At 43.0% G+C, this 243793-nt stretch overlaps 1 protein-coding gene and 3 long non-coding RNA genes across 7 annotated transcripts; 1 reads left to right on the top strand and 3 right to left on the bottom strand.

Moving 5' to 3' along the window:
- Window positions 1-11681: 11681 nt before the first annotated feature.
- Window positions 11682-160418, bottom strand: LOC139081631 (uncharacterized). The gene is made up of 8 exons (XR_011536785.1): window positions 159966-160418; window positions 125463-125569; window positions 115425-115481; window positions 69310-69544; window positions 63497-63572; window positions 62574-62819; window positions 62194-62285; window positions 11682-16901 (listed from the first exon to the last, which is right to left on the bottom strand). It is a non-coding gene; the product is annotated as an uncharacterized lncRNA (long non-coding RNA).
- Window positions 83861-88968, bottom strand: LOC139081577 (uncharacterized). The gene is made up of 2 exons (XR_011536696.1): window positions 88773-88968; window positions 83861-87333 (listed from the first exon to the last, which is right to left on the bottom strand). It is a non-coding gene; the product is annotated as an uncharacterized lncRNA (long non-coding RNA).
- On the top strand, window positions 160403-209870 carry CTTNBP2NL (CTTNBP2 N-terminal like). 4 transcript variants are annotated; one of them, XM_070607975.1, is made up of 7 exons: window positions 160539-160675; window positions 172522-172646; window positions 175558-175665; window positions 200012-200197; window positions 200863-201093; window positions 204502-204609; window positions 205708-209870. In XM_070607975.1, the coding sequence occupies exons 5-7, from the start codon at window positions 200926-200928 to the stop codon at window positions 207187-207189; spliced, it is 1758 nt and encodes a 585-aa protein (XP_070464076.1). In that variant the 5' UTR covers window positions 160539-160675; window positions 172522-172646; window positions 175558-175665; window positions 200012-200197; window positions 200863-200925; the 3' UTR covers window positions 207190-209870. The 4 variants fall into 4 exon arrangements, with proteins under 4 accessions (XP_008513460.1, XP_070464076.1, XP_008513461.1 ...); XM_008515238.2 differs by lacking the exon at window positions 200012-200197 and having other exon boundaries at window positions 160403-160675; XM_008515239.2 differs by lacking the exons at window positions 160539-160675; window positions 200012-200197 and adding an exon at window positions 163435-163622.
- LOC139081632 (uncharacterized) lies at window positions 198544-214949 on the bottom strand. The gene is made up of 4 exons (XR_011536786.1): window positions 214826-214949; window positions 212239-212461; window positions 204898-205033; window positions 198544-198668 (listed from the first exon to the last, which is right to left on the bottom strand). It is a non-coding gene; the product is annotated as an uncharacterized lncRNA (long non-coding RNA).
- Window positions 214950-243793: the final 28844 nt, after the last annotated feature.

The raw sequence follows: 243793 nt of genomic DNA, 5'->3' as shown, positions 1-243793 counted from the left end.
AAAGCAAACCCAAAGTGAGCAAAAGGAAGAATATAATAAAGATAAGAACAGAAATCAACGAAACAGAAAAATAATGGAGAAAACCAATAAAACCAAATGTTTCTTCTAAAATATCAATAAAAGTGATAACTTCTAGATTGACTGATGGGGGGCAGCTGAGAGGGAGAACAAATTCCTAGTATCAGGAATGAGAAAAGGGGCATAACTATAGACCTTACAGACATTAAAAGCAGAATAAGCAAATATTATGAAAACTTTATGTCAATAAATACAACTTAGATAAAATGGACAAATTCCTCTAAAGACACAAACTATCAAATCTCACTCAAGAAGAAATAGCTTCAATAGCCCTGTAACTATGAAACAGCCTTCCCAGAAAGAAAATTCTAGGTTTAAACAGCTTTCCTGGTGAATTCTACCCAAAATTTGAGAACGATATGATGCCTGTTTCACATAAACTATTCCTTAAAATAAAGGGTGAGGGGGCACTTGCAACTCATTCTGACTCCAGCATCACCCTGATCCCAAAACCAAACAGTTATTTTAAGAAAACTAAACTACAAACTAATTTGCAATATGAACATAGGCACAAAAATTCTTAACAAAATGTGAACAAATTGAATCCAGCAATACATAAAAGGCTAATATATCATGAGCAAGCGGAGTTTATCCCTGGAATGCAAGATCAGTTTAACATTCAGAAATCAATCAGTATAATCACATTGACAGCCTAAGAAAGAAAAAGCATATACTTATCCCAATAGTTATAGAAAAATCATTTGCCAAAATTCAAAATACTCATTCGTGATAAAAACTCTCAGCAAACTTAGAAGGGAACATTCTCAACTAGATAAACGACATCTATGGGAAACCTACAGCTAACATAATACTAAATGGTGAAAAACTGAATGTTTTCTTCTTAAGGTCAGGAACAAGGCAAGGATTTGTGCTCTCCTCACTCCGGTTCAACATTGTACTGGAGGTATTAGCCAGGTGCAATTGAGAAAAAGAAGAAAAGAAAGATAAGGTAGCTAGACTAGAAAGAACAAATAAATAAAACTCTTTATCCTAAAATTTATTCTCTAATTTCATAAGCTCATCATCCTGGGATGGTGGAATTTGGGGAAGTCCCGCTTACCTGCTGGGTACTGGGTAATGTTGCCTGCCCCTTTGTCCACCTTCCCTCTTCTTAACACCAAAAGGAGGACTGCTTAGGATTGGACAGTCAGGGACTTCCATTCTGATGCCACAGTGCTAGAGTTCTGGTCAATCTTCTCTCTTCTCTGCTTTTCTTTTTTCTCTCCTCCTCCTCTTTTCTTCTCCTCCTCCTCCTCCTCCTTCTTCTTCCTCCTCTTCTTTTCCCTCTCTCTCGCTCTGTCTTGCCCTTTCACTCTCTCTCTCTCTCTTTCCCAGGAGACTAGACAATTAAGGAAGTCAGTGCTGAGCTCCTGCTCAAGGATACTCATCCATTTCTCTCCCTTTTGACAACCTCTCTCACTGCCAAGATTCCAGATAGGTAAAACAGTCTCCGAATATGCTTGTTCCTGAGAGCTTCCTCATCCCGAAAAGGCAGGGAAGAGAAAAGTTCTAGGCGTTAGGTAAATATATCAAGTTACTCCTTACTGGCTAACATGCTCTCAATGGCTTGGGGATAGGTGATATTTGAGTATGAACTTAGGGAGCAAGAGGCTCAGCAGTTCAACCTGTCTTGATTCTTGGTACTAAGTTGCCTCCGACCCAGGCAAAAGGAGTTATCAATGTTGGCATAGACACCTGACCAGAGGAATACATAGAGGTTTGGTGTCAAATCCTCGTAGTAATAAAACAGTCATTTCCCTCACCTTGTCTTCTGCATACCCTGCTTTCAGGAACACTGCAGAGTTGTCACTGGCTGACATAGAGAGCCAAGGACTCAGAAACCTAAGTCCCTATCATCTCTTGCTCAGTCTTCCCTTTACTAACTGTTGTGATCAGCCACAGAGGTAGAATGGACCACCTCCACCCCAAATTTGACTCTGAATGTCAAGATTGATGATGCCATACACACACATGTCAAAAGGTCATGAGAATGTTTTTTGCTCACATAATGAGACTCTCTGGAAAAGGACGTAAGGAAAATTCGTACACATACACGCACATGTACACGTACACGTAACAAGATAGGCTCCCAAGGGGCCAAAAATGGCTTGAAAGAGAACAGTGAAGGACAATTGGGTTGGAGTTTTATGGTGATTATGGAATGAGGCTGGGTTGAGGGCCAGGCTTGAGGGGTTTGAACTTCCACTGATGCCAAAGCAGGAAGCACCCTGGCTTGCTTATAAGCTTGTCCAAATGTGGGCAGAAGGGGAAAGAGAAGTGGGCTTGAAAATGCTTTCAGCAGTCAAGCACCAAAAATGGAGTCAGACTCTTTACAACAGCAACTGTATCTGTAAACCCTTCAAAGAGCTGCCTCCCCAACTCTCTGCCCTCAGTGTGAGGAGTATCCACCAGCATTGCCCCCCACCCCAGTAACATCTGTCTCTGAAAAGCACAGGTTGTTGGAGTGTGAGTATCACTTCCACGCAAGGAGCAGCTGTACGTGTGGAGGTGACAGGATCTAATGAGCTTGCAAAAGCATATTTAAATTGCTAAACAGGATAGCACATTTACTACTGTGTTTATTCCTAAGCATTTGCAATAAAAATCAAAGTGATGCCATTATGTGATCCCCCAGTGGCATGTACTTGGAAGCTCTCTTTTTTTAGCCAAAATTGATTTGGGGTTGTGTATAATTCTCCCTTTCAAACAGCAATTGAAAGTCTGAATGGTGAGGAATTAAGCAGAGGAATATGGAGGAGCTTAAAGCAAGAGCAGGAAAGAATCTGCTTAACTACCCCCGGGAGATGGCTATGACAGCCTCGTCCCTCTCTACCATCCTATTGCAGGGACCATCCACAGCATCGTGTAGAGGAAAGCACCTTGGCTCTGAAGCCAATGACTCGAATTTTAACTCTGGTTCAGTCACTTAACGTGTGACCTTAGGAAACTTATTTTCTTATAACCCCACTTATCCCATCTGTACATTAGGGATAACAATACTTACCACAGTAAGATTATTATAAAGAATAAATAAGAAAATTCATGTGAGTTTCCAGTGTAATGTATGCCACATATACAACAGGAACTCAGCAGATGTTAGTACATTTCTACCACTATATTCACCATTAGGACAACCACCAATACCAAATAATTGGGATTTTTAACAAATGTCCATGTTTCTTATCTCTCCACTCTTCTGTCCATGGTGCATACATCGCTCTCCAAAATTATCAATAAAATGGTTATCATGTCTGCACTTTAAAACCTCCAGAGAACTCATGACCCCCTAGTACATTCCATCTTCTGGACACTCTCTAACAAAAAGTTCTTCCTTAAACTGAGCTAAAATCTCAGCTTGGCATGGCACAGCCTCTTCCAAACAGCTGTTAATAGAAAAGTATCCTGGAGGATGTTGGCAGTTAAGTAGAAAATAAAGTGAAGATTCTGATTTCCACTTATGACAATATTTCAGACCATGTATCTTGACAAACCATCCAGGTACAAAGAAACAAAAGGCTGCATGAAATATTTTTAAATATCTTTTTAAATGCATAGTACATAGCAGAGGTGGCATGACAGCAAAAAACAAAAAATGAAAAAAATAAAACCTCTTAAGCCAAAAAGGAGACAAAAGCACCAATCCAGAGAGGTGAGTGCTGAGCAGCCAGCTGACCTGGGACAACTGTTCATTACTGGCAACCTGGAGTTTCCTTTTTTTTTTTTTTTTTTTTCGCTGAGGAGGATTTACCCTTGAGCAGACGTCTGTCGCCAATCTTCCTCTATTTTTGCTTAAGGAAGATGAGCCCTGAGCTAGCATCTGTGCCAATCTTCCTCTATTTTGTATGTGGGTTGCTGCCACAACATGACTGATGAGTGGTGTAGGTCCACGCCCAGGATCCAAACCCATGAACCTGAATTGCCAGAGTGTGCTGAACTTAACCACTATGCCACGAGGTCAGCCCCGAAGCTTCCTTTTTAATGGAACTTATCCTGGGCAAAAAGAGAAAAGGCCTGGGTCCACAAAGGGTAGGAAGGTGAATCTGAGACCCTTGCATGAATCTGAGACCCTTAAAAGCAGATCCCTTCAATGAAAGAGTGAACTAGGAAAAATAACCTCATGAAGAGAGACAAAAGGAAATTTTCCTGTCTGAGTCTTGATACTGAAGAAAGGAAGAAATATAAAGGTCTCCATTGAGACACCAACTCAGGAAGAATATATATGTAATTCAACTATCTGACAAGTTTTAAAAAATGTAATAATAAGTTAAAAAGGTCTCAAGTTGATCATAATCCTAGACTGAGTATAGCAAATGCAAATTCTCTCTAGAGTATTATACCTTAAATCTAGGCTCAGAGAATTCTCACAATTAAGCTCCAGTGAGCATGATCTCACAAGCTAAATTCATAAATTAGACCAACAAAGACTTCAGATATTGGGCAGAATATAAAATAAGTATGTTTATCAAAAATGAAAAATAAAAATAAGAAAGAATAAAGTTACTTATTAACATTATATTTTGAAAATAAGTATACATGTTATAATTTCAGCAGTAATCAAACAATAAAGCTAGAAATATAGAAATATATAGAAATGATACAATATAAATAATGGAAATAGAATGTATAACATTCAAATAGTGGAGGGCGAAAATGCAAAGATTTTAAAAACCCAATACAAAAGAAAGTTAAAAAGGAGAGAAAAAGGAAAAGAAAAACAATGTTGGGGGAAAATAGGAAGTACAAAAAAAGTGGTAAGTTTGAACTAAGACATATCAGTAATAACATTAAGCATAAATAAACTATATTGTCCAGTTAAAAGAAAAATATAGACTATTGGACTAGATGAAGAAATAAAATCTAACTAATATAAGAATACAGAAAGATTGAAAGTAGTGAAAACAACAACCAAAATAAAACTGGTAGATTTCTGCTCCCAACCAAGTTGGATTAAGAGAGACTAGATTTACCCTCCTACCTAGAACAAGTAAAAACTAACAAACTATATGGAAAAAAGTTGCCAAGATGCTGCACATATCATGTAACAAAAGACAATGATCCCTGAGAGACAGAAAATAAAGGAGATACAACTGCCCAAGCTTACCGACTTAAGAGAGTTTCCAGGCCACAGCACAAGGCTAGGGCACCTGGGCAGACCCAAAGGACTCCCTGAGGTGGAGGGATAAAGCTGGGAGTTCAGGAAGGTCAATGCAGATAGAGTGAGCAGGACAGACTACCAGAAAAGAGAGAGATATGCAGAGAGAGAACTCCAGAGGTCTACAGGTCACCCTCCAGCATTCAGAAGGGTACTGATCAGTGGACAGCAGTGAGGAAACTACCCAAAGCTGGAGAAAGACCCACCTGAAGGGATCAGAGGTAATGCCAGCAACTGCATACAGCTGAGAATAGTGCCTGTTTTCACCAGCCAGACTGGAAAACCTCAAGGTTCATGGGGTACTGGTACAGTACACAGAAGGGTCTTTTCTCAATAGTGGGGAATAATTAGCCCTAGAGTGAGCACCACTCTGTTCTCACCTAACGAATCATGAAAGCAAGTCTTGAAAGGATCAGTTTACAAGTAATCTAAATGCATCCTAGATCAAGCTCAAGAATATTTATAGGAATACTAAAATAACCAGTCCCAAACAAGATAAAATACACAATGTATGGTATCTAATAAAAAATTACCAGGCATACAAAGAAGCAGGAAAATATGATCCAAAGTGAGGGGAAAAAGTCAAACAGAATTGATCCAAATTGACACAGTTGTTAGAATTAGCAGATAAGGACATTAAAATACTTATTATAATTGTATTTTGTATGTTCAAAAAGTTAAGTAGGCACATGGAAGCTATAAAAATAGATCCCAATTGAACTTCTAGAAATGAAAACTGAAACATGTGAGATGAAAATACACTGGTTAGGATTAACAATAGATCAGACATTGAAGAAGAAAAGATTAGTGAACTTGAAGACATAGCAATAGAAATTACTCAAAAAGAAAAGCAGAGAGTTAAAAAAGAATCAAAGAGAATTTAAAAATCAATTATCTTAACAGTGGTGATGATTTCATGGGTATATATATAATATCGTAACATCAAATTATACATTTTAGATATGGGTAGTTTACTATAAATTGTACTTCCAGAAAAGTCTTTTAAAAAAATTGGTGCATCTAATATTCAGTAAGGTGGCTATAGTTATCAATATTGTATTATATACTTGAAAGTTGCTAAGAAAGGAAATCTTAAATGTTCTCACCACAAAAAAAAATTGCTGTCTGAGGTGGTGGATGTGTTAATTAACATTATTGTGAGAATCATTTCACAATACATACATGTATCAAATCATCACATTATACACCTTAAACTTCACAATGTTATATGTCAATAATATCTGAAAGAAGCTGAAAAAAACACACAAAAATATTGGCGTAGCTATATTAGTATCAATCAATAAACTTCAAGATATAAAGCAATACAAAAAATAAAGAAGCACACATAATAATGATAAGTTCAATGAACTGAAAATATATAATGTTATATTTGTGTGTACCTAATGACGGTCTCAAAATACAGACAGCAAATATTGACAAGACTACAGGAGAAGAAGACAAAGCATATGGGATATTTTAGTGTTCTTCTCTCTATAATTGATAGAACAAATAAATTCAGTAAAGCTATAAAAGTATTTTAATAATATGATTAACAAACTGTACTACTGACATCTATAGAACACTATAGAATCTGTATTCAACAAGTGCATAATACAGATTCTTTTCAAGCACACATGGAAAAGTTACAAAATACAAGAATATATACTTGGCTGTTAAGTTTCAAAAATTTCAAAGGATTAAAATCATATAGAGTGTGTTTTCTGAGCATAGTATAGTTAAGCCAGGTATCAGTAACAAATATGCTAAATCACTATGTTTAGAAATTAAGCAATACCCTTCTAAATAGTCTGTAGGTCAAATAAAAAAGTTATAATGGAAATTTAGAAAATATTCTAATCTTCATGACAGTGAAAATACCATTTGTTGAAATTGATTGATGCAGCTAAAGCGATACCTACCAAGAAGTTTAGAAAATGATAAAAGCTGAAAATTAATCAAGTAAATATCCATCACAAGTTTTTTTAAAAAGCCTTTTTTTAAAAAAACATTAACTCAAAGTATGGAAAAGAAAAGAAATAATCAAGGTATGAGCAGAAATTAATAAAATAGAATACAAGCATAAAATGGAATAAACAAAGTTGCTTTTTTGAAAAAAAAAAAAGAGTTTAAAAACCCCTGAACAAGAAAAGAGAGAGGAAAAGAAGGCACAAATAAATGCTAAAAGTGAAAAGCCATGACCAAGTTGGTGTGTTTCAGGTATGCAAGAATGACTTAACATTGGAAAATCAATCCATCAATTCACCACATTAACAGACTAATGAAGAAAATGATAGGATCATTTCAGTAGATTCAATAAAAGTCTTTGAAAAGAACACAACTCCAATTCAAGATAAAAACTCATAGCAAACTAAGCATAGAAAGGATTAAGAATTAAAAAGCTAAACAAACAGGAAGCACAAAATGGGTGGTAGAAATAATCCCAAAAATCATTCATCACACCAAATGTAAATGGAATAAACAAAAACTATCATACCCAATTTTTTAAGAATCCAGGTAGATTGTTTTTAATGGAGACATAACTGGAACATAAGGACATTGAAGGATGAGGTAAAGAGAGTTATTATATAATAATAAAAGGCCCTATTCACCAGAAGGGCATAACAAATCTAATATCATATGCATTGAAACCAAAGCTTAAAATATATAAAGCAAATATCATAAAAACTCTAAGGAGTAATTTACTAATTTGCTATCATAACTGGAGATTTTAACATCCTTTTCTCAATAATTGATAGAACAACCAAAAAAGCAGCAAGCAACATAATTTACAAGCTGCATCTAATAAATAGCTATAGAATATTGCACTCAATATTCGCATAGCATGCATTCTTTTAAGATATTCATGAAACACTATTGGAAATTAACAATGTACATGACCATAAAGCAAGCCTCAAAGGGTTCGGAGAATTGATACAGACAGATAGTGTTCTCTGGGCACAACACAATTCAGTGATAAATCAAAGCAAAAAAATAAAATTAAAAATCTCCAAATAAATTTTCAAATTCACAGTCATCTTGCCAAAAATATCAAATCTAAATCTGATCAAATCTTTATATCCATCTACCAATTTCCTGGAAATACTAGGATAGACGAATATGTTAAATTACACTATGAGGATGCAATCATCAAAAGTCAGACTGTGATAAACTCTATAAGACAAACAATCCACCTTCTTAAACATGTAAATTTCTGAGGTTGGCAGGGGGTACAGAATGGAGGAGAAAATAGAAATGAAAAAGAAACTTAAAGGCATTTCAATTAACAGCAATGTATGGATTTCATTTGGATTCTGATCCATATAAACTGCTGTGGGGGAAGGGCATTAAGAGAAAGTTAGACATCGAAATACTTAGCGGATATTGATGATACTAAAGTATTATTAAATGATATGATATATGGGATCTGCTTCAAAATAAAGGGTGTTAGTGGGGGTATATAAGTGAAATAAGGTTGTCTGTGAGTTGATCATTGCTGACGAGCTGATAGATGCATTGGAGCCCATTAAATTATTCTATTTTTGTACATGTTTGAAATTCTCAGTAATAAAAGTTTTAAAAGAAACAGCAAATTCAGCATGACAATGAAAATTACAGGCCAGTCTCCTTCATGACCAAATGTACCATTTATTTATCCTCATCTTTCTCAATTCCACACCAGCCCTTTTATACTGTGTTCCATGTAGCTGGGGCTTGAAGACTGCAGACCACACTGCCCAGCTTTCATCGCCAGTTGCCTTTCTTTTAGATTCTGTTAATGGGAATGTAAATTACTGCAGGATCTCACTCACATATGGAGTATAAGAAAAAAACAAAAAACAAACAAAACAAACACAAACACATAGATACAGAGAACAGATTGGTGGTTACCAGAGAGGAAGGGGGGTGGGGGGAGGGCAAAATGGGTAAAGGGGGCCAGTTGTTTGGTGATGGATAGAAACTAGACTTTTGACAGCAGACTTTCGGTAGAAGTCGAATTATACGGTTTTACACCTAAAACTTATATAATGTTATAAACTGATTTTACCTCAACAAAAATAAAGTCACCATTGGAAGATCAGAAAGGACAAAGAGAGAAGTTTCCCGCTTTGGGCTCTAACAGTGTGGCAGTTGCTATTTGTTGTAGGGACAGCAAAGGTAGCGAGATTCTGAACTCCTGAAACCTGGGCCAAGCCACCATCTTTTCTGTGGTTCCAACCCTAGTCAAGACAGGACCTTTTGATGGATTCAGAGCCGGTGGACATAGCCTCTCTAAAAGCACTGCAGCAGGTGTGCACTGGGCTCCCATCCAGGGACATGAACAGCTTCTGATCATGAGGCAACACCCCTTCCTCCTCTTGACTTCTCCAGCACCTCTCCTTCTCCTTTCGTTCCTTTGGCAAATGTATAGTCAATTCTCTATATTTAATTTCTTTTATTCAAAATACCTAGAGTGGTTTCTGTATTTCTGACCAGACCCCGACTGACACAGTATAGTATCAAGTGCTCCTAGAAAGAGAATCTCAAAAGTGAGGATCTACAATTGGGTTGTGAGGATAACTGAAGTAATCATCTCTTACAAGTGGAAAATGGGATACGGGACATCCAGTGCCATTACAGTTTCTCAGATCATCACTTGTGGTTGTTTGGAATGTGGTGCCTATTAAAGGCCAGGCTTTGGAAGGCCAAGTGGCTGCTGCACTTGACCATTATGACAGCGAGGATGACTTACAGAGACTGAGGTAGGCTAGCTATTTCTGACCACAGTGGAGAGCGTACACAAAGAAAATGGTAAATTTAAAGATTTAAATTTTCAGCATAAGGCAAGGTCAGAGAACTAGAGAGTGTCTAAGGCAGCACTAAAATTATCTCTTAATTCTTGTAGCAACAGAGCAGATATGGCTGAAAATAAGATTCCAAATGTCATTGTGCATGTTGCAGAATTACAAGTTTAATTCATAGGGTCACCAATTCTCCTCTGTGAAAATTAGGACTTGACCATGAAGGAGTGGGACCTGAGGCTTTGAAAGGAGACATTTTGGTGGACTTAGAAGAATCTAGGAAACTAAACCACTGGCGTCCCCTGAGCCTCCCTTGCTAACAGAAATGGTTATTTCTCCCCTGCCCAGGGGCACTAGCCAACCTTGTCAAGACCTCAGCCAAGGCAGTTGCCTTTCAAGGAATTCTAACACTCCTCAAAACTCACCCCATACATACCTATTGTTTCCAGATTCGTAACTATAATCAGATCTCAGTAAAAGTCTATGCAACAGGCTGTAGCTTATACACACCAAAAGACTTGCATGTTTCTGCTCATTTATGTTATTAGAAACCCAGGAAAAATGTATCAGAGTGCATTTCAAGGAAGACAGTATATAGCCTTGAATAAGGTAGAATTTATCTATACAGGTACACTTATCTGAGATTCTGTATTTAACGCCTTAGCTTTAGTTGTTAGGAATGCCTTTAACAATGTGCTTGGTAGGGGGCTGGCCCCGTGGCCTAGTGGTTAAGTTCGTGAGCTCTGATTCTGTGGCCCAGGTTTTGCCGGTTAGGATCCTGGGCGCGGACATGGCACCGCTCATCAAGCCACGCTGAGGCGGCATCCCACATAGGACAACCAGAAGGGCCTACAACCAGAATGTACAGCTATGTACTGGGGGGCTTCGGGGAGAAACAAAAGGGAAAAAAAACCCCAATACGCTTGTTTAACTGGAATCTGGACTCAACAATGGTTTATAATAAATGAAATTGATATGCTGAAATTCCCTGGCATGAAATAGAGAAGAAACTGAGTTGCTGGAACTCCAGGGACAGAAGCATTCAATGGTATTATCTGTGCATGTTCCCTGGCAGCAGTGGCCTATGTAAACAGTGGTGATTCATAATCTGACAGATCCTGTGAGGATGCATCCTTCTGTGCTTCCTGCTCGTCTTCCTGGCTTCTGGCCCTTTCCCTGAGCCTGGTCCTCCAGCCTTCCTGTAAGTACTGTGTTTACTTTGATATTTCACCCCGAAATTCCTTTTCCATTGAAGTTAGAAAGAGTTGACTATAACAAGAACCATGAATTAGGCAATTTGTATTTTTATCTTTCAGTTACAAAGGCTATTTAGTAACCCACATCATATGAACTTTAATTTCACTGGTAACCTCTGTTTCCCAGGCCATGCATGTGGATAAGACTGGAAGAATACGGGTGAGGGTGGCAAATCCAGGAAACGCAAATAAAAACCATACTGAGATATTTCACACCCGCCAGGTTGTAAAAAAATTAAAATTCTAGAAACATGTGTTGCTTATAGTATGTGAATAGCACTGGGAGTGTAAATGGTGCAACCACTCTGAAAAATAGTTTCTAGTAAAGTCAATGATATGTGTGCCTCCTATGACCACACTGGGGGAGATATCAAAGAGAAACTCTCACCCATACACACAGAAGACAGTACACGAATGTTCACAACAGCATGGTTTGTAATAACAAAAAAAAAAAAGGAAATATCCCCAAATGTTCAACAGGAAAATGCATAAATAGCTTATGATATAGTCATACAATGGAATATTAAATATTAAAATGAATTAATTATAGAATGCATCAACATAGGTGAATCTCACCAATATAACGCTTCATGGAAAAAAAAAAATTCCAAGATTACAGAGAGAATGATTCAAAATTGCTACAGTGTTAAAACAGGTGAAACTAAACAATATATTATTTAGGAATACATACAAAAAAGATAAAATTCAAGTTGGAGTTACATCCGGAGTAAAGGAAGGAATGTGAACCAGGAGGGGCCCACAAGCAGACTTCAAAAGGATTGGCAATACTCCATTTCATAATGGATTTTACTCCTATTTTAAAGTCCCTTGTATGTATTATATATACTGTTTTAGAATTACAAGATAATCATATTTTTTAAAAAACAATTTTATGACTTAGCTGGCTGCCACTTCAAATGCTTATGAAGTTGAAAAAAGTAACTTAAAAAAAGAAAATGTCTTCTGCCTAAATAATGTCGTTTATTCGCCTGCTAAACAGATTTTGTTTTGTTTCTAATTATAGGACCCAAACTTTAAAATAGTAATGTGAATCATAAATCTCCAAAAGAGGGATTTAGAATTCCATAATTCCCAAACTTTCCTAGCCATGGGCTATTTTGGCTTGGACTATCTAGAATACAGAGATGGTTTGAGAAAAATTCTGTTCGTCATAGTTCCTTGCCACGCCTCCCACTCCCAATCTGAAGTCATTCATTTCTACACTCTTGGCCGCAAACTTTTGCTGAGTGTCTAAACACTAATTGTCTGTCTGTCCACCTGGACTCCTGTTCTTTGCTGGCTTCTGGGTTCCTAGAGATCTTGTAAGACCTACGAGCTTGGAAAAAACCACATTCTTGCCTCCCACTCTGGCCTGAGACAGGACCTTTCTGGGCCCATTTTCCACAACACCTCCTCTTAGTGTTGTGTTCTATCTGCTGGACTGGCTTTCCTCCCAATGCTTGCGTGGGTCTGTCCACTCAGCTTTTGCTCCAGCACAGTAGACAGACGTAGTTCCAGATCACCTCCACTCTCAGTCTTCTCTCTCTCCTGCACTTTGCCAGATCATATTGGATGTGACTTGAGATAAGATCATGACACTTGAAAATCATTCTCCCTGAAGATAGACAGAACTGGAGTGACAGAGAAGCAAAGACATAGGCAGACAGGCTTCAGAAAAGGATTGTGACATTTGCCCATGTGGTCACCACTGAGTGCTTGGCCGTTTCTGAGGTCCAGATTATGGCCCAGAACAATAGCTGAAATAGCCAGGTCTCTTGAAAGAGAAGAACCAGCCCGAATAGTGGATTAGTGAATATGATTGGAGCAAATCAGGCAGCTCACAGACAGATGGGGATAGAAGAAGAAAGACTTACAAGAGCCCCCAGAAACCTCTAGGTTGGGCAAAGGAGGAGATGCAGGGCTAAGTGCCAGGCAGCTAGAAGCCCAGAAATGTTGTGGAGGTTCTTGGAAGGAGGGACTGGAGTTCCCTACTATTGCAGCTAAGGGTGCAGCTAGGGAAGACTGCTGCGATTCTATTCTTGTCTCCTCCGTTCCTCTCCCTTTCTTCTCCACTTATGTGGCCTGGGGAAGCAGAGGTCACAAATTACCATGGAAATTCAAATTAGTATGCTGTGAGTTACTAAGTAGCATTTGAATCTTTAAGACAAAAATCAAATGGTATAAAAAATGGTTCTTTACTATGAGCAGTCTGGCTAATGCTAAGAGAAAAATGAATATTTTTGAAGAATATCATATAGCTCACAGAATCAACAGGAGGCTGGAGAACCAGGCTCCAAGACATGTCCAGAACCCAGGATGGCCGGCAGGAATGATCCAGGTTACTGCTCATACCTATCCTGGCAGGCCAGAGTCTCTGCTGCCACAGGCCACTGCAACCAGGCGATATTCAAAACCAACACGGTGAAGTGCCAGATCTCAAAGTCTCTGCTTCCACCATAAATACTGCGCAAACTGCTCCTGACACCCAGTAAGGCCCCTTCGAGGTTCACCCTGTGAGATGATAATGTCTGATTGGCTGAACCAAGATCGCAGGCCAGCTCCCTAATGGCCTTTGGGCTGGGAGAAAGAGACATGTCCCCCTTCGATTTCCACTGTGAGAAATGAGTGGTCTGCACACAAGGAGGGACTTCCCAAAAGTAGGATGGGGGTGTTGCTTGCTGAGCAGCCAAAGAAATGACAAATGTCCATATTTTGTGGTGTTACCGATATCTGTGAATAAAACAAGTTTGAAATGAATTCATGTTAATAAATGAAGAAATTTTGTATGTGTGTGAGTGTTGTGAATGTGAAGGTTGCCAGCTGTAAGCAAGAAGAAGGTTTTCAACAGAAAACCAACAGACACAGCTCGAGAGACTGCAGCACGGAGGCCAGAGAACGGGAACAAGTACAATTTCCCAGAACCTTCAGGGAACCAACTAAGGAAGAGCCAGGATCTTCCGTCAGGCTGGTGGGACCGGGCCTCAGCAAGAACGGAAAACCTCCCTTCCACCAGGTCCAGAGAACGCTGGTGCCAGGGGCCTCCAGGAAAAGCCTGCACTCAATAGAGCCAGCCCTTGCAAACAGAACTTCTCCAGTGACACCACTGTCACTACAGCTGCAGGTTGACAGTGGTCATCTCTGGTGATGTGATTTGCAGGAAGTAATTCTTTCTATCTGGAATATTCATTTCCTAAACTTTCTACAATAAGCACGCGTGGCTTTTATAATCAGAAAAGAAAGGGTTAAAGAAATAAACTCCACTGGAGCTATCTCTTCCTTTTATCTTCCTGCCAGAACAAATAAATCATCTTAGGATAACAATTAGGAACTAAATGTGCAAGAGGGAATATGTGTCTGGTGGGTGTTTAAAAGACAAAATTTAGCAAATTATAAATCTGTAAGAAACTAGAACTCGGTCCTCATGGTTTGGGTTGGGTTGAGTTGATTGTCAATTTAATTGCTTCTAACTGGGCTCTCGCTTGGAAAAACAAAAACCCTTTTTATTTAATTTGGCAAGGATCTCCATCTTTAGATTCTGCATTCCTTCCCCAGCCTCCTCCCCAGACCACACTCATGTTTTTCCAACAGACCCCATGGTCCTCTCCAGAGCAGCCCACTCAGCCCCTGTAGAACGCGCACAGGTTATTTTTACTGCTTTCGGGAATGGCTCCTTGGAGAATGTGAACACACCCCGAAGCAACACCATCAAGCAGAAGGTTGGGCACCAAGGGGACCAAGCCTACAGAAGAGAGGCATCAATGCAGGATATGCAAGTCCCCTGAGGGGTGGCAAAGTCCCTTCATATTCTAGACACTGGGACACAGTGAGAAGGAAATCCAACCCAAAGGAGGATGGTGGGTGGTGTGACATGAGGAGTGCAGAGCAGATCACTTCTAAGAAATGCATCTACAGTGCCGCAAAGGAAAGCTCCAGAGTGCCAGGGATCTGAGAAAGCAGAAGGGAGATGCAGCTGCAGTCTGTTCTTAGGCACCACATGTCCAGCCTGACCTGAGCCTTCGGGGAGCTGTCCCCATCCTGGCCATAGACCATGTGTTCAGGGCTTCACTTTCTAAGCCACTACTCAACACATTCCACACCTCACTCCATGTTCTTTTCTCTCCATTTTTATTGTTCCTGCTTCCTTGGTTGCACTCCGGTCCACTGCTGTGTCTCAAAGTAACTCATCACTCTTCTTTACTGGAGACAAATCAACACTAAGGGGTGGTAATGAAAGAGTTAACACCATAGCGAATTTCTCTCCCTTTGTAGTCAGAGGAATTGAAAGAGCACTGAATAAAAAGAGAATTGTTCAGGTAAACAGTGGCAAACCAAGGAGGGGGATGGTGGGAGTGGTCCACCCAGGTGAGGAGGAGTATTTTATTCCTGACATTGCTTAGAATTGTCCACGCGTGGTGATCCTAAAAAGCAGACTGACTTTTCCTTGGTTTCATTATTGTTTTAAAATTCTCCATCAACAATGCTCTTCCTTATTCCTAGCGCCCAGGGCAGACCACTCCATCCTTCCCTGACAGGGACCAGCTCTCTGAGAGTTTCCATGTTATGAGCAAATCTGCACTTTTGCAGTCTTTATCAATAGTCTCCGATTTCTCTATCCCTGAAATGGCATCCACAAATGGGAGACAACTGAGACTAGGAGAGGCTGACATACCATTTAGCCCAAGCCTCTCACCGACAGGTGCAGACAGGTGGTGTGACTTGCCCAAGTTAGCAGCAGAAGTGGTTTGACCTCACCTGCGCCTCTGCCTCCAGGACTGCATCTAGCACAAAAGGAGGCACGGCTAGTTCAGGATTTTACAGCTATTTACAGGTCCCTTTCCCAATTCAACCAAGAACTTTCTCTTAACTACTCAAGGCTCTAACACAGTAATGTGCTCTCTGCCTGGGCCCCAAGACAGCTTTCTCAGAACAGGATCAAAACCCCTTCCCGCACAGCTACCTGAACGCAGGCTTGATGGCCCCCTGGATTCTACTCACAGAATGTCCCTGCATTACTGCCATAAAAAGTGCAAAAAAAGAGAAAAAAATCCTCTCTCCAGGCATGCATCTTCAGGGTCAACGCTTCCAGTGCTGTTCTGACTTTGATAGCTTTTTCAATTGGCCGCTCCATGCAGCTTGCAGCATTCGTCACTCTGCTCCCTTCATTCTGAAGCCAGAGCATGCTAAAACCTCCCAGTTTCTCTCTGTTCCAGCATTCCAGCAACCTCAGCCCATGGGGGGACAGTGAACTCACTCTCATCTTTCCAGGTCCTGTTGATATCTTAGAGATGCAATGGTGGAAAACACTAGCATATCTGGGACTCAGTTACGTTTTTATTCTGTTGCCCTTGGCCAGAGGGACTTTCTTTCACTAGGCCCTGTGATACTGAGCCTGTCATGATGGCCGCAGGTGCTCTCAGGAACAAGTAGATTTAGTATCAGCCAGAGACGAGACTATAATGAATGAATCAAACCAGCGGCTCCCCCAGTGCAGCAAATCATGATCCATGCACTCCATGAGAGCGCTGGAGTTCTTTCCCACTGTCCATTCTTTCTAGATTATCCATGCCATTCTTCTCCTCGAGTCATTGAGAGTTCATGGTGGGTGTGGCTGAATCATTGCCCAAGTGACTCAGCCTCCTGATTAAAAAGAGAACAAAAAATCTTGTTAGTTCACCATTGCTTACAGAATAAAGCCTCAACTCCCTAGCAGGACGTTCAAGGGCTTTTCATAAACTGGCCCCAACCAGCCCCACCAGCTCTACCATTCATCACCACCGTAAAGGCCCTCTTGCTCTTCCCCACACCTCCACTTTCCATATCTAACGCCTGCTCATCCTGGGCTCAGCTGAAATCACCTTCTCCAAAAAGTCTACCTCGACTATATCTAGGTCCCTCCTCTGAGCTCCCTTACTTCCATCTTAGACTTATCACCCTGATTTGTAATCATCTGTCTCTTGTTTGTTCCCTCCACTAGACTCTAAGCTCCGGGAGCTCCACTGAATGATAAATGTGAGGCTGTGGACAAGTCCTTGAACCTCTCTAAGTTTTAATGTCATCATTTGTAAGTGGAAATAAGAGCGGTACCTTCTCACATGACTGTTAGGAGGAACACACGAGCTAATGCATATTAAGCACTCAATAAATCTGCTATTATTATGATCAGTATTCAAGGCATAGACAAGGCTGATAATTCTTGTTGCCCCCAGTATCTAGTCCAATGTCTGAGACACAACAAATACTCAATAATCACTTGTAGAGTAAATTAATAAATGGATATATTCCATCCAAACCTAATGATTTGCCATTTCCTAAACACTCCACGCCTTTAATACCTCTTAGCCCTTACACACTCTGTTTGGAATGCCTGATCCTCCCCACCCCACCCTACTTCCATCCCTTTTCTACCTGGTGAGTTCCCACTTATCCTTCAAGACCAAGATCAAATACCACCTCCTCTTTTCTACCTTCCCAGATTCCCTTAGAGAAAATTTATCTGAGATTACACAGAACTTTGCTCATACTCCTATTATCACACTCATGACCTTGTCTTACAATTATTGTAATGTTTGCTCATGTGTCAATCTTGCCCTCTACAGTGAGCTCCTGTAGAGCAATGACAGATTTCTATGCCCCCTACTCCAGTGGTTAGCATTGTGCTGGCATACGTTAGGCACTTAATAGGCAAACAAGAGATTCCCCAGTAAGTCCAGAGGTTGATCCCAGCGTCACAGAGATGATAAGAGAAAGAAGCCTGAAGACCTCTCCCAGGGAGGCGGGGAGTCTGGCTGTGTGCTTGGAGCAACACTGCCATTTCTTTATTTCCGTTACTTACTGCAACAATAAAGAAATAATTCAAGAGAAAGAAGCATCGTCTACTATCCTATTAAACTAACACATCAGCTGCTTTCATTTTTCTTTGTTCCCCTACAGTGCTTTATTTCTATGCATGCATAATTTTATATAGTTGCACTCATTATGTAGACACGATTTGGCATTCTGCTTTTTTTTACTTAACCAACTCTCATAAGCATTTTTCCAAGTTACTGTACTGTCTACAAAATCATCTATTCTAGCTGCATAATATTCCATTGGTTGCTTCTAAATTACAACTATTAAACATAATACTGTGTCAAATGTCTTTTTGCATAAAGCTTTCCATCTAATTGGTGGTATTTTTAAAACATTTCTGCCTAAGACTTCAGAATTTTCCTGGGGGCTTGACAAAAGAGCTGCTCAAAGTGGGCTCTCTAGACCACAGAAATTAGTGATATACAGAAGGCTGTTGCAGTCTCATGGGAGAAATCTGACCAGTCGTAGAAGTATTTATTGAGCACCAAGCGGAACAAAACTGCGCTCCTAAATTCCAGTGGAATATATCCAATGGTCTGCTCCATAGTTCTGCTTAGAAGTAAATAGACATCTTGAACTTGACATGTCCAAAACCTAACACCTAATTTATACTGATCAAACCAGCTGTTCCAGCAGTCTTCCTCATCTCAATTAATGAAAACTCTATCTTCCAACAGCTCATGCCCAAAACCAAGGGATCATCCTTGATGCCTATGGTCACATCCCGCATTCCAACCTATCAATGAGTCCTGTGGGCATTCCCTTCAAAATATACCAAGAATCCAGCCATTTCTCACCACCTCCACCCATTATCACCACGGTCCAAGCTACCACCATCTCTTGCTTAGATTATTGCAATAGCCTCTTAAATTTTCTCCCTGACTCACCCTTGCCCCTTGCAGACTTCTCTCCACACAGCAGCTAGAGTGATCTTTTGAAAACATGTCAGATCATATCCCTCTAAAACTTCAATATCTCCCCATCAGTCAACTTGACTAGGCCAGGAAAGCCCAGATGTTTGGTAAACATTATCTTGGGTGTGTCTGTGAGGGTGTTTCTGGATGAGATTAACATTTGAATCAGTAGACATCAAAGCAGGCTGCCCTCCCTAATGTCAGTGGGCCTCATCCAATTTGTTGAAGGCCTGAATAGAACAAAAACATTGACCCTCACTCAAACAAGGGAGTACTCTTCCTGCTTAACTGGTGGAACTGGGACATCAGTCTTTTCCTACCTTTGGATTCAAACTGAAACATTGGCTCTTCCTGGATCTCAAGCTTGTTGCTAGCAGACCAGAACTTACACCTGGGTCTCCAGGTTTGCTAATGGCAGATCTTGAGACTTCTCAGCCTGCATAATTATATGAGCTAATTCCTTATAATATATATGTATTAACATCCTGTTGGCTCTATTTCTCTGGAGAGCACTGATTAATACACAGAGTAAACTCCTAAGTCCTTACCAAGATTTCAGGGTCTTACATGTCAGACCTCCCGACTCCCTCTCTGACCTATTCTCCTTCAAGCACTGAGCTCCCACAATGTTGGCCTTGAATAAGCCAAAAATGCTTCTGCCTCAGGATCTTCGTACCTGCTGTTCCATCTGCCTGGAAAGCTCTCCCTCGTGGCTCACTCCTTCACCTCTCTCAGCTCAATGACATCTTATCAGAGAGGACCACTGTGACAAACACCACCCCACATGAAATGGAAACCCAACCCCATATGACATTCCTAAGTTTTCTTCCTCTGCTTTAATTTTCTCTGTCATACTGATGACTGCCTGATACATTAAATATTTGTTTGTTTACTGTCTTTTCCCACACTGAAATGATTCAGACAAGAGAAAACCCAGATACATAATATATTAGGTAGTGATAAGTGCTATAAAGGAAAATAACTAGGGGAGGGAGCTAGAGAATGGGAGGCTGTCGTTTCAAATAGGGTGGTTAGGAAGGACCGCCCTGAGGGATGAAATGGAGGTGAGACCTAGGTGAAGCGACGGAGAACCAGGACTGAAAACAGAAGAGAGGCTTTGAGCACAGTGCCCCGCCCACATCAGCCAACCAGCAGGGAGTTAGGGAATCGGTACCCCCCTTGGTCCCCCTTCAGTGGGTAAGTTTGAGCCACATTCAAAGCCATCTCTGAGGCCCCGGTGGACTGGGCCCGCTTGCCCGCCGTGGTGACCTGCTCAGTAACACCTTGCATCAGCTTCCTCCCCTGTACCCGCTGGTGCTTCCCGGGTCCACTGCTCCCTGGACTCACCGGCCCTGAAAGCCTTATCTCAGGATGCAGCCTCAGACAGAAAAGAGCTCACCTGGTTCCCAGTGGCTTCTCAACCAGCAGATGGAGGGTCTGTGGGAGTGACACCTGGGGGCCAAGGCCTCTGCCGGGGGACACTGTGCGCTGCACAGGCTGCAGGCACAAGTGGTGAGGTGCTCAGCTGTCTGGGGGTGGCTTGTGACCCAAGCATCTGGCACTGCCCCACGCACAATAGAGCATGATATTGGAATCAGGTTGAGGTCCTGGAGGGACAGGGCAGCTGCACAGGCCTGGTGGAGAATTTACAGAAGCAGATTAACCCAATCTGCATACTAAAGAGCACATAAATTACTTTATTTCAACCCATAAGTTTAGACATGTCCATAGGAATAAAAATTTATGACAGTGATAAGATGTATGGTTGGCGTAAATAAGCTAGCCCAAGCAAAATATGCTGAAAGTGCGATGGAAATTCTTCAAATAAAGTGAGTGGTGTCAGCCCCAGCCTCCAGCAAGGAGAAGGGGATGCTGACTCCAGCCCTTGGGGCCTCCAGTCACTGCAGGGAGGGGCAGAGAATGGTCCCTGCTCATGTACAGATTGGGTAGCTGCAAACCTGGGGAGCATCCTGCCCTAAGGAGCTCACCCTTAGAGATGGGAGCAGAAGTCACTCCAGGATCCAGGAAAAATCCTTTCAATGATAGTAATAATGGTAAATAAAAGTAACGTAATAGCTAATATTTTTGAGGACTTAATATGTGCCTAGCACGCTTCTGAGCCCTCTGTGTGTTCTACTCCTGATTCTCACAACCACCCATGAAGCGGGTATTGCTGTGGGGAAACTGAGGCTCCGAGACTGAGCACCTGGGAAGAGGCAGAACTGGCCTCGGGCAGCCCGAGCCCGGAGCCTGCAGACTTCACCATGATGCCCACCACCTCCATTGAACATCATGCGGACAGGAACTTTGGGAGTAACTGACTTCAACCTTCTCACTTCACAGATGAGGAAATGGAGGCCGATGGGGGTGTGGTGACTTGCCCATGGTCATGCAGCTGGTAAATGACAGAGCCATGATCTGGTCTAGGATTTCAGACACCACGGTCAAAGCCCCTTCAAGTGCCCAGGGCATCCCTTCTTGTTGCCACTCGCAGGGATCTGAGAAGACTCAAGGGGCCAGATCACATGGGGACAATCAGTCTTCCTTGTCTCTCCCATGTGGCCCTCAGTCGCAGGTGGAGAAGGTCTGCCCTCAGTAGATGTGCAAAGGGCAGAGCAGGGCAAATCCAGCTCCTGCTCTGAGAAGGTGTCTCTCACAGTCAGAGGTCTCTGCCCTGCCTTCTGGGGTGAGAGAACTCAGCAGAACCCGTATCAGCCCAGTTTCCCCTTCCGAGTGGCTCAACTCTGTCAACTGGGTGAATCATCACAGTCCCTGACAGTGGACTTTCCTGTCCAGGGCTCATTCTCTTGCAAGTGATCAACCCTATCTCAAGCCAGATAAGCCAAAGAGGAGGTTCTGGGGGTACTGAAAGGCCTGGGGAGGAGTGGCTGGGCCCATTGGAGACGTAGCTGCCTCCAAGGACTCAAACAATGCCTCCAGGACTCAGTGCCTCCATCTCTGTCCTTCTGTCTGGGGGCTACACTTTCAGGGAGGTTCTCCCCACCTGGTGGGAGAGAGAACAGCCCCATGAGCCCCCAGCCTGCACTCTGAGGGCCAATCGTGCAGAAGGGGGAGAGACCCCCTCTCGCAGGGCCAATAGTCAAGTCCCTTTGCTCATTCAACAAGGATTTAGGGAGCACCTATTTATGGTCAGGCCCAGGGATACAGCCATAAACAAAACAAATGTAAATCTCATACCTTATGGAATAGACACTCTATTGGAGGCAGCGTGGGGAAGACAAAAAAAAACAAGATAAGTAGGTAAAGTACACAGTAGGTTGTATGGTGAAAATTACAGAGAAAATAAAACAGAGAATAGGAGAGGAGCGCCAGGTGGTATGTCACTAGATTGGAGGAAGAGGGCAGAGAAGGCCTCACTGAGAAAGCGGCATTTGAGCAGAGATCTGAAGAAGGCAAGAGAGGGAGCAAAGCAGGTAACCGAAGGAAGAGCATTTTAGGCAAAGGGAACAGCCTGTGCAAAGACCATGAGGTGGGAGTATGCCTGGCATGATGGATGATCAGAGAAGGAACGAGCGTGACTAGGGCAGAGTCGGAAAGGGAGACGTAGAGATAATAGGGTCAGGGAAAGAACGGGCGAAGGGACATTTTTAGTGCATGGCCTTGTAGAAACAGAGGAATGGGTTGTCACTGCAGGGTTTGGGGCAAAAAAATGACATGATCTGACTTACATTTTAAAGGGCTCACTCTGGCCGCTGTGTTGAGAACTGACTGCAGGGGGCATGAATTGAAACGAGGAGACCAATCAGGAGACTACTGCAATCACATGGGGAGAGACGATGGGGCTTCAGCTAGAATGGAAGCAGTGACACGATTTGGGCTCTATTTTGAAAGGAAGCCAACATGACTTCCTGATGGATCCTATGTGAGCTGACAGAAAAGTGTCAAGAATGACTCCAAGATTTCCTGCCTGACAACAGGAATGATGGAATCGTCATCATCTGAGATGGAGAAGGCTAAAAAGGGAAGATTTGGGGGGAAGGGGAACAATCAGGGAAAAGCCACTGATACTTGTTGGGTTCCGGGCCCAAAGCTAGAGAAATCACCGCACAGGACGGATGGGGACTCTGATTGGCCAGCTGTGTCATGTGCCAATGGTAGGAGGCAGGGTAGCATGAAGGACAGCCCTGTGGGGACCCCGTGGGCTGGGAAAGCTATAATTCCTCAAGGGGAGGGTTGCTGGGTATATCTTCCACACAGGTAGAGAAGCTAGAGAGAGGAGCTAGGTGGCCTGTCCAAAGTCACAGAATTTCCAGGACACAGCCCCCTTCCCTGTTTGCTCACAGGCACAAAATCTAGCTGACTGCAAACCGAGTCCCATCACCTGATGTCAGAAAAGCCAGCATGGGACACATTGGAATGAGGTCAGGTTGGCAAAATGTACCCACAGGCACTAGAAGGGGGCATTGCCAGGCATGAGCAACAGCCATCTCTGAATTCTCAGGGCCGGGCACAGTGCCAGGCACATAGTAGGTGCCCCAAAACCTTTACTGAATGAATGAATAAAGCAATTGAAAGCCTGCTGAGCTGGTCCCTGGAAAACAGGGGTCCTTCACTCCACTTGTCGGGCTACAGAGATATATAGGCCTTGGTTCCACTCTCACCCCTCCTCGACCCTCAACAAAGTCTCTTTGAGCAAACTCCGTAGACATATAGGACCGCCTGTGTTCCTGCTCCTACAGGGGAGGGGCCGGGAGCGGCGGTGCTGAGCAGCACTGGGGCTCCTTGCTTCCCATGGAAGCTCTGTGGCCTTGCTTTGGAAGAGTGGGAAACCGAGCCACAGAGCCTGGCCGCCCAGGCCACACACTCATCCCCCAAAGACACACACCCTGGCTTGAGCAGCTTCCCACCTGGGCTCAGGAGAAGCCACTGGCTCTGGGCTCAACCAGGGCTAAGCTAATCTGTGGCTCTGGGCTGGCCCAGCTGGCTCAGCTGATACGGTGTTTCTGGTAGGTTGGAAGGGAGGAGGGGAAGGCTGGGAAGGAGAAGAGAGATGCAGTGCCAGATGCCTAGAATCAGGCAGGACAACCGGGGCCTCTAAAATTTGGAGTCTAAATGGAGAAAGAGAGAAATGATGAGGGAGGAGTGAGGAGGAGGGAAAGACAGATAGAGACAGAGAGAGAGAGAGTCCCCACATCGGAGCGAGCCCCAGGCTCTGGCTACGCCTAGAATCACGCTCCTTCAAGGAGAAGCTGAAGGCCCCTTGGCAGTGGGGTTGGGCAGGAGGGACAGGAAGGCCATACCCTGCTTATGTTACATCCGTGTCAGTATCCCATCTGTTCTCCGCCCCTCTGTTCCCGAGAAGGTTGGCTCCAGGAGACGCTGTCACCCAGGCTTTCTTGCTGCTTCCGGTAGGGTGTGCCAATGGGAGGCACTTGCAGATCTCAAGGCTGGGAGGAAAGTTCAGGGCATTTCTCCCCTGCACCCTGCCTGCTTCAAGGCCACGTCTGGCTCTAACCCTCCATGACTGGAGCTCCTGCAGGGTGGCCCCTTTATACAGTTCCTCTGGGGGCATCGTTCCCTTCTCCTTGTCTCTCCAACCTCAGAGCTGGTGTGGCCAGTTCCTAGATGCCTCACCATTCCATGTTTCTTCCTTTAACCCTGTCCACGCCTCTGCAAATCATCCCTTCGTTCAGGTCTCTTCACTGGAACCACCTGGGATGAGTTCATTTCTGTAGGGGACCCTGGCTGATACAGGCCCCAAGGCCCGCTGGGAAATCATCCTTGTCACCAACACGAAACAATGAAAGGGGCAGCTTCGCGGCTCATCCTAAACCCAGTTACTAAAGGTCTACTCTGTGCCAGGCACAGTGGGGCCCCCAGAGAAGGTTCAGACTTGGAGCCCACTCTCCAGGAACATCCACTCTAGTCAGAACTGAGGTTGCAGGGACCTGAGGATCATTACCTGGGGCCATGCTGCCTGGGCATCCTTAGCACTCGGCCCTCTCTGCAGCCAAAGGCCAGGGCTGCTCTCCCCTCCCCAAACCCCTCCCAGTGTGCCCTGGGGTGACGTCTTTCCTTTCAAGGCTGCCCTGGGTCTTCCATTGTCCTTGCCCTCTGGGTCAGGATGGAGTGGGGCGGAGGGCGGAGCAGAGAGAGCTCCCCAATGGGCTTTGTGTTGCTTCCACGCTTCTCAGCATCTAGGCCAGTGCCAGCACAGGGTGTACTGCCAATGGGCATTTATCAAGCAAGCAAATGCTCCTCCTGAGTGCGGGAGCAAACGTGCAAGGTTCTTGGAAACACGCAGACGTGCAGCGCTGGGCTGCGTGCAGGGAGAAGGTAAAGCAAGGCCCCTGGTGCCACACAGCTCCAGTACCATAAGAGCTGCCCCCAGACAGAAAGGCTAAGCGCGGACGAGCCATGATTCCCAGAGGCCCAGAGAGCCAAGCAAGAGACCACAGCTGAAGGGTCACACCCAATAGGGTACACCACTGAAGGAGAGCAAGAAATTTCTACACCCAGAGATACAAAGCTGCACACGAATCTATGTGGCTGTTGTTAAGGGCACAGGCTCTGGAACCAGACTGCTCAAGTTCAAATCCCACTTCTGCCACTTTCTTGCTGTGTGACCTGGAATAAGTTACTTAACTACTCTGTGCTTCACGCTCTTTATCTGTAAATTGGGGATGATAATAGTACCCACCTCATAGATTTATTATACAGACTAAATAAGTTGTGAAGCAAGTAAGTTATGAAGCAAAAGCCCTTAGACCAGTTCCTGGCACTTGGAAGTGCTATGCACGTCTGCTATTGCTATGATTTCCTATTATGAAAGAACAAATTCACGTGGGCAGAAGGGCAGACTGCCAACAGAGTAGATATGCTGGTACTGAAAGGTATCAGCCAAGTGACACCAAAGCACTCTTTCTTCTTTGTATTTTCTAACTTGACAAAAATTGCGTGACTCTTTTGTACTATTGCAAAACAGACAGAACCACAACTTCATGCTTCAAAGTTACACAGCCCGTTTCATCTTCTTTTGAAGATGGTTCTACAGCATTTCTGATATGATTTTCTTCCCTTCTAGGGAGCTGAGAGGCACCTGCCACTCAAGATGTAGAAGTGCTTATGGGAGCCCAATTCAGAAAAGGAGGAATTGCAATTTTGCCCGGAGCTAGATTTGAAGGGAGTCCTCCCAAATGGAGACCAAATGGCAGGCGCAGACACATGGGAGCCCACGACACCTGGAAGAACAACAATTCTGGCATAGGGTCAGAGTTCAAATCCCGAGAAGACCACTTGTGAGCTGTGCAACCTCCCCAAGCCTCAGTTTCCTCATCTGTAACACAGAAGGCATTGTACCCACTTCCAGGAGTTGTCACAGAGATTAATTAAATCAGACGAGGTCTACCGGGCACTACCACCTAGCCTGCTTTGTCGTGGCTGCCATTGCACCTTCCACTTTCTTCTTCCCTGGAGAAAGGTCCTGATTTCCCACTGGCTGCCCGAGCACAGGGACGGCTGCAGTAGCCGTGCCCACCTGGTGTGGCCTCATGCCAGGAGCTCTGCCTGGAGAAGCTGGTTCAATCCCAACTGCTCGGAGGACCCTTTGAGCTGGCCCTATTTCCAGAATTGCCTGAGGACTCCTCAAAGGAGCAAAGGCCTCCGGGAGGATGAAAGGAGAGCTCACGCAAAGCTTTGAAGCCCGCCATGAAGCTGGACCAGCTCCTCCTCCCAGCTCAGGACGTCCCCTGAAGGGGAAGATACAAACAGAATCCGTGATGAGCCAATGAGGGACAGCCGAGAGCCAAGATTTGCATCAACAGCTTAACTCTCTGCTTTCTTGTCAGCCCTGATGGCTGGCAGCGAGGATAATTTAAAATGAAAAATGTTTTTCAAGGAGGAGCAAGAGTCCCTCATCTGAAACTAATTTGTTGTCCAAAATTGTACCGCAGAAGTTGTTCAGAAGCTGCAGATTAAGTTGTGCATAAAATATGGCCAACTCTTGATTATCCACACTTACAGATAATCCGAAAACAACAGATACCACAGATGATTCCTATTTGGTTACGTAATGCAGATTATTTTCCCTCAACCTTTTTAGAGTTCTGCATTTAATTGTCTTCAGGGCATAGCCGGAGAGCTAGGGCATCTATAACCTTCTGTGAATTGCCAAACAACTGAGGTTTCAGCACCATGCCCTGCAATGGGGAGCTGCCCGGATGGTATTTATAAACAAAAAGACAATGTGGGAGGATGAAGAAGGAAGAGAGCGAGAAGGAAGACTGTGGGATTTTTGTGCTTTCTGCACACAGACCGGGGAGAGGTGAGGAAGCCCATAGGCTCTCAGGTCAGACTCCCCAAGTTCAAATTCTGGCTGGGGCTCCTACTACATGTCACCTTGAGCACCTTATTTGACCTCTCCCAGCCTCAGTTTCTTCTTCTGTAAATTGGGGTTAATAACAGTAAGCTGGCGCTCAATAGCATCTTGTGAAATTCCCTGAAGGACCTCAGGGGCGGTGGACAGTCCCTGGAGTGGGGACGAGCCAGGCTTCAGGGCAGCAGGCAGCTGAAGCTGTGGCAGGCCCTGGGGGAGAGCCCAGGACAGCCGTCAGCTCCTCTGTGAGCAAACAGGCCCACCGTCCAATCTTAGCTCTCCTGCCCAATGGGGTAGAGTGATTACGATTCAAGGAAAGTTGGCCATGGGTAGCTGAGCTTGGGAAAGCAAACAGCCCTCAGTGGTTCAGCACCAACACCAGGTCAGGAGAGAAGCCCAGGGGTGCCAGGAGGGAAGAGTGGGGCCAGGGGCTCCTCTTCTCAAGCTGCCGCCGTTTGGGAAAGGGGACGTCAGAGGACCTTCAGCCATTTTGGATATGAGTCTGAGAAGAGCGGCATGGATCCAGCCAGTACAGAACCACCAAGGTAGACACGGAGAGTGCACACGCCAGGAGAACTATTACGGAGCCCAAAGTTCCAGAGTTCACCTCAGCCATCCCCCCGCCTCTGAGGAGCCTGAAACATGTCAAGGAACCCAAAATAACTCAGTCAGGTCAAGCTGAAGTTTCAAGATAATACTTACCCTAGAGTAAGAGGGTCTGGATTCTAGGTCTGGTTCTGCCAGGAACTAATAATGATAATAGTAATATTGATAGTAGTAACAACTCCTTATGAATCAGGTTCCATGCTAAGCTCTTCACACGGGTGATCTCATTTAATCCTCACAAGCTTTAGGAGGAAGGTAGTATTGTGGTCTCCATTTTACAGATGAGGGAATGAGTCTCCAACTGTAAAGACACTGTCTCAAACCCCTCAGCTAAAAACTGGGTGATCTGGGATTCAAACCGAAGTCCTATGATTCCAAAGCCCCAGCTTCAGTAGGACGAGCTCCGTTGCTTGATCCATGAAGGGAGGAATTTCTGGCCCAAAGTTTTGTAATAAACCCCAGAAAGCAAACTGCCAGACGTGGGGGCTGCCGCCTTCTGCGTCTTGCCTGGTGGGGCGGGGCCAACCAGCTCGACAGAGAGACAGGGCTCAGGAGGCCAAGATCGGTAATGACAGCCACGAAGGTGACAGTAATCATTTTCTTCTTACGTTTGTACAGCAAGGGCTTTGAAGTGTCTCCAGGTGCTTTCACACACACCCTGCCATTCCCTCCCACTTCCCAGGCCCCCCAGCACAGAAGGCCTTGGCCCACGATGCCTTGGGTCAGATGCTCCACTGACACTGGGTGCTCAGCCATATCCTTGAGCCTCTGCCTAGCTCCACCTCCAACCCTCAGTCCCTCAGCCCCTCTTTGCCTCGGGCTGTCTTGCCGCTGGCCACTCACCAGCACGCAGGGGGCTTCAGGTGTGGTGCCCCCTTGGAGCAGCCCTGACCTCAACGGAATAACGACACTGAGGCAACTGCTTCTAAAAGAGTTCTGACTGCTCTCATCTCCTTTTCTCCATCCTCACTTCCCTCAGCACACCCATATCCTGTGGGGATCCCTGGAGACCAGGCAGAGAGAGCTCGGGCTGGTTCTGAAACAAGTCGCGCCTGGTTGTCTAGTTTGAGAGAAATCTATGCTGGGCTGAATCAAGTCCCTTCCCCACGCTGTGCCCTCGGCCCTCCAAGATCCTCCGCTGCAGAGCCAGCATCGCTTTGTCAGCAGACTATTTTCTGAGTCTGCACACCCTCGACCCTCCAGCCACCATCCCTACCGCGTCTAACCCGTCTCATTGTGCTCTGTCTCCTCCACGTCTCTCTGCGTTCACCCTGACTCTCCACCATCAGGCTGCCCTCCATTCCCTCCTATGCAGCAAAGAATGGGAGAGAGGGGTGTCTGAGTTGGAGAGACCTTACCGATTGCACTGTCCAACTCTTTCATTCTACAACTAAAGCCAGAGGGCCAGCCATTCCAGTCACGTGGCTGGTTAGAGGCAGAGCTCTGGCTGGACCCCAGGGCTTTTGACTTCCCGTTCAGAGTTACCTCCTTCTGGAGGGAAGTCCATTAAGATCTGGGGGCAGGTAACATGCCCAGTACCCAGGGCTGGGCTGGGCACCTACGGCCCTCTCTGTATGGCTGGCTAACTGGCAGGCTGTCCTTTCTCCCCACTGACTCTCACTCTGGCTGGCAGTAGGGAAAGGGACTAAACAATGACCGATGGCCTCATTGAGTCCTGGGATCCAGGAATTGTTTCTACACAGTTTCCTCCAATGCAAAGAGAAGCCCCTAAGACTCAAGTATAGATCAGGAAGTGGACTTTGCAGCCAACGGAGAATTTCAGCCCAAAGAAACAGGTCATGTGTAATTAGCTGCAGCTCCCAGCGGCTGCTTCACCACTCATACCCCCTCCCCAGCCCCCAGCTCCCTGGCCTTGGCTCTCTGAGCACTTGGATCTCTGAGCAAAGACTTCCCTTCACGAGAGAGTAATTGCCCCTGGCTCCCCTCACTTCTAATCAACAAGCCAAGGTATTAGTTCCTGGGAGCATGATTGATTTCCAGGGACTTGGAACTTAATTACATTTTTGCAAAGTCTGTCTGGAATCCTCAGAGAAGCGAGACACTTTCTGTTCTTTGAACTTACCATGTAGGAGGGCTTCCAGCATCTCAAATATTCCATTCATCCTTCCTCAGGCCAAGGGAGGGGCATTCTATAGCTGTCAGTTTCAATCTTCCCTTACCCAAGATCCCCAAGCCCTGGAGTTTGGCCAGAGGAACTTGGTTTCTCATGCAGAGAAATTCCTCACATGGTCCTCCCCACACCAGCAGTCACCCCAGGATGCCCAGGGAAGCATGAGTCCTGCCCGGAATGCAGAGCTGTGTGCTCCCTCCCAACTACTGCAGCCCCACCAGCTGGCCTCAACTGCCACGTCAAGTTGGGCCAGGCCTCTGGCTCCCATCTCAACCTCAGGAGGTGTTCTTTTTATTATTTGAATCATCATCATCATCATTATTAATGTTTACCGTTTATTGAGCACTAACTATGCACCAGGTTCTGTAAGATACTTCACACACATCAGTTCATTGCATTCTCACAAGAAACCTGCTGAAGTAGACATTAATCTCCCCATTTACTAAAGAAGAAACAGTGGCTCTGAGAGATTCAGCAGTTCACCCATTACGCAAGTTGGCAGAACTAGAAGTGGCCCAACTGGGCTTAAGTAGTCCCATCCCTCTGGAAAATTGTCCCTCGTGGACAGTTCAGCACATTCTCTGCTGCTTTGTGACCAGCTCTGTCCGCCGTCTCTCCAGGACCACTTTGCCCGTGGTTGCGTGTCCCCTTAGGGCCGGCAACCCTTCCCCAAGCCTGATGGCTACAGGCTGGTCCCTGCTTCAGAAGCACCTGAAGCATAAGCAAGCAAATGGGGCAAAATGATAACCACTTTTCTCTAAGTGTGAATTATATATAAGAATTAAAAGCTTGCAAGAGTAGATAGAGTTCTGGCTCAATATATCTATAGTGGTTTTGTAGTCCTAGTCTATATTGTTCATCTTGCACATTTTACATTAATGATCGAAAGCTCCAGACTGATTTTAGTAACATCTAAATAAGGCTACATGAGATTGCTTCTGAGATCACAGAGTGTTATAAATAAATAAATGCCGTAAGAAACAATGTGGCACAATGTACTTGACGACAGCCACATGCTTGTCTGGCCTCCAAGAATCACAGGAGCCAGGTTCCTTGTCTGTCTGCTGAGACCCACCTGTCAGGATGCCTGTCATCAGACCTGCCTCCTCCCTTGCCCATGCTGACTGCTCACCTGGGCTATTGCTCCCAACCATTCAGGTGCTTACTCACAGCTGTTTCCTCCAGACTTGCCCCATCCCCTGGACAGTTCTAGTCAAGAGTCTGCCCAAGCCTTCAGGGTCACACCATGTCCCAAGATGTGGCTGAAGCTCCGGACTCTTGAGAGTATCCCAGACCAAAGAGAGTCTGAGCCCAAGAGTATCCACTCTCTTGCCCCATTGCAATCTGCCTTCCTTCATGGGCCCAGGGCTTTGAGATTATCAGACACGATGCAAGTTCATTGGAGGGTCTTACTCCCACACTCAGAGTTTTAATCCCAGATGTATTTTCATGGCTTTTCAAATCTGGAAACTTCCTATGGGCTGTGGGTCTGGTTAGAGCAGAAATTTTGAGGGCATGATGGGGGAGAGATCCAATATTTATGGAAACAGATTTACAAACTTGGATCTTTCTAGTGTGGTGTAGATCAATAAGTGAGTTCTAATCCACTTGCTGAAAATCCACATCAGTGAAATATGCTGCGTCATAAAGAGAGAGAGGATGTTAGCATATCTGAGCAGCACAATGTGGGGTGAGCTGTGGACACCACCATGTAAATGGGTAGGCCTGTGACTACCCCACCCATTTCCGTTGCCAATGTGGATGCAGCCCCAAACCTGAAACCTGTCTTCAGACATTCCCAGAGGAGCAGTGAGTCAGCTCCCTGGAGCATGATCCCTCAGCTTGCAAACATGTGGCTCCACCCCAGCCCTTCCTGGGGCAACCCTGCCATTTCCCCTGACCCTGGCTGGCACCCAGGTCAAAGTACCAAGTCAGGGGTATCCCGGCTCACCAACATCTGGGGTCACCCGCAGGGGGGCACATTCTAGAGCTCATGAGAAGCAGATCTCCTCTAGCTGCAGGCCTCCCTGAAGATACTTGTTATTTTGAGAGCCATCAAGTCATTGCTGGAAGTGGAGGAGAAAAGAAGTGACAATGAGGAAGGGAGGCTGAGGACTGAGGTAGAAAAAGGAGGAGAATCCACATTTGCAGAAATGTTCAAACCTTTCAGTGAGAGCAAGGAAAGCAGCCCTCTGTCTCCCCTCCACCCTCCCCACCAGCCACTTGCCACCCCATTTCCATGGACCCATTCATCAAATGGCCTGGAAATGTCTACAAGCAGCCAGATCCAATCTTTCCAGACAGCAGTGAAGGCCAGCCCTGCCCGGCAGCAAAGCTGAGCTCCAACCACCCCAGGAATAAGAGCAGAGAGGGGAAATGGCACACAGCACAAAGGGCGTGACAGAGATGCGAGCCTCCCAGCTGGGTCCTGGAGGCCTACCCAGGAAACTGCATGAGGGAGAACAACCGGCTACCTTGAAGCCCCCAACATGAGATAGCGACCAACAGCCGGTGCGTAGGATTCTACCATGAGTCAGACACTCCACAGGGTGAGGACCCTTAGAAAATATGAGTGTGAGTTTAATTCCCACCAAGATAAAAATGAGGGGAATTCATGGTATTAGAAGCAGAATTGACTGGAAGGTGACAGGGGCTGGGGTGACATGCACAAAAAAACCCCGGAGTCAGCCCAGCCCTTTGTGCTGTGCAGGAAGGTTGGATCCGGCCGTTCTCCCTTCACTCAGTCTTCTATGAGCCTTCTCTCACTTAGCTCTCAGCTGTGGCTTCTTGTTGCCCTTTCTTATTTCCAGGTTAACTGAGCAATAGTGTGGACCATCTTCACGGCTCCTCCTCACTGCCTACTCCACACACACGTTCATTTCCAAAGTGATCCTGGGCCTCCCTTCCTCTTGATTAGACCAGCTCTTTTGCCTCACTTGCCATTGTTCACAGACCCCGTCTGTCCCCCCCATCTCCCCTGAGACCTCCTCCTCCTAACCTGTTTTCCAGGGGCTCTCCCTGCACAGGGGAACTGGGAACTAGCGGGAGAGGAGCTGGGAAAGGAAAGTGTGGAGGAAAGCTGTGGGTTTGGGCTCAGGGGCTGCAGGCTTCCAATGGCTGGAGCCTGTCCATCCTCCCAGAGGCCTGGGATGACCAAGAGGACAGCCCAGCTGCAGAGCTGAGAGCAGGGCCAGGGACAAATAAGAGGGAGTGAACCAGAGAATAAAAATCATTACAGTCAAAAATACGCTCAATTGGGTGTCTACTATACGCCAGGCACTTGGCTAAACTCCCTATCTCAGTTAATCCTCAAAATGGCCTCTAGGCAGGAATTTTCTCCATTTACAGGTGAGAAATCCAACTTTCAGAGAGATAAGTAATTTGCCCAAGGCCACAAAAACAAATGAGAGCAGGATTCAGAGAAATTCTGGCTGTGGGTCCCAGTGAAAATCTTAGCTTCACTGCTCATCTCTTGTCTCCCACCAGCAGGCAGAGAAAGCAAGTGCGAGAAGAGGGGCTGGGCAGAAACCCCAGACTGCCCCCAGCCCCAACTCTGTCACCAGCTGAGATAAGGGGTCCTCATCAGTCATGTGTCTGGGCCAAATCTCCTCACTTCACGGCACCTGAGGGCTCCCCAGCTCCATTTTTACCTCCACAGACTCAAGTGGCATCCAGGGCTGGGACTCAGGACGCCCACTTCGACTTCCAGTTTTGCTCACTGCCTCTTACTGTGACTTTTGTATATTCTGGCCTCAGTTTACCCACCATAAAGGGGCTGATGGTTACCAGCATCTCCTTCCAGACTACAGAACTGTCTGTGGAAGCATTAAAGATGAAAAAGAACATAAAAAGATTGGCATTCTTAAGAGGAAGGAAGTTAGTTGTTGTTGATGTTAACATTTTACCTGAACTACAGGAGGTTCCTCTCCAGACCCACTCCCCCCATGGTCATGGGAACCGTGGAGCAGCCTGAGAGTCAGGTAATATGCTCAGAAGTCGAGGACCCAGAAAGAGGATTCAGTGTCCTGAAAGAGACAACCTGATAGTGCTCATTCCCGAGACCAGACCAGGACCCCAAAGGTCTGGGCATAGTCAGGTGCAGGGCGCAGGGGGTCTTTCACTTGGCAGAAGAAAAGAAAGAAGGATAAAACATGGAGGAGAAAAGGGAGAAAAGATCCTGTTTTCTACATCTGGAAATTCACTGAAATGATCAAGCTGTAAAAGCTGTCTGAGTTATTCAAAACAGACGCTCTGCCTAGTCGTGTTGGGCTGGGCTGGGCTGGGCTGGGAAAACACATTTATAAAACATCAAAAGGGAAGTTCCAGTAGCTGTTCACAGCCCTCAGACCCAACTCCTCTAGGAATTTCTTTCCAAAGGCATAATTCTAGAGTCTCATGCATGGAATATCCAGGGTTGGAAATTCACTTGATCAATCACCCGGGCCACCTGAATAACTGATAGTTATCACCCCTGGGGGAGGTGGGGAAGGTGGAGGCCCTCAGAGAACAGATGTTTTATTTATCTATCTGTATGTTTTGGGGCATATACAATGATAACACATTCAATCCCTCAGCTAATATTTGTTGATTACTTTGTGCCAGACGTATGCTTGTGTGTGGATGTGCAGTGATGAAGGTGTGGCCCCTGTGCCCTAGGAATCCCTGACTAACGGAAGAGACAGACACATAGACAACTAACACATGATGCTGGTGCAATAATGGAGATATGAAGAAAGTGCTAGGGGGCATGGGGGCAGGATAGAGGGAATCTTCACAGAAGAGGGGACATTTGAGCTGGTTATCAAAAGAGGGGTGGGAGTTCTTCAAGTAGAAAAGAGGGATGAAGACTCCAGGCACAGGGGACAGCTCCAGCCAAGGCAAAATGATGTGAAAGAGCATGACTCATTTGGTTTGATTGGCATGCATGGGCCCTGGAGTGGTAATTGATGATCAAGCATAATAAACTACCATTTACTGGGCACAGAGGCACTGTGATGACGTCTTTACACCCAAACCAAACGTCTGTAATCACAGTTAGCCCTTCCACTGGGCAGTCATGTTGGAAAGAGCACCTGGTTTTTTCCTGGATTCCCGAAAGGATCATTAGGATATTTTACCAAAGTTTCAATTTCCCTCCTCAAGCCATTCTAAAAATCAGAGATTTTACTAGGGTCTGAGTGACTAGATCCTGGACCCTCCTTCCCCTCCCTGGAACCGGGGCTGTGTGTGGTACTCGACTTGTTTACCCTCAGATCCCTTCCTCACCCCTCCTTTGTTCTATTCTGTATAGTGGTGAAGACAGGGAAATGGGCCCCTGGAGGTTGCGTCTCCCAGGCTTCTGACTGGATTCAGCCAATGGGAGGTAGTGTCAGGAAAGTAGAGGACAGCAGGAAGGGAGAAGTCAGGGAATTTCTCCCTCTCCCTCTTTGCCTCAGGTAGTGCCTCTGCAATAGCTGTGACTCCTCCACAGCCCCAGCTCCCATGAGACAAATCCGTTCTGGTTCAAGTTCCCACTGAACTCACCTACCAGGGTTCTAGCTTCCACCTGGTGACACCAACCCCTGGACTCTGATAACATCTCACCCTCCTTTGTCTCCCCAGGTGAGGGGGAGTAGTGTTATCCAGGTACTGCTAATTTCTGTGTTGCCACACCATCTCCTGTTTGGTTTCCCAGTTCTTCTATCATCAGTTTTTTACACTAAATCTCCTCTACTGTAAATACTTACAGTGGCCTCTCCATTTTTCAGCTTGGATCCCTACTAATACAGAGACAGTATATTATTCATCTTTGAGCTCCCACAGCACCTGATACAGTGGTTTTCTGAGTGAGTGCTGAGTATTTGTTGGATGGACAGGTCATACATAGTTGATCAGAGAGATGAATGGTTGTGCGATTAGGTAGATAAAAGGATTGATGACTCTTTGTGATTTCATCAGGATGTGTTAATTTTGTGAAAATAAAGGAATAAATTCTGAGAGAAGGAATTCCAAGAAAGGAATCTAAATACTAACAAGGTGATTCTAAGAGCTCATAAGAATGGCCAGGGGGCCAGCCTTGTGGTGTGCGGTTAAGTTCGCACGTTTCACTTCTCAGCGGCCTGAGGTTCACTGGTTCGGATCCCGGGTGCGGACATGGCACCGGTTGACAAGCCATGCTGTGGTAGGTGTCCCACATATAAAGTAGAGGAAGATGGGCACGGATGTTAGCTCAGGGCCAGGCTTCCTCAGCAAAAAGAGGAGTATGGGCAGTAGTTAGCTCAGGGCTCATCTTCCTCAAAAAAAAAAAAAAAGAAGAAGAAGAATGGCCAAGGGTTTAGAACAGCAGTACTGCAGCAAGTCAGACAAAAAGAGAATCCAGCAGCTGGAAAAGCACAAAAACAGGGAGAATTTGTCAAGTTTATTCCGTGTTGTATCTGAATTGAGCCACTCATTCCTTCACTGTCTGGATTTCTTCCTATATTGACAGAGGCCAACAGAGAAGGTGTATTAGTGACAAATAGTCCTAATTCTCAACTGGCAGGCATTTCCATCACATTTATTATGCCTGAGTCTCTGCAAAGTGAAAGAGATATAATGGAAGGAACCTCATCACCATTGATTCTCAGTCACATACATTTGAGGAAGTTGCCAAATGGCTACAGTTCTGGGCTAGAAAGAACCTGATTGGCCAGACAACTGTAGTCTGTAGGGTTCTTGGGGATTTTCAACGCTTACATTCTCAGAATCCTGCATCCTTCTTCTGAGTATTGCCTTGAATAATTAACAATTCAGAGACCAAGCCTCTCTAAGCCACTTTGTTCGTCCCCTTAGTAAGCAGGGTTATACTGAAAGATCCTCAATAAAAGAGAGATTTCCATCTCAGCTATTGACACTGTGGTGTAGGAGAGCGCTGAGCAGCCGAGTTCCTGGCTCTGCCACTTAGCTGCTGAGTGTTTGCAGGAAAGTCAGCACCCTTCCATGAGTCTAAGGCTCCTGGTCCTCTCCTGTCTTCCTCACAGATTTTTGTGAGTACCAGAGGAGATGATTGTGAAATAAATAGAAAACCATAAAGTTCAACATCACAATGTCATTTGTTTTTTAGTCAATCCCTTGTCCACATAGACTTAACCTGAAACCCTCTAGCTGCGTTGTGATCCCAGGTCATTCTGCCCACATCATAGAGGATTGATCTGCCTACTGAAAAATCAGAATGCAACAGATCATATGAAGAATAAAAGAGTGACCAGAATTCACCAAGGGGAAAGAGTTGCCACTGATCAGATCTGGATTGATGAAAATTACCAAAGTACATGAAGCATCTCTTTGGTGCCCTCACCCCCTGGCACCCTTCTCCTCCTCGAGAAAAACATTCCTCATCTAAGGTTTCCTCCAAAGACCCATCCTCCCAGGGTACCAAGTCTTGTTCATCCTTCTCATTTCCCTACATCAGCTTCCTCCTCTTCCAATGCTGCTGAACTCACCTCATTGTCAGAATGCGAAGATGCTGATATGGCCAATTCACACTTAGGTATAGGATAGCCTGGGAGTCCCCTTAACTCTGGAGTGCTAACTTTCTAAAGGCTGCACATTGGCCCTAATGTCTTCAGGTGATATTTCAGGCAGAGTAACAGAGAAGATACTTGGAGAGTGGAAAGTGGAAGAGAAGGTCTTTCTAAGGGCCGTCAAGTTACATTCCTAGAAACAAATTATTTACTCTCAAAGTAAGGCCAAATGGTCATGCTGAGAATCTTTCCTCATTCTAAGAACTCTTCTTCCTCCCAGCCCAATTCAGAGTTGGAGGCCAGAGAAAAATGCACCAGAAGACTTTTAGCCCCTCATATCTCTGGGGGGGATATAGAAGTAGATTTTTTGTGCTGATAGCTCTTGGAATGGAAGAGATTCCCTCTCTATCCAAGACCAGTTTGCAGCCAATTCCAAGGCACTCTCATAGCAACTAATCATTTCATAAAGCTCGTCTGAAAAACGTTTTGTGCCAGCCTGGCCTCCCCTGCCACACTGACTGTTCCCCTGATTTCTCTCTGCACATGGGTTGGTGAATGTTCAGAGTATAAAATCTGCTTTTCAGATTAGCCTCACCAAGGCATAAGGAAATGAGGTAGTCTGCTGGCACTGACTCACTGCAAAACCACTTTAAATGATCAAGTTGGTCAATACATGTTTATTGAACATCAACTAGCTCTGGTTATGCTCTGTTCTGAAAACTCACTCATCCCTCATTTCCTCTTCACAGCCTCTTTTGTGACCCCCCTCCCCACCCTTTACTGATCCCACTGCCACCACTACCATCACTATCACCAGTTATCAGGTTGACAGCCCCGCCCCCCCAGCAGGAGCTGTCCAAAATTTCAACACTGCACATCAAACCAGGGAGTTGGTTAACTGGCTTCCTTTTCCTCTCTTCGCCAGAAGCAGATGGAAAAGGTGGGAGGAAGGGGATTATTTATTTTCTAGTCTTGCCCAAAGCAATCTCTATTTTGAGGGTCAGTTCCCTCCACCTCCATCCCAAGCCCAACATTAGCTTGACTGAGAGTGGCCCCCACCTCAGCCCAGCTCCAAAAAGCCCCAACCAACCCTGTTTACAGTGCATGGGAGTGTCTCTGCACTGCAGAACTTTCAGTTTCAGGATTTTGCAAATTTTATGAGAATTTTCAGTCAAGCTGGTTTTTAGCTCTCCCTTTCCCCTCCAGCTAAAATCAAGATCTTTCATCCAGCTCTGATCGCAGAGGGACTTTTTTCTCAGCACTTGGGAGACGATTAAATAACAGGCACATGTGCATACACTGACCCAAACCCTTTTATTTCCCAGATTTTTCTTCAGTAATGAAGCCTGAAATGGAAAATTACTGTGCAGAGAAACTGTAGCAGCCAGAGGAAGAAGAATAGACAGTGTGCCAGCCCGGCTCCTTCAGGAAAGAGAGGTGAGGAAGTTTGCTCATGAAACAAGGACAAATTAACTGTATGTATCAAATGGAAGCCTTCCCAAGGAGAACTTTGAGAGGTTCAGTGATTACCAGTTGGGGTCCATTAGCTGTGGATAAAGGGGAATCAGAAAACATCTATCTTTCCCTACTCTCTAGAGAGGCTGAGAGGATGAGAAGGGGATTGGCTGCAAGGAGAATTCTTTTCATCGTCCAGTTGATGTGATCATTAACTCTACCAATTATGGCAATGTAAAGAAATCATTAAAATGCAATTATTACAGCTGTATAAGTTTACAGCTGCATAACTACATCAAAAGGCTGTCTTTGCATGTTTTTATGTGCTCCATAAACCTGAATAAATTGCAGCAAAGAAAAAAAATCACTTCAATATGAATCAAGAACAAATTTGAGATTTCTGTCCTACTCTGTAGAGATAGCAACAGTGAAAGGCCTGAGTCCTTCTGTGACCCCTGGCCCACTGGGTGTGCCTGCTAGAGTCTTCTCTTTGCTCCAGGCCTGCATCTCCATGACCAGTCTTTGATCAAATTGATCCAAATAAATGAAATAAAATCCAGCTAAGCAAGTACAAAAATCATACATTTATATAATGCTTTATAGTTCTCACATTCAGCATTCCTACAGCTAAGATAATTATCCTCATTTTGCAAATTAAAAATTGAGAATCAAAGAATTTTTAAGGAACTTGTCCAAGGTTGCATGGTGGGATGGATAGTGGCTGTTTGATCCCCCCACCCACCCCCACATCCACTCTCTACCCTTCACCGTGCTCTGTGTCCCAGGAGGCTGGCTTCTGTGGACTGCATCAATAGGCTCCCTGACCCTCTGGCTTTCTATTAGGTTGGGCCAATGGGAGGTAATGGCAAGAAAACAGTGGGTGGGAGAAGAGAGAAATTGGGATTTTTGTCTTCCTGGCTCCCTCCCTGTCCAGTTGGGGCTTGGCAGTGGCTCTGCTACTCCATCTACAGCCACAGGTCCTGCCAGGTGGCTTTCTCCTTAGTGACAGCTACAAGCCTCTCCAGGTTCTGATAATCAGTCCCTCCCTTTGCCCCTGCAGGTCTGGGGTGGTAGCAGTTTCCCAGTTTTTGCTAGCCTCAGGGTGCTCATCATTCCTGGTTGGCTTCCCTTGAACCCACACATACGCCTTCTTTAAACCCTCTTCATTGACTCTAGAATGTGCCCACTGTTTCTTGCCAGGACCCTGATTGAGACACACAACTAATAAGTGCTGGAATCTTAACTAGAACCCAGATCATCAAAACCCTAGGAGTCCAGGCCTGAATAATTTAGAAAATTTAATTTGCTCCAGACACAGACATGCTAATTATCATTACCATCAAAGCTTTAAGTCCCATACTTCACTTCGCACTGTGCAGGGCCGCTTACAGAAAAAATTACAAGAATACAAGCTCTGCCTTCCAGGAACTTTCATGCTATGTCAGGCATACTGACAGAGGCCATTCTATAGAGTAGATATGCCAGGCAGAGACATCCCAAACCAACACCTGGATGCACAAAGCTGGGGGCAGGGGTATCCTATGGGGTGAAAGTAAATCCATTTGGGAGTTGAGAGTTGAACATCTAGAAAATCACATGTTGTGTTTCCAAACTAAGTGGAGGAGAGCAGTGAGTTAGATCATCCAAAATTGCAAATGATCCCAAAACATTTCTATTTGGCTTTGACATGCATGATCAGACAATACATCATCGTTTTGTTTGGGGATTTCTGCAATAGATATGCCTTTCTAATTAATTTTCACTAGACTGGTAGAGAAGGGAGTTAGTATTCCTGGAGATCACACACACCTTTACCACCTGGGAGGTAGAAACAGAGAAATCTTGCCTCCATTGTTCTGGAAGTGGGCTAAGGAGCAGATTGCCCACTTGTAGCCCACCATAGTTCACCACGCACTTTTGCCTGAGTCTGAAATTTTCACTCTGTAATATCCGAGATCACGGGTCTGTGCTTACGGAATGTGGTTCACGTTCTCAGGACACAGCAAGCCCTTGCTGATGCACAGTGGCTCTCTAATCCTTCCCTGAGGATTCAAATGCCTTAGAATAGCATCCTGAATTACAATGTCTTCTTAATGCATCATAGACAGAGGCCAGCAGTAAAGACTAGATGTGATTGAGTCAGAAGCCTCTGGTTCCAGTCCATCCAAGCTAAGCTGCCCTGGGGAAGTCCCTGCATCTTGCTCAATTTCAGTGTTTTATGCTTGAAGATGGAGAAAATAATACTCATGTCAATAGTTAAAGTGAGACACTCTGCCTGGCGCATAGGGCATTCTCAATGAATATTGCTGGAATTGAATCATGGATGAGGAAATGATGTGTAAATGTTAAATTCTACATGCCTACATTATTAGTATAGATATAGACTTTTAGAGTTAGAACCAGTCTTGCCTAGTTTGTAGATAAATTTTACTGACTTCCAAGCCATGGCAAAATAATACTATTTTTTAAAAATAATGATGGCTAATGTATCTATGATGCTTATTGTCTACCAGACCATACTCTAAGCACTTTACCTAGGTTAAACAATTTAATGCTTACAATTAGTCCCCAAAATAAGTACTATAAGTCGCCTCATTCTAGACATGAAGAAACTGAGATAGAGAAATCACATAAGTAGTAAGGAGCAGAGTTGGGACTCAAATTGTGGGTGGTCTGGTTCCAGAATCTATGCTCCTCACCACCCTACCCTCCTGTCCCACATATTTCTGGGTGACAAGGTAATAACTGATGTGCAGAAAAGAAGTACAAATGAAGTGCTATCAGGGCGTGGAGGTGGAGGAGATTCCTTCTGCTAGGGTAACCTGTGAGCTGGACCTAGAAGGGGGAGAAGAATTGGGCACACAGAGATGAAATGGAAAAGAGATGGCACAGAGATGGGAATAGCATGTAGTTCCATTTGGGGTCATGAAGAGGTTTACAGGAGACAAGACTTAAAGTTTTGAAGGTGGGTTAAAGTGAGGGTAACCCAGAAAGGTAGGTAAGCTACATAGATTTTTTTTTTCTGGAGGAAATGGGGAGCCACTGAATGTTTGAGCAAGAGTGCAACAGGATCAGAATTGTGTCTGAGAAAGGGTTAATGCGACAGTTGTGTGTAGGATGGTGTGAGGGGGAGAAACTGCAGGCAGAGAGACCACGTGTCCCAACCATCTCATAGGCAGCTCCGCACCCACTGAGATAAATAAAGACTTGTTGACTGACTGACAGACTGACTGATTGACACACTGCCTCCAAACCACAAACTGTATCCATCAGAAGTCCCCCTCTTCAGAAATAACCACAATGGCAACGCTGCCTCAAAGTGGGGACAGAGCTCTGAAGCTCAAACGATTGGGAAAAGCTACAATCCTGAACTGGTAAATGGAGAAAGGCTGAAAACTAGACATCTTCCCACCCCCACAGCCCCCAAAAAATGAACCTTCAAGGAGGGACGCCAGCGGAGAGAGAAACACCCCCAGTGAACTGAATATAACCCCAATTCTTTTTCCTTTTTTCTCATATTCCTCGATCATGAAGGGAAAATGCATGGCAGCTGCATAAAAATGATGGTTTTATTTCCACATGTGAGGTTGTCAGGGAATTTGGCTATAACCTTTTATTAGACGTTAATAATTTAGAAAAGGGAGAAGCATTCCCCAGTCAAATCTAATCTCATACAAATAAATACTTTGCAGGGGAACGAGAGCATCACATTCATCCTGGGATGAACAGACAATTATCAAGCCTTCACACGCTGCTGGCATCCGTCAGCCGGGCCGTTCTCTCTGGTTAATGGCAATTACATTACCTTCCTTGGGTCTGTTTCCAGCAGTTAGACTGGTAGCTCTGGGCGTCTCTCTCCTATTCTGACTCTCCGAGGCTCCCCTCAATGCATCTGTGAGGACCTATGTTCTCTCTGTGTGCTTGAGCGTGCCCTGTAATCCCCATACCTTGGACAGAGTCTGGAGTGCCTGACCAATAGGCTAATGCCCAGTGTAAACCCAAGAAGCCCCCGATCGCCTTGTTCAATTAAAGCCAGAACACTCACGTGATGACGCAGAAGCAACTTTTACTTCACGCCCACAAGTCAGGGCCTCAGCTTGCAAAAGGCTCTGGTTGACCAGAAGCTTTTGCATATTTGCTTCACAAGTGAGATATTTTCTTGATCCACGGTTCACATTGATAACTGGACATGAGTCAGCCCTTTGCAGCGCTGCACACACTGCAGTAGCTATCTGGCTGTCAGTCTGACGTTAAATGTTAGTCAAAACACGTTTGGACACCTATATATTGGGGTTTGTGACTTCAAAGCTACCTTTTCCCTTTGCAAAGGAAAATGAGTATTAAGGAAGCAAGGATGTAGTAGATAAGATAACCAAGAGAGGAATATGTTGGCTGAAAGTATATCCGAGTTAATGTTTTCATTGTAAAGAACCAGTCATTGTGATGCATTTGCCTGCTGTCCTGGGTCCTGGACCAGATAAACTCAGCCGCAGCTCTGCCTCACTTGGCAGAAGGAAGTTTATTTTCATCTACTTTTCTGCCCCTCTCCTAATATCAGCCTCCCACCGCAGGTGAAGCAATCCTCCCCAACGAGGCCAGGAATTCCTCCAATCTGGCCAGATGCCTGGACAAAGCCTTGAGGGTCTCAGACAATTCCAACTCTCCCCACAAAGTGCCCAAAATGGGGATGGCCCAGTCCTGATAAACCAGTTCTCAGGGTGGGGGCAGGGGGACGACCCTGATTTGTAGTGTTTGCTCTTTTCCAGGGTGTAAGTATTCCCACCATGGCCCATTTGATGCTACCAACAATTTAATGACCAACTTGTAATGTTCCTGAACATTTGACAATCTGCCAGTGTGGGTTACCTTCAGCCCAGCACTGTCAGGTCCCCTTGCCACCAACTCCCCGTGAGGGCCTCCAGGCTTAGGCAGGTGGTGGGTGCCCTCACTCACTGCGCAGCCTCTGGAGCTTGCAGAACAGTAAGAACTCAACATGCTCCTTAATCAACATCTTGTTCAGAAAGTGTCACTTGCCATAAATATAGGCTTTTAACCTGTCTCCTTGGCAGCTACCTCTGGGAGTAGGGACAGGGAATTCATCATAAATTTCAGAGCTGGTAGATTTCAAGGAAGCAGGAGAGGCTCTTAGTCCACAGGAAGTGTGGAGTGAGCATGTCTCCCAAACCCCATCATGGAGGAGGGGGGCAACTCTCCAGCGTTTTTAGTGTCTGCTGCTGTCTTGGGTGCTCAGGCCAGGGAAAACCCAGCCTGAACTCTGTTTTCATAAAGTATGAGAGGGAGGCTAAGGGAGTACTGACCTCAGAGGTGCGCAGATGGGAGATCTGAATGGGTTCAGGCTTAGAAACCCATCAACAGTTATTAAGGGGATTACAGGAAACATTTTCTAAGCATAAAAGCTGCTGCCAAAGGCTAGAAAGAGGAAACAAACAAGACACAGGAACAGGGAGGTGGAAATTGAGACAGGGTCAGAGACAAAAATGAAGGGGAGAGACAGATAGGGAGGGATGGTACTGGACCAGATTCTGTTAAACCTAAAAAAAACCAAAATGGCCATATTTCTTTATTGACTCCAAGCTCTTGGGTACAGTTCAAAGCCCATTCAATGAATGCTCCCCTATCCCTTACCTCAACACACCATTTAATTTCTCACCATAGCTGACAACATACCCTTCATTTTGTTCAAACTCATAGGCCCTAACAAAATGTTCTAACTTGACCTGTGGCTTTATCTTGGTCATTTCCCCTCTGTAAACATTCTCTTCCCTTCTGAATGACTTTCTCCTTCCCCAAACTCATTCACCTCATCCAGAAGACATCCCTGGGTAACCGACCTGGCTTGAGCACTTCCTTTCTCTCTTGCTCCCTCAGCACTTGGGTGTTCAATTTGGATGATTCTTATCCTGGAGATCTAATAATGATTCTGCCACTATTCAGCAGTGAGACTGACCGTAGACAAGTTATGCCCCTTCCTGCACCTTCGTTTCTTCAACCGTTCAAGGATAAGACTAGAATGATTTCGTTTCCTTGCAGCTCTGACATTCATCAACTTTAAGTGATGATGGCCGCACAGAAAAAGATGAACAGATGGAAGAATGCACCAATGAGAGAAGGACCGATAGATGGGGGCGGGGGATAAATGTGGACTGAGAGTGATTGATGGTGACAGTGCAGCCATGATCTCTAGCTATCCCAGAATCCCTTCTTCCATAGTAATAACTGGCCACCCAGAATAACGGCTATCGATCCCCACATACTTTGTGCGTGACTAAGTTCTGGTCTATCAGACAGAAACAAAAGTGAAGTGTGGCACCTTCTGGGAAACTTCCTTACAAGACAGCTGGTGATTATCTTTTGCTCCCTTTCTTCTTTAGTCTTTCCTCCATACTGCTGCCAGGAATGTGGGTGTGATGGCTGGAGCACTAACCTCCATCTTGGTCCATTAGAATGAGAACCACAGTGAGCTGGAAAGAACCTGCAATCCTGAGGACTTCATAGAACAGAACCTCCCCACTAGTCCCAAACTACATCCTCTGGACTTTTGCTGAGAGAGAAATAACTTCCATGTTTAAGCCACAGTTATTTTGAGTCTCTGTTACTTATAACTCACCCTAATGCTAAATGATACAAACAAAATTTTAAGATTGAGAAGGAATTACCATGAGGCCCATACCGTCAGATGGTAGAAGGTGACCGGTGGAGGTAGGGTAATAGATGGCAGGAAAGATCAAAGAGGAAGAGCTGACAACGAGAGCAGTGCTCGTCTCACGCCATCTCCCAAATTCTTCACCACAGAACCAGCCCCAGACATCAATGGGCAGTTTTGGAAGCCCATCCTTAAAGCCTGTCTCCAGGAAGCCTTCTCTTTTTTGACCAGCCCAGCACCTCCAGGATCTCCTCTCCTCAAAGTTCCTAGGGCTCTTCCTCTTACTTATTTGGCACTGGCCAAAATGCCTGGCGTTGTCCTTGAGAAGGTTTCCATTTTCCCAGCCCATCTGGACCATACGCTCCTGGAGAAAAAAGGTTTTTCTAGGGTTGTGAGAAGTGACTTTTCAACTTCTGGAATCAAACGGATTTCCTGGTTATCTCTAGCTATCCCCAGGAAATGTATTAACTAGGTACTAATAGTTTTCTATTGTGCTAACTCATTATTGCAACAAGAAATAAGATTTAGTGTTGAGAAGAATGGTTTTCCAGCTTGATGCTTAAAATTATTGTTCTAGATTTATCTAGGAATCTATAATTAAATAAATAAGTACCACTATTTATTGATTACACTAACTTATTATGAAAAACAAAAGTTATATTTGAGGGGGGAAAAGGGGGTTTTCTCATTTTCCCCCCAGAAACAATGACAACATCACAGATGTTCTGGGGCAGATCAGATTTCAAGTATTCCAAACTTGGTGCTCCCTGAATTTTAAAAATTTTCATGTTTAACCTACATTAGCCAAACAATCTTTTTAATACAGGACCATAGCAAACATTCCAGTTTGGGATTCAGAAAATCCGATTGCCATACCCTTACAGCCTACCTTGGTGCTCAGTTAAAAAAAAAAAAATTCCATTGATTTTTTTTTTTTTTCTTGATGGATTGAAAGTATCTTGACAAGGGCCCAAGGGCATCTAAGTGGAAAGAGTGATGTACAGGAATAGGGAAGATGATGAAGTACGACAGGTGGAAGCAGTATGATTGACAGGGGTAGCATGAGGACAGGGAGAAGATGCTGGGCCTAGAGCAGTGACCAATGGGCCATCAAGACAGGAACAAGAGCAGCTTTTTCTGCTGACGCACCTAGCCTGTGCCAGGTATCCGGGGCCTTGCCACAGTGGGAAACTGGAAAGGTCTTTCTTTAAATGATAAAAGTAAATGGCCAGATTTTCTGGTCAAGGTAGTGAACCGAGCACACACACCTAATTTCTCTCCCTCCTTAAACCTCACTGGATTGTTTACCAAGGCAGAAACCCACAAGGACAGAGCAAAATGGGAAAGGAGAAAATGGCAATAAAATTTTGGAAGCTGCAAAGTGGATGGGCAAAGGATAATGAACTTGACAGACTCGAGAAATCTAAGTCACTGCTGGTAGTGAGGAGAGCTGAAAGTCAAGCTGATTGATATCACAGAATCCTCAAAATGCCCTGGGATTGGCAGCCCCAGGGGTTTCGGGCAGTGGAGGTGGAGACGGGTGGCTCAGATAAGGAGAAGAGGGAGAAAGCTGTGTAAGAAGCAGCAGCATCTGGATCGCCTCCCCCATCTCAGCCCTGGGCAGCAACCACCCCCACGCTGGCAGAAGGCAAGAGGCGCACTGTCCACAGAGCTCGAGACAGGGGCCTTCCAGTCACCAGCAAGGGCAGCTTACCTAAGCAGAACAGCAAGGACCATGCGGGGCATCGTGAGTGCTTCCCCAACATTAGCAGCCATCTAACAAGAGCTTCTAATGAGAAAAACAGAGACCAACAGAAACGGAAGGAATCAACTGAAAAGACCTTTAAACTATGAAGAGAGAGGAACACTTCATGAGGAGACCCCACTGGAAGCTGCCAGAAACACATATCTTCAGCTCTATTGGCCCTTTGCCTCCCGGTCTCTGGGAAGACCATCCGCACAGCCACGAACGTCACAGCCGAGAGGGGCCTTACAGAACATGTGTCCAGTGGTTCTCAAACGCTGCACCAAGGAACCCAGGCTTCCAAGAGTCCCTCAGGGGCCGTGCGTGGGGGAGGAGCTAGGCTGAGCAGGCGGGCCTCCAGCCCCAAGCTGCTTCAACCAAAACAGCTCTGTGTTTGCTGTTTTTTTGATGAGGAAGATTAGCCCTGAGCTAACTGCTGCCAATCCTCCTCCTTTTGCTGAGGAAGACTGGCCCTGAGCTAACATCTGCGCCCATCTTCCTCTACTTTATATACAGGATGCCCGCCACAACATGGCTTGATGAGTCGTGTGTAGGTCCGAGGCCAGGATCCGAACCAGCAAGCCCTGGGCCGCTGAGGCAGAGTGTGGGAACTCAACCAGTAAGTGCCACCAGGCTGGCGCCAAAACAGCTCTGCTTTTTAAAACTGTTTTTAAAACTGAGGTTCCTTATAAAATGTTGTTTAAAAGTTGTTCTCCTATTTAAAAAAAGAAAAGACTACACATCACAGATCACATCCAGGCCCTATTTTTGGAGATGAGGAGACCTAGGAGCTTGTGAGGAGTCAGGCTCCTGCCCGGAGCTAACGATGGCTGTGCAGCTGTTCCAGCAGATGTCGCCGCTGCCAGACTGCCAAGCAGAGGTCCCTGGGGCCAAGGCCATGAGCGCTCCCTCCCTGGAGACCAGTGACCCTCCGGCCCGGTGCCTGACGTCCCACCGCCTTCTCCCTCTCGCTGTCACTCTAGGGCAGTCCCTGCAGCCCCGGGCCTGACAGTCCTGCTGCTTTGCCCACATTCTCTGAGAGTCCACCACACCCCTGGTGAGACCTCTGCCTGGCTGGTGCTTGAATGTAAGACACTGAACATATTGGCTTTCTTGAAAAGGTAGGTGAGGGAGAGCCAGGCTCTATAAGCCACCCAGAAATGTCTCCTTTCTGATTAATTCTGAGTCCCTGACTCCCCGTCTGTGGTTCCACTGGACTCCTCGCGCCCCAGGATGTGTGGACTCCCCCCACCCCAGCTCCACCCTCTTGATCTCCTTTCCTCTCCCCCTTTTCCTGGCGGCTCTCTTAACCCCTAGAGGTTGGGCTGATACTGGTCCTTGGCTCTCTCTGAGGGGTTAACCAAACACCATCTCCCTTCTCTAGACAACTCAGTCTCAGAACTCACTCAGCAGAGGACGCCGCCTCTAGTCCAACCAGAATCTTCCACATCTAGCGGGAGGCTCAGATGACAGAAAATAAGTGCTAAAATTAAAGGTTTCACATTGCTCAGAACCGTCTGTTCCTGTTACACAGATATCACACACACACAGGCATGCACACTTCCCGCCCGCCCTGCGTCCCCGCTCAGGGAGACCCGTGGCTTCCCCTGTGATCTGCTGAGGCTGGCATGATTGGCCACACTGCCTTCCAGCCTGGTTCTCACCCAGCCATCCCGGCAGAAAAAGCAACTTCCTGTAAAGTGATGGATGCTCAGCAACATCCCCAAGCCCTAGGCAACCCTTCTGAGAAGCAGGGGTGTCTGAGAATAAGGGCTCCTGCAAGTAAACTCCTGGCTTGGGTCCCTCTGACTCACTTTCTGCCTCAGTTTACCAGTAAAATCTTTCTATCCTCTGCCTTATTTCTACCTTAGGGGGGAAAAAAATACAGCACAGCCATTGTTTAAGTCTACATAGAACTAGACTGTGAGCTTCTTGAGGGCAGATTTTTGTGTGTTTTGTCCGTAGCTATATCCCCAGTGCCTAACAGAGCCCAGCACAAAGTAGGGACTCATACATAGCGAATGAGTGAATGCACAAATGAACAAATGCATGAGGGAGTGATGGAGCCAGTCTTCCTCTCATTCTCGCTCTCACCCTGAAAGCCTTCCCCGCACAAGTCCTGGCCCACTGTCAGACTGGAATCCAGTCGTGGGAAGAGGACACTGAAAGGACGGAGAGCTGCCGTGGAAGTGGGTTAGGGACTGTGAGAAGAGAGCTCCCCCAAGACCTGCCAGGCCTCTGTGATTAATGGCTCCACCAGAGCGGCTCCCTTTAAGTTCCGGGATCATTTGCTCAGGGTGAAGGATAAGCTGGAGATTTGGAAATGAAATAAAATGACCAGAACCTTCCAGAGTCCAGAGGGAGCTGAAATAAGAGAATCTGAGCCTTCCTCATAAATCATCCTCAGCCTCAGAGTGCGTGACCTCCGAATTGGAATCCGCCAAGGTCCCCGCAGATCACCGCCACACTCGGCCACTTCCCCAAGCAGCTGAGCATGGCCAGGACACACTGTGGCTTGTTGGGGGAGGGCACCCCACGGCCTGCTCTGTGGGAGACTGTGCGAGGACACAGAGGCAGAGGTCTCCATCACCAGGGAGGCGCACTGGCTCTCCATGGCTGCCGTCTCCCAGGCCCATTGTGTGCCAGCCGCACCAGCAGAGCTCCACGTGGGCCCCGCCCAGGTCCTTGGGTCCACACTGTAGGGAAGGCACACAAGATCCCTGGGGCACCGGAGGTCTGTGCTGGCCATGGAGGGCCCTGCCACGATCACCACCTCACTTTGCTGTGTGCCCAGGACGTTGTCTGGACACAACCTCTCCTTTCCTTTATTTTGTTTAAAATTTTAAAGAAGATAAAATCATTTAATTCTGTCAAATTCCCAGTGTTTTTTCTTGCAGTGACAACAACAACAAAATAAAAGCTGGGCCAATGAAGACAAAGAGTTTTCCTTTGTCCCAAATGATCCAGATTATTTGGTGGTTGGCAGGGAATCAGGATGAGGGGTAGGGGGTAGGAGGGAGTGGGGAGGCAGTGGGGGAGCAGCAGTGGGCACAGTGCAGAGGAAGAGAGGGCCCCCGTGGACTGTCTCTCCCGGGAGAGTACAGTGTTTTAGAAGTGGCACGACAAGCTTGTGCTCCTTCCTGTCTTCCATCTCTCTGTCCTTGGCCAAGCCAGTAGGCCACCCTCCCACTCTCCTCCTACCACCACCTGATGTCCCTAAGTGTGAGGCTTTTCTATCTTGTGAGTACGGATGATCCTAGAAAGAGCTTCACCTTAAACTGGGACCAGCTGACAGCAAGATTATCCAAATGCAGAAGCAGAGATGTGTTAACAGTAGGCAGCTAAGCATGGAGGACAGGGACGACAGCAGAAAGGAAGAAAAAGCACGCAGGAGGGGGCTGTGAAAGACCACAGGGCAAGGGGCCCCTCTCCAGAAGTCCACAGCGCCTGGACGTCGCCTTCGGAGGCAGCCGTGTGTCCATTGCATCCTTTCTGTGCATGCATTTACTAGCGTCTGCAGTGCACCAGGCTAGGTGCTAGAAAGACAGAGCTGTGGAGACCTGCTCTTGCCCTCAGGACGCCCACAGTCAAGGAGGGAGGGACACACCTGTACAACTCTGTCGATACGAGAGGAAACAAAGTGAGTGCCGAAGGCTGTGGCAGCACAGAAGAAATGATTAATTTCTCATGAAGATTCAGGGAACCTTACTGAGGAGGTGATATTGGAGCTGAAACTTGAGGGAGGAGGACACGATAGGCTGAAGGCAAGATGGCAAAGGGATGGTCAATAGGGATGTATTAGTTCCCTAGGGCTGCTGTAACACATTCCCTCCAACTTGGTGGCTTCAAACAACAGAAATTTGGGGCCGGCCCAGTGGCACAGTGGTTAAGTTAGCATGCTCTGCTTTGGCGGCCTGGGGTTCGCAGGTTTGGATCCTGGGTGTGGACATGGCACTGCTCATCGGGCCATGCTGTGGTGGCATCCCACATAAAATAGAGGAAGATCTTCCTCAAGCTAGCTCAGGGCCGATCTTCCTCACAAAAAAAAGAAAAAAAAAACCCAGAAATTTATTTGCTCACAGTTCAGGGGGCCTGAAGTCCTAACTCTAGGTCCCAGCTGGGTGGTTCCTTCCAGAAGCCCTGAGGCAGTGCTGTCCCGTGCCTCCTCCCAGCTTCTGGTGTTTGCGGGCAGTCTTTGATGTCCCCTGGCTTCTAGACTCGTCGCTCCAATCTCTGCCTCTAACTTCACACCACCTTTTCTCTGTATGTCTCTCTGTGTCCTCTCCTCTTAGAAGGAAGCCTCTCACTAGATTTAGAGCCTACCCTAACTCCAGGATGATTTCACCTGAAATGGTGGTTAGACCCTTAACTAATGACATCTGCAAAGATCCTATTCCCAAATAAGGTCACATTCAGAGGTTCCAGGTGGATATGAATTTTGGGGAGACACAATTTAACCTACTGCAGGTGGCAAATAGATGCAAGAGAAAATGGTTTGGTTTCTGATACAGCATTTCATATTCAATTATGCAAACCTTTGCTCCACCCATTTAGGCAGCATGGATGTGCTTCTGGATCCCAGCTGGACATGTGCCCGAAGGTAGTGGTGATTCAGACCTTGCATCCCAATGCCCACCTTTTGAGAGGTGACTCGTGAATGCCACCATCAGATGAAGGAAAGGCCAGGGTCAAAGCTCCAAGCTAGCCAGAGAATTCACATTCCACCCAAAGTCCTCAGGTTTCTGTCCATTCAAAGCTCAAACTTCCATTTCAACATTTCTCAGAGTTTGCTGAGAAAACAAGTGGTGCTGTGGCAAGTTCCTCCCCTCCCCTCCTCTCTCCTCACAACTGGGTACAGCATGTTCCAAGCAGAGACGGGGCTTCAGTGAGGTATGAAATGAAACAAATCCGCAGGCAAACAGCAAAGAAAGCTGGTGTATTTTTAATATGCAGGCACCATTTAGGGGATTGTGGAGAAAGTTTTGCCTCTTCATATTGAAAAACCAGCACGCTGGAAAGGGAGCCAGAGGGAGGGGGAAGAAGTCTACAGCTCTCTCTTCAGCCTAGCCACTTCTTAAAGAAGCAATTGATTAAAGAGAAAATGCGGGGAACCAACTGTTCACACTTGACAAATATTTCTAAAGGCTTCAAAATCACTCAAAGTAGTGGATTTTTTCCCATAACATGTCTACAAAATCTGTCACCTCGACACCCAGTGTTCAAACAGGGCAGTGTCTTGAAAAATGACTTTGTTCTCTGGATCGCTCTGACGCCGGCCTGACACTGCTTCTATTTTCTGCATCAGTGTGAAGCCTGCTGCAAAAACAGCTGCCACAAGGGCTCAGCATGACAGCTGCCAGGAGCCAGGAGAGTGGCCTTCACCCCCTCAGGCTGCCAGTCTCAGGCCATCTCTCCTCTGTCCCCCGCCCCCTGCCACCTGTGATAGGAGCAGTACAAGGGCCCGTTGCCTTTAGTCAGAACAACGTGAGCTGGAATTGCCCACTCCACTGAGGCCAAAGGGGAGAGGCAGAGCCTCAGAATGACAGATCTGGAAGCACTCTTAGTGACTGTCTAGTCCAAACCCTTCTTTCTACAGATGAGGAAACCGAGAAACAGAGAAAGGAGTGACTCATCCAGGGCTAGTGGACATCTACCATTCGCTTTGGCTGTTCAGCAATTCAACTCCTTCCTTTGTTCAGGAAATTCCAGCCTTAGGAGTCTTGGTAGGGATCAGAGCCCATCTCCCACTATAGAAGCTGAAAATACCAGGTAAGTACTTCCCAAGCGTCTTTTATAGCCAGAGCACGGGCCCTTGACCTAATGTCTTGCCAACCAGACACTCCTGCCCTATATCATGATATCATGATTGGCAGATAGTGACTCAATGGGAAGGCGACAGAGGAAGGTGTTACCGCCAAGGTCATGGTTTTGAATCTTGTTCCTGGCTGTGAAACTCCTCATTCAATAAACTATCTAATATTCTTTTTCCGTCTTTCTTTTTTTTTGGTGAGGAATATTGGCCCTGAGTTAACATCTATTGCCAATCCTCCTCTTTTTACTTGAGGAAGATTGTCGCTGAGCTAACATCTGTGCCAATCTTCCTCAATTTTGGATGTGGGACATGGCCACAGCATGGCTTGATAAGTGGTGCATAGGTCCACACCGGGATCTGAATCTGCAAACCCCAGGCTACTGAAGTGGAGCACGCAAACTTAACCACTACACCACTGGGCTGGACCCTACCTAATATTCTTTAATCAACTCTTTTTTTTTTTCTGCCTAATGTAGCCAGTCTCTTTCTGTTGCTTGCAAGTAAAAACCTTGACTGATGCCAAAAATGGTACCAAGTGTTCGGCAGAAACTGGAATCTGGGATGGTTTATTTGGCATAGTCAGGCCTGAAAGCAGTAAAATTCAGCTAGGATTAAGAGATGAGACCCTGCCAAAACATGGTAAACAGTAACAAAACCCTTAAGTTTTTACGCGTAGTCACCTAAACCTATTGAAGCCAAGGTTTAGGGTATAAAACGTTGCCACCATATAACAATATAGAGGACATGAGCAAGTCAAGGTCTATAGCATAAAATCCTTGCTTCTAATAGTGCTAGATGGATTTTTTAAAAGAATAAAAAACACAGATTCTTAAGTTCTCGACTCAAGGCACAAAAATGAAAACCAAGGATTTTCTATGATTGAACTAAAAGAATCTCTTTTGTTTTATAGCCACAATGCTGAAATAGACAAAAATCAAACACCAAGTTTGATCCTGCAGGTTGCTGAATTGCAAGATGAGTTGAATTTGCAGGCTTATACTATTGCTTAGGTGAAAATTAGAGCATTGATCAGGAAAGAGGGAGACCTGGGAATTGGAGCAGAGATTTATGGGAGGATTCACATAACTCAGAAAGCATTGAATTTCTAAAGTTCATTGATTCCTATTTCTCTTGTCAGCCAAATCAGCCCCTCCTTTCCTTCTCATGGGTCCATTCCCACCTTCTTAAAAATCTCAGTGATTTAACCTGAGGATGTCACAGTTGCAAGGGGAAACCAATTCTCTTCATGCTTAAACCCTCTACCCCTGATTGTCCCCACACCCACAACTAGAGCATGTCCCTGGGATGGAGTGGTTCGGGAGGGGACAAATTCCATATCTGAAACCTGTATGCAATGTCAGAAGGGAAAACCTTATAGACAAAAGTGCATGACTTTGATGACTGATATTAGCAGAGACCTTGAGGGAACATATGAGGGAGTAGATTCTGAAGGTGCTAGGCCAACAAGGGAAAAACATAATTTTCGATGAAGCTGAGTTTATTGGTATAGTGGCTTCTGCCAGTGATTCCACATTTGATGTACTAGCTTGAGCTTCTACGAGTCACTTTAATTGTTTGCTGAGTGGGTTGACAGAAACCTGGACTCATTAGTGCTCCATACTAAATGTAGTTGAGATGCCAGAAATTACAAGGTATAATTTAGAGGAGGTAAATTCAAAGACCAAGGGAGATACGAATGTTGGAGTGGATTTATCATGACTGCTTACCCATCTCCTAACTCTATCTCCCAATAGAACCTAAAACACACTTTCTTTGTCAAGGCGATGGTGAATAAATTAGTGAGGGAGTGCCAACATCTTTATAAAAAGTTATATAGTGGCTGTTATCTGTCAGCCAAGGATACTGTTGGAGAAAAGTTATAGTTGGAAATGAGAGGCACGATTTCAATTGGATTGGGAATGTCACAAGGAAACACAGGCCTGGGAATAGCACTAATTGTCAGAAGCAAAGTGATTTTGGCTATCACAACAAGCAGCTGGCATGCCTAATAATCAGAATGGTCTGACCCATACGGATCTTTGGTATGGCAGCTCGTGGTGTCCCAAAAGAAAAAAGAGATGGACACATCAATAAGGCCCTTATTTTGATTTGACAGACCTAACGAATAGAGGCCTGACTTACACCGTCATGACAGAGAGTTGCAATCTATAGCAGACCTTGTTCATTTCCCACCCAACAGCCATTCACAAACCTCCACGTCCTCCTTTCTAACGGAAGTTCAATAAGATTTCTGGGAAAAGATTCCTTACTCCAAAAAACAAACTCTAAAGAAGGAAGAGTCCCTCTTCTGTTAGACATTATCTGACTGCATGTGGTTTTGGCAGCCACAGTGGCAGCCAATTTGCAGCCACAGAGGGAAGTAAACCAACACACTGAGAAGGGCAGAGCAAAGAAATATAAGGAGCTCAGGCCTTTAACGATACTTTTGAGCTGATGAATTAACCCACTTTAGTACTTCTCTGCCTCCATACTTTTCATTAAATGAGATACATTTTCTTACTGTTTAAGCCAATTAAGATTTTCTGTTCTTGAAGCCTAAAATATCCTAATGATACATAGCCTCTTACTCAATCTTCATCCTGAGTCAATTCATAGGCTCGGTTCTCCACGTATGAAGGGGAAGTTCAATGCCTTTCTGTAAGAAACCTACAATTAGATGGCAACTATACGCTGAATCCCCAGAAGTCCCCAAATTGCCCTGCAACTATTTACCAGAGTATCTTTGTACTAGGGAAAAGGAAATGCCCAGAGTCCTTTTCAAGATTACTAGCTTGGCTCTAAGATAATACAAAATCTGAAGATCCAGAACACTATCATGATGTCAGAGTAGGTACTAATGGGAGACAGGCAATAAATGGAGTTTTACCCAAGTCCACCTCATGGTAGGCCCGGTGGGACCTCAAGCCCAGTCTTCCAGTCCCTGGGCACATGCCTGGAATAGACCTATTCAGTTATTGGCAGCATCCTTCCATGGGGTCTCTGACTAGAGAGCAAGGGAATAAAGTCTGCCAGTTAAGGAGAATCAAGTAGAAACACCTGGAGTTCCCTCTCATTACCAAAATGGTAAATAAAATGCAAGGCTGCCTGTAGGAAAGAATCACAGAGATTCAGTAGCACTCTCAAATACCTGAAAGATGCAGAAGGATTGGTTTATCTTGCATTCCAATTTAACTGGCCAATTTGGGCAATTTGGAAGACAGTTGGGCCTTCACAAATGGCAATGGATAATTATAAACATAATCAAGTGGTAATTCGAGTTATAACCATAGCTTCGGCTGTGGTCTTTTTACTGGAGCAAATCAACATACTTCCTGGCACCTGGAATGCTGCTAGCCAGCAAATACTTTTTCTCTGTCTCTAAGCAGAGAACATCTGAAGCTTTCACCTGGTAGGGGCAAGAGTACCCTAACACTATCCAGCTGTAGGGGTGTGTCCACCCTCAGATATGTGCCACAAAGTAGTTTTCTGAGACCTTGAACTTCTCACACACCCACCAAGAATAGGCTGGTTTATGAAGATGCTGACACGATAGGATGTGAAGAGCAAGATGTAGTAGTTCACTAGGAGACTTAGTAAGATACACATATGCCAGAAATATGAGAAAAATACCATGAAAGCATAGGGGTCTTCTACTAGAGTGGGAGGAAGCCAATGGTTCAGAATGTCTGATCATTCCCTCCAAAACGAAAGGCAATTTTCTATACCTTGTACCTCTTACAATGAAGAAAAATGGCATAACATTTTGAGGGTTTCCTTGGATTTTAGAAGCAACATGTACCGCATTTTGGTTACTGCTTCAGTCCACTTTCCAGGAGATCAAGAAGGTTGTCAACTTCTAGTGGAGTTCAGAGGAAGAGACGTGTCTCTAACCAGTTCAGGCTGCAGCATCTCTTCACTTGGCCTTGTCATCCATAAGATCCAGCGCTATTTGAGGTGTCTTTGGCAAATCAGGATGCTGTATGGAGTTTGAAGCAGGGTTGGATGGAATCATAGAATAGGTCCCTGGGGTTTTGAGAAAGCCAGGTCCTCTTCAGCAAGTTACTATTATCTTTATTTGGGGGTCGGAGGGAGGATTGGCCCTGAGCCAACATCTGTTGCCAATCTTCCTCTATTTTATGTAAGATGCTGCCACAGCATGGCTTGACCAGCAGTGGTAGGTCTATGCCTGGGATCTGAACCTGTGAACCCCAGGCTGCCGAAGTGGAGTGTGCAGACTTAACCACTACATTACTGGGCTAGCCCCATTATCATCTTTTTAAGAACAGCTCTAAGCTTGCTACCAGGCCCTGGTTGAATGTATGACCACTAGACACCAGATAATCAGGCAACCTGAGTACCTATCGTGAACTGAGTTTATCTGGTCCACCTAACTATAAACCAGGCAGGCCCAGCAACACACCATTATCTGTGGAAATGATATAAGCAGGACCAGGCTCAAGAAAGTCCTAATGGTACAAGTGAGTTTCATAAGGTTATATTCCTAGTACGTCTACTCCTAAGGTGTTGCTACTCTTCACTCAACTAACTTCCATGGCTGAGGTGCCATGAAGTATGCAGAATGAAGCATATTCTTTGAAGCATATCGAATACTCTTTCTTGCATACCTAGAAATCATGAGTCTAGAAACCCAGGAGTAGAAGTGGGGATGGCACTTCTCACTATTACACATTGTTACATGTTATCAAAGTTTGTGCTTCTAATCTTTATGACTCTGAGCATTACAGACTTATAAATTTTAGCATCCAAGGAAGAATGTGTCTACCAGGAAACACAAAAATTAGCTCACTGAATTGAAAGTTGAAGTTCTAACATAGCTGTTTGTGCTCCCATTCCCTCTGAATGAATAGGCAAGAAAAATGGGCTTACTATATTGTTTAGAGTACTTGCTCTAGATCATTAAGGGGAAATAACACTGCTGCAACACATTGAGTCCAGCAGGAGTATGAATTGAGCACAAGGGATACCATAAGGTGACTTATGGTTCTTCTATTTCCGGTGGTAATAGATTGATGGAAAACCAGTGCAACCCTATGCAGATAAAACTACAAAAGGGAAAAAATCCCTCAAAAGTAAGCGTTTGCATCACCCACAAATTTAAAAAACCGGAATGCCTGAGTACTGAATGAAAACAAAAGAAATATGGGCAAGTTAATGAAGGAGGAAAATTTAAATACTAACCATAAAGAAACAATCTTTCAACTACAGTGAAAACAAGATAGAAGTACCTATGTGAACTACCCTTCATATTGCATTATACATATAATTATATATTTTAATAAATGTTAGTCTCAGTTCTTCTCACTTTCCCTCACTTTTTCATGTAGAATATGTTTGTTGTGATCAGCTTCACAATTTATTCTGTAAATTACATGATATTAATGCAAATTCATGCCAGAGCTAGTATCAACCACAGATCCTTAACTTGAAGCTTGATGCAATATCTGATGAGAATCTGGAGAGAAGATAAGTTGTTTTGGGTTGAATAAGAGATAGCTGAATTATATTAGACAGAGTTTTTTTTCTTTTAGAAGTACAAATATTGAAAGAAGAGTGTACATTGATGTTAATCTAGAAAAGGGGTGGACTGTAAAGACATTGGTCCTTCTTTTTAAACTACTTCTACATTTGTAAAAGTTCACCATCTTATGAGTCTCCCTCCCATCGTAACAGCTTGAAATGACAGATACTTAGTTTCCCAGACTCCCCGTAGCTAGGATGCAGACACACAACTTAGAGATGATCAGTCAGAAGCCCCCACCTTGGACTTTGAATTGGGAGCTAGTGGCACAAAGAAACCCGGGGTAGTAAGGGGTTTTTCTCTCTGGCATCATTGACAATTCTAGCATAACTGAGTTTCTGGCACAGCCATTGGAGGGGTCCTGGTGGTGGCAAATTTAGGAGCACATTTCTGGCTGAGTAGCTTTGATCATAGTATTTCAGCCCTCCTGATGGTCCAATATCTTTTAGGAAAATTACTATACAGATCAAATTAGCAAAATCTGATTTTGTTTTGCTTGAAATCAAGAACTATAAATTGATACACAAGGTCACAGAGTGAGTTGGTGACCATATTTTCATGAATCAGGTATCTACTTCTGCATAACAAACTACCTCCACACTAGTGACTTAAAACAATAACAACTTATTATTCTCATAATTTTGTGGATTAGTTGGTGGTTCCTCTGCCGCTCACTCCAGTTTCATTCAGCTGGCAGGCTGTCTGCTGACACAGCTGTGTTGGTTGGGCCTCTCTCTGCAAGTGTTCTCCCATCCTCAAGGGGACTAGACCAGGCTACTTCACAGTATGGTGGTCTCAGGTTCTAAGAGGATGAGAGTTGAAGCTGCAGGGCCTCTTGAGACCAAAGCTTAGAAGTCACATGTGTTAGTTCTGCCACATTCTATTGGCCCAATCAAGTCACAAGCCCAGCCCAGATTCAAGGGGAGGGGAAATAGACTCTATCTGTCTAAAGGGGAGACAAAGTCGCATTGCAAACGAGTATGCATGCACAGATGGGGGAAGTCACTGGCACCATCTTTGTAAGCTATCTGATTGTTGGATTACACGAAATGTGCAGAATCCAGCACAGTGGGATCCAGGTGTTCAAACCTTGTCAGAATTCTGTCTCTCTCTTCTTCTCTACACTTTACTGGAAAGACAATAATCAGCAGCTCTGGGTTACAAAACCCTTACAAAAGATGACCTTGGGACAGCTCCATCAAAACCACCCTGAATGAGTTCCCCACAGAAAAGAGGGACTCTGTTAAACAAAAGATAGAAAAATAGGGTGTAGGAGAGACAGTGGCAGAGAGACAAGCCTCAAATTCAGATATCCTGTTTCCTGGACCCGGGCTCTTTCCACTCCAGAAGTTGCCTGCAATTGCTTCATATTCCAGATGAAAACAAAGGAAGGGGAGTAGAATCCTAACCCCATGGAAACCCTGCCCCTAGCCGTTGGCATTGGGAGGATTTACCCCACCTATTTAGGGGAATGTCCCGTCTTAAGGAAACCTGGAAGGCAGGACCTTGGAAGATTGAGATGGAACAGTGATGTGCTTCCCCCTGCAAGTAATTCATAGCCTCCCGACAGTCTGATTTTTTTCTACATACACTGGGCACTTTGAAGGAAGACACTATCACCTGCATTATTTGTATCAATATAGACTTAGCTTCTTTAAACACTGAGGTTTGAATTTTGCACCTTCCCCATCCATCTACGCTTTTCCTCTCTGTACTCATGCTTCTAAGAGAGGCAAATTATGTGTAATCCAACACTCCACTTTCTCGTTTTGGTGACTTTAGGCAAGTGACTCAATCACTGTGAGCCTCAGCACACTCACCTATAAAGTAGGGTTGACACTCTCTACCTTATAGGGGAGTTGTGAGAATTAAACGAGAGAATGTATACATCATCAGGTCCCCCTCCCTGTTACCAAGGGAAAGCCTCTGAACTTCAGCAACCTCAGCATACGATGTTTTTCCTTTCCTTATTAAGTCAAGAACTTTCACCATTTCACTTAAAGGAAGAACTTTACAGCTTCTCTTTGGCATATCCGAATTGCCAGCATCATGACTCTTGTACTTTGGGGCCATTACTAAGTAAGCCATTATTAAGTAAAATAAGGGTTACTTGACTACAAGCACTGTGATACCACGACAGTCAATCTGATAACCAAGGTAGCTACTAAGTGACTAATGGGTGGGTAGCGTATAGAGTGTGGATGTGCTGGACAAAGGGATGGTTCACATCCCGGGCAGGTCAGAGTAGGATAGTGCGAGATTTCATCAGGCTACTCAGAACGGCACACAATTTGAAACCTATTTCAAAACTGCGGATAAAAAGGGACTACTGTACATAGGTTCTGTGTTGTTTCTTCTTGCCTTGGAACCCACTATATGGCTCCCCACATAACAGAGAGTGGAAAGTGAAGGGGAGAGAGAGGATGAGCTCCTTAGGTCTCCACGGCATCCTGGACGCAGGGAGAGCACCCAGGCTCCCAGGCACAGCCGCCGCCCCTACAGCAGGCCCTCCTGGTGCCTCTCAGGATTCAGTTGTCTCAAATGCCTCACAAAAACTCCAACCAGTGAAAGGAGATCTTCTGCCTGCTTCTTCTCAATGTAGCCTTATTCCACGCCTGCAGATGCTTCCTTTGGTCTGAGCTGACCCTTTCCCCAGTCTGCGGGCACTCTTAGCCTCCATTAAATTCTGCTCCTGATCCCTCTGGAGCCATGTCCGTTAAATACAAAGTTGTTACCATGTTCTCAACTCAGCCTCCTTCACTGGCCCTGTGACCCAAGAGCCCTTCCCACATGCCAACAAGCTTTGTTTTGTCCTACTTGGATAATTTTAGCTGCGCATTGGCCAGGACCCAGACACAACCAGCTCCATCGCTCCCTGTCCAAGGCAGAGATGGTCTCTCAGTGCCCTTCAACTATGAGTTCATCAGGGAGGGTTGATGAAATGATGGGTACACACCCAGCTACGTGCACAGGATTCATTCATTCATCAACAATGCTTTTTGAGCAAGATCTCCTGTGCCAGGCACCTTTGTTGCTGCTGGGGATACAGCAGTGAGCCAAAGAGACCAAGTCCCTTCCCTCACACAAATTACATTCTAGCACGGTCTTAGTAAGAACAGTGGTTTTCAACCTTGGCCTTACATTAGAAATACCTGGAGAATTTTAAAAATCCTAATACGCAAGCAGCATACCAGACCAATTAAACAAGAATTTCTAGAATTTTTTAAAGATCTCCAAATGATTTCTATGTAAAGCTGCAAATGTTTCCTCTGATGCCTCAGATGATCCATCATAAGCCCGTGAAGGAGTCTAGAGTGACTTTCATCTTACTTCATTAATAGAATCTCTGTAAGGAGGAAGGGAACTGCCCCGCTATGCTTTGTTCTTACCAACCCATACCTCAGCAATGCCTGAACAGGAACGTGGACAAGCCATTGAGAGGCTCGGTTGGTCCTGAAACTCTGCCATAGGAGGAGCTGAGATGGTGTCACCTGGGAAAGAGAAGATTCTGAGTATAGATGAAGGCTTTTACAAATATTGGAAAGGTTGTCCTGTGGTTGAAGGCCCAGATCTGTTCCACCACTGGGCAGGAGTCTACAGAAAGGCAGATTTCAGTTCAGTGCCAGCCATAACTCTCAACAATCACAATCATCCAGAGATGCAAGGAGCTGCTCTATGGCACAGCAAGGTCTCCATCCCCGGAGGCTGTTCAGCATTGCTGGGACAACTGTGCAGTGGGGGTGGCATGGAGGGAAAACAGCACTGAACTAGAGACTGACCTCTCTGCCAGTGAGGATGATCTGTACTTTGTGGACTTTGGCGAGGCAAGTGGGTGACCAGCAACAGTGATTAAATCTCCTAGAAACATAGCTGGGGATAGTTTGAGGATGTATCTAGGGCTGTCTTCTCTCTGACACATCTTCCCCCAGTGGATATCAGGTTAGACGTTCTTCAGGTTCCCTTCTAATCCTGCAACTTTCAGATTCTACAGCAGTAGGTTTCTGAGCAGTCATTCAGGCATGGGCCTGAAGAAGTAGTACCAAAAAAAAAAAAAAGAAGAAAACGTATCATAAGGCATCTAAGAGGAAGGCCCTGGAGCCAGACTGCCAGAGCTTAATTCCTGGCTCCAACTCTTACCATCAGTGTGACTTGAACAAGTTACTTAACCTCTCTGTGCCTTAGTTTCTTCATCTGTATGATAAGGAAAACAAAATTACCTCCATAGAGTCGTTATGAGGATTAAATTAGTAATCTTCAATGTACAGGGAGCTTAGGAAAGTGCCCAGCATAGAGCACTTGCCCTATAAGTATGAGCTATATCATTTTCAGGAAAGAAAATTATTTTGTCATTTTTTCCTACAGTTAATCATTATCATTTGTCCCTACAGTGAAAAGACACCTAATTTGGGCCTCAAGTGGGGCTTAAGACCATACCTGATAGGTACTCTATTTACCAAGTACCCGGAATCTACCAGAGAAGATGAAACAAGGCACGTCTCTGGATATTGAAGGCTGCTGTTCATCATGAGCTGGCCTGGAACAAGCAAACATGTGCATACACACAGGCACAAGCACACACATGTACACACAAACACGCATGCACACAAAATCTACCACCTAGAAAAGTCTCAAAACTCTGTGCTCTCTCCTTTTGATCACTCTCCCTTATCCCCCACCAAGAAAAAAAAGAAAAATATCATACCACTCCCTAAAGAAGAGATAAAATCACTGTCCCTGGAGTTGTGAGGCTGGCATTTCAAGTTCTGAAGAAGCTCTTTCTGGAAGGAAAGGGAAAAATTGATAGGCTCATATCCTTTCTCATTGGAAGGGCCTGCTGGCTCTGAGAGGCAGGCAAAGCAGCTGGCCTTAAGCAGGTGACACCATCCCTGGATGACTGGGAGATCTCCAGGAGCTGGGGTCACCGTTGTTACAACCCCATCCACACAAAATTGCCCAAAGTACAAGTCCCCAAGCTGACAAATGGTCTAAGCCCTCCAGTGCGGCTCGTCTTGCTCTCTTCTGTAGTTCAGACTGATGCGGGGCCTCCTGCTAAGAGGACACTTGTCCTCAGGGCCAGCTGGGGACTGGGACTAGGAGCTCCTTAAATTGGTGATAAAGCTCTAAGGAGCATGTTCTTAGAATCAGGTGGCTCCTTCTCCTCAGCAAAGCCTGGGTCTGATATTGGAGCCAGGAGTTCATTATCCAAGGAAAAATGCTTCATGGAAGGGAGGGGGGTTCCAGAGTCATTCCTTACCCCTGGAGCTGGCTTGAAAACAACTCTGACCCTTGGGAAGGTGATAGCAAGAGGGAAAGGCTGGCTCTGGGGTCCCAGCACATTCAGTCCTCCCACGGGAAGTAGAGGTGTGAGAAGCGATGGCTCAGTTGGGCTTTGAGAGGTCTTGGTTCTATTGGCAGCGCTGTCACAAATTAGCTGATTGACTTTGGGCAAGTCTCATCTCCTCTCTGGGCACAACTTCCTTTTCTATAAAATTAAAGGATGTACTAAAACATATCTGAGGAGCCTTCTCAATTTGGTTGTCTAGGATTCTAGTAGGCTAAGAGCAATTGCCCACCCAACTGGCCCAGAGCACCCAGGGGCATGAGGAAGGGGTCGGAGGGTGTCCTGTCCAGTGAGAAATGATTATCCGGAGCCAGACTCTTTCTTATTCTCCAGGCCAGGGGGCATCAGTCATTTGCTTGATAAGCAAGTGAAGAGACGATGGCTAAAGACTCATCTGTCTCTTTCATGTATCTGCAAAGACATAGCAGAGCAATGTTCTCAGCCTCTGGGAATTCTGCCCTGGGCCTGGAGGGTAGAGTGAAGCCGTGAAGGACCCCACAGGCCCCAAGGCTGAGCTTGATTCCAATTTGAAGCTGTCAGAGCTACAGCTTGAATTCTGAGCAGCCCTGGTCTCGCGGGGCTTATGGCTCCTCCTGGCTGCCTGAGAAATTATTCACTTGGATAAACCCAAATTAGACTTAGGAAAGTAGCACATTTCTCTTTACCCTCTAGATGTCTAGAGAGTTTCTCCAATGCCCTACACTTTAATACACACCTTCCTCTCTCCCCTAAACCCCCTCAAGTCATAGCTCTGGAAAATTCTCAGGACTCAGTCATTTCCAGAGTTGGTCAGAGACATTGGTCTGAAGCCTAGCAGTGCTAGAGCTGGTTGTGCAAGATCCATCACAAGGAGGGGTGGCTGGCATGAAAAAAAGGAACCCATGGGCCTTGCAAATAAATGCCAGACTGTACTCAGCCCTATAAAGACTCAGTGGAGACATTAGGAAACCTTCCCTAGCTTCCTACCTCCTTGCTGCCCCTGTTCTTAGTGAAGTGCCTTCCCTTCCTATTTGCACACTAAAAACAAAAAACATGGAGCTGATTGTAAGATTCACAAAGATTCCCCATTGGCCATGTCTACCCATACTCCTACTCTCTGTCCAAGCCTGATTGGTCCAAGGGTAGAGACACCTGACCCAATCTGGGCCAATTGGATTCTCCCTCCCAGGAAGTTGAAGACTTGAGCACACAGAGACCAGACTCATGGCATTCATTTCCTGGATTTGGAGCTCATGGCATTTGTTTCCTGGAAACAAGATCAATGAAGATCTACCAGTGAGGACCCTGGAACTGCCTGGGTCATTCAGATTTCCCTTTAATTCTGTGAACAACCATACTGGCCTTCCTCTTGAGCTGCCTGGAATTAATTTAGTCATTTCCCTCTGAAGACACTTAATTGGTAAAAGCTCCCTTAAGTACCATCCTTCTCCTCATCCCAGTACTTGCACACTATTGCAATCACCTTTTTCTTTTTGCCCAACTCTTTGCCTAGACCAGAAGCTCCATGGTATCCTGGACCATAGATTGGTCTCACTTCACCTCTCCATCCTCTCTTCACCTGGCTAACTCCCACCCTTCCCTCAGGCCCTAGGTGAGAGATCAGTACCTCTGATAAGCCTTCCCTGACCCCTACCCCCTGCACCCCTTGCGTGGGTTAAGTGCCTCCTGGAATTTGTTCCCACAGCAGTACTTCCTCTGAGGTAAGTACTTATCTATCTCCCATGAGACTGTAGTTCATAGAGGAAGGAGCTGTAGCCCGTTTGCCGTGGCCCGTCTCCAGCACACAGTACAGTGCCTAGGACACAGTCTGCACTCAGTAAATATCTGTGGGATGAATAAGTGAATGAATGAAGACGCACACTAGTCGTCTTTCCTCCTTCTCACGGTAAAATAATAGAAATTAATTACCTGGTCATGATTATTATTCATCTCAGAATGCAATCAGTAGTCAACAAATTAGTACTAATTGATGTGCCAAAAACTGTATTAGGCACTATGCAAGCGGGAAATGTACAAATATAGGCAAATGAGAGGGAGTGGGGTTTCTTATGAGAAATATAATCTCTACTAGGGCTTTGTGAATTCCATTTTGCCTGGTTTGAAGCACTCTATCCTTCCATTTTCTGTATCTTGAAAATGGACGCATAAGAATTACCATTAATGATTTATTGGTTCGCAGCAAGCTCCTGAATCAATGGGCAGAAGTTTCCAGAATAGTGCTAGATCCAAAGTAGAAGCCTTTGGGCAAATTGCCACATTCAGGCTGGCTAATGCTTTGGGCCCCTAAGCACTTCATCTCTGGCTCTTTCTTGGCTCCAAAGATTGTGGGCCACGGCTCCAGGCAGGTGGATAGGAAAGGGGGCTCTGAGTCTTTTTTTTCCAAAGGGGCTGATTGCTGCCATCCCTGCTACTCTGGCAGGTTTTGAGAAAGAGAGAGGGGACCTCTCCCCCTGCCCTCAGGCTAGCAATTAGAGAACCCAAATTGTCTCCTGCAAGAGGCACTGTTGTTCCAATGTCATTTCAGCATAAAATAAATTGCACGGCCCATCAGCCTGCTGGAGGCCAGCACTTACTGGCAGCTCCCACCAGCTCTGAAGAGGCTACTCAGATATGAAGACAAGTCAACCAGCTGCAGCCAGTGCTGGAAGTGACCCTTCAGGCCCCGGGAGCACAATTCTGTCACACAAGAACCCAGTGCATGCCCAAAAGGGCACAGCTTCAGCCAGGCGCTGGCAACAGCTCTGCCAGGCTGGTCTCCTATTTGTCAAGTCCCAGCAAAGAGCAAGATAAACAATTCAGAGATAAAGGGTAACCATGCCATCAATATGGAGTCTGTTATTCTAGATGTGTGTTCACGTGTGTGTGTCTGTCTGTGTCTGTGTCTGTGTCTGTGTGTGATCCTCTGATGCTGTCTAGTTCTGTGCTCATCACCTCCTGCCTGGGCTGCTTTGACAACCTCTAACAGGTCTCTGCCTCCACACACTCTCTCTCCTCAGCTGTCCTCACCTATGCCACGAGATTTGTGTTTCAAAATCATAGATCTGATTGTGTCAAATCATGGGAAATAAAATCTAGGGTTCCTGGCCCCCCTCGGCCCCAAACTACCTTCTTAAACTCACATCAAACGTTCCTTCTGGCCCCTGTACTCCAGCCAAACTGGACACATCTCCCCTGTAATGTGCGTCCTGCTTTCAAATGTTTAACCCTAGAACTTTGAGGCCTGATCAAATGTCCCCTCCTTCATGACACTCTCCCCTCCACCCTCACTCTGCCACCGCAGCAGCTGGAAGATATCTCTCCTCCCTCTGAAAAATAAAAAACAGCCAGCATTTATTGATTGCTTGTCACATTTAAATGCGTTGTCACATTGATCCATCATACCAATTCTATTACTATCCCCATTTTACAGATGAGAAAGCTAGGATTTAGGTGGCTTGCTGAAGGTTACAGAATTCCGAAACTGCAAAGCCAAACTTGAACCCAGAACTACTGACTCCAAAATTCATGCTCTTAATTACGTGCCACACTCTCTCTTGAGCTGCAAGGGGTGAGCAGGGAAGGACTCAGCTCTCCTGCAATTCCCATGACCATCTCAAACAAATTTATAATCTAGGTCGTGATAGATTTATTCTGATGCCCATGAAACCTTGTCAAGGGCTTCAAGGCCACTCACTTCTCTGACCCCTTGGAGGCTCTGGGAAAGGCCCTGGCAATGTGTCCACATGACCTGATGTTTTTATAAAACTCTCTAAAGTAATATATTTTAACCAAAATTGGTTAAAGCAGCTGTCTCTTTCCATCCCAGCCTCCCTCCATCACGCTTCCCCTCACGTCAGTGGTGCCAAAGCGGCCATGGGGTGGGCTTTTAGGGATCCCACTCAGGGGAAGTTGAATTGGGAAAGCTTTTAGTTGGGTTAGTTATAGTTGACTAGTTTATAGTTTTACACATAGTTAAGATATTGCTTAGATATGTCTCAGGAAGTAACCTTTCCACCCACTATGCCAAATCAGCCAGCACTATGACCCAAGGGCGCAGGGCCAGAGGTCATATTGCATGGTGAAGATGCCCATGGCTCCTCATGCAGAGTTGTTCACAATTCCAAAGTCGCAGGGCATCAGCCTGTAGCATTATCACAAAAACAAGTACGTCTGTGTGTGGAGTTGCATATTTCATGAATCCCGACTACCGTATCAATAATAAAAAAGAAATTTTGATGAACTGCACAGGAAGAAAGAATTATCTTTCTGTTCCCTCTTTAGAAAATGACATCCCAAAACTATTGTCATGTGAAGAAGCATCAAATAATGTGTAGCCAAAAAAGGTAGGGAGAAAGTGCTATAGAGGCGTGCCAGTCAGCTGATTCATTTCTTAAATCTATTGTTTCTCTGGATTTTGTGGTGTTGTGATACTGTCAGCTTTTAAAATATATAATTTATTGTGATCTATTTTCCTTTTGAAATATGCATTCAGTTTTATATCTAATTCTGTATTCATGATTTTGTTTTCTTTTTATTAAATAACCTCCCTTGCAATCAATAAGCTTCAGACCCCCCAGAACCTGGATCTGCCCCCTGAATCTCAGTAAAACAGCACTCTTGGCATGCAGACACCACTTCAAGTGCCCCAGCCCCTCCTTCCATCCAGCTACAGTGCCCCAAGGCTGTTCCATGTGGGCATTCTGGGCCACAGCTACAGTTTTGCACACTTCTCCCATGGCACCCATCACTGTTTACTTATATTATACTCATTTATATTCCTGCTTTACTTCTTTCCAGTGACCACCTCAGAGCCTTACGTGGAGTAGACACTCAATAAATGTTTCAAGATGAGAGCCCTCCTGGGCTCAGGCGGCAAAGAGTAGACCAGGTCGAGGGGCATGGGGTGCCCTTGGATCCCGGGTCTGCACGCTGGGAACAGCAGACTATGTCTCTGATGTTTATCTTTTGTACACTCAGATTGGAGGGCAAAGATTTCCTTCTCTATTTCCCTGTGTCTCGATCCCTGACTCTCTTTTTAAATCTTTGATTCTCTATTTCTCTATCTTTCTCTGTCTTCAGCCCTGGTGGAAAAAGGGCTAATACAGCTGTCTTTGGAAGGAGCAGGAATGAAAACACAGAAGTCAATCACAGCCCCAAATCTTCCCATCCCAGGCAGAGAATTCGGGGAGAGGCACCTGCAGATAGGCAGCATTCCAGGGAGGGGATAAATCAAGCCCAGGCTGTCTGTTCTCCATCAGCGTGGCTCAAACCAGAAGAAATCCAATAGGCTGATGTTTCCCGAAAGCGGGGGCCAGTCTCATCAGTGCCGGGTGAGCTGGGAGGTCTTCTGTGGAGGGAAGCTGAGCTACGAAATCCACTTCAAAGATCACAAGGTTTGGACCCCGCCCAGAAAAGGAGTCTTCCAGCCAACTAGATGGGAACGAAAAGGAAGAGTATTCAAATCACACAATTACTGTCTGGCTAAATTAATTGTGGCCTTCATTTAAATGGATTTGACATTTTAATTAGCAGGGTCTGGTTGTTTGCCGAAATTGAATTTTTGGCATGTGGGTGTTATGTGCACATGTGTGTTTGTTCTAACGGAGCCCAGGCTGGAGCAAATCTACAATGATCGCTTGCTCTGGAGATGAAAGGGTCTGGCGGCCTGGAAGGAACCAGCCTTCTCTCCAGTTCCCATCCTCAACCTGAAAAGTCCATGGCATTCTCACCTGGCCTCTGCAGGGGGCTTGTGCAGCTGGAGAAAACATCTGTGGGCTTAGAAGCAGCTATGGAAGGGGGAGGGGGATGTGGAGGGAAGAAAGGGAACTGTATGATGGAAGAATGCTCACTTCAAAGCTTTTCTGTGGTTTATTCTAGATGTGGAAACTACAGGTCTCCCGAATTGGCCTGTAGAATGTGCACCCCCAGGGGGCAGCAGAGCACCAGCCCTTGGGAGGCCAGCTGCCCAGTTACTCCATTAGGGCCAGAGATGTGCTCTGTATAAACAGGAGACTTAGCAGCAGGAGGAAGAGCAATCTGAATAGGAGAACAAAGACATGAACCTCCCCGGAGCCTTGGGAGGCCAGCGCCAAACAGGTGGGAAGAAGAGCCAAATGAGTATAGGGAGAGGAGGGCTGGAACAAACCAGAGCTAGAAACAAGTTGGAATCAGTCTCAGGAGAAAAAAATGGGCGTCAGGGCCCACCAAGCATGGATTAGAATTCCCAAGCAGATCCAGCAAGGTGCTGGGCCTGTAGTCTGAACAGAACCAAGGGCAGACCAGCCAGGCAGGCCACTACCCCTAATGCCATCTATGAAGAGAATTAAAATATCCTGGAGATATAAGAAGCTAAGAGAATGCATTTTCCAGAACCCCCCACCCCACCCCAGGGGGAGGACTGCAGGGGTTGGTAGAGTACTTTGCTGAGCCTCACTGGGAGGCGGGGATGGAGGGGTGTTTGGGGGATAAGAAGAGAACTCAGAGATAAAGGAGGCCAAGGTAGGGCTTGTCCCGGTTATAGATACTTGCTAGACCAGCCTCCTTAACTGCAGGGCTTTTCTTTCACTGGGTGAGCTGGGCAAGTTTGGAGCCAACCTTGAACTGCTGGGGACAACAGGGGCAAGGCAAGACCAGTCAACAGCAGCCCCTGCTCCGCCCTTCCCCACCAAACTCTCAGCCTTACCTATACATAACTGAGCCAACTGGAAGGGAGTCAGATGAGGACTCTGCCAGGGTGTCCCGCCATCGGGGTCTGACCCTGCTTATAGCAGGCTGTGTCTGTACACAGCCCCAGTGCCGGGGAGTCCCTCCTTCCGTGCCTGCCCCATTGGCCTATGCACAGCCTGGAGTAGCAGAGGCCGTAGCAGGACCCAAGCCTCTTTTTGAAAAGCCGAAGCAAACTTTTTCTCTGCATTCCCCCCACCAGCCTGGAGGCAGAGAGAAAGAAGGCTTTGATTCTGTGATTCATTCCATTGTCGAGTCTGCAATTGAGTTTGAACAGCAACTCTTCACTCCTCTCCTAAGGTTTGTTTCACATCTGTTATAAAGAGCCAGCAATAACGCCTTTCGTGGTTATGTGGTCGATGGAGCAGAGGCAATGAGATTGTCTCTGGGCCGGGAGGAGATAATCTCATTTACTTTGTCTTTTTGATCATGGGAGCAGGTAGGAAAATGGAATTTCATGCAGCTTACTCTTTTATGCTGCAACTGATGATAATGGTTATTTAACATTTCCTGAGTGCCAAAAAGCTACTGGGCACCTAGGACCCTCTCCCCAGCTTAGAAACTGGATTCAGCAGGCAGCAACAAAACAGTTTCAGGGAAAGGCAAACTCCGAGATCATTTTGTCCAGGCCTCATGCCTCTGGATAGGAATGCACATAGAATATTCCAGAAAGGGAAGAGTATGGCCAAGTCTTACATTTCTTCCATTGGTCACTTTGGAACATGGCTTCTACTCAGCAACTTCTCTCTTTGGCGTGAGCCCCCACTCCCTACGTCCTCTCCTCCCCATCCCCGCCACACACACACACACACACACACACACACACACAGAGGCACGCGCGCGCGCGCGCGCACACACACACACACCTCTGCTCACTTTCAGGCCATTTCTTCTTGATATCTGGAGGGGATGAGGAGTGGTACTAGGTAGCTAAGGCTGTCAGATCTGGCCTCGTCAGTAAGAAGAATCTCAAGCCCTTCTGCCACCCCCACCTCTCTACCCCTTCCCACCAAGATCCTCCCATAAGGAAAAAGGAGCTAACAAACTGAGTGCTCTTGAAAAGATGCTCTCTTCCCTGGTCTCAGTTTCCTCGTCTGTAAAGTGACAGGGTTGGATGAGGTAATGATTACGATCTGTTACAGCTCTGATGCCGGGGGGAACTCTCGAAGGGAGACAGTCCAACTAGAAGGCTTAGGTCAGCTCCCGACGACTGGATGTGGCCATGCTGAGGGGGGAGGCCAGTGCAGCTGTGCCCCCGGTTAAGGAGGGCAAGGAAGAAGAGAAGAAACAGAGAGAAGGGTACAGGAAACTGTTTTAAAAGGAGTCTTTAAAGTGGTGAGGTTATTTCTTCTGAGCCCTAAACTGAAAGCAACTTCAGATGGAAAGTCTGAGTGCTTCAGATGGGGCAAGTTGCATGACGGGAGCTGCCCAGCTGGGGACTGCGGTCTTTTGGGAGCACAGTGGCCATCCATGAGGTCCAGCAGAGCCCTGCCCTGGGAAGGTGTTTGCAGGCCTTAGAGGGGGCACAGGTCCCCCTGAGACAGCCACAGTCAGCTCTGGACTTGGGCTCCTTCCATCAAGCCCTGGGCCCAGTTCAAACCACCATAATCCATCCCACTCTGAGAGTCTGTAGTGAGGCACATGGTTGGTGGAGGCAGGAAGACCTTCTTGTTGGTGCCAGGAGAGAGGAAGATGATCTGGCAGACTCTAAAAGCCCTAAAGCTGGGCGACAGCATCAGGAGGGAGATGGAAGACGTGGTGCGTGTGGAAGGTTTTATGGAGTGATGGTAATAACTCCTCCATCTCTACAGAGCTTTCCAGTTATAAAGCCCTCTCACATCCATTACCTCATCTGAGTCTCTTTGCAGCTCTAAGAGGCAGGCAGGGTGCCTGTTATCTTTCTCTGTTCTATAGGTAAAGAAGCCGCAGTGAAAATGAGTTCAGTGACCCGCTCAAGGTCGCACAGGCAGCTCACAACAGAGCAGGGCAATTCCAATGGGACTAGTATATAATTAGCCCCATCTTGGTGGCGGGAGCACCAGCCTGGCAGGCAGGCACAGCCAAGCCCCAGCCCTGCTCTGCCCTAGGCCGGGCCATTTGCCTCCTCTGAGCTTTACTGTTTTTATCCGCAAAATTGAGTAATAGCAATTTGGGCAGTTAAGGCAGATGATATGTGTATAGGGCCCAGGCCTGAGTAGACATATCAACATATCTACTCTTGTCTTCTGCTAGCCTTTGAGAATCTCCCTTCCTTGGAGTAGACGGGGAATGAGGTGGGGTCAGACAGACATGGTTCCAAACCCTGCTCACCACCTGGCCATGTGATCCTGGTACAAGTTACTAGAGTCTCTGGCAGTTGCCTTCTCTGGAAAGTGGGGCCCACAATACCCACCTCATGGAGGTGTTTGAAAGTTAAGTGAGAAAGCATATAACGCATCCAGCATCCTGTCTGTCTTAATAAATGCAGTTTCTCCTTCTTTCCTTCTCTTCACTGCAGCACGAAGTAGCCATCTTCACCAAGCCTGCCAACAAATCTCAGAGCGCCAGGTCGTTTCCAGGCCCCTGCTGCCTCCTCCACCTTGAAAACAATAATGATTGTTGTTTTCATTTACCAAGTACTTACTCTGGCTCAAACACTGTTTTCAGTGTTTTACCTGCATTATCTCATTTAATTCTTACAATAGTTCGGAACTATCAGCCCCACTGTGTGGATGAGATAATGAGACACAAAGAGCTCAGGAACTTGCCCGAGGCTTGACAGGTGACGATGACGGGCAGAGACTGGGCTCTAAAGCCAGAGCTTTCCACCTGACTGACCTCTAACGCCACTGTGCCTGCTGCCCACAGGCTTGGGGACAAAGGCCCTGCCCACGCCACAGCGCCATGCCCCATGAGGAGGGGACACTGAGCAAGCCGGGAAGCACCCTGGCCCAATTTTAAAGGCCAGATTTAATCATTTATGCAAATGCCAGGAATCTATTTGCCAAAGAGAGTCCAGGTTGAGTTTCATTTGAGAAGCCGGAGAATGTGGATGATCCCAGAAAGCCGATTAGCACACAAAGGGATATTATCCTCTGCCAGAAAAGCCAGGCAGGCACTGAAGATATTAACAAAATTGACTCTGCGTGCAAACTATTCAATTAGAGAGCCAGTGGGTTTAGGAGCAAGAGTGAACGTGAGGTGTGGGAACCCCTCCCTTACCACCCAGAGAGGAAAGATTTCAGGGTTAGACCTCCTTCCCTGGTGACTCGATGGGGCAGGGCAGATTAAGGGTTTCACCAAGGCCTGGACACCCACTGCCCAGCACAGAGCCTGGTCTTTGGTCAATGTTCAAGGGTAGGTGAATGAATGAATGAATGAATGGATAGATGAATGAATGAAACAACCAAACAGTTCTCTTACCAAGAGGTAGCAAAGAATTTGGAAAGTTTCCCAACACCCTATCATCTTAGGAGACTCAAAAAGAACCCTAGTCCTTAGGAGAGTCTTGAAAAAGAACTTCCTGACATTGTGATATAAGAAACAGATGAAGAATGAGGGAGGACATGCTAACCCCAAGAAAGAGATTCCTAAATATCTGGCCAGGGCCAGAGGACCACAGGGGAACGGGTAGAAGGGCATCCACCATCTGACTCCTAAAATGATGAGAGAAATTGAACAAGGGTCAAGCCAAGTGAAACAGAAGATGTTAGCAGTTGATTTTTAGTATATTTTTCTAGATGTTGAAGTGTTGGGAAAATCAGCATGGCCCACCCTCCTTCTGCTTCTGTTCCCCAACCCTGATCCCACCCCAAATCTCAGGTACTTCCCACCAAGTAACAGTTTTATAGGACCCAGCCTCGGGCACAGTCCACACTGGTCACACCCATAGAACAGTTCTCACCAGGATGCACTATTTGCCAGCTCCAGGCCTGTATTTTTAAAAGCTCTTCTCTTCTCAGAGCTGATAGTCACTTTATGAAACAGTAATAACCACTACAATTTAGAAGGTGTTTACTATGTGCCAGGAGCTGGACTAGAGGCTCACATGGATCATCCCATTTTATTCTCAGAATAACCCAGTGGGATTGATATATAATTAGCCCCATCTTATTTATTTGACCCAGGTCACGTATCTAATAAATAAAGGATCCAGAATTTCAAGGCCCAAGACACTGAAAAGATTATGACATTCCCTTGAAATAAAATGCAAAAGAAAAGCAAAACTGGATCATAAAAGAAATGTAAAGAAATACACAAAGTTCTTAGCTTTCCCATGATTTTTCAAATATAAATTTTGAAAATAATAATAAAAGTACTTCCTTAACTATTGAGTAACCTATCAGGATGAACCCCGTTCTGTCTACCCCATGCCTGAGGTCTTAACCACAGTACTCCTTCACTAGAGGGACTTTGCTTTTTCCCAGCTTCCAGAACCCCCAGACCTTCCAAGAGGCCCCAACGTTTGTTTCTTCTCAGAGATCACAAACTAGATATTGCAAGGGGTGGGGGGTGATGGGGAAGGGAATTGAGGTTGATTGAGCTCAAATCTTAGGAAAGAGATTATAGGAAATCTGCTGGTTCACCAGCCACTTGGACTCCTTATCTGAGCCAAAGTAATCACTTGCAGAAGGGCAAACCCGTCCATTGCTACAGCCAGTGTGGGGAGATGCTTCTCTTTATCTTCTCCAGGAGCTGAAGAGCTTCTGCCCTGGTAATCAGCTTCTGTGAAGGAGCTGCCACTCAGGCTTGGCCAGGGTTTGTGAATCTCCCTTCCTTGGGGTAGACAGGAAGTGAGTTAGCCTCAGACAGAGAAGGCCTGGACCTAAAAGATCCCGCCAGGGTGAGGAAACTAAGCGTGTTCTAGCGCTGCCTTCCTCACGTTGGATGAGCTGAGTTCAGCACAAACTTGGAGGCCAGATTTCATGGAGTGATCCCCAACTGGGATGCACAAGTCTAAGGTAATTGGATGAGAGAGCTCAGGTTGACAGACACGGGTACGTCAAACCTGACAGACTTCATTCTTTCTACCGTATTTCGTGCAAGAGGCACTTTCTGTTGTGTCTGCCCTGTCATGCCCTCCCCCAACCACCACTGCCACCACACACCACCCTTTGAAGATGGCTCCTGTCACTCTGGAGGGGAGCATTTTTGTACCTGTGTTTGTGGAATGTGATCCTGAGGGGCCAGAGGGGCGCTTCACCTAAGCTGGGCCGATGGACTTGGAGAACTGCGACTTGAAGGACTTGAAGAACAAACACGGACTTGAAGAACTGGAACATGGGTTTGTGGCACGGGAGCTTAGAGAGACGACTGAGGCCGGGCTAGGGGTGGCCATATTCTGCCACGTACACAGAAGAGCAGAGGAAACTTTTCTGCCAAGAAAGAAGCAGTTGCACGTGGAAAGAGACGAGACCACACAGCTGGACAGTAGCTGTCTCAGGCCCTGAGAACTTTCTAGTTCCTGGTTCTTGACTCTAGTGAAGCCCAAATTTATGTCCTGCCCTTGGTCTAGGCTCATCTACACCCCACAGAGTCTCCCTGTTCCTGAAGCGCCGCTGAGTCAGTTTCCATTATTTGCAATCAAAAACAGAGTCTTGAAAAGCAATTAACATTATCATTCAGATTAAGAGTCTACTAATGGTTATTGAATACCTATTATGTGCCAGGCACAGTTCCAGAAACATTGCCGTGATTCATCTCACTTACTATCATCTTCATCAGCAACATCATGAACATTAGTATCAGAAGGTATTTATGAAGAGCCTACTTTTGTGTAACATTCGGCTAGACTGAAAGATAGTGACACCAGCCAGGCCCATGTCCCCTGACAGTTTTCTAGACAGGCATTCTGATGTGAAGATGAATGCACAGGGCATTGAGTTAAGACACAAAGAGACAGTGAGATACTTGCCTCATGATCGCGTTAGGAGGAAGGAAGGAGGCAAGACCTAGGCAGGGCTTTTAAAGGGGCAGCTGAGGGCATTCTAGGTCGGGGTGAGGTGCTGAACCCCAGAGGAGGGAAAGCTTCAGGCCTGATCAATATGAACGAGAAGTACATAGAAAGGGCTGTAAAAGAGGCTGGAATATTGTCAGTCCCAGGGCCAGCTTCCCTAATCAGTAGGTATCTGTTTGGTCTCTGACTTCAGGGAGGAAGGAGAACTGAGGGAGACTGAGGCACGTGGTGGGGTGGAAGGGGTGGGAGAAGAAGAACCAAAAGAAACCTTCAGTGTTGATATTGATCCACCTGGCAGATGTCAGTAAGCATCCAGGATGCCACAAACAGCAGACAGCTGGCAGGAAAGAGAGGCTGGAAGAGATAAACATTCAAAGGGGGAAAGCACTAAGTAGAGAGGGGAACTGAAGACAGAGGGAGGGCCAGAAGGATCCAAAGGGAAAGGAAAGAGGCAGCAGGAGAAAAGTTAGACAAGAGTAGAAGGTGCAGGGCGGGGTCAGAGGCAGGCAGGGCCAAAGACTAAAAAATGTAAAGGGGGACAAAGAAACACCAAAACAGAATTACAGCAAGTCAAGGATAGATAAGACAGAGTACAGAAAGGGAAACCAAAGAGGAGCAGACAGTCAAAGCTTCGGAGACGAAGAGTGGGAGGCCAACAGAACCCTTGAGGAAGGGGTCTCTCCTGGCCACCTCACCACTGCCCTGAGGACATTTCCATTTCCTTCATCTTTCTGCCTGGAAATCTTGAGTTCTTTCTCTCCTTCGTTCTGTGTATCGATAGCCGAGCACTGTGCTCTGTCGTTTTTTTCTTCCAAATATCTGTGACGTTCTCAGTCCCTCTCCACCCGGACATCACCGTGGATGACTGATCCTGGAGGTTGTCCCTGCCTCCAGACTCTTGACGTGGTCTCTATCCAGGTCCCAATAACAGTACTCTCTCTCATTCATCTACTGCTTTACAAAGAACTTACGAGATGACCTCTGATACTCCCATTTGTGCCGTGAGTTAACATTATTATACCGTTTGACAAATCCATTCATTCATCAAACCAACACTTCTTGAGAACCATCCCCAGTTCCATGCTCAGTGCCAGAGATTCAACACTGAGCATGACAGTTACAGCCCCTGCCCTCCTGGACCCACCATGTTAGACCACTGTTTACAACTGTGATAAGTGCCACACGGGAGAAGTGGAGGGTGCCACAAAGATGTATGACACAGGGCCTGACTTAATCAGAGTAGCAGGGAAGTTACATTTCAACTGAGCTCTGAAGAAGTGGGGAAACTGACGTTTGCAGAGGTTATTAGACTTGCCCAAGGACTAGAAGCTACGGATCTGGGCTCAGAACTGTCATCTTCTGACTCGGTGCAGTGCTCTGCTCTCCATGCCACTGTGCCGTTAGGGAGGCCATGTTCCCAGGCATGGAATATACAGAGGTAGGAACAACTTTCCTGCCTTTGGGAGAGATGGTTCTTTTCCAGAGCCTCAGTGGCTTTCCCTGGGCCTCTCATTTCAACCCACACTCCTCTGCCTGGATCCCTAGGCCTCTATATAATCTAGCCACACCAACTGGTTCACCCTTCTCCCTCACTATTCTGCAGTAACGGCCCTGGACGCTAGTGAAGCCTTTTTCTAGCCCTGGGATGGTAGCAATATAAATTTCCATTTAGCCATGACAAATGACTCTGCTGCTCCCCTCTCCATCTCCTGACTATCCCATGCCATAGGGCATTCTTGAATTCATTTGTAGATTTATTCATTCATCCAACACTGTTCATGCTATTTCTCCTACTTGAATTTTAATTTCCTTTACTTTTCACTATCTAGGTCCCACTTACCCTGAGTCTTGTCTTCCTTTCTTTAAATCCTTGACACATTATAATGAAAGGAGTAGAGAACCAAAAGTCAGAACACTAGTGTTCAGGTCAACTTATAGCTTAAATTTTCTCCACCTCAGTTGCCCTATCTTTAAAATGGTAAAATAGTGATCGCTCACCACAGAAATATTGGCATAAGAATCGAAAAAGAAAATAAATTTCTGTATGAAAGCACTTTGCAAATTGCTGTACAAATTTAGGGAATATGAGTTGATTAATGGACTCCTAGCTCACCTGGAACTCTCTCTTGTGCACACTCCTATTTGTGCATATTCAACATTAACCCTGTTTTGTCAATTTCAATCCATGCATTAGTCTTCTCTCCTCAACTGGATTACAAGTAGTTTGAGGAGTGGGGACACATCAAACCCTTTTACATCCCACCTGGTGCCTAGGGAAGTGCAAGGCCCTTAATAAACGTTATCCAGGCTTGCTGATTGAGGACTCCTGAAGTGTAAGCACAGTGTCCAGGGAGCTCGCCCCAGCATCACAGAAAGGGGAGGAGGCAGGCAGAAGAACTCACACTTTGACCCCTGGCCAGCTACTGCCCACAGTTGCAGGGCTGTCAAAGAGATGAGCAGCCCAGTTCTTCATACCATCCAACCTCAGGCTACCCATGCCCCAGAGCTGCCTGGGGGCCCAGTGCCACCACACCTTGGAAATAAGAATCAGCAGCCCTTACACTGATTTGGGGATGAGGCTTCTTTTTCTGGCAATTGTTGAATTTCCTATTCCCTTTGTGAGCTTAGCTGAAGCTTTTCTATAGCCCTGGGGGTATGGCAATAAATTTCCACTTAGCCATGACAAATGACTCTGCTGCTCCCCTCTCCCTCTGCCCAGACCCACCTCCGTGTTCTGAAGTCTCCCTCTCAGAGGTAGCCCAGGGTCTTTCTTTTATGTGACACTGGCAGGTACTGGCATTTCCTGTTCCCCGAAGCTGGTATCATTCCAGAACAGACTGATTGTGACCCGAAGGGGAAGTGAGGGTTGGGTGGGAGAAAGATGAGAAGAGGTAGAGAACAGCTGGGTTGCAATGTGGGCCAGCCTTCCCTAGGTAGTCACTGATGACACCAGAAGAAGCAAGAAGAGGAAGCTGGAATAATAAGAGGCTGATGGGCGAAGGGGGAGGGCAGAGGGGAAAGGAGGAAGAGGCAAAAGATGTTCATTAGTGGCATTGATTCAAGGGGAAAGACAAGTGATTAAATAATTCGCCCCCAAGGAAGAGGCTCTTGCTCCTGACTTCCTCCTTGGCAGGAAGCAGAAATAATTTCTTAACCGAGTGGCTCTGTCTTGCTCCATCTGAAATGGGGTTCATTAGGGGAGGGGTGCTGAGGAGCGGGGATCCACAGCCAGCTCTCAGCAATGCATACTAATGGAGACAGATGAGGCATGGGCAATGTCCCACAGTAGATGACCCCCTAATTGTCTCTCTCGGCTTTGGAATTTATACAGGGAGTGTAGGTATGCTCAGCTAGTTAGGCCTAACAGCAAAATGTGGCCTAAGATCAAAGCCTCTGTGTCCTGTGCACAGGCCATGAGACAGGGGGCTGGGAGGGCAGGAAAGTGGGAGCAGGCAGGTAGAAGCTGACATTGGCTGGAAAGCTGTACGTCTTCAAAGTGAAGATCTTCATCCTCAGGGTCAGGTCATTGTGACAATATTTAGAAGGGAAGGAAGCTAACACTTGAGTGCCATGTGCGGTGCTTTCAGTTTGCCCAACTGACCCACACTTCCTGCACCCTGAGCCCGGCTGAGCACAGAAGTGCAGGGTAAGGGGGACACAGTCCCTCAAGGACATCTCCTATATGGGGAGACCGAGTGCCATCAAGTCATTTCCATATGTTACAGTAAGAGCTAAGATTGGGGGGTATACAGGGGGTGAGGGGGAGCAAAGGTGGAGGATTTCTGGAAGGTTTCCCAGAAAGGGTGGGTGCTGGAGGCGTGTCTTGGAGCTGACTCTGCTCGTCTGCTGGTTTAGAAGGTGCCCTGGGTGTGCTACCCCACAGGCTCATGCTCCCTTTGCCAGGTCACAAATTTCCCCGATTTGCTGTCCTCTCTCCTGACTCCTTTTGTAGTCCCATGATCCCTACAGAGGGCAAGGAAGGCTCACACCCCAGGCCCTACCTGCTGGGACAAGGTGTACTCAAGGCACTTGATAAGAGAACATGAGGAGCCTAATAAGAGCCTCCCTCACACAGATGTCCACAAGGAGACTTTGCCCTGCCAACTCATGACCGTGGTTTTGGCAGGTACAAGGCAACTCTTAAAAACATTCTCTTTCAACACACCCTTTAGGATATGTAGTCTTAGAATAAAGGACAAAGCCAGGCTGGGGAGACAAGCGGGGCCAGCTGCCTCTGCTGCTCCTGCCCTCAGAGAGGAGGAAGAGAGCTCCTCCCTACCCTTTCTCCTCCACATCCTTCTCTCCTTCTTGCCAGGTCCATCCACTTCCTTTTCAACCAAGGATTTAGTTGCTGCTAATTCAAAGAGTAAGAGCAAGTCTTTCCTCTGTAAGAAGTATCCCAAAGAGAACTCCTAATGGTGCTGAAGAAGTTAGGCAGTCTCATAATTTATCCCAAATTTCCAAGAAAGACGGCATGCCTTCCCTTTTCCTGTCACGTGATTCCAACTCCTGCCTCCCAGGTAAGCATTGCACCTGTAGGGTCTCACAACAATTCCTGGAGGGTTTGCCTTAGCTCTGCTTCCTCTCCCCATGGCAACATCCCTGAAGGGAAAGCCTCAATCGTCTAGGATGGAGAGACCTCCTTCTTCGCTCTCACCTCAGCAATGTCAAATTTCTGCCCTGATTTTTCCACCCAACTTTCCTGGGTGAACCAGGCCACATTTCTCCACTTGCTCAGATGAAGCATATGGTTTGACCACTCCCTCCACCACATCCCCTACATACATGTTCTAGGGGCCCTGGAAGGCAACCCAACAAGTTGACCAAAGTTAGCCTACTTCAGTGAAGTTCAAACACTTATTGTCTCTTTCCTCCCAAAAGTTGCAGCCAAAGGTGCCAATGGGTAGCTCAGAATCAGGATTTTCCCCAAAGTAGCTACTTCACACATGTGCACACATACATATTCACAGAATCCTTCCCTGACTTGAGCTGGGGTTACGAAAGGAAAGGAGGCATGCTGAGCGTGGCCAGTGTGGGCACAGCCATAGTTAGGAGTAGAGAGATGAGCGGACCCAAACACGGGTGGTGGGGGTGGGGGGGTGGTCTTACAGTTATTTATCCTCCTCCTTGGCTGAAAACAATTTAAAAATCACAGCCAAGTTCTAAAGTTGAGATCAAAGCGCTAGGAGTTGGGGGGCGTTGAAAGGTGTCCCTGCCCTTAATACTCACTTTCCCTAAGAACTGAAGCATGCAAGGGATCTGAGATATCATCTAAGCCAAACCCTTACAGAGGCCAAAAGCTGGAACTAACTTAACCAGGTCAAAGTCAGTATAGAACCTAAAGCAGACCCCCAGGTCACCTGGCTCCCAGAACCAGTTTTTTTTTTACCATCACACAGCCATTGGTTCTTTCAAAATCGGGTGTAGCAGAGAGGAAAAGAAAGACAAAGACTGACAGATGATGATATGCACAATGATAGGCAGAAGAGCTCTTTTGGGACCCATCTGCAAGCTTTATTGCAGAAATCAATCAGAAGGCATTCATTGATCAGCTACTAGGTGCTTAACGCTTTTCAAGGCACCATGGAAAGTAGAGAAGAGGAATAAACCAGAGAAGCACCGACTATAGCGTCTGGTCCAGAGTCACATCATCGGTGCTCATGTACCCTTTGTTGCATTGCGTTGCATTGAGCCATGATAATAATAACCAACATTTATTGAGTGCTTACTGTGTGCCAGGGACCCTCTTCTGAGCTCCTTACATGCATTTATCTCATTCATTCCTCATCACAGCTTTAGAATTAGGTACTTCTACCTACCAGGTTTCAGACAATGAAACTGAAGTGCAGAGAGGTTAAGCCCAATGTCACAGAACTGGTAAGTGGTGGTGGGCTTGTGCATTCAACCACCAGACAATAGAAGACACAGAGGTCATATTCCATGTCCAACTGAGGCACTTATAAGCTGTGTGACTTGAGATCAGTCAGAGGGTTACTTAACGTCTCTGAACCTCATTTGAAAAATGGGCAGAATATTGACTACCTCACGTTGCTGCTATAAGAACTGATCAGATCCTGCCCAGCAGAGTCCCAAACACTCACAATCCTCACCGTGTAACACACCGCCTCCCCTCGGAGAGCTCAGCGCAGGCAAAAGACTAACGCACATATGCGCATGCGCACATAAAATCCAAACTGACCAGTGCCTCCACTTCCTCAATGTTATGACCTGTTTCATACGCCTGTGTGAGAGGAGACTGATTTCATACAAAAGAGCACTTACAGGAGAACTTAGCACAAAAGATGTGCTTAGTAAATGTTAGCTATTATCATGATTGTTGTCACTATATCAGCACCACTGTTATTACAGGTTAGAGAAATTTACTTCCACTTGACTTTACAAAACTGGGCAGGACTGTTGAAGAAAGCTCTCTGAAGGAGTCCAGGTGGGCCCGGAAGCAAGGCTAAGATTGTTAGGGGCACTGAGAAAGTTGGCACTTCAGACTCACAGGGGCCAAAGCAACAGGATTCCAGCGTCCTGGCAGGCAGCGGGAACGTACGTCCAGGCTTTGAACTCGCACTGCATCCCCCTCAAACTGTGGGCAGTGGAATAGTAACGAAAACCCTACTCGGTGGCCTGGCCTTGGGACCACCAGCCCTGGGGAGGTGTCTGCCTTCCTGAGACATGATCAAACCAGCTGGTCCTAGGCTCACAGAGAACTAAGAATGCTGCTTCCCAGGAGCCTAGCAGTGCCACCCTCTGCTGCACCCCTGAAAAGAGCATGATCTCTTTCCCAGGGGAGCCCCCACATAGGTCCACAGCAGCACTTTCTCTCCCTCTCCCCCTGAGCCCCCGCCAAGCTAGCAACTATTGCTGGCTGGATGTGGGATTTGTATGCTGTTTACAGCACTGCCTTATTATTCCTGAACCTGAAAGCTTTACCAGGTATTAAATTCCAGCACCGGGCTGCTGTTTGTGCTCCCAAGTGAAGGAAGGAGAGAGAGCTTTAATGCTCTGCAAAAAGCAGGGCCTGAATCATTTATGAATGGGCATCACAGGAAGCCCAGAGCCAGTGTTAGGACAAGGGCTGCTTCTAGAAGGAAAATGTTTATTGTGGAAGGTCCAGCTCAGTCCTCACCCCAGCGATCCATGGCCCTTGTTCGTGGCATCAAGTGAACCCTTCCCCTCATCATTAAAGGACATCCTGGAGGTGAGGGAGTGTTGAGCGAGGCTGCTGGCCGCATTAGGACAAAGCCAGAGCAGGCAATTATCTTTCTGTGATAAGAGAGAAGCTCTGTCCTGGCTGCTAGGGCTTATTTAGCTTTAGCTTTGTTCTTGTCAGAGTTTTTTTAACTCCGTGTGACTCTCCAGGGGCTGGCTGACCAGGCTTTGCAGGAGCTGCTGGCAGGTGGGCCGCTTCAGCTGAACAAGGCCAAGTGGATTGCGGATTCCAGCCACTTTTTTCCAGTCTCAACTTCACTCGGGGAATGTGCAGATGCAGAGTCAAATAGCTCCTGTGATTTAATTTTTTCTTGGAGTCACTAGCTCAACTCCTTCATTAGAAAGGTTATATTGGAAAACAGAATGTTTCATTTTAGAATCATGGAGCAATGCTGAAAGGAACAGGAGAAAAACAGAACCAGACTGAGTATCATGAGCGTCGAGGGGTAGGTCGGCGTCCCTGTTCAACCCACCCCCTTCTCTTCTACATCCCCAAGCGACTTGATGCGTGTGCAAAACAAAATGTGATGCCCGCTCCTTTTCATAACTAAAAGGACTTTGTAATTTCCAGCCACCATGGACTAGCTGCCCACTTCTTATGCATGCCCTTGAGGTAGCCGAGACCTTGGATTAGAGATAGTGACAGAACTACCCCTAGGGAGGTCTTGGCAGCGCTGGTATGGAACCAGGGCCAATGTCTGCCAAGACCCTCAGCACCTCTCCAAGTGATACTGCACCCCAAGTGGGACCAAGAAGTCTGGTCTCAGAGAACTGGGGAGGACTCTTTCCACATCTGGGAAAATGGGATGACCTCCCTGTTCTGCTGACCTCACAGAGCTGTGGGATGCTCACGGAGGTAGTGTTGGTGATGGCCGCTTACATCCTGGAAAGCAAGGGCGATCACTCATGCTCTGGCTATGTCACCAACAAACTGGGGGACTTGGGATAACGTCATCTTCCTGCCCTTCATTTTCCCCCTCCTAGACACGAAGAAGTTGATGACTCCTAGGATCTTCCCAACTCTTTGATCCTGGGCTGGCCCAAACCCCAGGTGCTAAGACTCCTGGGCCTGGTGGCCTTTGGAGAGACCTGAAGGGGTGGAGAGATGGGGAGTGTCAGGGGTATCTGTCCAGCCTTCCCTGAGGTCGCCGTCCCCACCCTTAGTAGGAGCCTGGGGCCAGGAGTTGGGCATTAAGGACAGTTACCCACAGTCTCCTCCCAATCCAGGCCAGGCAGTCTCTCCAGGAGCAAATGGAACATTCCAACAGCAAGAACTTACATGGCTTTCCTCGGGCTTGGGGGTCAGGCTCAGAGGACAGTCACATGGACCAAACGCCATCCACACCCAGTAGCTAGTTTCCCCAGAGAAGAAAAATACCCACCCCTCCTCCCTACATTTTTAGGCTCAAAACTCCCTCCTAAAAAGTGCTGAGGAACTTTCACCAAATGCCAACTCCACGTCAGTCTGGAGCTCTGGCGAAGATTGAGTGGTGTCTCAGGGAGGCAAGGTGAGTGAGGAGAAAAGGGTGAGCATCCAGGGGTTGGGAGGAGCAAGAGCACAGAGCCCCCAGGGCAGGGAAGAGAGGAGAGATCCTTTCTATGATTCTCCAGGTAAGTCCTAGAGGATGCATCCTAGGATGGTGCAAACCATGAGAGCAAGAGGGCTCAGGAAGCACAAGAAGCTGATACACAGAGAGAGAGTCTGGGCAGGAAAAATAAGGCTTTGACAGGAAGATTATTTTAGCAGAAAGCAGAATGATACACGGAAAACTCAGTCCCTGGAGCCAGAAATAAAAGGCCATCAGCCAGCTTGTGCCACCTTGGTGCCTCATTTGGTCACCTGAGAGTGCAGCAGGTCCAGAGGATGCTCAGGATGCCTGGCCACAGGCAGCACGGCTGGGAGTACTTCCTCAGTCAAGGAGCCTAGGTTCCTGGCAACTGGATGGTTCCTTGTGGGGGGGGGGGGGGTTGCGGTGAAGAACAGAGGGGGAAATGCTTGCTTTGAAGCTTTGGGGAAAACATCGACTGCCTTACCCTCTCTGGGCCTGAGTTTCTTCCCCTGTCAAATGAAGAGGTTGGACCTGGTGGCTCCTGAAGCCCCTTCCAGCTCTGACATTTTGAGATTCTGTTTTCAAAAAATAAATAAATATTGAAACAATAAGAAAAAATCTGAGAGGAGAAGAGGAAGGTGAGAGAGAAAAACTTGAGGAAAAAAGAACAACAGGCCAGCACAGGATGGGGAGGGCTACCCACGTCTTACGGCAGGCAGTTGAGCTTTGGCAAGTGGGATGGAACCTCCAGAGCTGGTACCACTGTTGCGTTAAGAGGAGTGAACGTTGTCAAGGCCTAGAACTTCTCTGTAAATCCTCGGCCCAGTCACAGGAAGCCCCAGGTCAATTGGGGCTCTTTAGCTTTAAGCCTAGAGACTGCTCTGGAGGTCCCGGCAGACCCAGACCCTTGCCCTGGAGAGTGCAACGCTGAGAACAGAGGACCCTGTCGCCTCTAATTATATTGTCCACAAGGAGAAGCTGGAGAGGTTCCTGGGCCTGCGGCCACAGCCTAAGTCTGCAGCTCATGCCTGAGTGGGGTAGGGCCAGCCCAGCGGGAGGATTAATGACAGTGATTGAATATTTTATAAGTGGAATATTGTGTGTTTTCCAAAACCAAATGGAATGTCATTTTTTTGTTCCAAGAGAGATGGGGGACGTCACTGTCCTCGTTTCCCATTCAGACCACATACTCCATGGCAAGAAGATGAATGGGACTCGGAGTTTCCCTGAGAGACGGGGAGAGATGGAAGGGGAGAGAGAAGAGCCTTCATCACTTTGTCCTCTCCCTGCCAGCCTGGCCCCACCTTGCTGCCTCCCTGGTCACCCAGAACTTGAACCCACTGACCCCTGGACCACTCCCACAGCCAAGTCCTTTTCCTGACCCCTGTGTGGTCTCTGGACTCGAGACCTAATGCCGGCTTTGCTCTACTCCACACTACAAAGAACACAGAGACGAAATCACAAGGTCAACAAATCCATCCCTCTGTTCCCAAGAAACACAGAGTATCAGATGTGGAAAATTTCCTCCCAGATCTTCCTTCACATTCTTAGTCCAAGGTCTTATTTTCTTTAGGAATGCCTTCCTTTGGTCTAAGTGATGTCCATCTTGTTACAGATGAAGGTGATGTCTTCTAAATGTTGACTTTTGCAGAGAATGAATGATGACTGGCCTCCTTCCGTGGGGTGGAAGCTTGCCTGTTCTCCATATGAAAGTCTCCGGGATTGAAGTGCTTCGGAAAGCCGGGCTCCGGCTTTGCCTCCTAACTCGTCCTCCTTAATGCGGTGTTGGCCTGTGCAAATGGAACTATTTGATTAGCGCAGGAAGGGTGAGAGGCCCTTCCTTTCTCAATACGCTATTACATGCTCCAAGGCCACCCACATGCTCCGCTACTTTGCATTTGCCCTGCAATCTTTCATGCCAGTTGACTTTTCATCTCCAAATCCCTTTTCACATTAAACACAAACCCACACACTCTGTCCCATTTTCCTTTGAAATAAATCATAAGCCCATGCCAGAAACAACTCAGGGTGTTCTCTGGAATTTGTAAACAGCATTAAAGTCTTGTGGGAAATGTCACAGAGTGTTGGTCTGAATTTATTAAGTAATTTCTCAGCTTAAAATATATCTTTCCAGCCTGCTGTCTGACAACATTTACCTCTAATGGAATTTTATCCACTCTTGATCACTAAGCACGCTCCCATCCCAGAGAGCAGAGTCCCAAGCTCCTCCTCTTCTGTTCCACAGCCCGGCAGATTTCAGACCCGCTAGCCGTGTTCCCACTGCTCAGAAGAGAAGCTCCAGGACTCTGGGTCTCTAGGACGCCTGACTGTTCTGTGTTTCTGAGGGCACAAGCACACCATCACACCACACACATGGAGAGGTAGCTGAACTTAGCCACTTACTAACAACGCTGCATCCAGCTCACGCCAGTGGCAGACCAGGGAACGGCTTGAGGAGGGAACTTTAGTCCCCCTCAATCTCCATCACCCCCAAGCTACCCTAAGCAAATATACCGTTCACAGTGAAATTCCCCCAGCCTGCCTCCTCCTCTTCCACCAATTGTCATCCTGGAGCCCCTCCTTTACAGAAGTTTTGTCACTGTCCTCTGGAATTTGAACTCTGGTTTCCATCAGCCAACCAAATTACACATCTATAAAGAGCAGCTGTTTTGGACAAAGTTAAAGTAAAGTGAGGAAATGAAGAGACTGTCAGCTTGTGTCCTTCCTAGATGTGTCCCAGGCACTGTTGTCCTCTACCGGCGGCCTCAGGCCTACTTTGTTCCAGGGCCCATCCTGATCAAGGCAGCATCAGCCCAGCATCTGTTGGGGCCTGGGTTGGTCACGGTATTCTAAGCCCGGCGTCCAGGGTGGTTAATCTCTCGGTCTGTCACAACTCCTAATGTCAGCTTTGCTCTACTCCACACTACAGAGATGTTAGTATAACATACTAGTCAAAAGCCTGGACCCTGGAATCAGACAAAATTGGAATTCTAGTTCTGGTACTTACTAGCTGTGTGATCTTAGACAGGTTGCTTAACAACTCTGTGCTTCAGTTTCCTTATCTGTATAATGGTGATAATATTAGTGACTGTCTCGTAAGATTGTCTTGAGAATTAAAGTAATAGATGTAAAATGCATAGAACAAAGCATGGTTATTGTTTTTAAATAATAAATTGTGATAATTAATAATTCTTTATTTTATTATTTTTTAAATACTTGCTCTCAGTACCTGCCTGGCAGTGTCTCCTTTGCGTCTCTTCTAATTAGATGTACAAGTTCTCAGTCTCCGTAAGTAAGCTGTTTACTGTCTGGCGAGTGGGGAGAGGACCAGGCGATGGCTGTCCATGCTGAGGGGTGGCCAACACCGCTTCCGCATGAGGCTCTTCTCCTGGCGCACCCTGCTCCGAGGATGCGAGGACAAATGCAGCTCTCAGGTTTGCATTTCTGGCACTGACGGGAGGAGCCACCCACGCTGCCTTCTTCTCAAGAGACTCCGAGCAGATCGTCTTCAGGCGGGCTCGGCCAACAGCTGCCGGCGGGAGAGGAGCCAGGACAAAGGGAGCTGAAGGTCTTAGGAGATATCGAAACTATATTTAGGGGACATAAGCTTTATTGAGATATAACTAACAAATAAAGTTCTAATAATTTAAAGGGTACATGATGATTTGATATACATGTACACTGTGAAGTGACTCCCACACTTAAGTTAATTGACATGTCCATCACCTCACAGAGTTACCAATTTTGTTTTCCTTTTTGGTGAGAATGTTTAAGACCTACTTTCAAAAATTTCAAGTATACAATACAGTATTATATTTTTCTAATTTACCTTATTCTTTATTTTAGGGGGGAGATTGGCCCTGAGCTAACATCTGTTGCCAATCTTCCTCTTTTTTTCTTCTTCCCCAAAGTCCCGGTGCATGGTTGTATATCTTAGTTGTAGATTCTTCCGGTTCTTCTGTGTGGGATGCTGCCTCAGTGTGGCTTGATAAGTAGCTCTAGGTCCAGGCCCAGGATCCGAACCAGTGAACCCCAGGCCCCCCAAGTGGATTGTGCAAAAGGCCCCATACGATACAGTATTGTTAACTGCAATCACTATGCTGTACATTAGATCCTTGGAACTTATTCATCTTATAATTGGAAGTTTACCCTTTTTTTTGGAGGAAAATTAGCCCTGACTTAACATCCCCTGCCAATCCTCCTCTTTTTGCTGAGGAAGACCGGCCCTGAACTAACATCCGTGCCCATCTTCCTCTACTTTATATGTGGGACGCCTGCCACAGCATAGCTTGATAAGTGGTGCATAGGTCTGCACCCGGGCTACAAACCAGCAAACCCTGGGTCACCAAAGCAGAGTGCTCAAACTTAACCACTACGCCACCAGGCCAGCCCTTCAAGTTTACCTTTTGATCAACCTCTCCCTGTTTCCCCCACCCCCAGCCCCTGTCAACGACCAGTCTACTCTCTGTTTCCATGAGTCCAACTTTTTAAGTTGAAACTAGTTTCAAGGGCCAATCTCAGAACAAAAGTTAAAGCAATGGTTAATCAGAATAATTACAAACGTGTGGAAAAACTAGTAAGGAACAAAAAAATCTGAGACAAAATATAAATGAATTAAAACACACTGGGCCAGGTTAAGAAGTCAAGCATAAAATTAGAAATTTGAAATTTTCTATTAGAAATTTTGTCCTGTTCTGGAACATATGTTCTATTTGAGTATATCCCTTCTCTACTCTAAGAATATACCTACAAAGGCAATGGAATAGCAGGTGCATGTGCTGAAAAATGTTTCATTTGGGGTTCCTTTTTATCTGGAGTCAAGACAGTACCCAACCTTCTGTTTGACAACATTGCCTTAAACATATTGCAGTTAATTATACCACTTCGCATCACATTTTAATTTGTGAAGATATAGGAGACATCTTTGTTTCTTGAGGAGATTTTCAAATTGGTCTACACTCACTGGAGATACATTCACACATTCATAGAGGGATAGTTATGTGTATTCTAAACTCATCCTCTTTTTTCAGCTTCAGAGGATGGCTTTCTAATCGTCTCTCCAAAGTCTAAAGGATACTTTGACTCGGTTGGAACACAGAATAAGCCAAACATTTATTTGTTTATACTTTGGACTTTTAAATACGTGTGAGGAATTATGAGACTATTTAAAGTATTTAATTCTGCCTCTTAAACCTTGAGTAAAGCAGCAGAGTGAGGGGACAGTCCTATGTGCCAGACAAGCACTCAGGCAGTAGGTGGAATGAAGGGTGGGTTCTGAAGAGCCAGCGTTAGGAAGCCCAACCCAGGGAGTCAATGTCTTCCTCAGGGCAGTAAAATCCAACAGTTAATGAGCAAAACTACAGAAATGACAGAGAACTGGAAGACAGCTAGGAAGGTCAAATGCAAACAGACCAGGGCTGAAAATAAACCTAGGATTCATCATAAATGAATTAAACCTACCAGGCAATTTTGCATTTGATGTTTATGGTGTTTTTGTTAGTTAGAATTTATATTTGTGTGTATGTGTCTGTGTCTATGTTCTCAGAACATACTCCATTGGTATTTTCTCAGCATTCATTAAGAAACTTCTTTTTCTTAAAAAAAAATTTTGGTTTTTAAAAACTCATATGATATTTCCTGTCTGTAGATTTGGTTTTGCAAGTCATGCCCTGGAAAGTTGTTCTCAAATCTTGGTCTGCCTCAGAATCCCTGGGAGACTCTGAGTCAATAAGGCTGGGCATCTGCACTTTTTACAAGCTGCTCGAACACGAAAGCTTGAGAACCGTCGCCCCAGAGAACAGCTCCCTCCACACCATGTAAGCGAAGTGAGCAACTGCTACCTGGTGCTGTAACTCTCTCACTTCTCTCCTTTGTTCATACTTGGGAACTCGTTAAAATATAAAGAAAGTCACATGACTAATAAGAACCGCTTGAGATGTGTTTCCTACCATCACGTTACTTATCTGGAGAAACTAACAGGAAGACCCAGCATGGACATGGGGAGTTCACCACTAACACAAGGCAACCTGGGCTAGGGGTGAAGGTGGGAGAGGTGTTGTATTTGGGCACATAACTGGGAGATCAGACAAGTGAGAGTTAGGGCTGCAATGACCGGGGCAGTATTTATAGTTAAAATGAGTCTGGAAGGGCTCCCCAAAAGCTGGATAGACTATGTTCAGACATGTACTTGGAGGCGCATTGCAAGTGAGAGAAGGCTGCAATTTAAGGTTGCTGGGCAATTATCAGAGTTCCTCTCTTTGCAGTAGTTAGGTGCTAATTAAAAGTTGCCTTTGGCTCCCGGAGGCACTAGATAGTTAAAGCTTAAAGAGGAGGAATTTTTTTTTTTAAGGAGTCCATAAAATTTAGTACTTAATTTTTATTCATTGTGAATCAATGCAGAAACCAGAATAGACCTAACACAGTGCTGCTGAGCGTGTTTTGGAATCACGACACATTCTTGGCTGGAATCAGAAAGGTGATAAAAGTAAAGAAGAGGTCTCAGGTCTGCAGTTCCACTTGCGGTTACAGCTCTGCCCTTGCCGTCTACTGACAGGAACGTCTCCAGGAATAGGAAGGCAGCAAAGCCTAGAGGGATGGGTGGAGGGAAAATCAAATGTATGGGATCCATGGGGGCAGCCAGGGCCTCTGGTCTTGGCTCCACAGTTTAGGGACCCCTGACGTCCACTCCTCTTCCTGGTTATGCCCGTCCCCACAGGGTGAGGAGTCCACAGGGCTAAGAGACATGCCCAGCAGGAGTCTATGACCTCCCTTTCAGGCAATACTCTGAGTATCTAGGACAAGGGAATTCACAGGCCTCCTTCCCAAGTCCATATTCCCAAGTATGTGCAGTACCACAGGTGTGGACATACCAAGGCCCAACGGGTAGCCAAAGAGATAGTGTTGGGAGAGGGTGTAGACAGACTTGGACAAGTGGGTAATACACATGAGGCCCCCATACTGAGGGATGGAGGGAAAGAGAAAGGAGATGGGTTAGAAGGGCCTCAATTTCTACTCTTGCCTGAACTGTGAAAACATTAGGGGAAGACACCAATGACTCCCAACGTCTTGGGAATTGTGACATGCCGTCACAATTGCCCTCTGCACAGCCCCTTTCTATTTCTTGTGTAACAACCAGATGTTAAATAGCTATTTATTGTCACACATTTCCATGGAGAGAGAGGCATTCCACTCTATCTCCTGGGAGGGAACAGCAAAACTCCTGCCATCCTCTCTCTACTTCCTTCTGGTTCTTCCAAAGGAGGAGGAGAGACTTGTCTGTTTGGTAAAGTTAGAGAAACGTCTGTAAGTGCATAGCTCAGCCCATCCTGGGCTCTTTTAGAGACTCCGCCTTCCTGCAGCCATCACTTGTCTCCTCCGGGCATGTATCAGCAGCAGGGATCCACAGCTTCTCCATCCTGGGAGTGTGTTTATAGATTCAATTCGGGAGGAAGGAGTAGACAGTCTGCCTTTGGCCATAGATCTGACTGCCTTCTCCATTCCAGCTGCAATCACGGACCTCTCCAGCTGCATCTTATGCACATGGTGATGCATATACAACTTGAGCAAGGCCAGTTCTGAGATGAACCATGGGGGGCTTCATAGACAACAGACAGCAGGAAGTAAAAAAAGAGAAGGACAAAGGAAACTTCTTCTCGGTTTAGGAGAGAAGAAAACTAGAACAAGAGATGAGGAGTCATAGAAAACTAATTGCGGTGAGCAACCAGGAAATTAGCAGTTGAAGGAAACAGCCTTGTCTGGAGAGAATACAGGAAAAAAGGGATGGGAAAGGGAGCTGGAGGTTAGAGGACACAGCACTAGTGGAATTTAATGTAGGCCACAGACACAGGGAGAAAATCTTCAAGGGAACCTGAAAGGACTCCAGGGCACAGATACCCTGCTTAGGAGTCAGGCCCTAGAATCCAGAAGAAGGGCGCAGTGGTTCCAAGGACCAAGGTGGTCACAGGCTATAAAAGTCTATCTTTTGTGTTAAGCTTGGTCAAGCTGCATTTAATGACTCAGCTGAGGGCCTGTAATTGACCTATTCCTCTCTGTGAATACCTTGGAACCTGGAGCTCCTCTCTCTATAAGGAGAGAGAGTTTGTGTGAGGAACAACTGGTCGGACCGCCAGTTACTGCCAGACACCCTGTGCTTTTACACACACTTTTGTTTATCTAAGTTAAATGATGGTTTGAGGGGAGGGGCTGGTCCATTTGGTTTTAGAATTCCCTGTCCCCACCTTGGCTTAACTAAAGACACCTTGCATATCATAAAACAAACACTGAAATTCATAAAACTACACATTTGAGATGGTATGTACCCAAAGCTAGAGAGATGAATCAATATACAAAAGCATGGAAGATGCGAAGAATGAGAAACAAAGAGAAATAGTTAAAGAATATCCTTGGAGAGAAAACTTTGCTGGGAAAAAAGACACAGAAACAGTATCAGGAAGATTTTTTTTAATGAAATGAAGGAAGGAAGGAAAGAAGAGGTAGAGGGAAAGAGGCGAAGAGAACAAGAAAGGATTGCGTAGGTAAATAGAGACAAGAGCAAGGAAAAGGGAAAATAAATGTTCTCTAAAAATATCCTTATCCACATGAAAACAAGGGTCTTTTCTCATTTCATTCAACCTCTTTGTTGCTTGTTTTGTTTTAAAAAGCACCAAGGAATATCAAACAGCTGTTTTCACAGCTTCTGTCACTTTGTCAGAGCCGGTCTGTGCAGTCTGACTGGCCGGCACACCCAGACAGCAGCGCGGGTGGCGAGGCCCTCTGGGAGCAGCTGGGCTGGGGCTGCAGGCAGCTCAACCAGAGACGGTGCCTGGTGCCCATCGTGCTCCTCAGAGCCGGGATCACTGGGCCGGGGAACGTGGCTGGAGAGAGAGAGAGGCAAACCCTGCAGGCAGCATTTCTCTTTCCTGATTAAAAAAAAAAAACCAAGTTCCTGAGTTTTTTTTGTTTTGTTTTTTTAAAAAAGCACCTAGGGATAATCTTCCCTCAGTGGAAGCTGCACAAAAACACAAAACTCCAAGTCAGATGTCATGGACCGAGGCCCCAACTCTACCGACCCTAGGCCAGTTGTTTCACCTCTAAAAGTCTATTTACCCATTTATAAAATGGGGATAATACTTCATAGGAGTCTCATGAGGAGTAAACAAGGTATTAACGTGGCTTAGAACATAGTAGGTGCTTGAGAAATATGTTAAAATCCCATGTTTGATTTAAAAAAAGAGAGTGAGAGATGATAGACACAGAGATAGATTGACAGATAGGTAGGTGCATGGATGGATGGATATGTAGGTAAGTAGGTAGGTAGATAGATAGATAGATATAAAATTATAGAGAGAGACAGAGAGATGGAGATAGGGATCCAGATCCAGGAGAGTCCTTCAAATGATAGGTTCTGATAAAGGAAGGGACTTCTCCTCCGCCCCCCACCCCGCTCCCTGCCAAGAGCGAGGCCATTTGAGAGTCGCAGAGGTGGACCCTCCTTCCTGCCTCCTCTCCCAAATGAATGCTCCGCAGCAGCCCTCTTAACCCTGCTAAGTCCAACAGAGGTCTCCATCATGGTAGGGGACCCCCAGGGAGGGGCTTCCTTCCCCAATGGCCTGTTCCCTCCTGCGAGTTACCGTACAACTTCACGGTGTGTCTGTGGTGGGGTGGGAGTGAGGGGCACATAGGCGAGACCAACTAAGAAGGGGAAGAGACAAAAGCCCCAGATGATAAGGGGAGAGAACAGCAGGTCAAAGGTGTGGTCAAGGTCTTTGTCAAAGGTCAGGGAGCATGTATCTGGATTAGGGCCCTCTCCTCACAAGACCACGGGTCATCCAAGTGGCCCTTCATAGGGCTCCTGCCAGCTCATCAGCACTTTGACACATGAGTGTTCTCCCTGGGGCTTGGAGCATTACCCAGCTTTGTCCTTTGCACTGACGCTGTGCTGGGTAGTCTGAGCACACTGCCCTCAGCCTCGCCTACATCAGGGAGGCCTTCAGAGCCTGCTTTCACCTTCACCCGGGCCCACCCCAAACACTCACAGGGCCAGGAGCAAGATACTGTACTTAAAAGCTATAAATCAAGCTAACAAACTGTGAGATGAAATAGACTCTATCCTTGACAAATATATCTTCATATGCCTGGAAAGTTTAAATTTAGAATTCTCGGGCTCCTTGGAGCTCTGCTCTGGCACAAGGAGCAATGGGGATCTAGCCCCCAGCCTGCCCCCCACCTCTTCCTACACTGGCTTCTGTCTCACCCTCAAGGGACCTCACACAAAAACACACACACACACACACGGACATCCAGCCCGCATGTCCAAGCTCGGTCCACACCCCACAATGACATGGTCCACTCTTTAAAGGACATGCTGGCGTAGAAGCTTACACAGACACTAGAAGCCAGCTTGGGGTCATTTGAGCAGCGAACTGCAGGTTCTCGGGTATCTGAACTGTGGTATAGAAAGGGGGTCATGGACCTCGGATGGGCACATCCTCTTGGCCCCAAGGATTCCTTGCCCTTTGGGGAGGGTTATGGCTAGAAAAGGGCCAGAATGGGACTCTTCTAAAGTGCAAGGTCCAGAGGGGCCCCTCTTGCCCAGAGCATCCTGCATCCTCATTAGCATCATGACCTGCACCGAATAGCATGCACGTTCCAGCCCTGGGCAGCGTAGAGAACATCTCCCTTGGATTTTCTCCCTCCTGGGCTCTCATCACACCCTTTCAGCCACACTCTTACCAGCTCTAGCCAGAAACTCAGAGTCACTCAGGCCCAAAGCTCCTTTGGGAAGGGCCTGCAGGGGCAGAGAGAGGGAGAGCCAGGCTGGAGACTGAGGCAGGGTTGAGCCGAGCTCAGACTCCTGGGGCAGGTGCCATTGTTAAGCAGGCCCCCCACCAGATTTAATGGAGCATTTCTACTGTGCTTTTCACAGTGTTATGGCTCTTAATAGGCTCCCCCAGCGGGCCGCTCAGGGCCCACGCTGCCTCTGAGCAGCTGCTGTGCTGAGCAAGGGAGCTGAGAGAGGCTCGTTTTCAGACCACGTGCCTGTCGCCTTCTCAAGAAGCCATCGCAGCACATCCTGGAACAGGTTCCCAAGGAGGCATCACAGTTTAGTGTAATTCGTCAACTTCACAGCTGCTACTTGGGAGGGAGGGGGCCTGAGGAAGCAAGCGCCAAGTGGCTCAGGCGTCAGGAGCATTCCTCAGGCCAGCTGAGAGACAGTGAGCCCCAACATGAGTGGGCAGGGCTCCAGCATGCCTCTATCCCCCGGAAGCCTGTCAAAGCCCTGGGGGCTCCCCAGAGGTGGTCAGCCATTTGCCGGGACCTCTGCTGGCCCTGAGGGCGCTGGGAGGCTGGAAACTCAGCACAGAGACAGATCTTTGGAGTCAGGCAGCCTGGATTCAGGGCCCCAGGCATCGTCCAATGGGTGTAGGATCTACACCAAGTTTCTTCACTTCTCTAAGCCTCTATTTGCCTATCACTGAAATGGAGGTAAAGGTACTTCTTACCCCCAGGCCTGATATTCAACCAGGGCTGTGCTAGTTTTTCAAACATCGAAATATTTGGTAAAGAGCAGTGGTGCTCAAAGTGTGGTTTCTAGAGCAGCAGCATGGGCATCACCTGGAAACTTGTTAGAAGTGCACGTTCTTGGACTCCAGCCCAAGAGTCGGGGTCTCCTAATCTAGGTTTTAACAAGCCTTCCAGATGATTGCAAAGCAGGCTAAAGTTTGAGAACCCCTGGTCAGCCCCCTCCACCCCCCCGCATTGTGCTCCCTGACCACTGCCTTGGCCCCTGCCCAGGACTGCCCAGACACCCCCTAACCCAGCAACTAAACGGACGGCAGCGCCTAGCACAGAGGGGCCTCCGGGTCCCTCCAGCTGCTTCCATTGCACTGGGGCAGAGCCCACGTCACACCAGTTTCTTAATATTTTTGTTGTCGGCCCTGCCCGCCTCATAGGGTTGCTGTAAGGATTAGATAAGTGATGCCCTTAAGGTGCTCAGCAGAGCACCTGGCGTTAAGAAAGCACTACACTGGTGGAAGATATTTTGATGTTGTTTTAGGGGCCCCTTGCTAGTCTCTGCAACCTCTGGGTGCACAGCTCTGTCCTCGGCCAATTCCCCTTTGTTGTCTTTCTTCTCTCTGTCTGCTGTGAAGAACCAGCCCCTTGATGGCTTCCAGTGGTCCCAGAGCTCCCCTCGGCTCCACCCACCTGGGAACAGCCCAGCACTTCTCTTCCCCACCTCACTCACCCCATTCCTAAGGAAAACGTGCAGCCTGGAAAAGATGGATTTCTTTTTTAACAGAATTTAATTGTTAGAGCAGTTTTAAGTTCACTATAAAATCAAGCGGAAAGAACAGAGAGTTCCCACATACCCCCTGACTGCCCACACGGCCTCTCCCACTATCCACATCCCACACCAGAGGGGTACATATGAAGTCACAATTATGACCCAAACATTATCACCCAAAGTCCATTGTTTACATTAGGCTTCACTGTTGGTGTTGTACACACTATGGATTTTGACAAACGTATAATACACGTATCCACCATTATTGTATCATACAGAATAGTTTCACTGCCTTAAAAATCCTCTGTGCTCTGTTCATCCCTCCCTCCCCTCACCCCTGGCAACCATTAATCTCGTTACTGTCTCTAGAGTTTTGCCTTTACTAGAACATCATATATTTAGAATCATACTTTATGTAACCTTTTCAGATTGGCTTCTTTTACTTAATAATATGCATTGCATTTAGGTTTCCTCTGTGTCTTTTCATGACTCGATAGCTCATTTCTTTTTAGCGCTGAATAATATTCCATTGTCTGGATATACCACAGTTTATTTATCCATCACCTACTGAAGGACATCTTGGTTCATTCCACGTTTCGGCAATTATGAATACAGCTGCTCTGAACATGTGTGTGCAGGTTTTTGTGTGGACCTAAATTTTCAATGATTTGCATAAATACCAAGGAGTGCAATTGCCGGATCTTATGATAAGAGTATATTTAGTTTTGTAAGAAACTGCCAAACTATCTTCCAAAGTGGCTGCAGCATTTTGCATTCCCACCAGCAATGAACGAGAGCTCCTGTTGCCCCACATCCTCACCAGCATTTTGTGTTGCTAGTGTTTTGGATTTTGGCCATTCTAATAGGTGTGGGGTGGTATCTTACTGTTGTTTTAATTTGCATTTCCCTGATGAAATATGATGTGGAGCATCTTTTTGTACGCTTATTTGCCTTCTGTATCTTCTGAATACTTCTGTTCAAGTATTTTACCCATTTTTTGATCAAGTTGTTCATTTTCCAGTTATTGAGCTTTAAGAGTTCTTTGTATATTTTGAATAACAGTCCATTATTAGATGTGTCTTTTGCAAATATTTTTCTCCCTGTCTGTGGCTTGTCTTCTCATTCTCTTGAGGCTGGTTGATCTTTTTATTTTGTTATCTTTTAGTGACAAACAGACAAAGGGTAAAAATAATAAACATATAGGGAAAGCAGAGTGTTATAAGAGCTCTCAAACGCCCCACTGTGAAAATTCTCCTGAGGCTCAGAGACGAGGTCCAGATGGCTCTAACAAGTCCCCTGGCTCCTGTCCCCTATTCCCACTCATCTCCAAAGACAAAGCTCTGTCCTTAGATAAGGAACTCCCCAGACCAACTTCCCCAGAACAATTTTCTACTTCAGTAGGCAAATAATCAGTGTTTCTTAACCCTTTGGGGACCACTGACCTCTTTGAGAATCTGATCAAAGCTACAGGCCTCTTCCCAGGAAAATGCACATACACAGATAAGCACATACCTTACATGCCCACGCAGGTGTTCACAGGCTGCCCAAAGCCCATACAACATCCAGTGGCCCATGTTAGGAGCCCCTGCTGGAGAGGGAGAAAGAGAGACCTGGGCTGCTTATAGTCAACCCATCAGAGCACCAAGGAGCAAAGGATAAGTGAAACCCAAACTCACAGTCCCTCTCTTCAAAGTCCCCTTGGCTCCTCCCTTGCCAGTGTTTTGCTCTTCTGAGACTTCGGGAGGAAATGAAGAAGAACAAGGGGCCAGAGCTTGGAGAGGTCATCCAGCCCTGGTCACAGTGACTTCATGCAACCCCAAACCAAGGTGAATGAGCTGTCCTCCTCACCACCACCCCTGGGGGCAGTCGTCCTCTAGCTGCAGCAGCACGGCCCGTGGTGTTGCCTCCCCTCCACCCCACAAGACCTTCCAGCTGCCCAGCTGGTGATCTTGTTGCCTGGGGCCTTTGGGCTTCACAGAGGAGGAGGGCTGGGACTAGGGTGAGGCAAGTGAGGCTCTGAGGGTGCGAAACGTAAGGGGACACTCACTCTCGGGGCCCTGCAAAGAAGCCCACCAGGAGGCATTTGGCCAGGAGCCTTCCCTGTATATAGAAACAGTTGGGTTCTAGGAGTGTACAAAAATTTTGGCCCAATTACAATGAGTTGGGTTGTAGCAACCACAGCCACTCAGAGCAAAGCTCCCTGGCATTTCACAGCTCTAAGCCCACATTTGGTGACATTTGAGAGTGAGGGAGGGTCGGTTTCCACATGGAAAAGAGAGCAGGGACCTTTTTAAATACCTTACACAAAGCACTGGAGGAGCATGGAACTGCAAGGAAAGGGTCCTTCTCTGCGCCTCCACCTGGGGTGAGTGTGCAGTCACATCTGCTGTGGAGAGAGGGAACATGCCCTCGTGAGAGCTGAGGGTGGGTGTTTGGACCTGCTCTTCGCACCAGGGAGCCCTCTCTAGGAGAGCTTCTCCAGTGCCATTCACATGCAGCCTCTGTGAGCTCAGCCAAGTCCTTCTGCCCTGTAAACCCCAGTTCTTGGCATCCTCCCTTCCCTTACCCTCTCCCAATCTGTCAGCCGCCTAAGGCTTCCCCCATGTGCCCAGCCTGGGAAATGCCAGCACACTAGAGGAGGGGCAGGGCCCACCCACCTCACCTTCTGCCCCCACCCTCTGGCTGTGGTAGCTGCGGAGAGGGGGAGGGAATTTGAACAGACAGTAACTGAGAATAGCAGGGAGAAGGGATTGTCAACAGTACTCAGGTGTGAAGATGACAAACTTCTGAAAGCTAAATAGGGCGTGAACTTCATCCTTCCTCTCTTTTCAGAAATGGAAGTCCTCACCTGCTGGATCCCCTAGTCCGGGCAATCCAGGAGACAGGTCAGGTGAGGCAGCAAGCCTCGACTTAGGGTGAGGCTCCCCCTTCCTGGACGATGCACCTCTTTGTTCTCATGGTTGCCCCATTACTCAGACCTCATCCCACTCCCCTGTCCCTGCTACTGAGTCAGACCCTGGGAAAGGTGGCGTGAAGCCCACTGAGGGAGGCAGAGAAAACACACACACACAGGGCAACCTAGAAGTTGAAGGTTTTTTCCCTGACCCTCATCCCTCAGGGAAGATGGTTTCCAGGGTTGAGAGAGTGAAGCCAATGAACCTATAAAAAAGTTGCCCTATGGAGAGTGCCGAGACTATAAATAATTTGATGCCTGCATAACAAGAACTTGTCATGCCACTAAAGGCTCCTGAAAGATAGGACAGAAGTCTGGAAGTCAGCCATGTGGCCTCACGATGCGGTGCCACTCCCACTTCATGCTGAGACATCACACAAGATGTTTTGCCCTCCTGGGCCTCAGGTTCATGACAAAAATATTTATTGAGCATCTTCATTGTGCCACGCGCTGTGCTAAGTGTCAGAGATCGAACTAGTAATAGCTAACATTCACTACGTGCTTTTTATGTATGGACACTGTTCTAAGTACTTTGCTTGTCTTATCTCATTTAATTCCCACAATAACTCTATGAGGTAGACACTACTATTATCCTCACTTGACAGATGAGGAAACTGAGCACAGAGAGATTAAATAACATGCTCACAACCACTCAGCTAAGAAGTGGTGGAACAGGATTTGAACCCAGACTGTCTGATCCCACACCATGCTCTGAACCACTGCCGTATACTTCCCGTCAAGACCAAAACAGATGCACTCTCAGCTTCACAGAACTCACAGTCTAATGCAAAGTATGGCCCATGGGCCCAGTCTGGCCACCACCTGTTTTTATAAATAAAGTTTTCTTGGAACACAGCCATGCTCATTTGTTTATCAATTGTTTATGTCCACTTTCACACTATAATGGCAGAATAGAGTGGTCATGACAGAAACTGTGTGGCCCACAAATCATAAACTATTTGCTACATGACTCTTTACAGGAAAAGTTTGCCAACTTCTGGTCTAGTGAAATAAAACCATGTTGCCCTCCCCTGGGACACCAGGAGGACACATGAGGTGATCATAGGGACAATTCTTTGAGCTCTTCGGTCTAAGAAGTGACTAATACACCACAGCCAGAGTATATCCAGCCTATCATCCAACTACTATATTCCATCTCCAGGATGATTTGGGAGCACCCTGCTCCTAATTATCCCACCGTCACTCAGTGTCCTGGGCCCAGAGAAGAGAGTTGAGAGTCACACCCAGTTCCAGGGATTAGATCCATTCCCTGGGGCCCAGACAGTGCAGGCAGCTTGGGAGGTGGTGAGCTCTCCCCCCCCACCTGGAGAACGTGCTCATTGATCCATTGAATAACTCAATATTTATTAAGCCCCCACTGTGTGCAGGCCCCAGGGTGGGTTCTAGGCTCATAGAGAGCCCCACTATGTACACAGTTCAGACAAAGTGACACACTGGATTAAGGTCACACAGCAAACACCACACCGCCCCTCCGAATTCTAGTATGCTCCACTTCCGTGTTCCCCAGGGTTTGCTCCCTGGCAGCGCAGGCCTCCATAGCCAGGGCTCAGGTGACACACAAGAGAGGATCAAATCTGAAAAAAGCTGCCCCTCTACTTTTCTTCCTTCCGAAGCAAGCTTCCAGCTCTTTCTAATCCTACCCCATTGTATTGCAGAGTAGGCTGTTCAGCAAATAGCACAACTAGATATGGAAATATATATATGTGTATATACAAATACAATAAGCCCCAAATTATTTTATTCAGACTTGATTAAATGGCATCTAATGAAAAAAACATTAAGAAAAAACATGAAGTGAAGAAGCTATTGACATAAGTGCTTGGGGGGCACAAAACCTGGGGTTAGCACAGGCTTTTGCTTAGAAAGATGAAAAAGGTTAGAAAATATTTACATATCCACTACGAAATTTAGGTTAAATCCATATTCTTTCTGTATCTTGTCATCATAAAGTTGAGTTTCCATCTACGTCTGTTCATGAAGAAAGGTGAAGAACTTTCCTATAATATTGAATGGTTTAAGCGTTCTAAGGACTGTTGACTTGCAATTATGAGCCCATAAAAGTGTGTTGGAGACAACGTGTGTTGGAATGTTTGCTGTAGAAAATTGTTCACTTAAAGTGGCTAAGCTGTGTTTGTCAAAGGAGGTTGAATTTTCTCACCAGCCCTGCTATAATTAATCCATTGACAATGACCTCACTGGTCTTGTTATAATTCAGCCAGTGAGGAAGGCTCGGCAGAGCCTCTGAAAATTAGGAACTTGACTAAAGGCATTCCTTCCCTCAAAAAAAAGAAGTTACTTTGAAAGTAAAATAAACCGGTGGTTCTAACAGATTAACTTCAAAACACCATGCAGAATCTCGATTTTCCACAACAGGGGAATTCTCATGTAAGGAGGCTTAATGAGACCCCGCTTGAACATTTTTTCCCCTCTAATGCCGACATGTGGGTACACATTCAGGTCACCAGGGTATATTTCTAGAGGCTCAGCCACTGCTCGTTCCTCCAACTTCACTCCAAGTCAGAGAAAAAGACAGAAAGTGCATCCTCTGCGAGCCAGAATCCTCATTACCTTCCCTGGAGCTCAGCCCCACAGAAGGACTCTGGAAAGCTGGCAGGGACTCTGCAGTGCAGGGCAGCTCTGGGGAGGACCCAGCCCAGAGCCTCTCTGAGCCATAGGCCTGCGACCGGAGAAGCAACTTGCTTTTTAATGCATTTCCTCCTCCCAATCAGGATCAGAGAAGTGGTGCTGGCTGTTGTTGAAAGCTTTTTGGGCCAGATACAAACATTAATGGAATGACAGTTGGAAAGAGACAAATATAGCATTATTATGCCAGGCGTCTCTCAGGGGAGCTGGCTAGATGGCCCCAGGGGAGCTGGCTTAGATGGCCCCAGCAGAGCTGCCAGAAAACCATGTGGTAGTATCCATCCCAGCCAGGCCAGGCACATGCAGACTGGAAGGGATGACTTCTCCCAGACACATCCTGCACACATCCAAGAAGCAGGATCGTGCTTGTGCGAACTCCAGGAGGACTGTCAGAGTGGCACTAGATTTTGAACCATCAACTGCTGAATTGAAAGTAATTGGAACTGTTCTCAATTTCTGGGCTAGGCTTAAACTGAGGACTAGCTAGGTACCAGAGAGGCATCAAATCCCCATAGACTCTCAGGCGCTGGAAGACACCCAGACACCCTAAGGGCAGTCCAGCAACCTCCCTCCCCACAGTGAGGGCGCCCAGCTCAAGATGGAAACCTCCAGGGAGGCAACTTCCTCCTCCTTCCTCTTGCTTTTCCCTTCCTTTTCACGCTTGACTTGCTCAGCTCCTTCTTCCCCGTCCTTTTCTTCCTCTCCCCTCACCCCTTCCCCTTCCTTCTCCCCAACACACCCACCTCCCTATTTCTTATTCCTGGTGGCCTCCACCTCTCAACCTGAGGCTTCACATGCTCACAGAAGGGAGTTTCTTCCAAACTCAGGAGACAGACATGCTGGTGAGAGGAGCCAACACCATGAGGAATCCCAGGATGGAGCCAGGGGGTCACTTTTCTCAGTCCTGACCTGGGCGGAGGGACCGTACCTCTCCCCTGTTGGGAAGGCTGCAAGGTACAGTATCCAGGACACAGGCTTTAAGTCAAAGATACTTGGGTTTGAATCCTGGCTCTAGTAGTTATTAGCTGTATGATCCTGGGCAAGTTACTCTACCTCTCTGAGCCTCAGTTTCTTCATCTGTAAGAGTGGGAGTAATAATACCTATCCCAGGGGCCAGCCTGGTGGTGCAGTGGTTAAGTGCACGCTTTCCACTTCAGCGGCCCAGGGTTCCCCGGTTCAGATCCCAGGTGCAGACATGGCACCGCTTGGCAAGCCATGCTGTGGTAGGCGTCCCACACATAAAGTTCAGGAAGATGGGCACAGATTTTACCTCAAGGCCAGTCTTCCTCAGCAAAAAGAGGAGGATTGGGAGCAGTTAGCTCAGGGCTAATCTTCCTCAAAAAAAAAAAAACCTATCCCAGAGTTGTAAACATTCAGAGTTACTATAGATACAGCATCTGGCTCCTGATTGGGAGCAGCCACATGTGAAGGGTACAGAGTTCTGAGTGGCTCAAGTGGTCAACAAGATCTCCCAGAGCTTGTTGACAATTGGTCCAATTTCACCTCCCTTTTTCAGACCTGGAGCACTCAGCCTTCAAGGAGCTGACGCTCAGACAGCTGTCCCCAGGCCCACATGACAGCCCCCCGTGCTAGGTACTGCTGCCCAGAGTCTATTCTGAGACAGGCCCACACCTCCAAGCATGAGAGTTAATCCTCTCCTCTTTCTGGAAGGAGTCTTACCCCCGGCATCCAGGCATGCACACCTGCATGCAGTCAGACCATTGGATATTTTCCAAGGGGCTCCCCTAGTCCCCTCTCCATCCTTGAGAAGATGCAAAGACTATATAGAACACGGAAAAAAATCAGCAGCTGTGCACTCAAAAGGTTTTCTAGAATAAAAGCCATGATAATAACCAGTAACACTAGTATAGCACTTTGAAGTTTCTGAAGAACTTTTGTCCATTTAAACCCTGTCAAAGAAGGCTAACTGTTATAACGAATGACCGCAAAACTTCAGTGGCTGAACGTAATGAAAGAATTTCTTGTTCTCATCACAGTTCAATGCAGATGGGCATAAAGAGGGAAAACTCTATCCTGCATAGACATTGGGGCCTCAGGCTCCTTTCATCTTGTGGCATTGCCATCCCCTAGAACCTCTGATTCCTTCACTTTCAATGCACAGACAGGGAAAGATGGATTATGGAGGATGCTACAGGAGGTTTCTATGGGCCAGGCCTGCAAGTGGGGAGCATCAATTCCACCCACACTCATTGGCCAGAACTCAGTCACCCAATCCACCTAATTCCAAGCAAGCCTGTGTGCTCAGGAGGAAAGAAGACAGGATTTGCTGAACAGCACCGCTCTGTCCTTTTATTTTTACCCCAGAGCAGGAAATTAAAGCTCATAATGTTGACATGCCCAAGATACCACTGTCAGTAAATGGACAGAAGCAAGACTTGACCCCATCTCTTTTAGTTCCAGTCCATTCTTTATCTCATGGAGAATTTCTCCCTCCTATGGATATAGGTTACTGAGCAAGTTACTGAGCCTTAAGAATGACCCCGGTCCTGCCCATGCCACCTCCTTTTCACCTTACCTCCAGGTATTTGAAAAGCTGGAGAGAAAGGTTAATACACACCTCCTTCCCACTCCCTCCCCATCAACCTTTCCTCCTTCTGCACCACAGGAGGAGAATCAAGCCTCCTCTAGTGGTTCAGCCATGAAAATAGACACTTATGCACACCTACATCTTTGGCCCTGAATGAAAAAACAAGGTCCTTGACTTGGACGAGTTCACAGTCTAATGAGAAAGGCAAATGTCAGAAACAGCTGTAACTAGACTCGATTAGACAGCAACAGAGCTTCCACAAAGTGCTACCGGAATATGGATGAGGAAGAAATGGATTTTCTCAGAGAGTCAGAGAAAGTCACAGAGAGCAGGTAATGTTTGTTCTGGGCTGTGATGCTGGAATATCCCAGCAGACAAGGCGGGCGAGGCCAAGGAGGAGGAAGAGCACAGACAGGAACAGGGGAAAGATGTTCGGGCAAGTCTTCCCTAGGAGACAGGGAGAATCCCATCAGGCTGCAGAAGGCTCCGCTCACCTCCTGCTTCTTCTGGGGCCCTGGGAAGATGGGAGACTCTGAAGAATGTCCAAGGTTTTTATGCTGTAGGACCAAAGGTCTGTGTTCCCATGTGGGGCCCGAGACTGCTGCTTTCGTACGGTAGCATTAGCTGTCGCTTGTATAACACTTTGCTATTTAGAGGCACTTTTTACACATTATCTCATTTCACATCTCACTCTGCAGATAAGAAAAGCAAATCTCAGAGAAGGTAAGCCCCTCAGCTGGTAGGCAGCAGGGCTGGCACTCAAGCCAGATCCTGTCCTCTAAAACCCAGGTATTTTCCACTAAGGCTTCTGTCAGTAGAGGGGGGAAGGGGTTCTGTGGGGAGGGGTGCTGCAGGGGCCTTTTCAGTGTCCCCAATAGGGTCCTTTCTAAAACAGATAGAAGTGGATAACTTATTGCCAATTTCTTTTCCTCACCCTCCTCACATATGGAGTTGAGAACTAATTCTGAGTGTCTGCTCCTAGGGCACACTGGGTTAGCATCCCAACCTAAGGAATAAAGGTATCTCCCCCAATTCTGGAGAGCCCTTGCCTTCCCCACCCCTGGGGTCATCTATAGTTCCCTCTAGGAAGCCACCAGAATGCAGAAGAAATAGCAGAAGTAGCAGAGACAGATAAGGACAGAAGCCAACACGGAAGAGAACATCGTCTCCCCGTGCTCCATGACCTGGGCCTTGCAGGGGAAAGCGCCTGGGCAGCAGCCACCTTCTCTGCCTCATCCCACCTTCACCCACCCCAGTGCCCAGGGCCCTTCACTTCTCTTTTTCCCTGTTCTTTCTTTCACCCCGGAAATGGATCAAGAGAGCAAAGACTGATGATATTGTTTTCAATGAGGTCCTCTGACCAATCTAGAAGGTGACCTGAAGGGAGGTGTCCCTTCTGGAGTTGACCAGGGCTCCTTCCTTCTCCTGTCAGAGAACAACTGGTAAGAGGGAACACTGGTGACTGAGAGAACCTGGTACTCCTCCCAGGGGACCTGAAGGCTGGGCACCTCAGGGACTGCTAGTTACAGCTTGGGGCACAGACTCTTCCAGAAGTAACAGATACCCCAGGGTAGGTACTTCTTACCTGTTGTTCACTTAAAGAAGCAGCCATATTTTCCAAATCAAAAAGGGGGCTCTAGTCTACTCAAGGGGCTTTTTTCTGATTTATTATATTTGTTTATATGCAAAGCCCTATAAAGGTATGCAAATGAAATCACATGAAGTTTTGCATTTATTGAATCTTATTTATTTAAAAAGATAATACATAAATGTAGACTGCCCCTAAAATCCAGTGTGTGAGGCTGCCATCGGTACAGGAGAACATAATTCCTTCTGCAATCTTTCCTCCCCTGCAGTGGGTGGCAAACTAGGAAACAAGAGAAATGTGGTGCCCAAAACTGAAAGGGGAGACTCTGGGACACAGCTCTTCAGACAGCACCTAGTAGAGGAAGGAATTTGGGACCTTCTTAAATGTGTTGAAAAATCCCACCTGCTACGTGCCTCCATTATCGCATTTATCACATTATATTGTAAAACATTTTCCCACTTGTTTCTTCGGTTCTTTGTATACACTGGGAGTTCTTTGAGGTCAAAGCCTGCCCACTATTCATCTTTGAATACCCTGTGCCCAGTGGAGCCCAATAAACATTTGTCAAGCGATTTTCCTACGAACTAGGAGACTGTAAGTTATGCCCACCAAGAAACCAATGCTCTCTAAATTTGTTAAGGTCTGTGTTCTTAAATTTTTCTTGTTTCCTTAGTTTCAGCGTAAAATTTCTTTTAAAAACATCCAATCTTTGGGGCTGACCCCGTGGCCAAGTGGTTACGTTCGCGCGCTCCGCTGCAGGCGGCCCAGTGTTTCGTCGGTTCGAATCCTGGGCGCGGACATGGCACTGCTCGTCAGACCACGCTGAGGCAGCGTCCCACATGCCACAACTAGAGGAACCCACAACGAAGAATACACAACTATGTGCCGGGGGGCTTTGGGGAGAAAAAGGAAAAAATAAAAAAAATCTTAAAAAAAAAAAAAAAAAAAAAAACATCCAATCTTTCTTGATTGAACCACAGAGAGATTTGTCAGTGCCCAAGTGTAGTGGCAGCTGTGAAAGCAAGATCAAGGTCCACTGTAAGGGCAGATGAAGACTCTGCATGAAGAAAATTGTCAAGCTTCATGCAAAAACTCTTAAAAGGAACTGAATTAAGAGTGTGCTACTAAGCCTCAGGCTATAGAAATTCCAAGGGTCATTGAACAAAGGAGCCGGGGAACCAGACTGAGAGTGGAGGTATGTCAAAAAAAGCAGTTGATCCAGGAAGATCTAGCACCAACCTGCTAAGATGAATTTCCATCAAAAGAATCCCTGGAAATTCGTCACAGGAATCTTTTATAGGTGCAGCCAATCATACTGTGGCATCTACCCCCAGGGTGTCTTATTGGTGACATAGATAGAGCGGGAGACCATTATAGCTGCCTCTCTCTGACTGTAGGGGTCCCTCATCAACTCCTCTTTGCTTGTACCTCAAAGGACACCGCTTTATATGTTTGTTCCTTGCTAAACCCAGAGAGAGGGACCCATGCACAGTGAGTTTGATGACCTTAGGGAGTTAAGAAGGACATGAGCACTATCTGGGCAAATAAGAAAACACAGCTAGTCCCCTTTAGTTAATACAATTCTGTTTCATTTGCAGGAATAAACAGATCTTCCTCCCCAGGGAGCTCAACAACACATTTATTGAGCACTTTCTATATAGTAGACACAGTGGATACAGCCATATATTAATTAGCTAGGTTCCACTTTAGTAACAAACCACCAAAGTTCAGTGATTGAAAACACAAGAAGCTGGCTTCTTTCTCATGTGACACCCCAAGGAGGATGTTCACGTCCCCCATCATCGTTTGGGGAGCCAGGCTGCCAGCTTACATGGCAGCCTCCAAGGTCACTGGGGTGTCATCATCCCTTTGGGTCTTATCATCTGCAGCAAGTGACAAATGGGGACACAAAACATGGAGGAGGCACTCTCACTCTCTGGGCCTGAAGGGACATTTTCCAGTGGGAAGGAGATGGCCTCTCCTAGCTGCCAAGGAGGCCGAGAGAAGCAGAGAGCTAGGAATTCCTTTCCAGACTCCCTCATCCGTAATCAGCTCTGCTAATTAAGTACACTTGGTCACTGTGGGGCGAGGAGCAAGCCAGCTTCCTGGTGGAACCCACTCCAGGCTGGTTCCTGGGCTCAATCCTCTCCCTCACTGCAGTTCTCAATGCTCCTGCAAAGCTGGGTCTCAGTGCCCACCCCAAAATCACTGCCTCACTCATTCAGTCAACATATATTTTTTGGTTTCATATTCTATGCCAGTCATGGGGCTAGGTGCTGGGGACACAGTGATGTATAAGTCACACATGGTTGATGTCTCCAGAACTTACATTCTTGTCTGTAGGAGACAAACAAGAAAAAGCCAACCAGTCATTAAATATGTGATTTCCTAGAGCGATATGAGTATTAAAGGAAATAAAATAGTCTTGTGAATGAAAGGTCTAGGGTCAGAGGGTTAGAAAGGATAGATAGATAGAGAGGTCAGGGAAGCCTTCTCTGAGATGTAAGAGGAGAGGAGAAGAAGCCATATGCCAGGCAGCAAGTCCCAAGGCCATGGGGCAGGAATGGGATTAGCATGTTGGAGGACCGACCATGAGGTCAGCCTGGCTAGTGCCCCGTGGAAAGGGGAGTGGCCTAAGATGAGATCCATATCGCAAAGGGTGAGCCATGGTAAAATGTCATTTGATCACTCAGCAAATGTTTACGAGCACCCACAATGACACCAGAGACAGAAGATACCACAGTGAAGACTTAAATCCCACCCTTATGGAGTTCACATGTGCCAGGGAAGACACAGAGTCAACAAATGAATGAATAAACAAACAATAGCACATCAGATAGTGATAAGAGCTCTGAAGGAGACGAGGCAGCCTGCGAGAGTAGATTCATGGGGCTGTGATTGTAGATGCAACAGCAAGACAAGGTGAGGAGAGCAGAGACTTGGAGAAGTGAGGGGATGAGCCATGTGAGAATCGGAGGGAACATTGTCCAGAGAGCTCTTAGGGTTGCCAGGCAATGTACAGGATGCCCAGTTAGATCTGACATTCAGATAAACAAATATTGCACTGGCCATACTTACGCTAAAAATGAATCATTGTTTATCTGAACTTCAGTGTTAACTGGACATCCTGTGTGTTTATTGACTAAATCTAGCAACTGTAAAGAGAGGAAACAGGAAGCATGAAGCCCCTGAAGCAGGAGCATGCTTGGCATGTTCAAAGCACAGCATGGAGGCTACTGTAGGGCATGTGGTAGGAGGTGAGGCTGGAGAGGGAGGCAAAGGCCAGAGCATGCAGGGCCGCAGGGGCCACAGGAAGCACTTTGGATTTTATTCTAAGTGGAATGGAGGACCTGGGAGGATTTTGAGCAGTTATGTGAAGGACATATCAGAAGACACAGGATTACTATCCTAATCATCCCACCTCCAGAAGGGTCAAACAGAGGAGTCGTAGATCAAGCTTATTCCAGGTCCAAGCATCCTGCTGTATACACCTGCCCCCGTGTAGCCACAGGGATGGGAACTGGGGTGTTTGGGGACCACAAGCTCAGATGGAACCATCATTCCGTGGACAGAGATGAAACACACCCTCTCCCGACTCCCCTTTCTCTCATTCTTCTCAAGCTCTCTCTAATCAGTGGAGATCCAAGAGTCAATCGGAGTGTTCAGGGTTTAGGCCACCACTATTTCCTTCTCCCCTAGAGAAAAGTGCAATTAATGCTGCAGCCCACAGGCCCCTGGGCACAGTCCCAGAGCCCACTGGCACAGCCTCCACACCACCACCTACCCCACTGCTTCTTTCCATCCAAAATGGGGCAGAGACCATCCTGGAAGAAATTTACAGTAGACAAATCCCCCTCCTCTTCTCCCGACCTGACTGCTCTTAGGTCAAGCCTAGGGTCGTGACTGTGGGAAAGAAGGGGCTGGGTTTCTTTTGGTCCAGCAACCGCTGTTGATTCCTTCTCCTCTTATCAGCAGTCCTGTGCCTACAGTCTGGACTCCTGGTGCTCCAGTTCTCAGTTTTAATCAACAGCAAGAGTAAATATAGGCAGATGCTGACAGTTCCCAGGATGCTGTGTAAAGCTTCTCACACTCAGCTTGAAAAGGAACATTTTCTGGGATTGATTCGGGACATGTGACTCTATAAGCATCCAGACTTCAGCTGAGAGGGAATAAGCAAAGAACTGGGACGAGGGGTCCTTCCCTTAAAGATGTGATGGAAGGGGGTTTCTTTATGATCTCTTACAAAGCTCCAGACCTTAGTTTCCAATAGCAGCATCTGATTCCATTTTCAGTGCCTGAATGATCCTGTACAAAAAGTATTGATTCAGGAATTGATGTGACAGTCATAGACCTACCTAGAAGGGGTTCTCCAGTGATTTGTCTCTGTCTTTGGCTTTGTCATGTAAAACAACAACTTGAATAGAAGCATGCCATTTTAGTTTACAGATGACCTAAAACTAGGAGGTAGTATGATGCAAGAGAAAAATGCTGAGCTAGCTGGGCAACCTTGGGCAATTTGCTCAAGTACTCTGAGCTGCAGCTTCCACATCTATAAAATGACATAATAAATCCTGCATCTCTAAGTTGTTCTGAGGGTTAACTGAGATGCCTTATACGAAGCACCTATCCCAATGTCTGGCACAAAGGACACACTCAGAAGGCAGTAGTTCCCTTCCCTCAGTTTTTCCTTCTGTAAAATAGGGACATAAAATTGTAAATGCCATTAGAACATGAAACCTGAGTGACTCTGGAAAGGAAGACTTAGTTGTTAGATAACTAACACAGGCTAGAATAATAGGCCACAATTAAGAAAATGAGCATTAATAAGCCACACAATTAAAAACTAATAACAGCATGGAGAATATAAGCTTGATAACAATTCCAATGAAAAAGATCTAAGAGTTTCAATTAGCCATAAGCTCTGTTTGAAACAAGAGTGGGACACATTTACCATGAGCAGCTTATGCAATCATAGATTACATAATAATAATAATTAACATATAGTAAATGCTTACTATGTCCCAAGTGACACTCTAAGAATTGTACTTTACTCTTTTAATGCCCCAATGAACCTATGAGCTGCTACTTTTATCACTAGTTTATTGATGACAAAACTGAAACAAAGAGAAGGTAAGTAAGTGGCCTGTGGTCACAGAGCTTCTTAATAGCAGAGCTGGGACAGAAATAGCAAAGCTATGCACGATTCAGTCCACCTCTGGAGTTACTGGGTTAGCTCCGAGTGCCATGTCTGGTACAGCCACATTGTCCTAACCTAATGCCACCCCAGCCTACAACTGCTCTTTGCCAACAGGTCGGAGGGGGAGGGTAGGGGAAGTATGACTTAGAATTAAGCCACTCACTCAGGCCTGGGCCCTAAAGGCCAAGCATGACATCAAGACATCCACGTTGCTCTCCAGATCCTCGGGTGAGGGACTCTGTGCCTCGTGAAATGGCCCTTGGCACCTATTGCCCCTTAATTGTCACATCTCTCCCCCCTCCTCCTCTCACTCAGCCTGTTCCACTGATCCCTGTGAGCTAACGCTACCTGCTGTTTAAAATGATGGTACAAAAGAATAAGGCAAGCCAGACATTTCTTTAAAGTCTCATATCTTCTCCTAAAAATTCATGCAAATTTTGTACCCTCCACCATACTATGTCTGGGTTTGTTTTAATATAAAAATGATATTTTAAGTGACTTACCACTGAGTAAAGTTGATGCTCTGGAGTGATGAACCATGGTTCTCCTGCAGCTTCATAGAAGCCCTGGAACATGGCTACATGTCCCCAATTTGAAAAGCTCAGAACTGCAGATGCATATTTCATATCATAGAAAGATGTCCAGGGCATATCATTAGGCGATAAGAGCAGTTTACCAAACAGTATGCACAGTATGGCTCTATTTTCGTATACCATCTGGAAAGCTCCACGTACACAAAAATGTTAACAGAGATTATCTCTGGGTTGTAGGAACGTGGGCAATTTTTATTTTGCTCTTTTTGTTTCTTATATCGTATAATTTTTCTACAGTGAGCATACATATTACGTGAGGGTGGAGTACGGGGTTTTGTTGTGGTAGGTTTTTTTGGGAGGGGGGAGTGAGTTTTACTTTTTAAGACTTGAGTTCACGGTTGCCTGCACTTTTCAAACACTTGCTTCATCAGGCTGTACCTTTCAGACCCTGAGCTCTTTGCCTTCTGAGGCGGGGGGCCAAGGACAAGAAAACACCACACACATGAATTTAACCACACATCCTCCCTGGCGCCCCAGCTTGTTGCTTTATTAACTCTGCCAGCTGTGACCTCGAATATCTGGGATGCTCGCACAAACCCCTCTCACGTCTGAGGTTTGCTGTGGGGCAGCCCAGTGGCCAATCCCCAGCTCTGCTTGATTTTACAGCAAAAGGTTTCTGTGTCCTGGCCACACCCTCCCAACAACCAGCAGCGAGTGTGACCAAGGTCTTGCCTTCTCACCTCCAGTCTCAGTGTTGCTGTCTCACACTTAGCAAGCAGCAAAGGCCTCCCCACACTGCACCGTCTTCCTCGTGCTGGATGCTGCCTGAATCTTGTCACAACCCCTGCGCATCTGGAACCTGTGGCCCAGCTCTCAGCTTCGTCCCCGGAGGTTGCCCCACAGCAAGTTCGGTTTCCCAATCTTCCTTCTGAAGTCTCAACCGAGGTCCCCTTCTTATTTTATTCATGATGTCATTAATTATAATTAATTATTTGTTGTACAATCATTATGTGGCAAACACATGTTGAGTAGTTTATATCCATTGTCTTCTAATTCTCATAATAATCCTCTAAGGTAGATTCCACAGTCTTCATTCCATAGACAAAGAAACTGAGGCTCAGTGAGCTTGAGAAAAGCTTAAGATCACCATTCTGATTATTGCTGCATAATAAGTAACCCCTAAACTTAGTGTCTTAAAACAACAATTTTATTCTGGGGATTGACTTGGCTCAGCTGGGTGATTCTTACTTGAGGTCACTCATGAGGTTACAGTCAGACGGTGGCTCAAAGTCTCAAAGACTTCCTCGCTACAAGTACATATCCAGTGGTTGACAGTGGCTATAGGCTAGGACTTCAACACATACACGTAGCCTCTCGATATGGGCTTTCCACTTGGGTCAATTTGGTCTTCTTCACAAAATATGACTGAATTCCAAAGAGAATAAGGTGGAAGTGCATGGCATTTTTATGATCTAGCCTTGGAAGTCACAGAGCATCACTTCTGCCACCTTTCATTGGTCATGGCAGTCACAAAGGCCTGCCCAGGATCAACAGGAAGGAACACAGACCCCAGCACTTCATACAAAGAACGTTGTCACATTGCAAGGAGAACAAATGGGATGAGGTATATTGTGGCACCCATCTTTGGAAATTGCAATCTGCTGCAATCACACAGCTAGCAAATTGGGTATAGCCAGTATTTGAACCCAGATCAGTCTAACTGCAAAGCCTGTGCTCTTAAACCATGACAGTACACTGCCAAGAGAGGTTCTTAATGCCTCAAGTTCTGAATCTAGGGTACAGAATACAATACATCATGAAGACATTAACCAACAAGCATGTCCAGAAGAGGGAGGCCAAGATGTTGAGATGCCCGGAAACAATGTCATATGATTTAACAAATAGTTGAGGATACTTAGCCTGAAGAAGACAAAACTTAAAAGTGACATGACAGCTTTCTCAAATTTACTTAAGGCAAACATGTAGAAAAGGGAAGACAGATTGTGTATTGCCTCCTCCAGTGATGGAGGGGACAGGGAGGCAGACTCGGGCCATTATGGCACTTCAATGCAGATGGCAGAACGCTGACTTTGGATGTAAGCAAACAGAGCTTACCTCTGGCTGTACCTCTTAGGCAAATCACTTATCCTCTCCAGGCCTCATTTTCCACATCTGTAAAATGGAGATAATAAAACCTATTTTAGAGGGTTGCTGTAAAAATCAGAGACGATATGTGTATGGTAACCCGACATACAGTAAGCACTCAATAAATGATAGCTGATACTATTATTGTTGTTGTTGCTGCTGTTATTCATTAGAGCTATTCAACAATGAGATGGGCTGCCTTACAAAAACATGAGGTCCCCAGAAAGGATTCTCATACTTGGCAATGAGAAGTATCTGGATGGAATGTTGGACTAAAAGCCAGGAAGCTCTGGGCCTTTGCCTACATAAGGCCCACCAGAGATGAAGGCCAACCCAGGGAGACACTATTGTCCCTCAGATGGACTTAGCCTTGGGGCCTACTGGGACCCTGACAGCACCAGCTAAAAAAGAACAAGAGGAAACCAGGAAGGCATGGGACTGAGAGGGCAGCACTGGAGCCCTGAGGGAGGCATGGTAGGCAGCAGAGGTCTTTGGGAAAACGCAGTGATTAGAATCATAAAGATGTCAGTGGTGTTCTAGAAGCATCCACCTAGACCAGATCCATCTAGGCAGGGCTTCTGGAGGCAGTCTCCAATCCCAAGGGGAAGGACACAGTGAAACTGAGTTAAGAGCTGGGGCCGCAGACAACAAGAGTAACCCCAAGAAGCACTGATTACAAATCAGGAAACCAAGAGCCAAATCAGATCTTATAGCCCAGCAAACAGATAGGGACAAGAGGGAAGGAAGGGAGGGAAAAAGAGGGTAGGTAAGAAGATGATCAAAATAAACAATTCGTATAGCACTCACTATGTATCAGGCATGGTTTTAAATATTTTATAAATGTTAGCTCATTTAATCATCACTTCAATCTTCTAAGGTATGTATGTATTATTATGCCCATCTTACAGGTGAGCAACCAATATACGGAGAGGCTAAATTACCTGCCCAGGTTCCCACAGCCAGAGTGGTCAGAGTCAGAACCCAGGAAATCTGGTTCCAGAGGTGTGGTCTTTACCACCTCACTCCTCTGCCTCTCTAGGTGGCAGAAAGGGTGCTAGACAGGTATATACACCTTTAATTTAATTTTAAAGGTAGTTACTATTGCCCCTATTTTTAGAGGAAGAAAATAGGCTCAAAAGAATAGAGTAGCTTCTCCAGTATCAAACAGCTAGTAGGAGACACTAACACAGGTCTGTCAGCTCTTCCAGTTACCCCAAGTCCTCTGTTTTTGACAGGCACAAGGACTTGGAACCCACCAGATGATGTTGGGTACCAGCTTAGAGCAGCAGGACCAATTGATTCCATTTGCAATGGCCAGAGGCTGTGAGCAAAACGTATCCTGGCCTGCACTGGGCTGAGTGGGCCCAAGGGATGGATAGTTAGTCATATCTTAGGGTCGTGGCAGGGTCTCAGTGCCCTGATAGGGATAATGTCCCCGGGGAAGGGTAGCAGTTCCCTCCCCCCAACCTGCCCCTTCTCCCTGACAAATGCAGCCATGCCTGGGCTTGGTGTCACAGTGATAAATTCTAGTCTCTGATGGCAAAACTCCTGGGCCCCATCCCTGTCTGCCTGTTAAGTTGCAAGACCTTTCCTTGGCTCACCAGGGAAAACTTCGCAGAAAGAGGAAAAAGACGGGGTTTCCAGAACATTAAACTTCCATTGCCGCTACTGCCGCCAATCTCCCCGCTAATCACTTGGAGAAGAGAAAGCCAACGCACCTCAGAGGGAGCCTGCGGTGGGGCTGCTCATTGCAGCTCTGCCTGCTGACAATCCTTGTCTTTCAGCAGGAAGGGACCTTGGAAGGTCAATTCGTCCCTTCACTCGCCCTGGCCCAGACTCACTTCATGCAGAGAAAGAAATCTGGCCCAGCCAAGGGGACGGCTCTCTCTCCATATTTGGTGACAAAAATATCAACCAGAGTTTATTTAAGAGGAAGCAAATATTTAGTGAGCACTTTCCTTGTGTCAGGACTGGGCTGATTAAATAGGGCTCCAACCCTCCGTCTCCAAAGTTTATAATCAGGGGCTTAAGCAACAAGGACCAAGGAAGGGAGTGGTCCTCAGATTTGAGGATATAAATGCTGAAAACCTTTCTCCCCCACTCCTACTCCACCACCTCCACCAGCACCCTACAAAGCACGCCTTCTTTCTGTCTTCTTTTCTGGCTTGACTGGACTAGGAAAGATTTTTATGTGCAGCAAGAGACTGCTCCAACACAAAGTTTCAATGGAGTTTGGCCAGCAGTGGGACATAGCAAAAAGATCGCTGAACTGAAGACGCAGTTAGGAGACTGGGTCATGATGTGACCCTGAACAAGTCACTCAGCCTCAGGGATTCTCAGTTGTGTTATCTGTAAAATGAGATTAATTATATCACCTACTTCATGAATTGTTCATCCCGTTCCAATCTCTTTGAATGAGCCAAGCTCACCACGCTGACGTACATAATGAGTACATTTTAGAAAAAGTGCACAGAAAGGAGTGACCCTAGGGTGTGGGGAAATGGGCTTTGTATGCACTTCTGGTAGAAGTAGACGTTGGTGCACCCTTTGGGGGAGGGGATGGGCAATAAGTTTCAAAGAAAACTTATTGTATTCACCCTTTTCCTCAAAATCTTCTTTCTAGGAATTTACCTTAAGGCGTGTGAAAAGCTACAGGTTATAATAATGATCATCACAATGTCACTTTATAATTATTCCATTTTTATTATACCATATATACAAAAAGTATGTTTAATAAATATTTACATACTAAAGAATTGTCACAATGAGGAATACACAGACAAATATCCAACACCTATATTAAGAAGTAGTATATTCATACCTTCAAAGCCTCCACATACACTATTCCATCCCATCCACCTCCCTCCTCCCCACTCCAGTAACCCACGACCCTAAGTGTTGTGCTAATTATTCCCTTCCTTTCCTTTATTGTTTTATCACACATCTATGTGTCTCTCAAAAAAAGAAAAGTTTCATTTTTCCTATTCTTGATCTATATTGAAATATGATCAATTTGTATACTTTTGTCCATGATTTTAGTTGTAACTTGATTTATAACCCCACAAGTTAGTTTATTATTATTATTTTATACAATCAATATTTATTTATACATTTGCCATTTTCTTCCTTCATCTCTCATTCTTATACTTCATATCTCCTTCTGGGATCATTTTTCTTCTTCCTGGTTTATACTGTATAAGTCCTTTAGTAAGTGTCTCTTGGTAGTCACTTGTATCAATTTTGTTTTTAAAATATTTTAAAATTGTCTTTATTTTGCCCTCATGTTTAAGAGATAATTTTAGTGGGGGTAGAAGTCCAGCATAATATTTCCACTTAGCGCTTCAAAGCTGTCATTCTATAGTCTTCTGGCTTCTGCTATTGTTATTGAGAAATAAGCTGTGGGTGGAATTCTCATTGCTTTGTAGGTGATCTATCTTTTCTCTCTGACTACTTTTAGAATCCTCTGTTTGTCTTTAATGTTCTCCTGTTTTTCTAAAAAACGTGGGTTTCTTTTAATTTATCTTATTTTGGATTCATTGGACTTGTTAAAGCTGAGGACTGGTGTCTTTCATCAGGACTGGAAATTTTTCAATCATTATTTTTTTAACACTTCTCTCTCATTCTCTCTGTTATCCTTTGACGTTCCAATTATATTGTATCTCCTCATTCTGTTCTTTATATCTCCTCTTTCATCTTTTGTCTTTCTATTGTATTCTAGGTCATTCACAGAGAAACTTCCCAATCGCTAATTCTCTCTTCAGCTGCATCTAATTTATCATATCCATTGAGTTGTTCATTTCAATGATTATATTTTTTTATTTTCTAAAAGTTGCATTTGTTTCTCTCTTACATCTGACTTGGTTATTCTGATAGTCTTTTGTTCCCTCATTATGCTTCCACTACTCTCTTTTATTTCATAAACAAATTAAATATATTTATTTTATATTCCATATTGTATAAGTACAGGTCATTATAGCTTGTGAGGAATTTGTTGTTTATACTGAGTCTTATTCAGGGTAATTTATTTCCTCATATGTTTTTTGGATTTTGATTGTGAAGTCCACATCCCGTGGAATTTTATCTGTGGAAATTCTCAGAGGCCAAGGTTTAAAGTATGCTTTTTCTGAGAGGATTTGTTTCATTTTGTTTTTCAAGCCTAGAGTATCTTACCAATCCAGGACACTTCAAATTTTTAGAACGGGATTTGTGGTAAATTCATGTTTAAGATTAGGAATTCTCCAAGAAAACATTTTTCTTTTTTTCCTATTCTATCAGAAGTCAAGGATGACAAGCAAGTATCTTCACCAACTTTCCCCTCTGTGGAGTGTGTTTTTTCTAGTTCACCTACTGAGAGTTTCACCCTTCAGGGTTCCCAGCTTTGTGTGAGAATCCAATCTGCTTGGGCCCTGGGCTGTATCTCCCACCTGTCATGTTATGGCTCATATCACCTATTAAACTCCAAACAGGCTCCAAGACAAAGACAAGCTCCACAGCTCGCTCATTCTTTTAGATTAATGTTTTCTTGTTGTTTTTTGTCTTTAAGAAATTCCCTTTATTTTGTGCCAATTCAGCTATGCAGTCATGCATTTTTTAAAGGAGGAGGGAGTATATTTAAATATTCCATCATTTGGAGGCATACTGTCCCTGGAGAAGTTTTATGGAGAGTCTAGTCCACTATATTTGATGAAAAGTGTAATTATATTTATTGGCAAGGGAAAATGTCAACATAAGGGTTGAGTGTAAAATCTTATGTTATATAACAGTGTTCTCTCTGGATCATGGATTATTGGGTGATGTTTGCTTTGTTTTTTGTGCTTTTCTACATTGCTTTGATTTTTTTTGCAATGGGAATTTATTATTTTAACAAAAACAGTTGTCTCGATTCTAATCACACTATTATGAAGATGTGCAAAACGTCTGTGGCTTCTTTATTTCTCTGTAACGTGTTTAATTGTGCTTATGGAGACTCTGTCGTAGTGGGAATTATAGGACTAGAGAATAGGAGTCTAATGGACCAGACCCAGGATATGGGTCTCCCCAGATTTGCTTGGCCCTGCTTGCCTTTCGCCTTCACCACAAGCTCAATGGGCAGTCCCAGCCACTGCCATCATTGCCTCATCTCCTAACACTGCTAGCTATCTCAGCCTTCTCTAAAGTGAGGGCTTCAGCATATATTCCATTGTACCTGCCATGGCAGGAGCCACAGCAGCTCTGGTGCCCAGGTCTGACTCACTAGGACCCATCAAGTTTCTGGTTTCTCTCATTTCCAGACTCAGATAAAGGGTATATTTTTACTTACTGCTTTGTTACAAATTACTCCAAAACTTAGGGCTTAAAGCAACAAACATTTATTATCGCACAGTTTCTGTGGGTCAAGAATCTGGGAGTGGCTTAGTTGGGTGCTTCTAGCCAAGGGTCTCTCATGAGATGGCAGTTAAGATGTTGAAAGGAATTGCAGTCACTGCAGGCTTGACTGCACTTCAGTCAAGTTGAAAATTAGAGATCTACTTTGGACGGCTCACTTTCATGGCTGTTGGTGGGAGGCTTTAGATCCTCACCATGTAGGCCTCTTCATGGGCTACTTGAGTACCCTCACAACATGGAAGCTGGCTTCTCCCAGAGCAAGCAATTTAAGAGCAAGGAGGAAGACATAATGCCTCTTATGACCTAATCTCTGAAATCACACACTGTCATTTTCACTTTATTTGTTGGAAGCAAGTTGCTAAGTCCAGCCCATGCTCAAATGGAGGGGAATTAGGCTCTACCTCTTGAAGAGAGTAAGAAAGCATTTTTGGACATATTTTCAAACTACTACGAAGGGCCACAGCAAAGACATGGGATCTCCTACTTCCTCAGAATCTTCCCAGAAGAATCAGGTGACACAACGTCATAGCACAGTAGAAGCAAATATTGACCATTGAAAGACAGGAAAGAGTTAAAAACAGTAAATCAATTCAAACTATCCACAGACTAGTCTGAAGTGTGATGGTTTCTCCTGGCCCATCTGGAAGAAGTCCCACGTGTCTAAACAACCAAATGGGTTTTCTTGTCAAGCTGTGGCTAGCTCAGTAAAGCCTTCTCTCTCTCTTTGCCTCACTTTCCCTTTTTCACTTATTCTTGCTACCCTGGCACTGCACTATTCAGTGAAGCTTTAGCATATAAGCTTTGTCTCAAGTTGTGTGTTCTAGAAACTTGGGTTAAGACAAGGAATTAATCCCAGAAATTACCGGTATTGAGAGAAACATCTCTTTGGGTGGCTCAGTCTCTTCAGAGTAAGTGTTAAGTCTTCCAGATTTCCTCCTCCAACACTCCACCACCACCCTGACTCTTCCTTCATGGTAGCTAGGTAGATGGTGGACTTCACTTGAACTTGCAGTAATTAAAGAGAAGAACTAATCTCTGGTTAAAACTGACCTCTGCCACTGGGTTACTCATCTAGTCTGGTTCCTACACTTGTCCACAACTGATCCTGGCTGACTTGTCAGGATGACACACTAACACCCACAACTGAAGACCACAATTCTGGTCCTTTTTCTCCAGTTGCAAAATCCCCTGCTGTATGAACTTTTTGTTTGAACCCCAGTCCTCTGTTCAGCTTTCTTAGCATCTCAATCACAACAAATAAGAACTTCTAAGTTCTACTGCACAATGCACCCAGGCCATGGAAAACAGAAGAACTGCTTCAGTCTCATCTAATACCCACCTCCCTTCACTTTAACTCCTGTGCCACGTTGAGGGGAATATAAGGCTGGAGATATTAAATCTCATGTTCTCGAGTTCCTTCATACCATCAAACGCTGCTACAGTGACCAGTGTTTTGGTCCAAGGGAGTGGAAAATGAGGACACTGGATTCTGACTCTATTGTCCTTCCTCCATCTTCCCCTTCTTCCTCTGTGACAAGGGGTGAGCTTCCCAAGTGAGTTCCGTCACACCTCAGGCTGAATTATCTCTACTCTGTTATTTATGAGGAAATTCTATGATCAACTATTGGGAGGGTAGCAAATTTAGAAATTTCTTTTCTTTCTATATAAAGTCTTACTCTCAAGACTGTTTTATCCCGATGAACTCAAAAACAGGAAGTCGCCCTTGAGATTTAAAGTTAAACAATGACTTTTCTGTTCTAGATGGTTCCTGCCCTTCCTGAAGCACTAAAACTCATTGTTTTCATGGGTGGAGAGCTCCAGGAAAACAAAATATAAGGATATGGATATACATTCAAACTACATTTTAAACATGTTATCTATCCCCTTCGCAATTAAAATATTTTCTAAAAAAGTGCCATCACTGTCATTATTGGGCCCAATTCCAGCTTACCTATTAAGGATACTCCTCTTTCTTCCTCCAGGTCCCAGTCCCACTCAATCTTCCCTCTTTATAGGTGGCTCTGTTTGGACCCATTTCCATGTATTTGAGCTTGGCAGTCCTTCCAGGGTGGAAATTCCTATACTTACCCTCTTGACCCAGAGTAAGAAAGAGCTCTCTCCAGCGCCATTCCCTCACATCAGAGTCAGGAAAGAGAGATCAAACAAAGGGATGTTTTAAGACATGAAAATAAACGAGGTATGTGAAACCACTTTGCAAACTGTACAACACTGTCTAAGTATCAAATATTATCTCCTCAAAAAAATCCTTCTCCAACAGTTGAAAATGGTACTTCTCCCAATGTTGCCTATTAGATACTTGTCTTCTAAATAATAACATCTGTCCTCAGGGGCCAGGAAAGATAGTATCAGGAGGGAGACATCTTTAAGTGATTGAAGAAAAAGGATGGAGCAAGAGGGAGGACCTACAGAAAGTCATTTTCAGATGCATCTCACCCACCTGGGCAGCCATTGGCTTCAGGCACCTGCTGGTGGGGCAGTATGAGAGAACGCAGCTTAGAGAAGGTGTCCAGGGAGGTGTGAGTAATGATATTAAGAGAGTGGCAAACCAGAACCCAAAAACCTTCAGGCAGGCCACTTCTGTGGCCATAGGCACAGATCCACGAAAGCCGCTGTCCAAACTCACTCTGCTGGGTAGAAGAGGAGCTAATTTATGTCTCTAGCAGGTATGCCAGAGAAAATTCAAATTGATCAAAAATTAAATATTCATAGGACATTATTCACTAAGATTCATCTCACCGAGTAGATGAAATGAGGCAAGGGAAGAAATTAGCTTGCTTGAGAGTGTCAAAGTGATTATGTGATTAAATTGCAATTTATAATTTCTCTTTCAAAAAAAGCAGTACTTCTTGATTTGTGTTTTCTCCTCCTTACCGCGCCCCTTGTTGTCTAGGCCTGAGCCAAGGGCACTCAGGGTTAATCGGAGACGGGAAGGCTCCAAACACAGTGCCTGGTATCGCTCTCTCCACCCTTCTCCTGTACTCACCACTGCTTTCCAGAGAGGTCTTTCCACCCAAACTCGGGACTCTGCTAAGAACAGGGCCTCCAGAAGCAAGTGACAACCTCCCCAGAGAAGACCAGACAAATCCCCATGGTGCCACTGGACTGGATGGTTTCCAGCCTCAGGCACTGCCTCTCCTTCCTCTACAAGAAGAAAGAAATATACAGAGCATGATTTCCCTGTAGATCACCAGTCATCCCAACAGGGCATACTGGGATGGCCTATAGGGAAGTCCCCTTCCAGCAACCGTCCATATTCTTCCACAGAAGGGAGGTATCCTCCTCGTGCTCTGGGTGCCCCCTCCTGAACTTGACATGAAGCTATACAAAGCCTCCTTGAGGCAAAGCTGGAATGAAGTGATGACTCATAAAGCTCATCCACTGAGACTCCATCATTGAAGGTCAACAAGCCTGTTTCCCAACTCCTGCCAACAAAGGTCACCAGGGAAAGTAAACATCGGAGTTCAAGAACCCAATAGGTTCAGGGGCAAGAGAGCAGGTGTTCCCCCAGGTAGCCCACCTCCTTCACCAGCTGGTGGGTCCTCTCTACCACGCTCCCCCTCCTGGTGACTCCAAATTAGGCTCAGCCTGAATCCACTGAAAAACAAGGGACACTCCCAAAGCCCTGCCACACAGAGGCCAGGCAGCTGTAGTTTTCCAACTGTGCCGTCCCCAGCCCTGAGCATCTTGAGGACACCCCCTGCCCATTGAAGGGAAGCAGGGAGGGGCTGCGAGGAGGAACAAGCTCCAACGGGAGCGCTGCACTTTTATCTGCTTTACGCATTACACTGCTGTGTGTGATTTCACTTCAAGAAGGGGATTTGCTGCTAAAAATAACTTTAAAACCGCTGAATTTGATGACCTCTCATAAACCCCTTCCAGTCCAGAAGCCCGTGATTCTCTGACTTTAGTGGTGTTAGACAGAAGATGTCCTCTGAGCTAAACAAAGACTCAATTTCCTCCTCTTACCTCTCACTCTGTCTGTCTGTCTTTCTAGAATCTAGAGTCCAGTGAAGATGATATATCTGGGTATGGAGGCAGATGGATAACTGTATTTATATTGCTCTGCCTTTCTGTCTTCTTCCATCTTGGTGGCTCACTGTGTCTATAACTCTTTGTGTCTCTCTCTTGCTGCTGCCCAATCAAGATTTAGAGGCTGGCTCCAGCTGCTGAGAAGGGCGGTATTAATTCCAAGCTTGTTTCCAAACACCACGGAGGCCTGCCCGGGTTAATTAGTTGCGCATGCTTTTCTTCAAGTGAGCGAGATGGCAGGGTTTTTTACAGCTCTGTCACCACAGTTATTTGCTTGTTTTCTGTTTTATTTGGAAATACGTTTATTTGACAATAAATAACATCCGCGTTGACTAGCACCAATAAAGGCAGTGAGCAGCCCCTCCAGAGCCTTGGGTCACAGTTGGAAGTCTTCAAGACCCAGGCCGCCTACCCTGAGAGGCCCATCCAGGCCCTGGGAGAGGCAGGGAGGATGTGGGTGAGGCCAGAGACAGGAGGCTAGAAGAAGAGACAGGAGAAGGGGCACAGACATGGCCAAAAGTGAAGAAGAGCAGCCCACAGTGAGGGAGCAGGAGCCCGGTGGTTTCAAGTATAGGGCGTTGAGGGTGAACCTACCACATGAGAGAGCAGAGGTCAAAGATTGCTTCCAGGTCCCAGTTCCAGCACACCTAACCTGTGCAACCTCAGGCAAGTCTCCAATCTCCATGCCTCAGTTTCTTCCCCTATAAAATGAGAATGATAATAACACTCTTCTACTCAGAGTGGTTACAAATATCTAGGAGACCATGAAAGTAAATGTACTATATAAAAACTAGAGATTCTCATTTTTCAGATGAAAAGAATTGCTCGGGTGGACTCTTGGAGATTGTAGTGAGGACTCTAGGCCTCCCTGGGAAAAAATTAACCTAAAAACGTTAGAGAAGAAATTGGGTGAGGGATCATCACGAGCCTTCTGTCCAAGGGTCTGTGCTGATGACTTCAACATAGTTTGGCCCATTTACAAGTTGACCACAGTCCCACCATGGCTACTTCAGTTCTTGGACAAGACCCAGCTTGGCAGATTCTGTTAATCCAAATAAAAATTATCACGGGGAGTACTTCACACTGATCTACAGGTTCTTAATTAGAGCTTCAGAGGTGAGGGAGGGGTGGGAGGAGGGCATCACAGTATAAAACCAAGTAGGCTGGACAGAATATTCGTAGAGGGTCTGAGCTCGGGATTTAGATTGCCTGTTTATATCACTTTCGGGCTATAAACCCTGGAGAAGCTATTTGAGGTTTTTATCTCTGTTTAGTTTTCTCATCTGTAAAATGGGCAACATAATAGCACCGAGCTCCTTGGATTGTGGTGTGAGGAATGAATGAGATGAAGGACGTGACCATGCTTAGGACAATAGATGGCATGTGGCAAGAGTTTCATAAAAACTAGCTATCTTTATAACACGTAAAAACTAGTCAAGACACAGATAACAACCCATTCACTCACATGCATATGAACTCACTACCACCTGAGAGCCTGAGGGCTGAGGGAGTGCAGGGGACAGGAGAATGTCCGTCTGACGGCATTTAACCGAGGAATCCTTCCAGGAGGAAGAGCAACTTCAACACAGTTTAAAGGAGAAGAGACAGGAGACAGGATATTCCCATATACTGCTGGGCAAATCCTCATGCATTTTCCCATTATGCTAGAATTGCAGCCAAGGCCTAAAGATGAGGACAAGCGGAGCCAAGTAACCCCCCACCCGCCGAGAGCTACTAGCGAGCTGCCAGCAGATGGAGCCAGCCACCTCCACACAGGGCTGACGGAGCCACCAGAACCCCTCAAGTCAACCAGAGCCCAGCCCTCCTCCAGTCAGGATAGCAAAAGGACTGAGAGGCACCAAAAGAGTCGGGAGGCCTGTGGGGAGAAGCTAGGCCTTCCTCTCCCCCGTCACGAAGAGATGGGGATGCTTTCCTGTCCCCAGGCGAAGGGAAAGAGGATGCACGGGCGGCCCCACAATGCCTCATAGGCACAGGTCAGAGTCCTTCGACCCCAGGAGCCTGGGACTGCAGCCCAGTGCCCTTTTGTCCCACTCCCCCACTATGGGCAAGAAAAGCAGAGTGCTTGACGTTCGTACCCTGAGGTCTAGGATTATACTGAAATGTAAAGACTGGTTCTCACTTCAGGCCTGGAGCTTCTGAAAGCAGGAGGCCCACGGCAGCAGCCTACCCAGCAGGGCTTGAAGTAACTTGGTGCAGCGTGACTGGGATGAACTCTCCCATCCCAGGTCTGTGTGGCCCTTGAAGGCCGCAATCATCCCAGCAGGACCTGTGGCTCCACCTGAAGATGTACAGAAGTTAGCTCAAGCTCAGGAGCCAAAGATTTGCCCAGGTTGCTGCTTAATTAAGAGCTGGATACCCAAGCCAGAGAATGGGGTGGTTGGGAGCCTGTACCACTGGTGAGGCCAAGGGGAGGTGCAGCTGGGGCGTGGAGGGAGGAGGAAAGGGCGGTCCTCAGTGATGGAGAAGGGCTGGGTGAAATCTCCAGCATCTAACAGAACCTGAAAGAACCTGGAAGGGGCAAAGGACAGGAGATACGTCCCCTGTCCTAAAAAGTCGTATAAAGAGGCCCTTACTCCCCATCCCTCCTCCCAGCCTCAAACAGGGATGCCAAGCCCTCAAAGAGGAGCGAGATGAGGTGTCTTCAAGCCAGTTCCAACTTCCCTCCCACTGCCCCCCAACTGCCAGGGCCAGCTCTAGCTTATGCTGGAGGGGAGGGAGGGGAAGAGTTTTTAATCAAGTTTGCAACGAAAGTTTTAAAAATGTAAAAGATTGGGTCTTAATTACCGGAACGAGACTGTTATAGTAACCGAAAGAGACTGGAAAGTTATGGAACCAGACCAAGAGGTCGTTAAGGGAGCTGCTCCCCAGCAGGAAAGGGAAATCTGGCATGGTATAGCCGGGGGCAGTTACTGGAAGAAATAAAACTGTTTTGTGTTTATACTTCCAACAAGTTGAAACTCTCCAGTAAATCGGGCTCAACTACATGCACACAGGAAGTAACTGGACCTTGGAGACCTGTGTCCCTATGGTCAGAGAACCCTGACGAAGGACAAGAACTCACACAGAACACGTCCTGCTCTTTCCCATTCAGGCGCTGTCTCCCCTCCCAGGGTAGAGATCATAAGTGAAGGAGGGGAATCTGTCCTCAGGCTTTTAATGAGGCACTTAGAAAGAGGAACACGACGGTTTCTTCTTACAGGAATCCTCAATGGAATGCACTCACAGGCAGCTGAAAGAGATGGTGCAATTTGCTTACTTCTGGTATATTCCAGGAAGCATTACCCCCACCTCATACTAACGTCATCCAGTGGTCTGGGCCTAGAAGGGCCAAGAACCTCAGACATCTTTGATTTTCCAGGCTGAGAAAGGCAGGAGAGGAACAAGTCAGGGGACACCACAAGCCCTGGGGCACAGAGGCAGTTGATCCAGAGGGTCAGGAAGCTGCCACAGGGGCTTGTCCTCTAGTGGAAAGTGAGAAGAAATAAAGTTTATAAAAGGCAGGGTGGGAACTGGTTCATGGCACAGGATGTTACCTCAGCTAATTTCCATCCGGGTGAAAGGGAGGAACACTATTGAATGCCTATATGATATCAGGCACTATCGACTGTATCAGGCACTATGTTCATCCTCATCTTATTTAATCCTCCCACAACCCTGTAAGGAAGGCATTCTCTCCATTTTACAGATGAGGAAACTGAGTCAGAGTGGTTGCATAAGGTCACATGTTGCTGGGATTTGAATCTCAGTATGTCTGTATGGGATACATGGAGATTTACTGCTTGCATTGCCCCTTCAATAAAGGACTTGCTGCCCTGCTGCCAAGAGTGTCGGTTCTAGTTGCCCCCAGCAATCAGTTCCAGGGACCTGTCTGCTTTTGAACCACAGTCATGCTGTTCTCAGGGGTGATCCCCAGCCAGTGGTTGAGCAAGACGGTGGTCCTTGGGCCTAGCCCTTTTCCACCAACATGGAATACCTCTAACAAGCAATTTTGCCCCAGAGCACCCCATCGGACTGGCAGAGGCTTTGTCAGGTCTGTGTCATGAGCCGAGACCTCCTCCTGGCCAATCCTGCTTCCTGCCTTTTCCTTTCACAGGTGTTACTCCCCTTTTCACACCTAACTCTGTTTCAGCATCTGGTTCCCAGAGAACCCAGCTAGGACTCCCAATAGTCTGATTCCAATGCTCCTGCTCATTCTGACGCTTCATCCTCACTTTCACTCACCCCTAAGGTAAGATGGCTACAGCCCAGAGAGTAGCTTCTTATTGGTAGCTGTGGCTTCGTCCCTTTCAGAGGAGAGCTACTAAGGGTTTAAGAATTAGAGGAGTTCCCAAACAGTTAGTTATCTTTGTCTATTAGGTGCTCAATCCTCGAGAGTCAGTGGCTAACATTCAATTATACTTTGAAGTCTAAAGTCCAAGTAAAAAGTGGCCCTCACTTTCTCCCTTTCCCCCATGGCAATTCCACCCTTTAAAGTGCCATAACAAGGAATTGAGATATAAAGTTTTATTACAGGTTGTGCTTAATGGGAATGCTTTATGAGTCCTGTGTTCCATTTGAAAAGCAAATGAGCACAAGCAAAAAAGGAAAAAATATATAAATTTTATTTCATCATACTTAAAAACTTAAAAGCAGAGATAGTATTTCTTAATTCATTCTATGAAGTCACTGTTACCTTAAAACCAAAACCAGACAACTACATTACAAAAAAATACAGGCCAATATCTCTCATGAACACAGATGCAAAAATCTTCAATAAAATATTAGCAAATCAAATCCAACAATGTACAAAAAGAATTACATACCACAACCAAGCGGGATTTATCCCAAGTATGCAAGGTTGGTTCAACATTCAAAAATCAATTAATGTAATCCATCACATCAAAAGGCTAAAAAAGAAAAATCATATGATCATATCAATAGATGCAGAAAAAGCATTTGAAAAAATCCAACACCAATTCATGATGAGAACTCTTAGCAAGCTAGGAATAGGAATAGAGGGGAACTTCCTCAACTTGAAAAGGAATATCCACAAAAAACTACAGATGACATCACACTTAATGGTGAGAAACTTTAACTTTCCCCATTAAGATCAGAAACAAAGTAAGGATGTACCCTCTCACCACTGCTTCTCAACATTGTACTAGAAATACTAGTTAATGCAATAAGACAAATAAAGAAAATAAAAGAGGTATACAGATTGGGAAGGAAGAAATAAAACTGTCTTTGTTCACAGATGGCATGATTTTCCATGTAGAAAATCTGAAAGAATTGACGAAATAACTCCTAGAACTAAGTGATTATAGCAAGGTTGCAGGATACAAGGTTAATGTACAAAAGTCATTCACTTTCCTATATACTAGCAATGAATAATTGGAATTTGAAATTAAAAACACAACATCATTTACATTAGCACTTCCCAAAAATAAAATACTTAGGTATAAATCTAACAAAATATATATAAGATCTATATGAAAGAAACTACAAAACTCTGATGAAAGAAATCAGAGAAGAACTAAAAATAAATGGAGAGCTATTCCATGTTCATGGGTAGAAAGACTCAATATTGTCAAGATGTAAGTTCTTGCAAACTTGATCTATAGATTCAATGCAATCCCAATCAAAGTCCTAGCAAATTCTTCTGTGGGTATTGACAAACTGATCACAAGGTTACATGGAGAGGCACAAGACTCAGAATAGCCAACACAATATTGAAGAGAAGAACAAAGTCAGAGGTCTGACATTTCCTGACTTCAGGACTTCTAAAGTCCTGACTGATAAAGTTATATCAATCAAGACAGTGTCGGGGCTGGCCGCGTGGTACAGCGGTTAAGTTTGCACGTTCCGCTTTTGAGGCCTCGGGTTCACTGGTTTGGATCCCGGGTGCAGACATGGCACCGCCTGGCAAGCCACGCTGTGGCAGGCGTCCCACATACAAAGTAGAGGAAGATGGGCACGCATGTTAGTTCAGGGCCAGTCTTCCTCAGCAAAAATAGGAGGATTGGCGGCAGATGTTAGCTCAGGGCTAATCTTCCTCAAAAAAAGAAAAAAAACGACAGTGTGGTATTGGGGAAAAAAAATAGACAAACAGATCAATGGAACACAATGGAGAGCTCAGAAATGGACCCACATAAATATAGTCAACTGAGCTTTCATAAAGAAGGAATGGCAATGCAATGGAGCAAATATAGTCTTCTCAACAAATGATTGAAACAATTGGATATCCTCATGCAAAAAAGAGAATCTAGACACAGACCTTACATCCTTCACAAAAATTAACTCAAAATGGATCATAGATCTAAATGTAAAGCAGAAAACTATAAAACTCCTAGAAGATAACATAAGAGAAAATCCGGATAACCTTGGGTAAGGTAATGACTTTTTAGATGCAGTATGAAAAGCATGATCCATGAAAGAAATAATTTATAAGCTGGACTTCATTCAAATTAAAAATGTCTGCTCTATGAAAGATAATGTCAAGAGAACGAGAAGACAAGTCACAGACTGGGAGAAAATATTTGCAAAAAGCATATCTTATAAATGACTGTTATCCAAAAGTAAAAAGAACTCAAAACTCAACAATATGAAAACAAACAACTCAATTACAAAATCGGCCAAAGACCTGAACAGACACCCCAAAAAGCAGATATATGGATGGCAAATAAGCATGTGGAAAGCTGCTCCACGTCATAGGTCATCAAGGAAATGCAAATTATAACAATAAGATACCACTACACACCTAAGAATGGCCAAAATCCAGTACTTTAACAACACCAAATGCTGGCGAGGACGTGGGACAACAGGAACCATCACTCATTGCTGGTGGGAATACAAAATGGTACTGTAACTTTGGAAGTCAGTTTGGCAGTTTCTTGCAAAACTAAACCTACTCTTATCATATATTCCAGCACTGGTGCTCCCTAGTATTTACTCAAAGGAGCTGAAAATTTATGTCCACACAAAAATCTGCACAAGGATGTTTATAGCAGCTTTATTCATAATTGCCAAAACTCAGAAACAGCCAAGATGTCCTTCAGTAGGTGAATGGATAAACAAACTTTGGTACATCCCGACAATGAATTATTATTTAGCACTACAAAGAAATGAGCTATCAAGTCATGAAAAGACATGGAGAAAGCTTTAATGCATATTACTAAGTGAAAGAAGCCAAAGTGAAAAGGCTACATACTATAAGATTCCAAATATATGACATCATAAAAAAGGCAAAACTGTGCAGACAGTGAAAAGATCAATGGTTGCCAGGGGCTTGGGGTGGGGAGGGACGAATAGACAGAGCAAAGAGGATTTTTAGGGCAGTGAAAATACTCTGTATGATACTGTTATGACGGATACAGAGCATTATACATTTGTCCAAATCCATAGAATGTACAACGTTAACAGTGAACCCTTGTAAAATATGGACTTTGGGTGATTATGAAGTGTCAGCATAGGTTCCTCCGTTGTAACAAATGTACCAGTCTGGTAGGGGATGTTGATATAGGGGCATGGGTGCATGATAATGGGGGCATAATGCATGTGTGGGGGCAGGGAATATATGAGAGCTCTCTGTACTTCCTTTCAATTTTGCTGTGAACCTAAAACTGCTCTAAAAAAATAGTGTTTTAAAAATATTAAGAACTTCTGTACATCAAAGGACACTATCAAGAAAGTGAAAAGACAGCCCACAAAATTGAAGAGATATTTGCAAATCATATATCTGATAAGAAACTACTAACCAGAATATATAGAGAACTCTTATAATTCAACAATAAAAAGACAAATAATCCAATTAAAAATGGGTAAAGAATTTGTATAGACATTTCTCCAAAGAAAACATACAAATAGCCAATATGTACATGAAAAGATGTTCAACATCATTAGTCATTAATAAAATGCAAATCAAAACCACAATGACATACTGCTTCACACCCGCTAAAATGACAATAATTTTTTTTAAAAAAAGAATAATAACAAATTTTGGAGAGGATTTGGAGAAACTGGAGCTCTCACGCATTGCTGGTAAGAGTGTAAAATGGTGCAGCCACTTTGGAAAACCATTTGGCAGCTCCTCAGAAAGTTAAACATAGAGTCACCATATGACCCAGAAATTCCACTCCTAGGCACGTATCCAAGAGAACTGAAGACATATGTCCATATAAAAACTCATACACAAATGTTCATAGCAGCATTATTCATAATAACCAAAAAGTAGAAAGAACCCAAACGTTCACCAGTTGATGAATGGATAAACTAAATGTAGTATATCCATACAACAAAATACTATTCAGCCATAAATAGGATTGAAGTACTGATATATGCTACAACATGGATGAACCTTGAAAATATTATGCTAAGAAGTCATACACAGGAGGCCACATAATGTATGATTCAATCTATATTAAATGTTCAGAATAGGCAAATCCATAGAGACGGAAAATAGATTAGCTGCCAAGGGCTGGAAGGAGGGAGAAATGGGCAGTGATGCTTGATGGGTACAGGATTTCTTTTTGGGGTGGCAAAAATGTTCTGGAATTAGATAGAGGTGATGGTTGCATAATTTTGTGAATATACTAAAAGACCACTGAAATGTGAGCTTTTAAAGAGTAAGTTTTATGGTTTGTGAATTATATCTCAATACAATAACTAAAACTATAAAACTTCTAGGAGAAAACTTTTGTGAACTTGGCTTAGGCAAAGATTTCTTAGATATGGCACTAAAAACACAATCCATAAAAGAAAAAATGACAAATTGGGCTTCATCAAAATTAAAATTTTTACTCTATGGAAGACACTGCTAAGAGAATGAAATAACAAGCCATGTACTTAAAGAAACTCTTTGTAGAATATGTATCTGATAAAGGATTTGTGTCCAGAATATATAACAAACTCTAAAAACTCAACAATAAGAAAGGAACAACCAATTTTTAAAATGAGCTAAAGAGGGGCCAGCCTGGTGGCGCAGTGGTTAAGTGCGCACATTCCACTTCCACGGCCCTGGGTTCCCAGATTCAGATCCCGGATGCGGACATGGCACTGTTTGGCAAGCCGTGCTGTGGCAGATGTCCCACATATAAAGTAGAGGAAGATGGGTGCAGATGTTAGCTCAGGGCCAGTCTTCCTCCAAAAAAAAAGAGGGCTAAAGATTTGAACAGACACTTCAGCAAAGAAAATAGACAAAAGGAAAATAAGTCCATGAAAAGATGCTCAACATAATTAGTCATTAGGGAAATGTAATTTTAAAACCGTAATGAAGTACCACTGTTTATCTATTGGAATGTCTAAAATTTAAAAAATGGCCATGCAAGTGTTGACAAGGATGTGAAACAACTGGAACCTTCATAGTTCAACCAATTTGGAAAACTGATTGGAAATTTTTTTTAATTAAACATATTCCTACTATATTCCAAGATACTTACCCAAAAGGAAAGACAGAACAAGTTCATAAAATACTTGCATCAGAATATTTACAGCAACTTTATTTGTAATAGCCAAAAACTGGAAACAACCCACATGCCCATTATCAACAGAATGGAGAAACAAATGGTGGTATTTATATCCATACAATCAAGTATTATTCAGCAATGAAAAGGAATGAACTAGGGGCCATCCCGGTGGCGTAGTGGTTCAGTTCGAGTGTTCTGCTTTGATGGCCTGGGGTTTGCAGGTTCGGATCCAGGTGCAGACCTACACATCATTCATCAAGCCATTCTGCGGCAGCGTCCCACATACCAAATAGAGGAAGACTGGCACAGACGTTAGCTCAGGGTCAATCTTCCTCACCCCGAGAAAAGGAATGAACTATTGATACACACACAATGATATGGATGAATCTCAAAATAATTATGCTACGTGAAAGAAGCCAGACAAAAAAGAATGCATATTGTATGATTCCATTTATATAAAATTTTAGAAAATGCAAACTAATCTATAGTGACAGCAGATCAGTGGTTGCCAGAGGCAAGGAGGGGAGGAAGCAAGAGAGGGCAGGAAAGAGGGAGTAGAAAGGGGCACAAAGATATTTCTGGGGGTGATGGATATGTTCCCTATTTTATTGTGGTGATGGTCTCATAGGAATGTTTAAAACATAAAATTGTAAACTTTAAATATGTGCAATTTATTGTATGTCAATTATACTTCAGTCTAAAGCTGGAGAGAGAGAAAACACTCACGAGTGAAGATATCACTTATTATTACAATATCCAACAAAGTGGAAAAAGTCCCACTTAGATTCTACCCCCAAGACTTTCAGTGTTTTAGGATGGAATGATCCCACAAGACCCAGAAGGCTGACCCTTCCCTACGTCCTTTACACAAACTTTTCCTTTACTAGAACGCCCTTCCCTCGCCTTACTGCCTCGTGAAGGTCAACGCATCTTTCAAGCCCAGCTCACATCTAATCTACTCCTTTCTACTCTACAAGCTTTCCTTGTCTTCTCCAGGCAGAGTTCATTTGTGGCTCGTTCTGTGCTCTCCTAGCACCTGGGAATCCAGTAATATATCCCCTTGGCATTCTAGGATGTAAGATTTGTGGTTTCAACTGTGCCCAAAAGATCCTAAATTTCCATAATTTGCACTGACTTGTCATTTTACCAAGGCATAAATTTGATTCCAGCCAGCTGTGAGGTCCCTAGAGAGGAGGAGAAGCTGAGATAATGAGTGAGCCAAGCCCCCACCCACCCCCAGGCCTTCATAGCCCAACCCAGCTTGGTTGGCCTCTACTTGTTATAAAAACTTATTTTTTCCTTTATGAAGAATAGACTGCCCCAAAAAAAGTTATCAGCTTGTGATGGAAATGATGAGTGAGTGAAGCAGTCCAAGAAAGGGATGGTTCTTGGCTAGAAAATAGCTTTATAAATTACTTTAATCTTTTATTAAGAATCTGGAAGCATCACTTAAAAATCTTAGCTGTACTTTGCAGCATTTTATGGGGAGAAGTTATACACTACAATGGCATTAACAGGGTTGGAAATCTGAAAAGGCTTTGGGCCTCGCCCCTCCATAATGTCAATGCTCCTGCAGCTCTAGTGTGTACTCATCACCCTGCATTATAATGACGTGGTTAGCCCTCTCCCCTCGAGTCTGCGTACAGGAGTCTAGACTCTGGAGCTAGATAGTCTGGGCTCAAATCTCAGTTCACTTCACAGCTGGGTGGCCTTGAACAGGTTACTTAACCTCTGTGTGCCTCGATTTCCTCACTGATAAAATGGCAACTAAAATAGTACATGCCTAACAGAGTTAATTTAAATGATTAAATATGGCAGTACAAAAAAAGGCACTTAAATCAGTATCTGACTCATCAAAAGTGCTTGATAAATGCTGGTAATTAGTTTGAGAGTTTCCTCTGGGACAGAGTTTATGTATTAGGGGCCTTTTCAAAAATTTCTAATTCTCTGGTGGTTCTTGCAGTGCTTGGCACATGGTATGCACTCAACAAAAGTTAAAAGAATGAGGGAATAAGTAAGTGAGTAAATGAGTTATGGCTCTGCCACTTTGTTCCTATAGTCAAAATTGTTTTATTTCTGGTATAATGGGGGTATTTGGGCTTGGCTTTTCTGGTATCCAGACACTACTAATGTGGCCAACATCCCCACCACTATCAAGTCTACCACCACCATCAATTTGCAACTATTGAGAATCATGGTGCTATGACTAGGAGTGGGCAGGAGGAGCAGAGAGAATGGTAGAGGGGCATAGCTGGCCTGTGTTCCCCATCTGGCCATGATGGTAGAGAGATGAAGGCTAGAATCAGACAAAATGTTCAAGAGAGATGCAGAGCTGCCTGGGGATTCAGCTAGCACCGCGCCCTCTAGAGTTTATTCCCAATCCAGCACCCAGAGCCATCCTGTTAAAAGCTAAATTGAATCATGTCACTCCCCTGCACAAAACCCGCCAAGCCCTTCTCATCTTGGAACAAAACCCAAAATTCTCACAATGGCCTACAAGGCCCTACATGCTCCAACCTATGCTACCCTCCCATCTCATTTCCTACCTCATTCCTCTCTGCCCACTCCACTCCAGCCTCCTTGCTGGATACTGGCCTTCCCGCATTTCCTCAAACACACCCAAGTGATCCCCGTTTGAAGACTTTTCACTCACCGTTCCATCTGCCTGGTATGCTTTTCCCTAGCAATTCATGGTTCACTCTATCACTTCACTTAGATCTCAGCTCAAATGCCACATAATCAGAGAGGTCTTCTCTGTGCACCATCTAAAACTCCATGAGAGCAGAGACTTCATCTGTTTCATACATTGCTCCATCCCATACATTTCATACAACACTTCACCCAGTGCCTGACACATAGTACTCAGTAATTACGTATTGACTGATGAGGTGAATAAACCCCAGGAATCCACGTGCTTCCTGTTTCTATTTCCCTCCTTGGGCCAAGTCCTCCCCAAGTGGAGGCCTCTCTCCAGTAGTGAACTGTCTGTGTCCAAAGATGGTTCCTGCATCCCCAGCAGAATAAGGTGGATAAAAGTGTATTATTGGAACAAGAGGGAGATGCTGGTTGCATAATACTCTGTTGGGGAAACTCAGGGGTCCCTAGCTTGACAAAATGAATTTGCATTTGCCAGTATTTTCAAGAAACGTTATAAGGTATAAGATGGTCAAGAGACACAAGTATTGATCACTATCACCTCTTAAACAACTAAAGCAATGAGAGGGACGTGGAAAGAAAAGAGAGAAAGAGAAGGAAAAAACCTACAGCATAGATGACATTCTGCCTGGTGGAGGACTCAAGAAGATGCATTTTAACAAGTCCCTGAGTGATTCTTAAGTAACCAGCTTAAGACAGGCCCTTAGAAAGTCTTGAAGATTTAGTGAAGTATGAAGCCACACACCGCAGTGGGAAAGGCCCGGGCTATCAAACTCAAACAAGCCTGGGTTCCAATCCTGCCATCACTGCCTGCTATCTGTGCAACCCTCTGCTGTTACCTAACCTCTCAGATTCTAAGATTCCATTTCTAGCTGGAGGAGATAATTACATCTACCCTATTGGGCTGTTGAGATGACTAAATTAAATAACACGTGCAATGTACCTAGAACACAGTAGACACTTAATACATGGTATTTTATTGCTATTATTGAATGGCCTCCATTTTCTGAGTGTTTCCAACCTCCCTACAATGTTCTATGGTATATTGATATTCCTGCCCCTCCGCTCTATGACTTCACAGAAGTGAAAACATATAGTCAGAAGAGTCGGTTCTGCACATAGGGAAATCTTCAGCTCATACCTTCCTTAGAGTTCCTCTTCCCTCCTCTAGAAAAGATTGAGGAACCTATTTTTGCTCTTAACTACCTTTAATCATTAACAACACGTAAATCCTTATATTTTTAGAGTCTTCACTCTACCAAGGCTTTCACACATATTTCAGGACAAAAGCTTGAGGAGGAGGGAAGCAGGCACCATCATCACTCACTCACAGAGGTCCGGGAAGCAGCCTGTTGTGCATGGCTGGAATGTGGGTGAGCCGGGACTCAGAACCCACAAACCCTGTGCTTACATTCCTTAGGCTACATTCACCATTGTCAAGACCTCAGGACTCAGAGCTTGAGGGCAAAGAGGAAAAAGATGCAGGGAGTATCCATCCCCTGTTGCTTCCTGCTCTTCCCACGAGGCAATAGGACCCTAGAGTGATGGCTGGAGAATGATAGGGTAGCAGAAGGCCATCTCCCTAGCTCGATTGTGTACCTGGCAAGGACAATCTCATCTCTCCGAAGAGCATCTCCCATCCAGACCAGAGGGTGGCAGCAGCACAGCATCTTGGCCTTCCTGTTCTTTGCAAGGCTGCCAACCTTCTGCAACTCCACACCCCCACCTGCTGGAGGCTGCCTTGCGCAGAGTCTGACCATCCACAGCCGGCCTTGGACTACTGCTCTCCCGTGAGGCACAGAACTGGCTGGAAAGCGGGGAGACACCCCTATCTCTTTCTCAGTCTTCCTATAAATCTTAATCTCTGATAGTTAGTGAACTCTTTACTCTCTCTGAACTTCAAGTTTCTCCCAAGTTGTAATCAGAAGATTCAGCCATGATTTTCCCTGCCTTCCTGGGAGAAATGGGGTAGAACAGTAAGACACCCACTCTGCCAAATGGAAAGAATTGGGGCTTGGGACAGGAAACTGCTGTAAATTTCAGAATGCAACAGCATTCCCAGTAAACAAATGGAGAAACTAAGTCCCCGAGAATCAAAGTAGGCAGCCACAGGGAACAAACTTTATTCATTCATTTATTCAGTTACTCATATATTAACTGAGTGCCTACTATGTGCCTAGTACCATGATACACGAATGAAAACTCAGTCGCTATATTTTAAGTCCCTTTGTGGGGCCACTCACCACCTTTCTCCTCTCCACCTTCCTGTTTTCCTTCTGCATATTTTCCCCTGTGCTCTTGGTAACCCTCATTCCACTAAAAACAACCTCTACACCCACAATGCCCTCCAAGGACTTTCACTATATCCTCCCCCTCACCATAACTGAAACCTGGCCTTACCCCAAGGACGCTGGGACCCTTGTGGCCCTCTTGTGTGGAGGCAGCTCTCCCTCCCACGTGAGTTCCATTTTCCAGCCAAGGAGGGTGCATGTGGGGTCAGCAGTCTCCCAGCGTCCCCGCCAGTTCACACTATTACTTTTTTACCCTTGTTTCAAGCCCTCCTCAAACTGAATGGCTCATTGTCCTCTACCTCACGTGGCTGTCACTGACCTTGGCCACACCAGCTGATGACTCTCCCCACTTATGACTACATAGTGACTCCCGCCATCGTCCTGAGACAAATTGCTGAGGCCAACCCATGCGACACCGTAACCTCCCCCTAACTTTGTCGTGATCACTTCAAATAACCTTCTGCTCTACTCTCAGCTACCCTTTTCAAGGCCACAACTGGACCATTACTAGCACAGCTCCATCTTTCAAAAATTAAACTTCAATATCCCACTTGGACGACAATCCTTCCAATTCTATTCTCTCCCTCCCACTTCCCACTCCTTGATGTCATCTCACTGAGTTCCAGCACTTTAACTCGTTTATTGCTTCATGGCATATACTCCCTCCCCGCTCAACCCCAGGGCCCAGTCCTTCAAAATCCAAGCTAGACTTCTGGCCAATAACTTGAATGATTTCTCATCAGCCTCCTCAGTCCCCTCTCTCCCTTTTTCTCCCACTCATGAGTCCCGGAAAACCCTGACCCTGCATCAGTTCTACAACTGCCAGCTCTGCTCTTAAGCCTGGACTTCTGAGTCCTAGTAGAGAAAACTGTATACTCTGGTACAAAGTGGTCATTCACAAGGTCCATCAAGGGCTGTTACAAATCTGCTTCACTCTCCCCAAGCCCTCAGCAGATAGCCTGTCCTCCTACTTCACTGAGAAAATCAAAGCCAAGAACTCCCTCCATTTCTCATCCCCCTTCTCTCATAAATATATTTGGATTACCCACCACATATCCTTCCTTATGGTCTCCTGGCTCAAAGGATTTTCCTCTCCCTGTTCAGAGTCAGCCATTCCATCTGGGCCTAAATTCTTGTCTTCTGTATCCTCCACATCTCTGAAATTTCTATGCCCCTCTTTTATTGGTGTGGCAAACACATTGATAGCTAACATGATTCGTATCTTTCCCTTCTCTTTCTTTACCAACTTCTTCCACTCAGCCAAGGAACATGTACAAATGTTATCAATTAAACACATACACATACACACACCCATCTCCAGGCTCCATGCTCCCCACTAGGTATGACAATATCTTTCTTATTTCTTTTTAAGGAAGCTTCTGGAAAATGTAGTCCTCACTCATTGTTTTCTTTTTTCTATTTTCCTGTCACTCCTGTTTCTACTTTAACCTGGTTCCAGCTACCACTATCAATGGAAAGTTCTCTACTCAAACCCATCAATGTAATTCAAAAGATAATTTTTATTCTTATCTTTTTTACCTGACATCTAAGCACTTTATGCTGATAACAACTACTCTCTTTCCTTGGATTCTGTGACATTTCTTGTAGCAGATTGTATTATTTGCTCAAAATTTTTTCTCTTCCAGCCTTGCCATGGTTCACTGTGGGCAGAGTATACTTTCCTGCCCCTATTTACTTTGGGCTTGGCTATGGGACTTGCACTGGCCAATGACATGTGAACTGAACTGATAATGTGGTCAGTTCCAAAAGAAGACTTTCTACTTGCCCTCTTGCTCTCGGCCCTCAGCCATGTGAAGCAAGTGCCCAGGGTAGCTACTTCTCCATCAGCCTGAGTCCCAGAATGAGAAACACACAGAGCAGACCGGAACACCATCCACAGCCTAGATCTGAGCTGCCAGAGCCAACTCACAAAGCCGTAATCATGAATAAATATTTGTTGTTGTAAGTCATTGCGATCGTAGGATTTGGCAATGCAGCAAAAGCTAACTAACCTCAACATAGACAAATCAAGAGAAAAGAAAGAAACACAAATTGCCAATATCAAGAATAATACACGGAATCACTGGAAATTCTGTAAATATTAAAAGGATGTGATTGAAATATCTAATAATCTTATTTGTGAACTACATCTCAATAAAACTGGGGAAAAAGGACATGAAGTGTACAAAATCTTTGAAAGACAAATTACCCAAGCTGACACAAGAGAAATATAAAATCTGAATAGTCCTTTATCTATTAAACAAATAGAAATTTTAATTTAAAAACTTTCCACAAGAAAAACTCCAGGCCAAACAGCTTCACTGATGAATTCTACTTATCACCGAGTGAAGAAATGTTACCAATTGTACTCAAATTCTTTCAGGAAGTAAAATAGAAAGGAATTCAAACCGACTTATTTTATGAAGCCAGTATTACCCTGACATCAAAACCCGACAAACGCATTACAAGAAAATAAAACTGGGCCAAAGCCTCTCACGAACGTTATGCAAAATCCTTAATAAAATATTAGTAAATAGAATACATCAAAATATATAAAGGACTTCTTAAAGGATAATACATCATGATCAAGTGGAGTTTATCTCAGGACTGCAAGATTGATTTAGTGACTTTTGATCACTGTAATTTACCAATTAAGAGAATAAAAGAGCAAAATTATATTATCATCTCAATAGATGCAGAAAAAGCATATGATAAAATTCAACATCCATTCATGGTGAGGCTCTCGGCAAACTAGGAATAGAAAGGAACTTCTTTAGCCCAACAAAGACATCTACAAATGCCTAGAACTAACACATCCTCAGTGATGAAAGATTGAAAGCTTTCCTCCCCTAAAATCAAGAACACAGCAAGAAGGTCTGCTCTTTCCACTTCTATTCAACACAGTAATAGAGTTCCCAGGACAACAACAAGGCAGGAGAGGGGGAGTAAGACAGAGAAAGAAAGAAAAAGAGAGAGAGAACACATGCAATTTGCAAAGGAAGAAGTAAAACTTTCTGTATTCACAGATGACGTGATTGTGTACCTAGAAATTCCTAAGGAATCTACCTCCAAAAATGCAAAAACTAGTAAGGAATTGAGCAAGTTTGCAGGCTACAAAGTCAAATACCAAAAACCAATTGTTTTTCCATAGACTATGAATAAATAATTGAAAAAAAATTTAAACTTTAATATCATTTAAAATAGCATCAGGACTGCTAATTCTGATCAAGATGGAGTAACAGGGACAAAATTTACTCTCCCACCTAAAACAACTAGAACACCAGATGAAATATATGAAACAACAGTTTCCAGGCATTATACATCAGGCAGCACAGGCAGTGATCCCCAGGAGAGAGGGAACAAACAAGATGAGTTCTATGATTGCCTCGGTCTGTGACAGAAAAGGGTTCCAGGCGTCAGCACTGGAAGGGGGAAGCCAGGCAGAGCCCGAAAGTCTCCTTTGGTTTAGGAGATCAGGCTGGGAATTCAAGGAGGCCATGGCAGCTAGAGTTCACGTGAAAAGCATCAGAGGTGAGAGAGCTGCACAGACAGAGAGCTCCAGAGATCTGCAGAGGGTCCTCCTCAAGGCTTTGGCTGAGTACATTCGTGTGAGGAAACTACCCAAAGCTGAAGGAAAAAAACACTTGAAAGGAGTAGAGGGGGAAATCCTCAGGGTTAATCTATTAGCCAGAGTGTAAAACCTTATAATTTACAGGTTCATCAAGTAGAGTCTTCAGAAGGGTATTGCTGCAGTAGTGGGCAAAATTAACCATAGACTAAAAACAGTTCTGGTCATGCCTAACCAAGCAGGACCAGTTTACAAGTAACTTAACTACAGCACAGAACAAAGCCCAAGTATACTGATAGGAATACAAAAATATCCAGCACACGAAAAGGTAAAATATGCAGTGTCTGGAATCCAACCAAAAATTACAAGACCTGCAAATAAGCAGAAAAATACAATCCATAATGAAGAGAAAAATAATCAACAAAAAGTGACCTAGAAATGACATAGATGATAGAGCTAGTAGACAAACACATCATAACAGTTATTAAAACTGCATTCCACTGGGGCCGGTCCAGCAGCATAGTGGTTAAGTTTCTGTGCTCTGCTTCAGCACCCCAGGGTTTGCTGGTTCAGATCCCAGGTGCAGACCTGCACACCACTCATCAAGCCATGCTGCGGTGGCATCCCACGTACAAAGTAAAGGAAGATTGGCACAGATGTTAGCTCAACAACAATCTTCCTCAAGCAAAAAGAGGAAGATTGGCAATAGATGTTAGCTCAGGGTTAATCTTCCTCACCAAAAAAAAAACCCCCTATATTCCATATGTTTAAGAAGGTACAGGAAAGATTGAGCATATTAAGTGAAAACATGGAAAATACAAAAAGACAAATTGAACTTCTAAAGATAAAAGTGAAAATGTTTGAGATGAATAACAGCATATTAGACATTGAAAAAAAAAGATTAGTGAACTTCAAGACATAGAAATAGGAACTATACAAAAATTAAACACAAAAAGAAAACAGACTGAAAACAAAAATGACCAGAGCATTAGTGAGCTGTGAAACAACTTCAAGTGACCTATTATATATGCAACTGGACCCTAAAGGAAAAAGGAGAGAAGGGAAGTCAGAAAAAATATTTGAAGAAATGGTGGTCAAAATTTTTCCAAATTTTAGGAAAATTATAAGTCCACAGAATGAACCCCAGGCACAAGAAACATGAGAAATCAAGGCACATCATAAAATTTCATCAAAACACAAAGTGCTTAGGAAGAAATTTAATGAAATATGTGCAAAACTCATAAGTGGAAAACTAGAAAACATTGCTGAGAGAAAGTAAAGAATACCTAAATAAATATATGGGAAGCCACAATAATGTTCAGCTGTCAACTCTTCACAAAATGATTGATAGATTCAACAGAATTTCAGTAAAAATTCTGGCAGCCTTTATTTTGTTGAAATTGACAAGCTGATTTTAAAATTCATGTGGAAGTTCAAAAGACCTAGAATAAGCAAAACAGTTTAGAGAAAAGAAAAACAAAATCTGGAGGAGTTATATAACTAGACTTGGAGACTTATTATAAGCGCAATAATCAATACAATGTTGTATTGCAGTAAGGATAAAATATATACAAATGGAGCTAAGTAGACCAGAAATAAACCCAAAGAATGGCCAATAAGCACATGACAAGATACTCAATCATTAGCCATCAAATTAGTGCAAATTAAAACCACAACTGGGTACTACTACACACCTACCTGACTAGCTGAAAATTAAAAATACCAACAATACCAAAGTACAGTGAGAACATAGCACATCCCGAAATCTCATATATTACTGATGAGAGCATAAAATGGCATAACCACTTTAGAAAGAAGTTAGGCAATTTCTCTTAAACATGCATGTAACATTTGAGGAAGCAGTTCCACTCCTAGGTATTTACCAAGAAAAATGAAAAAATATATACACAAAAAGACATACACAATTGTTCATAGCAGCTTCATTCATAATAGTCCCAAACTAGAAATAACCCAAGTGTCCATCAACAGGTGAGTGGATAAGCAACTTGTGGTATATTCATACAGTGAAATTTTACCCAGAAATATAAAGGTACAAGTTACTGACCCATGCAATGACATTGATGAAGCAAGATTCCAAAGAGTATATACTGTCTGATTCCATTGATATGAAATTGTAGAATAAGCAAAACTAATCTATGGTGATAGAAATCAGATCAGTGGTTGCCTGGAACAGACAGTGCAGGGGAATAACCAGGGAGGGGCCTGAGGGAATTTTCAATATGATGGAAGGGCTCTATATCTTGACTAGAGTGGAGCTTATGCGGGTATACATTTGTCAGAACTGCCTGCTGGCTGCTGAGGTGGTAGCATCTGATGGTCGCATCTGTCTGGGAACTTTACACTCAGAATGGGTGCATTGGTTCAAAGTAAATTACACCTCAATACACTGATTTTTAAAAAGAAAATAGAAAAACAATCTAACTAAATTCATCCCTCTCTCCTGACTCTCCACCTGCATCTCTAGACAGTTCTTCTTCATCTTCTTTATGAACTCTTCACTTTGTTTGCCCTTTGAAACGTGAGGATTACCTGATGTTCCATCCTCAATGCTCGTCTCCCTCACATGACCCTAATTATTTCACTCATTGCTAATGGAATAACTACCACCTATTTTAGGGTGGTTCTCAAATCTGTGTTTCTTGTACAGACTTTTCCCCAGAGCTCCAGACAGTAATATCCAAATGTCTGATGAAAAACCTATAGCTTAATCTCAACATGGCCAAAACTGAGATCAATTACCACACATACCCTCAAGTCTGCCTTTTCGACTTTATTCTTCATAAATGTTGATACACTGTGCCTGACACATACTAAGCATTATATATATCTATGTTGAATGAATGAAAGACGGAATGACTAACAGCCAAAAGCTTCTTCAATTCTCCCTCCCCTTCTATATTAATTAAGCACATGACTGGCATGTTTTGTGGAAATCATCTAGTGCTGCCTCTCTCTTTTGGGAAGTTAGAAAGATATAATCTCCTTCTAGGCTGGCTGTGTGACTTGAGCAAATTCTCACCCCTCTCAGGGCCTCAGAGACATAAAAGTCCTCGGGTTTGGATCAGACAGAAGCACATTCAAATTCCCGCCTACTATTGATATATCTTTAGCATGTTATTATTGTTCTTTGAACTCCACTTTCCTTATCTATGTAGTAGAAAGACTAAAATATATATTCTAAGGTTGTTCTGAGTATTAAATGAAATGGAAGGGCTGGCCTGGTTTCACGCTTGTTAAGTTGACCCGCTCCGCTTCGGTGGCCTGGGGTTCACCAGTTCGGATCCCAGGCACGGACCTACCCACCACTTATCAAGCCATGCTGTGGCAGGCATCCCACATATAAAATAGAGGAAGATGGGCACGGATGTTAGCTCAGGGCCAGTCTTCCTCAGCAATTAGACTTGGATTGGAGGCGGATGTAATCTCAGGTCTAAATCTTCCTTAAAAAAAAAGCAGGGGGCTGGCCCCGTGGCCGAGTGGTTAAGTTCGCGCGCTCCGCTGCAGGCGGCCCAGTGTTTCGTTAGTTCGAATCCTGGGCGCGGACATGGCACTGCTCATCAGACCACGCTGAGGCAGCGTCCCACATGCCACAACTAGAAGAACCCACAACGAAGAATACACAACTATGTATCGGGGGGCTTTGGGGAGAAAAAGGAAAAAATAAAATCTTTTAAAAAAAAAAAAAAAAGCAATGAAATGGAAAGTTACCACTGCCTGGCACATAGGAAGTGTCACTAAATGTTCATTCATTCTCTTATCCCTTCCCCTCCCCACTACCACCACTACTCCCACCCTAGAAGGAGAGGGTGTGAGGCTGGAGTTGGGACACATCTCTGAATGGCACCTTCTCAGGCTTCCGAATTTCAAGATGAGGAAAGATTCTCTTCCCCACCCCTCCCCTCACGCACCACTGTCACCCCCAGAATTGCCTGCAATTGCTATTCCGGGCAGATGCAGCCAGCTGCAGAGGTGCTTTTATCTGATGATGTGTCTGCTGGGAAACCAGAAAAAGGAAAACTGTGTTTCGAAAGTATATTTTTCCCCACCCCAGGTAAGCAGAAGAAATAATGAAATTCAAATTGGAATGACCATGAGATAAAACTCCTGCCCACCAGGTGTTTATCCCAGTTTATAAAAACAACTATTTTAAGGTAATGAAAAGACACTCCCTGTTGGGGAAGCAAATGGAACTGCATGTTTCTGAAACAGTTTGAGAGAAAGCAGCAAACTCATGGAGGAGACAGCAAATGCATGTCAAGCAGGATCTGCAGGAGCGAGGCTGCCTCATTCACAGATCCTCCCCACAGATAACGCTCCAGGAAAGACTAGACTCCTCGAAATCATGGCACCCATCGGGAAAGCGCATGGGCCTTATGACTGTCAAGCCCTCAGGTTTCAGCAGGATGGGAGATGGCTCCCTTTTCTCCTGTACCCACAGCCCACGAGTTCAACTCATTTCTGTTTCCTTGATGGTGTCCTACCAATTCCATCCCACAGACACTGTCTCCCTAGTTCTTCCTTCTGCCGTTGCCCATAAAGACAAGCATATGGCCATTTGTGATTGGAAGAGCTTACTATTAGTCACTAGAGGAAAATGGACAAGAAGTAACAAAACCAATAAAAATAAGGACATTATTTACTTACCTAATGAGCCCTTACATGTAGAGTGACCAAATGTCCCTGTTTGCCCAGGACAGTCCTGGTTTATATCAGTTGTCCTGATGTATGTAATAGTATCCCTTTCACTCCCAAAATTATTCATGTTTCATCATAAAGTAGGGTAGATTACTCTCTTAATATGGCTCTTACTTCACGCCAGGCATTAAACATTAACTTATTTAATCCTCAAAGTGTTCCTATGAGGTGAGAAACATTTTAAAATAGTGAAACCAAGGTAGAGAGAGGTTAAGCGGCTGCCCAAGGTTACCTGGATTGCCAGGGTCTGAGCCAGGATTCGAACTGAGGCAGTCTGGCTTCAGTGTCCTTGTTCTGAATCACTGTGGTAGGCTAGCGGTGACAAAGTTTTAGGAAATCACTTGTTCTTTCGTTCAATAAATATTATGCATGCCTACTATGTGCCGGGCACTATGCTACAAACTCCGAAGACAACCATGAACCAGGCAGAGTCCCCGCTCTCGAGGAGCTCTCAGTCTGAGGGAGACACAGATACAAGTAAAAGGACAGGGAATATGGGGTGCATTGAGAACAAATAGGATGGGGGAAGGGTCATCTAATCTGACCTTACGAGGTCACAGAAAGCTTTCTGGAGGAAGGGGCATCTGAGGAGGGTCCTAAAGGAGTAGTTAGCTGGACTGGAAGAAACAAGAAATGGCAGTTCAGGCAGAACAGCACATCCAAAGGCTCTGAGGCCAAAGACATCATAGTGGAGTAAGGGACTCAAGAGTTCAGTAGAGCTCTAGTGCTGCCTGGGGCCAGGGACATGGAAAAGTTGGAGCTGGAAATTAAGCAGTGGCCAGACAAGAAGGGCTGTGGCTGACATGTTCACGTTTGTGCTTTATCCTGAAGGAACGGGAAGCCCATGGCATTCTAGGCACTCAAGCAGAGAAGTGACCTGATCAAATTTTCACTTTAGAAAAATCACTCTGGTTGCCATGCAGAAATGGATTGAAGAGGGAAGAGCGGAAGCAGACACAGGAAACCCAGATGGAAGGCTGTTGACAGAATGTATGGGCAGGGAGAAAGGTGGCTTGAACTAAGGTAGTGAAAGGAAATGTGGAGAGACTAGGCAGACTGAGGAGTAGGACTGGCAGGATTTGGTGATTGGCAGGATGTGGTGGGTGGGGGGAAAGGAGGGTCACAGATGCCATGGAAATGTCCTATCAGAGTCTGGAGCTCAGGAGAGAAGCCTGGGCAAGAGACATGGATCTATTTGGAAGTCATTCAAGTAGAAGAGGTAACTGAGCCATCAGATTAGGTGGCTCACCCAGGGGAGTGTGTAGAGTGGGAAGAGAAAGAAAGGGCCACAAAGAAGAATGAGAAGGAGAGGCAAGAAATCAACCAAGAGAGGATGGTGTCATCATAGCCACCAAGAGAAGAAGGAGAACAGTGTCTAAGGCTACAGGGAGCACAAGTTAGGGCCCAGATATACCCACATGGTTTATCAACAAGACGGTCAATGGAAATCTTAGGGGAGCAGTACAGGTGGAGTGAGACTACAAAGAGATGAGGAGAGGATGGAAGGTGAGGATGGGGAAGAGGGAGTGGTCTCAGAAAGCTTGGCACTAAGGGAAGGGAGAGAGTTAGGGGAGATGGAAGTGGAGTCAGGTCCTGGAACAGACACCCAGTTCCCTACTTTCTTGCTGTGTGCTCTCCCTCCATCTTCCCCCCACCACAACCGCTAGTTCTACTGGTATATGCTATAAGAGATCAGGTGGCAGTAGTAGAAATAGTGAAGAAATCTTGCTAAGTTTATATTGCCATTTCCCTGTTGCACAGTACTAGGCACCAAGAAAAGACTCTCATGGACTTTACTCCCAACAAGCATCTTTTGCTACGCTGGCAGCCATCAGGACAGAGCTAGCATCCATCTCCATTAGCATCCATCCAGGAGACCCTCTCAAGGGGATTATCTGTATTCCTGGGAAACACTCAAATGGGTCATTTCCTCAATTCCAGGATCATCTATTTGAGTAACCACCAGGTCTGAGGCACTGTTCTAGGCATTCAGGATTAAAAAGTGAGTAAATCATGGTCCTGGGAGATCATTAGAAGGGGATTTTTCAGGAAGGCACCTAAACTCTCTGGGCTTCCCAGGCACCTCCAAGGGTACAAGCCTAGGTTTCTTCCAGGAGGGTCTGCAGTAGGTTGAAACAGGCCACAGAAGGTTGTGTCTCCCACAACAGTGCCCAGAATTATTACCACAGCTGGAGACTGGAAGGAATGATTTATAGAGCACCTTTTACATATAGTGCATACATACATACAGTTCATTCATTCACTCATTTGTTCAATCAATCAACAAACATTTATAGAACACCAACTATTTGCCAGGTACTATGTTAAGGTACTGGAGATAATAGTCATGAACAAAATGGCATGGTCTCCTTGCCCTCGTGGATCATACAAAGGAGTTATGAAAAGCCATACTAATCAAAATAATTGCACAGACATACAGTTACAAACCATGACATATGCTGTAAAGGCAATACACTGGAACCCACTCACTCTATGGGGCTAAGGAAACTTTCCTGAGAAAGTGACATTGAGACGAGATCTGAAGGATGTGTAGGCTTTAGGTATAGGGGAGGAAGAGCAGCCCAAGAAAATGGAATAACCTTAGCAAAGACTCAGAGGAACAGAAAAGTAGCCAGTGTTTATTATTATTCCAACACTTGTTAAAACAGTAAGGAGGGGCCGGCCTAGTGGCGCAGCAGTTAAGTTCGCACGTTCCACTTCGGCAGCCCAGGGTTCACCGGTTCAGATTCCGGATGCAGACATGGCACCACTTGGCAAGCCATGCTGTGGTAGGCGTCACACATATAAAGTAGAGGAAGATGGGCATGGATGTTAGCTCAGGGCCAGCCTTCCTTAGCAAAAAGAGGAGGATTGGCAGCAGATGTTAGCTCAGGGCTAATCTTCCTCAAAAAAAAAAAAAAAATGGTAAGGAAGATTTTATTCAGGACTATTGCAATAGGTGTCAAGACTCTGGCAATAGGCGAGAGAGATCAGTTTCAACTCCAAGTCCAAATGGACAAATGGGGATTTATAGCCAACAAGCAGAGTGAGGGAGATCAGCGGATGGACCATTACTAAGAGGAGACATCAAGGGTAGGGGGATTCTTGCTAAACAGACAGGATTCTTGCTGAAGACAGGCCAAGGACTTAGATGTCAAAGGTGGGGGATGAAGAACTTGATTAGATATCCAGGGTGATCAGATATCAAGGGCAGGGAAATTCTCTAAACCGACTTAGCAGGATTCTTGCTAAAGTTCGGTTGCTAGGGGGTGGGGGGCAGGGGAAGGTGGAAGTTGGCATTGCCAAGGTCAAGACTCAGTTGAGAAGAGGGCTCAGAGGAGGCTGACTAAAGTTTGGCCAAGGAGAGAATCTGTCACCAGTTGTCTGGAGCAGAGAGAGCAAGGGGCAGAGTGGCACTAGAGGATCCTGGAGAGATAAGCAGAAGCCGGATAAGGAAGGCTTTGTGAATCTGGTTATCCTAAGAACACGGAAAGTTTTAATTGGGAGAAAGGGGTATGAAAGGATCAGATCGTGTTTTCTTAAAATCTACTCAGATTGCTGTGTGGAGAATGGACTGCAGGGGGCTAGAATGAATGCTAGAAAGACACTTAGAAGGCTGTTGCAGTTGTCCTGGAGAGAGACAAGATAATGGACACGCCATGGTAGTGATGGTGGTAGAAATAGAAGTAAAGGGATTTGAGATATTCAGGAAGTAAAACTGGCAGGACTCAGTGATTGATGATAAGGAGAAAAAGGTGTAAGTCTCCAGGTATCTCATTTCATCTTTACACCCTCGTAGTAAACGGTATTTTCTCAATTTTGTGGATAAAGGATTGGAAACCCAACATAGTTAGGTAATGTGCCCAGGTCACACAGCTAGTAGGTAGGGCTCTAAAGTTACTCCCTCTACAATGCTACAGGAGTCAAGCAGCTCCTCCTTAAAGAAGATTCCACTCCCTCTTTTGTGCCTCTGAAAGCCATGCCTAGTCAATACCTCTAGCATTGTGCTTCGCCCACAACATTCCCTGTTTACCTATGCAACAGGAAAATAAAAATGTTATCACAGAAGCTGGCTGCAGTTTGTGTCAATTGACCTCCACAGATAGTACAAATAGATTTTTTTACTGAAGGAAGTGACTTCACAGGCTTATCCGGCTATGAAAAGCGAGAGTTCCCTGGGTAGAACTGAGATGAGAAAGGTTTGGGCAATAAGGAATTAAATCGCTATGCATGAAAAAGCTAGAGGAATTTTGGAGCGAAGACCTGGGCCACTGCTGTAACCTTAGTGCCTAGCACACGGGACTCAATATATTTTGGTTGAAGTTGTGAAGGTGGGGCCCAGCAGTCTGTGATGTAACAAGACCTTCAGGTGATTGTGATACACCCTCAAATCTGAGAACCTCTAATCTTTAAAAGCCTTTTTAACGCTGCTCATACCATCTCCAGTCCCCCAAATCCTCAGTGAAAAGCTGCTACACTTTTGTTAGTAGTGCTTTGGGCAACACAAGACAAAGATTAGCCATCCTAGAGTTTCTGACAATGACCAGCAGCAAGGAAAGTCCAGGCTAAGGAAGGGTTGAGACAGTCTGCTTAAGGTCAAGCTGACCCGAGAGAAAAGTGGAGACAGACTCTCAAATATGTAATAAATACTCATTATTTGCTTCCCAAACATCCATCCCCATTTTTTCTGGAAATGAATGAATGAATACATTTTCATTTGAGGTTATAGCTTTTCCTCACGCTTAATCCATAGCTCTAGGTAGAGCACACGACCCAGCTCTAGCCAATCAAAGCAATACACGCCCCTGGGCGCAATGATGAGTTCAGGGATGAAGACATGGTCCAAGCAGAGCCAAGAAGACAGAGCAAGATTTTTTGCAGACTTCTGGAAAGAGGGAGATGCTCTTTTCTATTGCATATGACTGGGCATAGTGGGGGACTGGAATTGGCCACCCCAAGATATATCTCTCTGGCATGAGGATTATTTTGGGCTGGTTACTTTTAAAAACTGCAGACAGGAAAGAAACTCTGAAAAGTAGAATTTACTTACCCTTTGCTAAGAGAAATTTACATTTGTAAAGGAAATCTCCATCTGTGAAGATGTCTCCCTCTCTGTACCAGGAAGAAGGGAGAATGACCTTATCTCTAGAAACTCTCATCACTGTGGAAAGCAAGGACTTAAATCTGCATAATAACCTTACCCTTGTTTACTGTGCTTTTCTGGTAATCTCCCGTAACTCTCTCCCTCTACTAGCAACATCCTCCTTTGTCTTTAGCTGAGGGTGGTATGTAACGGGAGAGCTTCCACCATTTTGGCAAGTTGCTCAGCTTGCCTGAGCCTCTCCCATGTATACATGTTATAAAGCTTTGTTTAATTTTCTCCTGTTATTCTGTCTCATGTGAATTTAATTCAACGTCCAGCCAGAAGGACCCAGAGTGGGTAGAGGAAATGTCTTCCTCCCCTACAATATGAAGCTGAAGCTACTATGCTTATTGCCAATTGTGAAAGAAAGCATGTCTGAAAACAGAACCAACACAGAAGTAGAGTTGAGAGATCCAGAAAGAGAAACCTGGTCCTGATAACATCTTTTGAGAAGCCAGATCAAGCCTCATCTGAAGTCAGCCTACTCTTGGGCTTTTTCATTGCATGAGCCAATAAAAACCCTTTTCGCTTGGGCCAGATTGGATGGAATTTTCTGTCATTTACATCTGGAGGAGTCTCGATTATGATGTAAGACAGTGGAGTCCCGATTATGATGTAAGACAGTGGGTTGAGTTATTTTATTTGAAAGTGTGGGTACAGAAAGCAAGAGAGGGGCCAGCCCGGTGGCACAGCGGTTAAGTTTACACATTTCACTTTGGCAGCTCAGGGTTGCTGCTTTGGATCTCGAGTGTGGACCTATGCACCACTTGTCAACCCATGCTGTGGTAGGTGTCCCACATACAAAATAGAGGAAGATGGGCATGGATGTTAGCTCAGGGCTAGTCTTCCTCAGCAAAAAAAAAAAAAAAAAAAACCAAGGAGGATTGGCAGCAGATGTTAGCTCAGGGCTAATCTTCCTCAAAAAAAAAAAAAAAAAAAAAGAAAGCTAGTCAAATCTACCTCCCCTCAGGACTGTGAGTGCCCTGAGGTCCAGAGCTGTGCTTTATTTCTCGTGGCAATGACAATAGGCACTCAATGATTATTTTAGGAATAAAAGGAAGGCAAGTGAAAGGTAAGGTGGCAGAAAGAAAAGGCGATGAGAAATGTACAGACTCTTCCCAAGGAAACAGGAAGCCTGGGTCACCTAGCCACTTTGTTCAGGACAGAGCCTCCTGCAGGGGCTCAGCGGGAAATGAGGGCATAGAAGCTTCTAGCACTAGCCTACTCCAAAAGACCACCTACTAGGAAATTGCCTAGAAGTAACAGTGCAGCTGTAACTGGGTCATTACTTCCCCTGCAATATTTCTCCCTTTTGTGCGCCACAAGGACGCATTCGGCCAACTGTGTGGTGCATCAGTTGGAAACAACAGATCAGGAGAAATGTGTAACTGGCTTTCTTAGGATCTAAACCATAGGGCAGTCCGGCCGAGCTGAAGCTGCATCTCTTGACCATAGCACAGAAATTATTTTCTGCTTAATGTCAGGCCATGTGTGAGGAAGAAGCAGGAACAGAGGGGAAAGAGAAAGAGGACTAGCCTTCAGGTCAGCTTCAGCCTTTGTGGCCCAGAGCTTCATCTGAATAACCAGCAGGGACAGAAAGGTGGCCTGGCTTCAGACTTTTAGGGACAGAGGAGGAACAGGAAGAGAGATGGAAAGGGGAGGGGTTGGAAGAGAGGGAAAAGGTTAATCTTTAATGAAATAAGTCAATTTACCAAAAAAAAAAAAGTAGCCAATTGATATCTTTTTCCCACCTGTCGCCTCTATGAAATTTATACCTGGAAATAACAAACATAACGTCAACCAGTTATCAACTCATCCTCTGGTATATGTCTTTCAATAATAATTTAATAATTTCAAAGATTAGAATGAAAAGGAAAATTTGAGACTCATTCAAAGGGTCATAGAGCATTCTTCCAGGGACCTATGACTAATCTGTATTTTGGGGTGAGGGGAGGAGTTAAAAATGACTCAAATCCTTAGGAAGTTTCTGGGTGATTTGGGAACTCCATGGTTTATCTCATTCTATTTCCAGGAATTTTCCGTCTGGGCTAGACTGCACCCCATCTACCTTTCCTTTTAGCCCCTCTGTGAGCTTTGCATTCCCCATCTTGGCCCACCAACTTCACAGAAGCATGTGAGCTGCACATAGGATGAAGGAGACAGGACTAAGGGTCCTCTGGATGCTCTCCCCAAGGCCCCTAACAGCAATACTGTTGTGCAAGTCCCAGGGTGCTGCCCCAGGTATGCATTACCCCAAGCAAATTGTCTCCAGGATCCCACAGACTTCAGCCTTGGCTCTTTCATTGCCATCCTATCTCAAGTCTGGAAATCCATAACATCACATGGCCCTAGTTTCCTGGTTGTCGGGAAGGGCTGCCAGGCAGTCCCAGTAATGGAAAGAACAGTGAGTCACACAGGCCTGGGCTCAGTTCCACCTCTACCACCCACCAGCTCCATGAAGCAAGGGTGGTAAGGAAACAGTGTGGGGCTGGAGTCAGGAGGACCTAGCTCTTTGATCTCAGTCAAGCTTCTCAGTTATGTCTTTCTTAAACTACCCAAATTTCAGTGACCTCATCAGTAAGATGGAGATTATAGTAACTATGTTAAAGGTTTGCTGCGAGGATTAAAAAAATAATGTGCCCTGTGTGAAGTAGGCACTAAATAATTGGTTGATGTTGTCATTGTTATTGTTATTCTACGACCTTTGGCAAGACACTTACCATCTCTGAACTTGCTTTCTTATTCGAAAAACTAGAAGTAATAGCAATTACCTCTTAGGATGGTCACGAGGATTATATATGTAAAGGATTATATACGTAAAGATTACAAGGATTATACATGTAATTTACGTAAAGCACCTGGCCTGATAGATAGTAGGCATTTGATGTTAGATTTCTTTTCCTTTCCTTTCCAACCTCCCCCTACGCAATCCAGGATAAGAGTTTCCTGGCTCCCTCATGGCCAAGCTGGCCCCAACATTTAACTAAAAACCAGAAGAATCTGTCCCTGAACGTGGTTTTTCCGAACTACTGGTGCCTGGAACCCCACACCTGCTGTGATCTCAGGCCACGCCCATTAAAGGAAAAACTGTCAGGTGAGAGGCCTCCCTCGAGCGCCCTGGGTCGTCCAAGAGGGAAGCTGACAGCTGCAGGACTCACCGCTCAGCACTAGGGGGAGCAGTACGCTTGGGAACACAGTGAGGGCCACGCCCAGAAATCGCTCCACTACCCCTGTGCCGTGTCGCCCGGATTGGGCCGATCCAAGCAGGAAGAGAACGCTTAAGGACAACTCCGAAAGCCCTTTGTGCGAACAAATGATGGGAGAAAATGCAGGGAGCCGTGGAAAGCACACCTTCCTTCGCGCTTCAGCCTGGTCCCGGCCAAGAGAGCCCTCTCTGGCTCCAGACTGCGACTTTCAGATCCCCTGGGGGAGGAGGCGGGTGGAGGCTTGAGGAACAGGAGGTAGGCAAGACAGGCCAGGTCACTTTTCCCAGTCACTCCAGCTTCTCCATCTAGCTCATCCAGCATCTTAACAAGTCCCAGTGGGTCACAGCTAGAAGGAGTCTTAGCCCCAGATGTTCAAACCCCGGATATTTAGCTGGAGGGCTGAGACGGGGAGAAGGAGAAACAGCTAGAGCAAGATCTCCCAGGTCGTTTACAATAATCCCTCATAGACTTTACTAGGTACTTTCATGTCCCCCATCTCACTTGGATGTTCACAACCACCTGGTGTTGTAGGCAGGAACTACTGTTCCATTTTACAAATGAGGAGACTGAGGTTCAGTAAGTACCCTCTTCCCTACCAAGCTTTCATTGCCACCCACTGTTCCCTCCTCTCTTGCTGTCCCTTGTTTTAAAAGCGGTCCAAACTGCACACATAACCCCAGGGAGATTGCTACTCAACTCTGAGTATTCCATAAATCAAACTTTAAAATATTTCTTGCATTCCCCATCTTCCTAACCCATTTAGCGTAAAGAAAAGATGATGCAGCATAGTAATTATGAGGGTGCACCTTGGAGTCAGATCTGAGTAAATACTCTATGTTCATCGCTTAGGAATTCCACGACCATGGGCCTCTCTATGCCTCAATTTCTTCATCTTGTAAAATGGAAATATTCACATCTATCTCCTGGGATTCTTTTAAGGATTAAGTGAGATGTACTGTAAAGCAGTTTTATAGTGCCTGGCATAAAGGCTCAAGAAATGCTTCTAGCGTATATAATTTTCATGTAATCATAGAACCGAAATGATCTTTAGGAATTCGTTTGTTACTCTCATGCCATTTACTAATGCAGTTAGATGACGTTAAGCGGGGATGTTACTTTGCAAAGGTTTGAGCACTGGTTTCAATGGTTTCCCCTCCCAAAATTCATGTCCAACTGGAACCTCAGAATGTGAACTTGTTTGCCAATAGGGTCTTTGCAGATGTCATGAGTTAAGACGAGGTTGTGCTAGATTAGGGTGAGCTCTAAATCCAATAAGAGGAGAGGACATATAGAGACATCAAGACACAGAGGGAGGAAGCCCACCCAGACAGAGGCAGAGACTGGGGTGATGTCGCTACAAGCCAAGGATTGCCAAGGATTGCCGGGAACCCCCAGAAGCTGGGAGAGAAGCGTGGAATGGATCCTCCATCAGACTGCCCCCTCTCCCCGAAAGGAACCAACCTTGTCAACACCTTGATTTAGACGTGTAGCCTCCAGGCTGAGAGAGAGTACACTTCTGTTGTGTTAAGCCACCCAGTTGGTGGTAATTTGTTACAGCAGCCCTAGGAAACTGAGTTTGTGACAGAGGGAGAACTCCGACAGAACCCCAGGTTTTTTCCCTTCCAACCTAGCCTTCTTTTACTCCATCAGCGCCAGCAAAAAACACTTACGGATCACCTACCTGGGAAGTTTACCTACTTGGAGAAAAATTGACATGGTCTATAATCTTCACCTCTTCTTACTAAGTTGTTGCCTGACACACAGAAGGCATTTAATATTTACTAGCAAGTTGATAAAATAACAGATATAGGGGCCAGCCCGGTGGCGCAGCGGTTAAGTGCCACGTTCTGCTTTTGAGGCCCTGGGTTCGCCGGCCTGGATCCCGGATACGGACATGGCACCACCTGGCAAGCCATGCTGTGGTAGGCGTCCCACATATAAAGTAGAGGAAGATGGGCACGGATGTTAGCCCAGGGCCAGTTTTCCTCAGCAAAAAGAGGAGGATTAGCAGCAGATGTTAGCTCAGGGCTAATGTTCCTCAAAAAAAAAAAAGATATAAAAATGGTACAGTGTGTTATACCAATTCAAGATATTATTATGAACTCACTTTCTGCCTCCTTTTATACCTTTGTACCAGGCTCTAAATTTATTTGCACGTTCTTTAAAAATGTTTTAAATTTTTTTATTCTTCTTCTCCCCAAAGCCCCCCAGTACCTAGTTGTATATTTTAGTTGTGGGTCCTTCTAGTTGTGGCATGTGGGATGCTGCCTCAGCATGGCCTAATGAGCGCTGCCATGTCTGCACCCAGGATCTGAACCGGTGAAACCTGGGCCACCGAAGCAGAGCGAGTGTTCTTAACCACTCGGCCAAGGGCCAGCCCCTATTTACAAGTTTTGTATATTGAAGAATCACAAACTCCAGAACTCTCTCTCAAGGCTGCTACCTCCAGGGGTGCTGAGTTAAAAGGAAAGCCATCTGAATGCCCTCAGGACTCTGACTCCTACAAGGCAGGGATGATCTCATTCTTGCCGGGTCCTCCCACAGTCACTGAGGAATGGGCAGGAGGGAGCCCAGAGAGTCAGGGGGCTGCCAGGGGCTGGAGAGGAAGTAAGCAACAGAGCACAGCGCCTGCGGGGCAGCCTGGGGTAGAATGGGAGATGGCGGGTTAACAACTACAAAGGGAGGGAGGGGGAGGGGGGGGAGCTGATTCACTGGGACAATTCTCAGAGTGACTCAGAAGCCAGCAGAAAATAGCCTGTTCTCCCACATCTGTCTCATTGTCAGGCAATGAGGCACTTCCTCATTGCACACCCATAGGCAGGGCAAAGGGAGGAGGAGGAAATGGGATTTTTCAAATTCATGGGCCTATTCCAGCGCCTAACACTCTGTGTTTTTAACCATTTCAGACATTTTGTTTCAAGTTGTCAGGACTTATTAACCAGCTACTATGTGCCTGGCCCTGCATCCTTCTCTTCCAGATAGTCGGTCTCCTGAACCCAGGGAATGATGTCTTTCTGACATTCTGAATTTCTTACTTCATTACTTCCATAGTACTTGGGCTGCTGTTGAGGACCTCAGTAAACCTTGCTGTCCTTCATATACAGAGATGCCCCTTTCAGGGCCACAATCAGTACGGGCAGGCACAGAGATTTCTCTGGCTCTAAAGCTGGTTTTATAGTCATCCCAGCCCAGGCTCTAGACCAGCGCTCCTTGTGAGAGCCAGGGTGTGGTGAGCACAATACGGCACAGGTTGGGAGTCACACATCCTTGTTGGAAGTTCTTGTTTTTACCATTTACTAGTTCTATGACTTTACTTGATTTCTCTGAATCTCTATCTTCTCATCTTTAAAATGGGCATAGTGATGTCTATCTTAGGTTAGGCAAGATTTTTTTTATATAGTAGTGAAGATTAAATAAGATATCATTGTATGAAAGTATCTGGCACAGTAATGACACAAATACTGGTTTACTTTCTTCAAACTTCCCTGTGATTGCACAGACTGACCACATCCCCCTACCAGACCGTAAACTGCATGAGGGCAGGGCTGCACCGGCAGGGTCTCCGGAGGTGCTAGGCCCCTAATACTGCCTTGCTTAGTAAAAATTGTTAAGATTAGGAATAATGTATTAAAATTAATACAGTATTTATGCATTATATTTAATTGTATTAAATATTATATTTAGTTGTATTAGATATTAAAATTAAAAGGCATTTATTATATTATATTTAAAATAATGTGGTTATTCTTCTTTCAACCAGCTGAATCAATCTGTGAACAGGGAAAAGAATGCAGAAACCTTGATCTCAGATAGGGATGCACCCTCTCCCCTCCGGGATATTTGGTCGTGGTAGGGCTTGCTGCCACCAGCATTCCTGTCTTCACAAGAAGGGACAGATAACTCCTTACATCCTCTACACTCTCCTTTGTTTCAGCCTCACCGCAAACCATTGTCCACATTACCACGGGGACAAGAACACAAAAATGACCCCTCATCTGGCAAGCATAGCACGGTAAACCTTGACACACACATTTGCAAGTATTCATTTGACTTCTACCTGGAAGGCAGGTTGGGCTGGGTCGGTCTCCCCGCCCAGGGGCTCCAGAGGTAGTGTTCTCTTCCAAACGTAGTGTGAAAAGAGAAAAGGGTCTTCGGGCTTTTCATCTTTGCGCCCTTGCTTCTAGCACCACACCCACTAGTTCGTCCAAGAAAAAAAGAGAGCAGGGAAGCCACTTTACCAGGTTTTCAACACCAATTCTACAGCAGACACCAATGCGCGCTTCATTTATTAACATTTTGGAGGGACTGAAACGTTACTGTGCCCAATCAGTCAGGGAACCCGAAGCCCGCCAGTCCTAAGCTTCCCGGACCACGAGGGTAAAGCACCGAGCACTCTCTACGGTCCTCCCCAGAAACTGCAGAGAAGGTACAAAGTTGCAGAAGCCGGGCCGGGAGGGGCGCGAGCCCACCCCCAAACCCGGGCCAGAGGAGGACGCTTCCTCCCGGAAGTGACGCGAACTCAATCCCTGCTTGGCTCTCCCCAAACAAAAGGGATCCTGGGGCCCCGGGAGGAGCCTAAATGACACTGGAGAAGCCCCTCCTCCAGCCGGCGCGGATTGGTGCTGGGGCTGGAGAGGCGAGGCGGCGATTGGCCCTGGTGAACGCCAGCGCCCCCGCTTGGCGGCTGCGGGGCGGGGCCTCAGGGGGCTGTGGATGGGAGCGGGTGGCGGAGGCGGCGGGGAGCAGAGCCCGGAGCGCCGGGAAAAGGTAGGAGCCGGTGGAGCTGGGGTTTGGCGGTGGCTGGGTGGCCGGGTCCTCAAGAGAAAAACAAAGATGGGATCACCGGTGTCCTCCCACCACCATCCCAGCTGCCGCTCGCGCCCAACCCCTGAGGGGGCGGGGCCGTCTCCTCCACCTCCCGGTATTCCCTGAGGAGGCGGCTCCTCATCCTCCGAGGGTCCTCGCGGCTACTTATTGTCTCCCGGTAACCCCAGCTCCGCAGAATGGGCTTCCCTCCTGACACCCCTCATCTAAAGGACCCCTCGCCCAGCGCCTCAACCTTGGGGGAGGGCGCACAGGTTCCCATTCTCTAGGCTGCCGCTCCCAACCCCATTTTGTACCCCCAGGAAGCCAGACATCCCTCCCTACACCTGTCCCCGCTCGCTAAGGTGACACCAGAGCTGGTTTCAGCCATAAGATGTCAGTGTTTTCCAAAAAAGAGAGATGGGGCGAAGCAAAAATCGGAGACCCGATGTAGACTGCCAGCTCCACAGACGAAGCGGCCTTCCCCCGCTTCGCTCTTCCCATCCCCCATTCTCTGACCCTCAGCTTTCCTCCTGAAGCCCCTCGGATCCTCTGTTCTCCACTGAGTCGAGAGCTCATCTGCTTCGGGACTTTTTTAGACTAGAAGAAGGAGAAATAGTAACTCCCCAGCCCCCCCGCCCCTTGTACCTTCCCTCTACTCTCTATTCCTTGACGGAGAACCCAGCTTCTAAGGGTTTTTTAGGTTTGAGTTGCATTTCATTTTTGCTTTCCATCCTATTTCTTCCCCGAGAACTTGATGAAAAACCATCCTTTTATATTTCACAGTGAAGTGGGTGTGTTGGGTATCTGTGGAGTTGGCCTTGTGTGGGTAGGAATGCAGTATATATTGTTTGACTGTCAGTGAGTAACAGCGGGCTTTCAAAGGAAACAGTATAGATAATCAAATAAAGAGCGGTAGATTAGGAGTGAGTATCTCCCGGTCTAGGGTGGGCTGTGCTGTTGCTCGGGGAGACTGCAGTTAACCTTGAAGGTATAGTTCTGTTGAAACAAAAGGCAGGAAGTGTTTGAAGACAATTCAGGTTCAGTCGTCTAGGTTTATGATTAATCTGGTCCTGTGGCCTTTGGTTACTCTGTAGACCCTCTTTTATGGTGGGTTTTTCCCTCTAGGTGAAACTGATACATTTATGATGTTGTTGATTGATTTTACAAGACCAATATCATCGACCAAAATTCAGGGGATGAAAAGTAATAGCAAGTTTTAAATCTCAGAGATAAGGATAAATAAAAGCAAGGTTAACTCCAGCTATTCACGCACGTGTGACTACCGGAAAGTGTCTCTGTAGTGTGCTCATAAAGGCTTTGTCAAGTTGGCCTTCAATTCAGCAGCTGCAAAAATATTGATGATTTGGGCCTAATGTTAATGCCATTGAATCCTCGGTAATCTCTATTCCTAGCACTTTCATACATTCAAATTTGCCATATTTTTTAGCATTGTTTCTTTTGCTTTCAATCTGAAGTCCATCGTACTACTGTTATCTGTAGCCAAAGTTGATAGCAATGAGATGCAGGGAGGTGGAATCGCAGAGTCTGTTATGATGGCTGTCTTTTACCTTCCTGGTGAGACTATCTGAAGGTAGGCCTACTGAAGGTAATTACCTTTGAATAGTTAGGTTCGAAGTTTTCAGAGCCACTCTCAGAGCTCACAGATCTGTTTAGTGATTGTTTCCAGATTCCAACGAAAAAGCATAGAGAAGAAACTATGTGGAGGGTCTTCAGCAAACACAAAGTGTCCTGCAATAGGAGGGTAAGACATGGGCCACCAGCAATGGCAGCAGAGAAAAACTAAAAGCAGAACAGGAAATCCCAAAAAAGATACATCTTATTATCTGAGTGAGAACAGAAAGTAAACTAAGGTAAGAGTCTGAGGAAATCAAAGGAGTGATTTCCAGGGCCTTCAAGAGCAGAGAGGAAAAAGCAAATGATGCTCTGTGATTATTTGGCACAATAAGCAAGTTGGTACACATTTGGGTCTTAGAAATCTTTCCTCTAGCTTTTTTCAACACCTGTTTGGTCATGTTAGATAAAGAAAAGCACTGTATGCGGAGAATTTTTATGTATATGTTTACTCTATTTCATTAAATTAAAAATTCTTTGTGAGCAGGTAGTATGGGTTTTTTTCATCTTTGTGTCTTTCACATGCCTAGTATATAGTTTGACTTAATGAGTGTGTGTTGCACTTCGTTTGAATCTGTCCCCTTAGAGTAGACTGGACACATGCTCCACTGATAAGGCACATCTTGTTATTATAAACAGTCCACTTTTTGTCTTAATTTAACTTTATTTTCCCTATCTTCTATCTTCTGAAACTCCAATATCTTAATAGACTCTAAAATATTGAATTTCCTATAAGAAAATAGCTGCTGGTTAGGTTTATAATTTTGCCACGATGAAATCTGAACCAGACGTATTAATGTAATCAGTGCTCGTCATTTTAGGATTTTACTTTTCTAAGACTCTGACCCGAGACGAGTGAAGTGAATTTAGGGGAGCACGCCAGGAACTGAGTGCTGATTTTTGTTTAAGAACACTTTCTCCGTGTTTGGTTTTGACAAGTTACTGATCTACTTTGGGACTTTTTATTTTAATGGATTTTTAGTTGATTTGGTGCTTCTGAACTAGCGCTAAATACGTGACCGGGGCATCAGCAGCATCGGGTCTCTGAACGGACTCATGCTGATTACGGTAGGCATGGTGCACAGCCCACAACGGGTTTATGTCTTGGCAGAATCTGGTTTGCAGTGCCACCGGTTAATCTGCAGAACAAGATTGGAATTCTTGGCTTTTCTGAGTGGAGCAGAGTGGTGTTTCTGGGGTTACCATTGAAATGGTGTCTGGTGGCATGAGACAAGAAGCAGAGATTTATTTCTAGAGGAAATTTGTCCAGTCTGTGGTGAGTGATCCCAGGAATGGCTTGTCAGCTTGTTTCTAACGGCTGTTTTTTCTTATTTCCTGAATGTTTGCTGCTAATAACTAAAAATCAAGTCTTCCCAGTTTCAGTTCTAAGCATTTCAGTGAGAAAATGACTTCTTAGCGTGAGGCTGTAGAGTGTGGTCATTTACAGCCCAGACTGTAAGGCAAACCTGGGTTCAAATCCCAACTCTGCAGCTTTCACGGTGTGACCCAGGGCCAGAGCAGAGTTTTCTGTCTTCACCACCTCCCAGTTTCCTCAGCTGTGACATGGAAATAACTTTGAGGGTTTTTTTAAGGATTGCATGAACTAATACGTATATAAATCACAAAGCAAGGTACCTAGCATGTAGGAAGCACTCAGTAATCGGTAGGTATTATTGTCATTATTATTAGCACTTTGCATGTGAGTTAAAGAATTTAATATTAAATATTCTTTTCCTCCTTTAGCATTTTAGCAAGGGTGAAGAATTAGTGTCTGATTTTTAGTTGTTGGTTGGTTTTGTTTTAAATTTTTCAATACATAGCTAAGATTCCTAAGTGGAGGGAAACAAAGCTTATATATGCTAATCTCAGACATCTGGTGTAACGATTTTTAGAAGAGTGTGTCTGCCTTCATAGTGTGCGTGTTTCATAATTTTGTCATTCAAATTATCTGCCTTGAAATTTTTGGCCCAGGAAAAAGAAAGGCAGGGGATTCAGCCATTTGAAATCTTCTCTCCAAATTGTCCATTGTTCCACTCCCAGCTCTCCTGTCTTAAGTACCTCCTCCTGAGCGTAATATAAATGGTTTTGTGGACATGTCATTACAGTGCAGGGTTGTACCTTCTGTGAGATTTAAGGGATTTTCAATGGTAATTTTGATGAAAGTGATTTTTGCCTTTTGAAGACAATTCCCCTGCTGCCCCAAACGTAAGGAGCAGTCATAGGAACAACCAAAATGGGTAAGAAGGAGCCGGGGCTAGGGGAGTTAAGAGTGGAGGGCGGGGGTCGGGGACAAGGGTTTGTGGATTGAGGAAAACAGGGCTACAAGCAGGCATTGCAGGAAAGAATGCAGTAATGTGGTTCCTCTCTGCCAAGTATTTCCAAACTGTATTTCAGGTACAAAGCCAAAGCTTCCAGTCTAAATGTGTTCTTTGCTGCTAAATGAATCCTTTCTGACTTCTGGAGCCACAGAGAATGTAATCCTTAATTGTTACTGAGTTTAGAGAATATAATCCTTAATTGTTACTGAGTTCAATGGAAACTAGGAAAATAGGAGCACACAGGATGATGGGGTTTGCAGAGAAGAAAGACTCCTGACCCTGATCTTTGGGAGCATCTGCATAGATTGCTTGTGCAAAGCTGCTGGGGAAGGCCAGGCAGAAGTGTGCTCTGGGTCTGCTCTCCAGAAAGATGAGACCCGGGGCGGGAGGAGTCCAGAAGGGAGAAGCGAGCGGGGTGAATAGTTTTAACAAGAGATGGGAACTCTCGGTTATAAAGGAGAGAAGAATTAAGGATAACTGACAGGTGAGTTGTAGGAAAAAGAGAGAAGCACTAACTTTGTTTTCTGATCAGGGCGGGTGCCCCATTTCTTGGTTTCTGCTAAGTGGTCCTTTCTGTGGCAGTAGGTCGTACAGGAGTGAGAACAGAACCAATTTGATTCTTAACTGGTTTAATATTTGAGGGTACAAAAATGATCTGGTCTAGTTCTATGAGTCGGCTTCTTCCTATTGCCTTTTGTTCTTAAATTGAAGTCACAGAAGTTTTCTGAAAAGGCTCCATCCCCAGAGACTTACCCACTTCTAAACCTATAGCATTTACCCCACTGACAGACTTAACATGTTCCTCATGGCAGTCTAATTACTTCTCATTCAGCATGTCTCACATCACAGTCATCATTTTCCCCTTAAAACCAGTTCCTTTTCTAACATCCCTGTTTCTGTTAATTGCATCATCTTTCTAGTCACCCAGTCTTAAAACCTCAGCTGATCTGGGATTATTTCCCCTCTTCTCTCCTTAAAGAGAACCAATAGCACATACTGTAAATTCTTTATGAAGCCCCTAGCATCAGTCATTTCTTGTCCATTCTTCCTGCCACCATCCTAGTTCACACATTTTTGCCTCATACCTATACTGTTAAAGTTTTCTCTCAGATGCTCTTTCTTCTTCCAGTTTCTCTTCAGTCAAATCAGCTCTGGACCTCAAGCCTTAACCTTCCTAAAACTATGCTTTCTTTATGATATTCACCTGCTTAACAATGTTTAGTAGCGTCTCGTCTCCTAAAAGGTAAAGTCCAGTTTTGTTGGCTGTAACTCACGGTACTGTACTGGACATTTCTTTCCAACGAGCATTTTTTGAGTACCCTTTTGAACCACAGACTGCTAGGTGCTAAGTTTAATCAAGTTGAATAAGGCAGAGTATTTGTCCAGAAGAGAGGAGTCTTCTGAGACAGAAGACAGATATGTAAACAGGTGAAGTGATGCTAGAGCATGTGATGACTGCTTCTGGGTTATGAATGTAGATACATACCCATTATGTATTTAACATAATGTAAAAAATAGCTGTGATATTTTTAGAAAATCCATTTTTCAGTCTTACAGGGTAAAATTGTGACTTGCTTAAAAGCTGTAAAAATTCAGTGGAAACAAAAGCATGCTTTTCACCTAAAGTCACAAAAGCTAGTCTAGGCAGAAGACTGTCCTTTTCTTTTGCCAAGTAGTGTGCAGAAACTGTTGGCCTGAACAAGTGTTGTGTATGTTCCTAAGCCGACTTTCCCAGGAACTGGACAGGCCATCTCCTTCTTGGAGCAGATCAACCTGTCAAGTCAGAAGGAGTAAACTTGTTTTGATTTCTAAATTAGAAACAGGAATGATAGAAAATGACAACTCATTGGAAAAAGGAAAACTGCATTATCCTTGCAGATGAGACCAAATATATGCTCTCCAGGGATGAGAAATGAGAGAACTGAGCAGTCGCTAACTCATTTAAATCATTCAGCATCCTCTTAGAGTAGGTGCTCTTATCCCCATTTTATAGATGAAGAACTTAAAGCTGAAAGGTTAAGTGAGTCAAGGAACTATGAAGTGGCAGTCAGGATGCAAACCAGGGCTGTGGGCCTCTAAAGTCCCTGCATTTTCCACTGCAACACACTGCCTCCCAGAATTATTTTCCTAGAAGAACCTTGGAGCAAAAACAATTGCTAGGTCTGTTGGTAATTTTCAACTGAAACCAAATTATTAAACTTTTTTTAAAATCAGTGATCTGATTTAGAAGGCAAAATTTAAAAGGCAAAACAACATCATCAATTACAATATTTCTGTTAGAGGCTTTTGTGAAATGTTTCCAGTTCAGGGAGAGTCAAGTTATGGGCATAACTAAAACACAGATGCCTTGACTGTTTTATGGTTCATCCTCCATACCATACGCTCTGTTTCTTCTCAGTTTGCAATCCGGATGGAGTCAATGACTTCATCCTACATTAACATTTAAAGGGTTTTTGTATTCCGGGGCTGCCTCTAGAATTGTGGCCCAGGAATCCTTTTACTGGAAATAAAATCAATCTACATGTTATTGTTCCCTCACAGTGATATTTTACAAGTCATCGTGGCATTATTTTAGAAAACAAAAATTTAGGGGAATGATGGACAGGTAGATGATACAGACATATACATATTTCAATGAAACCGTGTTATAATTCATTTAAACTAAATAAAGCAACTGACAAATATACTTGAAATGGTTCATACTTCTGGTAGTTTTCTGATGTTAAAAGACTTTTTCATTTTAATGAAAACATTATTAATGTAAAAACTGTTAATCATTTTCATTAACATACATTCCAGTAGCTTAACTAATGTAGTTCTTCTGGTTTGGTCTTGTCTCAGATGAGAATACCTGAAAGAGTGTAAGCAGATATCCAGGTAGACAGACCTGTTTTTAATAATGTTGTGCTAAATGTCCTCATTTTGGGGGAGAGATGTTTGAATGTTTATGGGCATGAGGCCACTTCCTCCTTTTCTTCAATATACGTATAAATCTTCTTGCCAACATATAGGAGAGACAATGAGAGAAACAGACGTACACACAGAGAGAGAAAGAGACAGACATTCGCGCACACACACACAGAGATACACCAGAGATGCCTGAATCTTAAAACAGAGCTAAACAAAACAAAAACCTGATATCCATCATGGTGTCCCGGAAAGTGGATTAGACTGGATCTTAAAAAGACATGAGTGCAAGGCCTAGTTTTACGATGTGACTGTAATCATCAGTAATTCACTTAACAACTCTGGCCCCAATTTTCATCTGTAAAATGAGAGTGCTAAATTAGATTATTTCTGAGGTCTCTTCCAGCTTTGTGAATCACATTTTAGCGGAGGTTTTTCCACTACGCAATCCCCAAGCGTGATAAAATGAAAAGATCAGATGTGAACGGTTATTACCAAGTAGCAATGGTTGCTAAGGAAGCCTCTGGAATCAAATTACAGAAGTTCAAATCCCATTTCTGCCATATACTAAATGTGAGGCTTTGAGCAAGTTATTTAGCCTCTATGCCTTAGTTTTCCCATCTATAAAATGGGGATGATGCTGAATTCGTTGGTGATGGTTATAGCATCTATTACTCACCTAAGGTGGTTGTGAGGACGGAATAATGCATGCCAAGTACTTAGAACACTAGCTGGGACACGTTAATGTTTAGCTCAATAAGTATTTATCTTTTTTATTATTACTATTATCGCTTGAATTCTTCTTAGAAAACTATGCTATAAAACACTGAGGTAGTGGTAATTGACATTAATAAGCTCAATTATATCATTATTAATTTCTGTACTGAGCATAAATCCAGAAAATCTGTTATCCTAGAATCTGCTTTGAATTAGAGCACTGTGTATTTGAATAGAGTACTGGAAGTGTTTTAAATGTTGACCTAACAGAGAATTAGCTTTATTACACAACTGGTTTCTTGAGACCTACTTCCAAGTCTCTATTGACAGTACCAGATAAACAAGCGTCTCGATCCCGTAGCAGTGTTGTAGTTTCTTTGTAAGTGTACTGTTCAGATTATATTTCAGGACCCTGAAATTTACAATCTCTACAGGCGTTTCAAAACCTTTATGTTTTATGTAATGCTATGTATAGTGTGGCTGGAAAAAGCAGACTGATAAGACAAAGCGGGGCGTTCTGAGAAATGTGTTTGGCACTCTCGTGGTGCAGGGAAGGCTTAGATCCTCTTGCTCCTCTAGTCTTTAAAGTAGTAAGTGGTTAACATGTCCTTTTAGTTTGCTGGGGCTGCCATAACAAAGTACCACAGACTGGGTGGCTTAAACAGAAATTTATTTTCTCGCAATCCTGGCAGCCAGAAGTCCAAACTCAACCTGTCAGCAGGATTGGTTACCTCTGAGGCCTCTATGGCTTGGAGATGGCTATCTTATCCCTGTGTCTTCACATGGGCTTTGCCTACACCGGGTTTGTGTCCAAACTTCCTCTTCTTATAAGGATACCAGTCAGATTAGGGCCCACCCTAGTGACCTCATTTTAACTTACTTACCTCTTTAAAGGCCCTGTCTCCAAATGCAGTCACATTCTGAAGGACTGGGGATTGGGACTTCAACATATGAATTTTAGAGGACACAAATCAGCCCATAACGCGTTATAACACATAGGCACATAAAAATCCGAATCATCCAGTAATGCCTGTTACCGTCAACTGGCAGAAGATTGATCTGACATTTGTAGTAAAGCTTATATTGCTTAGTATTATAGAATTCAGTAAAATGAGATTCATTTTTACACCTTGGTTTAAAGCCTTTGTGAATAATGAGAGCAAAACCAACTCTCTCTAGTAAATGTACAAAAGATGTGCTTTCTTGATCAGAAAATTATTTTCTGATGGTATTTTGACATGTTTTTCTTCCTTGACCTAATCTTAAAATGTGTAAATAACCCTTCTGAAAACCAGAAGTGCCAGAGGATGGGGGAACGTACATCTTTTGAGATAGTCAAGGTCATGTGTCAACACCTTCCACCCCAGATAGGAGGTTGCTTTGGATACATTTTTAAAAATAGCAGTACATTCTTGTCCATATTTAGATTTAGTGTTTATGAATGTGACACGTTTATTTTATTTTTTTAAATTTCATATATACTAGCTTTTTAAGGAAGTACATTACCTAATGGAAAACTGTCAAAAACACCCATTTTGTATGTCAGTGTTGACTGTTTGAATTTTAAGAATTAACTGGCCTTCCATATTTTGGGTTTGCTTATATGTATGTGAAACAGTCTTTACGTAATTGGAGCAGATTTGCTTTATATCTTTGCCATATCTTATCACTAATACTAAAAGCTTAATGAATGGCCTGAATCTCAAGTTGGTTATAGCCCAAGTGTAAATTTCTTAAATTTGGGGGGCCAGCCTGGTGGCATAGTGGTTAAGTTCACATGCTCTGCTTTGGCAGCCTGGGGTTCGTGGGTTCAGATCCCAGGCACAGACCTACATACTGCTCATCAAGCCATGCTGTGGCAGCATCCCACATACAAAATAGAGGAGGACTGACACGGATTTCAGCGAAACGACAGTCTTCCTCAAGCAAAAAGAGGAAGATTGGCAACAGATGTTTGCTCAGGGCCAATCTTCCTTGCCAAAAAAAATAAAATAATAAAATAAAATTGATTTTTTAAAAATTTCTTAAATTTGATGTCTGAGTGATTTTTATCCAGTTTTACAGGAGTGATCTTCTGTGTAAAACAACTGATTTGTTTTTTATACCAGCCAAGTTGATTTAAAAAAAATCTATGTAGATTTTTTGAGGTGTTTCTATGTCCCAAAATATCTAAGACTCATCTAAAAATGTTTTTCCTCTTTCGTGTCCCATATCACCTACCACTTAGAAATAAAGCCTTCAGTTCCACATAAAGACATACATACACCCAGATACTAGAGAGACAGACATCTTACTTGTACTCCACCCTATCCTGCCCTACTGTTTACATAGCTATAGAAGCTGTTTGGGGTGTTTATTTTTCTGCCACCCAATCTCTATGTGGTAAAAAAAACACAACAACAATACCTGCTATCCTGTAGAATTAATTCAGAGTTCTAGAGCAAAAGCTGGGACCTCCTCAAGAAAGAGAATGCACAACCAGAACCAGAACGAGTGGAATTTAGGTATTATCCGAAGAAGGGAAAAGGTCAGAATAAAATGAACAGAGCCGGAGCCACAGCAGCATACTTCCGTGGCAAAATCAGCACAGCCGTTTAGGAGGTACGGGGGATGGGGCTGTGCCCTTCCTGGTACCTATAGCTCTTGTGACTGTGGGCACGTGAAAGTTCATAGAGAGGAGACTCATGCCCTCCTGGCTGTTGGCCCTGACTTGGTGGGAGGTAGCATGTGAATAGACCAAATGGTATGCTGGGCAAACTCATGCTTGAAATCATTTACTGATAACTTAAAAATAAGTTTCATACTTAGCCTATAAATAGGGTTATTTTTCCAGGGTATTAAAATATATATAACTTTGTCTTTTCTATTATATGTATTTTTTTTTTTTGAAGATTTTTTTTATTTTTTCCTTTTTCTCCCCAAAGCCCCCGGTACATAGTTGTATATTCTTCGTTGTGGGTTGTTCTAGTTGTGGTATGTGGGACGCTGCCTCAGCGTGGTTTGATGAGCAGTGCCATGTCCGCGCCCAGGATTCGAACCAACGAAACACTGGGCCGCCTGCAGGGGAGCGTGCGAACTTAACCACTCGGCCACGGGGCCAGCCCCTTTATTATATGTATTTTTTAATTGAGAAAACTGTAAAGCTTAATACAGCTAAGGCTAGCTGTACCACAGTGTACGATAATGTATCCAGACAACTTGTCCACAAATGGTTTTTATTTCAAATTTATAGACCGTAGCATTCCTTAGACAAAAATGTTTGCCTCGAAACTCTAAGGAAAGTTGGGTCTTGGAAAGGTTCTAATGGAAGGAATGAGCATTTGGTTGAAATGATCTTGTCTTTCAGAGCTACTTAATGGATGATGACAATGACAAGTAACAGCTTATTTAGAAAATAAGTAGAGAATGAGTCTATAGACTACAATATGGCATGCCAAAAATCTAGCAATCATACTTCTGATAATGAATATGGAGTTAGAAACAGCCTTTTTATGAAAATCGTGGGCCACATAATTTATACATTGGGCAGAAAGTAGAGTCAAATAGACTTGGTACTTTAAAATACAACACAAAAATTGCTTTATCAAATAAAATTTAAAGCCTATAATTTTTTAAAAGAGTTTGCTGAGTCTAATACACGCTTAGGAAAACATCAACAAAAAATTTGTATATAATTCAACATTTAATACTTGAAAGTAAATCAGAAAAAGTAGAAGCTGGGGTGAGTAATCACCCTTACAGACAAAGCTGAGATGGTGACAGCTTGATTTTTTTGTTTATTCATTGGTAGGCGGTGAGGGGATGAGAATTGTCCTCACGTGGATTTGGCAGTTTGCAAAGTTCAGTTGTAATCATGTTATTTTCTCTCGAGTGCACTGTACAGAAGTCATGGTGATTCAAGCCGATAGGCTTTTGTCAGTTCAGGGAGAGAAAGTCAGTTTCATCTAGTGACGTTCATAAGTTCTTGAAATAACAGTGGACATCTTAAAGTAAAAAAGATTTTGAAAGTCCTTACTTTTCCTAATTATAATTGCAAAGGGGAAGTCAGATTCCTGATGTCTTTCCTGTATCACTCAGCTTCAATTTGAAGAAGTGGCTATTTTCTTTTTTCTTGTCTGTATCAACCTACAGCTGTCTGGCCACATCAGCTATAATGACAGTTGACATTCATGAGCTTTACCAAATTGTTTGTAGTATGGTCACCTAGACAATAAATTTCTTATTATTTTGCAGTATTGGACACTTTTCCACCATGCTGACGGCATTTTAACTATATTTGTCAATTTTCTCAAATTGTAATTGAAGAAAAACCTTAAGAATTTATACTTGAGGACTGAAGTGTGACTGCCAATTATCAGGTCAGTATCACCCCTACCCCTGGGAATATCACTGCCATCTTAAAACATAATGCAGTTTTACTATCTTTCGTTTGTATTTCAGACAAAAATTTATTGCAATGTTTCATGTATTGAGATTAGATAAAAATGTAAAGAACTGCTAAATTTTAATATTTAGAAAGAAAGGTTATGGGAAACCAGACCTGTTGTTTTTTTAATTACAGAGCTGTGGCTGTTTTTTTCCTCCTGTGTCATATTTATACTGTATCCACTTCATGTAGACAGTAAGCTAAATGAGTTGGTACACATTAGCAGAATGTTCCAGGTATTAAAATTGGTATATAGAAGTGATTTACAAATGTAGAGATAACAAGGATATTGTTCTTCGTGCCATTGACAAAGAAAAGAATTTTTCCTACCTAGGCTGGACTGTTTTATTATTAAAGTGACAATGCAGATTGTTTCAATTTTCAATTTTACTCTTTTATGAGGCTATATATTTATCACAACAGATCAAAGACTTTGATTTAGGTACAGTCTGTTTTAGTTCTTTGTGTATTTACCTCTCACTCATATTTAATAGGATTCTCTAAGAAATAATTCTTGATTTTTACCTGTGAAGGGTTAGAATGGAACCCAGAAGGACCTTAGAGATTAGCCAGTCTGTCTTATTTTACCGGTGAGGAAACTCAGTGCCACAGCAGCTGGGTAATTGTTTCCTCGAGGCCGTGTAGGTGTTGAGTGGCAGAGCTGAGACTGAAACTCTCACTCCTCACTCCCCCCTGTGATGTTTTACTCATATCACACTGCTTCTTTGTGACAGTTTTGAGTCTGTATATAAGAATATTTGAGGACTGTGAAGATATTGAAGGAACAAAGACTAATACGTGTGCACACTGTTGTGTTTAACTCTATTCCTTCCTTCCTGCCTTGGTGCGTATCCACTCAGTTTCCTCAGTGCAATGAGTATTTGCGGAGTACCTTTACCAGGTGCCCATTATTCTGCTTAACATCATGGAAGGAGAAAGGAAAGGCCTAAAATGATAGGATTTTTCCTCTGCCTATAATCTCTCTGAGACATTGAAACATGAAACCATCGGGAAGAGGGGAAGTGCTTCGTCTGAGAAACCAGTGCCCCTTGAGCGGTAGTTGAAATCCCTCCCCGCCCCTTCTTCACTCCAGGACGCTCTCACCCTCTGCATTTGTGGTCCCCACTACAGAAGGGCAGCTGAGGGTATTTCGGAGGTCACTGACCTCGGCTGCCCCCAGGTTTGGGAATGCCTTTCTCAGAATCCTTTTGAAAAATGAGAGAGGATAGTAGTTATTAATGATTAAACCATTGTTGGGCCTGTATCAGAACTTGGCAAGATGTTTTACATTTACTTAACTCAGTCTTCACAGCCAGCCTTTGAGTTAGCTGTCATCATCTCCCTTTCACAGATAAGAAAACCAAGAATGAGAACACTTGTCCCAAGTCACACAGCTAGATGCTAGATGCAGACCCGGCATCTATCTGACCACAAAGCCACGTGCTCTTCCCAGCATGCCATCTTAATATATAAGTGTAGCTTGATACGGTTTGTTGTTTTTTTAGTTATTTTTAAAATAACTGTCGTGAAATGTCTCTCTAACACTGAAGTGAGAATCACTTATTAGTTGCTAAAACTCCCTAGGTAGAAAGTTAGCAGTTAGAGGTGAAGTTACCTTGAACATATTTTACCATGTGGCAAAAGATTTGTACAGCATGTCCTGGAACACAAGCTGACAACACAGTGAGGTATGCGTTTTCTACATGCTCTCCTTCATTTAAAGGCAGTAGCTCTGGGAGGAATCAATGACTCTTTTGTGTGCCGCCTGAAATGTACTGTGCTCCTAGGAGTTGGGAATTGCTGGAGGGTGTGTGAACGAGTTATGTTGTGATTCACCTTAAAGAAAAGATATGAGAGTGGCAATTTGGAAGTAAAAAGTGGGAGAGGGAAAATAGTGTTTGCTCTACTTTGGAAGTTATAAAATGTATCTTACCATGCACAGTGGTCAGAAGACTCTTAAAGATTGTATAGCAGTCTAACTTCTATGTGTAGATTGTGAGAAATCAATCTTGTGGAAAGGATTGAGTTTGTGCCATGCAATTTCCCGTTTAACATATCTCAAAAGATGCAAGACTTTGTAGAAATGTGAATTTATTAAATGAAATAAATTCAGTTTGCAGTAGCCAGGCCAGTGAAGATGTTTATATATATATCACTATCTATATTTTCAATATCTATATTTTCAATATAGATATTGATTCAATATATTTTACTTCAATATATTTTAGGTCATTTAAAAGTTTATTTGTATATAATTGAACTTGTTTTATTTTACTATTTGAAATATAAATATTGTGATAGATTTCTCTGTGAAAGTAGACAATTTAAAAGAAAAATTTCTCTCATACTCCCATCAAACATTATCTTTGCTCAGATTTCATTTCGACCAATTACAGAGGGATGCCAGAGTGTTTTATATACAGTTTTGGAATTTGGTTATCTAAAACTGGGAAATCTTTTCGTGGTCTAACAATTTTTCAGTGGAATAGTATTCATTGCAATACAATTTTACCTGAACGTCTAGTGAGCAAAATTAGTGACTAATTCTTTCTGAGACCTTCTAGGATATTTGTAAATAATGACTGGAGGAAAAATGATGAAAAATTGATCTTTGTGAGTGTTGATGAAATCAGTAATTAAAGTGAATTTTATTTTCTCTTACTGCTCAGTTTGTGATTAACGTCAGAAAGCTCTTATTTTTCTATTTAACTGTAACCATTTCCTTTCTTAAAGCATTTTACACTGTAATTGTTGCTCCTTTCTTATCTGTCTCACTGTATTTTTTCTTTAATAATATAAAATTAACTCTGTCTTCTGGAGATTGACTGTTGTCTTTGTTTTAGGCTTTCAGGATGAATCTGGAAAAACTCAGTAAGCCTGAGCTCCTGACACTATTCAGTATTCTTGAAGGAGAACTTGAAGCGAGGGACCTTGTTATAGAAGCTTTAAAGGTATGGAAAAAGAAAGAAAGAGGTCATCAGATGTTTGAAAGTTGTTTCATTGGTTGTAATTTATTTAACTAGGGTATGTCTGTGGCCCCCGTTGAAGCTGAGGCCTGGGTTACGTTGATACTTGCCATGGCAGACACCTATGGGGTGTGATCTTAGGGACACAGGTAAAGCCTCTCTGCTCCCAAAATAGTTCCTTTAGTTTTTCTACCTGCTGTCTGGACCTTGAACTTCATTCTTTAGCTTAGTGGCCTTAGCTGTTTTTGAATACCAAGCCCTCGAGAACTTGATGAGACCTGCTTCCTAAAAACTGTATGTACACCTGTAAACAAAATTCAGTATACAATATCTGGGAGACCACGGACCCTATGAAGACCATCCATGCATTCCATAGACCCCAGATTAAGAATTCTTACTTTTGTTTTAGTGTTTGATATCTATTCAAATACAGGGGGGAGAAGGGTGGGTGTGGTATATGGAAACTCTGTACTTTCTGCTTGGTTTTGCTGTGAACCTAAAACTGCTCTAAAAAACAAAGTCTAATAAAAAGAAAATACAAGGGGGCATAACTCCTTTGAAGTATCGTGAATCCTTTACTCCTTGGTAAGGATATTTCCCAGTCTGTCTGGAGATCAGATTTGCAGAGAGGAAGAAAACACCTTAAGGGTATCTGTGTGAGTAGCAGGAAGATGATACCCCCAGGAATGGGTAAAGAAGGTGAGACTTGAGCGTGCTGAAGAAAGCCTAGTCCCGGCAAAGTGCACCCGAGTCTGAGCATCTAAGATTTCTATAGTTTAATTCTTTAGTTAGAGGTTAAGTATATCTTAAAGTTCATTTGTAAAATGTTTATGAAGGGCTTTACTACATTTTTTGAAAATTATCCTAGCTCTTTATTAAATATTATATTAATATTTCATGTGTGTTCATATGAAGCTCCTCTGTTGAAGATTTTTTTTTATAGCAACAAAGATAATTTTCCCATTGCCATTCTAGGAGGCTTAGAGAATCGTTGATTTTCCTAAGTAGCCAAGGATGCCCGCTCAACAGAGTTCATACCAAAAGCTGTCTCTTTTCTCTTCTTTAGCTTGTCTTGTTTCCACTCCTGTGCTGAGATAGAGTAAATGTGTTCATTTAGTCATATTTGGGTAGTCATTTCTTGGATTACTCTGAAATTATAATTGGGATAAAAATAAAATCTAAACCTATTATTTCTGTATGCTGTTAAATTTAGAGTGACATATTAATTTATGTTTTTTAAGGCTGGCTGAAAAAGACTGACATCTATCTAATTAAATATGCCTAAGGGTAATTTATCATTGAAAACTATTGCTTTTTTGTTTTCCCTTGTAGCTGTGTAATGTGTGATGTTTTTTCCAGTGGTTTCATTTTTCCTGAGTGCTTGAGGCAGCTCCCTTCTGATATGGGGCGATGGAGTCTGTCTTGTTTTCTTCCTTTCCCTGCTTGCTTCAGTCTTGTTTTGCATGGCTTCCCTAGGGACCACATGTTTATAGCTTTGACACATGCCTAGCCACATATGTTAAAGTTCATTGCCTGTCATGCCACTAAGCATAACTTTGTGACCTTGGTCAAGTCGTTTAATCTATCTCTGAAGCTAAGCTTCCTTGTCTATAAGAATAATAAATGATTAATAACTCGTGTTTGTGTAACACTGCAATTTGCATGGCATTGCAAATACTTCAGTGGTGTAGGATTCATTTCTTCTTTTCCCTTTATTTATATTCTGTCAGTGCATATCATGTACCGCATATCCAAGGGACAGTCAGTGGTTGCTAAACATTTGAATGGGTGTCTCTAGTGTGCTCTCAGTGGTGCCTAATTTTTTCATGACTCCCCTGCCAATATATATTACGTAGAAATGTTCACTCTGGTTGGTGACTCATTTCTGCCACATCCACAGCCTTCCCTTTTATCACTGTTGGTGATTTCTCTTCCTTTCCCTGTACATCTCTGAAAACTATCCTATTTTTTATAACCCTGTCCCACTATTACCAGTAGTCCTAACCTTCTTAAACCCAGGACACCGTCCCATTTCTTATCCCATATTTGTCTGATCAGTGAAGAAAAAGAAGAATTGAGGAAAGTTTGAGCTTCTTCCTAATCCTCACTTCTAATGCGTGTTGTTTTTCCCACTTCTTTCCCCGGTTCTCATCTGAGACCCCTGGCTCTCCTCTCCATAGGAGTTACCAGCTTAGAACTGGAAGAGTTCCACTGCCTAGGCTGAACCAGGAAGAACCTTGTTCATGGTGACTCCTTTTAGAACTTGGAAAGCATTTTCCAGGAGCAGCATTATAAATAGCAATAAGATTTTAGAAAACTACAATAGTTGGGCAACGTGTGTTAAATAGACTCACTCAAGGATCTAGCCCTATTTGCACTGAGACTCCAGGAGGCAGTTTCCTGTGAATATCACACTTGACTTATTCAAAAACTTGTGGGCCTCAACTCCCTCATAATTGGTGTGGGGATAGGGGATGGCTGGCTCTACTGAAAAATCAGAGAATGACCTTATTTTCTCTTTGCTTTTCAGCCTTAGAAACCATACAAACCTGTAGAGTTTTGTGTGTTTATTTTGCTAATCATTACATCCTCAGCACCCAGTGTAGTCCTTAGTGTATAGATGCTCAATAAATATTTATTGAACAGATGGAACGATTGTGCCATTTTAACTGATTGCCATATTTCAGAGTGAATGTTGTGAATTATTAAATTTTACAGCCTGTCTTATATGTGCTGCAGCACACTGACTTCTGGTTTTATTGTTAGCAGATACTTAGGTGCTTGTTGTGCATGTTTTCCTAAAATATATTTTTTTCTGCATGAATCCAATTTTAGTGTCTTTAGGCAGATTCTGACAAGTTGAAAGAGCAGCTTGAGAAGCAAGAGCTATAATTAAGGGAGCGTTTTGATATAAGATACCATTCAGAATCAGGCACAAGTGTTGTATGTAGTCTGTGCATACCGCCTGTAGGTGAGAAAGTTCTCTTCTGAGGCCTAAGCTGTATGCAGTTTGGGTGAAATGAATAGCTTCACCAGAAGTGATACATCTTTAAACAGTCTATTGCTAGATAAAATAAGCAGCAGCTGGGGTCAAGATTGTTTCAGTCCTTTGAGAAAAGCAACTGCCATACCAGATTCTTAAAGTTAACATGAAATGTTGTTTTATTTGTGGAGTAATTTCTTGTTTTGGTTTTATTTTCTTGTTATTTTTGTTTGTTTTGGTTCTGTAATGTGTCAAGATTTTTTTGTTGCTGTTGTTTTTGAGGAAGATTAGCCCTGAGCTAACATCTGCTGCCAATCCTCCTCTTTTTGCTGAGCAAGACTGGCCCTGAGCTAACATCTGTGCCCATCTTCCTCTACTTTATATGTGGGACGCCTGCCAAAGCATGGCTTGCAAGTGGTGCCATGTCCGCACCCAGGATCTGAACTGGTGAACCCCGGGCCACCGAAGCAGAATGTGCGCACTTAACCACTGCACCACCGGGCCGGCCCCTGTAATATGTCAAGATTTTATTGCATTATTTCTGTAGCTCTTAACAACAAACACCTGTTGAACTTCTTGGACTAATATGGCAGCTGCTTATTTTCTTCCTTTTAGTGTTCTTTCTTAATTCATGCTTAGTGGGTTGAAAAGGTTTTGGTCTTTGTCCCAAATAGCTATGATTGGTTTTTCCTTCCTTTTAAAGTAAAAAGGCTTATCTTTTTTTTTTTCTTCTTACCTTCAAAATAGATTTTTTCTTGGACATAAAACCTGTTCTTCAACCTTGAATCTCTGAACAAAACCATATGTTTCACTGTTGCTGCTAAATAAATAGTAGGACACATTGGCAAGGGTTAGGTTTTTATAGGGATATAATATAAAGTTTCCATCGTTTGTAAATAGATCCTACCTATAGGGTTACAACTGTAAAAGAGCTTCATTCATTTTCCAAAATTTCTACAAAGTGCCAGATTCCAGCTACACCCTTCTAGAGCCCCCATAGTTATGTTCTTTTTCTCCCCAAAATATCAAAGTCTCCTCACTCTTTTGTTGCAGCCAAGACATGTTTGGCATAGAACCAGGGAAGCCAATAGAAAAGAATGTAATATTCAGCCTCTTCTATGTTTGAAGTCTATTTGTTACAGTGGCATTTATACTGTATTTGGTCCTAAATGAACTTTATTAAATAAAGTGTTTTCTGTTTTAGAAGGGATTATGTCACAGAAAAACATTCTTTATGAAAGTCTTTCCCTTTGACCACTTTATTTTCATGAATGAGAGCACTATGGGAATCCCCTGCACAGTGACAGCAAATTACATTGCTCGTGAACTGTACCGGGGGGTTGGGGGGGACCACACTGTTCAACGAGAGATCCTGAGCTCATTAATTCTAAGCAAATCTAGGAAATTATTTCCCAGCATTGTCTGACGACTCCAGAAGAACATGAAGGAACCTTAATTTTAAAAATTTGGGGGGCCAGCCCCGTGGCCAAGTGGTTAAGTTCACACACTCCACTTCGGCAGTCTGGGGTTCACTAGTTCAGATCCTGGGCACAGACCTACACACTGCTCATCAAGCCATGCTATGGTGGCATCACATGGAAGAACTAGAATGACTTACAACTAGGGTATACAACTATGCACCAGGGCTTTGGGGAGAAAACAAAAAAAAGGAAGGTTGGCAACAGGTGTTAGCTCAGAGCCAATCTTCCTCACCAAAAAGCATACCTTAAAAAAATTGGAAAATAGATTTGACTGCTAATAAAAGTTAGATTAAATAGTTTATTTTTGAGTCTTCCACACTGGGTATATCTGCACATCTCAGATCTGACGTAAAGCCATACTTACTATGACTCAGTAAACTCTACCTTGTATTAGTATCAGTTTATTTTGAAGAATTCTTTAAATTGCTTCTACAATTATAAATGGTAAAGTATTACAACTTTCATGTAAAATTGCTTAAGGAGTCTTGAATTCCTTTCCACTGATGCCCCAATCATAAAACAGGTATAACTCTTTTAAAGCCTAGGATAGAACTTTGTTATTTTTGGCCAAAGGCCATTGCAGAATTCCCCAAGCGAGAAGATTTACAGACAAAAATGTTGTAGACAGGACAAAGTCAGAAATATATTTAGAGTATGAGACTGTAATATGTCACTCTATTGTTTTAACTATTGTTAGTTTTTTAAGCAAGCAAGGGTCAGAAATAAAAAATCTAAATGTTACATATATGTCTGTGTTGAAGCAATAAATGATTTACTTTTGCAGAAAATATTCTTAAAATAATAATAATTATCAGGCTCTTATGACTATGCCAAAGATATAGAACAAAACAAAAGCTATCGTGGAATGGAAGGTGCTGTAGCTCAAGAACCTCACAAATACAAGTTCACCATAAGTCAGGTCTGACATCTGCTTTTGGTCAAGGCCTTGTGCCTGTTATGGAAGCAGATGATTATAAAGGCTGGACTGAGATGAGGAAAGTAACATTAAATTTAGCAATCACCATACATAGTCCTATACTAGTAAGCCTGTCAAGAGTGTTTGCACTAAAAAAAAATCAGGTATTAGCTTGCTTAATAACACATCTGTGAATGTACTTAAATGGACTCAAAGCAGAAGCATTCTTTGGCACCCATAAGCCTGGACCTAACAATTTTTTGGCCAAAAAGGATCCCATTTTGATAGATGATTTTTAGGAAGAGATTTTAGGATTGGGGCAGGTAGTTAGATCTTTGATAAAGATCGTATGTCTATAAGCTATAACTGAGAGAAGTCCAATTTCTGCCTGGATAAGAACTGGAATGTTAGGAAACAAACACAACTTTATTTAGGGAATTGAATTATAAGGTTTTTAGATTTACATTCATAACTATTACTGTGAAACATGTTTTAGAAGAGAATAATCTGTGGCCATTTTGGGCCATATTTTCATGTGTTTTTTATTGTTGAAATAGCTGATATTTTTTATTTCTACTCTTTCTGAGTAAAGCGCATTCATGAAATCCCAACTCTTCAAAAAGAGACATAAAGATAATTACTAGGCACTCTACGAAACTATCAACTAGAATGTTGGATTAGTGTAGCTGTTAAGAGCATGAGCTTTCGCATCAGACAGACCTAGGTTTGAGCTCTGCCATTTCATTGTTGTATGATCTAAGACCAGTTATTTACCCTCTAAGCTTTACCTGTAAAATGGGACGGCTATTGTGAAGACTGAATCAGATAGCAAGTGCTCATCAAGGTCCTCAGTGCCTATTTACTATTAGTTTTTATTAGAACATAAGGATTTTTTTGTTTTTTGGGTTTTTTTCTCCACAAAGCCCCAGCACATGGTTGAATATCCTAGTTGTAGGTTGTTCTAGTTCTTCTACATGATCCGCCACTACAGCATGGCTGCTGACAGACAAGTGGCGTGGTTCCACGACGGGGAAGCGAACTCGGGCTGCCAAGGCGGTGAGCACAGAACTTTAAACACTAGGCCGTTAGGGCTGGCTCAGAACATGGCTTTTAAAGTCCATCCATTTAGGAACAAAGATATAGTCCATAAAGCAAGAACTACTGATAATATACTGTCTTTTGTAAGAAAGCTAAAGGTTTAAATTAAATCTTTGTTATCAGCAGAGCCTACTCCTTGGCTTGTTTTTCTTACGGGAATTGACGGGTTTGAGTTGATCCATCCCCACCCCCATGACCAAAAGCATGTATTTTGAGACAGCTGGCAAGGGTTAAGCGTGTCCTCTGGGGCATGGAACAGATGTTATATTTTATTTCCTTCTCTCCCTCTTTATAATGAAAACAGGAAAAAGAGGGACAATGTGGAAGCCTTTTTAGAATTGATTTTTTTCCATTGATTTCTTTGCTTATTTCTCTATTATTTGATTTGGTATATTGTTATATTTTGTTTTTTTAAACAGCTTTATTGAGGAATAATTGACATACAGTAAGCTGCATATATTTAATGTATACAGATTGATGTTTTGATATATGTATTCCCCCATGAAACCATTACTACAGTCAAGATAACAAATATCCATCACCTCCCAAATTTTCCTTATGCCCCTTTGTAACTCCTTTACCTAACGTTCCCCACTCCTCCCTACCCCCTCCCCTCAAACCACCAATCCACTAGAGATTGGTTTATATTTTCTGGAATTTCTTTAAGTGGAATCATACAGTATATACCTTTCTTTGGCCTGATTCTTTCACGCAGCATAATTATCTTGAGATTCATCCATATTGTTGTTGTATTGATAGTTCATTCCCTTTATTACTAAGTAGTGTTCCATTTGCATGTATGTACCGTAGTTTGTTTTATCTGTTCATCTGTTGATGAACATTTTCCTTGTTTCCAGTCTTAGACTATTACAAATAAAGCTACTATGAACATTCATGCACAAGCCTTTGTATGGACATATGCTTTCATTCCTTTTGGATAAATAGCTAGGAATGCAATAGCTATATTACATGGTAGGTGTATGTTTAACTTTTTAAGGAACTACCAAACTATTTTCCAAAGCGGTTGTACCATTTACCTTCCTACCAGCATGTGTAAGAGTTCCAGTTGCTCCACATCCTCACCAACACTCGATCTGGCCAGTCTTTTTAAATTTTAGCCTTTCTAATAGGTGTGTAATATCTCATTGCAGTTTTAATTTGTATTTCCCTATTGACTAATGATGTTGAGCATCTTTTCATGTGCTTATTTGCTATCTGTGTTTTCTTTGGTGAAGTATTTGTTCAAATCTTTTGCCCATTTTTTAAATTGAGTTATTTGTTTTCTCAGAATTACTGAGTTTTGGGCATTCCTTATATATATGCCTTCCAAATATTTTCTCCCAGTCTGTGGCTTCTCATTTCATTCTCTTAACTGTATCTTTTGAAGAGCAAAAGTTTTTCATTTTGATTAAGTCCAATTTATCAATGTTTCTTTTATGGATTTTGCTTTTAGTGTCACATATAAGAAATCTTTGCCTAAACCAAGGTTAGAAAGGTTTCCTCTGTTTTTTTCCTATAATTTTATAGCTTTATTTACACTTAAGTCCATGATAAACTTCAATTAATTAATTTTGTTATATGGTGCAAAATAATGGATCAAAATCCTTTTTTTTACATATGGCTATCCAATTGTTCTAGCAGCATTTGTTGGAAAGACTAGCCTTCCTCTGTAGAATGGCCTTGGCATCTTTGTCACAATCCACTTTCTATATATTTATAGGTTTATTTCTGGACATTGTTCTGTTACATTGATCTGTTGGTCTACCTTGATGCCAATACCACATTGTCTTGATCACTATGCCATATAGTAAGTCTTAAAATCAAGTAGTCTTAATCCTCCAAATTGTGTTGTTTTTGCAAGTTGTTTTGGTTATTCATCATCTTTGACATTTCCATATGAATTTTAGAATCGGCTCATCATTTTCACCAAAACTCCTACTGAGATTTTGATTGGGATTGCATTGAATCTATTAGATCAATTTGGGAAGAATTGATATCTTAACAATATTGTATTTTCTAATCTGTGAACATGGCATTCCTCTCCATTTATTTAGGCCTCTCAGCAGTGATTTGTAGTTTTCATTGTATAGTTCTTTCACATCTTTTGTTAGATTTATCACTAAGTATTTCATATTTTTTATGATTATTATAAATGGCATTGTTTTTTAAATGTTAATTTGATTATTACTGTTATACAGAAATAAAATTAATCTTGTATGTTGATCCTTATGCCATAACCTTGCTAAACTCATTTATTCTAATAGCTTTTTTAAAAATTCCATCGGATTTTCTACAATCATGTCTGCAAATAAAGACAGTTTTACTTATTTCTTTCTAATCTGGATGCCTTCTGTTTTTTTTTCTGGCCTTGTTGCATTGGCTAGAACCTCCAGTACATAGTCAAATAGAAGTGGTAAGGGTATCTTTGCCTTGTTCCTGAGCTTAGGGAGGAAACACTCAGTCTTTCATCATCAAATATGATGCTGGCTGTAGGTTTTTCACAGACCTTCTTTATCAGGTTGAGGAAGTTTCCTTCTATTCCTAGTTTGCTGAGAGTGTTTATCAGTAATGGATATTGGATTTTATCATATGCTTTTTCTGTATTTATTGAGACCGTAATTGGTTTTTATGTTCTTGTTGTGTGTCTGAAATATTATCTGAGAAGGAGCTTGATCCCGTTTCTTATTGACCTTCTCATAGATCAAGAAGAGTGATGTGGAGTAGCTTCTTCAGCTTTGTTCTGCTGCTTTTTAGAAACTAGAACTTTTTCATTTTTTAAGGAAGATTAGACCTGAGCTAACTGCTGCCAATCTTCCTCTTTTTGCTGAGGAAGACTGGCCCTGAGCTAACATCCATGCCCATCTTCCTCTACTTTATATATGGGATGCCTACCACAGCATGGCTTTTTGCCAAGCAGTGTCCTGTCCACACCCAGGATCCGAACCCAGAAATCCCAGGTCACTGAGAAGCGGCACATGCGAGCTTAACCGCTGCACCACCAGGCTGGTCCCTAGAAACTAGAATTCTATCATTTAATTCTTTAAATTTTGCTGAATAGAGTTCAGTAATTAAATTATTTTCCCAATGGCGAAACTTAATAGTAATTTAAAAATCATAAACATTTCAACAAAAAGAAGCAAAGAATATTTCTGCTGCTTTAATGAACTGCTCTCCTTTAAAGCAGCTTTTATCCTTTATCTTTATTAGTTTTAATAGTTTATTAGCTTCTTCTGATAAATAGTTTTTCCAAAGAAGAAAAGACAAGCAATATGTACATTTTTTCACCTTCTGATAGAATATTAGTACCCCTTTCCTAGGAGTAACAAAAGTAATCTACCTGTTTGAAACAAGCTCAAAGATTATGTTTTCATATTAAACTATTTAAATTATATTTTAGTATATCATATCACTAGTCAGGAAATAGACATTCAAATGTACTGTTTCTTTACTATTTCCTAGAAAGCATTATTTTTCTCATTGTTAATTTGGACCACAAGAGGAAAATTCGTTTTAAAGAGGATTGCATTTATAGCTGATACCTGTATATCTGAATGCTGCTCCAGGGTCAGTTATTGCAGACAGAATAGGTGGATGTAGAGTTACTTCTCTGTTATGCTTTTGAATAAAAATTCCATGTTGGTTTCTTTTATTGAATTTATTAGTCTCAGGACACCTATTTATTGAGGAGAGTTGCTGTAGACTACATGGTTTTTTGTTTTGTCTTTTTGTGAGGAAGATTGGCCCTGACCTAACATTTGTTGCCAGTCTTCCTCTATTTTATGTGGGATGCTGCAACAGCATGGCTTGACTAGCAGTGCTAGGGCGGCACCCGGGATGCAAACCTGCGAACTCAATCCCTACGCCACTGAGCCGGCCCCCAAGACTACGTGGTTTTATGTAAAAGTGTATTTATAAAAAGCATTTTCTATAAATTATTTCCAGTTACCTCCAGACATCCCATGATAACATAGTTCTGTTGATCTAGTTCCAATTAATTCTTTATAAAAAGTAAACCCTTGGTTAATGGCTACATGAAGTGGGTGGTACATCCACGTGGTAGACTATTGTCTATCTATTTTAAAATATGATGCATATGAGGAACTTTTAATGACATGGTACATTGACAATGACATCCTACAGCGTAGTGCTAAGTTTACAAAGCAAGTCATGACGTTAGATATATCCTTTAATCTCAATTATAAGAATAACATATATGTGTGTGTACATAGAAAAAAGACTCAGACAAATAGATTTAAATTTGTAGTTTGAGTGTTAATAGTGGTTGTCCCTGTGTAGTGGAATCATAGGAACATTTTTTTTTTTTTAAGATTTTATTTTTCCTTTTTTCTCCCAAAGCCCCCCAGTACATAGCTGTGTATTTTTAGTTGTGGGTCCTTCTAGTTGTGGCATGTGGGATGCCACCTCAGCATGGCCTGATGAGCGGAGCCATGTCCGCACCCAGGATTCGAACTGGGAAAACCCTGGGCCACTGAAGCAGAGCACAGGAACTTAACCACTCGGCCACGGGGCCGGCCCCTCATATGCACATTTTAATTTTCTTCTTCAAAACTTCTGTATTATGTCAGTTACTTTTAAATCAGTCACACTTGTTGTGTTTTTTTTTTTAGAGATTTTATTTTTCCTTTTTCTCCCCAAAGCCCCCTGGTACATAGTTGTATATTTTTAGTTGTGGCATGTGGGACACCGCCTCAGCCTGGCTTGATGAGCGGTTCCATGTCCGCGCCCAGGATCCCAACCGGCAAAACCCTGGGCCGCCGAAGTGGAGTGCATGAACTTGACCACTTGGCCACATGGCCGGCCCCCATGACACACTTGTTTTTAAATAGCAATAATCTTGTACAACAACTTCTTGCTCAAATTTCTCTTTATTAATAGTCTTGCCATAAGAAGATAATTTAGTCATGTATTATTCACTTTGTAGGAAAAGATATTAGAGCTAATTAGAACTATAGTTAAATTCTTCCCTTTTCTGTTGTTTCTGATATTGTTAATATTATTCTTTTCCAACACACTCTAAATAATTCAAATTTCTCTGCCTGAAAAACCAACGTAAGTTCCTAAACTATCCAATGAAAAGATCACAGAGTTTAGGGGAAGAAAGAAGACTATGATAAAGATACCTTTTATCACACCAGTGTCTAAAGAGGTGTCTTTCAAACATTTTTGAAATACATTTCACCATTTTGACCCAATCCAGGACACACATACACACCCACATACATATATTAACTAAAACAAAAATTTCACTAAGATGTATACTAACTTTATGTTTTACTGTAACTATATTTCACTATACCATGCTATACTACACTATTTTCTTTTCTTTTGTACTTTATTTTTCTTGAAATGCTGCTTGTGACCCCACTAACCTAGTTTCATGATCCACTTCTAGAAATTTATGCTGTGGAGGTACTTAAGCCTATACAATAAAGTGTATGTGTAACGACATTTGTTGCAGCATTGTTCATAGCAGTAAAATGCTGGAAACACCTTACATATCAGTTAGCGTTCTGGTCAAGTAAATGATGGTGTGATGGTACTATAGAATACTATGCAACTGTTAGAGAGAATAGAGCTCTTTATGTATAACATTCTCCAAGATATAGGAAGTGAAAAAATAAGACACAGAACAGTGTGCACAGTAAAACAAATACGAAAGAGTATTAAGTTGCAACTGGTAAAGCCAGAAATACATCTCCCAAAACCTCTTCCTTCCTTCCCTTTGGCTTAGTTCCCTTGAGAATGGTAGGAGCTCCCAAAATGGTCTGCCCTGAGAAGGGAATGAAATTAGTGAAAGGGAAGTCCCAGGTTCAGAGGTGGGGTACTCTGGCAGAAAAGAGCCAAAAGAAGCAAAGAAGGCTAGTCATATATATGGGCCGTTTATAAATTGGGTCTTTATAAAAAAGATCACTGCATTCCTACGTGATTAAGCATCTTTGTTCCATTCAGAAAAACATTGAATCCCATGTATAATAGCTAACTCTTAAAAATAATTGTCTGATACCAGCTACTTGCTATACAACTTTTTATCACATCATCATTCATATTACAAGTTTGGCATTTAGAAGTTCCAGAATAAAGGTGCCAGAAGAATAAACAAATTTCTCATTTAACTGCCGTCTTCCTATGGGCTCTGTTTTTCTTATGCCTTTGAGGAAAGAAAGGGGCAGTTCAGCTTGCAAAGAGCTACCACTTGAGAGAACACACAGTTCCCTAGCAGTAGGGGAGAGACTTCAGAAAAGATTACAGCAGTGGGGAATTTCATTGCATTTATTCAGCTTGAAACTAAAACAAATAAAAAAGGGAAACAGCTTATTCCTGTTATTTTGACTTCCTCTTATTGTGTCTTCCTTGCATGTGTTAGCCTTGTGATTTGGGATTAATTAGAGGTTATTTCTAGTTGTCGCCATAAAGAAAAGAGAAAGGAAAACAAAAAGGTTTCTTCTAAAATAAAACCCAGGGCCCGGCCCCGTGGCTGAGTGGGTAAGTTCACGCGCTCCACTTTGGCGGCCCAGGGTTTCACCAGTTTGAATCCTGGGCACGGACATGGCACTGCTCATCAGGCCATGCTGAGGCGGTGTCCCATATGTCGCAACTAGAAGGACCCACAACTAAAATATACAACTATGTACTGGGGAGATTTGGGGAGAAAAAGCAAGAAAGAAAGAAAGAGAGAAAATCAAGCCCAAGGTCTATCATTTAGTATTTCACTTCAGCCAGTTGTAGGAATAACCTGAAAGATGGACGGAAACCATCTTGTATGTTTCCTGAAAATCTTTATGGAAGGGGAGCATTTATAGAATGAAAGTTATTATATTATTATATGGGAAATTATTTCCTTAGAAAAGCATAGTAATGTATCAATTCCACCAAACTATTCTCATATATGCACAAGGATGCTCATTGCACTATTATGTAATACAGTATTGGAAACTAAATAACCTAAATGTCCATCAATAAAATATAGCCACATAAACTGGTGCATCCTTACTATGACCTATTATATAATCTATATAATTGCCCTTTTTTTCCCCAAGGAAGATTAGCCCTGAGCTAACTACTGCCAATCTTCCTCTTTTTGCTGAGGAAGACTGGCCCTGAGCTAACGTCCGTGCCCATCTTCCTCTACTTTATATGTGGGATGCCTCCCACAGCATGGCATGCCAAGCAGTGCCATGTCCACACCCAGGATCTGAACTGGTGAATCCCGGGCTTCCAAGAAGCGGAACGTGTGACCTTAACCGCTGTGCCACCAGGCCGGCCCCATTAAAAAGAAGAAATCTCTAAGATACAATAAATGAAAACAAGTTGTAAAACAGTTTTACACAATAATAATAATATCTATGTGATTTGATATATGTATCTGCTTGGAAAAATGTCTAGAAGGATAACCATCATACTAAGAACTCTTGGAGAAGAGAGAGATTGGGTTGTGTTCAGGAAGGACTACAGCTTTATCTATACAGTTAAACTTTTTATGAGAAAATATTCTTTTATTTTGGTGAAATTAAAATAAAAATTATATTTGTAAGAAATATAGTATGAGCAATGGGGTGGCAAGGAGTTAATAACATTTACTCTTTAACTGTCTTTACTTCTGGGTAGTTTATACATCTCATCTAAATCCATATTAATCCTAAAATATAGTTAAGGTAGTGGAGACAAGCATAGAATGTTTAGGGAAAGCATGAGCTTGTTACCACCATATCTCTGATTTTCTCCCAAAAGAGCAAACAGTAAATTTCTCACTAATTTTCAAATTCTGCTTTTGTACAAGATACCTAAATGTTATTCTTTCAAAGCAGATTTTTTCATAGGTCATGGACTCAAATTAAATAAAGCTGTCAACATATGTATGAGCAGCTACATGATTAAAATTTTAAGAAATTTTATCACAGCAGGGCACCTACAACCCTTCAAAGTATTTTTCCTGTCTTCAGTTTCATATGTGTAGTTCATAATATTCCATATTCCATTCATAAATATCCCATCATTTAACAACAAAAAGTATTTTCTGTCTCAGAAAGCCAGCTCCACCCAGAGGGCTCTAAGATATGCCTAACTTCAAAAAATGTTTAAATATCATTCAATGCCCAGCATGCTGACTGCTCAACAGAAGACTGAATCCGTTGGTGGAAATGAGTATGTGAATGTGTTGCTACTAAACTCACAAGTCTCTGATCTTGTTAGTTGGAAACTCCATGTATAGAACCCCTCACAGAAAGTACCCAATGAATTTTTGTAGAAGTAAACCACACTTAATGTGCTTTCTCTTTTTCTTTGTCTGCACTAGATTAGTGATAATATCAGAATCAGACAATTCACGCTGATCGGCATCACAGACTGTAAGGATTTTCATCCCTGTTTTCTTTATGTCTAGCTGTTTTGTTTTGTTTTGTTTTCACTTAATGTAGGAGGAGGTACTTAATCTTGTTCAGCACTGCATCCCAAATTTCTGGAACCTAGTAAGTTCTTCAGAAATATTTGTCATATGAGAGAATAAGTTCATGCCCTTTAAGGCTAACTTGAATACTCATATTTTTTTAGAAGAGAGGCTTAGCAATATAATAAAGTTTCATAACTTTTACTCTTGTTGATAATTCCCCCTCAGTGACATTATTTATGTCTCACCCTGTACTAAGAAGGAACAATTTGTTCTTCAGACAGGAAATCATTACTTTGTGCTTGTTTCCATATTTTTAAAGGATACCAAATAACTGGGATATGTACCTTTGTTCACTATGTATTTGCATTCATCTAAAAAAACATCAGAGACCATATTCAGTTTTCAGCTGACATTTTACCTCGGTTGACACAATCCTGTCAAACTGGGATGTGGTCCTCTGCATTTCCAGACTGGTTAGTAACCAGTCAGAGCTTTGCGAGCATCAGAGAAAATAGTACAGTCTTGCTTGTCTTTCTTCATCTATCTAGATATATACAAAAAACATTGTTTCGCAGACTTGTCAGCTACAGACCTCTATGGGCATCTGTCTGAATTTCATACGTCCTCTTTCTGTCTTACAGAACGTATTTACTTATGTCTCATTTCTCCAGTGTCTTTTTGTTTTTGGCTTCCACAAAATCTCCATCATCCCCCCTTTCTCCATTTTCCAAATTAATAGCTCTGAGTTCTTGTCCCTTTAAAATCTTCCTTTCAGTCTCTTGCCATTTCTTTTCTGCAATCTCTTATATCAGTGGGAAGAACGACCACCTTCTCTACCTCAGACCTAGAAATCGTTAAAGTTTCCTGTTCCTTGTGGGATTGAAATGGGAAAGGGGTCTTGGTTATCCCATTTTTGTCATGACATTTAAAGTTTCCTCATGCTGTTGCCACCCTTTAGAATAAAAAGGAAGAGCTCATGTATCTCCAGACAAAGATAACCCCTGTTCTTCTGATCCGTGCATATTCTAATCCTCTTCAGAACACTTGTTATGACGATAAAGACAGTCTTGGGTTGGGATCACTTGGAATTAATGGTAGCAGTGGTCAGCTTCAGCATGCTCCATTTCACCGTGTATTCAGTGCCTTACTGTAGTGATGAACACTGCCAGTGCACGCTTAAAGTTATCATTAAACACCCATAATGCACGTATAGCCCACCTTTTACTTTTCAGTCTTGGCCTCTTTACCCCTCTCCCCATTCTGTTCTCTAAATAAAAATGATCCTTCCCTAATTTGAGTCTCAATCTCCCTGTATGACTGCAGGTGCCAGCTACCTCCTGCTCCATAAGGCTGCAGCGACAATAGAAATTGCCACTTTTCCTTCCTCTGACTTGTGGCACAGGGCTTGTTCTCTCATAATATGTCAGCGTAGATATTCCGTTCTACCATCTGTCATTAGGATGCATAATTAGCACTGTCCTTGCTTCTGTCTGCCTGCCCTGACATCTTACTCTCTCCGTGGTGTGGTTCTCAAACCATACCGGTCCCCTTTTTTCATTTTACCCTGTCTCTCCACTCCCCCCACACCCTCCTCTACCCCTACAAACTTCTTATTCCTGTTTACCTGATAAACTTTTAATTGTGAACACTTTTTATGTCCCAGCCAAGCTAAGGACCTCTTCCCAGGACCTTACATTTGAGCAGCTTGTTTCTTACCATGTTTCCTAGTAGTATCAGTCTGTTTGTAATTTAAGAATCTTGCTTCAAACAAATTTTTAGAGTTAAGACTCATCCTACAATTGTACAGCTTCAAATCCTCCTTCTATCGAATCCCCTAACAGGAGAAAGAAGAAGATATCCTTTCACATCATACTTAGTGAGCTCTTTTTTAATATTTTAACCTTGAATTAGTTTCTGTGCTATCTGTTAATACACTGAGTGAAAAAGCCTGAGCACATCCCTAACAAAGATGTTTTCAAGTTCACAGTTCCTTAAAGGATCACATGCAGTCACAGTCTGTGGGCGGGGTCTCCTTGTGTAATACTTCAGAGACACTTTGCAGATTGTGTGCCCCCCTCAACCTTGTGGTGTTTCCTGTGATTCATTAAATTGCTGATAGTCTCATTTATCTGTCAGAACCCGCCCACTTCCAGGGCTGGCCTTTTCCTTCCTATTCCTTATGAGTAAGATCTGAGCCTTAGAAAGTTCTGATCAAATAAATTGTACTTAGTGTTCCTCTAAACATTAATGATATTGTTTAGAAAACATTTAAACAAGCAGTGGTAGCTTGTTTATTTCTGCTGTTAGGCCTTAAACTTGTCTGGCAAATTTTAAGCTCCTTGAGAACAGGGGCCTACATCTTACTTAGTCAAATCTATGTCCCCATATCCTGGCCCCTTCTCACTTAGCATATATAGTACCCAGCAAACATGGTGCTAATAAAAGCATTCAAAGCATGTGCCCCTGTGAGTCATCCATATGTCCAGAAAATTTTCTCAGATTTCTCCAGTGCTATTTTTGGTTGTCTAGACCTGATAACACAGATTTTTTAATTTTCTTTTTACATTTTGTATATTTGATGGTAGGCCAAACTTCTCCTGGTTTGTAGACTTTTATAACATTTGTTAGTTTAAAATAAAACAATAATACTGATTCCTTATCACTTCTTTTAGAATTTACATATTTATTATAGCTTAAACTATTTAAAATCATAGATTCAGGAGTCAGACTTCTTGGGTTCTTCATTCTATTTTAGTGTTTTTCAAAGTTCTTGACAGGGGCACATAGTAAAATATAGATTTTGTATTGTGACCCTGGGGGTTACACTAACTAACACACACATATCCCTGTGTTCTTATGCCGGAAGAAAAGTTTCTTGACACAGTTCTCACCTTATAACATTCAGTGCTCTGTGATATTTTCTATTCTGCTCTATTTCATTTTTAAGCTACTGATCGAGACCTACTGAGCTGAACTCATTCCTGCAGCCCTGGGTCACATCTGTGTGTGTGTTTCTCATGCAGCTAACGCATTCAGTACTTAGGATGTACCATGGACTGTTCTTCTCCACTACTTCACTGGCTTCGTGGCCCTGGGAAAGTTGCATGTTCGGGTTCAGTTGCTTCCATAAAATGGAGATAGGGTGATGTCTACCTCCAGGGGAATGTTGTTAGGATTAGATTAGACATGTAAAACACTGAGCACCCCGCTTGGCAGGGAATAAACACTGCAGCGTTAGTGCCCCCTTCATTGTTTCTGCTGTTGTTACTATTATTAAAATTCCTTTCCCTTGAACTTCCCATGTTTCTGCAACACTATATATAAAGCATGTGTTACATATAACTTGATTTTCCTTTTAACTCTCATTATATATTTTTATATTTTTAAAAGAGATATAATTTGGATATAGTGAAATGCACAGATCTTAAGTGTTGAGTTCACTAAGTATTGACAAATGCACACATCCATTTGACCTACACCCTATCAAGATGCAAACATTCTCATCATATCAAAATGTTATCTTGTGCTCCTTTCTGGTCAGTTGTCCCCCTTATACCCAGAGGCAACCACTGTTCTGATTTTTTTCACCATATATTAGTTTTGCTCATTAGAACAGTCATACAGAATGTATTCTTTTATGTCTGGCTTTTTATTGTTCAGTGTAACGATTTTCAGGTTCATCTTTGTCATTGTATGTATCAGTAATTTGCTCCTTTTTATTGCTGAAGAGTATTCCACTGTATGAATGCCCCACATTTTATTTATCTGTTCTTCTATTGATTGATATTTGATTGTTTCCAGCTTGGGGCTATTATGAATAAAGCTGCTGTGGTCAATTTTGTAAAATTCTTTTTGTGACTATGTATTTATTTCTTTTGAATAAATACTTAGAAGTGGAAAAGCAGCTAGGCATTTTTCTAACTTTATGAGAAATTTCCAGATTAATTTCCAAAGTAGTTACACCATTTATACTCCTACCAGCAATATGTGAGTGTTCTAGTTGCTCCATATCCTAATTGACAACATTTGGTGTTGTCAGTCTTTCATTTTCATCTTTCTAGTGGTGGTATAGTGGTATCTTATTATCGTTTTAATTTACATCTCCCTGATCACTAATGAGCACTTTTTCATGTGCTTTTGGGCCATTCATATCTTATCTTTAGGTCTGTGATCCATCGCTGTTTCTTGTGCATGGTATGAGGTAGGTGTTGACTCTCATTATATTTTAAGAGAAGTATGGTCTCCTGAATAAAAGAGATTAGGATCTAATGCATCATTAAAATTATACTATAAAACTCTTAATTGATGTTCAGACCATTAATTTGTTCTGTGCTTGTTGAATCCCTTTACACATTTTTCTGCCCTGCCTGAAAAAGTTATTTATGTAGAACCAGTCCAGAATGTATATGTAACTTGTTTCAACCATATACATTTGAAAAAAAAAAAAGACAAAAACCCTGAACATCTTTATTTCAATTTCATTAGGAGTCTTTGGAAGACTCTTTGGAATTTGAATGTTGAAGTAGCTACATTATGCTGTTTACTCATATTCTTATTCTATCAACAAGCAGCCTACAAGCTGGAAGTACCACACTTGTAGCTATTTGTCCTAAACTTACCATTTTAGTCTTCAAAAAGAATTTAGTAGTACACTAGTCAAATAATAATAAATTAGCATCTATCCTTACATAAATAATTGCTTTTATAAATATCCGTGGCTGCAAACTCATTCCAAAGAGAATCTTTGAAGTTCATTCTACTTCAATCAGCCTCCAAGATGGCCCCCAATGATACCACCTCCTGATACTCATACCTTTATGTAGTCCCCGCCCTGTATAAATTGATATTACCTTAAGTGATTATACTAAGTAAATCATCAATTTTACTAATAGCAAAATAAAATATTGCCCTCACTAGAATGATGAGAGTAAGGAGAGGCTGAGACATCAGGAAAGAGCCTGGAAAGTAAACATCTGTTAAGTGTCTTGGGCTGAAGGCAAAATATAGGCTATAGGAAGAAGCAAAGTGTAGGAGAACCGCTTCCTCCTTCAAGTCACTTACAATCTAGGCAGGAAGAAAAATGAAAGTAGGAAATGTTTAATCATAATGCAAGAGAAATCCCAAATTACATAAAATGTCACATAGCAGGATTAATTGCTAAATGAATAGACACTGTTATTGGTTATCCAGGTTCCCGATACGTGTTTAGTGATATATTACTTTGTAGTTATTTGAGAATTGGTGAATTTTGTTTTGCTTTTAAAGATTTCCTGACCTAGTCCAGTTTTATAGGATCTTAAATCTGCAGGGGTGGGTTTAGTCATTGGGTCTAAAATAAAGGAAAACCTATATTCTATATTCTAAACTTGGTTATTGAAAAGATTAATTCATATTTATAGTACCTACTATGTCAGGTGCTGTAGGAAGCATTTTACATTACTCATTTAATTTTTATAAAAAACCTATGGGTAGATTATTATCCGCATTTTCCAGATGAGGAATCTGAGGCACAGAGAAGTTAAGGGAATTTCTACAGGTAGAAAGTAGTAGAGCCAAGATACAATTCTGTTAGACTTTAGAGACAAAAGGTATTAAAGAAAATAAATGTATAGAAAAGGCTAGATTTGAGAATACAGCATTTATGGTTAAGTGGAAGTAGCACTGGGTTTTCAATAATACATTAGAAATAATTTTTAAATCATGAAAATTTTCTCTCTTTACTGCTATGTTAAATTTTGTACCATTTTCCAAAAATTAAAGTTTAATTCAAATGAGGGTAAATGCTTTTTAATCAATATTGTCAAACACTAAAATCCAGTTTTCTCTCGGCAAGTGAAAAGGAATTTGCAGAACAAAGGGTATACTTGTAGTGCTGTTATCGTCTTTATCCAGAATGATTGCTTTATTTCCAGTTGCTCAGGCAGCTATTTATAGTTTATCAGGGACTCCAGAGTTGAAATTATTTGAAGATTAATAGACTCAACTTGTGTATGAAAAGGATTCCTTTTAACATGCTTTTGGTGACATTGACAAAAATCATCTTGGAATTATGTTCTTTTATCTTTCTGATCCCTGGCATTGAGGTACTCAGGCATTTTTAAAGGCACAATGTTTATATTGCTGATTACTTTTTAAAGTATCACTTCAAAATTGGCAATAAATGGCAAAGATGCATCTTAATCCAGTTATGTTACCAGCCTGAGTCTTCAAAATAAAACCTTATATTTGAATATAAACCCCCAATTAAATGGGCCTTAAAGAAACTTTTAGATTTGGAACCACTTTTCATGTTGGTGATTATCATCCAAAGAATAAAGAGATTGATTTCCTTTTTTAAGATTGGAATATACATATATACATACATATATAAATGTGTTATAATGATATCTTTCATACATGTATATGTAATAGTACACGTAATAATGTAAGTAACATTGGGGAGGGAAGAGAAGGTGACTGCTGCTTCTTTCTTTTTGAAGTCTGTCATAGCAAAGCTGAAATTTTTGGAGAGCAAGCATGGCAAACTCCAACGACATTATGTGATTTTATTTTGAGCTTTCAGTAGTGGTATGTTTCATTCATCCTGTGACAGTAAAAACAAATGAGTAATAGATGACTAGTATGTTTTGTCTGCTGTAGTAATACCCTCTATCATTGAATCCGTCCAAGTAGCCAATTATTTTCCTGTTGTCTGAAATTAAAAGCATCATGTTTTCTGACAGTGTGGGAATTTCTGTTCAGTTAAAATATATGTTGTCATTGAAGTAAAATAATGAAATTGCAAGAAATTCATTGAGTTTTAGCTGTATTACTGAACTCTTCCCCCAAAAAGTCAAATCCAGATCATTTAAATTTTCTTATAAATAGCTGAAATATCATTAAACTATTAAAACTCAGCCTTGACAGTTTTTAGTGTGGGTGCTTAGTCTCTAAATTTTGGCCTGAGGTGTAAATGATAGTGGTAGCATTATCTGGTCACTCACCTTGTGGTGACCAGCCTCCAAGATGGCCCCCAATGATACCACCTCCTGATACTCATACCTTTATGTAGTCCCCGCCCTCATTTACTGGCATTGGTCAATAAAATACACGTGACCAATAGAATACATCAGAAGTGATGGCATGTCACTTCTGAGGTTAGGTTGTAAAAGACACTGGGACTTCCATCTTGTTATGTGTGTGTGTGTCTCTCTCTCTGTCTCTCTCACATTACTTGCTCTGTGGGAAGCCAGCACATGCAAGGAACCAAGGCTAATGCCAAAAGCCATGTGAATAAGCTTGGAAATGGATCCACAGCCCTAGTCGTGCCTTCAGATGACTGCAGCCCTGGCCAACAGCTTGACTGCAACCTCATGATACACTGAGCTAAAACCATCTAGTTCAGCCCCTCCCAGATTCCTGACCCTCAGAAACTATGTGCAATAAAAAATGTTTACTAAATTTTAGTGTAATTTGTTATTCAGGAATAGATAACCAGTACTCACCTCCACTAAAATTCTTCTTCCATTCTTCAAATCTTAACATCTACTCTTGGTTATTGTTGTTGTTATTTGTGCTTTTAAATCTGTAATCCATACAATGCGCCTGACTGAGGCATTAAGTTGGTTGAAAAATACCATATACCATCTCTCATTTTCCTATCCAGTATTTGGTATAATAAATAAAGACTTCAAATTCACTTTTCCCATATTTGGGTCTCATATTAGAAGGCACTTAAATTGTTTTGTGACAAGGAGTCTTTTTTAGATCATTCCACAGATTCTTTTCATTTATGTGCAAAGCCACCAGTTTTGTGTAACTTGTAATTACTATGCAAGTGATTATGGAATTACTATGAAGTACTTCAAGAGAAAACAGACAGCCTAACAACTGTTCTCAGAGAAGTCTGAGACCTCACCAAAGAAGCTCCTCATCTATTACTCGTAACTCTGTGATGCTTATTAATTATATAGGATAATAACAGTGTAGGTTTTAAAAAGTCATATTTTTAAGGATTAGTTAACTATATACTCAAACCTGAGAGACAGCTCAGCAGGTCTAATGTCAAGGTCATGAATTGTACTGCCAGCTCCTGCTCTCCCGTCCTGCTTTCTCCATGGTGTTCTGAAAAGGAAAAGGTCATAAAAATAATTCAGGTTTACTTTTTCCTTTTTGCCTACTCAACTAGTTTCGGTACTAATAATCATTCCATTACCACAGCTAATCCTACAGAAATGGTAACCTTGAATAAAAAATGTGAAAGAAAAGTGGAATTTCAACTTCTTAAGGAGTTTTTTTTTCGCTTGCTTGCTTTGTCTAAGTGTTTTTCTAAACATAGATTTGCCTTAGGACATTAATAGCTATACTTTCATTGAATCCTGGGTTATCAATCATATGTTTTTCTACCTGAACTTAAAAGAAATAGATGTTCTTGGTGAAAGGAAAATATTGATGAGTCCCATGTTTGACACTATTGCTTTTAAAAGTGTAACTAAAGACTAGCTTTTTGTTTTACTCTCACCATGATTTTAAAAATAATACAAATAGCCAGTTCTGGAATTGGTCTTTTCTTTCTTCATCTGAAATGGATTAGAGATTATTTTGAAATTTTTTTTGAGAATTTCCTTTTCAATCTGGAACTGAAAAAAATACGATTCTGTCTTGGATTCTGTCTTTCAAATCTTCCTCCCTTTAATTCTCACATGCTCACATGTGTACACACACATATACACATACTTGTAATAAGGCTAGGAAGATGGTTACCAATAACTTAAAGGAACAAATGGATTTTGGTTTTCATATTTCCAGTATACAAATATCATCCAAATACTCCAATAATGTCATCACTTAAAATGGTTATAGTCAAGCCAGAAGTAAAACCCAGGGCTTCTAACTCTGCTTTGAACATTCGCCAACCGATACCAACACCACTTTGTAGTATAAGGCTAAGTGATCCCTGGGTCTTCAACTTGGACAGTCTAATGAAGATGGGGCACCAAATGTCAGCACCAAACATACTTCTGTGTTAAAGAAACCCCATGTTTGCTTTATTTTCTTGAGGGTTTTTTTTTTTTTAAGCATAGCCATTGAATTGTGAATTTTCCTTTCTTGTCAAATAACCATTTGTGGATGGTGGTGGTAAGACAACATAGCTCCTGGTGAAATAATTTTTAAAGATTGATAAATGATAGTAGTTTTCGTAACTAGATTTCATTTGAAAGCTTAAATTTTATAGCACTTTGCTGTGGTTTTTGATAAATTCTCCTCAACCATGTATTAACACTTCATTTTATTAAGTATTATTATAAAACGTCTCAGGAAACTTTTTAATGTCTGTGTGATAAAGTAATTGATACTGTCACTCTGTTCATCTGCACGAAATATACCATGCTCATATGAAGCAATACTTCAAGTCCTTAGAAGATAGAAGCCTAAGAATATCTCTCCACTTGCCTCCTGACCCTTAGATCCGCCTTGGCACCCAGGCCCAAAGCCCTCCAAGCACCAGTCTGCACTCCCTGCTCTCTCACCCCACAGCTCACATGCCCTGAAGGGGACAGAAAGGAGGAGGGAAGACAGCACCCTAACAAAGACTAGAAGAGGGGGTGGAATTTGGCAGCAAGTAGAAGGGATTTTTGTCTGGACCTCTAGTTGTAAGTGCCTCTGCCCTCTTGACCAACCAACAACTGAGGGAAGTTCTGTATGTACAAATCACAAATAGTCCTAGATTAGAATGTGAAACTAGTTCTAGCATCCTTTACTTATCTACAGCCACCTTGTTGGGTCTTTAAATATGTAAACTTATAACATTATCATGCTTACCATATTTTAGAAATGCAAATACCGTAACAGAAAGAACAGAGAAGATATACCTGTTGGTAATATAAGCGTTCGTAAGCAGAGGCAGTAAGCATAGTGGTTAAGGACACAGATTTCCGAGCCAGGCTGCCTGGGTTCAAACCCCAGTTCTGAACACTTGTAGATAAGTAACCTGGAACGAGTTACTGACCTCTCTGTGAGAGTTTTCTCATCTGCAAAGTAGAGATTGTAGCACTACTTTATAGGATTGTAAAATTTAAATGAGTTAATCTGGATATAAATGCTTAGAACAATAGTTAGCTCTATACCAGTGTTTGTTCTCATTAATGTTATTACTATACTAGGGCCTCTTTCTCATGTTGTTTCTATATGTAGATGGCCCAGTCTTATTTGTAGTCAGCAGATTGCATTCAAACTAACACCACCACCTTTAATGTAGCAGATCTCCCTCCTGAATAGTTTTTAAAAGCAAAATGCTTATTTTTTTTTTCTTTCCCAGGCCCAACACAGAGATACTTTCATTGAAGAACGCTATGGAAAATATAACATCAGTGATCCTTTAATGGCTCTACAGAGAGACTTTGAAACACTGAAGGAGAAAAATGATGGCGAGAAACAGCCGGTCTGCACAAACCCACTCTCCATTCTTAAGGTGGTGATGAAGCAGTGCAAGAACATGCAGGAGCGCATGCTGTCCCAGCTGGCTGCTGCTGAGAGCAGGCACCGGAAGGTGGGTGCGCCCGGTTGCCTTGTGCTACATAAACTCTTGTGAAGACTTTATAAATAGTGCCTGATACTTTCTTGTGGACTGCCAGTTTTCACAGTAATTCAATTGGGAGGTCTCACAGGTGTCAAAAAGCCCGTTAGCTTACCCGGCAGCCAGAAGATAGAAAAGAAAACACAGGTTATTCCAGATGTTAAATTTAGGGAGTGTGCCAGATTCATTATTTGAGATGGCATTCCTTCTTGATACGACACTCCAAAACTCTTGGTATGTTTTTTCAGCTCTTGATCATCCAAACTTTGGCAACAAACTGGGGTTTGACCAAGCTTGTAGCTGAACGGAACGTTCTTTATTTGCTTACTTAAGTGATAAATAGAAAGATTTACAGGTATTTGGGGAATGCTATGTCTAAAAGAGAGACAGAGAGAATTTACCTGACTATAAACATACAAGCCAATAGATTGTCTTCATTTATTCCTTGTTTTGAGTTTCATTGCATTTTATTTCTCATGAAACCATAAACACTTCCTGGGGTTGTTTACCTTAAAGCTGTTCTACCCCATTAGGAAAGTGTGTGTATGTCTGTGTTTGGTTCAGGTCTTCCAGCCTCTAGTGAGGAAGGCAAACCTGTGCTTTCCTCCACCTCGTCTCATTGGAATTCTAGTGCTTGTGATTTTATTCCCCAACTTGTCATTTACTCCTCAAATTTGCCTTGTAAGAGATGGTTGGCTGGAATCTGCACTTTTTAAAACTATTGGTTTACATTTATACTAACAAGGGGAAACATCAGTGCATTTAGTAGGAAGCATTTTATTCTGAAAAATTGGGTTAGCAGCTCCAGTGTGACGGGCCTTCGTTTCCTTTTACACTTAACCTGCATTAGAGAGCCAGCCATCTGCTTCAAACGCAGCTGACAAACTGCTCAGGCTTAAGTTCCACCCATGACTTTTCTTTTCCTTCCCAGAGTCCAAAGGAAAGGCCAGAGTGGAGGTTCTTAACCATGGATGGGCCTCAGATGTTCCCTGATCCCCCAGAAAATACATAGAATGCCAAAAGTTTATGCATTTTTGTAGAATATGAATTTTTTCCTATAACTTTAATTGAATTCTCAAGGTTGTCCAAGACTCAGGAAAGTTTAACCTCTGGTCTAGAATGAAATAATCTGAAGGCATTTATGCTCCAATTTAAAAAGTGTCAATACACTTGAGTTAGTTGCCTAAATTTTGGGGACTTTTACATAATCCTCTAAGAAAATCTTCCCAACATCCTTGCTTGATAGGCCTCTTTTCCACTTCATCCATGAAGCAATAGTGCTGTGCGGAAGGGCTGGCTGGCTGTCATGCCCATGAAGGTGTAGTATTGGGATGGTTTGTGGCTCTAGATGACTGGGAAGAGGAAGAAGTTAAAATATTTAAAAATTTCTTAATATTAGATTTCAATGTAAGATTCTTTAAGTGAGTGTTAAATATTTTAAATCAACTTAAGTGTTTTATCAAAGTAGAACACTGACTTTGTTAGAAATCAAATAGTACCTAGAGGCATATAATTAAGGTGCTTATTGTCCCAGTTTGCCTGAAAGAGTCCCAGTTTATGCCTGTTGCCTTGGCATAGTTATTAACAATATCTCCTTTGACTCTCAGAAGTGTTGTGGTTTGAACAGTAAATTACATGGTTACTCTGCTCATTATAAAAGATAGAGTTCCCTAGCCCACTTCTTCCCATTCCCTTTCCTCAATATTCAGAGACAACCACTTTCTTCTTTTAACCATTTATTTTGGTAGCTAACTTCCATATATCTAAATGGTATCCTGCCCTCTCACTTTATCAATTTTAGACACTTATATTACTTCCTTTTCTTATAGATGCACATTTTGTTGTCTTATGCCCCACCTCCCTTTCCTCTCCACCCCTACCATCTTGCCAAAACAAATATAATCCCCTTTCCTCACCCCTATTCTCTGTCATACCTGGTATTTCCAAATCCTGAGCCTGTCACATTCTGTTTCTTCATCTGGCTTATGCCTGGGCAGTAGATGCCTACCTGCTAACATTCAATGTCGAGGAATCAAGTTGAGGGGACAAATAAACCTGGAAACTACAGAATTTGAGCCAGTTCCCTTGTTTTCTATCCCACATCTCACCTCTCCTCTGCAGTACCTGCCCCGTCCAGGCTCCATATCTCTTTGGGGCCCTGCAGGGCAAAACAGCTTCCCCTACACACACCAAAGTCCTTACCACATCTCCAGCCCCGTTCCTTCTTCAAATGTTGTTAAAATTTCTTGTCTGCTCAAGTCTCTCTTTGTCTTTGCGGGTTTTTATTCTTTTCACTCCGTTTCTGTAATTTTAGAGGCTCTGGGAAGGACGAGGAAATGTTCTACTACCTTTAGCCAAAAGCTTGTCTTTTGATTAAACTGAAAAATTAGCTTTTTTTAAACCAGAAGGATGTACACCAAAATGTTTTCATTTTTGTAAACAAAAACACTTTGTGTTTAAAGAAGAGTTTCATGCCCCAGAAAATTTTTCTCTTCATTCATAACAATTATTAGTGAGGAGAAACAATGAGAGATGGCCATTGAGATGGCAGTGCTCTGCCCTGGACATCTGGGCCAGGCACCTCTGAAGCATGCACAGAAGCTGCTAAGAAGGAAATCCACTGCCATTCAGAGTACTGTGCAGTTATAGGAGGCAGGATTATGTGGGAAATGTCCCTTTAAATTTGTATTCTCCTTAAAATTGGGCTTGATTGTTTGGCACTAGAATAAGTGGAGTGGGGTAGGCAGGTTAATTAAAAGGCCTTGTGAAAAATCTCCGCTTAAGATCCCAATAATTCAGAGTCCTGAGTGCTAACCATTACACCATGGAACCCACTTAGAATTCCAATAATTGAGCCATTTACCTGCAGGATGAAGTCAAGAGAGTCTTTTCAGTTCTTATCTAACTATATACAAAATGCCTATTCTTAATTAAGCAAGGCACAGTTAGGATGTCACCTATTTAAAATGTTTGATTTCGGGCCCTCTCTTTGGCACCTTCTGTGATTTGAGCATTGAGGGGAGAACCTGAGCTTTCAGCTTTGTGTGGTCCTGTCTTGTTTCATCACCTACCCCTGCCTCCAGTCCCACCAAACTGCCTGCAGTTTCTGGACCTTCTGTTAATTCTCTGAAACCTTCTCAACCCCTACACCCAATTAGTTGCTCTCTTCTATTTACATGCCATTTCATGCATACCTAAAATGAAGCATGCATCTTATTTTCTAGTACGTAGCTTGCATATCTTTCACCCAGTTTGCTCCTTGATAGCCCTGACTGGGATTTACTTATTTATCTTAGGTGCTTAGATAGGCACTTAGTATTTCATTGTATTATAAGTGTGATTCTTTGATATTTGGAAATGATTGTTTTTGATTCTTTAAAGGTGATCCTAGACCTTGAGGAAGAAAGGCAAAGGCATGCACAGGACACAGCTGAAGGGGATGATGTCACCTACATGCTGGAGAAGGAGAGAGAGCGGCTGACTCAACAGGTAATGAACATGGAGGGGTTCGCAGCAGCATTTGCCTAGAAAAGCATTTCTCAAAGATTGTTCTGCAGGGTATAAATTGGTGTTATTTCAAAAAAAGGGCTTTGTGGTCAAATAAGGCTGGGAATTACTAGATTAAACAAAGTGAAACAGGTTTCTAACTTCAGTTTGTTAGATCCTTTAGCAAGCAAAAAGCACATTTTTTTCTTAAGTCTTCAAGAACAAGATAGGGTATCTGTGTTTAGCAAATTCATGTTTTCATAAAATCTTTTTTTGACATGGATCACTCACTTGTGGGACTGTCGTTCCACTGGACACACTTTGGGGTATGCTTACTTCAAGCTCTCAAACTTTTTTTGATTTAGGACTCCCAGTAAGATGTACGTTTTCCATCGCAGCCCAGTATATATGTGCAATAGACATGGACCTAAAACAGAAATCTCATGAAACCACAGATAACCCATACTGCTTGTAATACACATTCATTTTTTAAAATTCTGATCATGGCTCACTAAATTGGTTTCCCCATCCTTTAATGGGTCTCAGAATTTCTAAAACACTGACCAAAAGGGTTTCATCAACCCTCTCCCTCACTCACAGTCTCTGTGCCTTAAATTGGGTTGGAACGATGATTACAATAGACTGCATTTGTACAAAAAGTATGGTTCAAGTGCAACTATTTGTTAGTTTGTTTTTAAGACCAGAAAGAACTATTACCGAGAATCTTAGTTTTGTTTTCAGCAGCATTCATCACAAACCTAGTTGATATGGCTTTCTGTTTTCTGTTTTCATTGGTTCTAATCATCTGAACTCTCCACAGACCTAAAACACAGTGGTGATTCATATTTCATGAATAACCCTGAGATAATATAAGAACTAGAAGTATCTCCTAAATCATCAAAGAAAGATGAAATCATAGTATGTATGTTTTTGTGATGGGTGTTCTGATACTTCAGAAATATTTGATCTAAGCACATGACATGTGGTAATCCTGTGTGCCAGAGAATGGCTAGCCAGGACACTCTACTTGATATTAGTTTTTCACTATATCTCTTTGTTTTCTTACTCTAATCATGATGTATGGTGGCCTTTTTTTTCTAGTTGGAATTTGAAAAGTCCCAAGTGAAAAAGTTTGAAAAAGAGCAGAAGAAGCTCTCGAGTCAGCTGGAAGAGGAGCGCTCCCGCCACAAGCAGCTGTCATCCATGCTGGTGCTCGAGTGCAAGAAAGCCACCAGCAAGGCAGCCGAGGAGGGGCAGAAGGCAGGAGAGCTGAGCCTGAAATTGGAGAAGGAGAAGAGCCGGGTGAGTAAACTAGAGGAAGAGCTGGCAGCTGAGAGGAAGCGAGGCTTGCAGACCGAGGCCCAGGTGGAGAAGCAGTTGTCTGAGTTTGACATCGAGAGAGAGCAACTGAGAGCAAAACTGAACCGAGAAGAGAACCGGACCAAAACTCTGAAAGAAGAGATGGAAAGTTTGAAGAAGACAGTGCAGGATCTCGAGGCTTCTCACCAGTATAGTAGCCCTAATGAGCAATTGAAGAAACTGGTGACGATGTCTAAAGCCACAGCGACTGAGCCCCCCATGCTCGTGTCTGTATTTTGCCAAACAGAGAGTTTTCAGGCAGAAAGAACCCCTGGGAGCAACACAGCCAAGGTGACAACCACTGGGCTGCCTGGTCCCACCACTGCTACTTACTCTTATGCAAAAGCCAATGGCCATTTTGACCCAGAGATACAAACTACCAAGGAATTGATCACAGGCAGCAGTGCAGAAGACCAAGTGCCTCCACGAGAGAAATCTGTGGGACTGGCCCAAGAGAAGGCAGTGGAGAATGGTGGGTGTCCTGTGGGAATTGAGACTCCAGTCTCAGTGCCTAGTCACCTCCCTTCCAGTGGGACCTCACTGTCTCCCAGCAGCACTGCCTCCTCCTCTCTCACATCCTCTCCATGCTCTTCACCAGTACTAACTAAGCGCTTATTGGGGTCCTCAGCTAGCAGCCCCGGCTACCAGTCATCCTACCAAGTAGGGATCAACCAGAGGTTCCATGCTGCTCGGCATAAATTTCAGTCACAAGCAGATCAGGATCAACAAGCCAGCGGTCTACAGAGTCCTCCATCCAGGGATCTGTCCCCTACCCTCGTGGACAACTCTGCCGCTAAGCAGCTGGCCCGAAATACAGTCACTCAGGTGCTCTCCAGATTCACTAGCCAACAAGGGCCAATCAAGCCCGTCTCTCCTAACAGCTCTCCCTTTGGCACAGACTATCGAAATCTGGCCAACACTGCCAACCCAAGAGGTGACACAGGCCATTCACCTACTCCAGGGAAAGTGTCCAGTCCTCTGAGCCCCCTGTCTCCAGGGATCAAGTCCCCCACCATCCCCAGAGCTGAGAGAGGAAACCCTCCACCCATCCCACCCAAAAAACCTGGTCTCACTCCTTCTCCATCCACTACCACTCCAATGACCAAAACTCATTCCCAGGCATCTTCTTTGACCACCACAGAAGAGCTTGCCAGCAGCTGCTCTTCTAATGCTGTCGTAGCCAATGGCAAGGACGTTGAGATACTCTTGCCTAGCAGCAGCTAGTCCCTAGGAGGGAGCTTCCCTCTACTTTTGACATTCCATCAAATTTTGTCCAAGAGCTCAGAGTCAAACCGTTGAGTCAGATCATCTTATTTATTTTGATAGTAGCTGAAACCATCTGTATAATACATTTAGTTTAGTTCACCTTTTTGTATTTTTTTAAGTAGAAACTGAGTAGTTTGGATTTTTATGACTCACATCTTTGTACTAAAGCTAGAAGGGCACTTCAAAGATGTCTCAAGCTCAGCAGTCACCATCATGTTGTGATGGAGAAAGCTAATTGAGTACCAGGTGGTGATTTGCCATCTGTTTTGGAACTAGAATCACTCAACACTCATTTTGAATTATGCAGAAGTGGTTCATGCAGATTTTTATTCCAGATGAACATGTTTAAAAAGTGCCTGAAATAAGACTGCCATATGAATGTGATTCTGCAGCAAAAACACAAAATGGATTATTTAATTGCAGAAAATGAGATCTTCTGTGAATTCTGAATGTTAAAAACTAACACTGCTTTTAATCATCTTTTACTGTTTTTAATACAAGCTTTGTATTCAGAAACAAAGCTGCATACGTAGAATGGGAATCCTGAAGGTGGGTGTGAACTCAGCACAGAGCTGAGCTTTATAGAGCCCTCGAGAAACCCTGCTGAGCATTAAGCAGTTGGGGTGCTGATTTTCTTGTACTTTTGAAAAATTAAGTCACCCCCAGTTTCCTGCATAAATTCTTGAATAGAATGAAATCACATCTCCATTCAAAAAATGTCTTCAGGCATCTACTGTTGTGTAAGGAACTTCTGATTCCGATTGCTGTTACTTGAATACGAAATGGCTACTCATTCTGTATAAAAGTTTTGCAACAGAATGAGATCTTTATTATGTAATCAAAAAGCAATAACTTAAAATTCAGTTTCTTTATAATATTATAAGTCAGAATTATACAGGTTTTACTAAATTGTTATACTTACTCTCCAAGCTGCCAGCCCTTGGTGTCTGTATCTGTGGAACCAAATTAACTTTTGCCTAAATGGAAGTACACATATATCTGTATAGATACACACCCCTTTACGTGTTTAACACACACACTTAAACACATAAATATTAGTGTGATTGTATCTTTGGAGTTTGCAATATAGCATAAAAGACGAGCAGAAATGCACCTTAAGATTACCTACCAAAGCAACTAGATGTGGCTGGGATCTAATCAGTCAAGGAAGTAATTGTGTCCACAGGGAGGTGGGGAAATTCCAAATAAAGTCAGGTCTTCAGCATCATAAAAAGGCAGAGCCAAACTAACCCAGTGTCACAGAACTCAACTGGTCATATGAGTGAAATAGGTCACTCAGTCAAATGGTGTAAGACAGCTGGGGGTAGTGGAAGCTGTAGCAAACTGAAGTGCCCAAGCCCCGTTTAAAAGGGCACCCCTGTTCAACTCCTGGGGCTTGTTGCCATGCAATAATGCCAGACCAGGGTTACCAGCTCCTCAAATTTTTATGAAATCCAAATTTTCATGAGAAACATTTTCATTTTTAAATATCAAAACTGATTCAAAATTTTAAACACTGCTGGTTAAACATTTCTGCAGCCAGATGTAGCTCACAAGCTGCCAAGTTGCAACCTCTATTTCCAGAAACTTCTGTCATTTCCATCATATCGAGTTTGTGAGGACAAAAGCCTCCACTCTTTCCAACTTGTAGGCTAGTACAGCTGACAAAGTCCATGGAATATAATGACTATCCCCCTCTTCCAAAAAGGACTGCAGCCCAGCTCGGACATGGTGGTTGTATGACTGTGTCCACAGGGATGGAGAGGCCTTGGTGTCCTCACATACATTCTTCTAGCCAACATCTCTCCTAGCAGCCCCTGACCTCCTGCTATAATTTAAATCGATTTTCTCTTAATCTAATCTGAGTTGATGAGAGAAAGGCAGGTGATGGAAATCACTGTATAAATCACAATGGAGTATATTAGTGTCGCCACAGCTTATGGTTTCACTAAGGCCAATACATCAAAAATTAAAATACTACTAATGCCCCAGGGTGTCTACCAAATGATGAAGGGGGTGTCTTATAAACTGCCCAAAGCAATCATGCATTAAACTTTATTCCCATGCATAGCCAAATGAACAGTGTTAATGATAAAATAGCTGAACTTTCTAAACAGGGGAGTGGGCTATAGTCCCAGAGCATTCTTACCTCTCTTGCTTTAAATGGTAATCTTAAAAGTTGCATTGTGCTCTTCCTTTGTTTTGGCATAGATATATATAGAGAGAGATACTATAAGGAAGTTTATTTCTTAGGAAGTGCACTGAATAATGTAATTCTTTTACAGTGTAATATGGGGGTGGGGAAATGCAAAAGAAATGTGTATTTTTGCTAGTTGCCTATCTTCTGAGATAAATAAGCACAATACTGCAATGGATCCAATAATCCAGTTAGGTATTATAGATTAGTATTTAAGTTTGCTGTAGATTGTGTGTGTGCAAAGTAAAAGTTCCATGATTCACAGTTTTGGTATTAACCCATGTTGCGAAATCTATGCTACTGGTCAACAGATTATAATGATGTGCAACACATAACACAAGCATTAACTAGTCATTAACATTTGTAAAGCCAAATGTACCATGCAGAAGTCTTCATCCATTTTTATAGCAGACGACATTAAAACAAGTTAAGTCATACTGTTTAGGGGGAAAATAGTCTTGTTTGTACAAAGTAAAGAATGTTGCACAACAGGGCGTGTTTTGCTGGGGAAGGAGCAGGTGGTGTCGAGGAAGCACTCGTTCGTGGCTTTAAAATACCAAGTGAAGTCAGTGACCTATCCAGGTCAGACCCCAAAAGGAGCTGGGACAATGGTTTTCTTTAGAGCTGGAAGAAGCCTTTGCAATAATCCAGTCTGTACTTTTTAAACCATTTGGAGGTTCTGGACCTTTTCAGAATCTAAGAAAGGCTAGACTCCATCCCCAGAAAAATGGACATGCTTATGTGCAAAACTTGGTTGATGGCTTCACAGGATCCAAAGACCCTGAAGCCATCCATGATTCATGTACTCTAGCTGAAGAATGCCTGATCTTGTCCTGCCCTCTAATTTTACAAATGACTAATGCATCCCGTGTCTCCTAGTCCAGTGCGGGCGCTGCAACACTGTTAGCAAATGCAAACTGTAGCCAGACAAAAGCACGTGAAAATCCTTTGTTGTACAAAAGTGTTAAAACAGTGTTAACAGTGTGGATGTTTACATATCTTAATTTTCCAGCATTTAAGCCAATTAATGATCATTTCAACAACACTGAATGTAGCCATTTTCCCATAACAACCTCACTGTCAGCAATGCTGCCTTGTCAATTTGAGTGTATATATATAATTTATAAAGCTCATCTGATGCCTAGTCCTTGAAACAGAACTTCAAATATCTTTTGAAATGCTGGCTTCAAAATAGGATATGTTTTCATAATCATGAGTCAGAGATAGGCAATGAGCAGTGTTCCACAGGAGTAATTTTAATTTAATTGCGATAAAACTAGTTGAGAAGATTTGAGAGCCTGTCTGCCCACTGCTCGTGGTAGAAGCAGAGGAGGAGAAAGGAGACCGGAATAGTGGCTCTCGAACTTTATTGTGCTTAAGTATAACCTGGGAAGCCTGCTCAAAAGATTCCTAGGGGTTGGGCCTAGGGGTTTGCTGATGCAGGTGTCTGAGGATCACATTTGAAAACTAGTTCCTCATAGCCATCACCTGTTCTTTTTCAAGCACTTATTTGCCCCTGACCTAAGGAGATGTCTTAAGCTCCTGAATCTGGTTTACCATAGTGTCAGTGACATTCAGAGTCCAGAGCGCCTACGTGGGTTCCACGCACCATGTTAATTATTTCACATGGCATATCACCTTACTAATGACAAGGGTGCTGTGAGGTATTAGTGTCCCCAGTGTGCAGATGAAGACCAGAGATTTGCACACAGGCCCTTAGGATGTGACAGAGCTTTAACCCCCCGTGCTCTGCTCTTCCCCGTGCTCTGCTCTTTCTGCTACCTGTGTTTCCCAAGTGAGAATCTCCTGAGGCACCTGTTACCCTATTCCCAGGCATACCGAGGTGCGCTCTAGATAAGCGCCTGGGCTGATTCTTAAGATGGAGCAGGATTAAACCCCACAGGACACCACAGTGCTGTTCCCACTCACCCTAAAAACCCCCACCCCCAGAAGTGGATGTCAGACGTAACCAATGCCAGGGGACCCTTATCCAGTCAGACAAAATGAAGAAAAACTAATCTTTCTTATTCCCCTCAAGCAACAGATGTTTCTTAAATATTTTAGATGAGCCAGAAACCAAGGTAGCTATTATAGAAAACACAAGTTTAAACATGTTCCTTGTCCTCGGGGTACTCACAGTCTAGTCAGGGGAAGCAAAAGAACACATAAAAAGTTAACAGAGGGGGGGCTGGCCCCGTGGCCGAGTGGTTAAGTTCGCACGCTCCGCTGCAGGTGGCCCAGTGTTTCGTTGGTTCGAATCCTGGGCGCGGACATGGCACTGCTCATCAAGCCACGCTGGGGCAGCGTCCCACATGCCACAACTAGAAGGACCCACAACGAAGAATATACAACTATGTACGGGGGGGCTTTGGGGAGCAAAAGGAAAAAATAAAATCTTTAAAAAAAAAAAAAAGGGGGCATAAACTAGCCTTCTATTTAAAAAAAAAAAAAAAGTTAACAGAGGGGCATAATGGTGAAGTTCACACACTGCTCATCCAGCCATGCTCTGGCAGTGTCCCACATATAAAACAGAGGAAGACTGGCGCGGGTATCAGCTCAGGGACAATCCTCCACAAGCAAAAAGGAAGATTGGCCACAGATATTACCTCAGGGCCACTCTTCCTCACCAAAAAAAAAGACCAGAGACAACTGAACAGCAAGTGGGGTACAAATGCCATATAGGGTTATTGAATGTGGTCCTGGCAAAAGCACTATGGCAGCACAGAAGTGACAGAGCTCTCTATGGGAAGGAAAAAGTTAACTAGAAAAGAAGCAAATGTCTTTTCTCCTCTCTCCAAAGCACTGTTTACCTGGAGTTCTGCAGTATCTCCCCGTGTTTGCCTTATGTTGCAGTTGGCTTGTCTTGGTCTTAGGATGAGGTCAGAGACAGGCACCCAAGAGCTGAGTCCTGTTAAAGGGAGACTGACAGACACCAATGTCGCGTGCTCTCTCCATGGGCTTGGGCTGGTAGAAGAAGGAGCTCCCAGGTCACAGCACTCTGCAAAACACTCTCAAGTAATTTGTAGGGAAGACCTGGGAAAAAGCAAGGTGAGAAAGGACCTTGTTGCCAAAATACTGCATCACCCATAAATGTCCCCTCCTGCCCTCTAGATCTCTATAAGCAAAAGAGAAATGAAGATCAAGCTTTGAAAAGAATCCAATAGGTCCTTCAGGGACACCTACAAGTGACTTTTTTCCTGGGAGGGATGTAAAAGCAGCGTCTCTTCTCCCAGCAGTGTGAATGTTTGTGCTGCTGTTAGACTGGGGGAGCACAGCAGTATCCTGTGGCCTGTCCACGCCACCGTGAAACTGAGTTCTGAGAAATTACTGGTCGTGCTGCAACAAGACTGGCCTTTAGCCCTGGGGAGGCACCTACTTGATTTGACAAGAGTTCTGCTCACTAACTCAACGTGGTAGACGCTCAGGTCCCCTTCAGGAAGGAAGGATTTATTTCCCTAGCTTTAGGGAATGCTGATGGCTGTAAGCCCCCTATAGGAATTGCCGTAACTGAAAGAAATCATAAGCAGTTCATACCCAAAGACTAGTAGGTGTGGAGTATAAACACCCAGCCCTTGCCCGAAATCAAGAGAACTCTGAAGGGTCATCTCAGCTCCAGACCCCCTACAGGGCTGACTGAGTCCTCTGGAGACTACAGCTCAACTTCCCCTCCCCCTTCTCTCCTTCACGTGCATCCCAAGGGTACTCCCCGGTAAGCCGCCTGCACCCTAATCTCCATCTCGGACTCTATTCTGTTCCTTTTGGTCATAAATAAGTTCTCTAAAGGAGGGCAGAACATTTTCCGAGTATTTTATTTGGTGCCCACATATTTTATGTTACTTCATTTAGTCAACACAACTATTAAGAAAAAAGCAGGTTATTCCTACTTGACCCATAAGGTAATTAAGACCTACTGAGGTACAGTAAATTGTTCAAGGTCCTACAGTAAAGCAGGGCTGAGATTCAGTGCCATAGTTTGGATTCAAACCTGCATTTGGCCTTCAAGTCCACTCTCCTTCCACCGACCACACTACAGTCAAAATAGTAATACATTTGGGGAGTTTAGAATATTAGCTTATTGTCAGTCATATATCTAAGTATGAATCCACTAGTTAGCAGCTTTCTTTTGAGATTTCAGCTAGGAACAGGCCACAGAAGGAATGAATGGGGATTTTGGTGAAGAGAGAGGAGAGGGAAGGTTTGCCTACACAGTCATCAAACGTGGGAGCTAGAAGGAAGCTTAGAGCTTCCCTCATATTACAGATGAGGAGAATGAGGCCCAGAAAGGCCAGGTGACTGCTCAAGCTTACATGGCTAGTTCATGGCAGAGCTCAGAGTATAAAGTCAGTCTGGCTCCCTCATTTGGCCTCAGCCGACTGCTCCTCCCTGAGCTGACCTGGGACCAGGAATTCCTAGCCCAGCCCTGGCTGCTCCCTCGGGCACTCCTTCCTCCTCTCACCTGCTTCTCTACAATACCTGGGCTTTGATCTTGTTCACCTGAGCTGCCCCTTATTCAGGACTTGCCCTCTGTCCACTGGCCTAGGGCTGCTTGGCACGCTTGTTGCCACAAAAATCCTGTCCTCATGTCTCTGAACCGGTTTGACAGCTGAGATGAGGCTGGGAGTGAGGAAGGTGGTGGAGCTTCTACTGCCAGGCTGTACATCCCTCTGTCTAGCATCAGCTCTGGGAAGCACTTATAAGGCATGCCTTGCTCCTCAGGTATGGACAGAAAGCCAGTGAAGCCATGAGCATCTCTCCCCTCCCTGTTTGTGAGTCTGATCTCCCACACTGCCTGTGGAGGAGGGGGCAGCTGAGTGCTTGGTGAGAGAGTCCCCGCCTTGTCCTGGTCCTCCTTCCCCACCTGAACTCAAACACACAGCTCTCCCAGGAAGGGCCTTTTGCATTCTCAAAAGACTTACCCATCTCCCTTCTCTGGGGTTAGTGCCCACCCTCCTGCTCCCCCATGCCCCGTTCCCCCTGCTCCCCCAGCCTGCTCAAGCCAAATCAAAGCCTTCCAGGACTGTTTGGGCATCAGAGCAGACAGGGTGTCCTCAGGGTGGTAGGGTGATTTGGGGCTGGTGACCACAGCATACAGGCCCCTTCTTCATCCCCAGCTTGTTTTCCCTCTCCTGAGTCCTGGTGAGTCAGCACCACAGGGCCACACACAAGGCTCCTATTCAGGGCTCATTTTCCTTCTGCTCTAACTCAGATCTTGGCATCTCTCTCTCTCTCATTCTCTATGTGGGCCTTATTCTCACCATGGGAAAGCTCTGCTCCCTGCCCTGTACCTCCTCACTTTCCCCCAGTACGTCCCTCCCACCACACACACACACACACACATACACACACACACACACACACACACACACACACACACACGCCCGCATTCCTCCTGCTTACCTTCTGCGAGTTTGCAGTCCCAGCTGAATACAAACATAAAGGAGGGAGAACAAAATAGAAATGTTAAACTATTAAATCCTCATTCACATATTTTCAACGGGTGTTCGTTGCTACTGACTCAGTGACGGCCCTGAGCTATGTTGAGGACACAAACAGGCACACACGCACATGCACACACATGCTGTGCCTGCCCGTTATTTATTCAGTGTGCTTATTAAGCACGGGCTCTGTGTCAAGCCTCACACTAAGGGCTGGAATTTCCATTCTAATGGGGAAACAAGTCTTGTAGATCAGACATCTCAGGGCAGTGCTGGGTAGGATGCAGCTGGTGCCCCATATAGGTGCTAGGGCCCCAACTGCCTAACAAGTTCAGCAGAGCAGGGAAATCTGTGGGTCTGGAAGCACTGGATTTTAAATAAACAGAAGGGAGAAGGATACCTGTTTACGTTTATAGGGGTATGTGTACCCTCTGCCTAGTAGGACATGGGGATGCAAAAGCAGGACGAGCAGGAAAAGCAGTTCTGAACGAGAGCTTTATCATTCTCTGTGTAGCCCCCGGCAAGTCAGTTAACCTCTGCTAGCCTCATTTCAGCATCAGTAAAATGAAGATATGAGAACCTCCTTCCTGGGGGTTTGTGAAGATCAAATGAGATAAAGCAGGCAAGTGCCGGGCACATAGTGAGTACTCGGCGGATTGTTTGTTGCCTCTGTGGAAAGGCGCTGGCGGGTGAAAGGGCGGCCCCGGGGCTGTGCGTCCAGGTGGGAAGCCCAGTGGTTCCGACGCGCCGCCCTTTACCGGAAAGCTGAATTGCTCGCGCCCCCTGGCGTTTCAGTCGCGGTGATTGTCCCTGGACCAAGTTCTGGCCGCACACCCACCTCCTTGGGAAAGGACCGGGAACGCAGTCAGGAAGGGACCCACTGCAGACACGCTGGCGTGGGCAGGGGTGCTCCCCACCCCAGACCTGTGCTCAACCGCTTCCCTGATGGCCAAGTCGGGAGCACCAACCCCAGCCCCTGCCTAAGACACGGGTGGAGGCTCAAACTTGTTTTAAAAGGTGAGAGAATAACAGAAACCACCTCACAGGAGTGTTGTGAGCCTTAAATGGTGAAATCTAAGACTGCAGACTAGTTAGGGCATAAGTAAGCAGTCGGCAAGGTGTTCATATTATGTAGCTCCTAGAACGTGACCAACACATAGTAGGTGCTCGATAGCTATCTGTTAAACAAGGGTCAGGATGACTCTGTCAACATTTATTTATTTATTTATTCATTCGTCCATTTAATTATGCTTCAAAAATGTCTTGCTCTTACTATACTGTTGATGATATAAAAAAATAAACTCTTAATAAGCCAAGTAAGTAAGTAAGAGCCAGCACTCTGTAGGAGAAAAACAAAGAGATTTCATCCATTCAAACATCCATCCTGCAGCTCTTACTAGGTGCCACTTACTGACTTGGGCACTGAGATAGAGAAATAAGTAAGTTACAGGTCCTTAGGGGCTTTAGATGCTGGTGAAAGAGACAAACACGAAACACGGTATTACATGGAGTATAATAAAAGTAGGAACAAGCTGTGGGAACACAATTAATCCCCTGTGGAATCAGGAATGATCTCACAGAGGAAATGATACTTGACCTGGTCTTGAAGGAGGGGCAGATGCTCCCAGGTGACGAAGAGGATGAAAAGGCATTCATGGGAACGAGAACATATGCAATGCACCGAGTTGCCAACAGGCATGGTGAGAAGTCTGGGGGGCGGAAAGTGGATCTGGAGAAGTAAACGGGAACACGAAAAGGCATGGTCTGCCCTGAGAAAGAGTTTGGACTCTATTTGGTGAGCCACTGGGAGCCTGAATCAAGGAGGTTTCATGTGCAGAGGCAGATTTACGATGGAGCCAATGAAGTTTAAGCTTCAAGGGCCTTCACTGGCACAGCCCCTTCCAAGCCCGGAAGGGCCCAAGCAAAGTGTTCATATAGTCATGTTTTTATAAACTTTGCAAAAGTAAGGTATCTTAATTGCGATCAGTTAAGACTGCCGTCTCTGTTTACTCTGACTTCTCCGATATCACAGTTTCCCCCCTGTTGGGTGGCCTAGGAGTGGTGGCCACAAGCATTTTTGGAATTCAGCTAAAGGTAAGTGGAATAGGGGACTATTTTTGAGTGAAATATATTTGTGTGGTTTACAGTCACTTCCATGTATAGTTGAGGTTTTGCAGCCATCCCAGTCTAGGAATGTCTTCCAGGAATGTGCCTATCAGTCATCATGCTGTCTCACCTTGCATAATGACATGAAGGAGCAGCACCAAAGGTTGTATTTTTATAAATATATCCTATAGCACTGCACACTAAAAGTAAAGTGGTAAGTGGAGGAGAAACAAGATTTTAAATGTGTGGAGCCAGAGGCTGGTCTCTGGAACATTCTTCCAGTTATCAGATGTGTAAAATTGTAAGTGGGTGATTAATTTCTCATCAATGCCTAGTCAAAACAAAATTTTTCTCTTGTCAGGAAAATACTCAATAATGCAGTGTACACCATTATAAATGCACTATATGTATGAAGATATAATCAAAAAGTATGGAGTCAAAGATATGTTTTTTAAAATTTTAGAGAATTCTGATTCTTGCAATTCAAAATGGAATAACAGGGACAGGATTTATTCTTCCACCTAAAACAACTAAACACTGAGCAAAATATGTTAAACAACAATTTTCAAGACATTGGTCATCTGGCAACAAAGGACAGAGATGGGAAACAAATGAAATGAGTCCTATGATTGCCCTAGCAGTAAGGGTGAATCAAGGCATAGCCTGACAATCTCCTCAAGTTGAGAGATGAAGCTGGAGTTGGGAGGGAAGAGTACTGGAGATGAATGCTGCAGTGAGAGAGACCTCCAGAGATCTTCGGAGGCTTCCCCTGGGGTCTTCAGCTGAGTACTAATTCACATACACATGTGAGGAAACTACCCAAGCCAATGAGAGAACCACCCAAAAGGTTTAGAAGGGACAATACTCAGGGTTCACATGGCACTGGGAATAGTTTCTGTTCTCACTAGCCAGAATGACAAATCTCATAATTCATGGGACATTGGATGGGATGAAGTACTCAGAAGGGTTTTGTCTCTATAGCGGGTCAAAATTAGCCTTAGGCTAAATGTTGCTCTGCACCCACCTAAAAAACGTTTAAAAGCAAGACTCAAAAGGGTCAAACTATTTACAAATAATTGCATCCCAGAACAAAGCTCAAGAATTTGCATAGGAAAACAAAAGTATCCACACTCAAAAAGTTAAAATTCACAATGTCTAGCATCCAATCAAAAATTACCAGGCATACAAAGAAGCAGAAAAATATGGTCCATAATTAGGAGAAAAATCAATCAATTGAAAATTAGCCAAAAATGACACAATGGTAGAATTAATAGACAATTATATTAAAATAGCTATTATAACTATATTCCATATGTTCAAGGAGATAGAGGAAAGATTGAGTGTGTTAATTAGAGACATGAAATATACAGAAAAGACCCAAATCAAACTTGTAGAGATGAAAACCACACTATCTGAGATGAAAAAGAACATTGGATGGTATTAACAGCAGATTATACACTATGGAAGAAATGATTGTTAAACTTGAACAAATAACAATAAAAACTATCCATAATGAAACATAGAACATAAAAAAAGATTTTTAACAATGAACAGAACATCAGTGAGCTTTGGGACAAATTCAAATGATCTAATATATTTAATTAGAGTCTCTAAAGGAAAATATTTTGAACAAATAATGGCCAAATCTTTCCAAATTTTATGAAAATAAAAAACCCACAGATTCAAAAATGTCAATGAGCCCTAAGCATGACAAACATGAAGGGAACCACACCAAAGAGTATCATAATTAAATTGCTTAAAACCAGAGATAGAAAGGAAACCTTCAAAAAAAAAACAGAAGGAGAAAACCATATTATATACAGATGAACAGGGATAAAAATAACAGCAGACTTTTCATTGGTAACAATACAATCCTGCAGGCAGTGGAGCAATAGCTTTAGAGGACTGAGGAAAAAACTGTCAACGTATACCTAGTTAATTCTATACCTAGTGAAAATACCTTTCAAAAACAAATGCAAAATAAAGATTTTCCTCAAACACACACAAGCTGAAAGAACTCATCACCAGAAGTCTTGCAATACAAGAAATATTAAAGGAAGTACTTCAGGCAAAAGGAAAATGATATCAGAAATCTGTATCTACACAAAGGAATGAAGAGCACTAGAAATGGTAACTATGTGGGTAAACATAAAAGATTATTTTTCGTATTCTTTAAATCTCTTTAAAAGTTCATCACAATGTATTGTGGGATTTATAACATGTAGAAGTAAAGTGTATGACAATAATAGCACAAAGGCTGAGAGAGGAGAAATTCTTGTTCTATACGTGAATCTATACTGTAATTGAATATGAATCTATATGATTGCATATGAATCTATACATAATTCTATACTATACATGGATCAGTATATTATATGAAGCTAAACTATGATAAATTAAAGATTTATACTGTAAGCCCTAAAACAACTACCAAAAAAAACAAAACAAAACAAAGCTCATAAGGCAACAAAGGAGATAAAAATGGAATCATAAAAAATAATCCAAAACAAAGAAAAAGAGGAAAAGGAAAGCAAAGAAGAGATAATAGAAAAATAGATTGTTGATTGAAAATCAACCATCTCAATAATCAGTTAAAATGTAAATGGTCTAAATAACCCAATTAAAGGCAGACAGTGTCAGATTGTAATAAAAAGCAAGACTCAAATATATGCTGCCTACATAAAAATGACTTTAATTATAAAGACACAAATAAAGTAAATTGCTGTAGAATACTCCAACCAAATGCAGCTGAAGGCATATGTTTGAGTGCACACATAACATTCACCACGATAGACCATTAAAATGTCTCAATAAATTTAAAAGGATTTAAATCATACAAATAATGTTCTCTGACTACAATGGAATTAAATTAGAAATCAATAACAGAAAGGTCTCTGGAGAATCCCCAAATATTTGGAAAATAACACACTCCTAAATAACCCATGAGTCAGTGAAGAAATCAAAGGGGAAATTAGAAAATATTTTGATATGAATGAAAATAAAAACACAACACATCGATATTTGTGTTTTATCAATACAAGTATCAACAAATAAAGGAGGACTTCGAGGGAAATTTATAACACTAAATGTCTATATTAAAAAAGAAGAAAAGATTCAAGTCAATTAAGAAAATAGGAGAAAGTAAGTAGAAGAAAGGAAATTATAAAGATCAGAATAGAAATCAATGAAACGGAAAACAAAAACAATAGAGAAAAATCATTGAAACCAAAAGCTCGTTCTTTAAGATTAATAAAATTGACCAACTTCTAGCCAGAATGATCAGGAATAAAAGAGAAAACATTCAAATGGCCAATATCAGGAAGGAGAGGTGCCATCACTACAGATTGTACAGATATTAAAAGGATAATAAGGAAATATTATGAACAATTTTATGCCAATAAATGCAACAACTTATATGAAATGGACAAATTCCTTGAAAGAAGCAAACTAGGAAAGCTCGCTCAAAAAGAAATAGGTAAGCTGAACAGTCCTGCACTATTAAAGAAACTGACTTCTTAGTTTAAAACTTTCCCACAAAGGATACTCTAAGCCGAGATTGTTTCATTGGTGAATCCCACAAACATTTAAAGAAAATAAAATACTAATTCTACACAAACACTTCCAGAATACAGAAGAGGTTAGAACACTTTCTAACTCATTCTATAAGACCAAGCAGTAACATGACAAGAAAAGAAAGCTACGAACCAACATCCCTCATGAACAAAGATGCAAAAGATCGTAGCAAAATTTTATCCAGTCAAATCCAATAAATATAAAAAGATAATACATAACGACCAACTGGGACTTATGTCAGGAATGCAAAGTTGGTTTAACATTTGAAAGCCAATCAATGTAATTCATCAATTAACAATTCAAAAAAGAAAAACTATATAATCATGTCAATTATTCCCAAGTGATGCAATTCTAGAGACTGGAGAATTAATTCTACCAATGAAAGAATTTCCTGGTCAACATCACTGAAGACTACTTAAAAATTTCATCCCACAACTAGAAGGACGTGCAACTAAGATATACAACTGTGTACGGCAAGGGGGAGAGGGGTGTTGGGGAGATAAAAGCAGAAAAAAAAATTCAAAGGCTTATGAGCCCAAGTTTGTTGCTACGTCACCATATTTACTGAATATAGTTTCTGGGAAAGTAACTTTAATAGTTTACTCTCAGCACCAGCCCGATGGCATAGTGGTTAAGTTCCAATGCTCTGCTTTGGCAGTCTGGGGTTCATGGGTTCAGATCCTAGGGGTGGACCTATACGCCACTCAAGCCATGCTGTGGCAGCATCCCACATACAAAAATACAGGAAGATTGCCACAGATGTTAGCTCAGGGACAACCTTCCTTACAAAAATACTAATAATAATAAAAAAAATAAAGTTTACTTTTGGGGAAAAAAAGGATTTTCAGAATGTGGCTATTGTAATTATCCATTAAATCTAATGTCTGATGCCATTGCTTAATCTTTAAATATAATCATGTCCCAGCACTTGGTTTTGAGGAAAATAAATGCAGATTTTTCAGTGAAAAAAATAGATTCAGAAAAAGCATTTGACAAAATCCAAAATCCACTTCAGATATAAACTCAGCAAACCAGGAAGAAAAAGGAACTTCCTCAACTTCAGTGGACATCAAGGAAAAACGTACAGCTTACATCTTACATGCTTTCTCTTAAGATTAGGAATAAGGCAATAATACCCACGTTCCCCACTTTCTGTTCAAACATTATACTGTAGTTAACCAGTGCAGTAAAGCAAGAAAAATAAATACAAGATGTCAAGATTGGAAAGAGAGAAGTAAAACTGTTTTTATTTGCAGACAACATAATTTTCTAAGTAGAAAATCTAGTGGATTCTATTTTATAAAAAAAGCTACTAGAACTAATAGAACTAATGAGTTTAGCAAGATTGCAGAATAGAAGATCAATATTCTTTGTGCTAGCTATGGAAATAGAAACTAACAAACAATATCACTTATAATAGCATCAAAATTATGAAATATTTGAGGATAAATCTGACAAAAGATGTGCAAGACTTGTATACTGAGAACTACAAAACATTGCTGAGAGAAATTGAAGAAGACCTAAATAAATGGAGAGAGACACTGTGTTCATGGATCAGAAGACAATATTGTTTGGATGTCAACTCTCCCTGAATTAATCAATAGATTCAATGCAATCCAAATCAAAATCTCAACAGGGTTTTTTTCTTAGAAATTCACAATTCTAAAATTTTTACAGGCATGCAAAGAACCTAACATAATCAAAACAACTTTGAATAATAAGAACAAAACTGGAAAATGTCACTGCCTGATTCCAAGACTTCTTATAAAACTACAGTAAACAAGACAGTGTGGCACCGGAATAAAAAGAAAACAGATCAGTGGAACAGAACAGAGAGTCTAGAAATAGACCCTCAGATATGTGATCAGGTTATTGTTTACAAAGGTGCAAAAGCAATTCAATGAGGAAAGAATAGTTTTTTCAACAAACAGTGCTGGAACAATTGGATATCCATATGTAAAAACTAAACTTTGGTCCATACCTCACACCATTTACAAAAATTAACGCCAAGGTATATTTTACACCTAAATGTCAAACCTAAAACTATAGAGCTAGGAGATATAAAACATAAGAGAACATCTTTGTAACCTTGGGTTAGGCAAAGATTTCTTAATATGATGCCAAAAGCTCTATCCATAAAGAACAAATTGATGAGTTGGATTTTAGCAAAACTAGAAGCTTCTGCTTTTTGAAGGACACTATAAAGAGAATAGAAAGATAAGTCATTGACTAGGAAAATATATTTTCAAATCACATGTCTATGAAAGGACTTATATCCAAAATGTATAAAGAACTCCAAAACTCAATGGTAAGAAAAAAAACAACGCAATAAAAATGGGGAAAATATTTTACTAGAAACTTCAAAGAAGGTATATAAGAGGCAAATAAATAAATTAAAATATGTTCAGCATCATTAGTCTTTAGGGAAATACAACTTAAAAACACAATAAGATACCACTACACACCTATTAGAATGACTAAAATTAAAGTGACTTTCCATACTAAGTGTTGATGAGGATGTAGACCAACTGGAACCGCTCACAGGAGTATAAATGGTATGACCACTTTGGAAAATAGTTTGGTAATTTCTTTAAGAATTAAACATAGACCTACCCACCATATGATTCAGCCATCCCACTCCTAGGTATTCACCTCAAAGAAATGAAAGTATATGTCTGTACAAAGATTGTAAAATAATCTTTTATGTGTAATAAACAAAAACTAGAAACTACCGAAATAAATATCAACAAGTGAATAGATAAAATATGGTCTATCCATACAATGGAATACTACTCAGCAACAAAAATAGAATGAGCTATCAAAAATGCAACAACATGAATGAAACTCAAAATAATTATATTGAATGAAAGAAGACAGGTTAAAAAACAAAGAGAGAGAAAGCAAGTGGAAACAGGGTGCTGAGAGCCAAAGGAGGGGACTTTTTGAAGAAGCATAGGGCTTTGGCAGTGTCATAAACTACAGAAAGATCAATCAAGGCAAATATAGAATGAAAATAGGCCACTAAATCCAGCAATTAGGAGGCATTTTGTGACGGCACTGAGAACAATTCCAAATATACTTTTGGGTACTGAAACCAGATTATAGCAGATTAAGAAATAAATAGAAGTTAAGAAAATTAAGATGGAAAAGTGTAAAGTTCTCTTTAATGGAGAGTGTAGACTGTATTTTCAAGAAGTGTAGAGGTTAAGGAAGGACAAGGGGAACTAGCTTTAAAAGAAAGTTGAAAAAAAATAGTTTACTTTTAGATCAGGAGTACGTGGTTAATGGACAGAGAAATGTTGAAAATTCAGAGAAGTTGGCTCATTATATGGAAAAAAGTAAAGTCAGACCTTGAACCATATGCAAAATCCAAGCTAGATGGAATAAAAACTTAAGTATAAAGCTAGTTGAAGAAAACATAAGGGAATACTTTTGTGATCCTTGGATAGGGAAGACTTCTCAAATAAAACCCAAGAAATACAAAACTATGAGGCAAAAATTGATAGGTATGACTACAACGAAATTAAGGATTTCTATTCAATAAGGAACACAATAGATAAAATTAATGGACAGTTGCACTCAGAGGAGACAAATGCAACATCTAAAACTGTCACAGAGATATTAAAATAGGCAAGGAACTTCTGCAAATCAATAAGAAGCCTGGATGTCTAATAGAAAAATGGGGGGCTGGCCCCGTGGCCGAGTGGTTAAGTCCACGCGCTCTGCTTCGGCGGCCCAGGGTTTCGCCGGTTTGGATCCTAGGTAAGGACATGGCACCGCTCATCAAGCCATGCTGAGGTGGCGTCCCACATGCCACAACTAGAGGGACCCACAACTAAAAATATACAACTATGTACCAGGGGGCTTTGGGAGAAAAAGGAAAAATAAAATCTTTTAAAAAAAGAAAAATGGACAACTCACAGAAAAGAAACCCCAATTATGCAGAGACAGTCAAACTCACTGATAATCAAATGCATGTACATTAAAACAACTTTATGGAATAACCAATATCAAAAAGTTGAAAAATGCCAAATGTCAAGAACGAGAGAAAAAGGAAACACTCATTCACTGCTGGGAGAGTGTAAGCTGTAGTGTAATTAAGCATGTCTGCATCCTGAAACCCAGCAATCCTAGATAAATTTGCACACTTGAAGGTCATGTATAAAAATATTTTGGGAGGCATTCATTGTGATAGCATGGGTTCAAGGTACCTAGATGTTCATTACCAGGAGAATGGAAAGAAAAATACTATAAATATTCATTATGGAATAAAATGCAATGCCTAGAAGCATGAACTATACATGTCTATATAGCAACAGGAATATATAATTTTTAAACATAGTACTGTGAAAAAAATAAAAACCAAAGAAGTCTAAGGTCAGTTGTATTATTGTTATTAGCAATTCACTCTTCCTTGTAAGAGGATTATGTATTCCATCTGTTGGATGAAACTTGTTGCGCCAGTGCTCCCACTAGGTATACTTCCTATCCCATTGTTAGGCTTAGGTATGACTTGTGGGAGCAGTTGTGACACGTGCCAAGTCCAAGCTGAAGTTTTGAGAAGCATCACAAATTCTGCCAACTCTTTGCTGTTTTCTTTTGCAAGAGAATAGCATGTCCACCAAAAGGGTCTGCTCTTTCAGCCTGGATCCTAAAGTGAGAAGATGGAGGTGGAGAGCTTCAACCTCCAGCCCACAATCGCTAACATGCAATGTGAGCAAGAAATAAATGCTGTCATAAGCCACTGAGATTTTAGGATCTTTTGTTACTGCTGCAAACTTGAATAATACAAGATCTATATCACAATACAGTCTATTAAAATTAAAAACCAGAAACACACAAACAACATATAAGGGTACATATATATATATATCTCAAAGGGCATATTTCAGTTACATTAGAGGGGATGCCTGTGGAACAGGGGAAGGGAATAGGAGTGGGGAATGGGATAAAGGGAATAAAGAAACAAAAAAGAGAGTCTTTACACAGTTTGATGATGTTCATGTATTAAGAACTGAGGAGTAGTATTAGCTCAACTCTCTGCACGTGAAGTCCAAAAGACAGTAAGAAGCTCTGGAGTTGGGGGTAATTGTTGGAGGGAGGTCCCAGGGGAGTTGGGAGAGAAGGGAATCTAGGATCTAGGTAGAGAAGATTAGCATTGGGATCACCTCATGTTGTGAGAGAGAAATTGAGAGCAGGTCTTCTAATGATTCTGTTTTCAATATGATACGTAGCAAAGGTGTTCTGCCAAGTGTGAGTTAGGAAGGGGGCTTAAAGAGAGAGGTAAGGGAAGGGTAAGTTCCTTTGTTCTCACAGAGTTTATATTCTTGGGGCCGGCCCTGTGGCCAAGTGGTTAAGTTCACACACTCCACATCGGCGGCCCAGGGTTTCGGTAGTTCGAACCCTGGGCGCAGACACGGCACCACTCGCCAGGCCATGTTGAAACGGCGTCCCACATACCACAACTAGATGGACCCACAACTAAAATATACAACTATATACTGGGGGAATTTGGGGAGAAAAAAGCAATAAAAAAAATATTGACAACAGTTGTCAGCTCAGGTGCCAAACTTTAAAAAAAACAAGAAAAGAATTTACATTCTTAGTGAAAAGACAATAGTGACATTCCCCATGCCTGAAATGCTCATACCCCCTTTTTTTTTTTTTTGGTGATTACAATTATTTTTTTATTGAGTCTATAATAGTTTACATGTGAAATTTCAGTTGTACATTATTTCTTGTCTGTCTCGACATAAGTGCTCCCCTTTACCCCCTCTGCCCACCCCCCACCTCCCTTCCCCTAGTAAACACTAAACTGTTTTCTTTGTCCATGTGCTTGTTTATATTCCACATATGACATGAAATCATATGGTGTTTGTCTTTGTCAGTCTGGCTTATTTCACTTAGCATAATTCCCTCCAGGTCCGTCCAAGTTGTTGCAAGTGGGATGATTTTGTCTTTTTTATGGCTGAGTAGTATTCCATTGTATATATATACCACATCTTCTTTATCCAATCATCAGTCGATGGGCACTTGGATTGTTTCCATGTCTCAGCTATTGTGAATAGTGCTGTAATGAACATAGGGGTACATATATCACTTTGGATTATTGATTTCAAGTTGTTTGGGTAGATACCCAGTAGTGGGATAGCTGGGTCATATGGTAGTTCCATTTTTAGTTTTTTGAGGAATCTCCATACTGTTTTCCATTGTGGCTGTGTCAGTTTGCGTTTCCACCAGCAGTGTATGAGGTTTCTCTTTTCTCCACACCCTCTCCAACATTTGTTATTTTTAGTCTTAGTGATTATAGCCATTTTAACAGGTGTCAGGTGGTATCTTAGTGTCGTTTTGATTTGCATTTCCCTGATGATTAGTGATGTTGAACATCTTTTCATGTGCTTATTGGCCATCAGTATATCTTCTTTGGAAAAATGTCTGTTCATATCCTTTGTCCATTTTTTGATTGGGCTGTTTATTTTTCTGTTGTTCAGTTGTGTGAGTTCCTTATATTTTATGGAGATTAACCCCTTGTTGGATACATGATCTGCAAAAATTTTCTCCCAATTGGTTGTTTGTCTTTTTGTTTTGATCCTAGTTTCTTTTGCCTTGCAGAAGCTGTTTAGTCTGATGAAGTCCCACTTGTTTATTTTTTCTTTTGTTTCCCTTGTCTGAGAAGACATGGTATTCAAAAAGGTCCTTTTAAATTCGATGTCAAAGAGTGTACTACCTATATGATCTTCCAGGAGTTTTATGGTTTCAGGACTTATCTTCAAGTCTTTGATCTATTTTGAGTTTATTTTTGTGCATGGCATGAGATAATGGTCTACTTTCATCCTTTTGCATGTGGCTATCCAGTTTTCCCAACACCATTTATTGAAGAGACTATCTTTTCTCCACTGTATGTTCTTGGCCCCTTTGTTGAAGATTAGCTGTCCATATACGTGTGGTTTTATTTCTGGGCGTTCTGTTCTGTTCCATTGATCTGTGTGCCTGTTTTTGTACCAGTACCATGCTATTTTGATTACTATGGCTTTGTAGTACATTTTGAAGTCAGGGATTGTGATACCTCCAGCTTTGTTCTTTTTTCTCAGGATTAAATGCTTTAGCAATTCGGGGTCTTTGGTTGCCCTATATGAATTTTAGGATTCTTTGTTGTATTTCCATGAAGAGTGTCATTGGGATTCTGATTGGGATTGCGTTGAATCTGTAGATTGCTTTGAGTAGTATGGACATTTTAACTATGTTTATTCTTCCAATCCACGTACTTGGAATCTCTTTCCATCTCTTTATATCATCATCTATTTATTTCAATAACATCTTATAGTTTTCATTGTATAAGTCCTTCACCTTCTTGGTTACATTTATTCCTAGGTACTTTATTCTTTTTGTTGCAATTGTAAATGGAACAGTATTCTTATTTTTTTATTTTTCTATCCTTTTTTCCTCCCCAAAGCCCACGGTGCATAGTTGTATATTCTTAGTTGTGGGTCCTTCTAGTTGTGGCATGTGGGACGCTACCTCAGCATGGTTCAATGAGCAGTGCCATGTCCACGCCCAGGATTCGAACCGATGAAACACTGGGCCGCCTGCAGCGGAGCGCGCGAACTTAACCACTCAGCCACAGGGCCAGCCCCTGGAATCATATTCTTCAGTCCTGTTTCTGTAAGTTCGTTATTAGAGTGTAGAAATGCAAGTGATTTTTGTAAGTTGATTCTGTGCCCTGCAACTTTACTGTAGTTGTTAATTATTTCTAATAGTTTTCCAATGGATTCTTTAGGGTTTTCTGTATGTAAGATCATGTCATCTGCTAACAGCGAGAATTTCACTTCTTCATTCCCTATTTGGATTCCTTTTATTCCTTTCTCTTGCCTAATTGCTCTGGCCAAAGCTTCCAGTAGTATGTTGAATAAGAGTTGTGATATTGGGCATCCTTGTCTTGTGCCTGTTCTCAGAGGGATGGTGTTCAGTTTTTCCCCATTGAGTATGATGTTGGCTGTGGGTTTGTCATATATGGACTTTATTATGTTGAGGTAATTTCTTTATATCCTCATTTTGTTAAGAGTTTTTATCATAAATGGCTGTTCGTTAAAAGGCATGCCTATTTTAAAGTTTGTTGCATATTACCAAAATGTCCTTTGAAAAGATTCCATCAATCTTTACACTTTTAACAACAATATATTATTGCTAATTTCCCTTTACCCTCACCAAATTTGGATATAAGTATTTAAACTCTTTTCCAATCAAATGGGCAAATAAGTGATATCTCATCATTTTAATCCATGTTTCCCTGAATATCAATGCTTGAGAGACATTTGTAGACATCTGAGAATTATCTATTCATAGCCTTTGCTCATCTTAGTGTCTGTTTAAAGAAATACTTTATTTTTAAGAGCAGTTTTATGTTCACAGCAAAATTGAATGTTCAGAGATGTCCCATATTCCTCTTGCCCCCACATACACACAGCTTCCCCCACTATCAAAATCCTGCACCGGAGTCGTACATTTGTTATAATCTATGACCTACATTGAAACGTCTTTGTCACCCAAAGTCCATGGTTTACCTTAATATTCACTCTTGGTGTTATACATCTTATGGGTTTTGACAAATATGTAACGACATGTATCCATCATTGCAGTATCATACAGAATAGTTTCACCGTCCTAAAAATCCTCTGTGACCCCCCTATTCATCTCTCCCTCCCCCCAAACACCTGGTAACCACTGATGCTTTTACTTTCTTCATATTTTGCCTTTTCCAGAATGTCATATAATTGGAATCATACAGTATGTAGACTTTTCAGATAGGCTTCTTTCACTTAGTAATATGCATTTAAGATTCCTCCGTGTCTTGATAGCTCATTTCTTTTTAGCACTGAATAACATTCCCTTGTCTAGATGTACCATGGTTTATCAGTTCATCTGCTGAAGGACAGCTTAGTTACTTCCAAGTTTTGCCAATTGTGAATAGAGGTGCTATAAACATTGTGTGCAAGTTTTCTTGTGGACATAGTGTTCAACTCATTTGGGTAAATACCAAGGAGTGTGATTGCTGGGTAACATGGTAAGAGTATGTTTAGTTTTGAAAGAAACTGCCAAATTATCTTCCAAAGTGGCTGTATTATTTTGCATTCCCACCAGCAATGAAAGAATTCCCACTCGTTGCCCCACATCCTCAACAGCATTTAGTGTTGTCAGTGTTTTGGATTTTGGCCATTTGAATAGGTGCATAAATGGTAAGTCGTTGCTTTAATTTGCATTTCCCTAATGCCATATGATGGAACATCTTTTATGCTTATTTGCCATCTGTATATCTTCTTTGTGGAGTTTCTTTGCAGGTCTTTTGCCGAATTTTTAACCAGGTTTTTAATTTTTTTATTGGTGAGTTTTAAGAGTTCTTTGTGTATTTTGGATAACTGTCCTTTATCAAACATGTCTTTTGCAAATATTTTTACCCAGTTTGTGGGTTGTCTTTTTATTCTCTTGACAATGCCTTTTGCACAGTAGAAGTTTTTAACTTTAATGAAGTCCTGTTTATTAATTATTTCTTTCATGGATTGTGCCTCTGCTGTTGTATTTAAAAAGTCATCCCCATACCCACGGTTACCTAGATTTTCTCCTGTTTTATCTTCTAGGAGTTTTATTGTTTTATGTTTTGCATTTACACCTATGATACATTTTGAGTTAATTTTTGTGAAGGGTATAAAGTCTACATTAATTTTTCTCACGTGAATGTCCAGTTGTTTCAGCACTTTTTATTGAAAATACTATCTTTTCTCTATTGTATGGCCTTTGCTCCTTTATCAAAGATCAGTTGACTATATTTATGTGGGTCTATTTGTGCGTTCTCTATTTTGTTCCATTGATCCATTTGTCTATTATTTTGCCAATACCACACTGTCTTGATTACTGTAGCTTTATAGAAGTATTGAAGTCAGGTAGTGCAGTCCTCTGATTTTGTTATTTTCCTTTGATATTGTGTTTGCTATTTTGGGTCTTTCGCCTCTCCATATAAACTTTAGAATCAGTTTTTCAGTATCCACAAAATAACTTGCTGGGATTTTGATTGGTGTTTCATTGAACCTATAGATCAAATTGGTTAGAAATGATACTTTGACAATATTGAGTCTTCCTGTCCATGAACATGGACTAATTCTCCATTTATTTAGTTCTTTGATTTCATTCATCAGAGTTTTGTAGTTTTCCTCAGATAGATCTTGTACCTATTTTGTTAGATTTATACCTGATTATTTCATTTTTGAAGGGTGCTAATGTAAACGGTATTGTATTTTTAATTTCAAATTCCACTTGTTCATTGGTGATACATAGGAAAGCAATTGACCCTTGTATATTAATCTTGTATCTTGCAACCTTGATATAATTACTTATTAGTTCTAGGAATTTTTTTTGTTGATTCTTTCAGATTTTCTGCATAGACAGTTATGTTTTCTGTGAGCAAAAACAGTTTTATTTTTTACTTCCCAATAAGTATACCTTTTATTTCCTTTTCTTATCTTGTTGCATTCGCTAGGACTTGCAGTATAACTTTGAAAAGGAATGGTGAGGGGGAGATATCCGTGTCTTGTCGTTGATCTTAGCAGGAAAGCTTCTAGTTTATCACCATGAAGTATGACGTTAGCTGTAGATGTTTTTGTAGATGTTCTTTATCAAGTTCAGGATATTTTTCCTTTTTTTTTCATTTGCTGATTTTTTTTATTTATCATGAATGGTGTTGGATTTTGTCAAATGCTTTTTCTGCATCTATGTGCATGTACATCTATGTTCATGTGATTTTTCTTCTTTAGCATATTGATGTGATATATTACATTAATTGGTTTTTGAATGCTGAACCAACCTTGCATACTTGGGATAAATCCCACTTGGTCATTATGTACTATTCTTTTTATACATTGTTGAATTTCATTTTATAATATTTTGTTGAGGATTTTTGCATCTATACTCATGACAGATACTGGTCTGTAATTTTCTTGTTATGTCTTTGTCTGGTTTTGGTATTAGGGAAATACTGGCCTCACAGAATGAGTTAGAAGTATTCCCTCTGCTTCTGCCTTCTAGAAGAGATTGGAGAGAGTTGGTATAATTTCGTCCTTAAATGTTTGGTATAATTCCCAATGAACCCATCTGGGCCTGGTGCTTTCTGTTTTGGAAGGTTATTAATCATTGGCTTAATTTATTTAATAGATATAGTCCTATTCATATTGTCTATTTCTTTTTCTTCTTCTTCTTTTTTTTTTTTTTTTTTTGGCTGAGGAATATTCACCCTGAGCTAACATTCATTGCCAGTCCTCTTTTTTTTGTTTCAGGAGGATTAGCCCTGAGCTAACATGTGTGCCAGTCTTCCTCTATTTTGTATTTGGGTCACTGCCACAGCATGGTTTGATGAGTGGTGTAGGTCTGCACCCAGGATCTGAACCTGTGAACCCAGGCTGCAGAAGCAGTGTGCTGAACTTTAACCACTCGGCCATGTGGCTGGCCCCAGATTGTCTATTTCTTCTTGTGTGAGTTTTGGTAGATTATGTCTTTCAAGGAATTGACCAATTTCATCCAGGTTATCAAATATGTGGTCATAGAGTTGTTAATAACATTCCTTTATTATCCTTTTAATGTCCATGGGATTTATAGTGATGTTCTCTCTTTCATTTCTGATATTAGTAATTTATGTCTTCTCTCTTTGTTCCTTAGTTAGCCTGACTAGAGGCTTATTAATTTTATTGATCTCTTTGAAGAACCAGCTTTTGGTTTTGTTGATTTTCTCTATTGATTTCCTGTATTTAATTTCATTGATTTCTGCTCTAATTTTTATTATTTCTTTTCTTCTGCTTACTTTGCGATTAATTTGCTCTTCTTCTACTTGTTTCCTAAGGTAGAGCTTACATTATTGATTTTAGATCTTTCTTCTTTTCTAACATGTGCATTCATTGTTATAACTTTCCCTCTAAGCACATCATTTTGCTGCATTTCAAAAATTTTAATAAGTTGTATTCTCATTTTCATCTGGTTTAAAATATTTTTAAATTTCTCCGGAGATTTCTTCTTCGATGCATGTGTTATTTAGAAGTATGTTGTTTAATCTCCAAGTATTTTGGGATTTTTTCAGCTATCCTTCTGTCATTGATTTCTAGATTAATTCCATTTTGGTCTGAGAGCAGACATTGTATGATTTCTATTCTTTTAAATTCGTTAAGTTGTTTTTATGGTCCAGAATGTGGTCTATCTTGGTGAATGTTCCAAGTGAGCTTAAGAAGAATGTGTAGTCTGCTGTCCTTGAGTGAAGTGGTCAATAGATGTCAATTATAACCAGTTGTTTGGTGGTGCTGTTGAGTTCAATTATGCTGATACTGATTTTCTGCCAGCTGCATCTGTCCATTTCTGATAGAGGGGTGTTGAAGTCTCCAGCTGTGGTATTGTATTCATCTATTTCTCTTTGCAGTTCTATCAGTTTTCCCCCCATGTATTTTGATGCTCTGTTGTTAGGCACACACACTTTAGGACTGCTAAGTCTTCTTGGAGAATTGACCCCTTTATCATTAGGCAATGCCTCTCTTTATCCCTGATAACTTTCCTTACTTTGAAGTTTGCTCTTTCTGAAATCAATATATTGACTTCTGCTTTCTTTTGATTAGTGTTAGCATGCTATATGTTTCTCCATCCATTTACTTTTTTTTTTTGCTGAGATAGATTCACCCTGAGCTAACATCTGTTGCCCATCTTCCTCTTTTTGCTAGAGAAAGATTTGCCCCAAGCTAACATCTGTGCCAATCTTCCTCTATTTTGTATGTGGGACACCGCCAAAGAGTGGCTGCTGACGAATGGTGTAGGTCTGCACTCGGGAACCGAACCTGGGCCACCAAAGTGGAGTGTGCCTAACTTAACCACTAGGCAACAGGGCCAGCTCCTCCACCCATTTACTTTTAATCTATATGAGTCTTTATATTTAAAGTGGGTTTTGTGCAGACAATATACAGATGGGTCTTGTTTTTTGATACACTCTCTCTCTTTTGATTGGTGTATTTAGACCATTGACATTTAAAGTGATTATTGATAAACTGGATTAATATCTACCATATTTGTTTCTGTTTTATATTCACTGCCTTTGTTTGTTGTTCCTATTTTTGTCTTCCATTCTTTTCCTTCCTTTTGTAGTTTTTTTTTTCTTTTCCCTGCTGAGGAAGATTCACCCTGAGCTAACATCTGCTGCCAATCTTCCCTTTCTGTACGTGAGCTGCCACCACAGCAGGGCCACTGACAGATAAGTGGTATAGGTCTGTGCCTGGGAACTGAACTCAGGTTGCTGAAGCAGAACATGCTGGACTTAACCACCAGGCTACTGGGGCTGGCCCTGCCTTTTGTACTTTTAATTGAACATTTTATATGATTCCATTTTCTCTCCTTTCTTAGTGTATCAATTATACTTCTTTTTTTACTTTTTTTTAGAGATTGCCCTAGAATTTGCAATATATATTTATAACTAATCCAAGTCCACTTTCAAGTAACACTGCACTGCTTCACAGGTAATGTGAATACCTTTTATTTTATTTTATTTTTTATTTTTTTAAAGATTTTATTTTTCCTTTTTTCTCCAAAAGCCCCCGGTACATAGTTGTGTATTTTTAGTTGTGGGTCCTTTTAGTTGTGGCATGTGGGATGCCACTTCTGCATGGCTTGATGAGTGGTGCCATATCCGCGCCCAGGATTTGAACTGATGAAACCCTGGGCCGCAGAAGCAGAGCACGCAAACTTAACCACTCGGCCACGGGGCCAGCCCAGTGAATACCTTTTAATAACAGTAATCCTAATTCCTCCCTCCTGTCCCTTGTATCATTTTGTCATTCATTTCACTTATACATAAGCATACAAAAGCATATGCATATATTTAAGCATACATACTCAAGTACATCATTGCTATTATTATTTTGAACAAACTGTTATCTGTTAGATCAATTAAGAAAAGTAAAAGTTTTTATTTTACTTTCACCTATTTCCTTTCCTGATACTCTTCCTTTCTTTATGTAGATCTGAGTTTCTGACCTATATTATTTTCCTTCTTTGAAGAACTTCTTTTAATATTTTTTGCAAGACAGGTCTACTGGCAGCAAATTCTCTCAATTTTTCTTTGTCTCAGACAGTATCGCTTCTTCACTTTTGAAGGATAATTTCACAGAATACAGAATTCTAAGTGGGTTTTCTCTCTCTCTCTCTCTCAGCACTTTAAATATTTCATTCTGCTCTCTTCCTGGTTGCATGGTTTCTAAGGAAAAGTCAGATGTAATTTTTGTCTTTCCTCCTCTATAAGTAAAGTGGTTTTCTCCTCTGGCATCTTTCAAGATTTTTTTCTTTATTTTTGATTTTGTGCAGTTTGAATATGATATACCTAACTGTGTATATTATATATATATTATCCTGCTTGGTGTTCTCTGATCTTCCTGGATCTGTGATTTGGTATCTGACATTAATTTGGGGAAATTCTCAATCATATTGCTTCAAATATTCTGTTCCTTTTTCTCTTTCTTTTCATTGTGGTACTCCCATTACACATATATTACAACTTTCATAGTTGCCCCACATTTCTTGGATATTCTTTTCTGGGTTTTTTCACCTTTTTTTCTCTTTTCTTTCAGTTTTAGAAATTTCTATTGAGGTATCTTCAAGTTCAGAGATTTTTTCCTCAGCAGTGTCTAGTCTACTAATGAGCCCATCAAAGGCATTCCTTATTCTATCACAGTATTTTCAATCTCTAGCATTTCTTTTTGATTCTTTTTTCTTCTTCTTCTTCTCCCAAAAGTCCCCCAGTTCATAGTTGTATATTCTAGTTGTAGGTCCATCTGGTTGTGCTATGTGGGACTCTGCCTCAGCATGGCTTGATGAGCAGTTCCATGTCCTGCCCAGGATCAGAACCAGCGAAACCCTGGGCCACTGAAGTGGAGCATGCGATTTAACCTCTCGGCCATGGGACTGGACCCTCTTTTTTATTCTTTCTTAGCATTTCCACTTCTCTGCTTACATTGCCCATCTGTTCTTGCATGCTGTTTACTTTATCCATTAGAATCTTTAGCATATTAATCATAGTTGTTTTAAATTTTCTGCCAATGTCTCTGCCATATCCGAGTCTCTTTTTGATGCTGGCTCTGTCTCTTCAGGCTGTGTTTTATTTACCTTTTATTTTGCCTTGTAATGTTTCCTTGATAGCTGGACATGATGTACTGAGTAAAAGGAACTTCAGTAAATGAGTCTTTAGTAATATGCTGGTAAGGTGTGGGGTGAAGGGAAGGATTCTATAGTCCTATGATTAGGTCACAGTCTTTTAATAAGCCTGTGACTCTGCACTATGAACTTTACAAGTGCTTCTCAGATTTTTTTTCCCCACTGTTTAGGTGGGAAAGGATGGATAGAGTCGGCTAGAGTTCGGCATTTCCCTTTTTACACATGGAAGACTAGAGTGGGCTAGAGTTGCACATTTACCTTCCCCCAGTTTGGTTATGTTCTGAAAAAACATCAATAGCTTAGACTCTGGTAAAATAATTTCTCCTGAGGGCAGGCCTTGTTAAGAACAGAATGCTTAACAATGATTAATGTTCAATTCAAAATGATTACTTTTCCCTTCCCCCTGCTGGAAGCATGAGGGGATTTTTCTCTAATATTCACTATGAGAATCTGGTCAAGCTCCTGAAAGAAAAACTCACAAAAATGTGGTAGGGTCTCCCAAGACTGGGTCCCCCTGGAGTTTTTAACTCTCAGACTTGTCCACACTGAACCTCTAGAAATTTGTCAATTACAGTTTAGGCTTACCTACTGTAGGTTTTCCTGGCACTATTTCCTGAGGAGGTTTCTGCTCCAGTAAACTGTGATTCTCTGTATTCGCCTCTCTGTCTCTCCAACTTGGGGGGCAGTAGTTTGCTATGCGATCTCACTTCTCTCATGGATCTAAGAAAAGTTGTTGATTTTTCGTTTCTTCAGCTTTTTGCTATTGTTAGGATGGAGTGACAACTTCCAAGCTTCTTAATGCCAGACCAGAAACCTGAAGTCTTGAACATCTTTTCATATTGATTTATAAAAGTTTGTTTACATATTATGGAAAATAAATCTTTGTTATACATGTTGCAAATTTTTTTCCTATTCTGTTACTTTTTCTCTAAATTTTTTTATGATGACATCGTACAAATATGTTTATAGCTTCAGGGTTACTATCTTACTTAGGAAGGTATGATATGGACCTCACCCCCTAAATTTTTTCTAATACTTTTATGTTCTTTCATTTAAATCTTTAATAATTTGGAATCTATTTTAGGGATGCAATTGTGAGGTAAGGATCTAATTTAAATTTTTTCCCCAAATTTTCCTATCTCTTCACCCTTGCTCTTCCTGTCTCTGTCTAATTAGCTGAATCTTACTCATCTTTCAAGGTCCTGCTTTGTGTGGCCTTTCCTGACCAGCTCAAAATATTTTTGGCCTCTTCTGAAATTTTATCACATTTGTTATGTCTTAATAATTTTTCCCTTACAGTTTGCTGTCTGACATTTTAACTATCATTTATACTTACTCTACTTTTTTTGAATGCCTACTGTGTGTAAGGCACTCTACCTGCCAGTTACTACTGCCTTCCAGGATCCTTCAGTCTATTGGAAGGGAGAAACACAAGCATAACTTAACAAAAGGAGAAAGTGCTATGGATGTTCAGTAGCTGGAGGAATGATTTCTGGGTTTATTTGTCAGAGGGGTTGGAGATCAGGAAGATCTTTCTGGAAGAGGTAGATTTTGACCTAGGCCTTGAAGGATGGGTAGTATTTGATACACAAAAATGGGGGAATGAGGGGTCACATCAGCATCATGGTGGAGTGTGCTTTCCCAGTAATCTCTGCCCTCCACCATACAATGAAAGAGACATTCACACTCCAACACAGGACGTCCACACACAACACAAAAGATGTCTGAGAGACCCATGCAGTCATACGACAGAGGGCAGAGAGGCTGGAGCCCCCTTTGGAGGAGCTGGAATGGGGTAAAACTTCACTCCCTCCCCAAAAGACTGGGATCCAGGACTGCGGGCAGCCTCTGAGAGGGAAGGAATAGGAGAGCAGATGTTTGTTTGTGGGAACATCAAAGATCCCCAAGTGCCCTCACAGCCTAGAGGGAATCCCCCTACCAAGGTGAAAGCTATTGCAGGAGGTGACTTCATCAAGCCAACACCCCAGGAGAGCAGATAATGAAAGTTGAGGGAGAAAACCCCAAGAGCATGCAGAAATACCTGCCCCTCCTCCCACCCACTCAGTGCCAGCTCCAGTGCCTGGGATCTCAGCAGAATGCAGAGGGCTCAGAATGCACAGCTCTTGAACCCCACCCAGTGGTGATAGGTGGTAACTGAGACCAAATAATACCACACTGCACAAAAACAGAGCCATACCTTCTGGCAGTATCAAAAATTATATTAAATCTCCAGACTAGAGAGAAAATGACAATTACCCAGAAATCAGTCCTGAGGACAGAGAAATATGTAATCTAAATGACAGAGAATTCAAAATAGCTATAATAAAAAAACTCAATGAGTTAAAAAAGAATGTAGAGAAACAATTCAATGAGTTCAGGATCTACTTCACAAAAGAGATTGAAACTATAAAGAAGAACCAATCAGAAATGTTGGAGATGAAAGACACAATGGAATAAATAAAACAAAATATAGATTCCATGAACGCTTGAGCAGACATCTAGAGGAGCAAATCAGCATATAATAGAGGATAGACATGTTGAAATGCTCTAGATAGAGGAGGAGAGAGAACTAAGACTAAAAAGAAATGAAGAGGAGCCAGTCCCATGGCCAAGTGGTTGAGTTCGTGCCCTGGGCTGCAGAGGCCCAGGGTTTCACTGGTTCAAATCCTGGGTGCAGACATGACACCACTTGTCAGGCCACATTGAGGTGGCATCCCACATAGCACAACTAGAAGGACCCACAACTAAAAATACACAACTATGTATCAGGGGGCTTTGGGGAGAAAAAGGAAAAGTAAAATCTTTAAAAAAAAAAAAAAAAGAAATGAAGAAAGTCTCCAAGAAATATCCAACTCAATTAGGAAACACAACATGAGAATTATAGGTATTCCAGAGGGAGAAGAAAAGGAGAATGGAGTGGAAAGCTTGTTCAAAGAAATAATAGCAGAGAACTTCCCAAACCTAGGGAAGGGGATGGAAATCCATGTGACAGAAGCTATCAGATCTCCTAACTTTGTCAATGTAAAAAGACCTACTGGAAGGCATATAATAGTGAAACTGGCAAAAGTGAATGACAAAGAAACAATACTAAGGGCAGCAAGAGAGAAGAAAATAACCTACAAAGGAACCCCTGTCAGGCTTTCAGTGGATTTCTCTGCAGAAACCTTAGAGGCTAGGAGAGACTGGAATGAGATATTCAAATCTTTGAAGGACAAAAACTTTCAGCCAAGAATACTCTATCCAGTGAAAATATCCTTCAGATATGATGGAGAAATAAAAACTTTACCAAATAAACAAAAGCTAAGGGAGTTTGTAGCCATGAGATGCCCCCCGCCCCCCACACACACACAAGAAATCCTCAAGAAGGCCCTCATACCTGAAAAAAAAAGGGAGGGAGAAAGGGGTTACAAAGCATGGTGTAAGGAGATAAATAGGTAGACAAAATCAGAAAATTGTAGCTATATATCAGAACAGGTTAGCAAATATTCAAGAATAGCATTAAAGACAAAAGGAAGGAAAACACCAAAAACAATCTTGTCATTTTAATCACAAATTCACAATACAAGATGGAATAAGATGTGAGAAAAACAACTCAGAAGGTGAAGAGGAAAGGCACTGAATTGGTTTAGTCAAGGAAATAAGAGGCCATCAGAAAATGGACTATCTTATCTGCAAGATTTTGAATACAAACCTCATGGTAACCACTAAACAAAAAAGCAGAACAGAGACACAAATAATAAATAAGGAGAAAACAAAGAAACACAACATAAAAAAAGACATAACGCAATTGGTAGACCAAAATACACAGGATGAGAAACAAAGGAAAAGCAGGAGAACCAGAAAACAAGTGATAAAATAGCAGCCTTAAGCCCTCATATATCGGTAATCACCCTAAACATAAATAGATTGAATTCTCCAATAAAAAGACACAGAATGGCGAGATGGATTAAAGAGCAAGAGTCAACAATATGCTGCCTCCAGGAAACACATCTCAGCTCCAACAATAAACACAGTCTCAGAGTGAAGGGATGGAAGGCGATACTCCAAGCTAACGGCAAATGAAAGAAATCAGGTGTCACAATACTTGTATCAGACAAAGTAGACTTCAAGATAAGACAGGTAAAGAGATGCAAAGAGGGGCAGTATATGATGATTGAAGGGACACTCCACCAAGAAGATATAACACTTATAAATATCTATGCACCCAACACAGGAGCATGAAAGTACATAAAGCAACTATTAACAAACATAAAAGAAGATATTAATAATAACATAATAATAGTAGGGGACCTCAACACTCCACTTACATCAATGGATAGATCATCCAGACAGAAAATCAACAAGGAAACAGCAGAATTAAATGAAAAGCTAGACCAGTTGTACTTAATGGACATATATAGAACACTCCCTCCAAAAACAGCAGAATACACATTCTTCTCAAGTGTGCATGGAATATCCTCAAGGATAGACCATATGTTGGGAAGCAAGGCAAGCTTCAATAAATTTAAGATGACTGAAATAATAACAAGCATCTTTTTTTTATCACAACGCTATGAAACTAGAAATTAATTACAAGATAAAAGCTGAGAAAGACACAAAGATGTGGAGACTAAACAACATGCTATTGGACAACCAATGGATCATTGAAGAAATTAAAGGAGAAATCAAAAAATATCTGGAGACAAGTGAAAATGAAAACATACCATACCAACTCATACACGATGCAGCAGCAGCCATATTAAGAGGGACATTCATCACAATACAGGCTCACCTTAACAAGCAGGAAAAATCCCAAATAAGTAATCTCAAACTACACCTAAATGAATTAGAAAAAGAAGAATAAACAAAGCCCAAAGTCAGCAGAAGGAGAGAAATAATAAAAATCAGAGCAGAAATAAATGCTATTGAAACAAAAAAGGCAGTATAAAAGATTGATGAAAGAAAGAGCTGGTTCTTTGAGAAGATAAACAAAATTGACAAGCCCCTAGCCAGACTTACAAAGAAAAAAAGAGGGAAAGCTCAGATAAATAAAATTAGAAATGGAAGAGGAGACATAACAATGGATACCACAGAAATACAACAAATTACAAGAGAATACTATGAAAAGCTGTATGCCAACAAAATGGACACTCTAGAGGAAATGGATAAATTCTTAGACTTACAACCTCCCAAAGCTGAATCAAGAAGCAATAGAGAATCTGAATAGACCAATCACAAGTAAATTGAAACAGTAATCAAAAGCATCCCAAAAAATAAAAGCCCAGGACCAGACGGATTCCCTGGAGAATTCTACCAAACTTTCAGAGAGGATTTAATACTAATCCTTCTCAGGCTATTCCAAAAAAATTAGGGAAGATGGAATGCTTACTAACACATTTTACAAGGCCAACATCACTCTGATACCAAAGCCTGACAAGTACAACACGAAAAAGGAAAACTGCAGGCTAATATTGCTGATGAACATAGATGCAAAAATCCTCAACAAAATATTGGCAAGCCGAATACAGTAATACATCAAAAAGATCATGCATCATGATCAAGTGAGACTTATACCAGGGACACAGGGATGGTTCAACATCTGTAAATCAATCAATGTTAATACCACATTAACAAAATTAGGAATAAAAACCACATGATCATCTCAATAGATGCAGAGAAAGCATTTGACAAGATCCAACAGCCATTTATGATAAAAACTCTTAACAAAATTGGAATTGTAGGAAATTACCTCAACATAATAAAGTCCATATATGACAAACCGACAGCCAACATCATACTCAATGGGGAAAAACTGAACACCATCCCTCTGAGAACAGGCACAAGACAAGGATGCTCACTATCACTACTCTTATTCAACATAGTACTGGAGGTTTTGGCCAGAGCAATTAGGCAAGAGAAAGGAATAAAAGGAATCCAAATAGGGAATGAAGAAGTGAAATTCTCGCTGTTAGCAGATGACATGATCTTATATACAGAAAACCCTAAAGAATCCATTGGAAAACTATTAGAAATAATTAACAACTACAGTAAAGTTGCAGGGCACAGAATCAACTTACAAAAGTCACTTGCATTTCTATACTCTAATAATGAACTTACGGAAAGAGAACTCAAGAATACCATTCCTTTTACAATCGCAACAAAAAGAATAAGTACCTAGGAATAAATGTAACCAAGAAGGTGAAGGACTTATACAATGAAAACGGTAAGACGTCATTGAAAGAAATAGATGATGATATAAAGAGATGGAAAGAGATTCCATGCACATGGATTGGAAGAATAAATATAGTTAATATGTTCATACTACCCAAAGCAATCTACAGATTCAATGCGATCCCAATCAGAATCCCAATGACATTCTTCACAGAAACAGAGCAAAGAATCCTAAAACTTATATGGGGCAACCAAAGACCCTGAATTGCTAAAGCAATCATAACAAAAAAAGAAAAGAGCTGGAGGCATCACAATCCCTGACTTCAAAATGTACTGCAAAGCCATAGTAATCAAAATGGCATGGTACTGATACAAAAACAGGCACACAGATCAATGGAACAGAACAGAACGCCCAGAAATAAAACCACACGTATATGGACAGCTAATCTTCAACAAAGGGGCCAAGAACATACAGTGGAGAAAAGATAGTCTCTTCAATAAATGGTGTTGGGAAAACTGGATAGCCACATGCAAAAGGATGAAAGTAGACCATTATCTCATGCCATGCACAAAAATAAACTCAAAATGGATCAAAGCCTTGAAGATAAGTCCTGAAACCATAAAACTTCTGGAAGATCATATAGGTAGTACACTCTTTGACACTGAACTTAAAAGGAATGCTTCAAATACCATGTCTTCTCAGACAAGGAAAACAAAAGGAAAAGTAAACAAGTAGGACTTCATTGACTAAAGAGCTTCTGCAAGGCAAAAGAAACTAGTAACAAAACAAAAAGACAACCAGCCAATTGGGAGAAAACTTTTGCAGATCATGTATCCAACAAGGGGTTAATCTCCATAATATATAAGGAACTCACAAACTGAACAACAGAAAAATAAACAGCCCAATCAAAAAATGGGCAGAGGATATGAACAGATATTTTTCCAAAGAAGAGATACAGATGGCCAATAAGCACATGAAAAGATGTTCAACATCACTAATCATCAGGGAAATGCAAATCAAAACGACACTAAGATACCACCTGACACCTGTTAAAATGGCTATAATCACTAAGACTAAAAATAACAAATGTTGGAGAGGGTGTGGAGAGAAGGGAACCCTCATACACTGCTGGTGGGAATGCAAACTGGTGCAGCTACCGTGGAAAACAGTATGGAGATTCCTCAAAAAAACTAAAAATAGAACCACCATATGACACAGCTATCCCACTACTGGGTATCTACCCAAACAACTTGAAATCAACAATCCAAAGTGATATATGTACCCCTATGTTCATTACAGCACTATTCACAATAGCTGAGACATGGAAACAATCCAAGTGCCCATCGACTGATGATTGGATAAAGAAGATGTGATATATATATATACAATGGAATACTACTCAGCCATAAAAAAAGACAAAATTATCCCATTTGCAACAATACGGATGGACCTGGAGGGAATTATGCTAAGCGAAATAAGCCAGACTGACAAAGACAAACACCATATGATTTCACTCATATGTGGAAAATAAACAAGCACATGGACAAAGAAAACAGTTCAGTATTTACCAGTGGAAGGGGGTTGGGGGAACACAGCAGGTGAAGGGGAACACCTATGTGGTGACAGACAAGAAATAATGTACAACTGAAATCTCACAATGATGTAAACTATTATGAACTCAAATTTAAAAAATAGGCATGCCTTTTGACTTAGCAGTTTCACTTCTAGAGAAATACATATTACTGCAAGATATATGTATAATACTGATTGTACCATAAATCTGGACATAACCCAGATGTTCATCAATAGGAGAATAATTAAGAAGATTATGATATATGCACAGCTTGGAATGTTACACGACAACTACAAAGAATAGCATGG

This window comes from Equus przewalskii, unplaced genomic scaffold (assembly GCF_037783145.1).
Source record: "Equus przewalskii isolate Varuska unplaced genomic scaffold, EquPr2 ChrUn-13, whole genome shotgun sequence".
In the NCBI taxonomy this organism is placed as follows: Eukaryota; Metazoa; Chordata; class Mammalia; order Perissodactyla; family Equidae; genus Equus; species Equus przewalskii.
The sequence above is the reverse complement of the archived record's forward strand: the minus strand, read 5'-3'. Positions and strand labels throughout refer to the sequence as shown.

What these genes read in the sequence shown, in the direction of transcription:
- CTTNBP2NL (XM_008515238.2), top strand. Translation starts at nt 175,567, where the DNA reads ATGAATCTGGAAAAACTCAGTAAGCCTGAGCTCCTGACACTATTCAGT. An exon ending in CTGAGAGCAGGCACCGGAAG is followed by an intron (nt 201,094 to 204,501) that starts GTGGGTGCGCCC and finishes GATTCTTTAAAG; the next exon opens with GTGATCCTAGACCTTGAGGA. An exon ending in GAGAGCGGCTGACTCAACAG is followed by an intron (nt 204,610 to 205,707) that starts GTAATGAACATG and finishes TTTTTTTTCTAG; the next exon opens with TTGGAATTTGAAAAGTCCCA.